At 38.8% G+C, this 246,517-nt stretch overlaps 3 protein-coding genes and 1 long non-coding RNA gene across 10 annotated transcripts; 2 read left to right on the top strand and 2 right to left on the bottom strand.

Moving 5' to 3' along the window:
- The first annotated feature begins 4,456 nt into the window (after positions 1-4,456).
- Positions 4,457-177,795, top strand: LOC123516455 (receptor-type tyrosine-protein phosphatase C-like). Of its 4 annotated transcripts, none has more exons than XM_045275755.1 (20): positions 4,457-4,552; positions 12,885-14,119; positions 30,043-30,121; positions 40,369-40,562; positions 46,939-47,115; positions 47,306-47,369; positions 47,949-48,031; positions 49,267-49,381; positions 51,449-51,555; positions 52,288-52,431; positions 64,312-64,417; positions 102,764-102,882; positions 106,063-106,182; positions 118,478-118,554; positions 119,888-120,022; positions 121,881-122,015; positions 150,202-150,350; positions 151,735-151,870; positions 155,154-155,208; positions 175,595-177,795. In XM_045275755.1, exons 2-20 carry the CDS (start codon positions 12,901-12,903, stop codon positions 175,747-175,749), a joined length of 3,369 nt encoding a protein of 1,122 aa, XP_045131690.1. In that variant the 5' UTR covers positions 4,457-4,552; positions 12,885-12,900; the 3' UTR covers positions 175,750-177,795. The 4 variants fall into 4 exon arrangements, with proteins under 4 accessions (XP_045131690.1, XP_045131689.1, XP_045131692.1 ...); XM_045275754.1 differs by having other exon boundaries at positions 102,743-102,882; XM_045275757.1 differs by lacking the exon at positions 52,288-52,431.
- Positions 172,150-177,041, bottom strand: LOC123516456. The gene is made up of 2 exons (XR_006678194.1): positions 176,904-177,041; positions 172,150-172,189 (listed from the first exon to the last, which is right to left on the bottom strand). It is a non-coding gene; the product is annotated as an uncharacterized LOC123516456 (long non-coding RNA).
- A 16,149-nt stretch (positions 177,796-193,944) lies between the features above and the next one.
- On the bottom strand, positions 193,945-197,003 carry LOC123516454. The gene is made up of 2 exons (XM_045275753.1): positions 195,991-197,003; positions 193,945-195,869 (listed from the first exon to the last, which is right to left on the bottom strand). Exons 1-2 carry the CDS (start codon positions 196,047-196,049, stop codon positions 194,861-194,863), a joined length of 1,068 nt encoding a protein of 355 aa, XP_045131688.1. The 5' UTR covers positions 196,050-197,003; the 3' UTR covers positions 193,945-194,860.
- A 10,261-nt stretch (positions 197,004-207,264) lies between these two features.
- LOC123516453 lies at positions 207,265-211,715 on the top strand. Of its 4 annotated transcripts, none has more exons than XM_045275748.1 (2): positions 207,265-208,606; positions 210,201-211,715. In XM_045275748.1, exon 2 carries the CDS (start codon positions 210,396-210,398, stop codon positions 211,374-211,376), a length of 981 nt encoding a protein of 326 aa, XP_045131683.1. In that variant the 5' UTR covers positions 207,265-208,606; positions 210,201-210,395; the 3' UTR covers positions 211,377-211,715. The 4 variants fall into 2 exon arrangements, with proteins under 4 accessions (XP_045131683.1, XP_045131685.1, XP_045131684.1 ...); XM_045275749.1 differs by having other exon boundaries at positions 209,409-211,715.
- The last annotated feature ends 34,802 nt before the right edge of the window (positions 211,716-246,517 follow it).

The following is a 246,517-nucleotide window of genomic DNA, read 5'->3' as shown; positions in this document are numbered from 1 at the left end:
TTTAAATAAATTAATAGAATTTATGGATTTAATGTCTTGATGAAGGTTATTCCAACTCCACACGCCTCTCACACTAACACTTCGTTGGTCATGAACAGTTCTACACTGGGGTATCTTTAAATCCATTGGTCTTCTTGTGTTAATATTATGTGAGGGAAACTCAAAAGTAGTGTTTACAGGAAAAATGTATAAAGATTTGAACACAAATATACAAGTTTGTAAAAGAATAATATCCGGGAGTTTTATAAGTTTATGATCATGAAAGAGAGGGTTTGTATGTTCGAATTTTGACTTAAAATACATGATTCGTATAATTTTCTTTTGAGCAGTAAATAAATAGTATATAAGTGTTTTAAATGCGCCTCCCCATATAGCAAAACAATACAATAGATGAGGATAAACAATGGAAAGGTACACCATTCTGAAACTTTCTGAGGGCAAGCAATTTCGTATCCTATATAAAACTCCCGTGTATATTCTAGTACATACACTCAAGATATGTGGCTTCCATGACAACCTTTCATCAATGATTACTCCCAAAAATTTTACATGACTTACTCTGTTAATTACATTATCTTCTATCTTAATATTCATGTTATCTAAATCAATATTTGTGCGACTTGATACCATGTAAAATGTTTTAGAGACATTATTTGGCAGTTGATTGCTTTTTAGCCAATTTGATAAATTTATCAATTCACTATTGAGTGTAATCATCATTTCATTGATATTTTGTCCTTGAATAAATATTGTGGTATCGTCAGCAAACAACAAAAGTTTTTATTTTGAACTAATACGTATCGTTTATATATATTAAAAATATCAATGGGCCCAGAATTGACGCCTGTGGAACCCCATAGTGGACTTGTTTAAAAGAAGATGAATCATTATTGTATACTGTGTACTGGTTTCTGAAATTCAAATAACTTCTCAAAAAATCATTTGCTTTCCCCGAACACCATAATTATTTAATTTGTGTAGCAAAATATTGTGCGATACAGTGTCAAAAGCTTTACTTAAATCACAAAGAACTGTGATTTGATACTGCTCATTATCTAATGTTTTATAGATGTTTTGAGTAAGTTCATGTATAGCCAATTCGGTAGAATATTTTGGCCTGAATCCATACTGACACTGCGTTAATAATGAAAATTTGGTGAAGTGAGAGAGAGAGAGAGAGAGAGAGAGAGAGAGAGAGAGAGAGAGAGAGAGAGAGAGAGAGAGAGAGAGAGAGAGAGAGAGAGAGACTAGAAATGAAAAGAAAAATAGATAAATAAATAATAGAATGAAATAAGAAATAAAGATGAGGCACTACAGTAACAACATATGAACACATATATAACACTGAACATCCGATAAGAGAGAGAGAGAGAGAGAGAGAGAGAGAGAGAGAGAGAGAGAGAGAGAGAGAGAGAGAGAGAGAGAGAGAGAGAGAGAGAGAGAGAGAGAATGAAAATGGGGAATATATGAAAGACGGACACACACACACACACACACACACACACACACACACACACACACACACACACACACGTTACAATTTCAGTGGTGCAGGATTACTCACCTAATGAATCAATATTTTCCCTGGAACGATGAAAAAGAAGGATGAATTAAGGAAGAAAGAAAAAGAAAATTTTCAATCCTTCTCCAATGTGGTCCACTCGTTCAGGCGTCGCTGGCTCCACTCTGCAGCACTGTCACCCTCACACACCTCTGCCACTGCTGGCCCTAGCCTTACTCAATACCAGCTGATTGCCTTTCTCCTCCCTCACCGCTCCCCACCAATCCCTCCCTCCTTCCATGCCTTTCTCCTTTTCCCCCCACTAGCTTCTTGCACTCAAAATAATGTGTTGTCCATAAAAAAACGAAACATAAAAAGTGCCACACAAAAACAAGAAATAAGCAAGAACAATGTCAAACTATGTAGACAAATAACACACACACACACACACACACACACACACACACACACACATGCTCCAGCGGTCAAACGATGAACTCTGGTTGCTATGGACACGGTATAAACAAATCCAGCCCACCTTCTCCCTGCTCCTCCCACCTGCCTGACGGGGGAGGGACATCACCTGTCGATGCCACGGGAGGCGTGGTACACCTCTATCAGACGTTACACTATTACTACCTACATCGTACTTCCTTCTCCTCCTCCTCCTCCTCCTCCTCCTACCACTGGTACTACTGCGACTAATGTTACACTCCCTGGCATTACTAGTAACGGTAGTACTGTACTGCTGTGGTGGTTTTCGTGATAGTAAGTGTAGTAGTAATTTTTGTAATAACATTTTCATAGTAACTACTGTTGTCTTCATCATTGTTATTAACATTATTACTATCATCATTGTCGTAATCATTGCATATTTCCAAACTAATACGCGAAAAAAACGCCAGACAAAATCCTCTGTTCTTTATATACATCACTTATGCATTACCTTCAGCAACAATAATATAAACTATAGTAAAAAGTGAATAAATAGATAAAAATAATATTATAACAACAACATCATTAGGAATATGTTACCGTTTCACATATTCAGAAAGTTTCGAGGTTGGCTGTAGACACACACACACACACACACACACACACACACAGGCAGCACTCTGGATTGCTTCCCTTACCTGCTCCCTGCCTGGCTAATGATGGCTTGGAAGTGGCAGCTGGTGAGTCCTTTTTCAAATCCCAGACATCTCAGTTTTGAAGTATGTTCATGACTGCACCAACAGACCCACGCAACTGCAATAGTGATAAGGGTGATGACAATGGTGACGATGATATCACAATAATAGTAATAACAATAATAATAATAATAATAATAACAACAACAACAACAACAATAATAATGATCATAAAGACTATCTTAATAGTGCAAAAGAAAAAAATGGAGTTTAATTTCAGTTACATCTTTCCTGCATATCACTCTGAACATAGCGAGAGAGAGAGAGAGAGAGAGAGAGAGAGAGAGAGAGAGAGAGAGAATATGTAATATCCAGCTTTAGAGCATCATTGACCGAGAACTTAATCTGAAAGTGGGATATATGAGACTCTCACTTGGGGTCATGCCCGTGTCAATAGCGTCACGACAGCACACCAATCAGATCACAAGTATTTTACTGTTTTCGAACACCATAGAGCATATTCTGAAGCACTTTTACGCCGCTCCTCCATTATTTTCATTTTTCAAAAGGCTGTAGTTAAAATGACAAGGATTTCAAGGATGCTTCTGCGGTTCTAAAGACAGATGAACATTATCATTAGGAATACACCCTCGAGAAGTGGCTTGTCATCTCTGTAGCATTTAAAAATATCACGTGATGAGAGGAAATCACCATCACCAACACTAGGGAGTTAGTGGAAACAACGATTGTTCGTCGGTCATAATAAAGAGATAGGAAAAAAATTATTCTAAAGTACAGTGGTATCGAAGAGACTCGGTAATCAAAATGTATGAATGTCATTAGGTAACTTTAAAAAGAAAACGTATGATAAAATCATGGATGAAGATTATAAGTGGAATTAGGTAGGTATGCTTCATTGCTTCATGCAGAGAGTGTCACGTGTAGGCCTGATTGACTTTCTGGAGCTTCTCTTTATATATATATATATATATATATATATATATATATATATATATATATATATATATATATATATATATATATATATATATATATATATATATATATATATATATATATATATATATATATATATATATATATATATATATATATACATAGATGTATGTTAAGGATTGGTTTGCTAGCCCAGTCAGTGAAGGCTGATGAAGTACAGCACCATATCAAATCACTATTGTCGTCACCAGGCTTTCAAGACGTCACATTCATCACATTCATAAGAAAGAAATATAAAGAAACAGGCTCTCAGAGTGAAAACTGAATGGAATAGGCTCGGTTATCAAGCGGTTTGTATTACATAATTTAGGGATATCTTCATGGATGAGGATGGTAGGGGGATATAATTAAATAGGTACACAGTACATACACCAATTATTTCCGCGATATCATCATTATCACTAGCATACTCCCTGCCAAGGTATGAACACCATGTGCACCTTCACCGGCCCATGCACCCATCAGCCCACCATCACCCTACCACCAGCAACACACAATACACCATCTCAATGCCTATCTTAGCCGCTATCACACCATCACTAAGCACATAATATTATATATTATATTTAGAGGGCACGAACCACTACTGCAACCTTCAGAAGACTCCCCACCACGCTACATAACGAATACTTCCATCACCTCCGTGACAAGAGTTACTAAATCATATGCCGGTCTTCATCAACATATCATATCACCATCACCATCATTAGACCTTCGTTAGAAGCAAAATATTTTTTTGAACGGCAGCATATACACAGCGGAAACCACGCGTCACATCCGTTACATTCTAACTGGGTGCCGTGGTGCCACAGGATGCACCACGAACAGTCAAACTAAGCGTTCAGTGGTGGAAGGTACATTTCATCAGCTCGTTTTTTAATACCGTTTTTCCTCTGACAGCAACGTAAGTACTTTTGAAATCAATCAATTCGTTTCTGCAGCCAATACCAAGATTTCAAGCAAATACTTACTGTTTAAAATAGGGCAACTGAAGATACACATGAAATGGTCGTATAGGATGAGTAACCAGGGGCAGGAGATGCGCCTTCTTACAAAATTATTGATTATGGAAAGATCACTTTAACGTTAACACAAGAATATGATGGTTTCCAGAATACAATAAAACAAACACCATAGTACTAAAAAGCGTCAAGGCAAATTTCAAAGCTACTGGAGTTACCCAAAAATCAAGAACTGGATTCTAAAAATGTCTCATTGTCAGCTCGAGGCTGTGGTTAATTAATAGATACAGATCCTCACCCACACCCACACCCACTGCCACACAACTCTCTCTCTCTCTCTCTCTCTCTCTCTCTCTCTCTCTCTCTCTCTATATATATATATATATATATATATATATATATATATATATATATATATATATATATATATATATATATATATATATATATATATATATATATGACTGATAACTTCTGTCCCCTTTACAAAATAGTCCTAATGAGAGTCTACAGTACTCGAAATAAGGATCAATGTCCATTTTTTCTTCTGACAGTGTAAGCAAGATGTTAAAAGCGATAACATGATGAGAGAAAGATAGGACATTTACTTTTGGCAAAACTGATACAAAATTTGAGTTTCTTTGATTACATTGAGTACCAATTCTAATTGCTGCAAGCTCCATTACAAGACAGTGAAGGAACAATGAAGGTAAAGCAGAGGACGGCAGGTCGAACATAAGGGATGATTACCAGAGAAACAGAAAAAAAAAGTGTACATAGAGTCTGACTCCGAATGTTGGTTGTGCTGTCAGTATTTTCATGTGTAGGGGAATAGACACTGAGCATACTGAAATTTATCACATACCTAAGCCAACTTTCACCTGAAGAAAAGTCAGACGAGCAAGCAGTTTGTGAAGATACTTCAGTGCTTCACGAGGAGACGCTGAGATAATAACGAGTGTGAAACACTTCTAGTGAAAATGGCCATCAGAATTCAGAAGAATACAGATAACCGTCCTGAATGATATATCTTATGTTGTGTTATGATTTAGAATATCTATTTCCATCTTCACTTCACCACTAATACATCAAATTGATGTAGAAGCTAAATTGTTTCGCACAAAACGTGCATCAGGAATGACTGAAAACAAATATGTGGGAACGCTTATCTTGAGGCCTGCGCTTCCATGAACTTGTCTCTGGCTCTGATGTGCTGCTCGCAACGCGATGCAAAAACACTGAGTTTCATACTTGCACAGCGAAGTTTTGACGATGAGAGTTAAAACCGTCTAGCAATCTAAGCCGATGCAAAAGACAACATAATTTGATGGACTGAAAAAAAAATATATATTATCATTATCATCACGATAACAATAATAATTGATATTCAGTTTCATTGAAAAGAGTTAATTTCTTGACTTATTATTTTAACGTTATACCTACATTGTTGGTAGTACATGTGACTGACGTTTGGAGCATTGCTCGGATTTACACACACACACACCTCCTCCCTGAACCTCACACAACGACAACAGCTGGAGAGGGTTCAGAGGAGGGCGTTCAGGGTCATCCTTGGGCCTGCCTACAGGTCCTACGAGGACTTGCCTGAGTCTGCCGAGGCTGGCCACAAGACACCAGGAAGCCTTGGAAAAATTTGGGGAAGGACTGCTGCGTCATCCACGTCTCCGCCACCTGCTACCCCCCGACGTGCCTCCCCCTGCTCGCGCCACCCGACACCATAATCGCGTGGCGCCTTTGAGAGCACCGCGCACGGATAGGTACCGACTTAGCGCGGTGCCCACTATTGTGCGAGCCTTAAATAAATAAGTGAATTCTAGGTTAAGTTTATCCATAGTTAGGTTAAGCATTTTTAGTTCATTGTGGTAATGTCCCCCCTGTACATTTTCAGTGTAATTTTTTACATTGCCTAACTAATAAACCGTTTATTATTATTATTATTATTATTATTACACAGAGACTGATTATACAAGTGTCCCTTTTCTTCATATTGTTCAAAGTGTGTGTGTGTGTGTGTGTGTGTGTGTGTGTGTGTGTGTGTGTGTGTGTGTGTGTGTGATTCACCTCGGTCGTCTGTTGGTCACCCAGCCAGTCTTCCCCATTACGGAGCGAGCTCAGAGCTCATAGACCGATCTTCGGGTAGGACTGAGACCACATAACGCACTCCATACACCAGGAAAGCGAGGCCACAACCACTCGAGCTACATCCCGTACCTATTTACTGCTAGGTGAACAGGGGCTACACATTAAAAGGCTTGCCCATTTGCCTCGCCGTTTACTGGGGTTTGAACCCGGCCCTCTCGATTGTGAGTTGAATGTGTGTCTGCGCGAAATTTACCATGGACTCGTGACCGCCAACTTTAAGTTTACGGAGAGCTCAGAGCTTATGATCGATCTCTCATCACCTTCGTATTTGTCTTACATATGTAATATATATATATATATATATATATATATATATATATATATATATATATATATATATATATATATATATGTATTTTCAACGCTACTCACTGATTTAAAGATGTTTTTATTGCAAATATATCAAAGTACATATGTTGACGTAAGCCATGATTGTTATTTGAAATAAAATGTCAAACTTGTTTGACCAGGATGCGATGTTCAGATCATGTTAAATGGCGTGCGGACACACACACATACACACATGAAGAGAATGTCCTTATTATCTTAATACACACCGCGCAGTGTAGTGGTCACTGGTCAGCACGATTGACTCAGAACAGAGAAGGCCAGGTTTGAATCCTGGGAGCGATGAAATTAAATTGGACGGGCTGTGTAGCTCCTATCCATTCAGCAGCAAGTAAATAAATAGTACAGGATGCAAGCTGAGAGATTGTGACGTCGCTATGTGGCAGACAAATGGTCTCATCTTAGTCTTCCCTAGAGGTTTGTCTCTGACCTCTTTGTGTAAGGGGACGGCTGGATTAATCAGTAGACGACCGTAGATGAAAAGTAAATGAGACAAACGATAATTACTCCCTGTGAGGTCTAATAGCACTGGTTCAGGGGTGTGAAGTGAACTTGCCATTAAAGCCAGTTGTGACCTCACTGAACGTTTGTTTCCCTTTGCGTCTCACAACACAAGGGGCAGTCACCGCCTGCCCTGTAAATACAACTAAGCCTCTTCCTTTAAACAAAACTATATGCATCTAACTACACATACATTCTTCACGCAAAATCTATAATCGAAAAGAAAAGAAAAAAAAAAAAAAAACAGCATCCCAACGTGCTTTGTTTATCAATTTTTTGCTGCCCTTGGCAGGTCTTCCCTCTAACATAAACACACACACACACACACAGACCGACAGTGTGGTATCTCTTATCTATACTTTTAGTTTGGGTGACGATGGTGGGTCCTGGGGTAGTAAGTATGCACAGCCTAATCAATTACATAGCGTCGTCGAACTATATATATATATATATATATATATATATATATATATATATATATATATATATATATATATATATATATATATATATATATATATATATATATATATATATATATAAGGTTCATTGGCATTGGGAAGATGGAAGTAAGAGTGAGTTCAAGTTGGTATAAACTAATGAGGAATGAAATACACGGAAGTATGGCCAGAGTATTATCCTGATGGAACAACAATGCAGTGATTTCCGTTCCAGCTGGTCTCTTCATGATGTTATAGCGTAGTTGAATGAGGAAGCCAGCTTAATATTGTTCAGCGATGCGGCTGTTCCTCACCTGAATGCACAAGGTTGTGCTGCTGCCAGCTGTGCCTGTGCATCCTAAAAAATGGATGCCATGAGCTCACCTCCGATGTTGTAGCCTTGGCCGGAGAGAAGGGTCGCCACAGGTTTGACTATAGTTTGGTCTCAGGCCGATAATGATGAATCCAGATAATTCATTCATGACAAAGTAATCAAACAAAGGAATTTAACGAATCCTTGAATGTTTCAAAATTGTTGGTGGACAAGGTTGTTTTGTTGTTTAATAAAAAAGAGAAGTCTACTATAACAGTATACTGACCAATAGCAAAAGCAAATGTAAACATCTGTATAAAAAAAAGAAAAGAAAATGAAGCAAGCCTGCTCATTGCCCAACAGAAAGTGGAGAGATGTACTGGTCAAAACAAAATAAAACTGACAAAACACAAGAGACCTTTTTTGAGGTTTAGAAAGGAGATCACCGTTATTATTTTTTTTTTTTCATAATGTTGAGAGCTCATTCCTGAGGTATGTCCCAAAGATATAGGGTTCCCAAGTGCGGTCATGGTCGAATCCTTCAATGACACTTGTTTTCTCAGATCCAACGTTTGGCTGTAGCATATTACGGAAACTCTTACCCTTTGTTTCCTACCATTCCTTCAAAGATCTTTGATTTAGTTATGTATTTCAAGTGAAGATACTTCATGACAGACCAAAACTCTGGTTTCTCCATTTTTAACAATAACATTTATCAAGGACATTCACTTCGGAAATGAACAAATGCCGGCACGTGACTCCTTGCCAATCCATGTCATATGATTTCTCAGTAGCAACACCTGGTACTCCCATACCACATGAATGCTTCAGTTTTCCTTTGATAGATTCAACGCCCACCAAAAAAAATAAGCCTCTATTTTTTATTTATGTAAGAGGGAGAAATGCCAAGACAAAAAAAAAAAAAAAAAAAAAAAAAGAAGCCCACTAGAATTGTAGTTTCCAAAAAATATCGAAAGAATTAGTCAAAAACCTGGGACAATTGTCTTGACACCTCTCTCTTAAAAGAAGCTAAGTCATATGGGAGATGAAAATACAGAAGCAGGTAGAGAGTTCCAGAGTTTACCAGTGAAAGGCATGAATGATTGAGAATACTGGTTAACTCTTGTAGTAGAGGGTTGGACAGAATATGAATGAGAGGAAGAAGAAAGCCTTGTGCAGCAGAGCCGCAGGTTTGGCTTTGAGAAAGAGACTGAAGACAGTCAGTCAGAGGGGAGTTGAGACGAAAACTTTTGATTCCATCCTATCTAATAAAACTGTATGAGTGGAACACCCCCCCCCCCGAACATGCGAAGAGTACTTTATACAAAGACTGATAAGGGCCCTTGTACAGAGTTAGCAGTTGGAGGGGCGAGAAAATCTGGCGGAGACGCCGCAGAACTTCATAAAAGTTGTCTTAGCAAGAGATGAGATGTGAAGTTTCCAGCTAAGATTATGAGTAAAGGACATTATATATATATATATATATATATATATATATATATATATATATATATATATATATATATATATATATATATATATATATATATAGCTAGTTCAGTGTAGATCCGCCAAAGCGTAGAATGTAGAGGTTGAAGAAAAGTCGCAGTAAAATCATTTTCTATTCAAACTGGATTAAATTCTAGTGACGTTTCGGGACAACGTAATCCCATCTTCAGACCAACACTGAAACAACGTGCAGAGAGCGAGGGAAGGGGAACGCGTACACCCAGGACCTCTGTCCTAGTATCTTTTGGAGGGTGTACGCGCCCCCTTTCTCACTCCCTGCATGTTGTTTCAGTGTTTGTCTGAAGATAAGATTACATTTTCCCGAAACGTCACAAGAATTTAAAGTGGGATGACATTTGCCAATTTGCGACTGAAATTGTAAATTGGTAGAGTTTCCGACTTGATATCGGTGCCTATCGACTGGAGAAACCAATTGCAAAACATGACCAGTTGATTTGCGAAATTGCGACTTTATTTACATTGTGACGTCACGGAGTAAGCTTTGAAAATGTGGTCTCCAGGTATAGAGATGTTAGAGTTGGTGGGGGAAAGAGAAAACATCTGGGACACCAGTAAAAGAAAAGCTTGCGCAAATCGTCGTTCGACGAAATAGCTGCCACTCTACAAGAGCTGTTTCCCTCAATGCAGGGTGTTGTTGGAGGTGAGGACTGAAGACTTGTCAGGATTTAATTTGATAGCAATTATGCATAGTCTTCTTAAGATTAGTGTGTGGTAGATACTCCTTTCTTTCCTTCTACTTATATATATATATATATATATATATATATATATATATATATATATATATATATATATATATATATATATATATATACACACACACACACACACATACATACCCGTGTTATCGGGATATAACGTAATAAATAATGTTATGAAGTGCTACTTTGTGTACTGTTGGAGTGGTTTGGTTGCTCGGTCTAAGATTGTGCATGTGTGGTGTAGCCTAGTTCTTACGTGGAGGACTTATTGTGTCCCCCTTTGTGATTATCCACCCCGTGCCACGTGTGACGCCAATAAACACTGTTATTCGTAAAAGCATCTCCAGTGTGTCTGTTTTCTCTTCTCTTCCGCATTACTCCAGCTGTGGTTACAAGAGCAGGCCTCCTAGGGCTCGGTACAACACGCTCTTGCCGTTCCTGCGGGTTGCTCCCCGAATTAAGGCGGGTTCACACGTGCCAATTTACGACTGAAATTTTACGTAAGTAGAGTTTCCGAGTCATCCCTTCTAGTCGGAAAGTGTCACACATATAGTCTGGAAAATATCGACTAACTGGCGCCTCGGCGGGAAGTGAATATAAACAAACAGCTACCCGCCAAGATGTCTTCCTCCAATGGCGGTGCTGAAGCTGTTGTTGCTCTTCTTTAGGCGTACCGGAAAAGTCAACAGAAAAGAAAATGCCTGTGGATACGTCCCTGGCTAAGTAGAAGAGAAAGGAATGTCTACCACACTCTAAATTAACCTACATTTCTCATAACAAAATTGTTAATCTGAGAAGACTATGCACTATTGCGATCAAATTAAATCCAGACAAATCTTCAGTCAGTCTTCAGTCCTCACCTCCACCAACACCCTACATGGAGGGAAACAGTTTTTGGATAGTGTATGTCCGTTTCTAGCTATAGGCGGACTAGGCGATTGCTTAGAGCTCCCAGGGGGTCCCCAGAGATAAATGATATACATACCTACCTATTTATCTAGGGTCCCCCAAACAGCATCTTGCCTAGAGCCCCCACAAAGGTAGAAACGGCCCAGGGAGAGTGGCAACTATTTTGTAGAACAACGGCTTGCGCAAGCTTTCCTTCTTACTGTACAATTTCTTTCTGGGGTCCCAGGTATGTTCTTTTTCCCTCGTCAGCTCTAACATCTTCGCTATAAATGGCGACCACATTTTCAAACTTACTCCGTGACGTCACGACGTAAAATAATGTCGCAAATCGACTAACACGACCACCATGTTGATCTTGTTTTGCGACTGCTATCTCCACTGCCTAGTCACCGATTTTGAGTCGGAAACTCTACGTACGTAAAATTTCATTCGCAAATTGGCACGTGTGATCCGCCTTTACCTGCCACAGGCGTAAGGCTACGCCGAAGTGACGGAGCTGTGAGAGGCAGAAGGGGGGGGGAGGGTGGCGTAACAATAAATAAATAAATTCCTAAAAGTGTCCGACTTATCTAATAATATCCAGCTTATTTCTGTCCAACTTAGCCGGGGTTTACTGTATATATATATATATATATATATATATATATATATATATATATATATATATATATATATATATATATATATATATATATATATATATATACACACACACACACACACGGCCCGGTAGTTCAGTGGTTAGAGCGCTGGCTTCACAAGCCAGATGACCGGGGTTCGATTCCCAGGCCGGGTGGAGATATTTGGGTGTGTCTCCTTTCACGTGTAGCCCCTGTTCACCTTGCAGTGAGTAGGTACGGGATGTAAATCGAGGAGTTGTGACCTTGTTGTCCCGGTGTGTGGTGTGTGCCTGGTCTCAGGCCTATCCGAAGAGCGGAAATAATGAGCTCTGATCTCGTTCCGTAGGGTAACGTCTGGCTGTCTCGTCAGAGACTGCAGCAGATCAAACAGTGAAACACACACAGAGATAGAGAGAGAGAGAGAGAGAGAGAGAGAGAATAGTATTACTTAACATATCACTTCCTTTCATTCGGTAATGCACTATTTGCTGTAAAGTAATCAATTTAATAAAAAAAAAGAATAAATAAATAAATAAATATATATATATATATATATATATATATATATATATATATATATATATATATATATATATATATATATACTCATATATATGACTGATCTGTTCTATCCTATGCTCAAAATATTAGATCTTAGTGTAATTAGTATATATTTAATACATAGCCTTTATTCCAGGTCTGGTCTAATAATCACCTAAGTTGATACATTTTTTTCTTTCTTATTGCAGCAAAGGGTGAGAAGGGATGACCAGGCCGCACCCTCCATTATGGGTACTCGTGCTGGCCATCTGTGGAGGACTGGAGGGTGCCACGGATGTCACTACTACTACTGCAGATCCTTCTCCTTTGACCACTACAGACTTCCGCCAAACATTCACTGCTGACTCCTATACATCCACTCCTGACTCCTCCACTCAATCCACTGCTGACTCCTTCACTCAGTCCACTGCTGACTCCTTCACTCAACCCACTGCTGACTCCTATACATCCATTCCTGACTCCTCCACTCAATCCACTGCTGACTCCTTCACTCAGTCCACTGCTGACTCCTTCACTCAATCCATTGCTGACTCCTATACATCCATTCCTGACTCCTCCACTCAATCCACTGCTGACTCCTTCACTCAGTCCACTGCTAACTCCTATACATCCATTCCTGACTCCTCCACTCAATCCACTGCTGACTCCTTCACTCAGTCCACTGCTGACTCCTATACATCCATTCCTGACTCCTCCACTCAATCCACTGCTGACTCCTTCACTCAATCCACTGCTGACTCCTTCACTCAATCCACTGCTGACTCCTATACATCCATTCCTGACTCCTTCACTCAATCCACTGATGACTCCTTCACTCAATCCACTGCTGACTCCTATACATCCATTCCTGACTCCTTCACTCAATCCACTGCTGACTCCTTCACTCAATCCACTGCTGACTCCTACACATCCATTCCTGACTCCTCCACTCAATCCACTGCTGACTCCTTCACTCAATCCACTGCTGACTCCTATACATCCATTCCTGACTCCTTCACTCAATCCACTGCTGACTCCTTCACTCAATCCACTGCTGACTCCTTCACTCAATCCACTGCTGACTCCTATACATCCATTCCTGACTCCTTCACTCAATCCACTGATGACTCCTTCACTCAATCCACTGCTGACTCCTATACATCCATTCCTGACTCCTTCACTCAATCCACTGCTGACTCCTTCACTCAATCCACTGCTGACTCCTTCACTCAATCTACTTTTGACTCCTTCATTCAATCCACTGCTGACAACTATACAATCCTTCCTAACTCCTTCACTCAATCCACTGCTGACTCCTTCCCTCCAACAAGTACTCGTAAAGCCTATATCCTAGATCCCTCTTCTGGCTCTTTCTCATCTTTTTCCAATGGCACACTTATTACGACAGAAAGAAACAAGAGAGATGGTCAGAGCATTCCCAAAGGTGTGTGTGTGTGTGTGTGTGTGTGTGTGTGTGTGTGTGTGTGTGTGTGTGTGTGTGTGTGTGTATTTACCTAATTGTATTTACCTAATTGTAACATACGGGAAAAGAGCTATGCTCGTTTTGTCCCGTCTCCATATCTATTAATGTCCAGCTTTTTCTTAAAATCATGAATATTCCTTGCGTTGACCACTTCCACGTCTAAACTATTCCATGCTTCCACCCTTCTATGAGGGAAGCTATATTTTTCACATCTCTCCTATAAGTGGCCATTTTAGTTTTTCCCATGCCCTCTCGACATTCTTCCATTCCACATACACAGATCTTCCCTATCCATTTTTCCATGCCAATCATCACTCTGTATATTGCTATCAGGTCTCCCCTTTCTCTTCTGTTTTCCAGGGTTGGAAGTTGCATTCTTTTCAGTCTGTCTTCATAAGTCAAATCTCTTAAGTCAGGCACCATTTTCGTTGCAGCCCTCTGTACTTTCTCTAGTTTCCTTATGTGTTTCTTTAAGTTCGAGCCCACTGTATTGTTGCATATTCAAGCCTCGGTCTTATCATTGCAGTAATTATTTTCTTCATCATTTCTTCATCTAGATATACGAACGCCACTCTTATGTTCCTCAATAAGTTCAATACTTCTCCAATTATTTTGTTTATATGTCTCTCTGGCGATAGGTCATTGGTAATTGTCACCCCAAGGTCTTTTTCTTCATGACTGGTTTTATGTCTTCATTTCCTATCTTGTACATACTCCTGATTCTTCTTTCACTCTTGCCAAACTCTATTTTCTTGCATTTTGTCGTGTTGAACTCCATTTGCCATGTACAGCTCCATTTCCATATTCTGTCCAAGTCTTCCTGGAGTAGTTCGCAATCTTTGTCACATCTCACTTTTCTTAACAATTTTGCATCGTCTGCAAATAGGCTCACATAACTGGACACCCCATCCACCATGTCATTTATGTAGACTGCGAACATTACTGGTGCCAACACTGATCCCTGTGGAACTCCACTCTCCACCAATCCCCATTCTGATGGTCTGTCCTTAATTATTGTTCTCATTTCTCTTCCTACCAAAAGTCTTCCATCCATTTTAGTAAACTGCCATGCACTCCTCCTACCATTTCAAGTTTCCAGATCAGTCTCTGGTGTGGTACCTTATCAAAGGCCTTTTTTAAATCCAGATATATTCCATCAGCCCAACCATCTCTTTCCTGTATTACATCTATCACCCTCGAATAGTAACATATCAGGTTTGTCGTGCATGAACGCCCTTTTCTAAAACCAAATTGACACTCACAAAGTATGTCATTTTTCTCCAAGAAGTCTGTCCATCTATTCTTCACCACCCTCTCACACATCTTAGCTACCACACTTGTAAGTGACACTGGTCTATAGTTCAATGGGTCTCTCTTGTTACCTGATTTATAGATTGGGACAATGTTAGCTCTTTTCCAGTCTTGGGGCACTACACCTTCCCTTAATGAGGCATCAATTACTTCACAAACTTTTTCTGCCAATTGCTCCTGCATTCTCTTAAAATCCATCCTGATACCCCATCAGGTCCCACAGCTTTTCTCACTTCTAAACTCCCCATCATGTTCTTGATCTCCTCCACAGTTACTTGAAACTCCTTCATAATCCCTTTCTGTTCCATTACCAGTGGTTTGTCAAAAGCAGTCTCCTTTGTGAATACCTTCCGAAAGCATCCATTCATAGCCTCTGCCATTTCCTGGGATCTTCACTGCATACTCCATTTACTTCTAAACTTTCAATACTTTCTCTATTTTTGATGTTGTTGTTCACATGTCTGTAAAAAGCCTTGGTTGGTCTTTACATTTATCAATTATATCCTTTTCTTGTTTCTTTCTTTCTTCTCTTCTAATCAACACATATTCATTTCTTGCTCTTTTGTAACTTTCCCACTGCTTAATCCGTCTTTTCCTTCTCCACCTCTTCCATGCATCCTCTTTTCTTGTTCTAGCCTTTTCACATCTATCGTTAAACCAGTCCTGCTTTCCAACTTCTCTATGTTGTCTTATTGGTACAAATTTTTCTCACCTTCTTTGTATATTTTTATAAATTCCTTCCACTTTTCATTTGCTCCTTAGCACTCTTGAATTTCATCCAATTTGTCTCTTGAAAGAATTTCTTTAGGTTTCCAAAATCTGTCTTGGCATAATTCCATCTTCCCACTTTATATTCTTCATTTCTTCTAGATTTCTCTTCGTCTATCACCTTGAACTCCAAAACTGCATGATCACTCTTTGCTAAAGGGCACTCCACCCTCATCTCCTCAATGACCATTGGCTCTGTACTAAAGACCAAGTCCAGTCTTGACGATGCTCCCTCTCCTCCAAACCTAGTATCTTCTTTGACCCACTGAGTTAACACATTTTCCATTGCCAGTGTCAATAGTGTATTTCCCCATGTTGTCTCTGATCCTTCCATTGACCAGTCCTCCCAACACACCTCTTTACAATTAAAATCTCCCATCATTATAGTTCGTTCACAGCCACCCAACATTTCTTCCAGACATGTTCCTGTATCACTTATCATTTCTTCATATTCCTGTACTGACCATGCATTTGTCTTAGGTGGTACGTACACCACTATGTAGTGCCTCTTTTTCCTTCATTAGTTTCTGCTCTGATCTTTAGCACTTCTGCCTTTCCCATACCTTTTTCACTTGATCCACCTTTATATCTTTTTAACCAGCAACATCACTCCTCCTCCCATCTTACCTACTCTATTTCTTTTCCAAACATTATATTTCCTTCTCCAACCATCATCAGGTCTTCTCCTCTCTCAGTTTTGTTTCAGTAAGACCCACAATATCTGGGTTCTTGTCCTCAAGTAATCGTTGAGTTCTAAAATCCCGATATCACTCCATTTATGTTGGAATACATTACATTTCGCTCATATGTAAGTTTCTTTAGTCCTTTCTTGCTGTACTTTTCTGGGTTATGAACCACTTCCTCAGTCTCATATCCAAGATTCTCCAGAAAAACTCTTTCTTCTCCTCTTCTGTCCTCTCTTCATTTTTTTCAAAGCCTCCTTTCTCAACTCATTTAACATTTCTCTTTCCTTTTCACCGAGATCTCTTCTCAACCAAATCTTCCTTGTTGTTTCCTGCTGGGCTAGCCTCCATGACTTCTCCACCAATTCATCTACATCCTTTTGTGACTTAAGTTTGATTCTTATTGGCCTCATACCTTCTCTTGTGAACTTTCCAATTCTATGGAAGTCCTCTATTTCTTGTACTAGGTCTTTTCCTCCTCCTGCACCACATTAATGATATTATTTATCACCTTTTTATGTTTTCTCTCTCTCCATTTTACTCGGTGTCTTATCCTCCTCCACACCAAATATCACCACACATCTCTTTTTGTCTACAGTTTCCCTCACCAATGTCTCATTTGACTTAATAACCTTCACCACTTTCTCAGCTATCTTCTCTTCTATGATCTGTTGATCTATAATTTCAGCAAGGCCCAAAGTTTTCTCCCCAGACTCTTTGATTTCCTTTTCCAGACTTGCAACTTTGTAATTTACCTCCTTTCTTTCCACTTCCTGACTTTTTTTCCATTCAGCCTGCTTCTCCATCACTTTTCCTAGAGATTCTCCACATTTTTCGCAATTCACTTTAATTAGCTTAACTTCCTCTTTCAGTGCTGCATTTTCCTTCTTCATATCGGCACAGTCTTTCTTTACATTGTCATAACTCGTTTCCAGGCCCTCATACTTTTCAAACAGTTTTTCAATTTTACCTTCTAACTCCAGAATTTTCTTCACATAAGCGCTCTTCTCCATTATTCCTTGAAACCCTGTGAAGTCTGATTCATCTTTCGAGTTCACGGCCGCCATGTTGCGCAGACGTAAACAAACCAGCTGATGGCTCAAACGCAGGCTACAGTTTATATTTACCTTCACTGGACATTATTTTGCTAATCAACAGTTAACATGACTATATGGAGACGGGACAAACATTACCAGCTCCTTTCCCACCTTGGTTACTCTTAGGCAATGGTAACTGTAGAATTATAGATGATTGCTCTGTAGCTCAGCGACCACCTCCGCCATCGACGATGTCCCGTGTGTGTGTGTGTGTGTGTGTGTGTATTCACCTAGTTGTAATTTTACAGGGCCTGGGTATCATACTCGTGTGGCCCCGTCTCCATATCTACACACATCCAACTTTCCTTTAAAACTATGCACACTCCTCGCTGACACCACCTCCTCACTCAAACCATTCCACACCTCCACACATCTTTGTGGAAACTATATTTTTCACATCCTTCAGGCATATTCCCTTGGCTATCTTTTTACTATGCAATCTTGTAGTTCTATTTAAGTTTTCCTCTCTCAACATCATTTGCTCATTATCCACTTCATCCAGTACGTTCAACAGTTTATAAATCTGTATTAAATCTCCTCTTTCTCTTCTTTGTTCCAAGGTAAGCAAATTCATTTCTTTTAATCTCTCCTTATAGGTCATTTCTGCCAATTCCAGAACCATTTTTGTTGCCATTCTCTGCAATCTCTCCAACTTCCTTATATGCTTCTTTTTATAAGGGGACCAAACCACTCCAGCATATTCCAATCTTGGTCTAATTAGTACTAATTAATTTCTTCATCATATCTTTATCCATATAATGGAAGGCTAATCCAATATTTTTATCAAATTATACGTTTCTCCAAACATCTTATCAATATGAGCCTCAAACTGCCCATGGTCTTGTATTATCACTCCCAAATCCTTTTCCTTTTCCACCTTTTTCAACACTACTTCTTCACCCATCTTATATGACCCTCTTGGTCTTCACTCTTCCCATCTCCATCACATGACTTTTGCTCAGATTAAATTCCATTTGCCATCTTGCTCCACTCCCAAATCTTATCCAGATCTTCCTGTAAAATTTCACAATCTTCTTCACTCTTCACACACCTACACAACTTCGCATCATCCGCAAACAAATTAATATAACTGTTTACTCCCTCTGGCATGTATTGGTGCCAGCACTGAGCCTTGTGGGACTCCACTCTCCACCACCAACCATTCCGACTTTGCATCCCTTATTACCGTTCTCATCTCCCTCCATCTCAAGTAGTTTTCCATCCACTTTAACACTTTTCCTTTCAGTCCTCCATAAATCTCTAATTTCCATAACAGTCTCATGTGAGGTACCTTATCAAAAGCTTTCTTTAAATCCAAATATACACAGTCCATCCATCCCTCTCTCTCTTGTATTTTGTCAACCACTCTTGAATAAAAGCTCAGTAAATTTGTTACACATGACCTCCCTTTCCTAAAGCCAAATTGATGATCCGATAATAACTTATGATCCTCCAGGAACCGTATCCAATATTTCTTTATCACCCTCTCACAAATCTTACTACCACACTTGTTAGAGACACAGGTCTATAGTTAAGAGGCTCTTCCTTACTGCCTCCCTTATAAATGGGCACCACTTCAGCTCTCTTCCACTCTACTGGTACTTCCCCTGTTTCTAATGAATACCTTATAATATCATATAATGGATCAATCAATTCTTCTCTACACTCCTTCAATAATTTTCCTGAAACTTCATCTGGTCCCATCGCTTTTTTTTTTTTTTTAATTCACTGTTTGATCTCTCAGTCTCTCAGACAGCCAGATTACACCACGACTCAGACTCATTATTTCCATCTTATATCTGAGACCACACACACCACACAACAACTCACAACTCTTTACATGTCCTCTCACTGCTATAACTCTCTAAACAGACACATATCTCCACATCAATAATCATCTTTTTCCACGCTCTAACCTAACCACTCTCCTTTTGTGTGTGTTGTGTGTGTGTGTGTGTGTGTGTGTGTGTGTGTGTGTGTGTGTGTGTGTGTGTGTGTGTATTTACCTAATTGTATTTACCTAATTGTAACATACGGGAAAAGAGCTATGCTCGTGTTGTCCCGTCTCCATATCTATTAATGTCCAGCTTTTCTTAAAATCATGAATATTCCTTGCGTTGACCACTTCCACGTCTAAACTATTCCATGCTTCCACCCTTCTATGAGGGAAGCTATATTTTTTCACATCTCTCCTATAAGTGGCCATTTTAGTTTTTCCCATGCCCTCTCGACATTCTTTCATTCCACATACACAGATCTTCCCTATCCATTTTTCCATGCCAATCATCACTCTGTATATTGCTATCAGGTCTCCCCCTTCTCTTCTGTTTTCCAGGGTCGGAAGTTGCATTCTTTTCAGTCTGTCTTCATAAGTCAAATCTCTTAAGTCAGGCACCATTTTGTTGCAGCCCTCTGTACTTTCTCTAGTTTCCTTATGTGTTTCTTTAAGTTCGAGCCCACTGTATTGTTGCATATTCAAGCCTTGGTCTTATCATTGCAGTAATTATTTTCTTCATCATTTCTTCATCTAAATATATGAACGCCACTCTTATGTTCCTCAATAAGTTCAATACTTCTCCAATTATTTTGTTTATATGTCTCTCTGGCGATAGGTCATTGGTAATTGTCACCCCAAGGTCTTTTTCTTCATGACTGGTTTTATGTCTTCATTTCCTATCTTGTACATACTCCTGATTCTTCTTTCACTCTTGCCAAACTCTATTTTCTTGCATTTTGTCGTGTTGAACTCCATTTGCCATGTACAGCTCCATTTCCATATTCTGTCCAAGTCTTCCTGGAGTAGTTCGCAATCTTTGTCACATCTCACTTTTCTTAACAATTTTGCATCGTCTGCAAATAGGCTCACATAACTGGACACCCCATCCACCATGTCATTTATGTAGACTGCAAACATTACTGGTGCCAACACTGATCCCTGTGGAACTCCACTCTCCACCAAGCCCCATTCTGATGGTCTGTCCTTAATTATTGTTCTCATTTCTCTTCCTACCAAAAGTCTTCCATCCATTTTAGTAAACTGCCATGCACTCCTCCTACCATTTCAAGTTTCCAGATCAGTCTCCGGTGTGGTACCTTATCAAAGGCCTTTTTTAAATCCAGATATATTCCATCAGCCCAACCATCTCTTTCCTGTATTACATCTATCACCCTCGAATAGTAACATATCAGGTTTGTCGTGCATGAACGCCCTTTTCTAAAACCAAATTGACACTCACAAAGTATGTCATTTTTCTCCAAGAAGTCTGTCCATCTATTCTTCACCACCCTCTCACACATCTTAGCTACCACACTTGTAAGTGACACTGGTCTATAGTTCAATGGGTCTCTTGTTACCTGATTTATAAATTGGGACAATGTTAGCTCTTTTCCAGTCTTGGGGCACTACACCTTCCCTTAATGAGGCATCAATTACTTCACAAACTTTTTCTGCCAGTTGCTCCTGCATTCTCTTAAAATCCATCCTGATACCCCATCAGGTCCCACAGCTTTTCTCACTTCTAAACTCCCCATCATATTCTTGATCTCCTCCACAGTTACTTGAAACTCCTTCATAATCCCTTTCTGTTCCATTACCAGTGGTTTGTCAAAAGCAGTCTCCTTTGTGAATACCTTCCGAAAGCATCCATTCATAGCCTCTGCCATTTCCTGGGATCTCACTGCATACTCCATTTACTTCTAAACTTTCAATACTTTCTATTTTTGATGTTGTTGTTCACATGTCTGTAAAAAGCCTTGGTTGGTCTTTACATTTATCAATTATATCCTTTTCTTGTTTCTTTCTTTCTTCTCTTCTAATCAACACATATTCATTTCTTGCTCTTTTGTAACTTTCCCACTGCTTAATCCGTCTTTTCCTTCTCCACCTCTTCCATGCATCCTCTTTTCTTGTTCTAGCCTTTTCACATCTATCGTTAAACCAGTCCTGCTTTCCAACTTTCTATGTTGTCTTATTGGTACAAATTTTTCTCACCTTCTTTGTATATTTTTATAAATTCCTTCCACTTTTCATTTGCTCCTTAGCACTCTTGAATTTCATCCAATTTGTCTCTTGAAAGAATTTCTTTAGGTTTCCAAAATCTGTCTTGGCATAATTCCATCTTCCCACTTTATATTCTTCATTTCTTCTAGATTTCTCTTCATCTATCACCTTGAACTCCAAAACTGCATGATCACTCTTTGCTAAAGGGCACTCCACCCTCATCTCCTCAATGACCATTGGCTCTGTACTAAAGACCAAGTCCAGTCTTGACGATGCTCCTCTCCTCCAAACCTAGTATCTTCTTTGACCCACTGAGTTAACACATTTTCCATTGCCAGTGTCAATAGTGTATTTCCCATGTTGTCTCTGATCCTTCCATTGACCAGTCCTCCCAACACACCTCTTTACAATTAAAATCTCCCATCATTATAGTTCGTTCACAGCCACCCAACATTTCTTCCAGACATGTTCCTGTATCACTTATCATTTCTTCATATTCCTGTACTGACCATGCATTTGTCTTAGGTGGTACGTACACCACTATGTAGTGCCTCTTTTTCCTTCATTAGTTTCTGCTCTGATCTTTAGCACTTCTGCCTTTCCCATACCTTCTTTCACTTGATCCACCTTTATATCTTTTTAACCAGCAACATCACTCCTCCTCCCATCTTACCTACTCTATTTCTTTTCCAAACATTATATTTCCTTCTCCAACCATCATCAGGTCTTCTCTCTCTCAGTTTTGTTTCAGTAAGACCCACAATATCTGGGTTCTTGTCCTCAAGTAATCGTTGAGTTCTAAAATCCCGATATCACTCCATTTATGTTGGAATACATTACATTCCGCTCATATGTAAGTTTCTTTAGTCCTTTCTTGCTGTACTTTTCTGGGTTATGAACCACTTCCTCAGTCTCATATCCAAGATTCTCCAGAAAACTCTTTCTTTTCCTCTTCTGTCCTCTCTTCATTTTTTTTCAAAGCCTCCTTTCTCAACTCATTTAACATTTCTCTTTCCTTTTCACCGAGATCTCTTCTCAACCAAATCTTCCTTGTTGTTTCCTGCTGGGCTAGCCTCCATGACTTCTCCACCAATTCATCTACATCCTTTTGTGACTTAAGTTTGATTCTTATTGGCCTCATACCTTCTCCTGTGAACTTTCCAATTCTATGGAAGTCCTCTATTTCTTGTACTAGGTCTTTTCCTCCTCCTGCACCACATTAATGATATTATTTATCACCTTTTTATGTTTTTTCTCTCTCCATTTTACTCGGTGTCTTATCCTCCTCCACACCAAATATCACCACACATCTCTTTTTGTCTACAGTTTCTCACCAATGTCTCATTTGACTTAATAACCTTCACCACTTTCTCAGCAATCTTCTCTTCTATGATCTGTTGATCTATAATTTCAGCAAGGCCCAAAGTTTTCTCCCAGACTCTTTGATTTCCTTTTCCAGACTTGCAACTTTGTAATTTACCTCCTTTCTTTCCACTTCCTGACTTTTTTCCATTCAGCCTGCTTCTCCATCACTTTTCCTAAAGATTCTCCACATTTGTCACAATTCACTTTAATTAACTTAACTTCCTCTTTCAGTATTGCATTTTCTTTCTTCATATCACTCTTTCATTACATTGTCATAACTCGTTTCCAGGCCCCATACTTTTCAAACAGTTTTCAATTTTACCTTCCTGTTTTTTTTTTTTGTGTGTTTCACTGTTTGATCTCTCAGTCTCTGATGAGACAGCCACTTATTCTCAACTCAGAGCTCATTATTTCCATCTCATCCTGAGACCACACACACCACACACACATCAAGGTCACAACTCCTCATTTACATATCTCTTCTGCTATGAACACTCACAAAGGAGACACCATATCTTTTATCATGTGTCTGTCTGTGTGTGTGTGTGTGTGTGTGTGTGTGTGTGTATTTACCTAGTTGTATTTACCTAGTTGTAGTTTTACAGGGCCTGGGCTTTATGCTCATGTGGTCCCGTCTCCATATCTACACTTATCCAATTTTTCTTTAAAACTATGTACACTCTTTGCTGATACCACTTCCTCACTCAAACTGTTCCAAGTCTCAACACATCTTTGCGGAAACTAAATTTTTAACATCTCTCAGACATCGTCCCTTCCTTAGTTTCTTACTATGCGATCTTGTGCTTCTAAAGTCATATTCTTCTCTCAGGATCAGTTTCTCATTATCCACTTCATCCATTCCGTTAATCAATTTATAAACTTGTATCAGATCTCTCTCTCTTCTCTGCTCCAAGGTTGGTAGATCCATTGCCTTTAGTCTCTCCTCATATGCCATCCCTTTAAATTCTGGAACCATTCTTGTAGCCATTTTTGTAGTCTCTAATTTTCTTATGTGTTTCTTTTTATGGGAGTCCACACAACTCCTGCATATTCCAATCTAGGTCTTATTTTAGTACTTATCAATTTCTTCATCATTTCCTTGTCCATATAGTGAAATGCTACTCCAATATTCCTTAGCAAATTATACGTCTCTCTGAAAATTCTATCAATATGGCTTACCGGTTGATTATTTTCTTCCATTGTCACTCCCAAGTCCTTTTCCTTTTTTCCTTTTTCTAGTTCTACTCCATCTCCCATCTTATAGATTCCCACTGGTCGTTTTTCACTTTTTCCCATTTCCATGACATGGCTTTTGTCCACATTGAATTCCATCTCCCATTTTTTGCTCCATTTCCAGATCTTGTTTAAGTCTTCCTGTAGTATTTCACAATCCTCTTTTTGTTTAATGACTCTGCACAGTTTCGCATCGTCCGCAAACAGATTTATGTAGCTGTTCACTCCCTCTGGCATGTCATTTATATATACGAGAAAAAGTATTGGTGCCAATACTGACCCCTGTGGCACTCCGCTGTCTACTGTTCTCCACTTGGACTTCATATCTTTAACTATCGTCCTTATTTCTCTCCCCCTTAAGTAATTCTTCATCCATCTCAATGTGCTTCCTTTTAAGCCACCCTTCTCCTCTAACTTCCATAGTAATCTTTCATGTGGCACTTTATCAAAAGCCTTTTTTAGATCTAAATAAATACAGTCAACCCATCCCTCTCTCTCTTGTACTTTATCAACTATTCTAGAGTAGAAACTCAATAAATTTGTCACACATGACCGACCTTTTCTAAAACCAAATTGGCTATTTGATAATATTTTGTTGTCTTCAAGAAACTTGATCCATTGCTTCTTTATTACTTTTCACACATCTTGCATATTACACTAGTTAGTGATACCGGTCTGTAATTTAAAGGTTCTTCCTTCCTTCCGCTCTTATATATGGGAACCACCTCAGCTCTTTTCCACTCCACTGGCACTGTTCCATTTTCTATTGAGCATTTTATGATGTTGTATATTGGACTTGCTAGTTCTTCCCTACATTCTTTCAGTATTCTGCCTGAGACTTCATCCGGTCCCATTGCCTTTTCCTCATCCAATTCCGTCATCAACTTTTTTATTTCAAGCTTGGTTACTTTAATCTCTTTCATATAGACAGTCTCTCTATTACCCTGTGGTCTTTCAAATTTGGATTCCTTAGTAAAGACCTCATGAAATTTACTATTTAACAGTTCTGCCATACTTTTTGGGTCTTCCACCTTTCCGTTTTCTCCTTTTAACCTTTCTATTGTTTCTTTTTGTCTTATTTTTCCATTTATGAATCTGTAGAACAATTTTGGTTGTTCCTTACATTTTTCGACAATGTCCTTTTCATAGTTCTTTTCTTCTTCCTTTCTCATCTTAGCATATTCATTTCTTGCTGTTTTGAAGTTTTCCTTATTTTCTGGATTTCTGTTTCTTCTCCACCTTTTCCATGCTCCATCTCGTTTCTCCTTTGCCCTAGCACATCTTGCATTAAACCAATCTTTCTTGTGTGTGTGTGTGTGTGTGTTTGATTATAATTTCTTATAATACAAGAACCTTCATTACTTGCTTCTTTTCTCATTTCAACATCCACTTTGTTTTTTTTTTTTTGTTTTTTTTTTTTTTTTTTTTTTTTTTCTTTGTTTTTTTTTTTTTGTTTTTTTTTTTTTTGTTTTCCCTTTTTTTTTCCTTTTTTATCATTATTGTTATTTTTATATTCATTTGTAATTTTTTTTATTGTTTTTTTTTTATTTTTTTTTTGAAGTCTCTCTCTTATTTGTTTTCCCTCAATGTCTTCCTTTTATGTCTCATGTATGTTCCATTACTCATGTTTTGATCACTCAACACAGTCCATTCTCCATAGTCTTCATCTCTTTCTCTCTCTCTCTTTTTTTCTTTTCTCTTCTCTCTTTTGTTTTCTGTGTGTGTGTGTGTGTGTGTGTGTGTGTGTGTGTGTGTGTGTGTGTGTGTGTATTTACCTAATTGTATTTACCTAATTGTAACATACGGAAAAGAGCTATGCTCGTGTTGTCCCGTCTCCATATCTATTAATGTCCAGCTTTTTCTTAAAATCATGAATATTCCTTGCGTTGACCACTTCCACGTCTAAACTATTCCATGCTTCCACCCTTCTATGAGGGAAGCTATATTTTTCACATCTCTCCTATAAGTGGCCATTTTAGTTTTTTCCCATGCCCTCTCGACATTCTTTCATTCCACATACACAGATCTTCCCTATCCATTTTTCCATGCCAATCATCACTCTGTATATTGCTATCAGGTCTCCCTTTCTCTTCTGTTTTCCAGGGTCGGAAGTTGCATTCTTTTCAGTCTGTCTTCATAAGTCAAATCTCTTAAGTCAGGCACCATTTTTGTTGCAGCCCTCTGTACTTTCTCTAGTTTCCTTATGTGTTTCTTTAAGTTCGAGCCCACTGTATTGTTGCATATTCAAGCCTCGGTCTTATCATTGCAGTAATTATTTTCTTCATCATTTCTTCATCTAAATATACGAACGCCACTCTTATGTTCCTCAATAAGTTCAATACTTCTCCAATTATTTTGTTTATATGTCTCTCTGGCGATAGGTCATTGGTAATTGTCACCCCAAGGTCTTTTTCTTCATGACTGGTTTTATGTCTTCATTTCCTATCTTGTACATACTCCTGATTCTTCTTTCACTCTTGCCAAACTCTATTTTCTTGCATTTTGTCGTGTTGAACTCCATTTGCCATGTACAGCTCCATTTCCATATTCTGTCCAAGTCTTCCTGGAGTAGTTCGCAATCTTTGTCACATCTCACTTTTCTTAACAATTTTGCATCGTCTGCAAATAGGCTCACATAACTGGACACCCCATCCACCATGTCATTTATGTAGACCGCGAACATTACTGGTGCCAACACTGATCCCTGTGGAACTCCACTCTCCACCAAGCCCCATTCTGATGGTCTGTCCTTAATTATTGTTCTCATTTCTCTTCCTACCAAAAGTCTTCCATCCATTTTAGTAAACTGCCATGCACTCCTCCTACCATTTCAAGTTTCCAGATCAGTCTCCGGTGTGGTACCTTATCAAAGGCCTTTTTTAAATCCAGATATATTCCATCAGCCCAACCATCTCTTTCCTGTATTACATCTATCACCCTCGAATAGTAACATATCAGGTTTGTCGTGCATGAACGCCCTTTTCTAAAACCAAATTGACACTCACAAAGTATGTCATTTTTCTCCAAGAAGTCTGTCCATCTATTCTTCACCACCCTCTCACACATCTTAGCTACCACACTTGTAAGTGACACTGGTCTATAGTTCAATGGGTCTCTCTTGTTACCTGATTTATAGATTGGGACAATGTTAGCTCTTTTCCAGTCTTGGGGCACTACACCTTCCCTTAATGAGGCATCAATTACTTCACAAACTTTTTCTGCCAGTTGCTCCTGCATTCTCTTAAAATCCATCCTGATACCCCATCAGGTCCCACAGCTTTTCTCACTTCTAAACTCCCCATCATATTCTTGATCTCCTCCACAGTTACTTGAAACTCCTTCATAATCCCTTTCTGTTCCATTACCAGTGGTTTGTCAAAAGCAGTCTCCTTTGTGAATACCTTCCGAAAGCATCCATTCATAGCCTCTGCCATTTCCTGGGATCTTCACTGCATACTCCATTTACTTCTAAACTTTCAATACTTTCTCTATTTTTGATGTTGTTGTTCACATGTCTGTAAAAAGCCTTGGTTGGTCTTTACATTTATCAATTATATCCTTTTCTTGTTTCTTTCTTTCTTCTCTTCTAATCAACACATATTCATTTCTTGCTCTTTTGTAACTTTCCCACTGCTTAATCCGTCTTTTCCTTCTCCACCTCTTCCATGCATCCTCTTTTCTTGTTCTAGCCTTTTCACATCTATCGTTAAACCAGTCCTGCTTTCCAACTTCTATGTTGTCTTATTGGTACAAATTTTTCTCACCTTCTTTGTATATTTTTATAAATTCCTTCCACTTTTCATTTGCTCCTTAGCACTCTTGAATTTCATCCAATTTGTCTCTTGAAAGAATTTCTTTAGGTTTCCAAAATCTGTCTTGGCATAATTCCATCTTCCCACTTTATATTCTTCATTTCTTCTAGATTTCTCTTCATCTATCACCTTGAACTCCAAAACTGCATGATCACTCTTTGCTAAAGGGCACTCCACCCTCATCTCCTCAATGACCATTGGCTCTGTACTAAAGACCAAGTCCAGTCTTGACGATGCTCCCTCTCCTCCAAACCTAGTATCTTCTTTGACCCACTGAGTTAACACATTTTCCATTGCCAGTGTCAATAGTGTATTTCCCATGTTGTCTCTGATCCTTCCATTGACCAGTCCTCCCAACACACCTCTTTACAATTAAAATCTCCCATCATTATAGTTCGTTCACAGCCACCCAACATTTCTTCCAGACATGTTCCTGTATCACTTATCATTTCTTCATATTCCTGTACTGACCATGCATTTGTCTTAGGTGGTACGTACACCACTATGTAGTGCCTCTTTTTCCTTCATTAGTTTCTGCTCTGATCTTTAGCACTTCTGCCTTTCCCATACCTTCTTTCACTTGATCCACCTTTATATCTTCTTTAACCAGCAACATCACTCCTCCTCCCATCTTACCTACTCTATTTCTTTTCCAAACATTATATTTCCTTCTCCAACCATCATCAGGTCTTCTCTCTCTCAGTTTTGTTTCAGTAAGACCCACAATATCTGGGTTCTTGTCCCTCAAGTAATCGTTGAGTTCTAAAATGTGTGTGTGTGTGTGTGTGTGTGTGTGTGTGTGTGTGTGTGTGTGTGTGTGTGTGTGTGTGTGTGTGTGTGTGTGTGTGTGTGTGTGTTTACTAGCCCATTCTATGTCCCTCTCTGTATATCAATGTTTAATTTTCTCTTAAAATCGTGTATAAACTTTTCACACACCACCTCTGTCCAGTCCTTCCATATACATATATATATATATATATATATATATATATATATATATATATATATATATATATATATATATATATATATATATATATATATATATATATATATATATATTATATATATATATTTATATATATATATATATATATATATATATATATATATATATATATATATATATATATATATATCACCTCTAGGGAAGCTGTTTTCTTGAAGTCTCTTCTGTAGTTGTCTTTTCTGAGTTTTAATCCATGTCGTCTTGTGTGTGTGCGTGTGTGTGTGCGCTAGACGCATCTTCTTGATTGCTTTAAAATATTGAGGCTTCTTTTTTAACTTCCTTTTTCTAATAAGCTGAATTTATTTGTTTTTTTTTTTTTTAGTGATATGGAACATTTGCTACCTTATTTCCTGAATTCACTCTAATAGTAGTAGTTATTGTTATTATTTATGAATATTGCCTTGAACATCAACACAACACTGAAGTAAATGTTACTATAAGGATTAGATTTTTCCTAGTCATGAAGAGACTTGCCATTAGACAAGTTGGGTGTAAATCTAGCCAGTCACAGAAATTTTTCTCATTACCTAATTATGTAATTTGGTGTCATTTTTCTTCCTTTGTTTTATATCACACCTTTATCTTCCTCCAAATCTCTTTCTTTAGAAATTCGCCCTGAGATAGAGATGACAAATGATGGTGGTCAGATACAAGTTTCCTGGAATAACTTGAACTGCACTGAAGGGTAAGTTGAAGACTGGTTAAGAGTTTATAGGAAGAGTATAATATGGTATAAGAAAAAAAGTCACAATATGTAAATTTTTCTTTAGCTGGAGTTAAAAATTAACATTTAGTATACTCAAAAGCATTGTGAATTTTTATTTATTTTACTTTATTATTATCATTATTATCATTATTATTATTCATTTATTTATTTATTTTATTTTACCCTACAGCGCCTGTATGTGTACTTGAAGAGTAGGGCCGCAGGCAATTTCATTTTTAGTGGTATCCATATTAAAGTCCATATCACCACCTAAACACATCTTTGGTGTAAGGCAATTACACCTCCACATAGAACCTGCGTACCATGGTGACATGATGTCACCAAATGACAATGTTTCAAGATGGCACATGGGATTCGAACCTACGCATGGATGTCTGTTCAATCCCATGCTTATCCACTATGCCATCACTTCCCTTTTAAATTAATGTAGAATATAAATGCACACTTAGCTGATATTCCCATAAATTCAGATTGCTAATCAATGGTGTTTTCGCACATCTTCGAGTGCACGGCACATACCAAGGAATATACAGAGAGGAAGTTTTGGTATGGGTTAAAGTTTGAAGGACAGCGACGGTGCTGCCATCTGTTGAAAGCGAGTACTTTCATAGAAAACGTTGTTAGGAGTAACTTAAAATTTCTCCCATGCTTCCTCCCCCACCCCCTATTTTTCCCTGCATTTTCTCGTGGTTATGAACTTATAAGGCAAATAAAACATATATATATATATATATATATATATATATATATATATATATATATATATATATATATATATATATTCTGCCGCCCGCCTGGGCTACACCATACTCTTTACTTGCATCGCATACATTGACTGTCTTGTGACCACTTCTGCCCTTGGTCTGAGGCCATGGAACATTTCCTGCTTCAATGCCCATGCCTCATCTCAACATACTGCATTACGTGCTCTCCGCCTGGCCATCACACACTGACCTGCCTCTTGGCAGCTCAGGTGTCCACCTCCTGGCATACCTGCTATCCTTCGCCTTATTTGTGTACCTTGAGAAAGATCGGTCAGCTACTGTGATACACACAGGACTACCCCAGGGCTCATAAGGATCCAAAAGAGGCCACGAAGATCTGTGGATCCTTATGAGCCCTGGGGTAGTCCTGTGTGGGTATCACAGGCGTGGTAGCTGGCCGGTCTTCCTCAAGAAGGCACAAGTAAGGCGAAGGACAGCAGGTTGCCAGGAGAGGTGGATGCCTGAGGCTGCCAGGAGGGTGGGCAGGTTGAGTGTTGTGATGGCCAGGGCGGAGAGCCGGGAGTGTAATGCACTATGTTGAGAGAAGAGGCGTGGGCATTGAAGCAGGAATTGTTCCATGGACTCAGGGGTAGTCCTACACCAAGTGCAGAAGGGGTCACAAGATAGACGTAGGTGGTGCAAGTGAGCACTGAGCGTGGTGTGGCCCAGGCGGAGGCGGGTGATGGCTGATGTGCCTTGTGCTCCTTCCCATGACTGACTGACTGTTTGAATCAAGGATTCTAGGGAGGATATACGGGTTCAATGGGCAGGCTGGAGGTATTGATTAGGGAACTTCACTTCCAACAGATGGCACGCGGGTCGTAGGTAGTAAGGGGGTGAGGGATGGGGGTGATCCATCAGCGGGGGAGGATGAGCACTGTTACAAGATTCAAACAGTCAGTCAGTCACGGGAAGGAGCACAAGGCACATCAACCATTGCCCGCCTCTGCCTGGGCCACACCACGCTCAGTGCTCACTTGCATCGCCTACGTCAGTCTTGTGACCCCTTCTGCCCTTGGTGTAGGACTACCCGTGATGCCATGGAACATTTCCTGCTTCAATGCCACCACTCCTCTCAACATACTGCATTACGCTCCCGGCTCTCCGTCCTGGCCATCACAACACTCGACCTGACCATCTTCTTGGCGGTCTCAGGCTTCTACCTTTCCTAGCACCTGCTGTCCTTCGCCTTACTTGTACCTTCTCGAGGAAGACCGGCCAGCTACCTTGCATGTGATATCCACACAGGAGTACCCCAGGACTCATAAGGATCCATAGATTTTCATGGCCTCTTTTGAATCCTTATGAGCCCTGGGGTAGTCCTGTGTGGGTATCACAGGTGTGGTAGCTGGCCTTCTTTTAAGAACAAGTAATAAGACAGCAGGTTGTTAGGAAAGGTGGACGCCTGAGGCCGCCAAGAGGATGGGCAGGTGTGAGTGTGGCCAGGGCGGAGAGAGCTGTAATGCAGTATGTTGAGAGGAGGCGTGGGCATTGAAGCAGGAAATGTTCCATGGCCTCAGGGTAGTCCACACCAAGGGCAGAAGTGGTCACAAAACAAACGTGGCGATGCAAGTAAGGAGTATGGTGTGGCCCAGGCGGAGGGCAGAAATATATATATATATATATATATATATATATATATATATATATATATATATATATATATATATATATATATATGAACATGTTTTATTTGCCTTATAAGTTCATAACCACGAGAAAATGCAGGGAAAAATAAGGGGAGTGGGAGGAAGCATGGGAGAAATTTTAAGTTACTCCTAATAATGTTTTCTATGAAATTACTTGCTTCCAACAGATGGCAGCACCGTCGCTGCCCTCCAAACTTTAACCCACACCAAAACTTCCTCTCTGTATATTCCTTGTTTGAATCTTGTAATGGCGCTCATCCTTCCCTGCTGATGGACCCTCCCATCCCTCACTCCCTTACTACCTGCGACCCGCGTGCCATCTGTTAGAAGCGAAGTTCCCTAATCAATTCCTCCAACCCGCCCAAGGAATATACAGAGAGGAAGTTTTGGTGTGGGTTCAATAATTTACCTGAAACTTCATCTGGCCCCATCGCTTTATCATCTTTAAGTTCCTCCAACATTTTATATAACTCCTTTTTAGGTATCTTAATGTCATCCATGCACATTTCCTTCCACATTTTGAGGCTTTACAAACATTGTTTACTTGTTGAAACCTATCATTTAGCAATTCCGCGATATTCTTAGGGTCATCTACTATTCCTTGCTCTCCTTTTAATCTTTCAATGGACTCTCTCTTTTTAAGTTTACCATTTATGAACCTGTTAAACAATTTTGGATGTTCCTTACTCTTGTCTACAATATCTTTTTCAAATTTTCTTTCTTCCTCCCTCCTTACCCTCCCATTTCTCGCCACTCTATAATTCTCCTTATTTAGTATGTTCCTGTTCTTTTTCCATCTTTTACAAGCCACATCTCTCTTTTCTTTAGCCTTAACACAAGTTGCATTAAACCAATCCTTTCTTCCTTCCTCTCTCGGTTTATACTTTGGTACAAATTTCATAACTCCTTTTTTATAATATTTCATAAAAATCTCATATTTTGTTTGCACTTCTCTGATTTGTAACATCTCCCAATCTAATGTTCTAAAATAATTTTTCAAATTTTCTGTGTCCATCTTTCTATAATTCAATCCACCACTCCTGTATGTCTCATCTCTCCTTCGCTGTGTTATTGCTATCTGCATTTCCATAACCACATGATCACTCTTCCCAATGGACATTTATATTGTATATCCCACATAGGTACACTTCTCGTGTTAACACCAAATCCAGTCTAGCCGGTTCATCATCTCCTCTATATCTAGTATTTTCTTTCACCCTCTGTTCCATCATATTTTCCATCATTAGATTAAGAATCTCTCTCCCATGCTTCCTCTCCAACACCACTTACTAGATTTTCCCAATCCACTTCTTACAATTAAAATCTACTAGTATCACCTTTCTTTTTCAGTTAATACACTTTCCAAACTCTGTAAAGTATCCTTTATCATATTGTCGTATTCCCTTAATGTCCAAGAATTTGTTTTAGGAGGTACATAGGTCACCATGATTATTAATTCTTTTCCATCATATTTTAACCTTATGCTTATCACTTCTGTGTTGTTCTTCCCATACCAAACCTTATCCACATTTATCTCCTTCCTTGTCATAATCATAACTCCTCCTCCACCTTTACCCTCTCTGTCCTTTCTCCATATATTATATTTATTATCCAAATTTACCTTTATTTTTGCATGTAATTTTGTCTCAGTCAAAACACACTATATCAGGCTTCTCCATCACATAGTCTTGCAATTCCAATCTACTTGACAGTATCCCATCTATATTAGTATACATTACGGTCCACCTACTGCTCCCTCTAGGGGTTCCTCTGCATTCCTTCTTTCCACATACCATTTTCTGACTCTCTCTCCTATAACTCTCCAAAAAAACTTTTCCTTTTCCTCTTCAGACCGTTCATCATTTTTCCTTCTCGCCTCTTCCAACAATTCATTATATCTTCTCTCTTCCTCATTTCTATTTTTTCTTACGTACATGTGTGTGTGTGTGTGTGTGTGTGTGTGTGTGTGTGTGTGTGTGTGTGTGTGTGTGTGTGTGTATTTACCTAGTTGTATTGTACAGGGTTTGAGCTAGGCTCATAATGTTCTGTCTCCATGTTTCCATTTATCTAATTTTTCCTTAAAGTTATGCACATTAAGTGCTGTAACAATTTCATTATCCAATGCATTCCACTTTTCCACTGTTCTGTCTTGAAAACTGTATGTTCCAATATCCTTCACACACTGCCTCATCCTGATCTTTTCATGTCCTCTTGTGCTTCCATCTTCTTCTGTCAACAGCACCAGGTCTTCTTTGTCTATCTTTTCAATGCCATTGACTATCTTGTATATTGTTATTAGATCCCCATGTTGTCTTCAATCTTGTAAGGTTGGCAGTCCCATTTTCTTCAGTCATTCTTCATATGTTAAGTCCTTTAATTCCAGCACTATCTTTGTAGCAATTTTCTGTATCAGAGCCCAGAGACCACAGCAACGCTGCATATTCCAGCCTTGGACGTATCATGCTTGCGATGATTTTTTTCATCATATCTTTGTCCATGTATTGAAATGCCACTTTAATATTAGTCAACATTTTATATAATAATCCAAATATCTTGCTTATGTGTTGATCACTCCTAGATCTTTTTCCTCTTTAGTCTTCATTATTTGCTCCTCTCCCATCAAATAGTCTCATGCCGGTCGTCTTTTACTCTTTCCTAGTTACATTATGTGACATTTCTTGGCATTAAACTCTTCCTGCTCCACTTATAGATCTTGTTTATATCTTCCTGCAACAGAAGACAGTCCTCCATGGTGTTGATAACTCTTAGCAGCTTTGCACCATCAGCAAATAAATTCATGTAACTGTTTACATAAATCTGAAACATAATGGGGGCTAACACTGACCCTTGTGGCACACCAGTAGTTACCTGACCCCAAGATGAGTATGTATCTCTGATCACAGTTCTCATTTCCCTATCCTTCAAATAATCTCTTGTCCATTGTAGCTAAGTTCCTTGCAGTCCTACTATGTTCTCTAGTTTCCAAAGTAGTCTTCCATGAGGGACTTTATCAAAAGCCTTTTTAATATCCAGGTATACTGTGTCCACCCATCCATCTCTGTTTTCCAGTCCTGCAATAACTCTTAAGTAGAAGCTTAATAAGTTTGATACACATGACTACCCTGTCCTGAACCCAAAATTGTCTGTTCGATATGACTTGCTCTTCTTCTAGAAATTTGACTCATTTTTCTTTGATAATTACTTCACACAACTTCCCTACGACACTTGTAAGTGACACTGGTCTGTAGTTTAGGGGTTCAGTTGCCTTTCCTCCTTTAAATATCGGAATTACGGTGGCTCTCTTCTATTCTAGTGAAGCTTTTCCTTCATTTATTGAATTTGTAATTATTTCCCAAATTGGATCCAGTAGTTGGTCTTTACATTCTTTTAACACCCAGACTGATACACCATCTGGCCCCATACTTTTCTGACCTCCAATTATCCAATAATCTTCCAATATCCTCTTTGTGCACTGCGATCTCCTGTAATCCTTGGCAATCCCATGTCTTAATATAATAGGTTCTGTGAAATCATTTGTAGTGAACACCGTTTTGAAGCTCTCATTCATTATTTCACACATTTCCTTGTCTGTTTGGTATGTCTTTCCTTCTTTAATTATTTTTTCAACTGTTTCCTTGTTCTTTGTTTTGCCATTTATAAACTTTTAGAAAAATTTGGGTTCTTCTTTGCCTCTATTCACCACATCTTTCTCAAAGATTCTTTCTTCCTCTCTCCTTACTCTAATATATTAATTTCTGTCATCTTTGTACTGCCGTCTGTTATAGTCATTTCTCTGTTTTATGAGTTTCTTCCACGCTTTATTTTTTGCCTTCAGCTTGTATGCATCTAGCATTGTACCAAACATGTATTTTTTTCTTAACTCTATAAACAGGTACAAATTTTTTTACTCCATTATATTTCTATAAGATTATGTTATATTTCCCATGTACTATCTTTCTATACATAATATTTCTCTTTTCAATATCAGCAAAATAATCCTTAATTTTTCAAAATCTACTCTTGCATAATTTAATCTCTCCTTTGTAATCATATCTGTAACTTATCCCATCTTCCTTCTGAATTTACATCTCTAATGTCACTTGATCACTTCTTCCCATTGGATTAAGGCATTATATGATTGAAGGGGGCTCTGGTTTCTTTGTAAATACTAGGTGTATTTATCTAGTTGTATTTAACTAGATGTATTGTACAGGGTTCGAGCGGGGCTCATAGTGTCCTGTCTCCATATCTCCATTTATCTCGTTTTTCTTTAAAGTTATGCACACTATGTGCTGTAACAATTCCATTATCCAATGCATTCCATTTTTCCACCATTCTGTGTGGAAAACTGTATTTTTCAATATTCTTCACACACTGCCTCATCCTGATCTTCTTTTCATGTCCTCTTGTCCTTCTATCTTCTTCCGTCAACAGCACCAGGTCTTCTTTGTCTGTCTTTTCAATATCATTTACTATCTTTATACATTGTTATTAGGTCTCTGCATTCTCTTCTATCTTGTAAGGTTGGCAGTCCCATTTCCTACAGTCATTCTTCATATGTGAGGTCCTTTAATTCTGGCACCATCTTTGTAGAAATCTGTATCCTTTCCAATTTTCTTATATCCTTTTTAGAGCTCGGAGACCATACCGCTGCTGCATATTCCAGCCTTGAACGTATTATGCTTGTGATGATTTTTTTCATCATGTCTTTATCCATGTAATGAAAAGCCACTCTTATATTAGTCAACATTTTATATGATAGTCCAAATATCTTGCTTATGTGTTTATCAGGGCTCAGATTTTCTTGTATGATCACTCCAAGATCTTTTTCCTCTTTAGTCTTAATTTGTTCCTCTCCCATCAAATAGTTCCATATTGGTCTTCTCTTACTCTTTCTTAGTCCCATTATGTGACATTTCTTGGCATTAAACTCCAATTTGTACTTCTTACCCCACTCATAGATCTTGTTTAAATCTTTATGTAACAGCAGACAGTCCTCTCTGGTTTTGATAACTCTTAGCAACTTTGCATCATCTGCGAATAAATTCATAGAACTGTTTATCCCAGTGTGAATGTCATTTACATAAACCTGACACATAATGATGGCTAACAATGACCCTTGTGGCACTCCGCTAGTTACTTTACCACAAGATGAGTATGTATCTCTGATCACAGTTCTCATTTCCCTATCCTTCAAATACTCTCTTGTCCATTCAAGCAAGGTTCCTCGCAGACCTCCTATGTTCTCTAGTTTCCAAAGAAGTCTTCCGTGAGGGACTTTATCAAAAGCATTTTTAATGTCCATGTATACTGTGTTTACCCATCCATCTCTGTTTTCCAGTCCTGCAATAACTCTCGAGTAGAAGCTTAATAAGTTTGATACACATGACCGCCCTGTCCTGAACCCAAATTATCTATTTGATATGACTTGCTCCTCTTCTAGAAATTTAACCCATTTTTCTTTGATAATTATTTCACAAAACTTCCCTACGACACTTGTAAGTAACACTGGTCTGTAATTTAGTGCTTCAAATGCCTTTCCTCCTTTATATATTGGTATTAGGTTGGCTCTCTTCCATTCTAGTGGAACTTTCTCATTGTTTATTGAACTTGTAATTATTTCCCAAATTGGATCCAGTAATTGCTCTTTACATTCTTTTAACACCCAGCCTCTTTGTGCACTGCAAACTCCTTTAATCCTAGGCAATCCAATGTCCTATTAGCTTCTGTGAAATCATCTTCTGCCGTGAATACTGTTTTGAAACTCTCATTCATTATTTCACACATTTCCTTCTCTGTTTGGTATGTCTTCCCTTCTTTAATTATTTTTCAATTGTTTGCTTATTTTTTGTTTTGCCATTTACAAACTTTGAAGAAAAGTTTGGGCTTATCTTTGCATTTATCCACTACATCTTTCTCAAAATTTCTTTCTTCCTTTCTCCTTACTCCAATATATTTATTTCTAGCATCTTTGTACTGCTGTCTGTTATAGTCATTTCCCTGCTTTAAGAGTTTCTTCCATGCTTTATCTTTTGCCTTTTTTGCTTGTATGCATCTAGCATTGTACCAAGCATGTATTTTTTTCTGTACTCTATAAATACGAACAAACTTTTTTACTCCTTCATTGTATTTCTGTAAGAATATGTCATATTTCCCTTGTACAGTCTTTCTGTACATAATATCACTCCACTCTATATCAGCAAAATATATCCTTAATTTTTCAAAATCCACTCTTGCATTATTTAATCTATCTCCTTTATAGTCCTCTCTGTAACTTATCTTCCTCCTGAATTTGCATCTCTAATGTCACATGATCACTTCTCCCCATTGGACTATTGTATGATTGGAGGGGGCTCTGGTTTCTTTGTGAAAACTAGGTCAAGGAACGATGGTTCTTTTTCCCCCCTGTACCTTGTTGACTCCTCCATCCACTGGTCCATTGTATTAACCGTAGTCAACTGTAACACTTTCTCACTCCACTGCCCAGCATTATCCATTACTTCCATCTCTCTCCTGTTTATTTTCTTACATTTAAAGTCTCCAATTAAGAGTATTCTTCTATCTCTTCTTATCATGTTATCTAGGCACTTTATTACCTCTCTTTGTATATCTTTACATTCTTCTGATCCCCATGTATTAGTCTTTGGTGGAACATATGTAACTATAATTTTTCTTTTCTTCAGATCTTCTGTTCTGATTGTTACTACCATTACTTCCACTTTGTCCTCACCATATTGCACATTCTCCACACATATATTATCATGAACCATTACTACCACTCTTTCTCCCCCTTTTTCCTTCCTGTTCCTCCTCCAGGAATTATATCCTTCCTCTTTAAAGTTGACATGGATCTCTGCTCTCCGTTTTGTTTCATTGATGCACATTACATCTGGCTTCTACTCTTTCAAATAATCCTGAACTTCCAATATGCTTGATAACAACCCATTTATGTTAGTATAAGTCACTCTTAATTTACTGCCTCCTCCACGACTTCTTCTTTTTTCCTCAGGTACCACTTCTTTAGTCTCATATCCAGAATCCTCCAGTAAAAATTTTTCTTCTCTATCTGTCATTTTCTTATTTTTTTTTCCTTAGCTTCACTTCTTAGCACTTTCTCCTTTTCCCTTTCCTCTAAGTTCATATCTCATTTTATCCATATATCCTTGTTCTTATCATCATTGGCCAGCTTCTCTTTTCTAGCCATAATTCCCTACAGCCACTTGAGATCTCATTCTCACCTTCATTGGTCTCCTACTCTCTTCACTGTATCTCCCCAGCCTGATCACTTCCTCCACCTCCTGGTCAAATTCTTGTGTGCTGTCTTGTACTTGTTTGATAACAGTTTTGGCCAATTCTCTTTCTTCACATTCTTAGTGAATTTATTTGGATTTTTCTTTTGTGTGTGTATGTGTTTATTTTTTCATACATCTTGCAGAGCACCTATTGTACTTCTTTTAGAATTTTTATATGAAAATCCCATCAAAGAATATTTCAACCTGAGACTGTAAATACCAAATCCAGATTCATAAGTAAGAGAAGCAAAACTTAAGATAAAAACCTTTGAAATTGTTATTTAAAAACAGCATACTAACTGTTAAAACAAATTTGATTCCCAGTTTTTAGTAAAGTGTCAAAATAATAACTCGGATCAAGTGATATTCTAGAGTTACATTTATTTTGTTAATTTTATTTAACTTTTTCCAGTCACTGAAATAAGAAAAACCTCATCATTGAAAAACATTTTGTTGATGATGATGATGATGGGAAACTAATGACAAAATAAAATACACAGGTATGAAATGGATTGGACATGTGAGAGGAACTACTCCTGTTGCTCTCCTTCATGTAAGAAACCTCCAGAAAATAACTTAGAATGCAAAATAAATTTCCACGGGGAGCCATGTACAACATACACAGTGAAAGTGAGAGGAAAAAACTGCAATTCAAGTTGGAGTGAAAAGGAGAAAATTTTCATTAACTGTACAGGTGAGGCAGAATAATGAGAGCAGGAAACATTAAATTAAGAAATAGAAAGACAAATTATTACACTTTAGAAGGTCAGCATTATCATTCACAAGAGTTGTCCTGTAAAATACAGTAAAAGACACCAATCAATATGGTGTCTATTATCAATATCATAACAAATACTAACTTTTCTAATATTTCTTGGAATAAGAGATGTTTTGAGGATGTCTGAGAATCACTCTAACTACCTATTCTTTAAATATGATAATCCATACTCATTAAATGTATTTAGTTTACTACTGTGAACTAAGATTTTCTAATGTATATACTAACATCCTTTCATACCAAGAGTCCATAAAAAATAAACACAAAATCTAAATTGCAAAACAGCTCACTGAGGAACTATAAAAAAGACTTGTGTCTAGGATTGGATCTCCAAGGAGTAATTACTGCACAGGTAAGCAGGGATAGTTCAAATCTGTCTTTTGCTATTTTATGTGGCTCATTACACCTTCACTTCTCATTCATTTTTTTCAACCAAAGATTTTTTTTTATTTCCTCTGATATTCCTCATCAATACTTCCCTTACTTTTGTTGCCTAATCCCTGTCAAATCTCTTTCTGCCTTCTCTTACCTTCTTTGTTTTTTTATATACCCTTTCATCTTAAACATGAATTTGACAAATTACTTTTCAGGCCAACCTGATCACCAAGACAAATATTTAAAAAAAAATTTTCTTGATCATCTTAAATTGTTTTCTCTTTCATTTTACCTAATATTTGATCTTTCAGTTTCCTCATCCAGGAGACATTTCTTTATATTTCTCTTGCCTTCTCTGAGACTATTCTATTTTAATACTGTAATATGTGGTCATCTCATTTTTTGGATGTGATGCTGGTGATATTTTTTTGTGTCTTCAATGCCTGCCACCAATTGTCATGCCTGTGCAACATCACAGAAACAATGAGAAACTGATATAAAGGCAGGTTGAAGTGAGCAGTTGCCATTGATTGAATCATGGCAAGACATTTAAGTTAAATGCATATGAAATTGCTATCAATTAGGCTAAGATGACCATCAAGAAATCAATGATTTCTGGTCAGCTTTGATTGTTCTGCCAATATACAAGTAAGACCACACTGAGATGAGCAGAGCAGTCAGTGTAAATACTATATAGGAATATGTAACCTCATACTACTTCTGGTAATGACTGATTTATATAAGTCCAAAACACTGCAAATGAAGTGTGGGAGAGGAGAGGACAAAACTGTTGTCTGGCAGTTGAAAAATATGAAATAGTGTACAGTGGAGTCTCAGTTCACAAATGCCCCATTGCATGAACAAGTCTGTTGACTAGCAAAATATTTTTATAAATTTTTATTGTAGTCCACGGACAAAGATTTGGTCCATGAGCAGAGTGGCTGGCTGTGACACAAGATGACGTTGCCACACCGTAAACAATATATCTTATGGTGCTTTTCTGTCCTTTTTGCTTTTTGCATTAAATTGGCTCTCATTATGCCTTCCAAGAAATGTAGTGGGGCAGATAATTGAAACAATTGTTCAAATTGTCATGCAAGTACCAAATTTGGCATGCACATTATTTTTAGCATTTCTTTCATGAAAGAACGTTAGCCACATAAAATTCCAAAATGGCGGCCATTAGCGTCATATTTTTGGCTCTTTTGGTATATCTCTGGATCTTCTTACCTGATTTTGATGATATTAACACATTTCTTACATTTTTGGCAATGCAGAATTCAGTTATGACAAAATCAAGGCTCTAAAAATCATCAAAAAACACAAAACAATGATTTTACCACATGTAAACAATGTAAACACTATTCTGAGCAGCTGCAGCTGCACATGGCCGTACAGCTCAAACCGAACTTGTAACATTTGCACTGTCCGTGACACTGCGTCTTGCACTGGCATTTCGTCATCTGCTGGCAACTCTGAGCAACTGGTGGGAGTGCAGACCATAGGATGCTCCAGCAGTCTCCTTCTTGTTTCCATCCTCATTCAACAGGACTCTTCTCTTCAGGCTGGCACACCAAAGCCTGACTCCATATACATGCTGTCTGGTATGCAGCACGTCTGATGTATTCACCTAGTTGTAATTTTACAGGGCCTGGGTATCATACTCGTGTGGCCCCGTCTCCATATCTACACACATCCAACTTTCCTTTAAAACTATGCACACTCCTTGCTGACACCACCTCCTCACTCAAACCATTCCACACCTCCACACATCTTTGTGGGAAACTATATTTTTCACATCCTTCAAGCATATTCCCTTGGCTATCTTTTTACTATGCGATCTTGTAGTTCTACTTAAGTTTTCCTCTCTCAACATCATTTGCTCATTATCCACTTCATCCAGTCCATTCAACAGTTTATAAACCTGTATTAAATCTCCTCTTTCTCTTCTTTGTTCCAAGGTAGGCAAATTCATTTCTTTTAATCTCTCCTCATAGGTCATTTCTGCCAATTCCGGAACCATTTTGTTGCCATTCTCTGCAATCTCTCCAACTTCCTTATATGCTTCTTTTTATAAGGGGACCAAACCACTCCAGCATATTCCAATCTTGGTCTAATTACCATACTAATTAATTTCTTCATCATATCTTTATCCATATAATGGAAGGCTAATCCAATATTTTTTATCAAATTATATGTTTCTCCAAACATCTTATCAATATGAGCCTCAAACTGCCCATGGTCTTGTATTATCACTCCCAAATCCTTTTCCTTTTCCACCTTTTTCAACACTACTTCTTCACCCATCTTATATGACCCTCTTGGCTGTCTTCCACTCTTTCCCATCTCCATCACATGACTTTTGCTCAGATTAAATTCCATTTGCCACCTCTTGCTCCACTCCCAAATCTTATCCAGGTCTGCCTGTAAAATTTCACAATCTTCTTCACTCTTCACACACCTACACAACTTCGCATCATCCGCAAACAAATTAATATAACTGTTTACTCCCTCTGGCATGTCATTTATATATACCAGGAAAAGTATTGGTGCCAGCACTGAGCCTTGTGGGACTCCACTCTCCACCACCAACCAGTCCGACCTTGCATCCCTTATTACCGTTCTCATCTCCCTCCATCTCAAGTAGTTATACATCGTGACGACAAACTTCTCCAACATCACAATGTCATCTTCTTCAACGTCTTCAGGATAGCAGCTCAGTTTGGTGAAGACATCTGAAGCCTCAGGGCACACATCCCATGTCTGCCAGGCTGACTTTTTGCCATGTCCGCGGAATGCAGACACAGTGTCACAACCTGTGAAGGCGTGAAAGAAGAGCATACTACTGCTTCTCTCTGGAGCATGGGATGAGGTCAGCTCATGCACTGGGATCCACTTCAGATTCCATCCTTGGCCAAAAGCTAGCCACAGTTCCTGAAGTCCCAGTTCCTGTAATTGTGAGAAAGTGGCAACTGCAATCACAAGGACATCTGTGTCATTGGCACTGATCATTACTGTTTTGAAGCCCCCCTTTGCTGCATCCTTGGCTTGTAGGAAGACTCTTGTGTCAGCTTCCTCGTGACTGCAGGGTGATATCCCACTGAGGCTAAACTCGGGGTGGTTGCTGAGGGCATCTGGACATCTAGTGACGATGATTCTGTTTTCACTATGGTGTTCTACCACTTTCTCAGCCAGGTAGGCAAACAGTTCAGTTTTGTTGGCAGAATGACGCAGAAAGTTGCGCCAGTTTCTTGGCAATTTCCCTGTTCCTGTGACCCGGCGTCTGGCTCCCTGACCTCGTTTTGATCTAGTTTCGGATTTAAGACTCGATGCCTGGTATGTGTCGAACACAATGTCAGTTCTGTGGTACTTTCTGGAAAATGTATCGACCTTAGGAATGAATTTCATCTCAGCATACTCTGCAAATGTTTTGGACATTCTTGGTGGCAACGTGTTGATAAGAGCTGAACCATCAATGATAATGACATCAGTCACAAGTTGTGCATCAGGGAGTGTAACCTTGCCCTCCAGCACGACAGCTAGCTGTGATTTCTGGCAGACATGCAACCTCCCTCCGTCACTAAGAGATGCTGGAAATGGCTGATTCTCGTGGCGGAAGAACTCGTGTAGATTGCATTCTCTGTTCTGGAAGGAAATGAACAGTCTTCCTTCAGTACCTTCTCCTTTGTAATAGTGCAGAGCTTTTCTTGTTGGGAGAAGTCCATCTTTGTCTTCTTGATCGGTGCATAGAACGAGCTGGTGTCTTGATGCTCTAGTGCCTCTAAGTGTGCCTCAAAGGATGCATTCCCAGTGGAAAGGTGAGTAGCAATCCTTGCAGCACTGTCTGGGGGATGCTATATCCTTGGATTCTTCATAGTTGATTACATATATTTTGATACCCAAATTGTATAATTTGCTCTATTACATCACGCAATGTGAAATTATATGGTATCGCATACCGGATATGGTGGCCATTTTGAAAAATGGCTGCCATATTGGAAAATTGCATGGCTAACGTTCTGTTATGAAAAATTAAGCTACAATGCATACACATGCCAAATTTGGCCCTTGTATGACAATTTGATAGATTCTTCTGATATATGCAGTTATCTGCCCCACTAATGTGTTAGTGATAGTGGTGTATTGTAATAGAAATAAAGAAAACCATACTAACAAAGCATCTTGAAAATAATACTACTGTTAAAAACACACAAAGAAAAACAGAAAATAAGAACTCTATTAAAAATGTGGAACTCTAGAAAAAAAAATATTTCCAAGATGCTTTGCTGGTATGACAAGTCTCGGGAGTCATGACATTCCGCAAGATGTTTGTTTGGGCAACAATATTTGTCATCACAGTTGATGGCAACAGATAGGTGCCTCGCCTCTAGGACAGCTAGTGATGTATGATAAGTATCATCAAGAAGATCAGTGTATGCTGTCTTGCTGTCAGCTAGACTCTATTACTAAAGCAACAATGATCCTTTGTTTATTCCAGATGAAAGGCACACAAAAGCATTTAATAGACTTGTTTAGCAGGGATCACAGGATGCATGTCAACTCACTCTCTCAAATGCAGTCCTGTGGTCAAGGAGAGGATTAATCTATTTTATGTTGATGTTAATGGGGAAAATGGTTTTGGTTCATGAACATTTAAGTTCACAAATAGTCTTCAGAAATTAATCAAGTTACTAAACTGAGATTCCACTGTATGTATTTGAAATATCAATTTATCACTACAGGTTGAACCTCCTTAATCTGGTATTCTTTCATCCGGCAAAATTTTTGTTTGCCGGAATTTTTGAATTGGCCGAAGTAATTTGCTGGACTGCAGCTAGGATGCGGCAGTGCTGTACTGTGTTTTGGAGCCTGGGCATTCTGGGTCAAATTTGGATCAGTACCATGTTGCCACTCATTGCAAACACCCCCCCCCCCAAAGGTGGATAAAAAAAATTTTCTGTAATATTTGCCCCTAAACAAGGCTTCAAAGCGACCAGGAAGTGATAGTGTTGTGTGTAAACCAAAGAAAAAGTGCAAACACATGACAATATCAGTGCAACAGAAAGTGGACCTATTGAGGAAGCTAGATAAAGGTGTTTCAGTGCGGAGCCTATGCCAACAGTACAACATTGGCTCATCAACCGTCTATGATATAAAAAACCAGAAGAATCAACTTCTCAAGTTTTACAGTGAGTGTGAGAGCAAGAAGAACAAGGAGGTTCGTAGAACACTTAAGGAGAGTAAAAGCAGTGATTTAGACAGTGCTCTCATACAGCTTCGGCGCGCTGGTAACGTCCCTGTGTCCAGCGAGATGATAATGGCGCAGGCAAATATTTTCCATGCTGAACTTAATTTACAACAATGCACTTTTCTATATGCTTCTGCATGTATATTTTCATGTACAACTATCATATATCAAAACAATGTTACAGCTACACTTGTATAATGCAGGGTAATTATATAGAGGGTGTTTTGGGGACCACCTATAGTTCGGAATTTTCCATGGTCTGGCAAGTCTACAGTAAGGTGGTTGCCGGATTTGGGAGGTTCAACCTGTACTACAACCACTATTACTATCAACACCATCACTACCACTATCACCTATGCAACCATATATGCCACTACCACAACCAATTTCTTAATCATTACAACCATCATGACTAGTACCACCACTACCATCATAATATTGCTGTCACCATTACCATCATTCCTGGAACAACAATGGACCTCCCTTGCTTTTCCTCAGTCCTCTCCTCTTTCCACTCTCAGTCTTTGTGCTGATAATATGCCTTTCTCCCTTTTAAAAATTTCAAAATATGGTGAGGAGTAAATTCTGTGGGAATTATAACAGAAATTCAAGGCCATATCATATGAAAAATTGTAATAAGGAAGCTATGTTCGTTCTTTTCATAAACAGCACCCAGTAAGCCCAGAAAACTGAGTGTCACCATGCCTGCCTTCGATAAGCCTACACAGCAATCTAGAATGGCTCATATCACCTGGAATACCCCCAGTCAAACAAATGGTATACTGAAGAGTTACAGGATTACTTATCACATCAAAAACACTCCTGCAAAAACACTTGACATACCAGGTAAGACGTACTACTCTACATTATTTGCTTGGTACAGTATAGCATCTTGGAAGAATATAAAATAAGACTAATTAGCTAATTATAAAATTAGAAGAGAAAGAATGAAATGAAATTGAATATAACAAAATACATATGTACCTGGAGAATATTTATGACATTGATCTCTCTCTCTCCCTCTCTCTAAATACAGTTAATAAATGCAACAAAACTGAATGTAGCTACTCACTTGAGCTGAAGCCAGAATCCAGTTATAGGTAAGTCACCACAAAAAAGAGACACCCAAACCCTCCTCACTACACACATTGAAGCAAGGTGAAGGAAAGGCATTATTAATAGTTTAATGAATGAATGTTGACATCAATTGTTTTACTCTATGCATGGAGATATCAAGTTGTGCACATCTTAATTTGACATCTAGCATCCCAAGACCTACTCATTTAGACCATAATTGATCTTGCTGTTGTTCATGCCAGGTATTTCATACTAATCATGATCATTCTCCATTTCAGGGACATCAATCCCGTATCCATAAATTCATTTAGGTCTTTGTAAGGTTTTGTTTGGTTTTATAACTATAATCAGTTGATATTGTGTTTCATTCACAACATATTCTCTCTCTCTCTCTCTCTCTCTCTCTCTCTCTCTCTCTCTCTATATATATATATATATATATATATATATATATATATATATATATATATATATATATATATATGCATATATATATATATATATATATATATATATATATATATATATATATATATATATATATATATATATATATATATATATATATATATATATGCACTCACATTTCTCATCTATACCAGGTTTGAAGTTCGAGCTGAAAACATGGAAACAAGTTCGCAGTTTTCACCTGCAGAGACATTCCGCCTCACCACTGAAGCAGGAGGTAAGTGTTTTCTCCAGCTTTACCCACTGTCCCACTTATGAGTTGTGCAATCACTATCTCTGCTTCATTTGCACATCAATTGCTAATTCTGTTGTAGCTACATTAAACAAGATGATTATTATCAATAACTCTGAAAAGTTAATGATGTGTATTTTACTGTTTGTTTATATATGTAATATTTTTATGTTAATTTTTTAACTTACTAATGTAATTTTTACTTGTAAAACAAAATATACAATAAAGGACAGAGCATGACAATGTTTTGACACAACAGTCACTCATATACCAGACTTCTACTTCAATAGTCTGACTTAAAATTTTCTTATTCAGCTAATGGAATTTCTCACTTCTATTTTGAATGGATGTAAATTTGCCATTCACTTATTTCAAAGGATGATGATCCTAGTTCTTCAGCTTGCTAATCTTTACATTTGACGTTCTAGAGTTCAATAGCTTTACTGAATGTTTCTAAGACAGATCCTCAAATATTAATTGATTATAATAATTTCATAATGAAATTATAATAATAGTAATAACAATAATAATGATAATAATAATAATAATGATAATAATAATAATAATAATAGTAATAATAATAATAACTGCTACTACTACTGCTACTACTACTACTACTACTACTACTACTACTACTACTACTACTACTACTACTACCACTACTACTACAACTAATAACAATGATTATAGTAATAATAATAACTAATAATAATAATAATAATAATAATAATAATAATAATAATAACAATAATTATTATTTTTACTATTACTAGTATTACTATTGATCCCTTTAATACTGGGTCTCATTTCTACCTTGAGTTTTGGGTGTGATTAGATGATTTTATTTACATTACAAAGGGTTAATGGAGATCAAAAGCTTAATGGCTAGGGTCTTCACTATTTTAATCGCCACATAAGTTTCTCAAGCTGTATAAAATCACTAAATAGTAAGCAGAATTAATATGATAATGCATCATGGTACTGAAGGGGCTAATAGCATTATACATGTTGTCAAGATTAAAAACAACATAAATACTACTGTATGCAGAAATATAGTAGCATGTAAATGATAGACAGTAAAGAAATACATCAATGCACATTATCATATAAAGGAAATAATTGTATAAGGAAAAGATTAGGTTAAGCCTATATACATTACTTGTATTATCTATATACTCACCTTTTCAATGTTTTCTAATAATGTCTCTTGTTCTCCACAGTACCATTTTTCAGAAATAATATGTCACTTAACTATGATAAAAAGGAACTGAGTTACAACTCCATCACTCTACTCATCAATGGCAGCTCCATCAGTAATGACAATGGCAAAATCAGGTGAGATAACCCAACATTCTATTCTTTGTCCATTTGTTTCCTTCCTTCACTTTTTTCCTGTACAGCTAATGTTTTCTCTTTTGCCTCTTAGAATAAAATGACAAATATGAAATACAAATTTGCAAATAAAGAATAATAAATGCTCAATAATTAGAGAAAATAAAAACTTTAAATATTTAGTATAAAAGAACCATCTGAAAAAAACAAAACAATCATGAACAACAACATTTTCTAATATATTTACATGTGTTCTATGAATATCTCTCACTATATATATATATATATATATATATATATATATATATATATATATATATATATATATATATATATATATATATATATATATATATATATATATATATATATATATATATATATATATATATATATATATATATATATATATATATATATATATATATATATATATATATATATATATATATATATATATATATATATATATATATATATATATATATATATATATATATATAGTTTTTCTCGCACCTCCGACTGCTTACTCTGTATAAGGGCCTTATCCGTCCCTGTATGGAGTACTCTTCACATGTTTGGGGGGGTTCCAGTCACACAGCTTTGCTTGATAGGGTGGAATCGAAAGCTCTTCGTCTCATCAACTCCCCTCCTCTGACTAACTGTCTTCAGTCTCTTTCTCACCACCGAAATGTTGCATCCCTTTCTATATTTTATCGCTATTTTCATGGTAACTGTTCTACTGATCTTGCTAACTGCATGCCTCCCCTCCTCCTGCAGCCACGCTGCACAAGGCTTTCTTCTTCCTCTCCTCCCTATTCTGTCCAACTCTCTAATGCAGTGTTAACCAGTACACTCAATCATTCATCCCTTTCACTGGTAAACTCTGGAACTCCCTCCCTGCATCTGTATTTCCAAATTCCTTCAACTTGTCTTCTTTTAAGAGGGAGGTATCGAGGCATTTGCTCCCCTAATTCTGGCTGACGGTTTTGGCACTTTTTGTACTCTTTGGAGAGCCAGCGCTCAAGTGGGCCTTTTTCTAACTTTCTTTTTTTTGCCCTTGGCTGGCCCTCTTCCCTACGTAAAAAAAAAAAAAAAAAAAGTATATATGTGTATATATATATATATATATATATATATATATATATATATATATATATATATATATATATATATATATATATATATATATATATATATATATATATATATATATATATATATATATATATATATATATATATATATATATATATATATATATATATATATATATATATATATATATATATATATATATATATATATATATATATATATATATATATATATATATATCAAGACAGCACACCGTTTGCAAAAAACTCTTAAGAAATTGATAAAAATAAATAGAAAAAAAAAATACAATAAAAGTCAGCATATCCTCACTACAATACTAACCTAATCACAACGTAACATTAACATAACATAACATAACATAAATAATAGGATAACAAAGGGCCACCAGGACCCATCTAGGTTATCCTGTATCAGTCGCACAGCGACCTCGTCATCAGTACTTAAAGATACACTTACAAGTACTCAATACATTATATACTAATTGTAAATATTTGGCCCATTAACAGGTCTAAGTCCTGCAGCGAATTCCTCTATAATGTGTGATCCCCATACATGGGGATCATGTCTTGTTTAACTATAGTAAATTTCTTATAAAAACTATCATGCAGCCCTATACATAATTATAAATCTAATAAATTTAAGTGCTTATCTAATCTGTTTTTAAACATTTACAACCCTCTCTGGCAATGCATTCCAGTCTCGTATTCTGTAATTGTCCTTTTCACCCTGTACTGCACATGCTATCTTAGTATCATCTGCAAACTTTGATACTTTACTACTAATTTCTATATCTAAATCGTTAATGTACACCAAGAAAAGAAGAGGTCCGAGCACTGATCCTTGGGGTACCCCACTAACTAACATTAAGCCTTATTGACATGAACCACCATACACACTCACTGGACCAACACTGAGTGGTACAGCAAATCACTGTTGACACATTTGTTGCAGAGAATGTTTTGTGAAAATGAAGAAAGGTTGTAATGGGAAGAATGAAAAACCCGAAACAGTTTACTGCACCAGGACACCCCCAAATGAGGAGTTCAAAGTTGTCATTGGTAAGAGGTCTTCTTTGTATTTTTTGTTTAAAGATATATATCTTTTAATATATATATATATATATATATATATATATATATATATATATATATCTTATATATATATATATATATATATATATATATATATATATATATATATATATATATATATATATATATATATATATATATATATATATATATATATATATATATATGTGTGTGTGTGTGTGTGTGTGTGTGTGTATTTACCTAGTTGTATTTACCTAGTTGTAGTTTTACAGGGCCTGGGCTTTATGCTCGTGTGGTCCCGTCTCCATATCTACACTTATCCAATTTTTCTTTAAAACTATGTACACTCTTTGCTGAAACCACTTCCTCACTCAAACTGTTCCAAGTCTCAACACATCTTTGCGGGATGTGTTGAGACTTGGAACAGTGTGTGTGTGTGTGTGTGTGTGTGTGTGTGTGTGTGTGTGTGTGTATGCATAGCTATTGTATATTCTTATCATCATTATTATTATTATTATTATTATTTTTATTATCATCATCATCATCATAATTACTATTAATATTAGTAGTATTATCACTATTATTACTATTATTATTATTATTATTATTATTATTATTATTATTATTATTATCACTATTACTATTATTGTTAGCAATTTATCATTTTATTATTTCATTTCATTCATTATTTTTGAGGAATAGTTTCTTGTCATAAGATGTGATGTTTACTACTTTCAGGAGAAGTAAAGCCAACTCAATCAGACTGTGGAACATTTAAGACCTTTTCCAGCTTGGATTCAAATCAATGCTACAAGTTTTTTGTTTTAATTTATACAAAAAATCACTCTGCAGAATCAAACACTGTCGAAATACATACTACACGTAAGTCTTCTTGTAAGTAAATGCAAATATTAACTTCACAGAAAAGTATGAGAGTATGAGAGTGAATGTATGAATCAAAGGCATGTTACCATGTTTGCATGTCTATAGGTGGTAAAATAGAGCATAACAACCCTTGAATATGGTAAACTCAAGTCATGAAACATGAAAAAAAAAAAGTTTTGTAACTGCAGTGAAGGAATTTTGGAGTTTTCAATAATCTCTTATTCTCTGAATCACTTTTTCATAATTTGGCAGATACTTTACTAATAAGTAGTATGTGTGTCATAATCTCTTCCAATTTTTTATAAAGTTCATTTAATAACATGGGATGTGAAATATAAAGCACATGCATATGCATATGTGTGTATGTGTGTGTTTATCTAGTTGTATTTACCTAGTTGTATATTACAGGGTTCGAACAGGACTAATAGTGACCTGTCTCCAAATCTAATTTCATCCAAATTTTTCTTAAATTTGTGCACACTTTCTGCAGTTACAATCTGATTCATGCTGTTCCAGATGTACATTGTCCTATGTGGGAAAACAACTTTTTAATGTAACTGCTCTCAAACATTGACTTTTTCTGATCTTAGAATGTTCACTTTTCTGTCTTTCTCCATCTTCAGTCAGTGATACTAAGTCTTGTCAATCTATCTTTTCCATACTGTTCACTATTTTGTTATCAGATCTCTCTATCCTTCAAAGTTGTTAGCTCCATTTCCTTTGGTGTATCTTCATACAGAAAGTCCTTTATTTCTGACACCATATTTGTAGCTATCCTTTGGATTCTTTCTAGTTTCCTGATATCCTTTTGCATATGTGGTGACCTAAATACTGCTGCATATTCAAGTCTAGGTCTTATCATCAGCGTTACAACAGTTTTCATCATATTCTTGTCCATGTAGTAAAATGCCATCCTGATATTTGTTAGTGTCTTATATGTTGAAGCAAATAACATATTTATGTGCCATTCTGGGGTCAGGGTGTCTTGCACAATCACTCCCAGATCCTTCTCTTCCTTTTTTTTTTTATTATAACCTCTTCTCCCATTTTGTATTCCCATGTGGGTCTTCTGTTACTTTTACCCATTTCCATCACATGACATTTGTGGTATTAAATTCTAATTTCTACTTCTGGTTCCATTCCCAAAATCTTATCAATATCTCTCTGCAATACCATACAATCCTCATTGTACCTTATTACTTTCAATAGTTTTGCATCATTGGCAAACAAATTTATGTTACTACTCAGATTCTCTTGTATATCGCTAATATATATTTGAAACATTATTGGTGCCAGCATTGACCCCTTGATGGGATCAGTGCTGGAGTACAGTAATCATTGATTACTGTACTCCAACTTGATAGGGTGTCTTTCAACACTGTACTCTTTTCTCTTTCTGTTAAGTAGTCCCTCATCCAGCTTCAGATACTTCCCTGTACTCCTCCCATATGTTCTATTTTCCATAGGAGTCTTCTATGTGGTACTCTGTCAAAAGCCTTTTTGATATCTAAATATACTGAGTCCATCCATCCATCTCCCCCTTGGAACTCATCTGTTACCCATGTATAGAAACTTGTAGATTTATTACATATGATCTTCCTTTTCTAAATGATTATTTATTTATTGACTTTCATTTTAGCCATTTTCTTTAATCCCAATTTCACAGAACTTTCCCATAACACTAATCAGTGACACAGGTCTATAATTCAAGGGCTCAGATCTTTTTCCTCTTTTGTATATTGGGTCTATATTTGCTCTTTTCCATTCCCTTGGTACTTTCCCTTCTGTTAATGAGCTGTAATATCCTTAATTGGGTCTAACAGATGTTCTCTGCATTCTCTCAGTGTCCATCCTGACACTCTATCTGGTCCTATTGTTTTTTTTTTACATCCACCTTTTCTAATAATTTGCTAATTATCTGTTTATGCACCTTAATGTTTCAGATTTTCATACTTCTCTTGAACTGTCTTGCCTTGCATAGTTTTTTCCAAATTCATACTACCAAAATATTTGCTTAATCCTTCAAAATTTGTCTTGGCGTGATTCTATCTTCCTTGTTTGTGTCCCTCATCCTCCCTGATCCTCCAATTTAACTTCTAGGACTGTGTGATCATTTTTCCCATTGGGCTATGTTGTTTGATAGGTAGGGAAAGCTTTTTTTTTTTTTTTTTTGTGAATATCACATCCAACACTGATGGTTCTTCTTCCCACCTATACCTTCGCCTATTGGTTCATTTTGTTTACCATTGCCAGTTGTACCACTTCTTACCCCCAATCATCCAGTCCCATTTCCTCCCAATTAAGAAGTTTGCAATTTAGATCCCCCCACAACTAGTACTTCTTTGCTGGTGCTTAGCATTTTGTCCAAGCACCTCAACACTTCATTTTGCATTACCTTGTGAACCTCAAGTTTCTATGTATTAGTCTTTGTGGCAGATATGTAACTTTGATTTTCCTCTTTTCCCTCCTATTAGTCCTAATTGATATACTGGCAACCCCCGCTTAACGAAGGGGTTACGTTCCGAAAAAACCCTTCGTTAAGCAAAACTTTGTTAAGCGAATCAATTATGACAAGTTTAACCCCTGACTTGAACTACCATTGAGAGTAAACAAAGCGAGAGTGCATCATAGTACAGTGAAAGGTTTAATGAAAGTAAAAATTATGAAGTTAAATATTTAGGTAGTTTAATTTAAGTCATTATAATGTACACTAATGTATGTATGTACGTAACTTTATAATGTTGATGATCTTGAATTTATGAAGAGAGAGAGAGTGAAACGGGAAAGACACTAACCGGCAACCTGTGGAATATAAACAAAGGGCGCATCATTGTATCACATACAAAACTTATGTACCACATTTCCACAAGGCTTTCCATTTTATCCATTGTAGAGTCAAGAGTTCAGGTGGTTATATATATATATATATATATATATATATATATATATATATATATATATATATATATATATATATATATATATATATATATATATATATATATATATATATATATATATATATATATATATATATATATATATATATATATATATACATATATATACAGTCGTCAGAAAATTGACAGAAAAAGAAGACGGAAAAGTGCTAGTGTGACGCCGTCTTTAGTTAATACTGTAAGTCTCACTCCCGACGTTTCGAAACAACAGTCCGCCGGTTCGATTCTTCCAAACCAGCAACATACAGGCATACCAACCCTCCCCAGAAAACCTGATCGAATACGTCCATAGCTATCGGACCCCTATGCACCGATAGTTTTGTGAGCGACTGTATATATATATATATATATATATATATATATATATATATATATATATATATATATATATATATATATATATATATATATATATATATATATTTATGTACACACACACACACACACACACACACACACACACAGTATTCACGTACTGATTACACTTGGAAATTCAATAAATGAGTAAGCACAAATGGTGTTCTGCTCTCAAGCAACTTTTTCTCTTTGCAATGCAATAAACCAGAAGTCTCTAGATGCTATGGTTACCAAAATATCACAGGTTGAATGAGGTGGTATCATCGGTGTATGTGGCCTTGCGTCTGATCGAGTCCAGCAGTCTTGGCTAGCGATAGAAAACGGGCCCCTTGTATCTCTCTCTCTCTCTCTCTCTCTCTCTCTCTCTCTCTCAATCAATCAAAATGTTCACAAAGTTATCTAATTTGTGTATTTTTTTTGCAAAAACATAAAATACATACAATAGGAGTTGCTGATAGTGGTGGTGGAATGTCCTCCCCCTCAGTGGTTGAACCTCCTATATCCACATCAGAGCAAAGAACATCACTTTTTTCACTCTCTAGTATTGTAGACACTGTGAATTCCAAAGCCCTTCTGATACCACTTTCATTCAAAAGTTGTTTCCCCGCAACATGGCAGAATCGGACACCGTGAAATCATTGTCGCTCCTTTGGTTTATCCTATCAACAATTTTTCCATTTCTTCGCTTAAATTGCCCACACCAATCGCCACATCAGCTCTTTTAATGATCTGTCTTTTTCAGTATTGTGGCTACTGTAGATTTAGCCATACAGTACTCAGCTGCAAGATCAGTTATTCTCCCTCCTTTCTCGTATTTATCAATAATCTCCTTTTTCCTTTCGATGGTTGTCACTACATTCTTTCTTGTAGGGTTATTCTCACTACTAACAAGCCTCTTCGGTGCCATTGTAAGCTTCTAAATGCAAAAAAAATAAATAAATAAATAAAATAAATAAATAAAGTGCGGAGAAAACGCAGGACAATATTATTCTTACGACAGCAAAGGATAAACTGGCTGCGGTTGGGGGGTGCGTCCAGTGCTTCCAGAGTTGATGAAATCTTACCCTAGATTTTTGTCGATTTTACCCTAGATTCGAGTGTTTTACCCTAGATTGCCCATTAATTGTTGATTAATGCACCCTTATCATACATAAGTTTAAATATTGGCCCCCCCCCACCCCCAAACACACACACAGGACTACACACTACAGCCACTACTGCGGCTGCTCTGTGTGGACTCGTCATCGCAAATGACTGACTGTGTGAACTGTGATCTAACCGTCCGAAGGTCCAAAACGTGTACGCGTAGTAGATGGGTGAGTGGAGACTGGGGAGAAAGGGGATGGGATGGGGGGGTGAAGGGATGATACAAGTCACGGGGATGATTGTGTACATGAATCGAACATGAAAGAGAACCAGTCTGCCACCAGATTAGCACCATTCCAAGCACACCTATCCATAGGACGGCAGATTACCCTAAAATTACCGTAGTTTATGCATTACCCTAAACACTACCCTAATAAGGGTCCAAATACCGTAGTTTAGGGTATTTTACCCTAAAATGGAAGTACTAGGTGCGTCACCGTGCGTGGGGTGGAGAGTAGAAAGAGAGAGACCCTTTGCAGCCATGTGGATGGACGTTCAACTAATAGGTATTTTTTCAAGTATTAAGTCAAACTTTTGCGTTCAACTATTGAAAAGTTTGACTATTTAGATGTTCGAGTATTGAGTTTCCACTGTATAACGGAGGGTTAGGTGTGTGTGTGTGTGTGTGTGTGTGTGTGTGTGTGTGTGTGTGTGTGTGTGTGTGTATATATATATATATATATATATATATATATATATATATATATATATATATATATATATATCCCCTATTATCTATTATTTCTTATAAGAATTACAAGTTTGTCTGACGCAAATTTTGAAATACATGATGCCTCTTGGAACGCATCTATCATGTAAATCGAGTTACCTGTATATATATATATATATATATATATATATATATATATATATATATATATATATATATATATATATATATATACGCACACAGGTAACTCGATTTACACCATAGATGCGTTCCAAGAGGCATCATGTATTTATTTAAAAATTCGCGAAAGACAAACTTGTAATTCTTATAAGAAATAATAGATAATAGGGGAGATGCGGGATGTGGTCCAAATCGTGTGTAAGCAAACTGATCGCGCAAATTTGATTAATTATAATATTTTTTTTTCGGTCACGTATTAACCCCTTCCCGGCGGGAAGGCAGATGAGCGAACTATAAAATAAAAAATCGTCTATATATAGCAGGCATCATCAAATGGCGGACCCCGGTCCGGATCCGGACCGAGCGATGGTTCTGTCCGGACCCGTGACCAATCTGCGGCCGGGTGACAGCGGGGAGGGAGGGTGTGGCGGGTGGCGGGGCGCCGTGCAACGCTGGCGGGTGTCAACAGGCCAGTGAGAGCGTGAACACTCTCAATTTCCTGCAGTAGGAAGGTCAAGCTAATATGCAGGGTGGCAGGTATGACCAAAGGGCGTGGTGGGTATCTGGGTGGCATGCACCTTTCACCATGGTGACGAGGTGGTGGACGGTGGCAGCCAGCAGGCGACACGCGGGCAGTGTATAGTGTGGGGGTGGGGGTGAGAGCGGGGGTGGAGAGCGTTCGAGCGTGCTGCCAACGTTGCCAGACTGTCTTACTCAGCCTCTTATATTCACCGGCTTCCGACCCAAAAACTGTCTCGTGGACCTCAGTAAGGAGGTTGAATCCATATGAAAATGTCGACATAGGGAACGGCTATAAGACACAAGCTGGACTTCCGTTCGGACCTTTTACTTGGGGGAAATTTTAAGAACTGGACCTCAGTGACTTTTAATTGAATACCCCTGATATATAGACACTACCGACTTTTATCCATACGTCTATATATAGTTTCCCAGCAAATGGTTACTCCTGATTGACATTTATATATAGACTCTACTGCAAAACTGAACAAACAATTGAATCTATATATAGACTCTGCAGCAAAACTGAAGAAGTGACATCCATATGTAGACTCTGCCACAAAACTGAACAAACAATTGAATCTATGTGTAAGTGTTACTTGTGTTTCATTAGTGATAATATGTGTCAATATGCTTGTTTGAATGTTTTAGTTATTCACGTCCAGAACCTGTGACCTGGATGTATGTAATTTACTTCCATTTTTCTTCGTATTTTTTCACATACGTACTTGTTTTATACTATTCACTTTTAGGCAATGTTGCTGGCGTGTGGTACAGTTCTTTCTCTTAGACATGATAGGCTAACGATAAAAAAAAGAGTAAATAAGGCAAAAATTTCCAGTATTAGCTTCGGTGCGTAGCACATCTACCATCAAGAAAGCACAAGCAGTGACCGGCCTTGATAGGTCATTTTGACCAGTGTTTAGGTAGTTAAGATGCCAAATAATTAGTTATTTTATGAATTTTGTTATTTGTAAGGAATCGTCTATATATAGACGATGCTACAACTTAATGCAGTAAAATAAGAACAAGCGTCTATATAGTATAGACGATCCGACAAAAAGTCCCGTTTTCGAAACGTCTATATATAGATCCTCCGCCGGGAAAGGGTTAACAAAAACATGTAAATTAAACACGCGTAAATCAAGAGTTCCCTGTGTGTGTGTGTGTGTGTGTGTGTGTGTGTGTGTGTGTGTGTGTGTGTGTATATATATATATATATATATATATATATATATATATATATATATATATATATATATATACACACAGTGCCTACTCCAATTTTGCGAGAAATGGGGCGGCATTGTGAGTCGCAAATTTGGAAATCGCAAAATTGAAAGTATTATTCCTATGGGAAAAATTGAATATGGTGGACCCTCGTCCATGGTCGCCTAATTTTTCAATATTTTGCCCATATTTATATCACATATATATTGAGCCAGGTATCTTTCCATATGAATGATCACAGTGTTTGTACAATGGCTACGAGAATAAAAAATCTCTCCACCATAGGTTTTTACAGCTTTTTCAATTTTCTCACTGTTTTTAAGCACCATTCTCACAGTTGATTCTCCCACACCAAACTCTCTGGAAATATCACAGTTCCTTTTTCCGTCTCTTTTAATCTTAATTATCTTCATCTTCTGCTCCAAAGTTAGCCTAATGTTTTTCTTGGTTGGTGGCGCCATGTCGCACAAAGTCGAGCACAAGGATTCCTCCAAATTTGCAGAGAGAACTCTGTGGAGGTGTCCGTAAACAAATGGAAGGCGGGAGGGAGCGGGGCAGTGTTGCCAGATGAGCTTCGTTGAATTACCGCCAGATTTTTATGAAAACTAGCCAAGAACCACCAAACTATGATAAATATAATATAAATATGATAATAATATAGTATAATATGATAAATATGAATAAATTAATAAAATATTGCCTATATACTAATACAGTAATATATAATTTGCGCGAACGTTCTCTCTCCCGCCACCACTTGCAATACCGGGAGAAAGGAGCAAGATGGGGAAATTTGAAAAATGGCAATTTTTGGTCCTTGGTCACAAAATTGTAGTATCGCAAAATTTGAACTCGAAAAATTGGAGTAAGCAGTGTATATATATATATATATATATATATATATATATATATATATATATATATATATATATATATATATATATATATATACAGTTAATCCTTTATCCGGTAAATTCACAGTTACGGTATTCATAAATTACTGCCCTCGACTTGATATACGGTAAGAAAAATTCACAGATGTGGTATCCGCTTATGTCATCCGAGAGGGCCCAGCGGGGGGGGGGGGAGCAGGGATGATGACGTGATTCACACCACACCTCCCCGCCACTCACAGTACTGACTTTAACTTGACCACCCTTGGAGCCTGTTATCTCTTTCCCTCCCTGCTTTTTTTTTTTTTTTTTTAATACTGCATTACATATTACTCACATGCATTACTAATTAGATGAATAAATGGAATATTAAAGGGTCTATTGTACGCACAAATATATTCATAATAATTATGGCAAACATTTAAAGCCTATTTCCTGTGGCGAACCAAGCAGCAACTGATAAAGGGCACAGATGGGCCTGGCAAGCCCACTAACAGAGAATGATGGAAGTCATATAACATCAAGCACGCCTTAGATAACATCAAGTCATCTTGGGACGAAGTGAAGATGTCTACCATGAACTTGGCGTGGAATAAAGTATGGCCAGAATGCGCGCATGACTACCCAGGCTTCGCTGAAGGCGACATCAGTGTGTTCAGAAATGACATAGTAAATCTATGCCATAGGACTGGCTTCGATGAAGTTTATGATGATGATGTTCAAGATCTTTTGGAAAGCCATGCTGAACCTCTCTCAAATGATGAACTTATAGAGCAAGACAAGGCATCACAGGAGGCAGAAAAAGAGGGAGACAAGGAAGAAGAACCTGTGCGTGGCCTGGACATCAAAACTCTTAGAGAAACCCAGAAGGAATGTGACCCAAATCCTGCCAGGAGTAGCAAAGTGGCTCATGACGTAGAGAAAAGTGTCAAGATTTATCAAGAAATCTATGATGAAAAAACAAGAAAATCAAACAGTCCTCCATCTACTTGTTCTTCAAGCCAGTCAAACATGCCGTCCCTGTCACACCTGCTGACCCTGCTACAACTGGGCCTTCCACATCCGCTGCTGATGGTTCTATAGTTGGCCCTTTCTCCATATCCTCTTTCTTAAAATCAGTGAAACGTGCCAACCCTGTTACAGCTGGCCTTTCCACATCTGCTTTCGACAGTGCAGACAACGACGTCTTATCCTTGTCTGCCCACTCAGTGGAAGATGAGTAAAGGCTGAAATCCTTACTGTCCCTTAGCCTCGGGAGGGATATCATCTGATAGAATACATGGTGAGTGAAAGGTAAATACAAGTAACTCTTGATTTACACGATAGATGCGTTCCAAGAAACATCACATATTTCAAGGTTTGCGTAAAACAAACTTGTAATTCTCATTAGAAACAATAGATAATAGGGGGATGCAGGATGTGGTCCAAATCGTGTATAAGCAAACTGGTCGCACAATTTTAATTAATTATAATATTTTTTTCAGTCAGATATAAACAAAAATGCGTAAATTAAACACGCGCAAATTAAGAGTTACCTGTAAAAACATTTTCTGTTTATTTCTTTTGCACAGTACTTTTTTTTATATGACTATTTTCATGTATTTTAATTTCTGTAGGGGTGACCTTTGACGTGCTGGAACGCATTCCCTATTATTACATGTTATAATGGGTATGGTATACGGTAATTTCAATTTGTGGTAAGGTATTCTATCAGATGATGTCCCTCCCGAGGCTACGGGACAGTAGGAATTTCAGCCCTTACTGAATCATGTAGGGGATCCTCATGATTCAACCGTTCGCAGTTCAAATTATGGCCAATTTGAACTCAGTTAATTAATACCCAATCCTCAAGGTTCGACCGACTGACTCGCCAATTTGACATTCATATCTCGCGCGCCACCCACCTGGTGAAATCCGCCGACAGCCCAAATTTGCCGCCAGCCCGCCAGGCAGAAGTGTAAACCAACACTACCCTGTGCCAAGGCTGCCACTCATAGGGGAAATCCCTACAGTAGGTGATTTTAGTCTAATGTAGGGGGTAGGGGATGCTTACAGGGAAAATAGCAATTTGCAAGGAAACTAGAGTTTATTGACAATATGTAGGGAATTTTTTTATTTTTATTTCAAACACTAAATATTTGTCTGGACACCCATTAGTTTATGAAATATGGATTAAATATATATATATATATATATATATATATATATATATATATATATATATATATATATATATATATATATATATATATATATATATCTGACGCAACATGTGGGAGTGTGGTGCAATGTGGCGAGGTGCTCCATTAGGATGAGAGTCGATCGCTTATTCCCGCATACATCATCCAGTCTGACATGATAATATATCAAAGAAAAGTAAATTTTTCGATACCAGAAAGTTTTTTTTTTTTATTTCTTTTGTAGTAAAGAATAAAACTGCAAAAAGTATAAATATGTTTAATTTGACAATAATATATGCATGTACTGTTGTACAAAAAGGAATTTTAGGATTGGCGTAGGTGACAATAGGGGAAAAAGTGCACGAGTGATAGGTGAAAGTAGGAGGAAAAGCACGTGAGTGGTAGGGAGAAATGAAAATTTTGAGTGGCAGCCTTGCCTGGGCCCGTGCATCGCTTAATCTGTGCCACTCTTGCCCCAGCTGGCGTTCCCCAGCCCTAAGAAGCACAATTTCTTGCCTTTCAAAGATTAGTTTGAGCTTATGAGAAAGTGTGAGGCAGGTATAGTTCACAGTGTCGTTGCACTGCAAATGGGTGTCTCTAGATCAACAGTATCAATAATTTGGAAGACCAGGGACAAGTACCGCTAGACCGCTGCATCATGCAAGTGTTTTTATTTCCAAAAATGTACTGTTCAGCACCCTAATGTGTTTAATAAAAAAAAGTTAGATATAAGTGAAGTACTGATTTAGTCTAGGTTAGTGTTTTTTAAAGGCTATAGTGATGTTTTAGGGGATCTAGGCTGGAGGTTGGTCCCTATCCTATGGGAAAAATTTCTTCACAATTCGAATTAACGCTGATTCGAATAATGAAACACCACCCTAATCCCGTCGTATTGCAAGGATCCCCTGTATCCACAAAAAACACGGCGTAAGGATTTCACTTGTATTCTGTGGGAAACGTGGGAAGAGACAGATTGTTGTGGTGGCGGTACAGCGTGGTGGCGCTACGATATAATGGTGTAAACAAACCCCAGTGGATACCGTATCTGTGAATTTTTCTTAACGTAAATAGAATTGAGGGTAGTAATTACCAAACACCATATCTGTGAATTTACCAGATAGGAAAGTACCATATAAGGAAGACTTAATATATATATATATATATATATATATATATATATATATATATATATATATATATATATATATATATATATATATATATATATATATATATAAACTCTCCTCACAGTACCACAAAGCCTTGCATGTCTGTCTCCTCCAAGTGCCTGAGTAACAATAGCACCACACTCCCTTTTATATGGCAAGGAGGAAAGGAGGGAGAGCAGGAAACCACACTCCAGTCTCTCTCGCCTTTACTCACTCATCATAAATACTCAAAGGACAGTCTAATTGCCACATTCCTCGTGGGCAAAATAATAAACATCTCACAACAGAGACTATAATGGGAAACCAAACAATCCTACAGTCCTGTGGTAGAATTTTAAAAGGAAAAAACTGGAAGGGGATAAAATTAAGTGAGGAAGAGAAACTTTTCATACACAGCAGCCCATGATCAACCACATGGTGACTAGATGTCTCACCTCCCTGTGCCAGTGGACCCACTAGTGTAATAGGTTTCTCATAATTCTTGCATATAAAAGCCTCCCTTCATTGCAATATATGTATACACATACACACATAGATATGTAACTAATTCACCTTAATAATTCTTTTACACAGAACATTACCTTGTACCTGTGCTTTATGGTCTTGTTGTGGTACTCATTATCTTACTGTTGGGCGTGGTAGCTGCCTATGTTATCTTCAGACATCTTTACAGACCCATGTAAGTATGTGCGTGTTTATCTAGTTGTATTTACCTACTTGAACATTGCAGGGTTTAAGTGGGGGCTTATAATGACCTGTCTCCATATCTACTTTTATCCAACTTTTCCTTAAATTAATGCACATGTTTTGCTGCTACAATCTCTTCACTCAATCAATTCTGGATGTCCACCATCCTATGTGGAAAACTAAACTTTTTAATGTTCCTCAAACACTTACTTTTCATGACCTTGGAGTGTCCTCTTGTTCATCCATCTCCATCCTCCATCTGTCATACCAGATCTTGTCTATCTATCTTTTCCAAACAGTTTACAGGGATTTCTTGATTTATGCATCGGATATGTTCCTGAAGGGATCGTGTAATGTGAAAAGTGCATAAAGTGAACATGATTACTTAACTAAACTGTATACTGTTTGAAGGCCTATTGTATATATATATATATATATATATATATATATATATATATATATATATATATATATATATATATATATATATATATATTAGTCTTCTAATACTTTTACCTATTTCCATCACAAGGCATTTTCTGGCATTAAATTCCAACTTCCACTTTTGGCTCCATTCTTAGATCGTGTCAATATCTTTCTGCAATTTCATACAGTCCTTGTTATTCTTTATAAGTCTCAAGAATTTTGCATCATTTGCAAACAAATTTATGTAGCTACTTAAACCCTCTTGTATAATGTTAATACCTATATACTTAGAATATAATTGGTGCTGGCACTAAACCCTGTGATACACCACTAATAACTATGCTCCAAATTGATGTTTTGTGCATTTCCCTTTCTGTCAAGTAGTTCATCATCCAGTTTAAGATACTTCCCTGTACTCCTCCAATATGTTTTATTTTCATTTTCCATAGGAGTCTTCTATGTGGTACTTTGTTGAAAACCTTTTTAATATCTAAATACACTGCATTAAAAATAATGGTCCAATGTGTTTACATTGCCAGTTGCAACACTTCTTCCCCCCAATGTCCAGCATGTATCTCTTCACAATTTACATGTTTGCAGTTTAGATCTCCCTCAAGTAGTCCTCTTTTGTCCTTCCTGAACATATGTCCAGGCAATTTAGCACTTCCCTTTGCATTTCTTTATGTACATCAAGCTTCCATATATTAGTCTTTGGTGGCACATATGCTACTATGATGCTCCTTTTCTCCCTCCCATTGGTCCTAATTGTGATGCTTAAAACCTCTGCCAGTCCCTCTGTGTACTTTTTTTTTTTTATACGCAGGGAAGAGGGCCAGCCAAGGGCAAAAAAAAAAGAAAGTTAGAAAAGGCTCACTTGAGTGCTGGCTCTCTAAAAACTGCAAAAAGTGCCAAAACCGGCAGCCAGAATTAGGGGGAGCAAATGCCTCGATACCTCCCTCTTAAAAGAAGACAATTTTTTTTTTTTTTTTTTTTATTTATAGTTGTAGGAATTTGGAAATACAGATGTAGGGAGGGAGTTCCAGAGTTTACCAGTGAAAGGGATGAATGATTGAGAGTACTGTACCTCCTCTATGTATATATCCTCTCAAGTCATTATTCCTCTTTACTCAAGTCAATTCTCCTCTTCCTGCTTTTCCCCTTCTGTCTCTCCTCCAAACATTATATCGGCCAGAAGAGTACGGTACACACTCTTCGTTTCCCGTCTTTTCAGCCACGAGCACATCCACAGATGTTTCCTTTTTCCTGCCATCGTCAATTCGTGTAAAAAAAGAACAGCCATTGCTGCCTCTTCATTGCTGGAGGAAGAATCAGGACCAAAAAAGTTCTTGCGGAGAGCCATCTTGTTGGTTTGTTACGTCCTGCCAGCTGATGCTTCCGGCAACATCTCCCCAGTAGTGTGAACGTACTTGTTCCTGAGAGCATCCAGCCGGAGTTGTCGGCAGCACGTTTCGGCAGTATTGCCTCCCGAAAATTGCCAGGTGTAAACCCCTCTTAAGGTTGCTGGGAACACCACCTCTGGAGGTGGTGTTACTGTCTTATATATGCATTTATGTTCACAAAACAACATTTCTATTAGCTTTTTACAAACCTTGCTCCCAAGAAAGGATTGTTTTATAATGCATAAAGTGAAATCTTACATGGAATACCAAAAAATAAAGCAGAGATGAGATCCGCCACAGTAGAGGAGGCCGAGACTCATGGCAACTCGGCCGCTTCTTCTTCTTGTGACCCTTTTCGCCTGGCGTGTTGTCTTTCACTACGATATTAAATTTAGGTTTCCACTCCTATCTTGCCTGCTACAATGGATATCATATCATAGTATTCATATACGTTCATGCCATGAGGATAACCTGGACTCTGTGGCACTGAGTGATAGTGAATTACACTTAACCCTTGGCTATCGCGCCCAATTGGGGCCGAAATAGCCGCGCTATAAGCCACGCGATGGCGAATTGAACAACTAATGGTGAAAATTGTTACTGGTACCGCAACCACAAATTTTACTCCTAATATCCCTCATTTTTACTTCTTTCTAAATTACTGTATAATCCATTGGTACCAATTAAAACATGTCAAGGTTAGAACATAAAAAAAATTTACATCAGCTCATTGTATTTACTAGAGATGTACCGATGCATCGGTATCGGTATCAGAATCGGCGGTATCGGCCCATTTTTTGGGTATCGGTATCGGCTTATTTTATGCCGATACTTACGATACCTAAAAGGAATTTACTACTTAGTGATATATTCGATATAAGATATTGATTACTGAGTAATTTACCTTTGCAAATGGCTTCAAAAACCTTCTAGAATTGCTCCTATTTCACAAACGTTCTCAGAAGGACTTACAGCATCCCCCAAAACAAAGCCTCCCATCTGATAACGATCGCCGTCCACCAACTCATCCTGGTGTCCAGTGCAGTAGTCACTATAAGTAGTAGTATTGGTATCGGTGGTATCGGTATCGATAGTAGTATCGGTATCTGCCCAATTAGGTGGTATCGGTATCGGTATCGGAATCGGCCAAAATTCTGGTATTGGTTTTGGCCAATGAGCGCTCAGATACCTCATGACGTCATGGCTGGGCGCGCGATAGCAGGCATCTGAGGTCGCGATAATGAAATTTTAGCAGCTTTTCATGGGTGCGTGATAGCAATAAAACGCAATAGCTGAAGTCGCGATAGCCGAGGGTTGGCTGTACTAATGAAATTCACTATCACTCAGTGCTACGGAGTCCAGGTTATCCTCATGGCATGAGTGTACAGTATATGAATACTAAGATATGATATCCATTATAGCAGGCAATAGAGGAGTGGAAACAAATTTAATATCGTGGAAAAAGACAACACGCCAGGCTAAAAGGGTCACAAGAAGAAGAAGCGGCCGAATCGCCGTGAGTCTCTGCCTCCTCTGCTTTGGCCGATCTCATCTCTGCTTTATTTCTTGGTATTCCATTTAAGATTTAACTTTATGCTTTACAAAATAATCGTTTCTTGGGGCAAGGTTTGTAAAAAGCTAATAGAAATATATATATATATATATATATATATATATATATATATATATATATATATATATATATATATATACAGGTAACCCGTTTAACGAAGGTTCACACAACGAAATTTCGCTACAATGAAGGTTTCGTTTTACTACCATCTGCTCGTTTAATGAACACCAAACTTGCTTTAACGAAGTTTTATCTAGGTAATTTTTTTCCAAGTTTGAAAGCCCCACCGTATCATGCAAGCTGACAGGCTTTTGAATACACCAGGAGCTGCTGGTACTAAGCCTCTCGTGGACAACACAGGCACTGCCGATACAAAGGCCTGACTCAGAAGAAATTCTGCGTCACCTGTAGCATCAAGATCAAGATCAAGATCACGCGCACCACTCACTCCCTAGTCAAAACATAACAGCGTCACCAGCAGCTCATCTTCCCTAGTTCAACGTACCACCAAAACGCCCTGCAATGTGGCCTAACGTTCCTAAGAAGACCAGGGAGTGTCTTACTCTCGAAGTGAAGCTGGGTATTATTCACAGACAAGAGAGAGGCCAGAAAACTAATAACATTGCTTGCCACCATCTTGACTCCATCTACTGTCAAATATTTTCAAGTCAGCAGACTCTATTAAGAAGACTGATGAGACTGCATCTTCCTTGAAAGCTAAAAGAACCACCTGAACTCGTGACTCTACAATGGATAAAATGGAAAGCCTTGTGGAAATGTGGTACATAAGTTTTGTATGCGGTACCATGATGCGCACTTTGTTTACATTCCACAGGTTGCCGGTTAGTGTATTTCCCGTTTCACTCTCCCTCCCTTCATAAAGTTAAGATCATCAACATTATAAAGTTACGTACATACATACATTAGTGTACATTATAATGACTTAAATTAAACTACCTAAATGTTTAACTTCATAATTTTTACTTTCATTAAACCTTTTATTGTACTATGATGCACTCTCACTTTGCTTACTCTCACTGGAAGTTCAAAACAGGGGTTAAACTTGTTATAATCGGTTCACTTAACGAAGTTTCGCTTAACGAAGTGTTTTTTAGGAACGTAACCCCTTCGTTAAGCGGGGGGTTGCCTGTATATATATATATATATATATATATATATATATATATATATATATATATATATATATATATATATATATACACACACTTAACCCTCGGCTATCACGCCCAATTTAACCCATATGGTATGTTGGGGACCAGCCCAGAATGCATCTCCCCTATTTCCATTATTTCTTATGGGAAAATTACATACACTTAACGAATTTCCGCTCTACGAACAACTTTGACACCCCCTATCCTGTTTGTTAAGCAGAGTATTGCTGTACATTGTTATTAGGTCCCTGCGTTCTCTTCTATCTTGTAAGGTTGGCAGTCCCATTTCCTTCAGTCGTTTTTCATATGTGAGGTCCTTTAATTCCGGCACCATCTTTATAGCAATCTTCTGTATCCTTTCCAGTTTTCTTATATCTTTTTTAGAACTTGAAGACCATACCACTCCTGCATATTCCAGCCTTGGGCGTATCATGCTTGTGATGATTTTTTTTTTCATCATATTTTTATCCATGTAATGAAATGCCACTCTTATATTAGTCAACATCCTATATGATAGTCCAAATATCTTATTTATGTGTTTATCAGGGATCAGATTTTCTTGTATGATCACTCTAAGATCTTTTTCCTTTTAAAGTCTTTGTTATTTGCTCCTTTCCCATCAGATAGTTCCATACTGGTCTTCTCTTAGTTCCATTATGTGACATTTCTTGGCATTAAACTCCAATTTCCACTTCATGTTCCATTCATAGATCTTATTTAAATCTTTCTGTAGCAGTATACAGTCCTCTCTGGTTTTGATAACTTTTAGCAACTTTGCATCATCAGCGAATAAATTCATATAGCTGTTTACTCCAATGTGAATGTTGTTTACATAAACTTGAAACATAATGGGGGCTAACACTGACCCTTGTGGCACCCCGCTAGTTACTTTACTCCAAGATGAGTATGTATCTCTGATCACAGTTCTCATTTCTCTATCCTTCAAATAATCTCTTGTCCATTCGAGCAAGGTTCCACGCAGTCCTTCTATGTTCTCTAGTTTCCAAAGAAGTCTTCTGTGAGGGACTTTATCAAATGCCTTTTTAATGTCCAGGTATACTGTGTCTACCCATCCATCTCTGCTTTCAAGTCCTGTGATAACCCTGGAGTAGAAGCTTAATAAGTTTGATACACATGACCGCCCTGTCCTGAACCCAAATTGTCTGTTCAATATGACTTGCTCCTCTCCTAGAAACTTAATCCATTTTTCTTTGATAATTATTTCACATAACTTCCCTATGACACTTATAAGTGACACTGGTCTGTAGTTTAGTGGTTCAGTTGCCTTTCCTCCTTTAAATATCAGAATTACGTTGGCTCTCTTCCACTGTAGTGGAACTTTCCCTTCATTTATTGAACTTTTAATTATTTCCCAAATTGGCTCCAGTAATTGCTCTTTACATTCTTTTAACACCCAGCCTGATACACCATCTAGCCCCATTGCTTTTCTGACTTCCAACTTGTCCAGTAATCTTCCAATATCCTCTTTATGAACTGCAATTTCCTGTAATCCTAGGCAATTCAATGTCCTATTAGGTTCTGTGAAGTCATCTTCAGTGAATACCGTTTCGAAGCTCTCATTCATTATTTCACACATTTTGTTCTCTGTTTGGTATGTCTTTCCTTTTTTAATGATTTTTTCAATTGTTTCCTTATTCTTTGTTTTGCCGTTTATAAACATGTAGAAAAGTTTTGGTTCATCCTTGCTTTTATCTACTACATCCTTCTCAAACTTTCTTTCTTCCTCTCTCCTTACTCTAATATATTAATTTCTAGTATCTTTGTACTGCCGACTATTATAGTCATTTCCCTGCTTTAAAAGTTTCTTCCATGCTTTATCCTTTGCCTTTTTTTGCTTGTAAGCATCTAGCATTGTACCATGTATGTATTTATTTGGAACTCTATAAACAGGAATAAACTTTTTTACTCCTTCATTGTATTCCTGTAAGAATATTAACCAAAGTCATCTGTAACACTTTCTCACTCCCTTGCCCAGCATTGTCCATTACTTCCATCTCTCCCCAGTTCATTTTTATACAGTTAAAGTCTCCAACTAGGAGTATTCTTCCATCTTTTCTTATCATGTTATCCAGATACTTTATCATCTCTCTTTGCATATCTTTATGCTCTTCTGATTCCCATGTATTAGTCTTTGGTGGAATGTATGTAAGTATAATTTTTCTCTTCTTCAAATCTTTTGTTCTGATTGTTACTCCCAATGCTTCCACTTTATCGTCTCCATATTGCACATCCTCCACACAAATGTTATCCCGAACCATTATTAGCACTCCTCCCTCCCTTTATCCTTCCTGTCCCTCCTCCAGGTATTATATCCTTCCTCTTTAAAGTTGACATGTATCTCATTCTTCAGTTTTGTTTCAACGATACACATTACATCTGGCTTTTTCTCTTTCAAATAATCCCTTACTTCTAATATACTTGATAACAAACCATCTATGTTAGTATAAGTCATTCTTAATTTATTGCCTCCTCCCAACCTCCTCTTTTTTCCTTAAGTACCACTTCTTTAGTCTCATATCCAGAACCCTCCAGTAAAAATTCTTCTTGTCTATCTCTGTCCTTTTCTCATTTTTTTTCTTAGCCTCACTTCTTAGCACTTTCTCCTTTTCACTCTCCTCTAAGTCCATATCTTTTTTTATCCATATTTTCCTGTGATCGACATCATCGGCTAACTTCCCTTTTCTAGCCATTATTTCTTCTACATTTTCACCTTCATTGGTCTCTTACCCCCTTCAGTGTACCTTCCCAGCCTAACCACTTCCTCCACCTCCTGGTCAAATTCTTGTGCGCTCTCTTGTACCGTTTTGATAACCGTTTTGGCCATTTCCCTTTCTTCACGTTCTCTTGTGAATTTATTTGGATTTTTCTTTTCTCTCATCCCGTAGATCACGAAGCTTTTTTCTTGTCCACTGCAACCCTCATTATACTTTTCTTTTCTTTGATAACTTCGATTACTGCAACTTTTGTGTTCTCCTGGATTTGTCTCTTTACCATTTCTGAAAATTTGACTTTTTCCTCCTCTTGTTCTTGTTTCCATTCATTTCTTAGTTCTTTCAATTTGTTTTCACCTAGACCACCTTCTATCCTTTCTGTAACCCCTTGCTGCACTTTATACTCCAAGTTCTGGCATGTGGGTTTTAGAGCGTCATTTTGCTTCTTTATTTCTAAAATCTCCCTTTTAATTCCTGGTTTATTCCACTGACCTTGTCACATTCAGTTATTCTCAATTTCAAGGCTGTGTTTTCTGATACCAGTTGGTCATGTTTGTCCATGAGACTGGACATCGCCCCCTTCAAATATCTTAATTCTCTTTCTACATTTGCAAGTCTCCTTGTATTTCCTCATTCATCTCGGAAACCCAAGAAATTCTTATTCATAGTATCTTCAGTCAGTTTTCTTAAACCAATAGGTATTTCTATATAGCGTTGATTTTTGGCCGGCATGTGTTTTGGTTCCTCAATGCGCCTGGCAGCGCTACTTAGTTCCATATCTCTCTCTTTATCTATTCCTTGGCTATATGTAATCTAACACTTATTTCATTTGGAGACAGGAGAACACTATGGCCCCCCTCCCCCTGTACATATGTCTAGGCCTGGGTCCAGTCCTTTTGTAGCACTCTCTGTGAGCAGCTCAGACCTCGACGATGGCTGCCCTGTGTATTTACCTATTTGTGTATTACAGGGCCTGAGCTAAGCTCTTTGTGTCCTGTCTCCTTGTCTACTCCTGTCATATCTCTCTTTCATCTGATTGACACACACCGCATCAATGACATCACTGCTCAGTTTATTCCACTTATCAATACTACGATGCAGGAAACTGTACTTTCTCAAGTCATTTAGACAGATGTCTTTTATTACCTTTTTTCCATGTCCTCGGAGATGATTACTTGTGGTCACCTTTATCAATTCTCTGTCCAATATGTCAATCTTGTTCACCAATTTACACATAGTTATCATGTCACCCCTTGTTCTTCTCTCTTCTAATGTGGTCAGCCCCAGTTCCCTCAGTCTTTCCTCATAGTCTAACTCATTGAATCCTGGTACCATCCATGTTGCCAGCCTCTGTATCCTTTCCACCTTCACATTTTTCTTCATATGTGGTGACTAGACGCAAGCTGCATATTCTAACTGGGGTCTTATTAAAGTGCATACTATCTTCTTCATCATTCCTTCATCTAGATAGTGGAATGCAAGGCCAGTATTTTGAAGCATGTTGTATGTTTTCCAAAAAATCTTGTTAATGTGTTTCTCTGGTGACAAGGTATTTTGCACGGTTACTCCTAAGTCTTTCTCCTCATTGGTCTCTTCAATTTTCTCATCTCCCAGCTTGTAATCCTTGTTTGGTCTGTATCTACTTCTTCCCATTTTCATAACATGGCTTGTTTATATTAAATTCCAACTGCCACTCTTTACTCTACTCATATATTTTATCAAGATCTTCCTGTAACTTGTTACAATCTTCCACATTCTTTACTCTCCTCATAATTTTAGTATCGTCTGCAAACATATTCATGTAACTGTCAATTCCTACTGGCATATTAACATAAATCAAAAACATGATGGAACCAAGCACTGACCCTTGTGGAACTCCACTGGTTACCTTTTTCCACTCTGACTTCTTTCCTTTCACCACTGTTTGCATTTCTCTTCCCATTAAGTAATTTTCCATCCATTTTGCTAGTTTATCACTTACTCCTCCAATCTTCTTTAGTTTCCACATCAGTCTATTGTGTGGCATTTTATCAAAGTCCTTTAAGTCCAGGTAAATAGCATCCACCCATCCCCCTCTATGTTGTAGTATGTCAGTCACTCTTGAATAAAAACATAATAAATTGGGTACGCACGATCTTCCTTTTCTGAAACCAAACTGCCTTTCTCTCAGGATGTTTTCACTTTCTAGATACTCACTCCACTTTGCTTTAATTACTTCTTCACATACCTTGCACAATATACTAGTCAACAATTTAACAGTTCCATTCTACTTCCATTCTTATATATAGGCACAATGTTAGCTTTTTTCCACTCTTTCGGGACTATTCCTGTTCGTATGGAGGTTTCCACAATATCAAATATGGGGTTCAACAATTGATCTTTACATTCTTTCAGCAACCTCCCAGATATGCCATCAGGCCCCATTGATTTATTAATATCCAAGTTACTTATAATTTTCCTTATATCTTCTTTAGTAACCATGATGTCATGCATTTGCTTTATTTCCATAGGCCTTTCTCCTGTAAAATGCTCCTCCTTTGTAAACACTGCAAAAGTTGTTGTTCAATATTTCATCTATATCTCTAGCATCCTCATATACTTTTTCCTCAACTTTTACTTTTTCTATTGCCTCCCTTTTATTTAATTTTCCATTTATGAATTTGTAAAACATTTTGGGGTCACTATCACAGTTTTCCACCACTCTCTGTTCATATTCCTTTTGTGCTGTTCTCCTTACTTCAACATATCTATTCCTTGCTGTTTTGTAGACTTCTCTTGATAATACTTCACTGTTTTTCTTAAGTTTCTTCCATGCCTTTTCTTTGTTCTTTTTTGGTTCTTCACAATTTCCATTAAACCACTGTTTATTATTTAAAGTCCTCATTCTATGATATGGCACAAACTTCTTCACAGCACAGTTATATAAATCCATAAATTTATCATATTTCAATTGCATATCCACTTCCTGGTGCACCATAGACCAGTCAATTTCATTAAAGAACTCTCTTATATGGTTGTAATTTGCCATGAAATAATTAAATTTTTCCTCCTTGTACTCCACACTCTTTTCCATACTTAATTCCATATCCAGCTCAAATCTTAGGACATCATGGTCGCTTTTCCCCAAGGGACATTCATGTTCAATTTCCTCTTTTAGGGAGATGCCCCTGGTAAATACCAAATCCAACCTCGCTGCAACATCCTGTCCCCCTGCACCTTGTTGGTGATCTCACCCACTGTGTCATCAAGTTATTTGTTGCTACGTTTAACAATTCCTCTGCTCACTCACCACCATTCACCACTTCGTAGTCTTCCCACACTATTTCCTTACAGTTAAAGTTCCCGACTATCATCACTCTATCCTTTCTGGTGAGTTCCTGTTTTATTCTGTCTAGAGTATTTCTCATCACCTCTTGATACTGTTCATAGTTCCAAGCACTGGTTCTGGGTGGTATGTATACTATTATAATATTAGTGTCCCTCTTACCATCTCTTATAATAGCATACTTATCACTTCCTCATTTCCCTTACTAAAGTTCAACTCCTTCATTATCAGATCTTTTTAAGTAAAAACCATTATACCACCACCTCCTTTATTCTTTCTATCATTTCTCCATACTTTGTAGTGTTTTACATCAAACCAATCTAGCTTTATTTCGGGCCTTAGCTTTGTTTCCACCACACACATTATGTCCGGGGTTCACTGTTTCTTAGGTAATCCATACATTCTAGCCTTTTAGACAGAAATCCATCTATATTTATGTAAGTCACTTGTATTCCATTCTTAGTCTCTTTCTTCCATGTTTCAGTCAGTGTAATGTCTATTCTGTCTGTTTTATCAACCACTTCTTCAGCCTCCCATTTCTCATCCTCCAAAAAAACTTGGTCTTTTCCTCCTCGGTTCTTTCCTCATTCTTCTCTCTCACTTCAGTTACAAGCTCTCTCTTTTTCATTCTTTCCTCCTGTGTCATATTTCTTCTTATGTAAATTGTTTTGGTTTCCTCGTAGTCTTTAAGTTTCCAGGCCCTCCTCAGTAAGGCCTCGCTGCCACCTGAGACTTTAATTTCAATTTTAATGGTCTACTCTTGCCTTCTTCATAAGCTCCTAGTCTCACACTTTCCTCTATTTCAGCATATAGGCATTCGTCCTCCTCAGAGATCGTATTCAGCAAAAACTTTATCCTGTCATTTTCCTTATCCCTCCTATCTTGCCAATTCCTGTTAGTTTCCTCTCTTAAACCTGTTATGATCACGCATTTTTTCTTTTCAGCAATATCTCTCACCACATACTCATTTTCCTTCAAAGCCTTAACCATTTCACTCTGTGTAATCACTTTATTTTCTTCTTCTTGCTTTTTCATTATCTCTTTGAAGGACCTCTATACTTCTTCATTTTCATGTTTCACTTCCTTCATTCTAGCATTTCCCTCGTCCTCAGTTGAAGACGAGATGTCTTCAGGACTCCCGCACTCAGCAGTGTGTGTGTGTGTGTGTGTGTGTATTTACCTAGTTGTAGTTTTACAGGGCCTGGGCTTTATGCTCGTGTGGTCCCGTCTCCATATCTACACTTATCTAATCTTACTTTAAAAGTGTGCACACTCGTTGCAGACACTACTTCTTCATCTAAACTGTTCCACGTCTCAATACATCTCTGCGGGAAACTATATTTTTTAATATCTCTCAGACATCTCCCTTTTCTCAGCTTTTTACTATGCGATCTTGTGCATATTATTCTCTCAGGATCAGTTTCTCATTATCCACTTGGTCCATTCCGTTGATCAGTTTATAGATCCATAGCCTTTAGTCTCTCCTCATATGTCATCCCTTCAAATTCTGGAACCATTCTTGTAGCTATTTTTCGTAGCCTCTCCAATTTTCTTATGTGTTTGTTTTTATGAGAGGTCCACACTACTCCTGCATATTCCAATCTGGGTCTTATTATAGAACTTATCAATTTCTTCATCATTTCTTTGTCCATGTAGTGAAATGCTACTCCAATATTCCTTAGCAAATTATATGTTTCTCTAAAAATTCTATCAGTATGGCTTACTGGTTGATTGTTTTCTTCCATAGTCACTCCTAAGTCCTTTTCCTTTTTGACTTTCTCCAGTTCTACTCCATCTCCCATCTTATAGATTCCCACAGGTTGTCTTTCACTCTTTTCCATTTCCATGACATGGCTTTTGTTCACATTGAATTCCATTTCCCACTTCTTACTCCATTCCCAGATCTTATTTAGGTCTTCTTGCAGTATTTCACAATCCTCCTTTTGCTTTATAACTCTGCACAGTTTCGTATCATCCGCAAACAAATTTATGTAGCTGTTCACTCCTTCTGGCATGTCGTTAATATAAATGAGGAAAAGTATTGGTGCCAATACTGACCCCTGTGGCACTCCGCTTTCTACTGCTCTCCACTTTAACTACCGTCCTTATTTCTCTCCCCCTCAAATAATTTTCTATCCATCTCAATGTGCTTCCTTTTAAGCCACCCTTCTCCTCTAACTTCCACAGTAATCTTGCATGTGGCACTTTGTCAAATGCCTTTTTTAAATCCAAATAAATGCAGTCAACCCATCCCTCTCTCTCTTGTACTCTATCAACTATTGTAGAATAGAAACTCAATAAATTAGTTACACAAGACCGTCCTTTTCTAAAACCAAATTGGCTATTTGATATTAATTTGTTGTCTTCAAGGAACTCGATCCATTGTTTCTTTATTATTCTTTCACACATCTTGCATATTACACTAGTTAGTGATACCGGTCTGTAATTTAAAGGTTCTTCCTTCCTTCCGCTCTTATATATGGGAACCACCTCAGCTCTTTTCCATTGTAATGGCACTGTTCCATTTTCTATTGAGCATTTTATGATGTTGTATATAGGACTTGCTAGTTCTTCCCTACATTCTTTCAGTATTCTGCCTGAAACTTCATCCGGTCCCATTGCCTTCTCTTCATCCAGTTCCTTCATTAACTCTTTTATTTCAAGCTTGGTTACTTTAATCTCTTTCATATAGATTGTCTCTCTATTACTCTATTACTCTGTGGCCATACTTTTTGGGTCTTCCACCATCCCGTTCTTTCCTTTTAACCTTTCTATTTTTTCCTTTTGCCTAATTTTTCCATTTATGAATCTATAGAACAATTTTGGTTGCTTCTTACATTTTTCGACAAAGTCTTTTTCGAAGTTCTTTTCCTCTTCCTTCCTCACCTTAACATATTCATTTCTTGCTGCTTTGAAGTTTTCTTTATTTGCTGGATTCCTATTTCTCCTCCACCTTTTCCATGCTATATCTCTTTTCTCCTTTGCCTTGGCACACCTTGCATTAAACCAATCTTTCTTTCCTTCTTCTTTAGGTCTATATTTTGGGACATATTCCCTGACTCCTGTTTTGTATATTTCCAAAAATAAGTTACATTTGTCTTGCATTGTCTCTGAGTTTTCCATCTCCTCCCAGTGTACGTTTTTAAAATAGTTCTTGAGATTCTCAATATTAGCCTTTCTGTAATTTAATCGGTCTCCTTTGTATGAATCGTCTCTATCTTCCTTTCTCCTTGTGTGTATTTACCTATTTGTTTACCTATTTGTGTATTACAGGGCCCGAGCTAAGCTCTCTGTGTTTCTGTCTCCTTGTCCATTCCTGTCATATCTCTCTTTCATCTGATTGACACACACCGCATCAACGACATGACTGCTCAGTTTATTCCACTTATCAATGCTACGATGCGGGAAACTGTATTTTCTCACGTCATTTAGACAGATGTCCTTTATTAACTTTTTTCTATGTCCTCGGAGATGATTACTTGTGGTCACCTTTATCAACTCTCTATCCAGTATGTCAATCTTGTTCACCAATTTATACATAGTTACCATGTCTCCTCTTGTTCTTCTCTCTTCTAATGTGGTCAGCCCCAGCTTCCTCAGTCTTTCCTCATAGTCTAACTCCCTGAGTTCTGGTACCATCCTTGTTGCCAGCCTTTGTACCCTTTCTACCTTTTTCACATTTTTCTTCATATGCGGTGACCAGACACATGCTGCATATTCTAGCTGGGGTCTTATTAAGGTATATAATATCTTCTTCATCATTCCTTCATCTAGGTAGTGGAATGCAAGGCCAATATTTTGAAGCATGTATGTTTTCCAAAAAATCTTGTTAATGTGTTTCTCCGGTGACAAAGTGTTTTGCACGGTTACTCCTAAGTCTTTCTCCTCATTGGTCTCTTTAATTTTCTCATCACCCAGCCTGTAATCCCTGTTTGGTCTGTATCTACTTCTTCCCATTTTCATAACATGGGTCTTGTCTGTATTAAATTCCATCTGCCACTCCTTACTCCACTCATATATTTTATCAAGATCTTCCTGTAACTTGTTACAATCTTCCACATTTACTTTCCTCATAATTTTAGTATCGTCCGCAAACATGTTCATATAACTATCAATTCCTACTGGTATATCATTAACATAAATCAAAAACATGATGGGACCCAGCACTGACCTTTGTGGAACTCCACTGGTTACTTTCTTCCACTCGGACTTCCTTCCTCTCACCACTGTTCTCATTTCTCTTCTCATTAAGTAATTTTCCATCCATTTTGCTAGTTTATCACTTACTCCTCCAGTCATCTTTAGTTTCCACATCAGTCTATTGTGTGGTACTTTATCAAAGGCTTTTCTCAAGTCCAGGTAGATAACATCCACCCATCCCTCTCTATGTTGTAGTATGTCAGTCACTCTTGAATAAAAACATAATAAATTGCATACACACGATCTTCCTTTTCTGAAACCAAACTGCCTTTCACTCAGAATGTTTTCACTTTCTAGATACTCACTCCTATAGCTTTAATTACTTTTTCACATACCTTGCACAAACCAAACTGCCTTTCAGTAGATACTCACGCTTTAATTACTTTTCACATACCTTGCACTTAAAAATAATACTGGTCTATAATTTAGCGGTTCCATTCTACTACCATTCTTATATATAGGCACAATGTCAGCTCTTTTCCACTGTTTCGGGACTAATCCTGTTCGTATGGAGGTTTCCACTATATCAAATACGGGGTTCAACAATTGATCCTTACATTCATTTAGCAACCTCCCAGATATGCCATCAGGCCCCATTGATTTATTAATATCCAGATTGCTTATAATTTTCCTTACATCTTCCTTAGTGTGTGTGTGTGTGTGTGTGTGTGTGTGTGTGTGTGTGTGTGTGTGTGTGTGTGTGTGTGTGTGTGTGTGTGTGTGTGTGTGTGTGTGTGTGTGTGTGTGTGTGTATTTACCTAGTTGTAGTTTTACAGGGCCTGGGCTTTATGCTCGTGTGGTCCCGTCTCCATATCTACACTTAAACAATTTTTCTTTAAAACTATGTACACTCTTTGCTGACACCACTTCCTCACTCAAACTGTTCCAAGTCCAATTCATGTTGTCTCTGATCCTTCCATTGACCAGTCCTCCCAACACACCTCTTTACAATTAAAATCTCCCATCATTATAGTTTGTGTGTGTGTGTGTGTGTTTGTTTGTGTGTGTGTGTGTTTGTGTGTTTCACATATCCAAGATTCTCCAGAAAAACTCTTTCTTCTCCTCTTCTGTCCTCTCTTCATTTTTTTTCAAAGCCTCCTTTCTCAACTCATTTAACATTTCTCTTTCCATTGTACTTGTTGTTTCCTTTACATCCATAGTGTCCTGTCTGCATATCTCCATTTTTCTAGTTTTCTTTAAAGTTATGCTCACTATGTGCTATAACAATTCCATTTATCCAATGCATTCCATTTTTCCACTGTTCTGTGTGGAAAACTGTATTTTCAAAATATCTTTCACACATTGCCTCATCCTGATCTTCTTTTCATGTCCTCTTGTCCTTCCATCTTCTTCTGTCAACAGCACCAAGTCTTTTTTGTCTATCTTTTTCAATATCATTTACTATCTTATACATTCACCACGGTTGTCTACTGGTCACCCAGCCTTTCCCATTCAGCTCAGAGCTCATTGACCATCTTGGTAGAACTGAGATCACACTCCTCCACTCACGAGGCCACAATCCTGAGTTACATCCCCTACCTTTACTGCTTGAACTCATTAAGACTTGCCCATTTGCCTCACCACTTTCTATTCGAACCTGGATTTTCTTTGTCATGTTCTCACTACACTATCAGTGTGTTTATTGTTATTAGGTCCCAGTGTTCTCTTCTATCTTGTAAGGTTGGCAGTCCCATTTCCTTCAGTCATTCTTCATATGTGAGGTCTTTTAATTTCGGCACCATCTTTGTAGCAATCTTCTGTATCCTTTCCAATTTTCTTATATCCTTTTTAGAGCTCGGAGACCATACCACTGCTGCTTATTCCAGCCTTGGGCGTATCATGCTTGTGATGATTTTTTTTTTTTATCATATCTTTATCGATGTAATGAAATGCCACTCTTATATTAGTCAGCATTTTATATGATAGTCCAAATATCTTGCTTATATATTTATCAGGGCTCAAATTTTCTTGTATGATCACTCCAAGATCTTGTTCCTCTTTAGTCTTCAATATTTGTTCCGCTCCCATCAAATAGCTCCATATCGATCTTCTCTTAGTCTTTCCTAGTTCCATTATGTGACATTTCTTGGCATTAAATTCCAATTTCCACTTCCTACTCCACTTGTAGATCTTGTTAAAATTTTCTGCAACAGCAGACAGTCCTCTCTGGTTTTGATAACTCTTAACAACTTTGCATCGTCCACGAATAAATTCATATAACTGTTTATCCCAATGTGAATGTCGTTTACATAAACCTGAAACATAATGGGGCTAACACTGACCATTGTGGCACTCTGCTAGTTACTTTACCCCAAGATGAGTATGTATCTCTGATCACAGTTCTCATTTCCTTATCCTTCAAATAATCTCTTGTCCATTCGAGCAAGGTTCCTCGCAGCCCTCCTATGTTCTCTAGTTTCCAAAGTAGTCTTCTGTGAGGGACTTTATCAAAAGCCTTTCTAATGTCCAGCTATATTGTGTCTACTCATCCGTCTCTGTTTTCAAGTCCTGCAATAACTCTCAAGTAGAAGCTTAATAAGTTTGATACACATGACCGCCCTGTCCTGAACCCAAATTGTCTGTTTGATATGACTTGCTCCTCTTCTAGAAATTCAACCAACTTTTCTTTGATAATTATTTCACATAACTTCCCTACGACACTTGTAAGTGACACTGGTCTGTAGTTTGGTGGTTCAGTTGCCTTTCCTCCCTTAAATATCGGTATTATGTTGGCCCTCATCCATTCTAGTGGAACTTTCCCTTCATTTATTTAACTTGTAATTATTTCCCAAATTGGATCCAGTAATTGCTCTTTACATTTTTTAACACACAACCTGGTACACCATATGCCACCATTGCTTTTCTGACTTCCAACTTATCCAATAATCTTGTAATATCCTCTTTGTGCACTGCAATCTCCTGTAATCCTTGGCAATCCAATGTCCTATTAGGTTTCGTGAAATCAACATCTGCAGTGAATACTGTTTTGAAGCTGTCATTCATTATTTCACACATTTCCTTCTCTGTTTGGTATGTCTTCCCTTCTTAAATTATTTTTTCATTTGTTTCCTTATTCTTTGTTTTGCTATTTTGGTTGTTCTTTACGTTTTTTGACATTGTCCTTTTCATAGTTCCTTTCTTCTTCCTTTCTCACCTTAGCATATTTATTTCTTGCTGTTTTGAAGTTTTCCTTATTTTCTGGATTTCTGTTTCTCCATCTTTTCCATGCTCCATCTCTTTTCTCCTTTGCCCTAGCACACCTTGCATTAAACCGATCTTTCTTTCCTTCTTCTTTAGGTTTATATTTTGGGACATATTCCCTGACTCCTGTTTTGTATATTTCCAAAAATAAAGTTATACTTTCTTGCACTGTCTCTGAGTTTTCCATCTCCTCCCAGTTTACATTTTTAAAATAGCTCTTGAGGTTCTCATTATCAGCCTTTCTGTAATTTAATCGGTCTCCTTTATATGATTCATCTCTATCTTCCTTTCTCTCTTCTATATCCAGTTCTAATATTACATGCTCACTCTTTCCCAATGGGCACTTGTATCTTATATCATCGTTCATTTGTATAGCCCTTGTAAAAACTATGTCCAATCTCACCGGCTTATCATTTCCTCTGAATCTTGTGTTTTGCTTTACTCTTTGGACCATTATACTATCTATCATTAGATTCAGGAATCTATCTCCCCAGGCTTCTTCCCCCATACCACTTTCAAAATTTTCTTTGTCCACCTCCTTACAGTTGAAATCTCGTACTAATATCACTTTTCTCCTTTCTTTAATGATTCTCGTAAGACTCTTTATTGTGTCATCTATCATGTCTTTATATTCTTGATTGGTCCATGAATTTGTTTTTGGTGGCACATATGTTCCAATGATTGTCAAATTCTTTTTATTGATATGTATCTTAATATACAGTATTTCTGATTTTCCTTCCCCAAACTCTACTTGATTTACCACCATCTCTCTCCTTAACATCATCATGACTCCTCCTCTTTTACCTACTCTGTCTCTCCTCCATATATTATACCTTTTATCTATGTCTATTTTTATTGCCTCATTTAACTTTGTTTCTATCAGGCATACAATATCTGGTTCTTCTTTCTTTATGTAATCTCTTAATTCTAATTTACTTGATAAAACCCCATCTATGTTCATATACATAATTTTTAATCTCTTGTTCTTATCATTTTTAGTTAAACTTGCTCCATTTTTTTCTCTTCCTTCTCTTTTATATACCATTTCCTTATCCTGTCTCCAATAATTCTCCAAAAAAAAAATGCCTTCTCCTCCTCTGACCTTTCATTATTTTTTTTCTTTTGCTTCTGCCACCAGTTCGTTGTGTCTCTTCCTATCCTCCTTGTTTCTATTTTTCTTTATATATATATATATATATATATATATATATATATATATATATATATATATATATATATATATATATATATATATATATATATATCATTTATATTTATATATATATATATATATATATTTATTTATTTATTTTTTTTTTATATTTATATATATATATTTATTTATATATTTTTTTTTTTTTTTTTATATTTTTTTTTATTTTATATTTCAGTCTCTGCTTAATGAACAGGATTGTCAAAGCTGTTGTCTTGTTCGGACATAATTTTTCCAGGAAATAATGGAAATTTATCTTCTCTGGTCCCCAACATACCACATGGGTTTTGATATTCTTTCAGCATATTGTGCCACTTACCACCACTTTTATGATGTCATATGATTCATTTTAGAGAGACTCTCAAATTCTCTCATTCTCATTTATGTTCACTCATTTCTATTAGCTTTTTCAAACCTTGTTTGTTTTGTAATGCATCTTCTTATGGTACCTGCAGATGAGATCCACAGACAGACTCTCTCTCTTGTTGTTCTTCTTTGACCCTTTCCTCTTTGTCTTTCATGATATTTGTGTCACTCCTCTATTGCTCTATAATGGATATCATATCTTGTATTCATATCCTCATGCACAGATAACTCACTCTTCTCTCAGTGAATTAATTCTTTCACTCACTCTGCCAAGTCAAGGTTATCTGGCATAGCTCTATCCTTATGTGACATCCATTATCAGCAATAGTGACACTTTCATTTCCCAAATGGTCCCAAGAAGAAGAAGAAGAACCATGGTCGTCTCTCCGCCTTCTCATCTCATCTCATCTCTTATTTTTGGTATTCCATGTGATCAGATCATTCAACTCAATCTTCTTTCAATTTGTAAAATAATAGAAATGTTGTTTCATGAGCATCATCATATTCAGTAACCTCAGAGCAACCTGATAGCAACCTTGTCACCGTCCCTCCAACCGTTCATGGATGCCATTTCCCTGCAAGAGATTGCTCTGACGTTGTTACAGAATCTTGGATTTAGCTCCAGGAGCGCTAGAGACAGAGGCGGGGAGCCAGCCAAACACAAAGCTGCCGACACTTTGCAAAAGTTGTCGTTCAAAATTTCAGCTATATCTCCAGCATCTTCATATACTTCTTCCCCGTATTTTACCTTTTCTATTGCCTCCCTTTTATTTAGTTTTCCATTTATGAATTTGTAAAACATTTTGGGGTCACTATCACAGTTTTCCACCACTCTCTGTTCATATTCCTTCTGTGCTGTTCTCCTTACTTCAACATATCTATTCCTTGCTGTTTTGTAGACTTCTCTTGATAATACATCACTGTTTTTCTTAAGTTTCTTCCATGCCTTTTCTTTGTTCTTTTTTGGTTCTTCACAATTTCTATTAAACCACTGTTTATTATTTAAAGTCCTCTTTCTGTGATATGGCACAAACTTTTTCACAGCAGAGTTATACAAATCCATGAATTTATCGTATTTCAATTGCATATCCCTTTCCTGGTATACCATGGACCAGTGTGTGTGTGTGTGTGTGTGTGTATTTACCTAATTGTATTTACCTAATTGTAACATACGGGAAAAGAGCTATGCTCGTGTTGTCCCGTCTCCATATCTATTAATGTCCAGCTTTTTCTTAAAATCATGAATATTCCTTGCGTTGACCACTTCCACGTCTAAACTATTCCATGCTTCCACCCTTCTATGAGGAAGCTATATTTTTCACATCTCTCCTATAAGTGGCCATTTTAGTTTTTCCCATGCCCTCTCGACATTCTTTCATTCCACATACACAGATCTTCCCTATCCATTTTTCCATGCCAATCATCACTCTGTATATTGCTATCAGGTCTCCCCTTTCTCTTCTGTTTTCCAGGGTCGGAAGTTGCATTCTTTTCAGTCTGTCTTCATAAGTCAAATCTCTTAAGTCAGGCACCATTTTGTTGCAGCCCTCTGTACTTTCTCTAGTTTCCTTATGTGTTTCTTTAAGTTCGAGCCCACTGTATTGTTGCATATTCAAGCCTCGGTCTTATCATTGCAGTAATTATTTTCTTCATCATTTCTTCATCTAAATATCTGAACGCCACTCTTATGTTCCTCAATAAGTTCAATACTTCTCCAATTATTTTGTTTATATGTCTCTCTGGCGATAGGTCATTGGTAATTGTCACCCCAAGGTCTTTTTCTTCATGACTGGTTTTATGTCTTCATTTCCTATCTTGTACATACTCCTGATTCTTCTTTCACTCTTGCCAAACTCTATTTTCTTGCATTTTGTCGTGTTGAACTCCATTTGCCATGTACAGCTCCATTTCCATATTCTGTCCAAGTCTTCCTGGAGTAGTTCGCAATCTTTGTCACATCTCACTTTTCTTAACAATTTTGCATCGTCTGCAAATAGGCTCACATAACTGGACACCCCATCCACCATGTCATTTATGTAGACCGCGAACATTACTGGTGCCAACACTGATCCCTGTGGAACTCCACTCTCCACCAATCCCCATTCTGATGGTCTGTCCTTAATTATTGTTCTCATTTCTCTTCCTACCAAAAGTCTTCCATCCATTTTAGTAAACTGCCATGCACTCCTCCTACCATTTCAAGTTTCCAGATCAGTCTCCGGTGTGGTACCTTATCAAAGGCCTTTTTTAAATCCAGATATATTCCATCAGCCCAACCATCTCTTTCCTGTATTACATCTATCACCCTCGAATAGTAACATATCAGGTTTGTCGTGCATGAACGCCCTTTTCTAAAACCAAATTGACACTCACAAAGTATGTCATTTTTCTCCAAGAAGTCTGTCCATCTATTCTTCACCACCCTCTCACACATCTTAGCTACCACACTTGTAAGTGACACTGGTCTATAGTTCAATGGGTCTCTCTTGTTACCTGATTTATAGATTGGGACAATGTTAGCTCTTTTCCAGTCTTGGGGCACTACACCTTCCCTTAATGAGGCATCAATTACTTCACAAACTTTTTCTGCCAGTTGCTCCTGCATTCTCTTAAAATCCATCCTGATACCCCATCAGGTCCCACAGCTTTTCTCACTTCTAAACTCCCCATCATATTCTTGATCTCCTCCACAGTTACTTGAAACTCCTTCATAATCCCTTTCTGTTCCATTACCAGTGGTTTGTCAAAAGCAGTCTCCTTTGTGAATACCTTCCGAAAGCATCCATTCATAGCCTCTGCCATTTCCTGGGATCTTCACTGCATACTCCATTTACTTCTAAACTTTCAATACTTTCTCTATTTTTGATGTTGTTGTTCACATGTCTGTAAAAAGCCTTGGTTGGTCTTTACATTTATCAATTATATCCTTTTCTTGTTTCTTTCTTTCTTCTCTTCTAATCAACACATATTCATTTCTTGCTCTTTTGTAACTTTCCCACTGCTTAATCCGTCTTTTCCTTCTCCACCTCTTCCATGCATCCTCTTTTCTTGTTCTAGCCTTTTCACATCTATCGTTAAACCAGTCCTGCTTTCCAACTTCTATGTTGTCTTATTGGTACAAATTTTTCTCACCTTCTTTGTATATTTTTATAAATTCCTTCCACTTTTCATTTGCTCCTTAGCACTCTTGAATTTCATCCAATTTGTCTCTTGAAAGAATTTCTTTAGGTTTCCAAAATCTGTCTTGGCATAATTCCATCTTCCCACTTTATATTCTTCATTTCTTCTAGATTTCTCTTCATCTATCACCTTGAACTCCAAAACTGCATGATCACTCTTTGCTAAAGGGCACTCCACCCTCATCTCCTCAATGACCATTGGCTCTGTACTAAAGACCAAGTCCAGTCTTGACGATGCTCCTCTCCTCCAAACCTAGTATCTTCTTTGACCCACTGAGTTAACACATTTTCCATTGCCAGTGTCAATAGTGTATTTCCCCATGTTGTCTCTGATCCTTCCATTGACCAGTCCTCCCAACACACCTCTTTACAATTAAAATCTCCCATCATTATAGTTCGTTCACAGCCACCCAACATTTCTTCCAGACATGTTCCTGTATCACTTATCATTTCTTCATATTCCTGTACTGACCATGCATTTGTCTTAGGTGGTACGTACACCACTATGTAGTGCCTCTTTTTTCCTTCATTAGTTTCTGCTCTGATCTTTAGCACTTCTGCCTTTCCCATACCTTCTTTCACTTGATCCACCTTTATATCTTTTTTAACCAGCAACATCACTCCTCCTCCCATCTTACCTACTCTATTTCTTTTCCAAACATTATATTTCCCTTCTCCAACCATCATCAGGTCTTCTCCCTCTCTGAGTTTTGTTTCAGTAAGACCCACAATATCTGGGTGTGTGTGTGTGTGTGTGTGTGTCCGTCATGAATCCTCTGTACAGATGTTTTGTAATTATTTATGTTTGATTACTTTTTGTGTGTGTGTGTGTGTGTGTGTGTGTGTGTGTGTGTGTGTGTGTCCTCACGAATCCTCTGTACGGATGTTTTGTACGTATTGGGTATGTTTGATTGAGCTTTCTGTGTGTGTGTGTGTGTGTGTGTGTGTGTGTGTGTGTGTGTGTGTGTGTGTGTGTGTGTGTGTGTGTGTGTGTGTCACGAATCCTCTGTACGGATGTTTTGTACGTATTGGGTATGTTTGATTGAGCTTTGTGTGTGTGTTGGCTGTGCAGGTGGTGAGGTTGACTTGGGGATGGGCCTCAGATGTTTCCTGTTCCTGAAGCTTATTCGGCCACTACCATCAAGCCTGACGGTGTACTGCCTGTAGGGCAGTGCCTCTACGATCAAGCCCGTGCGGTCCCACGTGCTGGAGGCCTGGTTCTGCACCCTTACGTGTGTGCCGGGGAACAGGGGCTGGAGCTGTCTAGGTGTGCTGTTTGCCATCAGGGTGTTGCCTTCCTCTCCCATTTTCACTTCTCTCTCGCGCAGCGCCCTTCCCCAGTGCCTGTCCACCTTGTAGTGCCGTCTGGCCGTTGGCATGCCATCACGCAGTTGCCTTACAGTGGCAAGTTGGGCGGGTTTATTGCTTGCAGCGGGGTGTTGAGATACTGAAGCACAGTGAGGGAAGTTTTGTCAGTATCCAACGAACCCCCACTACCCGTGTTGGCTCTGATGATTCTCTTGGCCATCTTGACTGCTGCTTCGGCACGCCCGTTTGACTGGGGGTAGTGTGCTGATGACAGGTGTGTAGTGACACCCCACTTCTTGAGGAATTCTGACATTTCCTCACTCGCCAGGTTCGGCCCCCCATCAGTGGACAGCTGTTCCCAGGCACCCCATTGCGTGAAGTACTGCCTCAATTGGCTCTTGATTTTTTGAGACGTGGCACCGTGTGGGAAGTGAGCCAGTTCTAACCATCCGGTGAGCCTGTCGGCGTAAACCATGTAGGTGTGTCCCTCGTGCTGGAACATGTCTGCCACTGTGGATTGGAATGGGTACTCTGGGGGCGGCGTGACGATGAGTGTTTCTGAGGGCTGAGAGGGGGCGTGTGTCTCGCATGACATGCATGATGCCCTGTAGTGCTGCAGGTCCCCTTCCAACCCGGGCCAGTATATGCATTGCCTTGCCCTTCGCAGCATGGAGTCCAGCCCTTGGTGACCAGCGTGTAGGTTTGCTGCTACCCGTGGGCGGAGGGGCTCAGGGATCATGAGTCGCACACAACCTTGGTCAAAGGTGTATGTTATGAGGTTTTGATTGACTGCCAACCTGTCTCTCACGCTGTAGAAAGGACGCAAGCAGGCCACCTCTTGCGACTTGTACTGGTGCCAGTCTGCGGCCAACACTTCGGCCAGTAGCAGTTGGTATACAGGGTCGTTGGCTGCAGAATTTCTCACTGCTGACTCATTGAGGATGTGATCCTCGTGTTCCACTGTGGCGATGACCGCAGCTGCTACTGCCTCGGTGAGGTCCTCATCCAGGTTGGCGTCGGTGTCTGTGGTGGGGCTTCTGAGGGCTGGGTACCTGGACAAGAAGTCGGCTGCGGCGTTCCTTTTCCCTGGCAGATATTTGACCTGGAAGCGGTACTGTAGCGTCCGCTCCTTTAGCTGGAAGAGTCAAGGTCCTGTCACGCAGTAGCTTGGTGAGAGGGCGGTGGTCAGTGACAATGGTGAAGTTCGGGCATCCCAACAAGAACAGCCTGGCTTTTTAGAGGCACCACACCACAACCAAAGCCTCCCTCTCCACTGCGGCGTAACCAGTCTCGGCAGCCGTGAGATGGCGGCTTCCGCACAGGGCCAGACGCCAGCCTGCCCTGCAGCAGAAGGGAGTGATGGCAGACAAGCAGTGGCAGAACTGCTGAAGGATGATGAATCTGATTCCCTCCCTACTCCAGTCTGTGAGGGCAACCGTGAGGTGGGTTTTGTCATAGTATGCCAGGCCATCCTTCGCAAGCTGGCATATAGTGTCCTGAGCATGGTGGAATTTTTCCTGCAGTTGCTCGTCCCAGTACACAGACTTCCCGCACGGCTTCTTCAGGAGCTCCCTGAAGACATTCAAGATTGGAGCTGTGGCGAGGAATGGGGCAAGTTGATTAACAAATCCGCACCACGACCTGCTGTGTAGCACGGCCGCCGAGAGTATGTTACACCAGCACGACCCGAGGCACCGTAAGGGCAGGTCCGCTACATCCTGTAAGCCTGCGTGTCCCTGCAGCTGCGTGGACTGTATGTGGAGAATAGACAGGAGGGCCGCCCCAGCGACACACACCTGGGCGCCGGTGTCCGTAACAGCTGCTGTACGGTGCTTGGCTCCCTTTCCAAGTGCCACGGTCACCTCTATGGTGGGTTGGCAGGACACGTTCGCACCTGCTGTCGTCACTGATCCTGAGACGGCGTTGGCAGATGCGGTGCCGTATGGGCGCTTTGAACTCCTGCAGCACCTCTTGAAATGGCCTCTCTTATAACAGGCGACACAGACTGCCTCCCTAGCCAGGCAGGAGGCTCTGTCAGGGGTGTGCGAAGTGCCGCAGTTCCAGCATGTACGTGAGGAATGTGTCTTGCCAGAGGCGGTGGCGGCGGCATGGGGTGTCTGGTCCTCGTCCTCCTCCGCCCGCACGGTGCCAGCCGCACAACTGCCTTCCCGCCAACAGCCCACGCCTGCGGTGTGTTGGTGGGCCGCCTCGTACGCGCAACACATAGCCCTTAGGGTGTCCACACTGCCTATCGAGTCACACACTTGGTACACCTGCTGTTTGAGGCCTGTGTCGCGTATGCCTACCACAAGCTTTTTCAGGAGTAGATACTCGGAGAGGTTGAGACCACACTGGGGACACTCGAACGCACAATTGTTGACTTTCTGGGCGCCCCGTATGAAGTAGTCACTAACACTCTCGTTCTACCCTTGGCTGACACTGAAAAACTCTGCCCACTGCACTGCCTGACTAGAGGAGCGAAGCACTAAGTTGCCGATGGTGTCTAACGCCTCCTGCTGTGTGCGGGCGCTCCACTGGTCGAAGGTGAACCTGGCGTCCAAGGCGCGTTGCAGGTGGGGGGCACAGAGGAGCCTGACATGATGGACTGCTTTCTGCCATGGCCACTTGCAGAGGAGAAGCCAGCAATCCATGGACCATTTCCACGACCTGAATGCAGCTGGTGTCATATCCAGGTCGTATTTCTCCGGGGCAGCAGAGAGAGGCACCTGAGACGTGGGTGCTGCGTAGCCGCGTGTGTTGAGTGCCACCATGTCTGCCTGCAAGGTGGTGATGGCTTGTTGCTGGTCACTGATGGTCTGCCTCACCTGCTGAAGCAGCGGCTGGAGGCTGTGAAGAACCACTGGTGTCGAGGCCTTGGGCGTCAAGCCAGGGGACCAGCGAGGTAGAAACATCTTGGATTAATCGTTGCAGGTACAGTGTATCACTGCGCCATGGAAGATGTCCAAGTAGGGAAATGAGACACGTCGGCGGACGTCTTTACTAGGTAGAGCGGCAAACTGAGAGTTACACTTTAGGCGCCAAGCAGTGCCCGGCTTAGTCCCGGGAAAACATATTGTACACCACATACATAATATATCCAATAGTTTGTCATATTTTCATCTCTTTCTTTTAACTGTTCTTGAAATACTTCCTGAAATGTTTCCTTGTCTTTCTTATCTTGGATTCTCCATGCCTGTACTTCTTTTTTAATCACGTCTTGTACTCTTTCCTCTTCTTTGTTTACTAGGTCTTTCAGCTCTTTTTCTTTTTTGGCTTTACTGAGTCCTTTTTCCATCAATTTCTTGTAGTTAGCTACTTCCTTTTTTAATTCTTCATTTTCTGCTCTTAACCTACTTTCGTTTTCTTCCACTCTTTTTATCCTTTTTTTCAATTTCTGGAGCTCTTTTTCCTGTTCTTCATTCTCTTTTATTCCCATACTCTCCTTTATCCATTTATCTAATATATGTTCAATAGTCAACATTTTATTAAATAGTGAAGTATGTGCCATATCAAAGCCTTCAAATGCTCTTTCACCCTCACCAACTTAGTCATCATCATCTTTCATTCTTTCCCATGTCTCATACCTGCATTTAGATGGAATCTCTTCCTTACCCATGATTTTGTAACACTGTATTCATGAAAACGAGTCTACACTACTCGCCCAAGCCACTACAAACCCAAAACAATAGGTAGTGAAGATCAGGTGATTCTCGGAGCGACGGTACTGTGTGTGTGTATTTACCTAGTTATAGTTTTACAGGGCCTGGGCTTTACGATCGTGTGGCCCCTTTTCCATATCTACACTTATCCAATTGTTCTTTAAAACTATGCACACTTGTTGCTGATACCACTTTTTCACTCAAACTGTTCCATGTCTCAACACATCTTTGTGGGAAACTATATTTTTTAACATCTCTCAGACATCTTCCCTTTCTCAGCTTTTTACTATGCAATCTTGTACTTCGAATGTCATATTCTTCTCCCAGGATCAGTTTCTCATTATCCACTTGGTCCATTCCATTGATCAATTTATAAACTTGTATCAGATCCCCTCTCTCCCTTCTCTGTTCCCGGGTTGGTAGATCCATAGCCTTTAGTTATGCGTTTCTTTTTATGAAGGTTCCACACTACTCCTGCATATTCCAATCTGGGTCTTATTATAGTACTTATCAATACTTCATCATTTCTTTGTCAATGTAATGAAATGCTAATTCAATATTCCTTAGCAAATTATGTCTCTCTGAAGATTTTATCTATATGGCTTACCAGTTGATTGTTTTCTTCCATCGTCACCCCCAAATACTTTTCCTTTTTTTACTTTCTCCAGTTCTACTCCATCTCCCATCTTGTAGATTCCCACTGGTCGTCTTTCACTCTTTCCCATTTCCATGACATGGCTTTTGTCCACATTGAATTCCATCTCCCACTTTATACTCCATTCCCAGATCTAATTTAGGTTTTCCTGGAGTATTTCACAGTCCTCTTTTTGCTTTATAACTCTGCACACTTTTGCATCGTCCACAAACATATTTATGTAGCTGTTCACTCCTTCTGGCATGTCATTTATATATATGAGGAAAAGTACAGTACTGACCCCTGCGGCACTCCGCTTTCTACTGCTCTCCACTCGGACTTGATATCTTTGACTACCGTCCTTATTTATCTTCTCCTCAATTAATTTTCCATCCATTTCAATGTGCTTCCTTTTAAGCCACCCTTCTCCTCTAACTTCCATAGTAACCTTGCATGTGGCACTATATCAAATGCCTTTTTTAAATCCAAATAAATACAATCAACGCATTCCTCTCTCTCTTGTACTCTGTCAACTTTTCTAGAGTAGAAACTCAGTAAATTTGTTACATACGTCTGCTCTTTTCTAAAACTAAATTGGCTATTTGATAATAATTTGTTGTCTTCAAGAAACTCAATCCATTGTTTCTTTATTAGTCTTTCACACATCTTACATATTACACTAGTTAGTGATACCGGTCTTTAATTTAAAGGTTCTTCCTTTTTCCGCTCTTATATATGGGAACCACCTCAGTTTTTTTTCCTTTTTTTTTTTTTTTTTTTTTTTACATAGGGAAAAGTTAGAAAAAAGACCACTTGAGCGCTGGCTCTCCAAAGAGTACAAAAAGTGGCAAAACCGTCAGCCAGAATTAGGGGAGCAAATGCCTCGATACCTCCCTCTTAAAAGAAGACAAGTTGTAGGAATTTGGAAATACAGATGCAGGGAGGGAGTTCCAGAGTTTACCAGTGAAAGGGATGAATGATTGAGCGTACTGGTTAACTCTTGCATTAGAGAGTTGGACAGAATAGGGATGAGAGGAAGAAGAAAGAAAGCCTTGTGCAGCGTGGCCGCAGGAGGAGGGGAGGCATGCAGTTAGCAAGATCAGTAGAACAGTTACCATGAAAATAGCGACAAAATATAGAAAGGGATGCAACATTTCGGCGGTGAGAAAGAGACTGAAGACAGTTAGTCAGAGGAGGGGAGTTGATGAGACGAAGAGCTTTCGATTCCACCCTATCAAGCAAAGCTGTGTGACTGGAACCTCCCCAAACATGCGAAGAGTACTCCATCCAGGGACGGATAAGGCCCTTATATAGAGTAAGCAGTTGGAGGGGCGAGAAAAACTGGCGGAGACGCCTCAGAACACCTAACTTCATAGAAGCTGATTTAGCAAGAGATGAGATGTGAAGTTTCCAGTTAAGATTATGAGCAAAGGACAGACCGAGGATATTCATTGTGGAAGAGGAAGACAGTTGAGTGTCATTGAATAAGAGGATATTTGTCTGGAAGGTTGTGTCGAGTTGATAGATGGAGGAATTGAGTTTTTGAGGCATTGGAAACTACTAGATTTTTTCTGCCTCAATCGGAAATTTTAGAAAGATCGGAAGTCAGACGTTCTGTGGCGTCCCCGCGTGATCTGTTAATTTCCTGAAGGGTTGGACGTCTCTGAAAGAACGTGGAAAGATGTAGGTTGGTATCATCAGTGTAGGAGTGGATAGGGCAAGAAGTTTGGTTAAGAAGATCATTAATGAATAATAGAAAGAGAGTGGGTGACAGGACAGAACCCTGAGGAACACCACTATTAATAGGTTTAGGAGAAGAACAGTAACTGTCTACCACAGCAGCAATAGAGCGGTCGGAAAGGAAATATGAGATAAAGTTGCAGAGAGAAGGATAGAAGCTGTAAGAGGGCAGTTTTGAAATCAAAGCTTTATGCCAGACTCTATCAAAAGCTTTTGATATGTCTTACGCAACAGCAAAAGTTTCACCGAAATCTCTAAAAGAGGATGACCAAGACTCAGTAAGGAAAGCCAGAAGATCACCAGTAGAGCGACCTTGACGGAAGCCATACTGGCGAGCAGACAGAAGATTGTGAAGTGACAGATGTTTGAGAATCTTCCTATTCAGGATAGATTCAAAAACTTTAGATAAGCAAGAGATTAAAGCTATAGGACGGTAGTTTGAGGGGTTAGGACGGTCACCCTTTTTAGGAACAGGCTGAATGTAGGTGAACTTCCAGCAGGAGGGAAAGGTAGAAGTCGATAGACAAAGTTAGAAGAGTTTGGCCAGGCAAGGTGCAAGCACAGAAGCACAGTTTTTGAGAACAATAGGAGGGACCCCATCAGGTCCATAAGCCTTCCAAGGGTTTAGGCCAGCAAGGGCATGGAAAACATCATTATGAAGAATTTTGATTGTAGACATGAAATAGTCAGAGGGAGGAGGAGAGGGAAGGACAAGCCCAGAATCGTCCTAGGTGGAGTTGTGAGCAAAGGTTTGAGAAAAGAGTTCAGCTTTAGAGACAGAAGAGATGGCAGTGATGCCATCAAGATGAAATAAAGGAGGGAAAGATGAAGAAGTGAAGTTATTTGAGATGTTTTTGGCTAGATGCCATTAGTCACGAGGAGAGTTTGAGTTTGAAAGATTTTGACATTTCCTATTTATGAAAGAGTGTTTGGCAAGTTGAAGAACAGACTTGGCATGATTCCAGGCAGAGATATAAAGTGCATGAGATTCAGGAGATGGAAGGCTCAAGTACCTTTTGTGGGCAACCTCTCTATCATGTTTAGCACGAGAACAGGCTGAGTTAAACCAAGGTTTAGAAGGTTTAGGTTGAGAAAAAGAATGAGGAATGTACGCCTCCATGCCAGATAAGAATGAGGAATGTACGCCTCCATGCCAGATACTAACGCCTCTGTTATGCGTTCAGCACAAAGAGATGGGTCTCTGACATGGAAGCAATAATCATTCCAGGGAAAAATCAGCATAATACCTCCTCAGGTCCCCTCAACTGGCAGAGGCAAAACGCCAGAGGCACCTTCGCTTTGGGGATCCTGGAGGATTGGAAAAATAGGACAAGATACAGAAATGAGATTGTGATCGGAGGAGCCCACTGGAGATGAAAGGGTGACAGCATAAGCAGAAGAGTTAGAGGTGAGGAAGAGATCAAGAATGTTGGGCGTGTCTCCAAGACGGTCAGGAATACGAGTAGGGTGCTGCACCAGTTGCTCTAGGTCATGGAGGATAGCAAAGTTGAAGGCTAGTTCACCAGGGTTGTCAGTGAAGGGAGAGGAAAGCCAAAGCTGGTGGTGAACATTGAAATCTCCAAGAATGGAAATCTCAGTGAAAGGGTAGAGGGACAGAATGTGCTCCACTTTAGAAGTTAAGTAGTCGAAGAAATTACTATAGACAGAAGAGTTAGGGGAGAGATAAACAGCACAGATTAATTTAGTTTGAGAGTGACTGTTAAGTCACTCTCACTATTCCATTTTCTATTGAGCATTTTATGATGTTGTATACAGGACATGCTAGTTCTTCCCTACATTCTTTTAGTATTCTGCCTGAGACTTCATCTGGTCCCATTGCTTTTTCTTCATCCAGTTCCTTCATTAACTCTTTTATTTGAAGCTTGGTTACTTTAATCTCTTTCATATAGATGGTCTCTCTATTACCCTGTGGCCTTTCAAATTTGGACTCCTTAGTAAAGACCTCTTGAGATTTACAATTTAACAGTTCTGCCATACTTTTTGGGTCTTCCACCATCCCATTCTCTCCTTTCTATTGTTTCTTTTTGTCATATTTTTCCATTGATGAATCTGTAGAACAATATCGGTTGCTCCATGCATTTTTTGACAATGTCCCTTTCATAGTTCCTCTCCTCTTCCTTCTTCACTTTAACATATTCATTTCTCACTGTCTTGAAGTTTTCCTTCTTTACTGCATTTCTATTTCTTCTCCACCTTTCCATGCTCCATCTCTTTTCTCCTTTGCCCTGGCACACCTTGCGTTAAACCAATCTTTTTTTTTTCTTCTTCTTTAGGTCTATATTTCGGGACATATTCCCTGACTCCTGTTCTGTATATTTCCAAAAATAAGTTATATTTCTTCTGCACCCTCTCAGTGTTTTCCATCTTCTCTCAGTTAGCATATTTTAAATAGTTCTTGAGATTCTCAATATCAGCCTTTCTGTAATTTAGTCGGTTTTCTTTGTATAATTCGTCTCTATCTTTTTTTCCTTCTTCCATATCCATTTCTAAAATTACATGGTCACTCTTTCCCAATGCGCACTTATATCTTATATCATCGTTCATTTATATACCCCTTGTAAAATCCAGGTCCAACTTTGCCTGCTCATCGTTTCCTCTGAATCTTGTGCTTTCCTTTATCTCTGGTCCATCATATAGTTTAGTCATTAAGTTCAGGAATCTTTCTCCCCAAGCTTCTTCCCCCATACCACTTTCATAATTTTCCCAGTCTACTTCTTTACAGTTGAAGTCTCCTATTAATAACACGTTTCTCCTTTTTTTAATGACTCTCTTTAGACTCTTTATTGTGTCTTCTATCATGTCTTTATATTCTTGATTGGTCCATGAATTTGTTTTTGGTTTTTGGTGGCATATACTTTCCAATGATTGTTATCTCTTTTTTTATTAATATGCATCTTAATTTAATATACAGTACTTCGCTTTTTCTTCCCTATATTCCACTTGGTTTACCACCAACTCTTTCCTTAACATTATCATAACTCCTCCTCCTCCTTTACCCCCTCTGTCTTTCTTCCATATGTTATATCTATTATCTATTTTGATTGCCTCATTCAATTTTGTTTCACCCAGGCACACAATATCTTCTTTCTTTATGTAATCTTTTAGTTCTAATTTACTTGATAGAACCCCATTTATGTTCATATACATCATTTTTGGTTTCTTGCCCTTATCACTTTTAGTTAAAATTGCTCCACTGTTTCCTCTTCCTTCTCTCTTATATACTATTTTCTTATTCATTTTCTTATCTCCTAGAATTCTCCCAAAAAATGTCTTTTTCTCCTCTGATCTTTCATTATTTTTTTTCCCTTACTGCTGCCGCCAGTTCGTTGTATCTCTTCCGTTCTTCCTCATTTCTATTTTTCCTTATATATGTCCTTGCAGCCTTCCGTTTCCCAGTGTGTGTGTATTTACCTAGTTGTAGTTTTACAGGGTCTGGGCTCTATGCTCGTGTGGCCCCGTCTCCATATCTACACTTATCGAATCTTACTTTAAAACTATGCACACTTGTTGCAGACACTATTTCTTCATTTAAACTGTTCCACGTCTGAACACATCTTTGCAGGAAACTATACTTTTTAATATCTTTAACACATCTTCCCTTCCTCAGCTTCTTACTATGTGATCTTGTGCTTCGACTGGCATATTCTTCTCTCAGGATCAGATACTTATTGTCCACTTGGTCCATTCCATTGATCAATTTATAAACTTGTATGAGATTCCCTCTCTCCCTTCTCTGCTCCATTGTTGGAAGATCCATAGCCTTTAGTCTCTCCTCATATGTCATCCCTTCAAGTTCTGGGACCATTCTTGTAGCCACTTTTTTTTTTTTTTTTTTTTTTTTGTGTGTGTGTGTGTGTGTGTGTGTGTGTGTGTGTGTGTGTGTGTGTGTGTGTGTGTGTGTGTGTATGTATATGTATTTACCTATTTGTGATTACAGGGCCCGAGCCGTAGTAGCTCTCTATGTCCTGTCTCTTTGTCCACACTTGTCCAATTTTTCCTTCATTTCACTGACACTCGCCGCACACACCACATCCACGCTCAGTTTGTTCCATGCATCAATGCTCCGATACGGGAAGCTATACTTCTTGATGTCGCTCGTGCAGGAGTCCTTCAGTATTTTCTTTTGGTGTCCTCTTAGGTAATTACTGGATGCCATCGTGATCAGGTTCTCCCTATCCAATATGTCCACTCCATGTACTATTTTGAACATTGTTATCATATCCCCTCTGACTCTTCTTTCTTCCAACATGCTTAATTCCAGCCTATTTAACCTCTCCTCATACAGTACCTCCTTAAAGTCTGGTATCATTCTTGTTGCTAACCTCTGCACTCTTTCCAGTTTCTTGACATGTTTCTTCATGTATGGTGACCAAATTACTGATGCATATTCCAACTGTGGCCTAATCAGGGTGGTCAATATTTTCTCTATCATGTTCCCATGTATTCACCTAGTTGTATTCACCTAGTTGTAATTTTACAGGGCCTGGGTATCATACTCGTGTGGCCCCGTCTCCATATCTACACACATCCAACTTTCCTTTAAAACTATGCACACTCCTTGCTGACACCACCTCCTCACTCAAGCCATTCCACACCTCCACACATCTTTGTGGGAAACTATATTTTTTCACATCCTTCAAGCATATTCCCTTGGCTATCTTTTTACTATGCGATCTTGTAGTTCTACTTAAGTTTTCCTCTCTCAACATCATTTGCTCATTATCCACTTCATCCAGTCCATTCAACAGTTTATAAACCTGTATTAAATCTCCTCTTTCTCTTCTTTGTTCCAAGGTAGGCAAATTCATTTCTTTTAATCTCTCCTCATAGGTCATTTCTGCCAATTCCGGAACCATTTTTGTTGCCATTCTCTGCAATCTCTCCAACTTCCTTATATGCTTCTTTTTATAAGGGGACCAAACCACTCCAGCATATTCCAATCTTGGTCTAATTACCATACTAATTAATTTCTTCATCATATCTTTATCCATATAATGGAAGGCTAATCCAATATTTTTTTATCAAATTATATGTTTCTCCAAACATCTTATCAATATGAGCCTCAAACTGCCCATGGTCTTGTATTATCACTCCCAAATCCTTTTCCTTTTCCACCTTTTTCAACACTACTTCTTCACCCATCTTATATGACCCTCTTGGCCGTCTTCCACTCTTTCCCATCTCCATCACATGACTTTTGCTCAGATTAAATTCCATTTGCCACCTCTTGCTCCACTCCCAAATCTTATCCAGGTCTGCCTGTAAAATTTCACAATCTTCTTCACTCTTCACACACCTACACAACTTCGCATCATCCGCAAACAAATTAATATAACTGTTTACTCCTCTGGCATGTCATTTATATATACCAGGAAAAGTATTGGTGCCAGCACTGAGCCTTGTGGGACTCCACTCTCCACCACCAACCAGTCCGACCTTGCATCCCTTATTACCGTTCTCATCTCCCTCCATCTCAAGTAGTTTTCCATCCACTTTAACACTTTTCCTTTCAGTCCTCCATAAATCTCTACTTTCCATAACAGTCTCTCGTGAGGTACCTTGTCAAAAGCATTCTTTAAATCCAAATATACACAGTCCATCCATCCCTCTCTCTCCTGTATTTTGTCAACCACTCTTGAATAAAAGCTCAGTAGATTTGTTACACATGATCCGATAATAACTTATGATCCTCCAGGAACCGTATCCAATATTTCTTTATCACCCTCTCACAAATCTTACCGACCACACTTGTTAGAGACACAGGTCTATAGTTAAGAGGCTCTTCCTTACTGCCTCCCTTATAAATGGGCACCACTTCAGCTCTCTTCCACTCTACTGGTACTTCCCCTGTTTCTAATGAGCACCTTATAATATCATATAATGGATCAATCAGTTCTTCTCTACACTCCTTCAATAATTTTCCTGAAACTTCATCTGGTCCCATCGCTTTATCATCTTTAAGTTCCTCCAACATTTTATATAACTTCTTTTTAGGTATCTTAATGTCCTCCATGTGCACATTTCCTCGTACATTCTGTGGCTTTACAAACATTGTTTCTTTTGTAAATACTTGCTGAAACCTATTATTTAGCAATTCCGCTATATTCTTAGGGTCATCTACTATCCCTTGCTCTCCTTTTAATCTTTCAATGGACTCTCTTTTTAAGTTTACCATTTATGAACCTGTAAAACAATTTTGGATGTTCCTTACTCTTGTCTACAATATCTTTTTCAAATTTTCTTTCTTCCTCCCTCCTTACCCTCATATACTCATTTCTTGCCACTCTATAATTCTCCTTATTTAGTATATTCCTGCTCTTTTTCCATCTTTTCCAAGCCACATCTCTCTTTTCCTTAGCCTTAACACAAGTTGCATTAAACCAATCCTTTCTTTCTTCCTCTCTTGGTTTATACTTTGGTACAAATTTCATAACTCCTTCTTTATAATATTTCATAAAAATCTCATATTTCTTTTGCACTTCTCTGATTTGTAACATCTCCTCCCAATCTAATTTTCTGAAATAATTTTTCAAACTTTCTGTGTCCATCTTTCTATAATTCAATCTACCACTCCTGTATGTCTCGTCCTTCCTTCGCTGTGTTGTTGCTATCTGCATTTCCATAACCACATGATCACTCTTTCCCAAAGGACACTTGTATTGTATATCTCCACATAGGTACACTTCTCTTGTTAACACCAAATCCAGTCTAGCCGGTTCATCATCTCCTCTATATCTAGTATTTTCCTTCACCCTCTGTTCCATCATATTTTCCATCATTAGATTAAGAAATCTCTCTCCCCATGCTTCTTCTCCAACACCACTTACTAGATTTTCCCAATCCACCAATGTGTGTGTGTGTGTGTGTGTGTGTGTGTGTGTGTGTGTGTGTGTGTGTGTGTGTGTGTGTGTGTGTGTGTGTGTATTTACCTAGTTGTATTTACCTAGTTGTAATTTTACAGGGCCTGGGCTTTATGCTCGTGTGGTCCCGTCTCCATATCTACACTTATCCAATTTTTCTTTAAAACTATGTACACTCTTTGCTGATACAACTTCCTCACTCAAACTGTTCCAAGTCTCAACACATCTTTGTGGAAACTAAATTTTTAACATCTCTCAGACATCATCCCTTCCTTAGTTTCTTACTATGCGATCTTGTGCTTCTAAAGTCATATTCTTCTCTCAGGATCAGTTTCTCATTATCCACTTCATCCATTCCGTTAATCAATTTATAAACTTGTATCAGATCCTCTCTCTTCTCTGCTCCAAGGTTGGTAGATCCATTGCCTTTAGTCTCTCCTCATATGCCATCCCTTTAAATTCTGGAACCATTCTTGTAGCCATTTTTGTAGTCTCTAATTTTCTTATGTGTTTTTTTATGGGAGTCCACACAACTCCTGCATATTCCAATCTAGGTCTTATTTTAGTACTTATCAATTTCTTCATCATTTCCTTGTCCATATAGTGAAATGCTACTCCAATATTCCTTAGCAAATTATACGCTCTCTGAAAATTCTATCAATATGGCTTACCGGTTGATTATTTTCTTCCATTGTCACTCCCAAGTCCTTTTCCTTTTTTACTTTTTCTAGTTCTACTCCATCTCCCATCTTATAGGTTCCCACTGGTCGTCTTTCACTTTTTCCCATTTCCATGACATGGCTTTTGTCCACATTGAATTCCATCTCCCATTTTTTGCTCCATTTCCAGATCTTGTTTAAGTCTTCCTGTTGTATTTCACAATCCTCTTTTTGTTTAATGACTCTGCACAGTGTGTGTGTGTGTGTGTGTGTGTGTGTGTGTGTGTGTGTGTGTGTGTGTGTGTGTGTGTGTGTTGTACAACTTATAATGTATATATGAATGAATGATCTTGAAGTACCAAACCTATATTAATAAAACGTGCAAATAATGAAATTAAAAGAATTCTATCAAAATTTGTCTTCAAGTTTTTTCCATATTTGACTTATCTAAAAATAATTAAGATATGCCAACGTTCATTACTTTATATTAAGCTAAAAGATTTTCAGGAGTTTAAGTTGACACAATTAGAATGTAATTGTTAGGTGAGAAAGAAGTAATGGGCATAATTTCTGATGTGCATTTTTATCTTTTAAACTGGTGATATGCATGTCTATCTCTCTCTCTCTCTCTCTCTCTCTCTCTCTCTAGCTTTTATTTGAATTTCTCCAGACTTCATAGTGAATCCATTGAACTTCCTCTGGTGGTACTCCCTCCTCCTGATGTCAATGTGGAGAAGCGCATCCTGTTGTCGGACTTGCTTGCAACTGTTCAGAATCTGTTTTCAAATGGTGAGTTAGTGTGGTCAGAGGATAGGCATATACCTTAGGTAGAAAGATAAGATCAAATATCACCCTTTTAAGCATGGACACTTCTTCTTTTACCTCAAATATTTTCTATTGCAAAAAATTGTAGAATCAATCCAAGATTGTTATTCTGATGGTAAATTCTTTGTGTAAACAAAACTCACAATAGAAATTATGAGAGACATCTTAGGAAAGGGTCAAAAGTTGTTTGAAGGTTTCATTGACCTAGAGTAAATGTATAACCAGGTTTGTGATGTTCTGATTATGTATGGTATAGTTGTTCTATATGGATGCAGGTGCTCATGTGACAATGAAAGAGAACTTAAAATGAGATTCACCATAAGAATAGGAGTGTGAAAAAGGATATGTGATGTCTCTGTGGTTGTTTATTATTTCTATGGATCACTTCCAAGAGTAATGAAAGGGAAAAAATGTGTCTGTAGATGTAAAGTGAGTTTTAAAAATTGGTATCTTCCTGCTAAAGAAATAATGACAAAAATAAACAAAATTAAATAAAAGACATAAATCTGAGATCAGGGAGCAGAAAAGGCATATTGGTCCCTAGAGTACTACTATGAAAATGTGTTATTTAAGAGAAGTATGTGGAATGACACTATGAGAAAATAAAACAATGAATGGGTGTATGAGACATGGTACAAACTCCTATGCAGTGTTAATTTAGTGGAACAAAAATGATAATTACTTCCAGGGAGGTCTAATAGCACTGGTTCAGGGGGTGCTGTAAACTTATCATTAAAGCCAGCTGTGACCTCACTGAACATTTCCCTTTGTGTCTCACAACACAAGGGATTAGTTACAGCCTGCCTTCTAAAGACAATTCTCTTTCTTTAAACAAATCTACACATATCAAACTTCACATACATTCTTCGCTCAAAAAAAAAAAAAAAAAAAAAAAAAAATCACTCATTTACCATCTTTTGGAATCTCATTCTAATTATTTTCCATTCAATTTGTTTGGAGATTGGCACCTCAGTGGGCCTTTTTCTGTTACATTTTCTGTTGCCTTTGGCCAGTCTTCCTCTTATATGAAAAAGAAAAACTGAAATGGTATGGCCATATTGAAAGACATTTATGAATTTGTAATGGTGCATACACACAATTTGAAATCAAAGTTGATAGGAGAGGAAGTGCACTTGATGGATAGAAGATGAGGGCAAAGAATTACATTTATGAAATTGATATTTGTACATCATCATGTCATCAAATCACAAACAAATTATACTTTCAGGGATTTTATGGTACATGAAAAGAAAAAAAAATCCTTACAAAAACTAAACATTTACACACACTTAACACATGAAGTAATTGGCACATTTGAAAGAATTTCATTAGTCACTAATATAAAAATTATCTTATAGAATTTACATACACATACACTTGGAAAACATTTCCTTAGTATGCAAACTTACAGAATTTATTCAAAACACATAACAGTACAAATTGTTATTTAATACTGTAGACACCATAGTCCTGAAATGTTGGACACCTGTGGTTCGAAACATCTGCATACATTTAACACACCAAGTAATTGGCATATTTGAAAGCATTTCATTAGTGACTAATATAAAAATGTTCTTAAAAAGTTTACATACACATACACTTTCCTTAGTATGCAAACATACAGTGTTTATTCAAAATAAACAACAGTACAAATTGTTATGTAATACTGTACACACCGTAGTGCTGAAATGTTGGACACCTGTGGCTTGATATTTCTGGATCAGTAACAAAATGTCTTGATCACACACACACACACACACACACACACAAAAAAAAAAAAAAATGATAATATGATGCACACAAAAGCAGGAATGATTAATTCCATTATAAAGATTAGTGGTAATATATTATGAAAGGAAAAAAAAAAAAACTTGCTGTCAATAAAAAAACAAAAATGTTTAGTCAAAACAATTAGTCATAGAATTTTGACTGATTTGTATACTAAAATAAGACTGAGTCAAAAGTCGTTTGATGTTTAGCATTCTTTGAGAATGTATCAGATTAGATGTCTGAGTATATATATATATATATATATATATATATATATATATATATATATATATATATATATATATATACAGTAAAGTCCCGGGTTACGTCGGTCTCGAGTTACGTCAAACTCGTAGTTACGTCAGTCCACTATAAGGCAATTTAAGATTATAAAAATAGAAAATTTATAAATCGTAAAGTGCGGGATTTATTGTTATTGTTGGTGGTTGCCCGCCACACCACCCGCCTCACGCTTGAATACAATAACACCCTGCCTCAGTTCCACCACACCATCGCCCCTGGCAAGAGTGTTATCCTACTTCTGCGTTTACTGACTCAAGTTCTTAGTATCTTGCTCAATGGCACCAAAGAGAAAACTTCTTAGTGACAGCAGTGATGCTAAAAAAAGGAAAACCATTATGCTACAAGAAAAGAGGACATAATTAAAAGACATGACAAGGGAAGCAGCAGCTGTGTGTGAGGGAGGGAAGAAAATGGGAAGCCCGTTACCATGACAACGGGGAGGTTGACGACCTTGAGGGCTCGCACACCCATCACAACAATAACAACTCCGGAGCCTTCGCCTGGGCCACACGACACTCGCAGCTGACTTGCACCGTCTGCGCCTGTCTGCTGATTCCTATTGCCCTTTCCTATTGCATTTCCTGCCCCGCTGCCCATGCTTCTACTCCCACCGCACTGCACTACGCTGCCAGCTGTCCGCTCTGTGGGCGTCACAACATTCGACCTGCCCACCCTCCTGGCGGCCTCAGGCGTCCACCCCTCTTGGCAACCTGCAGTCCTTCGCGTTCGTGGCCCTAATCAACAACAAAAACAAACTTGTGTTTCATATTCCTATGTAGTTGTAAATAATATAACAATATAACCTTTTACTTACCTAAATGACCATAAACAATGATTGGTTGAAAACTCGATAATATGCTTTGAAATGTACGGAAACTCGAGTTACGTACAAAATCGACTTACGTCATGTTTCAGGAACGTAACTGACGTAAACCGAGACCTTACTGTATATACATATATATATATATATATATATATATATATATATATATATATATATATATATATATATATATATATATATATATATGTGATATAAAAAACAAATTTCTAAACATTGTGTATTTGCAGGTTCTGCTGGTCTGGCCTCAGAATATGCTGAAATCCAAGCACTAAGAACATTTAAGCCATGCAAAAATGCTCAACTTCCAGCCAACAGGATCAAAACTCGTTACTTAAACATTCTTCCCTGTGAGTACTTTGTTTGTACTTACTTTGTTGTATTTACCTGGTTGTGAGATACAGGAAAAGAACCACACTAGGCTCGTGCTGTCATGCCTCCTGATCTGTTTCTATCAAAATTTTACTTAAATTTATGTATATTCTTTGCACACACAATTTCATCATCAAGTTTGTTCCATGCTGCTGTACATATGTGAGAAAAGCTCTATTTCTTTATGTATCTTCTGCAATTACTCACTTTCAGTTTTCTTCCATGTCTTCTAGTACTGCTCATGTTCCATGTCCAAGTGTAGTTAGTCCCAGTTTTTCCAACCTCTCTTCATAACTATATTCACTTAGATTTGTAAGGATTTTTGTTGCATCCTATTGGATTCTCTCCAGTTTTCTGATGCCCTTTTTTAGATTTTGTGACCACACAAATGCTGCATACTACAAATGGGGATGTATCATTGTTGTTATGAACTTTTTTATCATATCGCCATTGATGTATGTGAATGCTACTCTGATATTTCTAAGTAGATTATAAGTTTCTTCAGTGATCTTGTTCATATGCTTTTCAGATGACATGCTGTTAGAGATGGTTACTCCCAGGTCCTTTTCTTCTTTCCTTTTATTATTTTTGTCTTTTTCCAGGTATTAAGTACCTTTTGTTTTCTTAGCACTCACCATGCTACATTTCTTAGCATTAAACTCCATGTTCCCTTTCATTGACTATTCATGTATTTTCAATAAGTTTTGTTTGATTGATTGATTGATTTTTTATGTTAAGGCCTATAGCACCTATAGGCATACTTGGAGAGTATATGTAGGAAGCACTATTAAGCTTCCACCCATTAATGGCACAGGCAATTTTGTTTATAGTGGTACCCATATTAGGGCCCATATCACCACCCAAATGCATCTTCAGTGTAACCGCCTAGAACCTGGGTATCATGGTGACATGTAGGTAACTTTAAACCACTTGAGAAATGATATACCTTCAATGTGGTATGTGGTGGGATTTGAACCTATGCGTGGACGTTTGCCCAATCCCACGCTCACCGCCTTATCCAATAGCCACCTCCTGATTTGAGATTATCCTCATGATCTTTGCATCACCCTCAAAAAGACTTATGTAGCCAGTTACTCCTTCCAGCATGTTGTTAACATAAACAGCAAACATGATTGATTGGTGGTAGTACTGAACCTTGCGGGACTCCACTTATTACTTCTCTCCGATTTGACTTTTCACCTCTTACAACTGTCTTCTTCTAACTACTCGTCAAAAGTCGGTCATCCACCTTAATAATGATCCTCCATATTAACCTTTTGTATGGTACTTTATCAAAAGCTTTTTTTTAGGTCCACGAATATGCAATCAGCCCATCCATCTCTCTCATTCACTATATCCACTACTCTTGAGTAAAAACTTAACAAATTTGTTGTACAGGATTTCCCATCCTGGACCCCAAATTTCTTCTCTGTTATCACTCTGTTCTCTTACAGGAATTTCACCCACCTGTCCTTGATTATTCTCCCGCAAATTTTTACTACCGCACTTATCAGTGATACCAGTCAATGATTTAATTGGTCTTCCTTGTTCCTGCCCTTGAATATTGGGATAATATCTGACCATTTCCAGTCCTTGGGTAAAAGTTCCTTCCAACAAGGTGATGCTGATGATATTGTGGATCACCTTAGCTAGCTGTTAGCTTTCTTTTAAAACCTATTTTGATATCCCATCAGATGCCATTACTTTCCTTGCTTCCAGTTTATCCAACCTATTCTGTATTTCCTCTTTTGTTGATTCGCCAATTTTCTCCAAACTTATCCTATTTACTGTACTTATCCTTTCTTCCTTGAACTCATTTTCTTTAGTGAACACAGTGAAAGTATTTATCAGACATTTCAGCCGTCTCCTTTGGATCTTCAACTGTTTCTCCTTCCACCTTTTGTCTGCTGATATCTTCTTTGTGCTTTATCTTACTGTTGATATATCTGAACAATAGTTTTGGTTGATCTTTACATTGGTTCACAATGTTTCATAGTTTCTTTGCTCAACTCTATGAATTCCAAGGTAAGTATTTCTTTTGAAATATATAATTGGTCCATAGGTCAAATCTCCTATTTTTCCTCCACTTGTTCCATGCTTTTTCCTGCTCCAGTCTGGCTGTAGCACATTTCTTATTGAATCATCCTTTGATGAATTTATTCAGCATTGCCTCTTGGGTATGCATGCCTTTACTTCTAAGGGTTAATTGTATATTTTCATGAAGGTGGCTGACTTAACTTTAATGTCATCTGCCTCCATGAATGACATTTTTAAACTAAAATATATTTTTTCATTTACCCATTTCTTTTACTATAGGCAATAAACGTATTGTCCCTTTGTGTCTGTCAGTGACTAAAAAAAAATCAATCCCCCTGTGCAAACGTCAATACACTGTTTTCATATTCCTCCCTGCGGTAGCCATCTTCACATCCCACTTTTCTATGACCTTGACAAAATACTCAGAAGAGAAGTACCGTATTGTACGGCTTACAAGACGTACTTTTTTTTTCCTAAAAAATACCTTGAAAAGTACTAGTGTGTCTTCCAAGATGAATGTTGTATTGTAAGGCAGCATCCAACCTCAAGTGAGCTTGGACACTTGACAGATGGCAACCTGGATTTGTATGTTGAGTCATTACATTATGATGTTAGCTTAAGTACCACTTATGTTAGCCTTTTATATTATGTAAACTCAGTACTTAGGTGTTACAAGTATTTCCAATACCATAATCCTTCCTGCAGCCTACTCAGCGTGTGGAGAAAACGGGCCGCTCCCTCATCTCATTGCAACACACACATACATGCACACAAACGGACACACATCATACCAGGTGCCTTTATACCTTTATTAATAGAACATCTAAGTGGCTTACTCATTCAAGCAAGAGTCAAAACTTCACTTGTGAATTGTATTCACATTGATAAAGCCTATGAAGCACGACTGCAAAATAAAATGAATACAAACTGCAGCACTGACGTGTTCGGTTTCAGCGATTGGACAAGTGATTCTGTAATGTAAACAACAGGTCCAAAACATGCTGTCGCCCGCCACTAAAACAAGAAGAGATTGACTGTTTTGCTGTGTATATGTATTTACCTATGGTGTTTTCATTTACAGTTTTAAATTTATGGTGAGTGCTCCAGCAAATTTGTAATGAGTGGTGAAATGATAGTGTCTTGCAGGCTCCTTGCTTCTTATGTTTTTGTGTTCAGTGGTCAGGTATATGGTGAATACGTTCTTGTATGAGAATGACTTTTTTTTTCTTAGAAATTTCTTTCAAATATTAGGGTGCGTCTTTCAAGATGCAGCGTCTTGCAAGCCGTAAAATATGGTAATGCATGGGAAGGAAAGGTGAGAGTGTGTGTAGATAGAACAGGTAAGTGAAAAATTACATTTTAGTTATAAAAATGTATTTTATAGGCAGATTCCCACATTTAGGCAGTGGGGCAATGCCAAGTAGGGAGTTGACAATGGGTGAAAATGTCCACAAGGGTTCATGACTCTTATCAGGCATGTGTGGAAGTCAAACAGGGAAGAACACTGGGTAGTGCCATCGTAGTGTCTCCCAACAGATCCATGCCATGACCCCTAAACTGGTTTGGAATATAGGAGGGTGTAGCACAAAGCAGCAAATGTCAAGGGATGATGCTGTGAGTCGCCACGAAGGGTCCCAGGAAAAAGATCCCGTCCTGGACCCTATGGACTACTTTAAGATAGTGAGGGGCAAAAACAGACTGTGTTTTCCAGCAGGCCACTGCCATTAGGTCAACTACTGCCTTGTTGATGGACCACTATAGTGATGTTGCCACACTCTCCATGTTGTGTGCTCTTACCTAGAGTGCAGGTCCCAGATGATCAGGGAAATTCTCATACGCAGCCCGTATCAACTACTGGAGTAACTAAGAGATGACTGTCTTGGAGAGAGGGTGAGTGGGGTCCCGGACCGAGAGGAAAAGATACCTAGGCATAGATGGCGACTACCTAGGCATAGATGGCGACTGTGTCCTGTAAAGGTACCGCCGTAGAGCACGAACAGGACAGTGTCAAGGCTTGAAATAGCAAACTATTCTGATTTATTTTTGACTGGGAATGAACTAGTAAAGTCTCCCCTGGTTTCTCTTGCACGGGTACAGGTAGGAATAGTGACTGGTAAGGTTCCATCCTTATAGATTTGGTCAGTCTGAGGCTTTTTAATTGGTCATTTTGATCTAAAGATATTGAGGCTGCTCTAACTCTTTCTACCTTACCTCTCTGTCTCTTAATGTGACTTATAACATATGGAGCATTTCCCCACACAATGATGTTACTCTTACCATTCCAAGTAAATGGGGCCTTGGATAGAACATCAGTGCCTAGCAATAAATCTGCATCCAGGTAACTATTTGGCACTACTGGGAACCACTGTTTATGTACGTGATCATCTCCTACTCCAATTTCTAGCCAAACCATGCCCAACATTCTCAATGGTGAACCCGTGATTCCTTGTAGGTTAGGTAGGGCATGTCTTTTATTTATTTCACTCCCCATTTTATTTACTGTTGCTTCCTTGATAAGAGTGTAACCGCTACCTGTATCAACTACTGCACTCATGATTTTGTTATTAACAGCCAGGCTAATGGTTGGGGAGGTGTGAGCTTGTGCTAGTCATATATTCTTTGGTTTTCCTGGACAGTTACTGTTTCCTCGCCAACAACCGAATTGTCTGCAATCAAAACAGGACCCTCTAGCAGGTTTCCTCCAACATTCCTTTAAACTGTGTGAATGAGAACGGCAGTGCAAGCAATAACGCTCATTTTGGGGCTGACATGGGGAAGTGTGTAGTTTCCCAACCTGTTCTGCTAAGTCCCTGATCTGTTTCTTTAATTCACTGACTTCTGGGGATTCGCTGGATGTAGCATTTGATTTTATAAGATCAGGTGGACTTGCATTTTGAGCCTCTGTCTGGTGGTCAAGTTTAGGTGGGTGTTCTTTCCTTTCTGGTTTAATTCTACCTAGTGAAGGCACATGAGTAGCTTCGAGCCAGTCGTTCATGTTCTACACTTTCAATGAATTTGTTTAGGGGATAATCCTCATCCAGGAATCCTTCCAATCTTGCTTTGGCTTCTTGAGTAAGACCTTGCCATAGTTTTCTTTTGATTATCTTGTCCCTATCAGGAAGTTTCTCAGTGGCAAATTGAGTTTCTAAAATGGCATAATTACATATGAAATTATTGACCAAAGCTTGTGGTGACTCAGACCAATCATAAAATTCAGAGTTAATGTCCTGCCAGGCTATATCAAAATTAGCTTCTTTATTAAACTGATCATTCAGGAGAGATTTAATTTTTTTCCAAGTGTTACAGTTGTAAAAGATTTGATGGTTGTGAATGAGAGCTGCTATCTCTGAACCTACTCTCCTTTTTGCTATTTGCATTCTTCTAATATCTATTTCACTACATTGTTCAACAAGTTCAAAGAAAATTTGGAGTTGAGTAGTGGCATTGAGTCCTTATAAATGGTGTAGTTCTAAGATAGGAATATCACGGGGTTTGGTTGATGTTACTTGACTCTGAGGAGTAGGTAAATGAGCACTTATTTGTTGCAATAGTTGGTCTTGCTTCGACACAATGTTTCTAAGCCTGTCTAACTCCTGTTCCAAAATACTGGCATCATCTACATTTTCATCTGGTTTTTCTGGACTGGACATGGAAGGGTTAAATTTAGTTTCCTCAATTTTTTCCAAAGAATTTGATTCCCACTGGGAAGGTGTGAATTGATCATCCATGTTCACGACGGGTTGTGGTGAAGCGTAGATTACGTAAGTTCTGGGTAGAGGCTCTATCCTCGTAAACCTGTGATACAGGGGTATTCTTCAGGCTCCTATGTCCTGGCAGTCACTACTCCTCACTCATCATCCTCGTCTTGCCCAATGAATCTTTTAATCACCTTCTTAAATTTTGATTCAACTCTCACTCTGCCAGCCTCACTCCAATGCACTCCATCACCACTCAATTCTTCTACAAACACAAAGTTATTGAAATGAATGTTGGGTGTTTTTAGTGATCATCTGATCTTGTTATTTACTCCAGTTTGAATTTTCTTGTAATCCTCGGCAGGAATGTTTCTGGCACGAATTCTAGGTTCAATTTGGCAGATGTACACTTTAGACTGGCAGTTAGTCTCAATTTCTTGGTAGATTTCTTTGATGTGGTTGAAAATTTCTACAGGATTAGCATCGACATGTCTCATTACTACCAAGCCAAAGAATTGTCAGGTTATGTTCCCATTCTAAAACCTTGTTCATTCGAAAATCTTGAAAAAAAATTGCTGGCTCTAGCTCCGGGGGCACAAAAAATTTTAATTTCAGTGTTTGGGAACTCAAAACTTTTTGGAATCTGGCTGTGTCCTACTAAGGCAATTTTCCACATTGTTCGTGAAAGAAACACACTCCAGGTAAACCAGAACAACTGTAATCCCACCGTAAAGCCACCAATGTAACGCTCCTCACCACACACACACCACACACACACACACACACACACACACACACACACACACACACACACACACACACACTCACAACACTCACAACTGTCGGGCTGACTCGCCCTCTTTAGCTTCAAAATTATTAAAAATGTGAAAAGAAACAACAAGATTGAATATTTAAGTTGAAAATTTAATTGGAGAACTGATAAACAAATAAGTAAACTTTGTGGAACCCCAATGAATACACGGAATTTAAGTACTTGTCTTTATGGTAGCGCAGTGTGTGACTCCCACTCCACGATGGGGGGCCACAATCGAGTCACTAATCTTTGGCACTGGATTTCTTTCTTTTTTCTGTTCTTCCTGACGACACTTTTGAACTTTAAAAGAGGGGGATGCGGGTTCTGGGGTTACAGTTAGCTCACCTTGAGAGATTGATTTCTTTCATGAAACAGCACGAGAAGTATTTTTCTGGTGCATCACAATAAAACACAAATTATAGCACTAGCTCCTGACACCACCTTCTTACACTGATCGTAAACTTCAGGAGGGAGCCAGGGGTCTTCACCTCTGATTACAATAGAATTAACACCGTATCTCACAGCCTGAGAAATTAGGAACTAAGCACACTGATCCTCGACAACTCTACTCTCATAATTCTAGCCTTGAACAACCAAAAACAGATTGGGAGGCACACACAGACAGACTTTTCTTTAGTTTAACTTCCTCTTCGCTCTGCTTGGAAGGGAGACGAGATGGGACTGACTATTTCGTTGGATAAATATTATGATAGCATTAATAATAATCAGAATAATAACCAGAAAACACTGTTATATTAATAATAACTACTCTGAGTTGGAACACTCACCTGCTTGGAAGGGAGACGAGACGGGACTGGCGAACCGTGGGAAACTCGCTCGCGAGTCTCTCCCATCTCCACTCAACAATAGCCGAATGATGTATTGATGGTGGATATTACAGTATGAGATTAAGCTTTTACTCTAATTGGCTGGTAGGATGGAATAGGATATTTATTTCCCCAGATAAGAAGGTGAAAAATTCTAGCAATCAGCTAATGACTTCTTTGTAAATAATGAACCTACGCTTAACACGAATTGATTACCCATCCCTGCCTGCTTCAACCATTTTTGTCCATCTGTATGTATGCCTCGATGTGCGTCCCTTGCACCAGATGACGAAATTATAGAATAATACATTATTTCAACATAATAATTTGTTCCAACTTATTCTACCTTAACCTACAATCCCCGGCACTACACTCTATCCACCTTTTTGTGTCCTCCATCTTCCTTTTTATATTCCTCTCTATTCCATGAATTGGTTTGGGGGGAAGCATATACCACAACAAAGTCTCATGTAACACCTCCTCCACACACCACCTCAGCTAACCCATAGTCATTCCTCAGTTCATAGGCAACAAGATCTTATTTCCACCAATAACATCACACCTCCTCCCTGCTTTTCTGCTCTATTTCTTACCCATATGTTGTATTCACCTTCACTTATTTTATTCTCCTCAATGACTTCAGTAAATTTAGTTTCAGTTATTCCCATCATGTCAGGCCTCTCTACCCTAAGATAGTCATTTATTTCTACCAGAGCAGACTGTAACCTATTCACATTAGTGTATGCCATTTTTAGTTTCTCCAGTTCTCCTATTTTCCCAATCATCCACTTTATTAGTTTCATATCCCTGACTCTCCAGTAAAACTTCTTCCTCTCCTCTAATCATGATTAGTTTTTTTCCTTTGCCTGCTTCCATTAGCCACTGGTCTTATTTCTTTCCTCTGCGTTCATGTCTCTCCTTATCCATATATCCTTATAATCCTCCTGCTTTCCAAGCCTCCATGAACCATTCAAAACTACCTCTGCTGGTGCCTGAGATTTAAACTTGATTCTCATTGGCCTGGCTTTGCCCTCTTCATATCTTCCAATCCTTGAAACCTCCTCGATTTCACCTTGGTACTCATCAGCCTCGTTAGTAGCAACTCCCACCAGTTTACCCGCCACATCTTTCTCCTTCTTTTCTTGTTCTTGCCTCATTGGTGTCTTATCTTCTTTAACCCCAAATACCATAACACATCTCTTTTTCTCAACAGTGTTTCTAACCAATTCTTCTTTTTCCTTTATTGCTTTGACCACTGTCCTTTTCATCACCTCTTCCTTTTCCTTTAACTGACTATTCATTATTTCTCTTAGATTCGCTGCTTTCTCATCTTTTCTCTTACTCCAGACACCTTGTTGTTCTACTTTTTTTTCATTTTCTCTCACTACGACGTTGCATTCCTGTACTCTTAACCTCAAGGCATCATATTTTTTACTCCACTGTTCCAATTCTTCCTTCCTCTTTCCTTCCAACTCTTCATATTTCTTCCTCCACCCCTCCCTTTCACGTTCAGTCTCTCTATTATTCTCCTCCAATACCAAAATTCACCTATACAGGTCACTTACAACATCCCACATAATCCTCCTCCTCCTCCATGTCCATCCTGCCCTGGTGTGTCAAAGAACCATTTCAGAATACCTGGGCTTGTATCCAAATCTCTCCTTTTCGGTCGTACACTAGGCAGATCAGCTGAGTCGGCCATCTTGGGTAAATCAAAACAAACCGCCACCAGATACCCAATTCACCACTTCTTTCAATTCTTCCTCAATCTCTCATCAAACTGCTCATTGCAACACTACAAATTCACTATCAATCTGGGACAGCACGAGAACCAAAATTCTCCTCCCCCCGCAAAAACATTAGGCTGCTGGGAGCTTCCTTGGCGATGTTGACGCTGCGACGACACATGTGTGTGTGTGTGTGTGTGTGTGTGTGTGTGTGTGTGTGTGTGTGTGTGTTATTTACCTAGTTGTAGTTTTACAGGACTTGGGCTTTATGTTCATGTGGCCCTGTCTCCATATCTACACTTATCCAGTTTTACTTAAAAACTAGTATGCACACTCGTTGCTGACACCATTTCCTCACTCAAACTGTTCCAAGTCTCAACACATCTTTGTGGGAAACTATATTTTCTAACATCTCTCAGACATCTTCCATTCCTCAGTTTCTTACTATGCGATCTTGTGCTTCTAATGTCATATTCTTCTCTCAGGATTAGTTTCTCATTATCCACTTGATCCATTCTGTTAATCAATATAAACTTGTATCAGATCCCCTCTCTCTCTTCTCTGTTCCAGGGTTGGTAGAACCATAGCTTTTAGTCTCTCCTCATATGTCATCTGTTTAAATTTTAGATCCATTCTTATAGCCATTTTTTGTAGCCTCTCCAATTTCTTTATGTGTTTCTTTTTAAGGGGGGTTCACACAACTCCTGCATATTCCAATCTGGGTCTTATTTTAGTACTTATCAATTTCTTCATTATTTCTTTGTCAATGTAGTGAAATGCTAATCCAATATTCCTTAGCAAATTATGTCTCTCTGAAAATTCTATCAATATGGCATTGATTGTTTTCTTCCATTGTCACTCCCAAGTCCTTTTCCTTTTTTACTTTTTCTAGTTCTACTTCATCTTCCATCTTATAGATTCCCACTGGTCGTCTTTCACTCTTTCCCATTTCCGTGACATGGCTTTTGTCCACATTGAATTCCATCTCCCACTTTTACTCCATTTCCAGATCTTATTTAGGTCTTCCTGCAGTATTTCACAATACTCTTTTGCTTTATAACTCTGCACAGTTTCACATCATCCGTAAACAGATTTATTTAGCTGTTCACTCCCTCTGGCATGTCGTTTATATATATGAGAAAAAGTATTGGCGCCAATGCTGACCCCTGTGACACTCCGCTTTCTACTGCTTTCCACTTGGACTTCCTATCTTTAACTACTGTCCTTATTTCTCTCCCCTCAAATAATTTTCCATCCATCTCAATGTGCTTCCTTTTGAGTCACCCTTCTCCTCTAACTTCCACAGTAATCTTGCATGTGGTACTTTATCAAACTCCCTTTTTAAATCCAAATAAATACAGTCAACCCATCCCTCTCTCTCTTGTATTCTATCAACTATTTTAGAGTAGAAACTCGGTAAATTTGTTACACATGAGCTACCTTTTCTAAAACCAAATTGGCTACTTGATAATAATTTGTGTTGAAGGAACTCGATCCATTGTTTCTTTATTAGTCTTTCACAAATCTTGCATGTTACACTAGTTAGTGATACCGGTCTATAGTTTAAAGCTTCTTCCTTCCTTCCGCTCTTATATATGGGAACCACCTTAGCTCTTTTCCATTCTACTGGTACTGTTCCATTTTCTATTGAGCATTTTATGATGTATATAGGACTTGCTAGTTCTTCCCTACATTCTTTTATTATTTTGCCTTAGACTTCATCCAGTCCCATTGCCTTCTCTTCATCCAATTCCTTCATTAACTCTTTTATTTCAAGCTTGGTTACTTTAATCTCTTTCATATAGACAGTCTCTCTATTACCCTGTGAAAAAAAGACCTGAAATTTACTATTTAATGGTTCTGCCATACTTTTTGGGTTTTCCACCATCCCGTTCTCCCCTTTTAACCTTTCTATTTTTTCTTTTTACCTTATTCTTCCATTTATGAATCTGTAGAACATTTTGTTTGCTCCTTACATTTTTCGATAATGTCCTTTTCATAGTTCCTTTCCTCTTCTTTCCTCACCTTAGCATATTCATTTCTCACTGCCTTGAAGTTTTTCTTATTTTCTGGATTTCTATTTCTCCTCGACCTTTTCCATGCTCCATCTCTCCATCTCTATCTCTAGCACACCTTGCGTTAAACCAATCTTTCTTCCCTTCTTCTAAAGGTCTATATTTCGGGACATATTCCCTGACTCCTGTTTTGTATATCTCCAAAACTAAGTTATATTTCTCTTGCACCCTCTCTGAGTTTTCCATCTCCTCCTAGTTAACATTTTTGAAATAGTTCTTGAGGTTCTGAATATCAGCCTTTCTGTAATTTAATCGGTCTCCTTTGTATGATTCGTCTCTGTCTTCCTTTCCCTCTTCTATATCCATTTCTAATATTACATGGTCACTCTTTCCCAATGAGCACTTATATTTTATATTATCGTTCATTTGTATACCCCTTGTAAAAAGCAAGTCCAATCTCGCCGACTCATCGTTTCCTGTAAATCTTGTGTTTTCCTTTACTCTTTGGTCCATCATATTATCTATCATTAGATTCAGGAATCTTTCTCCCCAGGCTTCTTCGCCCATACCACTTTCTTAATTTTCCCAGTCCACAGTCTCCTACTAATATCACTTTTCTCCTTTCTTTAATGATTCTCGTTAAACTCCTTATTGTGTCATCTATCATGTCTTTATATTCTTGATTGGTCCATGAATTTGTTTTTGGTGGCACATATGTTTCAGTGATTGTTAACTCTTTTTTATTAATATGTATCTTAATACACAGTACTTCTGCTTTTCCTTCCCCACACTCCACTTGGTTTACCATCTCTTTCCTTAACATCATCATGACTCCTCCTCTTCATTTACCCACTCTGTCTCTCCTCCATATATTATACATATTATCCATGTCTATTTTTATTGCCTCATTTAATTTTGTTTTAACCAGGCATACAAAATCCGGTTCTTCTTTCTTTATGTAATCTCTTAATTCTAATTTACTTGATAAAACCCCATCTATGTTCATATACATAGTTTTTAATCTCTTGTTCTTATCATTTTTAGTTAAACTTGCTCCATTTTTTTCTCTTCCTTGTCTTTTATATACCATTTCCTTATCCTGTCTCCTGTGTGTGTGTGCTTGTGTTTATCAATAAATATTTTCTCTTCCTTCTCAAGTTGATGAGACACGAGTGGTGTTAAAGGAATATCCAAATATCATTGGCAGTGATTTCATCAATGCATCTTATGTCCATGTAAGTACCTTTCATAATGCTGATTGACTAGGTGAATGCAGGTACGACTCTCTTTGATGAAAGTAAGGATGATGAATATGAATGTAGAGAATGTTTTAGAGATAATGACCTCATCAGTTTTGTGAATGAAGAAAATAAAGTGAGAATGATTTATGATAGTCAATGTGTTTTTTAGAAGAGAGAGGGAATGCCTGGATCAGACAGCTATGTAAAAATAAGTAAAATTTAGACAGTTAGTACAGAAAAGTTATGGAATGTTTGAGACTGTAATGATCCAGCAGAGAAAAGTAAAAATGTTTGAGTACATTCTAGAATAGGAAATAGCGTAAGTGAGTGGTTTCCTATTTGAGTAAGGCTGTGGCATGAATGTACAATGTCCTTTTAATGGTTTGATGATTATATAGATGCTATTGTAAAGAGCTGTAAGTAAAATGTTAAATGGATGTTTGAATAAAGTGAAAATTGAAAGTAATGGAAACAAAAAATAAAGTGATAAAGTGAATAAGATGATGTGAAGATGAACTTGGTTCTGAATGTTAGATTTTTTCAAGAAAGCCATACATGTAAGGTGGGATGAGAAAATCAGTATTTATGGTTGCAAATTACTAAAATCAGATAGATAAACAAAGAGGAAAACTTTAGTCTGAATGAAAATAAAATTATACAAATTACTTGGATTGAATAAAAAAGAAATTCATATAAGGGAATACTGGTAATTGTTGTCTATTAAACCATTCCATCTATGCACCAAGTTCCTATCATAATCCTTCTGTATCCTGACCTATTCCTCCAGTATTGCCTTGGCATTTAGGTCCACTGTTTCAGATGTCCTAATAGAAGGCAAATTGGAAAAGGGAAAGATAAGACAAAAATTGCATGTATGAAACAGGTATTAATATGGGGAGGAGTTAAGCAAGCAAAGGAAGCATATGAAAAAGAAATAGAGCTCTCATGCACGCTTGAAAATATTACAGAGAAAGACAAATAGATAGTTAGATCACTAATTTGATATACTTTCCTTTCACACTTCAATTCACAGGTATCTCTTTTACTTATATATATATATATATATATATATATATATATATATATATATATATATATATATATATATATATATATATATATATATATATATATATATATATATATATATATATATATATATATATATATATATATATATATATATATATATATATACACATATATTATATATATATATATATATATATATATATATATATATATATATATATATATATATATATATATATATATATATATATATATTCTATATTTTCCACCATTAATATGATATGTTTGTTGGCAGGGATACTCAGTGGCCAGGGAGTTCATTGCTTGTCAAGGGCCACTGGCCAACACTGTGGCAGACTTTTGGCGCATGGTGTGGGAGAAGAATGTCTATGTCATTGTTATGGTTACCCAGTGTTTTGAAAGAAACAAGGTGAGGTCATATTTATCCATATTCTCTTTGTCTTTTTTTTTTTTTTTTTTTTTTTTGCCTGCAGGTAACCACTAATATGAAAGTGAAAGTGTCAATTTTACTGGTACTGATATTATTATGGTTATATCAGTCTTCAATAGGCTTAGGATAATGATGCAAAATATGCAAAAATATTCTTAGACATGTAAATATAAGGAAATGAATGTTTAACTGTAATAATCACCAACCAGTTAATCTAGCTAACTAAATAAAAAAAAATACAAGAATTAATTAACAAAAAATTCCACCAAAATGTCATTTTCACAATGTGTGTCCATGAATAAATCCTCTCTCTAAAGGTTTACTTTATGGAATACAGTAAAGTTTTTTTTATAGTGAAACACAGTGTAATGACAAAATGAATCCATCACACAGCTATCCATTGTTTACTGACCAGCATGTCCAAGTCAAGATCCAACCATTCACTCCCCTGTGAACTATAAATATGTCACTGCCTCTGGGCTTTCTGATTATCATGAAATTTATAAATAAAATAAACCTTTAAGTATTCTATGAATGTTCTGTAAACATGAAGTTATAACTATGTACTCAATTCCAGAACTACTAAAGTATATATAGTTGCATGTGCATATATGCAAATGCATGATTATCAACATTATACATAAATACATGCAACATGCGTACACACTGCCATGGATGTCCGCAAAAAAATGCAAGGGGGATCAATTTTATAAATTTTTCTCAAAATTTTTTTTTTTATTAATTTTGTATTTTCCTTGCATTTTTTTTTTTTTTTTATCTTCCATAAATTTCAAGTGAGGCAAATGTCCCCTCTTGCTGCCCCCTGCAGATGCTCCTGCATGCTGCATATTCATACAGATTACTGTAGTGGGGTCTTATAATACATATCTCCATATATCATGCTTACAAGTATTTCCGTTGGTAAATCATCCTGCATTTGCTACTTTAGTCATATCTCTCTCTCTCTCTCTCTCTCTCTCTCTCAATCACTTTTGGTACTATGTATACTGTTTCCCAACTTCAAAAACCATGTATATATATGTTTCTACTATTTACAAATTCTATCAAATGACATCTACAACATTTGAAGTTTATTTTCCATTATTTACTCTTTTCATGTTAAATGAGGGCCAATTTAATGCAATAAAAAAAAAAAAAAAAAAAAAAAAAAAAAAGAACAGAACCATAAAAACTGCTTACTGTGTAATACTATGAGAACAACTGATGCTTCAGTGCAATGCCATCTGGCACCAAAACCAGCAACTCTGTTTGTGGACTAAGAGAAATTTTTTTTTATTTTTTATTTATCAACCAATTTGCTCATGCTCAGGGGCATTCATGAACTGAGGTTTCATTGTATTATCTCTTCCTTTCCAGCTGATGTGAATGTTATAAACATTCACATCATAACATACAGGTTCCATATTCCATGACCTTAACATAAAAGATAAAAAATGTTGCAATACAGTTCACCCACCTGTTGAAGTTCATATGCATAAGTAAATGAAAATACTATATGCATAAGAAAATTACACAAAAAATTTATCACCAAGAAATAGGATCATATTAGTATGATATTACTGTACATACTAATAATTTCAGATCATATTGCTTAGACTAAATATTTCAGTAGGGATGGTGCATATGAGCTAAACACTGTCCCACTGTCTTACATCATTAATAAGCTCAATACAATATAAAAAGTGTTTGTGCATGATATTGTTTTAAGTCTGGATAAAAATTAATTTCATTCCTCTAAATTTTCATTGACTGATCTTGATAACTGACAGTATTTTTTTTTAAATGCTTATGTGTAAGAGAACTTTTTTTTTTTCAGGAGAAATGCTGCAAATATTGGCCTGATAAGGGCAGGGCATTTTCTTTTGGTGATCTTGCACTCAAAGTAAGGAATTTACAAGAGCAGCAGCACCAAGAGGATGGTTATATACAACGTAACCTACAGTTGTCTAAGGTGCCTTTTTTTTTTTTTCTTTTTCTTTGATGACTGTTATTACTAATATGGTATTTACAATCTTCAAATATCTAGGTAGCATCAATGAAATAACTGACAGAATTTCCTAAGCATCAATGAAATAACTGGCAGAATTTCCTATGGTGCACTCTCACCAATTTTTTTAATAATTTTACATTGAAAACAAAATGAAGATGCATTGTTTAGCACTATTATGGAGATGCTAGAAATATCACCCATAAGAAATCATTATTCCAACAGAGGGGTCAACTTTACTATATCAAGGGTAAAACATTTATATATTATACCAATAAAAAAAGTAAATATGGTTTCTTCTGTTTATTATGTAGCTGGAGTGAACTTTTTTTCAAAATTACTTTTCCAATGATTTTTCTTATTAATCATTATCATTATAATACAGTGTGTTATAATAAGCATGTATGTGAGTGTGTGTGTGTGTATTTACCTATTTGTATTTATCTATTTGTGTATTACAGGGCCCGAGCTAAGCTCTCTGTGTCCTGTCTCCTTGTCCATTCCTGTCATATCTCTCTTTCATCTGATTGACACACACCGCGTCAACGACATGACTGCTCAGTTTATTCCACTTATCAATGCTACGATGCGGGAAACTTTATTTTCTCACGTCATTTAGACAGATGTCCTTTATTAGCTTCTTTACATGTCCTCGGAGATAATTACTTATGGTCACCTTTATCAACTCTCTATCCAGTATGTCAATCTTGCTCACCAATTTATACATAGTTATCATGTCTCCTCTTGTTCTTCTCTCTTCTAATGTGGTCAGCCCCAGCTTCCTCAGTCTTTCCTCATAGTCTAACTCCCTGAGTCCTGGTACCATCCTTGTTGCCAGCCTTTGTACCCTTTCTACCTTCTTCACATTTTTCTTCATATGCAGTGACCAGACACATGCTGCATATTCTAGCTGGGGTCTTATTAAGGTACATAATATCTTCTTCATCATTCCTTCATCTAGGTAGTGGAATGCAAGGCCAATATTTTGAAGCATGTTGTATGTTTTCCAAAAAATCTTGTTAATGTGTTTCTCCGGTGACAAAGTGTTTTGCACGGTTACTCCTAAGTCTTTCTCCTCATTGGTCTCTTTAATTTTCTCATCACCCAGCCTGTAATCCCAGTTTGGTCTGTATCTACTTCTTCCCATTTTCATAACATGGGTCTTGTCTATATTAAATTCCATCTGCCACTCCTTACTCCACTCATATATTTTATCAAGATCTTCCTGTAACTTGTTACAATCTTCCACATTCTTTACTCTCCTCATAATTTTAGTATCGTCCGCAAACATGTTCATATAACTGTCAATTCCTACTGGCATATCATTAACATAAATCAAAAACATGATGGGACCCAGCACTGACCCTTGTGGAACTCCACTGGTTACCTTCTTCCACTCGGACTTCCTTCCTCTCACCACTGTTCTCATTTCTCTTCCCATTAAGTAATTTTCCATCCATTTTGCTAGTTTATCATTTACTCCTCCAATCATCTTTAGTTTCCACATCAGTCTATTGTGTGGTACTTTATCAAAGGCCTTTCTCAAGTCCAGGTAGATAGCATCCACCCATCCCTCTCTATGTTGTAGTATGTCAGTCACTCTTGAATAAAAACATAATAAATTGGATACACACGATCTTCCTTTTCTGAAACCAAACTGCCTTTCACTCAGAATGTTTTCACTTTCTAGATACTCACTCCACTTAGCTTTAATTACTTCTTCACATACCTTGCACAATATACTAGTCAACGATACTGGTCTATAATTTAGCGGTTCCATTCTACTACCATTCTTATATATAGGCACAATGTCAGCTCTTTTCCACTCTTTCGGGACTAATCCTGTTCGTATGGAGGTTTCCACAATATCAAATATGGGGTTCAACAATTGATCCTTACATTCATTTAGCAACCTCCCAGATATGCCATCAGGCCCCATTGATTTATTAATATCCAGATTGCTTATAATTTTCCTTACATCTTCCTTAGTAACCATGATGTCCTGCATTTGCTTTATTTCCGTAGGCCTTCCTCCCATAAAATGCTCCTCCTTTGTAAACACTTTGCAAAAGTTGTCGTTCAAAATTTCAGCTATATCTCCAGCATCTTCATATACTTCTTCCTGTTTTTACCTTTTCTATTGCCTCCCTTTTATTTAGTTTTCCATTTATGAATTTGTAAAACATTTTGGGTCACTATCACAGTTTTCCACCACCCTCTGTTCATATTCCTTCTGTGCTGTTCTCCTTACTTCAACATATCTATTCCTTGCTGTTTTGTAGACTTCTCTTGATAATACATCACTGTTTTCTTAAGTTTCTTCCATGCCTTTTCTTTGTTCTTTTTTGCTTCTTCACAACTTCTATTAAACCACTGTTTATTATTTAAAGTCCCCTTCCTGTAATATGGCACAAACTTTTTCACAGCAGAGTTATATAAATCCATAAATTTATCGTACTTCAGTTGCATATCTCTTTCCTGGTATACCACGGACCAGTCAATTTCATTAAAGAACTCCCTTATATGGTTATAATTTGCCATAGTATAATTTAATTTTTCCTCCCTGCATTCTACAATCTTATTCATGCTTAATTCTGTATCCAGCTCAAAACTTAGGACATCATGATTTCCCCAAGGGACTTTCATGTTCAATTTCCTCTTTTAGAGAGATTCCCCTAGTAAATACCAAATCCAACCTTGCTGCAACATCTTGTCCCCTGCACCTTGTTGGTGATCTCACCCACTGTGCCATCAAGTTGTTTGTTGCTACCTTTAACAATTCTTCTGCCCACTCACCACTTTGTAGTCTTCCCACACTATTTCTTTGCAATTAAAGTCTCCAACTATCATCACTCTATCCTTTCTGTTGAGTTCTTGCTTCATTCTATCTAGAGTATTTCTCATCAACATTTGGTACTGTTCATATTCCCAAGCACTGGTTCTGGGTGGTATGTATACTGTTATAATATTAATGTCCCTCTTGCCATCTGTTATAAGCATACTTATCACTTCCTCATTTCTCTTACTATAGTTCACCTCCTTCACTATCAGATCTTCCTTAGTAAGAACCATTATACCACCACCTCCTTTATTTTTCTATCATTTCTCCATACTTTGTAGTGTTTTACAACAAACCAGTCTAGCTTTATTTCGGGCCTTAGCTTTGTTTCCACTACACACATTATGTCCGGTTTGTTATTTCTTAGGTAATCCATACATTCTAGCCTCTTAGACAGAAATCCATCTATGTTCATGTAAGTCACTTTTATTCCATTCCTAGTCTCGTTCTTCCATGTAATGCCTATTCCGTCTGTTTTATCCACCACTTCTTTAGCCTCCCATTTCTTATGTAAATTGTTTTGGTTTCTCTGTGTGTGTGTGTGTGTGTGTGTGTGTGTGTGTGTGTGTGTGTGTATTTACCTAATTGTATTTACCTAATTGTAACATACGGAAAAGAGCTATGCTCGTGTTGTCCCGTCTCCATATCTATTAATGTCCAGCTTTTTCTTAAAATCATGAATATTCCTTGCGTTGACCACTTCCACGTCTAAACTATTCCATGCTTCCACCCTTCTATGAGGGAAGCTATATTTTTCACATCTCTCCTATAAGTGGCCATTTTAGTTTTTCCCATGCCCTCTCGACATTCTTCCATTCCACATACACAGATCTTCCCTATCCATTTTTCCATGCCAATCATCACTCTGTATATTGCTATCAGGTCTCCCCTTTCTCTTCTGTTTTCCAGGGTTGGAAGTTGCATTCTTTTCAGTCTGTCTTCATAAGTCAAATCTCTTAAGTCAGGCACCATTTTGTTGCAGCCCTCTGTACTTTCTCTAGTTTCCTTATGTGTTTCTTTAAGTTCGAGCCCACTGTATTGTTGCATATTCAAGCCTCGGTCTTATCATTGCAGTAATTATTTTCTTCATCATTTCTTCATCTAGATATACGAACGCCACTCTTATGTTCCTCAATAAGTTCAATACTTCTCCAATTATTTTGTTTATATGTCTCTCTGGCGATAGGTCATTGGTAATTGTCACCCCAAGGTCTTTTTCTTCATGACTGGTTTTATGTCTTCATTTCCTATCTTGTACATACTCCTGATTCTTCTTTCACTCTTGCCAAACTCTATTTTCTTGCATTTTGTCGTGTTGAACTCCATTTGCCATGTACAGCTCCATTTCCATATTCTGTCCAAGTCTTCCTGGAGTAGTTCGCAATCTTTGTCACATCTCACTTTTCTTAACAATTTTGCATCGTCTGCAAATAGGCTCACATAACTGGACACCCCATCCACCATGTCATTTATGTAGACTGCGAACATTACTGGTGCCAACACTGATCCCTGTGGAACTCCACTCTCCACCAATCCCCATTCTGATGGTCTGTCCTTAATTATTGTTCTCATTTCTCTTCCTACCAAAAGTCTTCCATCCATTTTAGTAAACTGCCATGCACTCCTCCTACCATTTCAAGTTTCCAGATCAGTCTCTGGTGTGGTACCTTATCAAAGGCCTTTTTTAAATCCAGATATATTCCATCAGCCCAACCATCTCTTTCCTGTATTACATCTATCACCCTCGAATAGTAACATATCAGGTTTGTCGTGCATGAACGCCCTTTTCTAAAACCAAATTGACACTCACAAAGTATGTCATTTTTCTCCAAGAAGTCTGTCCATCTAGTCTTCACCACCCTCTCACACATCTTAGCTACCACACTTGTAAGTGACACTGGTCTATAGTTCAATGGGTCTCTCTTGTTACCTGATTTATAGATTGGGACAATGTTAGCTCTTTTCCAGTCTTGGGGCACTACACCTTCCCTTAATGAGGCATCAATTACTTCACAAACTTTTTCTGCCAATTGCTCCTGCATTCTCTTAAAATCCATCCTGATACCCCATCAGGTCCCACAGCTTTTCTCACTTCTAAACTCCCCATCATGTTCTTGATCTCCTCCACAGTTACTTGAAACTCCTTCATAATCCCTTTCTGTTCCATTACCAGTGGTTTGTCAAAAGCAGTCTCCTTTGTGAATACCTTCCGAAAGCATCCATTCATAGCCTCTGCCATTTCCTGGGATCTTCACTGCATACTCCATTTACTTCTAAACTTTCAATACTTTCTCTATTTTTGATGTTGTTGTTCACATGTCTGTAAAAAGCCTTGGTTGGTCTTTACATTTATCAATTATATCCTTTTCTTGTTTCTTTCTTTCTTCTCTTCTAATCAACACATATTCATTTCTTGCTCTTTTGTAACTTTCCCACTGCTTAATCCGTCTTTTCCTTCTCCACCTCTTCCATGCATCCTCTTTTCTTGTTCTAGCCTTTTCACATCTATCGTTAAACCAGTCCTGCTTTCCAACTTCTCTATGTTGTCTTATTGGTACAAATTTTTCTCACCTTCTTTGTATATTTTTATAAATTCCTTCCACTTTTCATTTGCTCCTTAGCACTCTTGAATTTCATCCAATTTGTCTCTTGAAAGAATTTCTTTAGGTTTCCAAAATCTGTCTTGGCATAATTCCATCTTCCCACTTTATATTCTTCATTTCTTCTAGATTTCTCTTCATCTATCACCTTGAACTCCAAAACTGCATGATCACTCTTTGCTAAAGGGCACTCCACCCTCATCTCCTCAATGACCATTGGCTCTGTACTAAAGACCAAGTCCAGTCTTGACGATGCTCCCTCTCCTCCAAACCTAGTATCTTCTTTGACCCACTGAGTTAACACATTTTCCATTGCCAGTGTCAATAGTGTATTTCCCCATGTTGTCTCTGATCCTTCCATTGACCAGTCCTCCCAACACACCTCTTTACAATTAAAATCTCCCATCATTATAGTTCGTTCACAGCCACCCAACATTTCTTCCAGACATGTTCCTGTATCACTTATCATTTCTTCATATTCCTGTACTGACCATGCATTTGTCTTAGGTGGTACGTACACCACTATGTAGTGCCTCTTTTTCCTTCATTAGTTTCTGCTCTGATCTTTAGCACTTCTGCCTTTCCCATACCTTTTTTCACTTGATCCACCTTTATATCTTTTTTAACCAGCAACATCACTCCTCCTCCCATCTTACCTACTCTATTTCTTTTCCAAACGTTATATTTCCTTCTCCAACCTTCATCAGGTCTTCTCCTCTCTCAGTTTTGTTTCAGTAAGACCCACAATATCTGGGTTCTTGTCCCTCAAGTAATCGTTGAGTTCTAAAATCCCCGATATCACTCCATTTATGTTGGAATACATTACATTTCGCTCATATGTAAGTTTCTTTAGTCCTTTCTTGCTGTACTTTTCTGGGTTATGAACCACTTCCTCAGTCTCATATCCAAGATTCTCCAGAAAAACTCTTTCTTCTCTCTTCTGTCCTCTCTTCATTTTTTCAAAGCCTCCTTTCTCAACTCATTTAACATTTCTCTTTCCTTTTCACCGAGATCTCTTCTCAACCAAATCTTCCTTGTTGTTTCCTGCTGGGCTAGCCTCCATGACTTCTCCACCAATTCATCTACATCCTTTTGTGACTTAAGTTTGATTCTTATTGGCCTCATACCTTCTCTTGTGAACTTTCCAATTCTATGGAAGTCCTCTATTTCTTGTACTAGGTCTTTTCCTCCTCTTGCACCACATTAATGATATTATTTATCACCTTTTTATGTTTTTCTCTCTCCATTTTACTCGGTGTCTTATCCTCCTCCACACCAAATATCACCACACATCTCTTTTTGTCTACAGTTTCCCTCACCAATGTCTCATTTGACTTAATAACCTTCACCACTTTCTCAGCTATCTTCTCTTCTATGATCTGTTGATCTATAATTTCAGCAAGGCCCAAAGTTTTCTCCCTGACTCTTTGATTTCCTTTTCCAGACTTGCAACTTTGTAATTTACCTCCTTTCTTTCCACTTCCTGACTTTTTTCCATTCAGCCTGCTTCTCCATCACTTTTCCTAGAGATTCTCCACATTTTTCGCAATTCACTTTAATTAGCTTAACTTCCTCTTTCAGTGCTGCATTTTCCTTCTTCATATCGGCACAGTCTCTCTTTACATTGTCATAACTCGTTTCCAGGCCCTCATACTTTTCAAACAGTTTTCAATTTTACCTTCTAACTCCAGAATTTTCTTCACATAAGCGCTCTTCTCCATTATTCCTTGAAACCCTGTGAAGTCTGATTCCTCTTTCGAGTTCACGGCCGCCATGTTGCGCAGACGTAAACAAACCAGCTGATGGCTCAAACGCAGGCTACAGTTTATATTTACCTTCACTGGACATTATTTTGCTAATCAACAGTTAACATGACTATATGGAGACGGGACAAACATTACCAGCTCCTTTCCCACCTTGGTTACTCTTAGGTAACTGTAGAATTATAGATGATTGCTCTGGAGCTCAGCGACCACCTCCGCCATCGACGATGTCCCGTGTGTGTGTGTGTGTGTGTGTGTGTGTGTGTGTGTGTGTGTGTGTGTGTGTGTGTATTTACCTAGTTGTTGTAGTTTTACAGGGCCTGGGCTTTATGCTCGTGTGGCCCTGTCTCCATATCTACACTTATCCAATCTTACTTTAAAAGTGTGCACACTCGTTGCAGACACTACTTCTTCATCTAAACTGTTCCACGTCTCAATACATCTCTGCGGGAAACTATATTTTTAATATCTCTCAGACATCTTCCTTTCTCAGCTTTTTACTATGCGATCTTGTGCTTCGGATGTCATATTCTTCTCTCAAGATCAGTTTCTCATTATCCACTTGGTCCATTCCGTTGATCAATTTATAGACTTGTATCAGGTCTCCTCTCTCCTTCTTTGTTCCAAGGTTGGTAGATCCATAGCCTTTAGTCTCTCCTCATATGTCATCCCTTCAAGTTCTGGGACCATTCTTGTAGCCATTTTTTGTAGCCTCTCCAATTTTCTTATGTGTTTCTTTTTATGAGGGGTCCACACTACTCCTGCATATTCCAATCTAGGTCTTATTATAGTATTTATCAATTTCTTCATCATTTCTTTGTCCATGTAGTGAAATGCTACTCCAATATTCCTCAGCAAATTATATGTTTCTCTAAAAATTCTATCAATATGGCTTACTGGTTGATTGTTTTCTTCCATCGTCACTCCTAAGTCCTTTTCCTTTTGACTTTCTCCAGTTCTACACCATCTCCCATCTTATAGATTCCCACAGGTCGTCTTTCACTCTTTCCCATTTCCATGACATGGCTTTTGTTCACATTGAATTCCATTTCCCACCACTCCATTCCCAGATCTTATTTAGGTCTTCTTGCAGTATTTCACAATCCTCCTTTTGCTTTATAACTCTGCACAGTTTCGTATCATCCGCAAACAAATTTATGTAGCTGTTCACTCCTTCTGGCATGTCGTTAATATAAATGAGGAAAAGTATTGGTGCCAATACTGACCCCTGTGGCACTCCGCTTTCTACTGCTCTCCACTTGGACTTCATATCTTTAACTACCGTCCTTATTTCTCTCCCCCTCAAATAATTTTCTATCCATCTCAATGTGCTTCCTTTTAAGCCACCCTTCTCCTCTAACTTCCACAGTAATCTTGCGTGTGGCACTTTGTCAAACGCCTTTTTTAAATCCAAATAGATGCAGTCAACCCATCCTCTCTCTCTTGTACTCTATCAACTATTCTAGAATAGAAACTCAATAAATTAGTTACACAAGACCGTCCTTTTCTAAAACCAAATTGGCTATTTGATATTAATTTGTTGTCTTCAAGGAACTCGATCCATTGTTTCTTTATTATTCTTTCACACATCTTGCATATTACACTAGTTAGTGATACCGGTCTGTAATTTAAAGGTTCTTCTTTCCTTCCACTCTTATATATGGGAACCACCTCAGCTCTTTTCCATTCTACTGGCACTGTTCCATTTTCTATTGAGCATTTTATGATGTTGTATATAGGACTTGCTAGTTCTTCCCTACATTCTTTCAGTATTCTGCCTGAGACTTCATCCGGTCCCATTGCCTTCTCTTCATCCAGTTCCTTCATTAACTCTTTTATTTCAAGCTTGGTTACTTTAATCTCTTTCATATAGATTGTCTCTCTATTACCCTGTGGCCTCTCAAATTTGGATTCTTTAGTAAAGACCTCCTGGAATTTTTATTTAATAGTTCTGCCATACTTTTGGGTCTTCCACCATCCGTTCTCTCCTTTTAACCTTTCTATTGTTTCTTTTTGCCTAATTTTTCCATTTATGAATCTATAGAACAATTTTGGTTGCTCCTTACATTTTTCGACAATATCTTTTTCAAGTTCTTTTCCTCTTCCTTCCTCACCTTAACATATTCATTTCTCGCTGCCTTGAAGTTTTCCTTGTTTGTTTGATTCCTATTTCTCCTCCACCTTTTCCATGCTCCATCTCTTTTCTCCTTTGCCCTAGCACACCTTGCATTAAACCAATCTTTCTTTCCTTCTTCTTTTGGTCTATATTTTGGGACATATTCCTGACTCCTGTTTTGTATATTTCCAAAAATAAGTTATATTTGTCTTGCATTGTCTCTGAGTTTTCCATCTCCTCCCAGTCTACGTTTTAAAATAGTTCTTGAGATTCTCAATATCAGCCTTTCTGTAATTTAATCGGTCTCCTTTGTATGAATCGTCTCTATCTTCCTTTCCTTCTTCTATATCTATTTCTAATATTGCATGGTCACTCTTTCCCAATGGGCACTTATATCTTATATCGTCATTCATTTGTATACCCCTTGTAAAACTAGGTCCAATCTTGCCGGCTCGTTGTTTCCTCTGAATCTTGTGCATTCCTTTACTCTCTGGTCCATCATATTGTCTATCATTAGGTTTAAGAATCTTTCTCCCTAGGCTTCTTCCCCCATACCACTTTCATAATTTTCCCAGTCCACTTCTTTACAGTTGAAATCTCCTACTAATATCACTTTTCTCCTTTCTTTAATGATTCTCATTAGACTCTTTATTGTGTCATCTATCATGTCTTTATATTCTTGATTGGTCCATGAATTTGTTTTGGTGGCACATATGTTACAATGATTGTTATCTCTTTTTATTAATATGCATCTTAATATACAATACTTCTGCTTTTCCTTCCCACATTCCACTTGATTGATCACTATCTCCTTCCTTAACATTATCATGACTCCTCCTCCTCTTTTACCCACTCTGTCTCTTCTCCATACATTATACCTATCATCCAAGACTATTTTGATTTCCTCATTTAGTTTTGTTTCAGCCAGGCATACAATATCTGGTTATTCTTTCCTTATGTAATCTCTTAATTCTAATTTACTTGATAAAACCCGTCTATGTTCGTATACATCATTTTTAGTCTTTTGCCTTTATCATTTTAGTTAAACTTGTTCCACTTTTTCTCTTCCTTCTCGTTTATATACCATTTCCTTATCCTGTCTCCTAGAATTCTCCAAAAAAATGCCTTTTTCTCCTCTTCTGACCTTTCATTATTCTTTTCCTTACTGCTGCTGCCAGTTCATTGTATCTCTTCCTTTCTTCCTCATTTCTATTTTTCTTTATATAGATATCCTTGCAGCCTTCTGTTTCTCTAAGTTTTGTTGTTCTATATAATATTTCTTCTGTTGCTGCTTGTGATTTTAGTAATATTTTAATTGGTCTCGTTTTTCCTTCTTGATATGGTCCCATTCTGTTTATTTCTTCTACTTCCTCTTCCAAGTTCTGCCTATCTTCGTCATTAAGATTCTTCAGTAGGTCTTTGACTGATTTCATTTCTTCTTTTCTCTTTTTGGTCTATATTTTATATTTTTTTCTTTTATTCCAAATACGACTACACTCTTCTTTTTTTCTGCAATTTCTCTAACTAGATTTTCTTTTGTCTTGAGGACTCCTATCATTTTGTTTGTCATATTTTCTTCTTTTTCTTTAAGTTGTTCTTGAATCACCTCCTGAAAATCGGCCTTATCTTTCTTATCTTGGACTCTCCATGCTTGTACTTCTTTTTTAATCACGTTCTGTACTCTTTCCTCTTCCTTGTTTACTAGATCTTTCAGCTTCTCCTTTTCTTTCTCGGCTTTACCGAGTCCTTCTTCCATCTGCTTCTTGTAGTTAGCTACTTCCTTGTTTAGTTCTTCGTTTTCCGCTCTTAGCCTAGCTTCATTTTCTTCCACTTTTCTTATCCTTTCTCGCAGTCTTATAAACTCCATTTCCTGTTCTTTATTCTCTTTCATTTCCATCTTCTCCTTTATCAGTTTATCTAGTTTACATTCAATATTTGACACTCTCTTAAGTAGTGAAGTTGTCGTTGTATCGAACCCTTCGAATACGCGTTCTCCCTCACCGACATAGTCATCATCAGCCCCTTCTCTATTTTCATGTCTGCACTTGGATGGAATATCTTTTTCACTCATTATTCTTTAATAATTGATTTCATGAAAATTATTTGAGGGGGAGAGAAATAAGGATGGTAGTCAAAGATATGAAGTCCAAGTGGAGAACAGTAGAAAGTGGAGTGCCACAGGGGTCAGTATTGGCGCCAATACTTTTTTCATGTATATATAAAGGACATGGCAGAAGGAGTGAACAGCTATGTAAATCTGTTTGCGGATGATGCAAAGCTGTGCAGAGTTATAAAGCAAAAAGAGGATTGTGAAATACTGCAGGAAGACCTAAATAAGATCTGGGAATGGAGTAAAAAGTGGGAAATGGAATCCAATGTGGACAAAAGCCATGTCATGGAAATGAGAAAGAGTGAAAGATGACCAGTGGGAATCTATTTGATGGGAGATGGAGTAGAAATGAAGAAAGTAAAATAGGAAAAGGACTTGGGAGTGACGATGGAAGAAAACAATCAACCGGTGGCGATGGAAGAAAACAATTAACCGGTAAGCCATATTCATAGAATTTTCAGATATTTAATTTGCTAAGGAATATTGGATTAGCATTTCACTACATGGACAAAGAAATGATGAATAAATTGATAAGTATTATAAGACCCAGATTGGAATATGCAGGAATTGTGTGGACCCCCATAAAAAGAAACACAAGGAATTTGGAGGGACTACAAAAAATGGCTACAAGAATGGTTCCAGAATTTGAAGGGATGACATATGAGGAGAGACTAAAGTCTATGGATCTACCAACCCTGGAACAGAGAAGAGAGAGAGGGGATCTGATACAAGTTTATATTGATTAACAGAATGGATCAAGTAGATAATGACAAACTGATCCTGAGAAAAGAATATGACATTTGAAGCACAAGATCGCTTAGTAAAAAATTGAGGAAGGGAAGATGTGTGAGAGATGTTAAAAAATATAGTTTCCCGCAAAGAAGTGTTGAGACTTGGAACAGTTTGAATGAGGAAGTGGTGTCAGGAAAGAGTGCATAGTTTTAAAGAAAAAATAGGATAAATGTAGATATGAAGATGGGGCCACACGAGCGTAAAGCCCAGGTCCTGTAAAACTACAACTAGGTAAACACACACACACACACACACACACACACACACACACACACACATACACACACACACACACACATAGCGCAGCTATCAAGCAGGACACACGCATCTGAGCAGCTCGCAGACTCTACTATAAAAAAGGAGTTGGAGACTGGCCTAGACGTATGTACAGGGGGAGAGGGGGCCATAGATTCTCTTATCTCCAAATTAAATAAGTGTTAGATCACAGACAGATTTACTAAGTCTTTTCTGATCGCACTGATGTTGTCTTCAGCAAAGATTGGGAAGTCATGCGTGCATTCTGGCCATACTTTATTGCACGCTAAGTTCATGGTACACGTCTTCACTTCGTCCCAAGATGACTTGATGTTATCTAACTCTTGATGTTATCACTTCCACCATTCACTGATAGTGGACTTGCCAGGCCCATCTGTGCCCTTTATCAGTTGCTGCATGGTTTGCCGCTGGTAGTAGGCTTTAAGTATTTGCCATAATTATTATGAATGTATTTGTGCTTACAATAGACCCTTTAATATTCCATTACATTAATATTCCATCTAATTAGTAATGCATGTCAGTAATATGTAATGCAGTAAAAAAAAGTGGGGTACGGGAAGAGATAAGAGGCTTCAAGGGTGGTCAAATTAAAGTCAGTACTCATCATTCTTGACGTCATCACCCCTGCTCCCCCGCGCTGGGCCCTCTCGGATGACATGAGTGGATACTGTATCTGTGAATTTTTCTTACCGTATATTGAATCGAGGGTAGTAATTTTCAAATACCATAACTGTGAATTTACCAGATAAAGAACCACCGTATAATGAGGACTTACTGTATATATATATATATATATATATATATATATATATATATATATATATATATATGTATATATATATATATGTGTGTGTGTGTGTGTGTGTGTGTGTGTGTGTGTGTGTGTGTGTGTGTGTGTGTGTGTATTTACCTAATTGTAACATACGGAAAAGAGCTATGCTCGTGTTGTCCCGTCTCCATATCTATTAATGTCCAGCTTTTTCTTAAAATCATGAATATTCCTTGCGTTGACCACTTCCACGTCTAAACTATTCCATGCTTCCACCCTTCTATGAGGGAAGCTATATTTTTCACATCTCTCCTATAAGTGGCCATTTTAGTTTTTTCCCATGCCCTCTCGACATTCTTTCATTCCACATACACAGATCTTCCCTATCCATTTTTCCATGCCAATCATCACTCTGTATATTGCTATCAGGTCTCCCTTTCTCTTCTGTTTTCCAGGGTCGGAAGTTGCATTCTTTTCAGTCTGTCTTCATAAGTCAAATCTCTTAAGTCAGGCACCATTTTTGTTGCAGCCCTCTGTACTTTCTCTAGTTTCCTTATGTGTTTCTTTAAGTTCGAGCCCACTGTATTGTTGCATATTCAAGCCTCGGTCTTATCATTGCAGTAATTATTTTCTTCATCATTTCTTCATCTAAATATATGAATGCCACTCTTATGTTCCTCAATAAGTTCAATACTTCTCCAATTATTTTGTTTATATGTCTCTCTGGCGATAGGTCATTGGTAATTGTCACCCCAAGGTCTTTTTCTTCATGACTGGTTTTTATGTCTTCATTTCCCATCTTGTACATACTCCTGATTCTTCTTTCACTCTTGCCAAACTCTATTTTCTTGCATTTTGTCGTGTTGAACTCCATTTGCCATGTACAGCTCCATTTCCATATTCTGTCCAAGTCTTCCTGGAGTAGTTCGCAATCTTTGTCACATCTCACTTTTCTTAACAATTTTGCATCGTCTGCAAATAGGCTCACATAACTGGACACCCCATCCACCATGTCATTTATGTAGACCGCGAACATTACTGGTGCCAACACTGATCCCTGTGGAACTCCACTCTCCACCAAGCCCCATTCTGATGGTCTGTCCTTAATTATTGTTCTCATTTCTCTTCCTACCAAAAGTCTTCCATCCATTTTAGTAAACTGCCATGCACTCCTCCTACCATTTCAAGTTTCCAGATCAGTCTCCGGTGTGGTACCTTATCAAAGGCCTTTTTTAAATCCAGATATATTCCATCAGCCCAACCATCTCTTTCCTGTATTACATCTATCACCCTCGAATAGTAACATATCAGGTTTGTCGTGCATGAACGCCCTTTTCTAAAACCAAATTGACACTCACAAAGTATGTCATTTTTCTCCAAGAAGTCTGTCCATCTATTCTTCACCACCCTCTCACACATCTTAGCTACCACACTTGTAAGTGACACTGGTCTATAGTTCAATGGGTCTCTCTTGTTACCTGATTTATAGATTGGGACAATGTTAGCTCTTTTCCAGTCTTGGGGCACTACACCTTCCCTTAATGAGGCATCAATTACTTCACAAACTTTTTCTGTCAGTTGCTCCCTGCATTCTCTTAAAATCCATCCTGATACCCCATCAGGTCCCACAGCTTTTCTCACTTCTAAACTCCCCATCATATTCTTGATCTCCTCCACAGTTACTTGAAACTCCTTCATAATCCCTTTCTGTTCCATTACCAGTGTGTGTGTGTGTGTGTATACAGTGGTACCTTGAGATACGAAATGAATTCATTCTGGAGTGGCTTTCATATCTTGATTTTTTTGTATAATGAGTCGCATTTTATATGTAAATTGCCTAATTCGTTCCAAGCTCTACAAAAACACCACATTAGATTTTATAAGGGTAAAACCAGAATGAAATAAGAGCCAAATACATTTGAATCATTCATTATACCTAACCTAACTGATAATACCTGTAAATGAAGGAGATATTAGAGCATAATGCAGTAACAAATGAAAAATAATACAGGTTGAACCTTCCAAATCCGGCAACCACCGGACCTAAGACTTGCCGGACCATGGAAAATTCCGAACTATAGATGGTCCCTAAAACATCCTCTATATACTTACCGTGCATTATACAAGTGTAGCTGTAACATTGTTTTGATATATTATAGTTGTACATGTACATGTCTCGTTTTGAATTTTTGTAACCATCCCTGAGAATATTCACAATCATGTTGTAAATCAAGTTCAGCATAGAAAATTTTTGCCTGCGCCATTATCATCTCCCCAGACACAGGGACGTCACCGGCGCGCCGAAGCTTAAACTACTATGAGAGCACTGTCTAAATCATTGCTTTTACCCTCCCTAAGTGTTCTACGAACCTCCATGTTCTTCTTGCTCTCACACTCACTGTAAAACTTGAGAAGTTGATTCTTCTGGTTTTTTATATCATAGACAGTTGATGAGCCAATGTTGTACTGTTGGCATAGGCTCCGCACTGAAACACCTTCATCTAGCTTCCTCAATAGGTCCACTTTCTGTTGCACTGATATTGTCATATGTTTGCACTTTTTTTTTGGTTCGCACACAACACTATCACTTCCTAGTCGCTTGGAAGCCATGTTTACGGGCAAATATTACAGAAAAAAATGTTTATGCATCGGGGGGGTGGTGCTTGCAATGAGCGGCAGCGTGGTACTGATCCAAATTTGACCCAGAATCCAAATTACTCTGGCCAATTAAAAAATTCCGGCAAACAAAAATTTTGCCGGATTACAGGTGTTGCCAGATGAAAGAATACCAGATTAAGGAGGTTCAACCTGTAATACAAAAATTATACGAAAATGTGGAACCTTGCCTTTCGAATGAGGTGATGTCCGAAAGCGAAAGTGAGTGTGAGAGCAAGAAGAACATGGAGGTTCGTAGAACACTTAGGGAGGGTAAAAGCAATGATTTAGACAGTGCTCTCATAGTAGTTTAAGCTTCGGCGCGCTGGTGACGTCCCTGTGTCTGGGGAGATGATAATGGCGCAGGCAAAAATTTTCTATGCTGAACTTGATTTACAACATGATTGTGAATATTCTCAGGGATGGTTACAAAAAGTAACACTTAAAATTATTACTGTGTTTTATGGCTTACAAGACGCACTTTTTTCCTAAAAAATACCCTGAACAATACTAGTGCGTCTTCCAAGATGAATGTTGTATTGTAAGGCAACACCCAACAAGTGAGCTTGGATACTTGACTGATAGCAACCTGGATTTGTATGTTGAGTCATTACATTATGATATTAGCTTAAGTACTGTTTAATTCAGCCTTTTATATTATGTAAACTCAGTACTTAGCTGTTACAAGTATTTCCAATACCATAATCCTTCCTGCAGCCTACTCAGCGTGTAGCTCCCTTGTCTCATAGCAAAACACATACGTACATGCACATGAACGCACACACATGCCAGGTGCCTTTATACTTTTATTAATAGAACATCCAAGTGGCTTACTCATTCAAGCAAGAGTCAAAACTCCACTTGAGAATTATATTCACAATGATAAAGCCTGTGAAGCATGATTGGAAAATGAAATGAATACGAACTGCAGCACTGACACGTTTGGTTTCAGCGATTGGACAGGTGATTCCGTAATGTAAATACGTCCAATACATGCCGTCGCCTGCCATTAAAACAAGAAGAGATGGACTGTTTTATTGTGTATACGTATTTACCTATGGTGTTTTTATTGATATAGTTTTAAATTTGTAGCGAGTGCTCCAGCAAACTTGTAATAAGTGCTGAAACAATAGTGTCTTGCAGACTCCTTGCTTCTTATGTTTTTGTGTTCAGTGGTCGAGTATATGGTGAATGTTTTTGTATGAGAATGACTTTTTTTTTCTTAGAAATTTCTTTCAAATATTAGGGTGTCTTCCAAGATCCAGTGTTTTGCAAGCCGTAAAATATGGTATTTAATTTTTTTTTTCAGCTTTTAAATGGCGAGAATTTTAAAATTTTCTGCACGCAGGAATTTCAAGTTTCGTTTTGTATCTTTCATATGCTGAGTAATTTTTCGTAATATGAAGAGAAAATTTTTTTACATATAATTTTGTAAAATTATATTTTCGTATACAGAAGCTTTCATATCTTGAGGTACCCGGATTGCCATTATCTAGAATTCGCTACTATCAGTGCTGCCCCTAATTGTATTCAAACCTACCGTGTGAACGATCCCTCGATCCCGCTAGGCGGGAACATTTACTCCCAAGCCCTCCCGGAGCTGGATCCAAGAAACTTTAACAATCTTTGCATATCATTTTGTAAAGTTAAATTTTCGTATACAAAAGCTTTCATATCTTGAGGTACCACTGCATATATATATATATATATATATATATATATATATATATATATATATATATATATATATATATATATATATAATTGCCCGCGTATCCGGATTGCCATCATCTAGAATTCGCTACTATCAGTGCTGCCCCCAATCGTATTCAAACCTACTGTGCGAACGATCCGTCGATCCTGCTAGGCAGCAGCATTTACTCCCATGCCCTCCCTGAGCTAGATCCAAGAAACTTTAACAATGTCAAAGCAACCTCCTGCTGCGAAATGGCATCCATGAATGCTTGGACGGATGGTAACGAGGTTGCTATCAGGTTGGTGGGAACACCACCTCTCGAGGTGGTGTTACTGTCTTATATATACATTTATATTCACAAAACAACATTTTTATTACTCTTTTGCAAGAATTGTTTTGTAATGCATAAAGTGAAATGTTACATGGAATAACAAAAATAAAACAGATGAGATTCGTCGCAGACATGGTGGGGACTCGTGGTGACTTGGCCACTTCTGCTTGTGACCCTTTTAGCTTATGTGACGCTTTCACCACGATATTTGTTTCCACTCGTTTATTGCCTGCTATAATGGATACCATTATAGCTCTCTCTCTCTCTCTCTCTCTCTCTCTCTCTCTCTCTCTAGTTTCCTCCCTGCTTGAGTTTCCACTTTTAGACGAAGTAATTACCAGAAGCAGGTGTCAAAAAGGTAAGAACAAGCAGAGTGGCAGGAGAAAACGCTCAATTTTGTGTTGAACGGAATTTATTTTACCCGTGTCCTTGCGCGTGTGCACGAGTTATTACGTGTTAGTTTTACCTGGCGAGTCGCACCGGCGTGATGGTCACCTGAAAAAAGGGCGAAGCTACAGCGCGAATATATTTGGGAAACGGTAAATGCTCACCTCTCCTCTCTTCTGTAAATTCGCCCAGGTGAGTCAAGGTATTAGTAATTGTTGTTTTTTTTATTTATATCTATAAGCGAAAGAAAATAAGTCTTAGTGTGATGTACAAGGATGATTTCAATTTTAGAAAAGAGAAAATTTGTGTTCTTTTCTGTAAATTCGCCCGGGTGAGTTAATGTATTAGTATTTTTTTTCTTTCTTAGTGAAGTGAAAAAAATGGCGTAATATCAGAGGGTAGTTTGAATATTGAGAAAAGAAATGGTTTAACTTTTCTCTAAATTCTGTCGTGTGTGTCAAAGTAATCTAATTGTTTTTTTGTTATTATTTCGTGGTTAGGAAAAAATAAAATAGCGTTTTGATACATCAGGATTTAAACTTTGAAAGACAGTATGTTATTATTTTTTCGTAAGATTCACTCAGTAAGATCAATATGTAAGTAGATGCCATTATTTTCATAATTCATTGTCCAAGTGAAAATAATTTATGATTTAGAAATAATCCATTTAAACTTGAGAGAGTGTACATGCACACGTGTTCACTCTTCTCTAAATTTGTCAAGGTGACTCACAATATAAGTGGGTGTTACTTTTTCCTGCATCCAGATGGAATGAAAAATAATTAGTGAGATTCAGAGAGATGTGTTCATATACGATCATGCCATGAGGATCACCTTGACTCCGTGGCACTGAGTGACAGTGAATAACTGTTGAAATGTAGTGATCCCTCGTCTATCGTGGTTAACCCTTAAAGTACGGTGATCATATATGTACGATTGTAGCGTCGCGTGCGGAGAGGCGGGGATCGTACATGTAATCATGATTTTTCCGCGCTAAACGTTTGAATCTCTCCCCCTCACTATTGGTTCTAGGGCAAGTGGAGGTATCTGGCATCTTTTCTTGTTCGCCTGCTTGAGTCTTGAGACATATGTTCTCTCACAATAGGTCATCTTTTCCCATTTCGAGGCAACATCTGGCAACCCCGTGACCCGGAGGGAGGAAACAGTACTCTGAGTGATGTTATATCAGTTACTCGGTAATGACATTGAGGAGTGATGAAAATTAAGACAGTGATTTTTTTTTATTGAGACAGAAGAAACTGAAGACTCCAGTAGTGATTCTGATAGTGATCTTGGAGACAGAGACCAACCCTCACAGCGACGTTCATAAACCTCCTCACGTAACCTATTCCCCTCGAGCTATGCGTTGATGAGTCATCCATGGTTGCCTCTACAAGACTGTGCTTTGTCGGCCAAGTCACGTGAATCCTATTGGTAATAAGAGTTGCCACATTCCAATTATTATCGAAATCCACAATACTTGTAATATGTGGTTTCTTTTTCTTTTCCTGTTTTGCACATCATTTCATATATCTGAGTTCACATTTTCTTGACATGAAACTCCAAGTCTACTTTTACATCAAATTCAAATGCCCAAAAGAGAGAGAGAGAGAGAGAGAGAGAGAGAGAGAGAGAGAGAGCAGTGTTATCGGAGCTTTGGGGGGTATTTCTTACCGGCGGATTCTGCCATGAATTTTTTTATATGCAATAACTTTGCTCTAAGAGGTAATAACATGTAAAAAAACTACATGTTTGTACTCAGAATAACACAAAAAAATGTTTTTATATGTAAAAAATATTTTTAGCATTTTTGACAGGTGTGATTTTTCCCTGTTGTAACAGATGGAAAGTAAATCAACTCCCCTTCTTTAACCCCTTTGCGCCGGATGTTAAAAAAGTCCGCCTGTATGATATACGGGTGGTAGTGCCGCCTCTGAGCTGGAAACTCGTGCAAGCTTGTCATACTTGTCGTCTTTGTGTACTGTATTATGCTGCTATTTTTTAGTCACTATATCACCTTCGAAGAGGAAAGTGGACGCTTCTCTCTTCGGATAAAAAGAGAGAGAGAGAGAGATTAGAAAATTTGTTGTTTTTGTATTTGTGTGTGTGTGTGTGTGTGTGTGTGTGTGTGTGTGTGTGTGTGTGTGTGTGTGTGTGTGTGTGTGTGTAATTCACTGTTTGATCTGCTGCAGTCTCTGATGAGACAGCCAGACGTTACCCTACGGAACGAGCTCAGAGCTCATTATTTCCGATCTTCGGATAGGTCTGAGACCAGGCACACACCAAACACCGGGACAACAAGGTCACAACTCCTCGATTTACATCCCGTACCTACTCACTGCTAGGTGAACAGGGGCTACACGTGAAAGGAGACACACCCAAATATCTCCACCCCGGGGAATCGAACCCGGTCCTCTGGCTTGTGAAGCCAGTGCTCTAACCACTGAGCTACCGGGCCGTGTGTGTGTGTGTGTGTGTGTGTGTGTGTGTGTGTATTTACCTAATTTACCTAATTGTAACATACGGGAAAGGAGCTGTGTGTATTTACCTAATTGTATTTACCTAATTGTAACATACGGGAAAAGAGCTATGCTCGTGTTGTCCCGTCTCCATATCTATTAATGTCCAGCTTTTTCTTAAAATCATGAATATTCCTTGCGTTGACCACTTCCACGTCTAAACTATTCCATGCTTCCACCCTTCTATGAGGGAAGCTATATTTTTTCACATCTCTCCTATAAGTGGCCATTTTTAGTTTTTTCCCATGCCCTCTCGACATTCTTTCATTCCACATACACAGATCTTCCCTATCCATTTTTCCATGCCAATCATCACTCTGTATATTGCTATCAGGTCTCCCTTTCTCTTCTGTTTTCCAGGGTCGGAAGTTGCATTCTTTTCAGTCTGTCTTCATAAGTCAAATCTCTTAAGTCAGGCACCATTTTTGTTGCAGCCCTCTGTACTTTCTCTAGTTTCCTTATGTGTTTCTTTAAGTTCGGAGCCCACTGTATTGTTGCATATTCAAGCCTCGGTCTTATCATTGCAGTAATTATTTTCTTCATCATTTCTTCATCTAAATATACGAACGCCACTCTTATGTTCCTCAATAAGTTCAATACTTCTCCAATTATTTTGTTTATATGTCTCTCTGGCGATAGGTCATTGGTAATTGTCACCCCAAGGTCTTTTTCTTCATGACTGGTTTTATGTCTTCATTTCCTATCTTGTACATACTCCTGATTCTTCTTTCACTCTTGCCAAACTCTATTTTCTTGCATTTTGTCGTGTTGAACTCCATTTGCCATGTACAGCTCCATTTCCATATTCTGTCCAAGTCTTCCTGGAGTAGTTCGCAATCTTTGTCACATCTCACTTTTCTTAACAATTTTGCATCGTCTGCAAATAGGCTCACATAACTGGACACCCCATCCACCATGTCATTTATGTAGACCGCGAACATTACTGGTGCCAACACTGATCCCTGTGGAACTCCACTCTCCACCAAGCCCCATTCTGATGGTCTGTCCTTAATTATTGTTCTCATTTCTCTTCCTACCAAAAAGTCTTCCATCCATTTTAGTAAACTGCCATGCACTCCTCCTACCATTTCAAGTTTCCAGATCAGTCTCCGGTGTGGTACCTTATCAAAGGCCTTTTTTAAATCCAGATATATTCCATCAGCCCAACCATCTCTTTCCTGTATTACATCTATCACCCTCGAATAGTAACATATCAGGTTTGTCGTGCATGAACGCCCTTTTCTAAAACCAAATTGACACTCACAAAGTATGTCATTTTTCTCCAAGAAGTCTGTCCATCTATTCTTCACCACCCTCTCACACATCTTAGCTACCACACTTGTAAGTGACACTGGTCTATAGTTCAATGGGTCTCTCTTGTTACCTGATTTATAGATTGGGACAATGTTAGCTCTTTTCCAGTCTTGGGGCACTACACCTTCCCTTAATGAGGCATCAATTACTTCACAAACTTTTTCTGCCAGTTGCTCCTGCATTCTCTTAAAATCCATCCTGATACCCCATCAGGTCCCACAGCTTTTCTCACTTCTAAACTCCCCATCATATTCTTGATCTCCTCCACAGTTACTTGAAACTCCTTCATAATCCCTTTCTGTTCCATTACCAGTGGTTTGTCAAAAGCAGTCTCCTTTGTGAATACCTTCCAAAAGCATCCATTCATAGCCTCTGCCATTTCCTGGGATCTTCACTGCATACTCCATTTACTTCTAAACTTTCAATACTTTCTCTATTTTTGATGTTGTTGTTCACATGTCTGTAAAAAGCCTTGGTTGGTCTTTACATTTATCAATTATATCCTTTTCTTGTTTCTTTCTTTCTTCTCTTCTAATCAACACATATTCATTTCTTGCTCTTTTGTAACTTTCCCACTGCTTAATCCGTCTTTTCCTTCTCCACCTCTTCCATGCATCCTCTTTTCTTGTTCTAGCCTTTTCACATCTATCGTTAAACCAGTCCTGCTTTCCAACTTCTCTATGTTGTCTTATTGGTACAAATTTTTCTCACCTTCTTTGTATATTTTTATAAATTCCTTCCACTTTTCATTTGCTCCCTTAGCACTCTTGAATTTCATCCAATTTGTCTCTTGAAAGAATTTCTTTAGGTTTCCAAAATCTGTCTTGGCATAATTCCATCTTCCCACTTTATATTCTTCATTTCTTCTAGATTTCTCTTCATCTATCACCTTGAACTCCAAAACTGCATGATCACTCTTTGCTAAAGGGCACTCCACCCTCATCTCCTCAATGACCATTGGCTCTGTACTAAAGACCAAGTCCAGTCTTGACGATGCTCCCTCTCCTCCAAACCTAGTATCTTCTTTGACCCACTGAGTTAACACATTTTCCATTGCCAGTGTCAATAGTGTATTTCCCCATGTTGTCTCTGATCCTTCCATTGACCAGTCCTCCCAACACACCTCTTTACAATTAAAATCTCCCATCATTATAGTTCGTTCACAGCCACCCAACATTTCTTCCAGACATGTTCCTGTATCACTTATCATTTCTTCATATTCCTGTACTGACCATGCATTTGTCTTAGGTGGTACGTACACCACTATGTAGTGCCTCTTTTTCCTTCATTAGTTTCTGCTCTGATCTTTAGCACTTCTGCCTTTCCCATACCTTCTTTCACTTGATCCACCTTTATATCTTTTTAACCAGCAACATCACTCCTCCTCCCATCTTACCTACTCTATTTCTTTTCCAAACATTATATTTCCTTCTCCAACCATCATCAGGTCTTCTCCTCTCTCAGTTTTGTTTCAGTAAGACCCACAATATCTGGGTTCTTGTCCCTCAAGTAATCGTTGAGTTCTAAAATCCCGATATCACTCCATTTATGTTGGAATACATTACATTCCGCTCATACGTAAGTTTCTTTAGTCCTTTCTTATTGTACTTTTCTGGGTTATGAACCACTTCCTCAGTCTCATATCCAAGATTCTCCAGAAAAACTCTTTCTTCTCCTCTTCTGTCCTCTCTTCATTTTTTTCAAAGCCTCTTTTCTCAACTCATTTAACATTTCTCTTTCCTTTTCACCGAGATCTCTTCTCAACCAAATCTTCCTTGTTGTTTCCTGCTGGGCTAGCCTCCATGACTTCTCCACCAATTCATCTACATCCTTTTGTGACTTAAGTTTGATTCTTATTGGCCTCATACCTTCTCTTGTGAACTTTCCAATTCTATGGAAGTCCTCTATTTCTTGTACTAGGTCTTTTCCTCCTCCTGCACCACATTAATGATATTATTTATCACCTTTTTATGTTTTCTCTCTCTCCATTTTACTCGGTGTCTTATCCTCCTCCACACCAAATATCACCACACATCTCTTTTTGTCTACAGTTTCCCTCACCAATGTCTCATTTGATTTAATAACCTTCACCACTTTCTCAGCAATCTTCTCTTCTATGATCTGTTGATCTATAATTTCAGCAAGGCCCAAAGTTTTCTCCCCAGACTCTTTGATTTCCTTTTCCAGACTTGCAACTTTGTAATTTACCTCCTTTCTTTCCACTTCCTGACTTTTTTTCCATTCAGCCTGCTTCTCCATCACTTTTCCTAGAGATTCTCCACATTTTTCGCAATTCACTTTAATTAGCTTAACTTCCTCTTTCAGTGCTTCATTTTCCTTCTTCATATCGGCACACTCTTTCATTACATTGTCATAACTCGTTTCCAGGCCCCCATACTTTTCAAACAGTTTTTCAATTTTACCTTTCACGAATGTTACAAGGCGGGACGCATGTAACTTATCTTTCGAGAGGGAGAGGGGGAGGGAGGAAAGGGAGATGGGGAGGAGAGAGAGAGAGAGAGAGAGAGAGAGAGAGAGAGAGAGAGAGATGGGAACAGTCTATGCCATTGGGTAATTTTAGACACAAGGCATCCGGGATGCATGTAGCTTATCTTTAGTGATTGGTGGAGACAAGGATGATGGGAGGAGCACTAGGATTTCAAGGACAGCACACGGCGTGTGTAGTTGGTATCCAACACACTATATGGGACAACTGAACTGAAGAAAGCTCAGAAAAGAAATATGACGCCTACGTAGGCGTCACCGTATATGCTACTGGGGCTTCATGACGCCTACATAGGCGTCACCGTATTGAAGGGTTAAGGGTTAATGGATACCAGAACCCCCCACGAAAGGTGAAAAACCGCGAAGTAGGATTTGCTCTGCCCCCCCTAGGAATTTTGGTGTATGTGTATGTGGGTACCAGAATGTTTAAAATATGTAAACCGCATTTATACTTTACATATACAGTATTTTACTTAAATCTATTTAATTATAAAACCTTATACAGTAATTATACATTTACTCTCTCTCTCTCTCTCTCTCTCTCTCTCTCTCTCTCTCTCTCTCTCTCTCTCTCTCTCTCTCTCTCTCTCTCTCTCTCACGATACATAACACTCACCCTCTTCTGCCCTCTTTGATCATATGCAAAAGTTTAACTTTTTCACTGATGGTCATCATCTTCCTCTTCTTGGGCTCACTAGAGGAAGCTTTCACAGGGGCACATGGCTTAGGTGGCATTGTAAGGGCTTAACGAATCACTACTTAAAAAAAGCTATCGCGAACACAACGCTAAGATACAGTATGCGAAACAGTTAACAGCGTAGATGAGACTGGCAAGATACAACCAAGGCCCATGGAATAGAAGTTCGACCTACGAGGCATTCAAAATGGGTATAATATGCGCATCCGTGACGTCAGTGGATTCATAAGTGGTCAGAGCGGGGACGTTGGTTCAGTTAGCAAGCTGCCTGGTAGGTATTCACGTGCTTCTCTCTCTCCCATTCTCTCTTTGTTCCACGCCAACATCAGTCACAATGCCGAGTTGTGCAGTGCATGACTGTTTTGATTATTAGTAGTATATAATATATAGTATGTAGTATGTGATAAATGAAAACCATTATTTTTTTTTTTTTGGTAATTTTGCACCTTAAGACATTGTTAAACTTCTGATGTCTAGTTATTGAGAAGTAAATTTCTGATGTCTAGTTATTGAGAAGTCCCCATTCAGTTACTTGTGTAGATATAAATTGCCTCAGTTATATATGTAACGTAAAAATGAAATAATAATAACAATAATAATAATAATAATAATAATAATAATAATAATAATAATAATAAAAAGCTGCAACATTATATTGATATTAATAATAATAAGAGCAAAAGTTTGATAATAGTATTGATAATAATAATAGTAATTAATAACAGCAAGAGTATTGATATCATTAAATATGATAATGATACAATGGTCAGAGAAAGAGTGCTCTGACAGTTGAGAGAGAGAGAGAGAGAGAGAGAGAGAGAGAGAGAGAGAGAGAGAGAGAGAGAGAGAGAGACCTGCTGACAAGTAGAGGGTGTGGGGCAGTAATAGGAGGCAGAGAAGCCTTCACAAAACTTGTCTCCTGTGCCAGGCAGAGGGAGAGCATGAGGTGTCCATGCAAGAAAGATACGTCCTGGGAGGAAGCTCCCCTTTTGGTGAACCCGCTGACGTCACTAGCCCCAGCTTTTTTCCCCTTAGAGCTGTGTGTAGGTCGACCTTCTATTCTATGGGCCTTGGATACAACAAGGGAAGATGTTGGGTGAGGCTGCATATGTATACGAACAATACATGTACAGTGCTTTACGTACATTGTCGTCGTTATTACACACCAACTTACCGAATTACTGTACGTACAGTATTTGTAAGTGACGCAACAGACCCTGTGATATATTGAAAAATCTGCAGAACATATCTACGAGTATGTATAAAAGCCGCGAAAGTCGAACCGGGAAATAGTGAGGGAACGCTGTACCGCTTCCTTCGACATGAATTACTTGCTTTGGAACTTCATCTAGCAGAGGAGGACTCAGTGACTCAGTGGGGTATGCAATTCTCATTCATACCCAGATTTTGCTTCACTTATATACTGACTATATGTACACCAAAGCAAACTATTGTTATGTATAAATAGAGGCGGTGGCATATTGGGTAAGATGGTGAGCGTGGGATCGGGCAGACGTCCACACGTAGGTTCGAATCCCACCATGTAGAGCCTTAAAAAATTTGCCATTTGTCGAGTGGTTTAAAGTTACCTACATGTGACCATGGTACCCAGGTTCTAGGTGGTTACACCCAAGAAGAGCTTGGGGGGTGATATGGGCCCTAATATAAGTACCACTATAAATAAAATTGCCTATGCCACTAATGGGCGGAAGCTGAATAGCGCTTCCCATACACTCTTCAAGTGTGCCTACAGGCGCTACAGGCCTTAACGTAAAAAAAAAAAAAAAAAAAAAAAAATTCTAACCCACCCTAATCTTAACGTTTCCATTTCTTAGCAATGTAGAACAAATGAATAAAACATATTCCAGCAATTAGGTCAAGAAATAGGTTAATGCCCATATAAAATGTACTGGACATGTGTCACTAATGTTTGAAAAAAGCAAACGGAAAGATTTTTTTTTCTGTTTTTTTATGCAAAGCAATGTCCAAATCATTAAATAAATTCCACATGCATTTTGGTCAAGATGAAACAATAAGCAAATAGCTCACTGTGTTTGCTACCATTGGCAAACATTCATATATATATATATATATATATATATATATATATATATATATATATATATATATATATATATATATATATATATATATATATATTATATAGCAGAACAAATAGTCAAATTTTTACTAAACTAATGAAAGCTAACAGGACTTGAGTTGCATTTACCAGTTTCTATGAATCAAGCACAAGTTGAAGGACTGTTGAACTGTTTTCTACAAAATGTGTTTATGGTTATACAGTTTGAGATTTGCATTCCATACCATCAAATTTTCACTTTTTGTATGAAAAATGAATGACACCACATTGAAGTCATGTGCTAGATTTGGAAGTAGCTATACAATTCTCTTATTATAACTCATTCTACATGGCCAAATCTTTGGATACTGTATTAATGTTACAAAGTTTTAGAAAATAGTGATAAAATGCATGATACTGACATTACAAGTATACAAACATTGACAGAAAATTAAAGAAAAATGAGACTTCCATGAGAGAGACAAAATAGATAAACTATTGTGCATAATGATGCACATTACTGCATACCAATACTTGTACTATGATGAAATAATGGTTTCCATAGTAATTCATACATATTAATTATCATTACAAAGACATGTGCTATCAAACCACTAACTAATATTCTATAAAGTATATGTGAATCAAATATTTTTTTTCGTGTCATTCATCTGATAGATATTTGATGTGACACTTTTCAGATACACAAAATGCGTTCAATCAGTCACTTCCAATTTGAATCATGGCCTGACATGGGCTGTCCTGATACCCCAGACCAACTGATCAAATTTGTGAAGGCTGTCAAGGAGGCTGTACCTGCACAAAGTGCCCATGTGGTTGTACATTGCAGGTCAGTTCTTTACAGAATCATGATTGAACTAACATCATATTAGGTACTAATACACATGATTACAGGTGCTTTACACATGATTATAGGTGCTTTAACAAACAGACAGAGTCTCTCTCATCTCTGAAATTGTTCAGGTTTGAGGCTCTTCTGGATTTGGAGATGAAATTCATACAATTTTTTAAGAGGGTATGAACTAAAATCTTATTATATTGTTGGGTTACCACTAGCATGAGTATTCAGTTTCATTAATGGCCTGCATTAGATACAACTCACAGTGGTGAGGGCTAGCACACTCAGTACTGATATAAAGGTGATAGAGAAACCTTGACAGAATCAGAAAATCTTTACTTTCTTACGTTTTAGCTGTACAGTTTTCTTCAGAGAATGACAGACACAGTGAGCCTAGCTCTATACATAATGCAGGATCAGATCACGTGACAGGACATCTGATCAGTGAGCACGCTGATTGATCCATCAGTATAAGATTGGCCATGGCATTTCTCATGGGCCATGCCTGATCTCATACTAATGGACCAATCAGCATGCTCACTGATCAGATGTCCAGCCAGGTGATCTGATCCTGCGGTATATATATACAGCTAGGCTCTCTGTGTCTGTCATTCTCTGAAGAAAACTGTGCAGTTGAAATGTAAGAAAGTAAAGGTTTTCTGATTCAGCCGAGGTTTCTCTATCTTTATACTCACCTGTCTTACTACTACACACACCAGGTACCATTGCTGTAGATGGTTGGGATGTCTCACTCAGTGAGTGGCAGGTGTAATACTGACAGTGGCAGCAGCCCACTCCCCACATGTCAGTTGCTAAATAACATCACTGTAGATGGTGATGGAGGCAGCAGTCCACACCCTCCAGTGGCCTGATTGTTATCCTGCTCAGAGTTACAGACTTTTCTGAGGCTTGTTGCAGCCCATTCTCATGTTAAAGTGTTGAGTCTTCCACATTACAGTATGAATTGGAAGCAAACTGAGCACCCATAGATGTGATTTGTGTTAGAATATTACACATTATTGGCAATCTGACAATTTGTATGAAATATGCTTAGTACAGATGTCTGGTATGAGGAAGTCATTCACATTTAAATGCCCTTTAACTTTTAAACCATGGCATTAAAAGTACTTGATCATGGAATATATCTAACCTACAATGGCTTAATCTTTGATTTCAGTGTGTATGTGACTTTCCTCGTGGGACATGCAGTATCATAATTTATGATAACATTGCCTTGATACTGATAAGAAAGTATACTTCTATTACTCCTTCTTGGTCTACTCTCCCTTCCACTTCTTATGTCTCTCTTTTTCCACCTTCCTGTTTACTCACATTAGGAAAATTCCTCACAAATTTCTTCACCAAATTTACCTAGTGCTGGTGTGGGACGGACTGGTACCTTCATTGGCCTAAGCAACCTAATTGAAGAGATGCATGAACAGGACAGCATTGATGTATTCCACGCAGTATACAGGATGAGATTATATCGTACCAACATGGTGCAAACACAGGTATATACATATATATAAATTTTTTGTTCCTTCCAAAGAACAACTTACATGAAAGTGCCAACAACAGAAATATCATATATTGTTTTATTATATGTGTACATATCCCTAGATTTGAGCAATTCTATATTTTTCTTAAGGATTTTATCATGCTTATACTTCCATTTTAAAGTGCTTTCTGTTACTATATTACAAAATTTTTCATATGAAATTATATATAAAGGAAATAGAATTATCTTACATTAAAAAAAAAACACAATATTCAATTAAAAAGATTTTCTGTGGAAAATATAAATTTACAAACATTTATAAAATCTTTGGCCCAATCTTTACCTTTTCAGGTACTAATAGCCAATATTATTTTACTTTCTATTCAAAATGTTTGGTTAAGCATGTGGGATAACTTAGATACTATTTTTAAAATACTTTATATTTTGAGAGATAAACTAGAATATATATATATATATATATATATATATATATATATATATATATATATATATATATATATATATATATATATAGTTAGATAGATAGATAGATAGCTAGATTGATTGTGTGGGCAACAATGCTCATTAGCCTCACAAAAGCAATCATTCATCTAACAAGAGTCACCAATAGCAGAGTGGCTGTGGCAAAGGTCAGCAATCTTTTGAACAAAGTGTGCCAGTTGATAATTAATACAATTTATTTTACTACCTTGCGTGACAGATGTGATTTTTTCAGCACTTTATTTTAATACCTTGCGTGACAGATGTGATTTTTTCAGCACTATGTAGCAGCCATACCCTACGAAAATTTAAATCATAAATCTATATTATGTAGTGACCATTATAATCAAAATAAGATATATTTTCCTGGATATGCATAACATAAATTCAACATTTTTGTAAATTTTTTAAAATCTATACTCACCATATTAATGCTATCCTTGCCTTTGCTTCCCTTTGGCCAAAATTGTAATTTCATGTGAGTATCTGGTGGATAGCTTCACACAACCCTCAGAATGATCCACTGCAATGGGGGTTGAGGATATGTTTCATGTGTGAAAATATCTGCACTCATTGTTATGTGGATTGCTAGTAACAGTGCAAATGCTACTTTCTTCATGCAATTGAATTCATCAGGCAGTTATGTCCAGGAACTTAAAATGGAGGCTGCATGATCATTCATACTAGTTTCCAGTATTTCTCAAAGATCTATAGATTTAGCTGACCACAATAATGAGGCTGGAAAGTTAATAAACTGCATTTCCAACACCTCAGTTTCCATCTACTCAAAGAGAGGTGCATCCAACTCACTGTATTTATAGGTGTCTGGTCTGATTAAAAAATTAAAACACTGGGCCTATGTGTTGGAAATCTTGAAATCTGATTGAGAATTCAGACTTTGTTGAATGTACACCTGAAGATCAATAGTGTTGACAGGATGAACTGCAGATAAGTTCCTTAAGTTTTTGAAATAATGAAAAGAACCAGCTTTGATAGGTGTTGAGTAAACTGCAAGTTTTGCAACAAAGGCCTTCCAAGTATCATACAAACCCATCACTGTTTTTCCTGCTCTTTGCAAGAGAAAATTTAGGTCATTTAGATGTTTGGTGATGTCTGAGAGAAACATAAGTTTCACAATCCAATCTCTACCCTCCAGCTCAGGATAGTCTTGGCCTTTTTCTGATAGGAAAATCTTGATTTAATCACAGCATTCCAGAAATCTCTCCAATACCTTCCCACAGCTTAGTCACCTAACATTGCTGTGCAAGGCTATATATCTTTGTAAGCACTGTCCACCTCTTCAAGGAAAGCTTGAAACTGCCTGTGCATAAGAGAAGAGTGTGCAACAAACAAAAATTCCCTACTTTTATAACAGTAGTCATGATCTTGTTGAGATCAGAGCTGAGATCTTGTGATCTTAGCACATGAATTTTTCTTGATGAAGTATACAGTGCAATTTCAGAAGGGGGTGACCAATTTTTTCCTCAACCATATTAATAAAATATGTTTCATTCCTACCATAGCTGGGGCACCATCCATTGCAATTACAAAAAATCTTTCTTATGTCAACACACCTGTCTTCAAAATGATCAGTGAATGTCTTCAGTATGTCTTCTCTCTTTTAAGACAACATAGTTCCTTGTGTATCTCTGTGTCACTATACTTGGCAAAAATAACCAAGCAGGGAATGCCACTGATATTCATGCTTTCATCCAGGGCCAAAATGAGCACAGGTGTACTTGTTAAAGCAGCAGTTTGCTACTCACATTATCAGCCACTTTAGAAATGTTTCTTCACGATTCTAGCTGAGACAGACATATCTTCTATCTTTGAGATGATCATGTGTTTGTTTGATACGCCATCAAATAACACCTCAGAGCACTCTAGGAAAGTTGCTTTTATGAAATCTCCATCAGTAAAAGGTTTACCATGCTTAGTAATACACAGTGGTAGCTTGTAGGTAGTGTCAGTTGTAATGCTTTTGCTAGCACTCATGTTTTTAAATACATTACTTTATTTCTTGTAATGAGATACTTCTTTATTAATTGCTTGAACCTTGTCTGCACTATCTTTTGAAAGTCTTATCATGGTTTGCTTCAGTGTCTCTCAACACTTGATGTGTAGCACACAACATTTTGACAGCAGAGAGCACACACAGTACAATCATTCTGCCAAATAAATCCAGTCGTTTGTCCATGATGACTGAAATGATCGGACATCAAGCTTGATTTTTTTCGTAGTAGCCATAACGACAGTTAACTAAAAAAAAGAGTCACTTATGTACAATGGCTAAACAGTCGCTGAAACACTGAGTCACTGACCCAAGCAGCCGGGGCCAACAAGTATCATACTCGTCTATATTTCGTTGTATTTATGCACTGTACTCCTTATCGTGTGTATGATATATTTTCATTTTAATTTTGTGTATTACAGGGAATAATTCTTCAGAATCATAAGAAAATTTTAATCATGATAAAAGTAAGGATATAAACTCTAAAAATTTTGTTTAACTTTTTTCTTTGCTCTTTTGAATCATATGCCATGCCATAGGCTAGCACTTGGTGTGCCAAGTCTGGCATGTGTGCCAAAGGTTGCTGACCTCTGGGCTATGGTATTAAATATAGTCACAGAACATGGCATATAACATGCACAACTATATTCAGTCATTTCATTGTTCAATTATTAATCTACAGAATGAGCAGCATATTTTGGTCAGGTTAAATTATGCACTAGACTGAGCTGCATATTTTGTTAGAATAGATTATGCAATGATAACTTAGTTTTGCCTCTTGCAGGTCCAGTATTCCTTCTTATACAAGTGTGTACTCAAATACTACCTGGATCAAAAAGGTGAGTCATATTTTCCATATGACATTTCTGCAATTTTACTTTTGTGTGAAAATATCAATTTATACTAGTAGGTGTTCACAAGTCATCTAACATTCTTCTGACCAGCAATGCAAAATTAGTAATTTCAGTAAAATAAAATAAAAAATAAAAAAAATGCAAATTCCTGTGTAACATCATCTTAGACAGTCACATCACTCCTGTAACCCCTATTTTGGATACAAGAAAATACTCTATACAAATATTTCAGTTACTATTTCTCATGATGTATAGAAATACTTTCAAATGTGGAAAATGTTACCTTAAAGCTATTATATTCATTGATATTATACTCCAGCTCCTCATTAAGATCTGTAGCTTGTTACAGTGAACTATCATACTGTCTAGTTGTGTGCATTGCTAAACATAATACACTGAAACCATTTATCAAGTTAAACCTCACTAATCCTACAACTTGCAATTTGCCCAACTTTTTTTCTTAAAATTTAATTCACCATTTGTACACATGTCAGCTTGATACTGACCTCGCTATGCATTTGCTCCAGGTCAGTCTTCAGCTAACTTTTGTATGCAAAGCAACAGCTGTATGAGTTTCATGAAACTTTCTGCTATTTTAGTGCTATCCTTTGTTATTGCATGTGTGTGTATTTACCTAGTTGTATGTTGCAGGGTTTGAGCAGGGCTCATAGTGACCTGTGTGTATTCACCTAGTTGTAATTTTACAGGGTCTGGGTATTATACTCGTGTGGCCCTGTCTCCATATCTACACACATCCAACTTTCCTTTAAAACTATGCACACTCCTTGCTGACACCACCTCCTCACTCAAACTATTCCACACCTCCACACATCTTTGTGGGAAACTATATTTCTTCACATCCTTCAAGCATATTCCCTTGACTATCTTTTTACTATGCGATCTTGTAGTTCTATTTAAATTTTCCTCTCTCAACATCATTTGCTCTTTATCCACTTCATCCAGACCGTTCAACAGTTTATAAACCTGTATTAAATCTCCTCTTTCTCTTCTTTGTTCCAAGGTAAGCAAATTCATTTCTTTTAATCTCTCCTCATAGGTCATTTCTGCCAATTCCGGAACCATTTTTGTTGCCATTCTCTGCAATCTCTCCAACTTCCTTATATGCTTCTTTTTATAAGGGGACCAAACCACCCAGCATATTCCAATCTTGGTCTAATTACCGTACTAATTAATTTCTTCATCATATCTTTATCCATATAATGAAAGGCTAATCCAATATTTCTAATCAAATTATATGTTTCTCCAAACATCTTGTCAATATGAGCCTCAAACTGCCCATGGTCTTGTATTATCACTCCCAAATCCTTTTCCTTTTCCACCTTTTTCAACACTACTCCTTCACCCATCTTATATGACCCTCTTGGCCGTCTTCCACTCTTCCCCATCTCCATCACATGACTTTTGCTCAGATTAAATTCCATCTCCCACCTCTTGCTCCACTCCCAAATCCTATCCAGATCTGCCTGTAAAATTTCACAATCTTCTTCACTCTTCACACACCTACACAACTTCGCATCATCCACAAACAAATTAATATAACTGTTTACTCCTCTGGCATATCATTAATATAGACAAGGAAAAGTATTGGTGCCAGCACTGAACCTTGTGGGACTCCACTCTCCACCACCAACCAGTCCGACTTTGCATCCCTTATTACCGTTCTCATCTCCTCCATCTCAAGTAGTTTTCCATCCACTTTAACACTTTTCCTTCAGTCCTCCATAAATCTCTAATTTCCATAGCAGTCTCATGTGAGGTACCTTGTCAAAAGCTTTTTTAAATCCAAATATACACAGTCCATCCATCCTCTCTCTCTTGTATTTTGTCAACCACTCTTGAATAAAAGCTCAGTAGATTTGTTACACATGACCTCCCTTTCCTAAAGCCAAATTGATGATCCGATAATAACTTATGATCCTCCAGGAACCGTATCCAATATTTCTTTATCACCCTCTCACAAATCTTACCGACCACACTTGTTAAAGACACAGGTCTATAGTTAAGAGGCTCTTCCTTACTGCCTCCCTTATAAATGGGCACCACTTCAGCTCTTTCCACTCTACCTGGTACTTCCCTGTTTCTAATGAGCACCTTATAATATCATATAATGGATCTATCAATTCTTCTCTACATTCCTTCAATAATTTGCCTGAAACTTCATCTGGTCCCATCGCTTTATCATCTTTAAGTTCCTCCAACATTTTATATAACTCCTTTTAGGTATCTTAATGTCATCCATGTGCACATTTCCTTCTACATTCTGAGGCTTTACAAACATTGTTTCTTTAGTAAATACTTGTTGAAACCTATTATTTAGCAATTCGCGATATTCTTAGGGTCATCTACTATCCCTTGCTCTCCTTTTAATCTTTCAATGGACTCTCTCTTTTAAGTTTACCATTTATGAACCTGTAAAACAATTTTGGATGTTCCTTACTCTTGTCTACAATATCTTTTTCAAATTTTCTTTCTTCCTCCCTCCTTACCCTCACATACTCATTTCTCACCACTCTATAATTCTCCTTATTTAGTATATTCCTGCTCTTTTTCCATCTTTTCCAAACCACATCTCTCTTTTCTTTAGCCTTAACACAAATTGTATTAAACCAATCCTTTCTTCCTTTCTCTCTCGGTTTATACTTTGGTACAAATTTCATAACTCCTTTATAATATTTCGTAAAAATCTCATATTTTTTTTGCACTTCTCTGCTTTGTAACATCTCCCAATCTAATGTTCGGAAATAATTTTTCAAACTTTCTGTGTCCATCTTTCTATAATTCAATCTACCACTCCTGTATGTCTCATCTTTCCTTCGCTGTATTATTGCCATCTGCATTTCCATAACCACATCATCACTCTTCACCAATGGACATTTGTTTTGTATATCCCCACATAGGTACACTTCTCGTGTTAACACCAAATCCAGTCTAGCCGGTTCATCATCTCCTCTATATCTAGTATTTTCTTTCACCCTCTGTTCCATCATATTTTCCATCATTAGATTAAGGAATCTCTCTTCCCATGCTTCCTCTCCAACACCACTTACTAGATTCTCCCAATCCACCTCCTTACAATTAAAATCTATTAGTATCACCTTTCTTTTTCCAGTTAATACACTTTCCAAATTCTGTAAAGTATCCTTGATCATATTGTTGTTTTCCCTTAATGTCCAAAAATTTGTTTTAGGAGGTACATAGGTCACCATGATTATTAATTCTTTTCCATCACTTTTTAACCTTATGCTTATCACTTCTGCGTTGTTCTTCCCATACCAAACCTTATCCACATTTATCTCCTTCTTCGTCATAATCATAACTCCTCCTCCACCTTTATCCTCTCTATCCTTTCTCCATATATTATATTTATTATCCAAATTTACCTTTGTTTTTTCATGTAATTTTGTCTCAGTCAAACACACTATATCAGGCTTCTCCACCATCATATAGTCTTGCAATTCCAATCTGCTTGACAGTATCCCATCTATATTAGTATATATTGCGATCCACCCACTGCTCCCTCTAGGGGTTCCTCCGCATTCCTTCTCTCCACATACCACTTTCTGACTCTCTCTCCTATAACTCTCCAAAAAAACTTTTCTTTTTCCTCTTCAGACCGTTCATCATTTTTTCTTCTCGCCACTTACAACAATTCCTTATATCTTCTCCTCTCTTCCTCATTTCTATTTTTTCTTACATACACCTCTTTACAACCTTCTATCTCTCTTAATTTTGATGTTCTATATAAGATGTCCTCTGCAGATTGTTGTAACTTCAGTACTACTTTAATCAGTCTCCTTACTCCTTCCTTATACGGACCCAGTCTATGGATCTCTTCCACTTCTTCTTGTAGGTCTTTTTTTTCATCATTTAGATTTTTTAACAGATCTCTTACCGTTTTTAATAATGTGTGTGTGTGTGTGTGTGTGTGTGTGTGTGTGTGTGTGTGTGTGTGTGTGTGTTCACTCACTGTTTGATCTGCTGCAGTCTCTGACGAGACAGCCAGATGTTACCCTACGGAGCGAGCTCAGAGCTCATTATTTCCGATCTTGGGATAGGTCTGAGACCAGGCACACACCACACACCGGGACAACAAGGTCACAACTCCTCGATTTACATCCCGTACCTACTCACTGCTAGGTGAACAGGGGCTACACGTGAAAGGAGACACACCCAAATATCTCCACCCGGCCAATCGAACCCGGTTATCTGGCTTTGAAGCCAGCGCTCTAACCACTGTGTGTGTGTGTGTGTGTGTGTGTGTGTGTGTGTGTGTGTGTGTATGTATGTATGTGTATTTACCTTGTATTTACCTGGTTGTAGTTTTAAAGGGCCTGGGCTTAATGCTCGTGTGGCCCCATCTCCATATCTACACTTATCCAATTTTTCTTTAAAACTATACACACTCGTTGCTGACACCACTTCTTCACTCAAACTGTACCATGTCTCAACACATCTTTGTGGGATACTATATTTTTTAACATCTCTCAGACATCTTCCCTTTCTCAACTTTTTACTATGCGATCTTGTGCTTCGAATGTCATATTCTTCTCTCAGGATCAGTTTGTCATTATCCACTTGGTCCATTCCGTTGGTCAATTTATAAACTTGTATCAGATCCCCTGTCTCCCTTCTCTGTTCCAGGGTTGGTAGATCTATAGACTTTAGTCTCTCTTCATATGTCATCCCTTCAAATTCTGGAACCATTCATGTAACCATTTTTTGTAGTCTCTCCAACTTCCTTATGTGTTTCTTTTTATAAGGGCTCCACACTACTCCTGCATATTCCAATCTGGGTCTTATTATAGTACTTATCAGTTTCTTCATCATTTCTTTGTCCATGTAGTGAAATGCTACTCCAATATTCCTTAGCAAATTTAATGTCTCTCTTTAAATTCTATCAATATGGCTTACCAGTTGATTGTTTTATTTCATCATCACTCGTAAGTCCTTTTCCTTTTTTATTTTCCAGTTCTACTCCCATTTCCCATCTTATAGATTCCCATGGATCGTCTTTCATCCTTTCCCATTTCCATGACATGTCTTTTGTCCACATTGAATTCCATTTCCCAAATTTACTCCATTCCTAGATATTATTTAGGTCTTCCTGCAGTATTTCACGATCCTCTTTTTGCTTTAGAACTCTGCTCAGTTTTGTATCATCCGCAAACAGATTTATGTAGCTGTTCACTCCTTCTGGCATGTTGTTTATACATATGAGGAAAAGTATTGGTGCTAATACTGACCCTGTGGCACTCCGCTTTCTACTGCTCTCCACTTGAACTTCATATCTTTAACTACCGTCCTTATTTCTCTCCCCCTCAAACAATTTTCCATCCATCTCAATGTGCTTCCTTTTAAGCCACCCTTCTCCTCTAACTTCCACAGTAATCTTGCATGTGGCACTTTGTCAAACACCTTTTTTAAATCCAAATAAATACAGTCAACACATTCCTCTCTTTCTTGTACTCTATCAACTATTCTAGAGTAGAAACTCAGTAAATTAGTTACACACGACTGTCTTTTTATAAAACCAAATTGGCTATTTGATATTGATTTGTTGTCTTCAAGGAACTCGATCCATTGTTTCTTCATTATTCTTTCACACATCTTGCATATTACACTAGTTAGTGATACCAGTCTGTAATTTAAAACTTCCTTCCGCTCTTATATATGGGAACCACCTCAGCTCTTTTCCATTCTACTGGTACTGTTCCATTTTCTATTGAGCATTTTATTATGTATATAGGACTTGCTAGTTCTTCTCTACATTCTTTTAATATGCTGACTGAGACTTCATCTGGTCTCCATTGCCTTCTCTTCATCAAATTCCGTCGTCAACTCTTTTATTTCAAGCTTGGTTACTTTAATCTCTTTCATATAGACGGTCTCTATTACCCTGTGGTCTTTCAAATTTGGATTCCTTAGTAAAGACCTCCTGAAATTTACCATTTAACAGTTCTGCCATACTTTTAGGGTCTTCCAACACCCTGTGCTCTCCTTTTAACCTTTCTATTGTTTCTTTTTGCCTTATTTTTCCATTTATGAATCTGTAGAACAATTTTGGTTGCTCCTTACATTTTTCGACAATGTAGTTTTCATAGTTTCTTTCCTCTTCCTTCCTCACCTTAGCATATTCATTTCTCGCTGCCTTAAAGTTTTTCTTATTTTCTAGATTTCTATTTTTCCTCCACCTTTTCCATGCTCCATCTCTTTTCTCCTTTGCCCTAGCACACCTTGCGTTAAACCAATCTTTCTTTCTTCTTTAGGTCTATATTTCGAGACATATTCCCTGACTCCTGTTTTGTATATTTCCAAAAATAAGTTATATTTCTCTTGCACCCTCTCTAAGTTTTCCATCTCCCAGTCAATATTTTTGAAATAGTTCTTGGGGTTCTCAATATCAGCCTTTCTGTAGTTTAATCGGTCTCCTTTGTATGATTCGTCTCTATTTTCCTTATCCTCTTCTATGTCCATTTCTAATATTACATGGTCACTCTTTCCCAATGGGCACTTATATCTAATATCATTGTTCATTTGTATACCCCTTTTAAAAACCAGGTCCAATCTCGCCGGCTTGTCATTTCCTCTGAATCTTGTGTTTTCCTTTATTCTTTGGTCCATCATATTATCTATCATTATATTCAGGAATCTTTCTCCCCAGGCTTCTTCCCCCATACCACTTTCATAATTTTCGCAATCCACCTCCTTACAGTTGAAATCTCCTACTAATATCACTTTTCTCCTTTCTTTAATGACTCTCGTTAGACTCCTTATTGTGTCATCTATCATGTCTTTATATTCTTGATTGGTCCATGAATTTGTTTTTGGTGGCACATATATTCCAAGGATTGTTAACTCTTTTTATTAATATGCATCTTAATATACAGTACTTCTGCTTTTCCTTCCCCATACTCCACTTGGTTTACCATCTCTTTCCTCAACATCATCATGACTCCTCCTCCTCCTTTACCCACTCTGTCTCTCCTCCTTATATTATACCTATTATCAATGTCTATTTTTATTGCCTCATTTAATTTTCTTTCAGCCAGGCATACAATATCCGCTTCTTCTTTATTTATGTAATCTATTAATTCTAATTTACTTGATAAAACCCCATCTATGTTCATATACATAATTTTTATTTCTTGCTCTTATCATCTTTAGTTAAACTTGCTCGACTTTTTCCTCTGTCTTCTCTTTTATATACCATTTCCTTATCCTGTGTCCTAGAATTCTCCCCCAAAATGCCTTCTCCTTCTCCTCTGACCTTTCATTATTTTTTGCCCTTGCTTCTACAACCACATCCGTTTTAGTGAATTTCCTTGGTTTGAATTTGCCGGTTGAGGGACCGAACGCGGTACTTTAGCTGTGATTGGCTGGCTCCCCGCCTGTCTCTAGCACTCCTGGAGCTGGATCCAAGATTCTTTAACAACGTCAAAGCAACCTCTTGCAGCGAAATGGCATCCATGAACGCTTGGAGGGAAGGTGACAAAGTTGCTTTCAGGTTGCTCTGAGGTTGCTGGGAACACCACCTCTGGAGGTGGTGTTACTGTCTTATATATGCATTTATATTCACAAAACAACATTTCTATTAGCTTTTAAAAAACTTTGCCCCCAAGAAAGGATTGTTTTGTAATGCATAAAGTGAAATCTTACATGGAATACCAAAAAATAAAGCAGAGATAAGATGAGCCACAGACGAAGCGGGAGACTCACAGCCACTCGGCCGTTTCTTCTTCTTCTCGTGACCCTTTTGCTTGCATGTTACTTTCATCATGATGTTTATGTTTTCACCAGAGGTGGGCGCGCAAACCTTTTTTTGGGTTCCGAATCCGAACCCGAATCTTCGCCGGTTTTGGGTTCCGAACCTCTGAATAGCGAACCCGATTTTCAAAATTTTGGTGCGAACATTAATTCCGAACATTTGTTTGCGAACCTTCGAATCTTTAGAAAATAGCAAAGCGAACCTTAATTCCAATACCTTCTGAACATTTCCAAACCTAAATTTTACTCAATGTCCATATCCTCGGCTCTACTTGTGACAGTGAATTATTAATGAAATACCGCGGTATTTCATTAGTAATTCACTATCACTCAGTGCCACGGAGTCGAGATTATCCTCATGGCATGAGCGTATATGAATACTAAGATATGATATCCATTATAGCAGGCAATAGAGGAGTGGAAACAAATATCATGAGGAAAGACAACATGCAGGCTAAAAGGGTCACAAGAAGAAGAAGAAGCGGCCATCGCCAGTCTCCCCTCTCTGTGGCTCATCTCTCTGCTTTATTTTTTGGTATTTTTTGGTATTCCATGTAAGGTTTCACTTTATGCATTACAAAACAATCCTTTCTTGGGGGCAAGGTTTGTAAAAAGCTAATAGAAATGTTTTGTGAACATAAATGCGAGAATGTGAGAGAATTTGTACATAGCTCCTCTAACTTCCAATGACTCATATGACATCATAAAAGTAGTGGTAAACCGGTGGCCCAATATGCTGCCAAACTTATGTATAATTTTTTTTTTTAACCCATGTGGTATGTTGGGGACCAGCCCAGAGCACATCCCCCCCTATTTCCATTATTTCCTATGGAAAAATGACGTCCGCTTAACGAATTTTCGCTCTTTGAACAGCTTTGACACCTCCTATCCTGTTCGTTAAGTGGACTATTACTGTATATATATATATATATATATATATATATATATATATATATATCCTTGCAACCTTCTGTTTATCTGAGTCTTGTTGTTCTATATAGTATTTCTTCTGTTGCTGCTTGTGATTTTAGTAGTATCTTAATTGGGGTGTCCATGTGTGTGCATGCATGTGTATTGGTATCTGCTAAACAAAGGCCTGGATCTTTGTGTGTACTGAAGTGAAAGCAGAAGGTCAATGCTATCAAAATCTGTGTCTATCCAACTGAGGTTCCCCAAGTTAGGGTCAGAATCTATCTCCATTTTTCAACTGCGTGCCGTGGTCACTGTTCCTTTTTTATATGGTCCCATTCTGTGGATTTCTTCTACTTCCTCCTCTAAGTTCTGTCTATCCTCGTCATTTAAATTTTTTAGTAGGTCTTTGACTGAATTCATTTCCTCTTTTTCCCTTCTTGGTCTATATTTTATTTTTTTTTTCCTTTCAGACCAAATATGATTACACTTTCTTTTCTGCAATTTCCCTAACTAGATTTTCTTTTTCCTTAAGGACTCCTATTCTTTTGTTTGCCATATTCTCATCTCTTTCTTTTAGCTGTTCCTGAATCACTTCCTAAAAATTATCTTTGTCTTTCTTATCTTGGACTCTCCATGCCTGTATTTCTTTCTTAATCATGTCCTGTACTCTTTCCTCTTCTTTGTTTACTAGATCTTTCAGATCGTCTTTTTCTTTCTCGGCTTGACCGAGTCCTTCTTCCATCTGTTTCTTGTACTGGCAACCCCCGCTTAACGAAGGTTCACACAATGAAATTTCACTAGAACAAAGGTTTCCTTTTACTACCATCTGCTCGTTTAATGAACACCAAACTCGATTCAACGAAGTTTTGTCCAGGTAATTTTTTCCAAGTTTGAAAGCCCCGCCGTATCATGCAAGGCTTTTGAATACACCAGCGCATCTTGTGGACAACACGCACCACTCACTCCCTTAGTTCAAAACAATAACAGCGTCAGCAGCAGCTCGTCTTCCCTCGCTCTAGATGCCACCAAAATGCGCTGCAATGTCGCCTAGCATTGCTAAGAAGACCAGGAAGTCTGTTATTCTCGAAGTGTAGCTGGATATTATTCACAGACACAAGAGAGGCGAGAAAACTAATAGCATTGCTTTCCACCATGGCTTGACTCCATCTGCTGTCTACCATTTTCAAGTCAGCAGACTCTATTAAGAAGGCTGGTGAGATCGTATCTTCCTTGCAAGCTAAAAAAAACACCTGAACTCGTGACTACAATAGATAAAATGGAAAGCCTTGTGGAAATGTGGTACATAAGTTTTGTATCTACAATGATGCGCCCTTTGTTTACCTTCCACAGGTTGCCAGCTAGCGTATTTCCCGCTCTACTCTCCCTTCTTTCATAAATTTAAGATCATCAACATTATAAAGTTACTTACATATGAGGCTGGTATTGCAAGAGGGGGATAACTCTCATGACCCTACTCTCAGAAAATCTCTTTAAAGTTAGCCACTTGTTATCATGGAAGGAAGGGCATACTATGCTATTATCATACATCAAAATAAAGGTCTCGAAGAGTTCTGTTTTGTCACCTTATTTTCATCTGCTAAAAAAAAAAAAAAAAAAAAAAAAAAAACTATACCCACAGTTCTAGCCAAAAAAGTTCATAGGTTAGTTTTTTTTTTTTATTCTTGATGTAATGTATAATAAACCAATTCCAAGAAATTTTTGTGATCAAAATTTTTTTCTTGTGAAAAAAATTGTTTCGCTACCTCCAGCACTTATTTTCCAAGAATTTATGAGTTATCAATGAAATTACGTTACTTTATGATAAAACGAGTAGTATGTTACAAAGACTACGTTACCTGACTGCATTACATAATGTATTTTTTTAAATAAAAGTTGAGTACTATTAACCTGAAAAATTTGTGAAAAAATTTGTATGATCATTTTGGTTGACTCTTATCCTTTACACTGGCTTGAGACAGTTAAGTTCATTATCAGGAACAATCTTTTATAAGCAAGGCACAATTTTCTGTAGAAAGATCACATTAAAAGCCGTGTTGTTTTCTGCCTCCCCCTTCAAGTAAACAGATTGTGATTCTGAGCGGGGGCTCAAGATGCTCGCAGTTGATTGGCTCGTGCACCACTACCACCAACCACGGGTTATCCCCAGCTTGCACTCACTTCCAATCTTAGTCTTGATTTTTTTTTGTGTGAATTTCGCTTGACTTTAGACCTTCAGAACACCCACCAAATGGTCAATTTTGGTATGGCCAACGTGCTTAGGACCTTTTGACACCCTTTGTGAGCACGTTGCCACCCGTAACTCAATTTCACCAATTTTGAGGGTTATCCCCCTCTTGCAATACTAGCCTCATATGTACATTAGTGTACATTATAATGATTTAGTCTTAAATTAAACTGCTTAAATGTTTAACTACATAATTTTTACTTTCTTTAAATCTTTCACTGTACTATGATGCACTCTCGCTATGTTTACTCTCAATGAAAGTTCAGTCAGGGATCAAACTTGTTATAATTGGTTTGCTTAATGAAGGGTTTTTTAGGAACGTAACCCCTTCGTTAAGCGGGGTTGCCTTTACTTAGCTAATTCCTTTTTCAGTTCCTCGTTTTCTGCTCTTAGCTTTGCTTCGTTTTCTTCCACTTTTTTTAGCCTTTCTTTCATGTTCTGAAACTTCTTCCTGTTCTTTGTTCTCTTTAATTCCCATACTCTCCTTTATCCATGTATCCAATTTTCTCTCTTAACGTTAATACTCTCTTATGGAGGGCAATGTTTGCTGCATCAAAACCTCCGAATGCCCCCTCTCCCTCATCAACATATTCATCCTCTTCTTGCATTCTTTCCCTGGTCTCATACCTGCATTTAGATGTAATCTCTTCCTTACTCATGCTTTTCTAACAATGTATTCCTGAAAATGAGTACCACACTACTCGCCCAGGCCTCTGCAAACACAAACAACAGGTAGTGGGGATCAGCTGATGTTCAGAGCGTCGGCACTACGTCCTTCCTCGACCATGTCTCGTGTGTTGTGTGTGTGTGTGTGTGTGTGTGTGTGTGTGTGTGTGTGTGTGTGTGTGTGTGTGTGTGTGTGTGTGTGTGTGTGTGTGTGTTTGTTGTGTGTGTGTTTGTGTGTGTGTATTTACCTATTTGTGTATTACAGGGCCTGAGCTAAGCTCTCTGTGTCCTGTCTCCTTGTCCACTCCTGTCATATCTCTCTTTCATCTGATTGACACACACGCGTCAACGACATCACTGCTCAGTTTATTCCACTTATCAATACTACGATGCGGAAACTGTATTTTCTCACGTCATTTAGACAGATGTCTTTATTAGCTTTTTCCATGTCCTCGGAGATGATTACTTGTGGTCACCTTTATCAACTCTCTGTCCAGTATGTCAATCTTGTTCACCAATTTATACATAGTTATCATGTCTCCTCTTGTTTTCTCTCTTATAATGTGGTCAGCCCCAGCTTCCTCAGTCTTTCCTCATAGTCTAACTCCTGAGTCCTGGTACCATCCTTGTTGCCAGCCTCTGTACCCTTTCCACCTTCTTCACATTTTTCTTCATATGCGGTGACCAGACACAAGCTGCATATTCTAACTGGGGTCTTATTAAGGTACATAATATCTTCTTCATCATTCCTTCATCTAGGTAGTGGAATGCAAGGCCAATATTTTGAAGCATGTTATATGTTTTCCAAATATCTTGTTAATGTGTTTCTCCGGTGACAAAGTGTTTTGCAGTTACTCCTAAGTCTTTCTCCTCGTTGGTCTCTTTAATTTTCTCATCACCCAGCCTGTAATCCCTGTTTGGTCTGTATCTACTTCTTCCCATTTTCATAACATGGGTCTTGTCTATATTAAATTCCATCTGCCACTCCTTACTCCACTCATATATTTTATCAAGATCTTCCTGTAACTTGTTACAATCTTCCACATTATTTACTCTCCTCATAATTTTAGTATCGTCCACAAACATGTTCATGTAACTGTCAATTCCTACTGGCATATCATTAACATAAATCAAAAACATGATGGGACCAAGCACTGACCCTTGTGGAACTCCACTGGTTACCTTCTTCCACTCGGACTTCCTTCCTCTCACCACTGTTCTCATTTCTCTTCCCATTAAGTAATTTTCCATCCATTTTGCTAGTTTATCATTTACTCCTCCAATCATCTTTAGTTTCCACATCAGTCTATTGTGTGGTACTTTATCAAAGGCCTTTCTCAAGTCCAGGTAGATAGCATCCACCCATCCCTCTCTATGTTGTAGTATGTCAGTCACTCTTGAATAAAAACATAATAAATTGGATACACGATCTTCCTTTTCTGAAACCAAACTGCCTTTCACTCAGAATGTTTTCACTTTCTAGATACTCACTCCACTTAGCTTTAATTACTTCTTCACATACCTTGCACAATATACTAGTCAACGATACTGGTCTATAATTTAGCGGTTCCATTCTACTACCATTCTTATATATAGGCACAATGTCAGCTCTTTTCCACTCTTTCGGGACTAATCCTGTTCGTATGGAGGTTTCCACAATATCAAATACTGGGTTCAACAATTGATCCTTACATTCATTTAGCAACCTCCCAGATATGCCATCAGGCCCCATTGATTTATTAATATCCAGATTGCTTATAATTTTCCTTACATCTTCCTTAGTAACCATGATGTCCTGCATTTGCTTTATTTCCGTAGGCCTTCCTCCCATAAAATGCTCCTCCTTTGTAAACACTTTGCAAAGTTGTCGTTCAAAATTTCAGCTATATCTCCAGCATCTTCATATACTTCTTCCCGTTTTTACCTTTTCTATTGCCTCCCTTTTATTTAGTTTTCCATTTATGAATTTGTAAAACATTTTTGGGTCACTATCACAGTTTTCCACCACCCTCTGTTCATATTCCTTCTGTGCTGTTCTCCTTACTTCAACATATCTATTCCTTGCTGTTTTGTAGACTTCCTTGATAATACATCACTGTTTTTCTTAAGTTTCTTCCATGCCTTTTCTTTGTTCTTTTTGCTTCTTCACAATTTCTATTAAACCACTGTTTATTATTTAAAGTCCTCTTTCTGTGATATGGCACAAACTTTTCACAGCAGAGTTATACAAATCCATAAATTTATCGTATTTCAATTGCATATCCCTTTCCTGGTATACCACGGACCAGTCAATTTCATTAAAGAACTCCCTTATATGGTTATAATTTGCCCTAGTATAATTTAATTTTTCCTCCCTGTTCCACAATCTTATTCGTGCTTAATTCTGTATCCAGCTCAAAGCTTAGGACATCATGATCGCTTTTCCCAAGGGACATTCATGTTCAATTTCCTCTTTTAGAGATTCCCTGGTAAATACCAAATCCAACCTTGCTGCAACATCTTGTCCCCTGCACCTTGTTGGTGATCTCACCCACTGTGTCATCAAGTTATTTGTTGCTACCTTTAACAATTCTTCTGCCCACTCACCACCGTTCACCACTTCGTAGTCTTCCCACACTATTTCTTTGCAATTAAAGTCTCCAACTATCATCACTCTATCCTTTCTGATGAGTTCTTGCTTCATTCTGTCTAGAGTATTTCTCATCACCATTTGGTACTGTTCATATTCCCAAGCACTGGTTCTGGGTGGTATGTATACTGTTATAATATTAATGTCCCTCTTGCCATCTGTTATAAGCATACTTATCACTTCCTCATTTCTCTTACTATAGTTCACCTCCTTCACTATCAGATCTTCCTTAGTAAGAACCATTATACCACCACCTCCTTTATTTTTTCTATCATTTCTCCATACTTTGTAGTGTTTTACAACAAACCAGTCTAGCTTTATTTCGGGCCTTAGCTTTGTTTCCACTACACACATTATGTCCGGTTCGTTATTTCTTAGGTAATCCATACATTCTAGCCTCTTAGACAGAAATCCATCCATGTTCGTGTAAGTCACTTTCATTCCATTCCTAGTCTCATTCTTCCATGTAATGCCTATTCCGTCTGTTTTATCCACCACTTCTTTAGCCTCCCATTTCTCATCCTCCAAAAAAACTTGGTCTTTTCCTCCTCTGTTCTTTCGTCATTCCTCTCCTTCACTTCAGTTCCAAGCTCCTTAATTTTCATTCGCTCATCTTGTGACATATTTGTGTGTGTGTGTGTATTTATCTAGTTGCAGTTTTACAGGGACTGGGCTTTATGCTCATGTGGCCCCGTCTCTGTATCTACACTTATCCAATTTTTCTTTAAAACTAGGCACACTCATTGCTGACACCACTTCTTCACTCAAACTTTTCCACGTCTCAACACATCTTTGTGGGAAACTACATTTTTTAACATCTCTCAGACATCTTCCCTTTCTCAGCTTTTTACTATACGATCTTGTGCTTCGAATGTCATATTCTTCTCTCAGGATCAGTCTCATTATCCACTTGGTCCATTCTATTGATCAATTTATAAACTTGTATCAGAACCCCTCTCTCCCTTCTCTGTTCCAGGGTTGGTAAATCCATAGCCTTTAGTCATCCCTTCAAATTCTGGAACCATTCTTGTAGCCATTTTTTGTAGTCTCTCTAACTTCCTTATGTGTTTCTTTTTATGAGGAGTTCACACTACTCCTGCATATTCCAATCTGGGTCTTATTATAGTACTTATCAATTTCTTCATCATTTCTTTGTCCATGTAGTGAAATGCTACTCCAATATTCCTTAGCAAATTATATGTCTTTCTGAAAATTTTTTCAATATGGCTTACCGGTTGATTGTTTTCTTCCATCATCACTCCTTAAGTCCTTTTCCTTTTTACTTTCACCAGTTCTACTCCATCTTCCATCTTATAGATTCTCACGGGTCGTCTTTCACTCTTTCCCATTTTCATGACATGGCTTTTGTCCACATTGAATTCCATTTTCCACTTTTTGCATCATTCCCAGATCTTATTTAGGTCTTCCTGCAGTATTTCACAATCCTCTTTTTGCTTTATAACTCGCCACAGTTTCGTATTATCCGCGATGGTACAGTGGAACCATGCGTGCTTTGAGGTCCGAGGGATCTCCAAGCGCACGGGTTCGAATCCTGTCCACGGTCCGAGTGTAGGTTGGGCTTCCTCACTCGGGGCAACGGTTTCCTAGCGGGTGGGCTTTGAGATAGGAGGTACCCTAAAAAGTACCCCCTTTAGCCCAGAAATTCCTGTGGAAAGCCCTCATGGTAAAAAAAAAAAAAAAAAAAAAAAAAAATGTAGCTGTTCACTCCTTCTCGCATGTCGTATATATATATATATATATATATATATATATATATATATATATATATATATATATATATATATATATATATATATATATAGATATAAATATGAGGAAAAGTATTGGTGCTAATACTGACCCCTGTGGCACTCAGCTTTCTACTGCTCTCCACTTGGACTTCATATCTTTAACTACCGTCCTTATTTCTCTCCCCCTCAAATAACTTTCCATCTATCTCAATGTGCTTCCTTTTAAGCCACCCTTCTCCTCTAACTTCCACAGTAATCTTGCATGTGGCACTTTGTCAAATGCCTTTTTTAAATCCAAATAAATAGTCAACCCATCCCTCTCTCTCTTGTACTCTATCAACTATTCTAGAGTAGAAACTCAGTAAATTAGTTACACACGACCATCTTTTTCTAAAACCAAATTGGCTATTTGATATTAATTTGTTGTCTTTAAGGAACTCGATCCATTGTTTCTTTATTATTCATTCACACATCTTGCATATTATACAAGTTAGTGATACCAGTCTGTAATTTAAAGGTTCTTCCTTTCTTATATATGGGAACCACCTCAGGTCTTTTCCATTCTACTGGTACTCTTCCATTTTCTATTTAGCATTTTATGATGTATATAGGACTTGCTAGTTCTTCCCTACATTCTTTCAGTATTCTGCCTGAGACTTCATCCGGTCCCATTGCCTTCCCTTCATCCAATTCCTTCATTAAGTCTTTTATTTTAAGCTTGGTAACTTTAACCTCTTTCATATAGATGGTCTCTTTATTATCCTGTGGCCTTTCAAATTTGGATTCCTTAGTAAAGACTTCCTGGAATTTATTATTTAATAGTTCTGCCATACTTTTTGGGTCTACATGTATATACATGTGCTTGTGTTAATAGAGTAACATTGAGAGACCAGCACAAACATACCTATACAAGAAAACTTCCCACTCCCACTCCCACTCTCTCTCTCTCTCTCTCTCTCTCTCTCTCTCTCTCTCTCTCTACCCACATGAACATGACTGTACATAGGAAAGATGATCCAAGCACATTCACTCATTATAAGGAAATGATGTATGATGAATTCTAGGAGGCAGCAAAAAAAAAAAAAAAAGGAAACTTCCCTCTCCATTTTCTGTCAAGGTGAGGGGAGATATGAATATAGTGGTACCTTGAGATAGAGTTTAATTTGTTTCATGATGGAGCTCGTATCTCAAAAAAACTTGTATCTCAAAACAATTTTTTCCATTGAAATGGCATTAATCTGTTTCAGCCTCTCCAAAAAGAGCTTCCCTATTTTTTTAGGTGTTTTCTGGTAAGAAAAAGGTATTAATAAATAATAATCATTGCACAGAAACATAATAAAATATAACTAAAGATAATGTAAATATATAAATTACTCTAATAAAGTATATTTATTTCGGAGGATGCATTCCATGGGATGTTACTGCATTCCTAACCCTCAGTTGGGACTGTCGATCAGCTGGAGTGTACAAATATAATCACCCACAGAAGACTGGCTGCTCTTATAATCACAGAAGAGCTCGATAATGATTCTGTAAACATTATTAATTAAATAAATTAAGTTTTAAGTAGAAGAGAGAGAGAGAGAGAGAGAGAGAGAGAGAGAGAGAGAGAGAGAAAGGCCGCACCGCCGTAGCCGGTGTAGAGTTTTGTTTCAGCATCGGTGGAGGAGGTAGGCAGAAATAGGAAAAATTAGTTTTGCCTTTTCAGTTACATTCACATGCATATTTTTATCAATGTATGAAAATATATGAAATACAATCAAAAGTTTATTCAGTGTTCTTACCTTGGAGATACACATATTTGGCTAATGGTGGTAAATGGTAGAGGAGGAGGAGGAGGAGGACGAGTGATGCAGCCACCATTCAGACATAAACATTAAACATGAATTAAAACTGCACTTCCCTTACACAAAAAAAAAGAAAAAAGTCAGTAAATAGTGTGAAAATGATAACAATTGCAGTGCATGAGATCCATGGGAAACACAGATACTAGCTCAACTGAAACTGGGCCAATGCACCGAGCCACTGACTATAGCTTGTATCCCAAACTAAAAAAATGACCAAATTGTAGCTTGTATCTCAAAAAACTTGTATCATGGGCAGCTCGTATCTCAAGGTACCACTGTATATAGACCAGGCTATCCAGTTATCACCACCAACTCCCTCAAATGGTTTGGTGTGTATAGGAATACTCCGCTTAACGAATAGGATAGGGGATGTCAAAGCTGTTCGCAGAATGGAAATTCGTTAAGCGGATGTAATTTTCCCAAAGGAAATAATCAAAATAGGGGGGATGCGTTCTGAGCTGGTCCCCAACATACCACATGGGTTAAAAAAAATTATTTGTTTTTCTATTAGCTTTTTATAAACCTTGTCCCCAAGAAAGGATTGTTTTGTAATGCATAAAATGAAATCTTACATGGAATACCAAAAAATAAAGCAGAGATAAGATGGCCACAGACGAAGCGGAGACTTGCGGTGACTCGGCCGCTTCTTCTTCTTGTGACCCTTTTAGTCTGCATGTTGTCTTTCACCACGATATTAAATTTATGTTTCCACTCCTCTATTGCCTGCTATAATGGATATCATATCATAGTATTCATATATGCTCATGCCATGAGGATAACCTCGACTCTGTGGCACTGAGTGATAGTGAATTACTGATGAAATACCGTGGGATTTCATTAGTAATAATTAGTAATAAGCTAATAGAAATGTTGTTTTGTGAATATAAATGCATATATATAAGACAGTAACACCACCTCCAGAGGTGGTGTTCCCAGCAACCTGATAGCAACCTCGTCACTGTCCCTCCAAGCGTTCATGGAAGCCATTTTGCGGCAGGAGGTTGCTCTGAGATTGTTAAAGAATCTTGGATCCAGCTCCAGGAGCGCTAGAGACAGAGGCGAGAAGCCAGCCAATCACAGCTAAGCTGCCATGTTTGGTCCCTCACCTGGCAAATTCAAACCCAGAAAATTCGCTGAAACGGATGTGGTTGTACGTTATGCGAACTTTTTGGTCTAACTTTATATAATATGTTAAAGCGGAAATTTGTTAGACGAATGTTCATTAAGCGCAGTATTACTGTACTTACTTGAAAGAACACTTTCAGTTAAATGTTGAATAAGCTATCATCTGTGGGGTCAAATGAATTAATCACTTGAGTTTCTCTTCAATAGTAGGTCTACCAGGTTCATTCTCATGAACAATAATTTTATTGGATTTTTATACTAATTTTCAAATACAGTGGAGACTCAATACTCGAACGTCTAAATAATCTAACTTTTCAATGGTCAAATGCAAAAGTTCAACTTAATACTAAAAAAAATACCTGTTAGTCAAACATCCATTCATGTGACTGTAAACAAAGGATCTTTCCCTTCCTGCTGCCTGCACGTGCCCCACCAGGCCACTGCAGCCAGTTGATCCTCCGCAGTTGTAGGAATAACATAGTCCTGCGTTTTCTCTCTGGAGGGTTTTTTCATTTAGAAGCTTACAATGGCACTGAAGAGTGGTTGGTGGTGAGAATAAGCCTACAAGAAAGAATGTAGTGATGACCATTGAAAAGAAAAAGGAGATTATTGATAAATATGAGAAAGGAGAGAGAATAACCGATCTTGTAGCTGAGTATTGTATGGCTAAATGTACAGCAGCCACAATACTGAAGAAGAAGGAGGTCATTAAGGGAGTTGATATGGCGACTGGTGTGAAAAAAGCAATTTAAGTGACCTGCGGCAGTGGAAGAAATGGAAAAATCGTTGAGTGTGTGGATAAACGGTTGGTGAGTCTTTGTCAGAGGACATAACTTGTGCGAAGGCTAGCTGCTGCATCGTGATCTTATTTCTGATACTACCACTGACTCCAGTGATGATTTTTTTCCCTTTCTTTTACATTATCCATCACCAGCCTTCACTTACAGTTAGTACAAATCAATATTATAAGAATATTTACATTGGATTTTTTCTGAACTGATGTTTGGCAATGGTTAGAATGAATTACCTGATTTATAGGTATCAATAGTTGAACTTTTTAATACTTGAACAACCATTTGGAATTAATTAAGTTTGATTATTGAGTCTCCACTGTATTTACATTACTGCATTTAAACAAGAAACTATTTTGATTGCCAATATCATAGTATGAAAGAATACACAACAACAAATATGCACTAATTACAAAACACATTATAAAAATGTTAAATATACATTTTTACATCAATTACATTCTCATGACTTCTTCCTTTCACCTGTCTATCCCTTAAGAAGGGAACATAAAGAAACTGAAATTAAATTAATCTTACACCATTTTCTTTTAATTTTTTCTTTTTGCAACCTTAGTCTGAAAACTAGCCTTTTCACAATGTAAGTTCTAATTATATTCCAGGAAAAAGTGAGTCTTGGTCTACAATTGAAAGAAGGTTGGATAATCCAGAAGCCATCCCTGATGTAATCAATGGTGCCCTAAGAGGACCACAGCATGATAAATCTGATGAAGGGAATATTACATGTAGTAGAGCCAAGGAAAATATAACACAGTAAGAAAAGGGAATTCAACATAGATGAATATTATGTGGGTATTCTTTTTTGGATTTTATAGAAAGATGTTAAATAATCATAGAGTTTTTGGTAAATAACATACCAAAGAAATTTGGACATGTTTGTACTGTAAAATATCAATATGTACTTATAAGTTAGTGCTATGTATAATTCAGCTATATCTCTGAAACTTCATTTCCAAAAGGGTACCCATTTCAGAGGAACCTCCATTTGTCTTTATTCACAGAATCTCTTTTTGTTTACTGAAGCACTATTCCATTTTACAATCTCTTCAGTCATCACATTTCCAAAAAGGCCACATCATATTTGTGTATTTCAGGTCATTCATTCTATCACTTCATTTGCACAGATCTACAAACCACAATTTTAACACCTATTTCCATTGTTTTCTCTGCCACTACATATGCCTCCTTCAGATAACTTGTCTCTTTAACACTAATTCCCGGTTGGAGTGCCCTATTTCATGTTCCAGTCTTTCATTCTTGTGTCAATGCTGACAGGACAATATTATTTGTTAAAACCCTCTTTGCATTCTGACAAACATCTTTCCTTCATGTTAGTTTACAAGGAATCCCTTGGCATGCCTACCTTTCATAATACTCTCTGTTATTTCTCTTTTCCTGAACTGTGTTTACATAACACTATTTTCAGATACCTAACCTTTTTCACATTCTCTATTTTCTCACCCCCATTAACTATTTGACTATTAAAGGTCTACTTCACTTCTTTCCTCTCTCAAACCCATCATCTTACCTAACCCCTAATTTACTGAGCCACTATTTTTAGAAGAATCTTCAACTTTGTTTTATCTGCAAACAAACATGAAAGCACAACCTATTCATTATCAGGCTCGCACCACAAAATTTCCTACTTTCGCTGTTAAATTCCTCATGCAACAATTCATAAAAGAATAAAACAGCCAGGGACCAATCATACAATCTTACCTCCCTCATGTTTATATAGTTTAACTCTCCTCACATTCTCTTTCCTTTTATCTCATTTTGTTTTTTTTATTAACTTCTCCCTCAGATATTTATTTTCCTGCTCAGCAATACTACAAAATTAACCTTGAAATCAGCAAGAGAGAGAGAGAGAGAGAGAGAGACAGAAAGACAAGCAAGCAGTTTAATTTTCACCTCTCTCTCTCTCTCTCTCTCTCTCTCTCTCTCTCTCTCTCTCTCTCTCTCTCTCTCTCTCTCTCTCTTAGTAATGCTCTTAAACCTGTGGAAAATTATTGTGAGAAATGGAAGCTTGACATTAATTGTAAAAAGACCAAAATTACTATATTTTCAAAGGAAAAATGTGAAGTAGGAAATTTTAACTTTCAACTTAAAGGAGAATATTGAAATCGTTGATGAGTATAAATATTTAGGTGTTATTATGAATTACAACGGAAGTTTTAAATTGTGTCAAACACAACTTTGCCAGCAAGGAAGAAGAGCTATGTACAGTCTAATTGCCAAATGTAGAAAGTTTGATTTACCAATTGATCTCCAACTAGAGTTGTTTATGGTGTTACCAGTTATTACATATGGTTGTGAGATTTGGGGATTTGATACCTCCAAAGATGTAGAAAATGTTCAAGTCACATTTTTTAAACACATCCTGAATGTTCGTAAGACTACGTGTAATGCAATGGTATATGGAGAGTTGGGTAAGTATCCTGTCAGTGTACATATAAAAACAAGAATGTTGAATTATTGGTCTAGGCTGCTGACTGGCAAACAAGTGAAATTATGTTATGTGATGTATCAATGTCTTTTGAAGTTGTATAATGAAAACACATTCAAATCACCATGGTTGAGCTACATAAGAACATTGTTGAATAGTTCGGGTCTATCGGGTGTATGGATTTGTCAAGATGTAAATAACTACGTATGGTTGAGACATGTTTTTGAGAGAAATGTTAAGGATCAATGGATAACTGAATGGCGCTCATTATTACGTAGTAAATCTTCATGTAATACTTATGTTTCTTATAAAGATAATTTTGCCATAGAAAGTTATTTAGTAAAATTGCCAAAACTATCTTGATTTTCTCTATGTTGACTAAGAACTAACAATCACAGATTACCAATTGCGACTGGTAGGTATAACAGAATTCCAAGAGAGGAAAGGACTTGTGATAAATGTAATAATAATGTAATAGGAGACGAGTATCATGTGTTATTAGAATGTAACAATCAAGAAATTACACAACTTAGGATAAAGTATTTGCCCATGTATTACAGAAATAGTCAAAACAGGTACAAATTTGTGGAGTTATTGCAAAATAACAGATACACGATACAACGTAGAGCAGCATTATTTATCAAGTCTGTACTTTCTATTTTTAGATAATGTGTAAGAGAGTTTTGGATACTCTGAGATGTTTATTGTAAGGGAGCTGTGCTCCATACTTTTGTCAAAGTCTGAGCATAAATAAATTTGTCTTGTCTTGTCTTGTCTTGTCTTGTCTTGTCTTGTCTTGTCTTGTCTCTCTCTCTCTCTCTCTCTCTCTCTCTCTCTCTCTCTCTCTCTCTCTCTCTCTCTCTCTCTCTCTCTCTCTCTCTCTCTCTCATCCCTATTCTGTTCACCTCTCCAGTGCGAGAGTTAAACAGTATTCACAAGCCTTCATCCCTTTCTCTGGTAAACTCTGGAATTCCCTATCTACTCCTATATTTCCATATTATTATGACTTGAATTCTTTTGAAAAGCAAGTTTCAAGACACTTATCCTTAAATTTTTTTTATGATTCTCTTAACTCCTTTAGGACTAACATCTCAATGAGCATTTTTTTTAACTGCTATTTTGTTGACTTGGCTATAGACCTTCCTCTCTCTCTCTCTCTCTCTCTCTCTCTCTCTCTCTCTCTCTCTCTCTCTCTCTCTCTATATATATATATATATATATATATATATATATATACTTGAACGTCTAAATAGTCAAACTTTTCAATAGTCGAACGCAAAAGTTCGACTTAATACTCGAAAAAATACCTATTAGTCAAACATCCATCTGCGTGGCTGTGAACAAAAAAGGCCTCATACTTCCTGCCGCCCCACGTGCCCCACCGGTCCACCACAGCCAGTTGATCCTTCGCTGTCGTAAGAATAGCATTGTCCTGCGCTTTCATCCTTCCCAATGCCCAACGCATCCTACCGGTCCACCACAGCAAGTTGATCCTTCGCTGTCGTAAGAATAACATATTGCTGTGCTTTCATCTTTCCTGCCGCCCCATGCATCCCACCGGTCCACCACAGCTAGTTGACCCTTCGTTGTCGTAAGAATAACATTGTCCTGAGCTTTCTCTCTGCAGTATTTTTTTTTTTCTTTTTTTTTCCATTTAGAAGCTTACAATGGCACTGAAGAGGCTTGTTAGTGGTGAGAATAAGCCTACAAGAAAGAATGTAATGACGACCATTAAAAGGAAAAAGGAGATTATTGATAAATACTAGAAAAAAAGAAGAATAACCGATCATGCAGCTGAGTATTGTGTGGCTAAGTCTACAGTAGCCACAATACTGAAGAAGACAGCTCATTAAAAGACCTGATGTGGCTCTTGGTGTGAAAAGGCAATTTAAGCGACCTGTGGCAGTGGAAGAAATGGAAAAATTGTTGATTGGATAAACCAAAGGCAGATGGCTGGTGATTCTTTGTCAGAGGGCATAATTTGTGCGAAGGCAAGGCTGCTGCATCGTGATCTTATTTCTGATACTACATCTGACTCCAATGATGATTTTAAAGCAAGTAAAGGGTGGTTTGTGAATTTCAAGAACAGAAGTGGGATTCATTCTGTTGTGACACACGGTGAGGCCGCAAGTGGTGACAGAGTTGTCGCTGAGTAATTTGTGCCTGAATTTTAAGAAATTTGTGGATAAGGAGTGCTTAAGCCCACAACAGATCTTTAATTGTGATGAAACTGGCCTGTTTTGAAAAAAAAAAAAAAAAACTACTAAACATGATCTATATATATATAACAAAGGAAGAGAAGTGTTTGCCAGGACACAAGCCCATGAAAGACAGGCCAACCCTGCTTCTGTGCATCAGTGCTAGCAGTGACTGCAAAATTAAACTGCTGTTTTCTTTTCTAAACTTGGGTTTGGCAATGGCTGGAACGAATTAAGTTCGAGTATTGAGTCTCAGTGTGTGTGTATATATATATATATATATATATATATATATATATATATATATATATATATATATATATATATATATATATATATATATATATATATATATATATATATATATATATATATATATATATATATATATATATATATATATATATATATATATATATATATATATATATATATATATATATAGTAGCTGTAATGGACAAAATTTGCATGTATACATTTACACAAGCAAATGTAGTTATATAGGATCTTTTCCTTCATATTATCATGTTTTCATATTTGATTATATCTAAATTACTTTTAAATTTGTGTGTGTGTGTGTGTATGTGTATTTACCTAGTTGTAGTTTTCCAGGGCCTGGGATTTATGCTCATGTGGCCTCGTCTCCATATCTACACTTATCCAATTTTTCTTTAAAACTATGTACACTCTTTGCTGACACCACTTCCTCACTCAAACTGTTCCAAGTCTCAACACATCTTTGCGGGAAACTAAATTTTTTAACATCTCTCAGACATCTTCCCTTCCTCAGTTTCTTACTATGCGATCTTGTGCTTCTAATGTCATATTCTTCTCTCAGGATCAGTTTCTCATTATCCACTTGATCCATTCCGTTAATCAATTTATAAACTTGTATCAGATCCCCTCTCTCTCTTCTCTGTTCCAGGGTTGGTAGATCCATTGCTTTTAGTCTCTCCTCATATGTCATCCCTTTAAATTCTGGAACCATTCTTGTAGCCATTTTTTGTAGTCTCTCCAATTTCCTTATGTGTTTCTTTTTATGGGGGGTCCACACAACTCCTGCATATTCCAATCTAGGTCTTATTTTAGTACTTATCAATTTCTTCATCATTTCTTTGTCCATATAGTGAAATGCTAATCCAATATTCCTTAGCAAATTATACGTCTCTGAAAATTCTATCAATATGGCTTACAGGTTGATTGTTTTCTTCCATTGTCACTCCCAAGTCCTTTTCCTTTTTCACTTTTTCTAGTTCTACTCCATCTCCCATCTTATAGATTCCCACTGGTCGTCATTCACTTTTTCCCATTTCCATGACATGGCTTTTGTCCACATTGAATTCCACCTCCCATTTTTTACTCCATTTCCAGATCTTGTTTAATTCTTCCTGTAGTATTTCACAATCCTCTTTTTGTTTAATGACTCTGCAGTTTCGCATCGTCCGCAAACAGATTTATGTAGCTGTTCACTCTATCTGGCATGTCGTTTATATATACGAGAAAAAGTAGTGGCGCCAATACTGACCCCTATGGCACTCCACTGTCTACTGTTCTCCACTTGGAATTCATATCTTTAACTATCGTCCTTATTTCTCTCCCCCTCAAGTAATTTTTTCATCCATCTCAATGTGCTTCCTTTTAAGCCCCCCTTCTCCTCTAACATCCATAGTAATCTTTCATGTGGCACTTTATCAAATGCATTTTTTAAATCTAAATAAATACAGTCAATCCATCCCTTTCTCTCTTGTACTTTATCAACTATTCTAGAGTAGAAACCCAATAAATTTGTTACACATGACCGACCCTTTCTAAAACCAAATTGGCTATTTGATAATAATTTGTTGTCTTCAAGAAACTCAATCCATTGCTTCTTTATTACTTTTTCACACATCTTGCATATTACACTAGTTAGTGATACTGGTCTGTAATTTGAAGGTTCTTCCTTCCTTCCGCTCTTATATATGGGAACCACCTCAGCTCTTTTCCACTCCACTGGCACTGTTCCATTTTCTATTGAGCATTTTATGATGTATATAGGACTTGCTAGCTCTTCCCTACATTCTTTCAGTATTCTGCCTGAGATTTCATCTGGTCCCATTGCCTTTTCCTCATCTAATTCCGTCATCAACTTTTTTATTCAAGCTTGATTACTTTAATCTCTTTCATATGGACAGTCTCTCTATTATCCTGTGGTCTTTCAAATTTGGATTCCTTAGTAAAGACCTCCTGAAATATACTATTTAACAGTTCAGCCATACTTTTTGGGTCTTCCACCATTCCGTTCTTTCTTTTTAACCTTTCTATTGTTTCTTTTTGTCTTATTTTTCCATTTATGAATCTGTAAAACAATTTTGGTTGTTCCTTATATTTTTCAACAGTGTCCTTTTCATAGTTCCTTTCTTCTTCCTTTCTCACCTTAGCATATTCATTTCTTGCTGTTTTGAAGTTTTCCTTATTTTCTGGATTTCTGTTTCTTCTCCACCATTTCCATGCTCCATCACATTTCTCCTTTGTCCTAGCACATCTTGCATTAAACCAATCTTTCTTTCCTTCTTCTTTAGGTCTATATTTTGGGACATATTCCCTGATTCCTGTTTTGTACATTTCCAAAAATAAGTTATATTTCTCTTGAACCGTTTCTGAGTTTTCCATCTCCTCCCAATTTATGTTTTTAAAATAGCTCTTGAGGTTTTCAATATCAGCCTTTCTGTAATTTAATCAGTCTCCTTTGTATGATTCATCTCTATCTTCCTTTCCTTCTTCTATATCCATTTCTAATATTATATGGTTGCTCTTTCCCAATGGGCACTTATATCTTATATCATCGTTAATTTGTATATCCCTTGTAAAAACTAGGTCCAATCTCGCCGGCTCATCGTTTCCTCTGAATCGTGTGTTTTCCTTTACTCTTTGGACCATCAAATTATCTATCATTAGGTTCAGGGATCTATACCCCCAGGAATCTTCCCCCATACCACTTTCATAATTTTCCCAGTCCACCTCCTTACAGTTGAAATCTACCAATATCACTTTTCTCCTTTCTTTAATGATTCTTGTAAGACTCCTTATTATGTCATTTATCATGTCTCTATATTCTTGGTTAGTCCATGAATTTGTTTTTGGTGGCACATATGTTCCAATGATTGTTAACTCCTTTTTATTAATATGTATCTTAATATACAGTATTTCTGATTTTCCTTCTCCAAACTCCACTTGATTTACCACTATCTTCTTCCTTAACATCATGACTCCTCCTCCTTTACCCACTCTCTCTCTCCTCCATATATTATACCTTTTATCTATGTCTATTTTTATTGTCTCATTTAACTTTGTTTCCACCAGGCATACAATATCTTGTTCTTCTTTCTTTATGTAATCTCTTAATTCTAATTTACTAGATAAAATCCCATCTATGTTTGTATACATCATTTTTAGTCTCATGTTCTTATCATTTTTAGTTAAACTTGTTCCATTTTTTTCTGTGTGTGTGTTTGTGTGTGTATTAACCTAGTTGTATATTGCAGCATTTGATTAGGGCTCATAATGACCTGAGTGTGTGTGTGTATTTACCTATTTGTATTTACCTATTTGTGTATTACAGGGCCCGAGCTAAGCTCTCTGTGTCCTGTCTCCTTGTCCACTCCTGTCATATCTCTCTTTCATCTGATTGACACACACTGCATCAACGACATCACTGCTTAGTTTATTCCACTTATCAATATTACGATGCGGGAAACTGTATTTTCTCATGTCATTTAGACAGATGTCTTTTATTAATTTTTTTCCAAGTCCCCGGAGATGATTACTTGTGGTCACCTTTATCAACTCTCTGTCCAATATGTCAATCTTGTTCACCAATTTATACATAGTTATCATGTCTCCTCTTGTTCTTCTTTCTTCTAATGTGGTCAGCCCCAGTTTCCTGAGTCTTTCCTCATAGTCTAACTCCCTGAGTCCTGGTACCATCCTTGTTGCCAGCCTCTGTACCCTTTCCACCTTCTTCACATTTTTCTTCATATGGTGACCAGACACAAGCTGCATATTCTAACTGGGGTCTTATTAAGGTACATAATATCTTCTTCATCATTCCTTCATCTAGGTATTGGAATGCAAGGCCAATATTTTGAAGCATGTTATATGTTTTCCCAAATATCTTGTTAATGTGTTTCTCTGGTGACAAAGTGTTTTGCAGTTACTCCTAAGTCTTTCTCCTCATTGGCCTCTTTAATTTTCTCATCACCCAGCCTGTAATCCCTGTTTGGTCTGTATCTACTTCTTCCCATTTTCATAACATGGCTCTTGTCTATATTAAATTCCATCTGCCACTCTTTACTCCACTCATATATTTTATCAAGATTGTAACTTGTTACAATCTTCCACATTCTTTACTCCCCTCATAATTTTAGTATTGTCCGCAAACATGTTCATGTAACTGTCAATTCCTACTGGCATATCATTAACATAAATCAAAAACATGATGGGACCAAGCACTGACCCTTGTGGAACTCCACTGGTTACCTTCTTCCACTCAGACTTCCTTCCTCTCACCATTGTTCTCATTTCTCTTCCCACTAAGTAATTTTCCATCCATTTTGCTAGTTTATCATTTACTCATCCAATCTTCTTTAGTGTCCACATCAGTCTATTGTGTGGTACTTTATCAAAGGCCTTTCTCAAGTCCAGATATATAGCATCCACCCATCCCTCTCTATATTGTAGTATGTCAGTCACTCTTGAATAAAAACATAATAAATTGGATATGCACAATCTTCCTTTTCTGAAACCAAACTGTCTTTCACTCAGAATGTTTTCACTTTCTAGATACTCACTCCACTTAGCTTTAATTACTTCTTCACATACCTTGCACAATATACTAGTCAACGATACTGGTCTATAATTTAGCAGTTCCATTCTACTACCATTCTTATATATAGGCACAATGTCAGCTCTTTTCCACTCTTTCGGGACTAATCATGTTCGTATGGAGGTTTCCACAATATCAAATACAAGGTTCAACAATTGATCCTTACATTCATTTAGCAACCTCCCAGATATGCCATCAGGCCCCATTGATTTATTAATATCCAGATTGCTTATAATTTTCCTTACATCTTCCTTAGTAACCATGATGTCCTGCATTTGCTTTATTTCCGTAGGCCTTCCTCCCATAAAATGCTCCTCCTTTGTAAACACTTTGCAAAAGTTGTCGTTCAAAATTTCAGCTATATCTCCAGCATCTTCATATACTTCTTCCCCATTTTTTACCTTTTCTATTGCCTCCCTTATATTTAATTTTCCATTTATGAATTTGTAAAACATTTTAGGGTCACTATCACAGTTTTCCACCACCCTCTGTTCATATTCCTTTTGTGCTGTTCTCTTTACTTCAACATATCTATTCCTTGCTGTTTTGTAAACTTCTCTTGATAATACATCACTGTTTTTCTTAAGTTTCTTCCATGCCTTTTCTTTGTTCTTTTTTGCTTCTTCACAATTTCTATTAAACCACTGTTTATTATTTAAAGTCCTCTTTCTGTGATATGGCACAAACTTTTTCACAGCAGAGTTATATAAATCCATAAATTTATCATATTTCAATTGCATATCCCTTTTCTGGTATACCACGGACCAGTCAACTTCATTAAAGAACTCCCTTATATGGTTATAATTTGCCCTAATATTATTTAATTTTTCCTCCCTGCATTCCACAGTCTTATTCGTGCTTAATTCCGTATCCAGCTCAAAGCTTAGGACATCATGATCGCTTTTCCCCAAGGGACATTCATGTTCAATTTCCTCTTTTAGAGATGCCCTGGTAAATACCAAATCCAACCTTGCTGTAACATCTTGTCCCCTACACCTTGTTGGTGATCTCACCCACTGTGTCATCAAGTTATTTGTTGCTACATTTAACAATTCCTTTGCCCACTCACCACCGTTCACCACTTCGTAGTCCTCCCACACTATTTCTTTACAATTAAAGTTCCCGACTATCATCACTCTATCCTTTCTGATGAGTTCTTGCTTCATTCTGTCTAGAGTATTTCTCATCACCATTTGATACTGTTCATATTCCCAAGCATTGGTTCTGGGTGGTATGTATACTGTTATAATATTAATGTCCCTCTTGCCATCTGTTATAAGCATACTTATCACTTCCTCATTTCTCTTACTATAGTTCACCTCCTTCACTATCAGATCTTCCTTAGTAAGAACCATTATACCACCACCTCCTTTATTTTTTTCTATCATTTCTCCATACTTTGTAGTGTTTTACAACAAACCAATCTAGCTTTATTTCGGGCCTTAGCTTTGTTTCCACCACACACATTATGTCCGGTTCATTATTTCTTAGGTAATCCATACATTCTAGCCTCTTAGACAGAAATCCATCTATATTCATGTAAGTCACTTGTATTCCATTCCTAGTCTCTTTCTTCCATGTAATGTCTATTCTGTCTGTTTTATCCACCACTTCTTTAGCATCCCATTTCTTATCCTCCAAAAAAACTTGGTCTTTTCCTCCTCTGTTCTTTCGTCATTCCTCTCTCTCACTTCAGTTACAAGCTCTTTCATTTTCATTCGTTCATCCTGTGACATATTTCTTCTTATGTAAACTGTTTTGGTTTCCTCAGAGTCCTTAAGTTTCCAAGCCCTCTTCAGCAAGGCCTCAGCTACCACGTGAGACTTTAATTTCAATTTTAATGGTCTATTCCTGCCTTCCTCAAAAGCTCCTAATCTCACACTTTCTTCTACCTCAGCATATAGGTCCTCTTCCTCTACTGAGATCTTATTCAGTAAAGACTTAATCCTGTCATTTTCCTTATGCTTCCTATCCTGCCAGTTCCTGTTAGTTTCCTCCCTCAATCCTGTTATGATCACGCATTTTTTCTTTTCTGCAATATCTCTCACCACATACTCATTTTCCTTTAGTGCCTTTACCATTTCACTCTGCATAATCACTTTATTTTCCTCTTCCTGCTTTTTCACTATCTTCCTAAAGGACCTTTGTATCTCCTGATGTTCATGGTTTACTTCTTTCATCCTGGCATCAATTAGGTTAAGGCATTCCTTTTTCCTCAAGTCTCCTTCGGATATTTTCTTCTCCATTTCTAGGAGTTTAGCCTTTATCTCTTCACATTGTTTCCTTAGTTGTTGGTTTTCTTTCTCCATTTCTACTTTTTCTCTCAATAGCTCTTTGTTCTCTATCATTGACAAATAGATATTTTTTTTTAAGGAAGCGTTCTCCGCTATGACTCTATCCAGTTTTTCTTCAATGGATAAAATGTTTAGGAACTTACTTTCTAATGCCTGAATTCTTGCATCCATATCTAATTTCTCCAGTCCTCTTGGAGTAGTCACAAACCCTTCAAAGTCCCGGACTTATTGAGGCGTGGACACCATGATTGTTATCGTCAGCTGTTTACGGCCAAAACAATCACCACCCACACTCTCCGCTCAGGGACCACTCTCCATATCCCGCTTGAAAATGGCCCACTTTCTACACAATGCGACAGTAGGACATTAATAGGACATTAAGACAGAGATACCCGAGCCCTGTAACACCATAGGTAGTTTCTCCTCTTCCCGTCCACAGCCGGAGACAAGCCGTCCCCTCTCGGCGACGGTGTGTGTGTGTGTGTGTGTTTACCTAGTTGTAATTTTACAGGGCCTGGGCTTTATGCTCGTGTGGCCCCGTCTCCATATCTACACTTATCCAATCTTACTTTAAAAGTGTGCACACTCGTTGCAGACACTACTTCTTCATCTAAACTGTTCCACGTCTCAATACATCTCTGCGGGAAACTATATTTTTTAATATCTCTCAGACATCTTCCCTTTCTCAGCTTTTTACTATGCGATCTTGTGCTTCGGATGTCATATTCTTCTCTCAGCATCAGTTTCTCATTATCCACTTGGTCCATTCCGTTGATCAATTTATAGACTTGTATCAGGTCTCCTCTCTCCCTTCTTTGTTCCAAGGTTGGTAGATCCATAGCCTTTAGTCTCTCCTCATATGTCATCCCTTCAAGTTCTGGGACCATTCTTGTAGCCATTTTTTGTAGCCTCTCCAATTTTCTTATGTGTTTCTTTTAATGAGGGGTGTGTGTGTGTGTGTGTGTGTGTGTGTGTGTGTGTGTGTGTGTGTGTGTGTGTGTGTGTGTGTGTGTGCGTGTGTGTGTGTTTACCTTGTTTTACCTAGTTGTATATTACAGGGTTTGAGTGGGACTCATAGTGACCTGTCTCCATATCTACATTTATCCAACTTTTCCTTAAATTTGTACACACTTTCTGCTGTTACAATCTCTTCACTCAATTCATTCCAAATATCCACCATTCTATGCAGAAAAGTATACCTTTTAATGTTTCTCAAACATTGACTTTTCATGATCTTGGAGTGTCCTCTTGTTCATCTACCTCCATTCTTCGTCAATGTCACCAAGTCTTCTCTATTTATTTTTTACACAGAGTTTACTAACTTATACATTGTTATTAGATCTCTTTAAGTTGCTTTTTATTTATTTTGTTTCGTTGCTTCCTTAATTTTTTCTGAGCTGCATCCTTACACTTTTTAGCTTTTGCACATTATACCATGTGTGTTTGCTCTCCTTTACTTTGTACTTGGGAACATATCTTTTTAGTCCTTCATTATACTTGTCTTGGAATATTTCATATTTCTCTTGGACTGTCTTGCCTGGCATGGTTTCCTTCCATCCAATACTACCAAAATAACTTCTTTGTCCTTTGGAAATTGTCCTAGCATGATTTCATCTATTTTATTTGTGTCCCTCATTACATTTCAAAATTTTCTGATCCTCTAATTCAATGTCTACAATCACATGATCACTTTTCCTCAATGGCCACTGATATTTGATAGTGGCATGTCTTCATTTTTTTTATGTGTGTGTGTGTGTGTATTTACCTAATTATATTGTACAGGGTTCAAGTGCGGCTCATAGTGTCCTGTCTCCATGTCTCCATTTATCCCATTTTTCCTTAAAGTTATGCACATTATGTGCTGTAACAACTTCATTATTCAGTGCATTCCACTTCTCCACCATTCTGTGTGGAAAACTGTATTTTCCAATATCCTTCCCACACTGCCTCATCCTGATTTTCTTACATGACCTCTTGTCCTTCCATCCTCTTCTGTTAACAGCACTATATCTTCCTTGTCTATCTTTTCAATATCATTGACAATCTTGTACGTTGTTATTAGATCTCCTCGTTCTCTTCTATCTTGTAAGGTTGGTAGTGTGTGTGTGCATGTGTGTATTTACCTAGTATTTACATAGTTGTATTGTACAGGGTTCGAGCGGGGGTTGTAGTGTCCTGTCTCCATATCTCCATTTATCTAGTTTTTCTTTAAAGTTATGCATACTATGTTCTATAACAATTCCATTAACTAATGCATTCCATTTTTCCACCGTTCTGCGTGGAAAACTGTAGTTTCCAATATCCTTCACACACTGCCTTATCCTGATCTTGTGTTCATGTCCTTTTGTCCTTCCATCTTCTTCAGTCAACAGCACCAGGTCTTCCTTGTTTATTTTTTTAAATATCATTTACTGTCTTATACATTGTTATTAGGTCCCCCCATTCTCTTCTATCTTGTAAGGTTGACAGTACCATTTCCTTCATTCGTTCTTCATATTTGAGGTCCTTTAATTCCAGCACTATCTTAGTAGCAATCTTTTGTATCTTTTCCAATTTTCTCATATCCTTTTTAGAGCTTGGAGACCATACCACTGCTGCATATTACAGCCTTGGGCATATCATGCTTGTGATGATTTTTTTCATCATATCTTTATCCATGTAATGAAATGCTACTCTTATATTAGTCAACATCTTATATGATAGTCCAAATATCTTGCTTATGTGTTATCAGGGCTCAGATTTTCTTGTATGATCACTCCAAGATCTTTTTCCTCTTTAGTCTTCATTATTCTCCCCCATCAAATAGTTTCATGCTGGTCTTCTCTTACTCTTTCTTGGTTCCATTATGTGGCATTTCTTGGCATTAAACTCCAATTTCCACTTCTTGCTCCATTCATAGATCTTGTTTAAATCTTCCTGCAACAGCAGACAGTCCTCTCTGGTTTTGGTAACTCTTAGCAACTTTGCATCATCAGCGAATAAATTCATATAACTGTTTATCCTAATGTGAATGTCATTTACATAACCTGAAACACAATGAGGGCTAACACTGACCCTTGTGGCACTTCGCTAGTTACTTTACCCTAAGATGAGTATGTATCTCTGATCACAGTTCTTATTTCCCTATCCTTCAAATAATCTCTTGTCCATTCGAGCAAGGTTTTAAGCAGTCCTCCTATGTTCTCTAGTTTCCAAAGTAGTCTTCCGTGACGGTCTTTATCAAGAGCCTTTTTAATGTCCAGGTATACTGTGTCTACCCATCCATCTCTGTTTTCAATTCCTGCAATAACTCTCGAGTAGAAGCTTAATAAGTTTGATACACATGACCGCCTGGTCCTGAACCCAAATTGTCTGTTCGATATAACTTGCTCCTCTTCTAGAAATTTAACCCATTTTTCTTTGATAATTATTTCACATAACTTCCCTACAACACTTGTAAGTGACACTGGTCTGTAGTTCAGTGGTTCAATTGCCTTTCATCCTTTAAATATTGATATTATGTTGGCTCTCTTCCGTTCTAGTGGAACTTTCCCTTCATTTTATTGAACTTGTAATTATTTCCTAAATTGGATCCAGTAATTGCTCTTTACATTCTTTTAACACTCAGCCTGATACACCATCTGGCCCCATTGCTTTTCTGACTTCCAACTTATCCAATAATCTTCCAATATCCTCTTTGTGCACTGCAGTCTCCTGCAGTCCTTGCCAGTCCAATGTTCTATTAGGTTTTGTGAAATCATCTGCAGTTAATACCGTTTTGAAGCTCTCATTCATTATTTTACACATTTCCTTCTCTGTTTGGTATGTCTTCCCTTCTTTAATTATTTTTTCAATTGTTTCCTTATTCTTTGTTTTGCCGTTTATAAACTTGTAGAGAAGTTTGGATTCATCTTTGCTTTTATCCACTACATCTTTCTCAAAATTTCTTTCTTCCTCTCTCCTTACAGTAATACATTGGTACTTCGACATACGAATTTAATTAGCTCCGTGACAATTGTTGTATATAAAAAAATTGTATATCAAATAAATTTTTCCCATAGAAATTAATGGAAATAGAATTAATTCGTTCTAGTGATAAGAATTTAACTGTCAAAAAAATTAACATGCTTTAAATACAAACCAAATATAGATTTAACATAAGATAAATACATTGTTTATTATATGCATGATATAAATGTACTATATTGCCCAAAATAACAACTTAACCCACAAAATTTAGGACACATTGATAGATGTTTATCACACAAGACTTGGGGCATGTTGATAAACGTTTAGGCATTTTTGGGCTATATTTTGGCTATTTTCTTCCCGTCTTCTTTGCTTGTGAGCTGGCAACATTCATCAAGAGTAAACATATGCTATACGTCACTGTGTCACCAACTCCCACGATGGATGGTGGTAGTGACAGTGATTTCACGGTGTCCGATTCCGCCACCTCTCCCTCACACCCTACTTCTACACCTCAGGTCTCTCGCCTTGTAGCGGGGAGACAACATTTGAATGAGATTGGTATCAGAACAGGCAACAGGAGAGAGAGAGAGAGAGAGAGAGGCCCGTTTTCTATCGCTCTAGCCAAGGCCGCTAAACCCAATCGGACGCAAGGCCATGAACACCGATGATACCACCTCATTCAACCTGTGATATTTTGGTAACCATAGCATCTAGAGACTTCTGGTTTTTGTGCATTGCAAAGAGGAAGAGTTGCTTGTGAGCAGAATATCATTTGTACGCACTCATTTATTGAATTTCCAAATGTAATCAGTATGTGAATACAGGCTATTTTGTGTGTTTCTCACCGAACCTGCTGAGTTAGCATGAGCAAAAACTCCCAACTTGCATTCATACTTACTGACGCTGTGATATGTGTAGTATGGAGGAGGAATTGACGAGTTACCCATGCCTTACTATTGGCACGTCACATGACCTGGAGTTTCTCTTTTAACACCTTATGTGTTTTAAAGGCCCTGGGATTCTCAGAATGATACAACTACAATGGTTTGACTTTACAGTTACTACAAGCATTAGCACACAGGGTCAAGTCACAGATATGCACACCACGTTCATATTTTGAAATTGTCTTGTGTTTCATATCCATTGCGAGACTCTTTAAGTTTCTTCTTTTCAGCCGTCTTATTTTTACTTTTGGAACCCATGATCACGAGGTCTTGAGTTCACAAAACATAAGAAAAAATACACACTGCTGAGGAGCACAGACATACATGCACAAAGGATGAACAACGATACACAACGCGAATTGAATGTTCGGGTGGACGCGGTTAGCCGAGCAATCGCTGTGCCACCTACCTATGGCTATTCATATCTTAAAAATATCTTGGTATTTTGAGGCATAAATTATATGAAATTTTTCGTCGTATATAAAAAAAAATTGTATGTTGGAGCGTTCGTATCTCAAAGTATTACCGTATATTCATTTCTAGTATCTGTGTGTGTGTGTGTGTGTGTGTGTGTGTGTGTGTGTGTGTTGACCTTTTATATGATGACCAGATGGTGAGATCCAGCAAACAAACTAAGTGTACAACTTATATATTTGTGTTATCTAAGAAAAGTGTGATTCATGAAAAAACTCTTAATTATTGATGTAATAATGGTATTACACTATTTAAACTTTCAGAATTAAAGTTTGCAGAAGTAAGTGTTATTTGTATAATTTTCCCATGTACCATAATAATAGGGAATCTTTCCAGATTGAGATATCAAAACCTCCATAAGCAAGGCATGGCTTAAGAGAGAAACTCATCATGTGAACCAAGTTATTTGAGGACATTTTCATTTTTCAAAATTTTATCATGAGTATTTGTCCAAAAAATTCAAAATGTCTTTAGAAAATGTAGCAAATACTATATACAAAAGGTGGCATTGTTCTGCTTCTTTTACAGATAACAGTATTTGTACTGATACAGCTGTTCAAACTTAATCTTACTTTTTTCTTGTGTCCAGTGAAAATACTATTTGCATTTTAAAGAAAACCATTACAGCATGCCTCTAGTGTTGTTTTTATCATAGTTATCACAGACATGTTGGTCATTTGTGGCTGGCACACATCCATACTGACCATATTGCTCACCAAAGTAATTATGAATACTGCCAGTTGACTTAAGACTTCAGATCAAAATTGTGTAGTAGTTGCAATGGATGATAATGGTCCACAGTTCTTCATGGTACTTAACCTTTTCCATTAGTAAAATTGTTGTTTATGCAGATCAGCAAGTACTTATAATTTGTTATTGACAATATTGTTATTCACACTATTCCTACAGATGTTATAATTTTCTGTGATCAGACTGTGCAAATACAATTTCTATTTGTTTATATATTATGTCATGACTGGACAACATAAACCAAAGCAGTTCACTGGTCATGATTTAATCTCTCCTTTTTTGTAGTCCTGCCTGTATCTTAGCACATCCTTTTCCCACATTACTAATTCAAATGTTACATGGTTAGTTCTTCTCATTGGACTCTGATATTGTATGATAGGAGGAGCCTCTGGCTTTTTATGAATACTAGGTCAAGCAATGATGGTTCTTCTTCCCCTATGTATTGTATTGATTTTTCCATCCACTGATCCAGTGTGTTTACCATAGATAACTGTAACATTTCCTCACTCCACGATCAAGCATTACCCATTACACTACGCGCCACTGAATTGTTCGCGGCTCCACAACAGATCACTTCCGCGAGGGCCTCAAGATAATTTCCTCTAGTATGGCACCATAGTTATTTATGCGAGTTATCATGCATCTGGGAACATGTTTAAAGTACAAGCAGTCCATGAAAACCGTTGATGGACTGTCAGTTGACATTTGTCAGTTGTTAGTAAAACATTCGGAAAAGTATCGCCTCATTTTCAGCCTGTAATTTGAGCAGACACGCCCTGACACAACTCACCTTTTCTTCATAATGGGAGGCAAGAAAGACTTATCAAAGGACCAGATAAAAGTCATTGTGTCTTTACACAAGGCAGAAAGGCCAGTGAAAGAAATAGCCAGGATTGTGGGTGTTACAAGGAGATGTGTGCAAAAGTGGATACGAAAGTTTCGTATGGAAGGCGGGGTGGCAACGCCAGAACAGAAAAAGAGGCCTGGGCGAGGGCGTAAACTTCATCATGCACAATAAATGTTGTGAAGCGTCAGGTGGATGCTTGTCCTCAAATCACAGTGAGGGAATTAAAAGAACAAAACCCTCAGCTGCTCGGTCAAGTGTCTGTGAGGACGGTACAACGCTGCCTGCATGATGACCTTGAGTTCCGCAGACGCTGCGCTCTCAAGAAGCCACTCACCACCCCTAGGCAACAAGAGCTTAGGATTGCATTTGCCACTAAATATCTCCAGTGGGATATGGCAAAATGGCACCAAGTGTTATGGAGCGACGAAGCTGTCTTCATGGTGTCCTGCAACCGTGGCAAGCATGTGTACCGGCGACCAGGGAGTGACCCACTTGACACAAAATTATAGAAGTACATGAGACTTACCATAGGTCAGTTGAAATGTGCTTCGGATTTTGCGAAGCAAGCCACTGCTGCTGGAGAGAGCTTTCACATGAGATACGCAAAGATCAAGGTACCGGCAGACTTTAAAGAACTGAGAGCCACCCACATGCCACAAGGTCCCTAAAATGCCCGTCGGAAAGCTAAACCCCAAATTCAAAAGCCCATCTTTCCGAAGAGTGGGAGTGGAGGGCATGTGAAAGCTCTCTCCAGCAGCGGTGGCTTGCTTCCGCAAAATCCGAAGCACATTTCAACTAACCTATGGTAAGTCTCATGTACTTCTATAATTTTACTTCAGCAACCCACTGCCATTGCTAGAGAGGCTACACATGAGATTTTGAAGCCATGTGGGTGTACTCTCAGAACTACACAATACTTAACATTCTTCAAGTGAGTGATTGATAATTAAACAAACTAAATATGAATCCAAACTTCATTGTATGAAAAAATCCTCCTCCTTCCACAGATATGGCCCTTACAAAAAACATATACTACATGTATAAAAAACAAAATAAGTCAATTGAGTTCCAACGTAAATGAATAGAGAAACCTGTTAACGTTACAATACAGAATCCAGTATGGCCTCTTGAAAAGAATCTGAAACCTGAGTGATCTTATTATAGTGTTTAGCAAAGGTTGTCTCCTGAGTCCAACCCGCCTTAGATAAGATAATGGGAACTGGGACGTCCATGGCTTTGGCCTTGGAAGCAGAGGCTGGTCGAACACTTCCAGCCGTGAATTTCTTAGTATTGATACCACAGTCGGCAAGGACAGTCTTAATCCACCTTGACACTGTATCTTTGGAAACACTTTTATGTGGCTTCACCAAACTGATGAGGAGTTTCCCATTATCCTTCCCAAATTCCTTTCTCAGATTCTCCGTTCTGTTAAGATATTCCTTCAAGGTATTCACAACACAAATTCTAGAATCAGGTAAATAAGCATGAAACTTAAGCATTCTAACATTAAACTTAGGATGGCACTGCTTAATGTTGCCCCCTAACAAAAGAGATACAGAATTGTTGTCAACAATAGCATTGGAATACAATAATAAATGTAAGGTCTGTACTCTCACAGCCTGAGTCAATGCCATAAGCATCACTAATTTCAAAGTTAAAGACTTCAAGGACATGTCTGGTAATGGGCCCATGAACCTTAGCTTCTGCAATACTGGCTGCACATCCCAAGTTTCAGCATACCTAGGGCAAGAGGGTCTCAAGTTAAACACACCACGCTCTCCCATATTATTCACATCCTCTTGAAGTACAGCCAAAGCCTCCAAAATCTTGGATAAAGAAGTATTGCTAACTTCTCCAGACTGGCTAACTGGTGGTTGGGCGTCCATCTTAGACACACGATCACTTGCAACAGCATCCTCACCAGCAGAGGCCCCAGACCATTGAATATTCTTCCTTGTCTTATGCCTAGTGGACGAATAGAGTCGGCTTCCACGAGAATGTGAGGAACCGCTTCTTGGAGATGTAGAACCACCCGAGGAAGACATACTGATGTACCAAACACCTACACAACAGCACACTTCTGTCACATGTCCCGCTCCTGAGAGATAACTGGAAAAAACACAGGCACAATACAACACCCACAAGACCACAAGTAAATAACAATAGTCAATGAATAAATGACAACCTGCTCCAAGTTTGGATAACAGGTAACAAGGGTGCATAACCTCACCTTGGTCCACACCGTGTCCTCCCGCTCCAAATGGATAAGAGGAAAGGAACACCAGGCATTCTTCCCGCTCCAACGGGATCACGGGGTAATAAAGTAAGGTATTAAATAAGTGCCAACCCGCTCTGAAAAACAGATAACGGATAACCAATCCCAAAATGGCAAACCGCAGCTGCAAGACAAACACGTCTTGCCTGTACCGAGAACAAAGCGTCACTGACGGTACCTTGATCTTTGCGTATCTCATGTGTAGCCTCTCCAGCAATGGCGGTGGGTTGCTGAAGTAAAATTTATATTTAAAACTGAAAAGCACCCTGATTCAGTAATGGTGTGGGCCTGCTTCAGTTATCATGGTGTAGGAAATTTAGTGTTTTTGCCACGAAATGAAAACATGAATCAGAATAATTATTTGGAACTTTTATGTGATTTTTTGCCCGGGTCTTTTGAAATGTGCAACGCTACTGTGTTCATGCAGGATGGAGCTCCATGTCACAGGGCAAAATCCGTCCTGACTTGGCTTCAGGACTGCCAGATTGACTTTTTGGAGGACTGGCCACCCAATTTCCCTGATCTGAACCCTATTGAAAACATCTGGTCCATCATGAAGAGGCGCATGCAGAGGAGGGATATCTCCCGACATAACAAAGCTGCGGACGGCCATCAGGGAGGAATGGCATAATCTAAATCAAATAACCCTCAATAACTTGGCTGAATCTCTTCCTTCATGGCTTCTAAAGTGTATAAGAAGGAGGGGAAAGCCCATCAATTACTAGTTTCTTCGTAAGTATTATAGTACTTTTGTTTTCTCCATTCTAAGTGCATTCCATCACCTGTGGTGTCACGGCGAACAATTCATTGGCGCATAGTGTACTTCCATCTCTTTCCTGTTTACTCTTTTGCAGTTGAAGTCTCCTACTAATGGTATTTTTCCATCTCTTCTTATCATATTATATAAGCACTTAATCAAGGAGAGGTCCTTGCATTTCCTTATATTCTTCTTTTCTCCATGTACAGGCAACCCCCGTTTAACGAAGGTTTCCTTTTACTATCATCTGCTTGTTTAACAAACACCAAACTTGCTTTAACTAAATTTTATCCAGGTAATTTTTTCAAAATTTGAAAGCCCCACCGTATCATGCAAGCTGACAGGCTTTTGAATACATCAGGAGCTGCTGGTACTAAGGTATGCCTCAGGAAAAATCCTGAGACACCTGTAGAATAAAGATCAAGATCAAGCCTCTCGTGGACAACACAGGCGCTGCCGATACAAAGGCCTGACTCAGAAGAAATTCTGCGTCACCTGTAGCATCAAGCTTAAGATCAAGATCATGTGCACCACTCACTCCCCAGTCAAAACATAACAGCGTCACCAGCAGTTCATCTTCCCTTGTTCAACTTACCACCAAAACGCCCTGCAATGTGGCCGAGCGTTCCTAAGAAGACCAGGAAGTGTCTTACTCTCGAAGTGAAGCTGGGTATTATTCACAGACACGAGAGAGGCCAGAAAACTAATAACATTGTTGGCTACCATCTTGACTCCATCTACTGTCTACTATTTTCAAGTCAGCAGACTCTAATAAGAAGGATGGTGAGACCGTATCTTCCTTGAACTAAAAGAACCACCTGAACTCGTTACCCTACAATGGATAAAATGAAAAGCCTTGTGGAAATGTGGTACATAAGTTTTGTATGCGGTACCATGATGCGCACGTTGTTTACATTTCACAGGTTGCCGGTTAGTGTCTTTCCAGTTTCATTCTCCCTCCCTTCATAAAGTTAAGATCATCAACATTATAAAGTTACGTACATACATACATTAGTGTACATTATAATGACTTAAATTAAACTACCTAAATGTTTAACTTCATAATTTTTACTTTCATTAAACCTTTTACTGTACTATGATGCACTCTCGCTTTGCTTACTCTCAATGGAAGTTCAAATCAGGGGTTAAACTTGTTATAATCGGTTCGCTTAACGAAGTTTCGCTTAACGAAGTGTTTTTTAAGAACGTAACCCCTTCGTTAAAGGGGGTTGCCTGTATTTGTCTTAGGTGGCACATACATGACTATGATTCTCATTTTTTAAATTTCTTCCATCTTGATTGTTACTCCTATTACTTCTGCCATGCCATCTCCATAGTGCATTTCCTCCATACATATGTTATCTCTTCTCCCACTTTTATATCCCTCTTCTGTAAAGCTAACCCGGATCTTCTCCCTTAGCTTTGTGTCTATTATGCACATTACATTTGGTCATTTAACCTTCAAATAGTCTTTAACCTCCAACACACTGGAAAACAAACCATCTATATTTGTATGTCACTCTTAATTTCTTATCTCTTCCATTACCTCCTCTTTTGTTGCTACATATACTAATTACCTATTTGTAATTACATATGCCTGTATGTCCATATTCCCACACTCAGCACAGAAAATCAACCAGCACCTCTATATAGAGTTCGTACCTATAAAAGTACCATGCGCGCCGGGAACCACTGGTCCGGCCGGCCACCATATCTCAGATCCTTTCTGTGCTTGGCACGGTGTTCACCTGCTCCTCTTCTCGCTTCTTCCTGCCTTTTTTGGTGTCCGTTTCCTTGCCGCTTCCATTTCTACTTTTCCCTGAGTTACCATGGCCACTTGTAGTTGTGTTGGATGCAAGAGGTGATTGCCAGACAAGGCTTTAGAACCGCATTCCCGCCGTGTGTCTTGTCGGCCCGCCATGTGTTCGGCCAAGGACCAGTGTGATGAGTGTTCCCACCTCTCCCTTCTCCAGTTCCAAGCATATGTGAAGGATGCTAAGGAGAAGAAGCAGGCCAAGTTGTCTAGCAGTTCCAGTGAGAAGTGTTCTCGCCGGCATGAGCCGGCTTCTGAGGCCCCTTGGGCTAGCAAGTTTGTTGCTGTAGAGTCTGATCTTGCTGCTATGAAGGCTTCTATTGCTCAATTATCAGCGGTCTTGTTGCCCCCTGCCTCCAGTTCCGTGTTTTCAGGGTTTGCGGACGGCGGAGCGAGTGTGCGTCTGCCCCCATTGGTGACTGGTATAAGGGGGCCCTGGTTTCCCCCAAACTCAGGCCCTTCAGTGGAGGCTGCTGGTAGTAGTGGAATGAGTTTCAGTGTGACCCCTCTCCCTGTTTTGGCTCTGGGAGTCAGTGGGGGGCAGGCTCCCTCTGTTCCAAGCTCTATCCCGGAGTTGACGGTTGGGGGAGTGAGTTTGCGTGCAGCCCAGTGCTCTGCCCCCCTGCCGGTACTAAGTGGGGTGCCTTCTCCTGCTGTTCCTACCTCTTCCATGGAGTTTTCGGGGCTCGGTGGAGTTAGCATGTGTGTGGCCTTTCTTCCTAGTCTGGCTCTGGGAGTGAGGGGGGTCCAGTCCCCTGCTGTTTCTGGCTCTTCTGCAGAGTTTTCTGGTTTTAGGGGTGTGAGCTTGAGTGCAGCCCCACTCTCTAGCATGGCCTCAGCAGTGAGTGTGGTGCAGACTCCCGCTGTGTCAGGTGCTTCCAGGGAGTTTTCAGGTCTCAGTGGAATGAGCTTGTGTGCAGCCCCACTCCCCAGTGTGGCTCCAGGACTGAGTGGTTTGCAGGCTCCCGCTAATTCTGATTCTTCCATGGCTGGTCCTGGGGTCAGTGGATTGAGTCTATGCGCAACTCCTCTTTCTGGTAAAGCCTCGGGGGTTTGTGGTGAACCAGCTCCTGCCGGGCCAGTCTCCTCCTTGGGCCTTGTTGGTGGCGGAGAAACTGGACTTCGTGGAGCACCACTCCCTGGTGGGTTGCCGGGTGATGGCAATTTTGCAGGCTCAGCGGGCATATCTTCCATGGCCCTGCCTCATGTTGATTTGCTACATGGGTCAATGTCCTTGCAGGTCTTGCCCCAGCCAGTTGATGTGGGCATGGACCCTGGTGGCACAGTAGTTAGTCAGGCTGCTGCCACAGGCTGGCCTTTGTTTTCTGAGGAGGTGGATGAGGTTTTTGATGATGTTCCCTCAAGGGAGGCTGGCACTCTGGATGAGGAGGGTGCAGCCTCCTTTTGTGAACTTATTACCTCGGTGAGAGAGTTCTTGGGTCTCTCCATGCCCTCTTCTATTGCTTCCACTCTTCAGACTGGGGTCGAGCGCACCTCGGAGTCTTCATGACCTGACCCCACTCCCTTGGTGCTGCCTCGTTCTCCTCTGGCTCTGGAGGTTCGCAGTGGGATTTTTCCTGGGGATCCCTAATCTGGCTTCAGCCAAGTTTGCCTTGCCCAAGAGGTGGCCTTCAAGGGTAGAGAGGTGGTACACTCCAGAAGGAGATTCCTGTGGGGCTCCTCCTCTCAATGATGAGCTGCTTTATTTGGTTGAGAGTAGAGATCTGTCTATGAGTCTTCCCAAGTGTATGACTACTCAATTAGAGGGTATTTTGAGTAGTCTGGTTGATATCACTTCCTGGACAAATCAAGTTGGGGCTTGTCTGCAGTGGCACTGGCAAGAGTGGGAGAACATCGGGGCCCGTGAGTGGTCAAGATCCTTCGGTATGGTTCCATTCTTCCCTTCCTCAGGGATCCTCCCCTCTTGAGCACGCCTGTGGAGTTTCCATTCTACAGGGAGGGCTTGGACCCCCGTTTGGCTCTGGAGGCCGTGGTTTCCGAGATGCTGGTAAAGGGAGCTGTAGAACCGGTGGTAGAGCCTCAGGCCGGGTTCTATTCTCGTGTCTTCCTTGTGCCCAAAACCACAGGGGGGCTGGAGGCTGATTTGTGACCTATCGGTCTTAAATAATTTCCTGGAGGTGTCCCACTTCTGCATGCAGACAGTTTCGTCAGTGCTAGAGTCAATGGCCAAGGGTGAGTAGATGGTGTTATTGGACCTGCGGGACGCTTACTATCAGGTTTCTGTCCACCCTCGGTCACGCAAGTACATGTGGTTCATCTGGCAGGGCAGAGTTTACCAGTTTTGGGCTCTGTGCTTCGGTCTTGCCATGGCTCCTTAGGTCTTTACTAAGGTGATGGCTCCCATGTTGGCTTGGGCCTATCGCTCGGTATACGTCCAATCTGGACAATTGGCTAGTTTCCAGTCCTTCTTGGGCTTCATGCCTAGACATTGCCCTGTCTCTTCTGTTTCTGTGTTCTCAGGTGAGGATTCAGGTCAACTGGGCCAAATCCAATCTGTCTCCCACCCAGAAGAAGCAGTTTTTGGGTATGGTTCTCGGCACCGTCAGAGCCCGAGCCTTCCTGCCGCCAGATCGTGTCAGCCATTTCCAGGCAGTGGTCTGACAGTTTCTGCTAGCCAAGGCTCCACCAGTGTCCCTCTGGAGGTCTTTGCTGGGACATCTTGCATCCCTAGCATGGTTAGTGCCAGGTGGACTCCTGCAGATGCGGGCTCTGCAGTGGTGTCTAAAGAGGCATTGGCGGGCTGCTTCCAACCCAGATTGGTGGTGGGTGGCTCCAAGTCATCAGTGTTTGCAAGACCTTGCTTGGTGGTTGGTTCCGGATCAACTTCTGAAAGGTGCCCCATTTGTGGTGCCGCCCCTGCAATAAACCCTGTTTCTTAGATGCTTCCCAGCTCGGGTGGGGAGCTCACCTGGGAGATTCTCTGGCTTCAGGAGTCTGGACTGTGGAGGAGCATGGGTTCCACATATATCATCTGCAGCTTTTGGCAGTTTTTTGTGGTTAACAAAATTTTCAGCAGGCCTTGCTGGGGTCGATGGTGTCTGTGATGTCTGACAACTCGACAGTGGTCGCCTATCTCAGAAAGTCCAGGGGCACTCATTCTGAATCTCTGTCAGCTTTAGCATGGATGGTTCTCTGGTGGTGCGAGAGCCATTCTATCTCTCTGTGCCTGGATTTCATTCCAGGACCCCGCAATGTGATTGCGGATGTGCTCAGTCGGGACTGTGTCAGGTCAGAGTGGACCCTACATTCAGAAATTTGCAGGAAAGTCTTCCAGGTGTGGGGATCTCCTCTGGTAGATCTGTTTGCCACAGTACTGACTCATCATCTGCCCCTGTATGTATCTCCTCTTCCGGATCAGGGAGCCTGGAGACAGGATGCGCTCTCTTTTCCGTGGGACGGTCTGGATCTGTACACCTTTCCACTGTTCGCTCTGATCCGCCATGTTCTGGTGAGGCTTCATGAGTCACAGGCTGTGTGTATGACACTAGTTGCTCCTCTCTGGCCTCAGGCAGACTGGTTTCCCCTTGCTGGACCAGCTTGTGGACAGTCCATGGGTTCTTCCAACGTGGCGGTCTCTCCTTCGACAACCTCACTGTCCCCTCTTCCACGGTTCTCCAGAGATGCTCCATCTTCATGTGTGGCAACTCTCCAGCGTCTCTTCCAAGTGCGAGGGTTTTCGCACAAGGCTGCTAAGTTCATGTCTAAACCAGTCAGACAGTCCTCTGCCTGAGTTTACCAGGTGAAGTGGAGAATCTTTTGTGGTTGGTGTGAGTCGAGGGGTTTGGATCCATGCTCTGTCTCTGTAGCGCAACTGGAAGATTTTTTCATTTTCGTTTTTGAGTCTTAAGCACCTGTCAGTGTCAGCAATTAGGGGTTTCCGTTGTACCTTAGCTCTTGTTCTATGTCAGTCAGGCATAGACCTTTCTACCGATCCAGACCTTTCTTCTCTGTTCCGCTCCTTTGTAGTATCTTGTCCATCTCGTTTGCCTTGGTTACCTGCCTGGGACCTTTCTCTGGTCCTTCGGTCCTTGTTATGTCCTCCTTATGAGCCCTCGCGGACAGCCTCGCTGAGAGATGCCTTGCTTAAGACCATGTTTCTTCTGGCGCTCGCTTTGGCTTGTCGGGTTAGTAGGCTTCACGGCCTGTTGGCTGAGGTGCATCACTCCAAGGGGTGGACATCCATGACCTTTTCCTTTGCCCTCGATTTCCTGACTAAGACTCAGTGTCTGGGTGAGCATTCCTTCAACGAGTTCAGTATTTCTGCTCTTCTTGATTTTGTCGGGGAGGATGAGGTAGACTACCTTCTTTGTCGAGTTTGGATGGTCTGTGAGTATCTTCACAGGACTTGGGATTGTTGGCTGGCCTGCTCCTGATTGTTGGTCATGGTTTTGGATCCCAGACGAGCTGTCCACCCTCATACCTTGTCTAAGTGGATTTGTCAGATGATTCGGAGGGCCTATGTGAGTATCTCGGAGGAGGAGTCGCGCCTTCTGAAAGTGAACGCCCATGAGGTTCGGGCTATTGTGACCAGTGTTCTCTTTAGAAAAGTTAAGAGTCTGGACTTGGTTCTCAAGGCTGGTACGTAGAAGAGTATGACCACATTTACCTCCTTTTACCTAAGGGATGTTACTCATAAGTATTTAGATACTTTTTCCCTTGGGTTGATAGTTTTGGCGCTGAGGGTTGTTCACTGATTCTGGTTTAGTTTTCTTTCTGGATTTCTCTTGTTGTCAGCAAGAAGATTTTCGGATACATTATTTTTCCGTTTTTGAGGTTTTGGTGATTTTGGAGACCGTGTCTTCCACCTTCGGGTTTCTGTTACATCCTCCCACCTATACTTGGGAATCTGGTGTATGTAATTGTTGAAGTACATGAGACTTACCGCAGGTCAGTTGAAATGTGCTTCGGATTTTATGATGCAAATCACCTCTGCCAGCAGGGAGCTTTCATATGAGATACACCATGCTGCCTTGCCACATCAGACTTTAAAGTGTACGATCACCCACATGATGATAAAGAACTCAAAGCAAACCATCGTAACTGTCCAAGTATGTGACACCCTATAGCGTAGGGAGGGAGCAGAGGGCATATGAAAGCTCCCTGCTGGCAGAGGTGATTTGCATCATAAAATCTGAAGCACATTTCAACTGACCTGCGGTAAGTCTCATGTACTTCAACAATTTTATGTCTGCAAATCACTCCTCTGCCATCACTCACTTTCCTATGAGATTTTGAAGCCATGTGGGTGGAGTACAGAAAAATAAGGAAATGAGGATGTACAATGGGGAAAGAAAACATACGAGAAACAAAATAACATGTAGTGATGAAGTTACATAATCAGTACATATGTATGTAGCCAACCAAAATTTAACTGTGCAACCAAAGGGGGTACACACTAACCCAGTACCCCATCTTGGAAAGTGTCAATGTCCCCAAGAACCTCTTTGTCGTAATGCCTGGCAAAAGTGGCTTCCTTGACCACCCAGCCTTTGCCAAGATACGTGCAATTGGTACCGCCATGGCCTTTGCCCTCGATAATACTGCCAGCTGAATATATCCTGATGTCCACACCTGACCTGTGCAGCATAATCCTAACCCATCTAGCAATAGTGTCTCTAGTGACAGGTTTATGAGGTCTCACAATACTATGGAATAAAGGACCATCCATCTGATCCACACCAGTCCGAAACTGGGCAGTCCTCTCAATATACGCTTTCAATGTCTCACAAACACATAGCATTTTATCAGTGGCGTATGCTGTAAAGTCCACAAATTTCACATTGAATTTTGGGCGACACTGCTTGATGTTGTCTCCTTATGATAGAGGTTTCCCCAATGCAAATATTTTTCAACACTAACAAATGCAACGTTTGCACTCTGGCAGCTTGCGTGAGTGCCATCAGCATTACTAATTTCAATGCGAGTTCTTTTAGCGTAAGGGTGCATAACGATTCCAAAGTATGCAGCTGTTCCAGCACCAACTTGACATCCCAGGTCTGTATGTAACGGGGCATAGGAGGTCTCAGGTTGAAGACTCCCCTCAGAAACCTGTTAACAAGAGGGTGAAACCCAGCTCTACATCCATCCACCACAATGCCAAGTGAAGAGAGGGCTCCCCTGTGTAAAGTGTTGGATAAAAAATGTATGACATCTGTTAAACTTTTTTTTTTTTTCACGGTAAGGCCTATAGCGCCTGTAGGCACACTTGAAGAGTGTATGGGAAGCGCTGTTCAGCTTCCGCCCATTAGTGGCGCAGGCAATTTTATTTATAGTGGTACCCATATTAGGGCCCATATCACTGCCCAAGCTCATCTTGAGTGAACCACCTAGAACCTGGGTATCATGGTGATATGTAGGTAACTTTAAACCACTCGACAAATGGCAAAGTGTTTTTAGGCTGTACGTGGTGGGATTTGAACCTATGGGTGGACGTCTGCCCGATCCCACGCTCACCACCTTATCCTCTATGCCACTGCCTCCCTGATGGAGTAAGGGGATTGATGTGCCCTCTGTCACAAAACTGTATCCATCTGGTGACATGTGTCTGATACTGTCTCTGTATCGCTGGTCTCCAGGAGGCCATGAGGATGTCCATACCCGCTGTCGAAATGCCTCTTGCTCACAGGTGTCGCCGGACAAGAGACATGCCATCAACCGGGTGTGCTTCATGACTGGGTGTTCCTCCTCTGAAGACGGATGCTGCAGAATGTCCTTCCTCCACATGATTAGCCGGGGCTCCCTGATGAGCGTCTTCTGGAGGATTCCCATCCAAGGTTGTGAAAGCCATAAGGGCACAATGAGCCACCCTCTTGCCATCTCTGCATGCATCTTTTGAAGGCATCTAGCAATCAGAGCAAAGGGGGAAAAAATGTAGACCAGAGGAAACTGTGACCAAGTTATGGAAAAGGCATCTTCTTGTTCTTGGCATCCTGACCTCTGGGTCAAGATGCCAAGAACAAAAATGAGGAACCTGGTTATTTAACCTAGAAGCAAACAGACCAATGCTGGGGGCACCAAAGATGTTGCAAAGCTCTCTAAAAATTCCCACATTTAATTTCCATTCATGTCTATCATTAAACTGTCATGAAGCTGCATCTGCCATAGAATTATCATTTCCTAGGATGTGAGAACACGTAATCCAAACATTGTTTTCTGCACACCAACCTCAGAGGTCCCGACAGATGTCATTACAGGATGGTGATTTTGTACCCCCATTTGATTGACATAGGCTACTGCTGTTGCGTTGTCACAAAACACCTTAACGTGCTTTCCTCTGATCAGATGGGCAAAGGACTTCACAGCAAATAGGATGGCTTTTAGTTCCTTAGAGTTTATATGCAACTCCACTTCAGTCGCGGACCATCTGCCATTAATACATTGGTCATAAAGGCATCTGCCCCAACCCAAGTTGGAGGCATCAGAATACAGGTCTAACTCTGTTCCAGGTCTAAAAATTTTCCTGTCCTGCATTGCAACATTAGTGATCCACCAAAGGAGATCTTTCTTCATGTCAGTCGTGATGTCCATCCACTTGTCAAAGTTACCACCTGTCCGCTGCAATGCTGAGATTTTCGCCATCTCCAGCTTCCTATAATGCAGTTTCCCCATTTCTACCGTGGAAACTACACCAACTAAGTATCCAATCACTTTGGCCACATTCCTGATTGTGTCACGACTCTGGTGAAAAAGGTGTATGCAGCTCTGAACTATTTTCTCTCTCCTCCTGTCAGGTAAAGTAACTGTCATTGATACAGAGTCTATGATGTTCCCCAAATACTCCAAACGCTGCGTGGGCACAAAGACAGATTTCTTCATGTTAATACAGAAACCCACCTGCTGAAGTAACTCAAGCATTGAATTGATACTCTCATAGCATCCTTCAACCGAAGCCTGTCGCGGGAAGGCCTGTCTGTGGTCTACCCTTTGGCCAGAAGCGTGGTGGCAATAGGGTTGGTACCTAGATGAAACACCCCATGACGGCCCCTCTGCCTCATCCAGCACTGAACCTCCAAGTAGGTAACTGTTTCTTGGCCGTGAACTTAGACTTTAGTCTCTCAGACTCCTCAATGGTTCTGGCAGACTGAGAAACATCATCCCCGAAGAGGAATCTAGTCATTGGAGCCTTATCAGAGCACAAATGAGCATATTTCTGATTGATCTCCCGCTTAATGATAAATCTCTGTGTCAAGTTGTTCCTGTGGTTAGCATGGCCAAGTAAAGCCAGAGCACCATTAACCCTTTCAGGGCACAAATAAGTTTTTGGGTCATGTCTATGAGCCACAAATATGGCCGAAAAATCAAGGTTTGCAAAAATGAAAAAAAATTAATATTTTACTTCGTCAAATCATCTCTGCTGAGGTAAGTATTCCCATGAGATCAGTTGCTGGTACATGTCCACGCCGTTCAGACGTTCGCTCTGCCGCCTTCTGTTTCCGGCCCACGGTTTCCAGCCACGTCACCGAAGATGTAGGTACATTGCCTCATGGTAATCTTTGTACATATGGCATGGGTTGGGCCTGCCTTACGGCTATATGGTATGGGATGGGCCTACCATTGTCATCTGGTATGGGTTGGGCCTGCCAGTTAGCCAAAGTTTACCCGTTACGCAGGTATAATATGTGGCATGGGTTGGGCCTGCCATGGGCTATAGATTGGAATGGGGCCTTTCATAACGCTATGGTGGGGCTGTGCCTTCCATTGTGTCATTTGTCGATGAGGCAGTGTTTGTTTACGGTGCGGCTCCCCACGTGCAGGTGTGGGAGTCATGTCTTGCTCCGGGGATAGCAACGCACTTCCGACTATGGCTTCCTGCAGTGCTTTGGCGAGGAGGAGTGTCAGCAGGTCGTCCAGGGAAGGAGTGAAGAGGTGTCATTCCCGGAACAGGAGCAGCAGCTCCAGTGCCTCGCCTGTTGGGCGGGGAAGCAGGCGCTCTGGCTGCAGGCGGAGGTCACCCACCCACTTGCATGCCCGGTCCCCCCACCGAGCATGATACTGCGCCTGGGCCTTCTTTGCACTTTGTGTTGGATGAGTTGGCAGTCTTAAGAGGTGAAATTGCCAAGCTCAGTGCCAACCCGCCAAAGTCCGAAGAGGTGAAGAGGCCACTGCTTCTACAAGACAACCATCCCCTGCTAACTTTTCTGGTTTTGTTGCTGAGAGTAGTGAGGAAGGTGAGATCACAGAAAAACCCCGAGGAGCAGTGTTTTGCTCCTGAATGCGAAAGACTTGGGGCCCCCTGACATGGTTTCTGTGGACATTGATGACCAGGTTGCAGGGATGGTCAACTTCTTGTTTGACAATGGCATGCAGGACAAGGACTACAAGGCCATCTCTGAGGATGTGCTTACCACACGACCTAAGAATTGTCCTGCGCTGGCTCCTGTGGAGTGCAACCCACAGATCCTGGAAGCACTGAAAACAGATGCAAGAAAAGCAGATGCTCACCTCAAGGATGTATGTGGGGGCATTCTTAAGGCAGGTACTATTCTTACTAAATCTCTTCTGGCCTTGGATCAGGTTGCACAGGAGTCCACTCACCTTGTCGTGGAGCGGGAGGTGAATAATATTAATGGTACCTGGGCACTTCTTGGCCACGCTAATCATAAGAATAATTTGGCGAGACGGTTTGTGATGAAGAGGGAAATTAACCAAAAATATTCCCACTTGTGTTCAGATAAGTTGCCGATGTCCCGTTTACTGTTTGGTGATGATGTGACTCAGTCTACCAGGCAGATTGAGGAATCTGAAAAGCTGCGGCATAAACTAGCAGCCAAGAAAACAACCCCTGTTCTGTGGAGGTTCACAAGTGGCAGGTCCAGAGGCTTCTGGGGGAGGACGACTCACAGGACCTACTCACCTAGGTTCCAGCCCTACGGACTGCTCAGGGGCGTCAGGAGTGGCCAGCAGCAACAGCAGCTTCGTCCAGACCAGGAGTCAAAAAACGCCAGGGGCTGGGGTCACTTCAGGCCCTGGCGTTAGCTGAGGTTAGTAACAAATTTGAGGCAGGTAGGCTTCATAAATTTACTAATGTATGGCGACAAATTACCAAAGACCCATTAATTTTGGACATGGTGCAACACTGCCATTTGGACAAAATGTTGCTGATATTGGACACTTAATCAGTGGGGAGCTTATATAATGCTTCAATTTGAAGGAACAATATATCATTGATGAGGAAATCAATAATCTTTTGGAGCTCAAGGTGATTGAGATTACTGATAGAAAGCAGGCACAGATTGTTTCACCTATTTTTCTTTGACCTAAAAAGAATGGTGGATGCAGAATGGTACTCAATTTAAAACGACTAAACAGCCACATCCCTTATAAACATTTCAAAATGGAAAACTTTGAACAAGCCATCAGGCTCGTCAATGCAGGGGATTATTTAGCTTCAGTTGACCTCCGCCATGCATACTATTCAGTTAAGATTGCACCTGAACAACAGGATTTATTATGTTTCAAATGAAAGGATACTATTTATAAATTTACTTGTCTCCCCAATGCTGTTGCTGAAGGGCTGAGGCTTTTCACAAAATTGATGAAACCAGTAGTTGCTTATTTGAGGAAAAGTGGTTACTCTGTTACAAGCTTCATTGATGACACTTTAATTTGTAATAGTTCTCAGTCAGGTTGCCTTGCCTGTATTGGGGACACAATTGATCTGTTACAGAAGCTGGGGTTTTGTATTAATTATGAGAAGTCTGTATTGACCCCCACTAGGAATATTGAGTATTTAGGCAATATTATTGACACCATCTCTATGACGGTTTCGCTTCCACCCCGCAGGTTGGAGAAAATTACTGACGCTTGTACGAGACTGCTTGGGAAAAGTAGAGATAAGATTTGGGAGATGGCTAGAGTTACTGGCCTCCTGGTTGCTGCTATTCCGGCAGTGGAGATGGGCAAGCTGCATTATCGGCAGTTGGAAATGGAGAAAATTGCAGCATTGTAGGTTGAAAGGGGAAATTTTGATTGGTGGATGTCCATTACGGAAGGGATGAAATCAGACTTATGCTGGTGGATTGATAACATTACCACACAGGACAGAAAATTTTTTAGACCAGGCACTGATATCCACTTGTATAATGATGCTTCTACTTTAGGTTGGGGATGTCACCTTAACCAACGGTGTACTGGTGGTGGATGGTCCTGGGAAGAGAGATTGTTGCATATCAACGCTCTTGAACTTAAAGCTATTTTCTTAAGTCTTCAGACGTTCAGACTGGACCTAATTGGTAAACATATTAAAGTTTTTTGTGACAACACCACTGCTATCAATTATAGTGCCTGGGTTACATGCTCACATATTCCAGGTAAGGACAACACAATTGCCGACATGCAGTAACACACAATTAATGATAGGCATGAGTGGAAGCTTAATGAAAATGTTTTTCAACTTTTGTGTGGGGTGTTTGGCACACCAGTTATAGACTTGTTTGCCTCAAGACTTAATAAGCAAATTGCTTCTCTTTGTTCCTGGCACCCGGACCCAGAAGCAGGATTCTTCGATGCCTTCTTGCTAAACTGGGCTAACTTTGACCTGTCCTACATGTTTCCACCATTTTCTTTGATTGCTAGGTGCCTACAGAAGCTGCGGGCAGAAGGGGCGAGGGGGTGGATGATTGTTCCCATGTGGATGTCACAGCCATGGATGGGGACTTTGCTCGGCATGTTGGTTGACCACCCCCGCCTCATTGCAATGAGAAGAGGTGTTCTCACACATCCGTCCTCCAATGCGGAGCATCCGGTCATGCGTCACACCAGACTAATGAGATGCTTGCTGTCAGGGAGCAGGTCCGAGCACAAGGAGTATCTGCAGAGGGTGCGGATATCATCGTGGCCTCATGGACAGCAGGTACAGAGAAGCAGTACCGACCGCATTTCAGAAGATGGTCGCAGTTTTGTAGTAGGTGGAACATCAATTCCATTAATCCCAATGTCAGCGACATAATAAACTTCTTGTCTGATACTTTTCACAGAAATGTGAGGTATGAATCGGTCATTACGGCGAGAAATGCTATCTCTTCTTTAGGCATTGTAGTGGATGGTTGCAGGGCTGGTAACCACTCCTTGGTCATCAGATTTATGAAGGGAGTATTTAACCTGAGACCACCCCTACCTAGGTATGCTGCGACTTGGGACGTCCAGCCTGTTCTAAGGCAGTTGCAATCCATGCACCCGTTGCACACATTGTCTCTTAAGGACTTGACTCTAAAATTAGTTATGTTGATGGCACTGACACAGGCTGTGAGATTACAGACTTTGCACTTATTGACAATTAAGGGTTTATGCATCGAGCAGGATTTCATTATGGTTCCCCTAAGTGGAAACATCAAGCAATGCAGGCCGCAGTTTAATGTGCATGTGATAAAATTTCAAGCTTATCTTAAGGATGCAAGCTTCTGTGTGTATGGAACTTTACGGCAGTATCTTGCCAGAACACAGGAACTTAGACAAGGCATGGAGCAGGAGTCTTATAGTTTATTTCTCAGCTTCATCAAACCACACAAAGCAGTTACTAGAGACACCATTGCTCGGTGGCTCAGGAAGATGTTGGATAGGTCAGGGATAGGTACTACTAGATTTACGGTTGGCAGTGTTCGAGCGACTGCAGCATCCAAGGCCAAGGTTATGGCGGTGCCCATTAATTGTATTATGGCGAAAGCAGGGTGGACAAGGGCAAGTAATTTTGCTAAATTTTATGATAGGCATGTGGGCACAACAGACCCATTTCAGGATGCTATACTACAATAATAATGAGTTTTTTGCAAATTTTTCTATGAACACTGTGGAATGTTTTTTTGCTGATGGAGGCAGACAGGATGTATTTTGGACTCTGGAGAATTTAGGATGGATTTGTTAAAGTATTGATTGGGTGGTTGGTATGTTGGGGACCAATGTCTGGGTGATGCATTTATTTTCGGATTTAATGTAACGTTTTGTATAATGAAGGTTACTGGTTTGCACAGTTTATTTTTGTCATCCTACATTCTGGTTTGGTTATTCGGTTACAATTTACCAGGAACAACACCCACGTGGCTTCAAAGCCTCATGGGAATGCTTACCTCAACAGAGGGTGATTTGACGAAGTAAAATTATAAAGTACACGAGACTTACCTCTGGGGAGTTGAAGTGTTCTTGTAGTTTTACGAAGCAAATCACCTCTGCTTGAAAGAAGCATTAACATGCCTGCTTCTTTTCCCACCCTTGTTTCTCTGTTTTCTTATGAGGAAAGTTTTATTTGTGATTTGATGTATGGAAACTTAGGGTGTAATTCATGTGGGTATTCATTGCTACGAAGTCTGATGGTGTGGAACGGAACAGCTGATCTCATGTTAATGCTTCCCTCAAGCAGAGGTGATTTGCTTTGTAAAATTACAAGCACACTTCAACTCCCCAGAGGTAAGTCTCATGTACTTTATAATTCTCATGCATAATAGAGTGTTACGCATCTACTGTAAAAAATTTAGGTCTCTACCCACACTGGAAAGGGGTGCAATAATGATGGGAAGTTGGCTTTCTGATGGTATGTTGTGCACTGTTGAGTATTGTCATCGTAGCGGGTGGTTATTTTCCGCTACAACTTGTGCAGGTGTTCTCATTAAATTACACTGAATTTTCTGCCTGATTTGAACTGCAATAGCTCAGAACTGCTCCAGAGTGTGCTAGGGTAATGATTTTTCACACCTGTGTATACATTATGCCCACACAAATAATATAAAATACGTTTTCAGAGTGTTTTCTTGATGTACATACTATTATTATCAAATTCATCATAAAATACTGGCTTTCTTTGCAATAGAACACAACAAAACAAGTTTTTTTAGGGGAGAACAAGAAATAAAATTACTGCAGTTTTCACTAAATGTACCAAAACCAACATGCAAAATACTTATTAGTTTCACGAACAATTATAGAAGTACATGAGATTTACCGTAGGTCAGTTGAAATGTGCTTCTGATTTTGCAAAGCAAGCCACTGCTGGTGGAGAGAGCTTTCACATGAGATGCATGCACAAAGATCAAGGTACCAGCAGACTTTAAAGAACTGAGAGCCACCCACATGCCACAAGGTTCTTAAAATGCCCCAGTCAGAAAGCTAAACCCCAAATTCAAAATTTTGTCTTTCCGAAGGGTGGGAGTGGCGGGCATGTGAAAGCTCTCTCCAGCAGCGGTGGCTTGCTTCACAAAATCCGAAGCACATTTCAACTGACCTACGGTAAGTCTCATGTACTTCTATAATTTTACTTCAGCAACCCACCGCCAGTGCTGGAGAGGCTACACATGAGATTTTGAAGCCATGTGGCTGTACTCTCAGAATGACCCAATAATAATCATTCTCCAAATGATTGATTGGTAGATAAAAGAACTAAAAATGAATTCAAACCTCATTATATGAAAATCCATCCTCCTTCAACAGATATGGCCCGTACAAATACATATTAATGTATAAAAAATAATTCATTGGAGTTCCAACACAGGTGAACAGAGAAACATGTAAACATTATTATACAGAATCTAGTATGGCCTATTGAAAAGAATCTGAAACCTGAGTGATCTTCTTATTATAGTGTTTGGCAAAGGTTGTCTCCTGAGTCCAACCTGCCTTAGATAAGATAATAGGAACTGGGACATCCTGGCTTTGGCCTGGGAAGTAGAGGCTGGTCGAACACTGCCAGCTGGGAATTTCTTAGTATTGATACCACAGTCGGCAAGGATAGTCTTAATCCACCTTGCCACTGTATCTTTGGAAACACTTATGTGGCTTCACCAGACTGACTAGGAGTTTCCCATTATCCTTCCCAAATTCCTTTCTCAGATTCTCCATTCTGTTAAGATATTCCTTCAAGGTATTCACAACACAAATTCTAAAATCAGGTACATAAGCATGAAACGTAAGCATTCCAACATTAAACTTAGGACGGCACTGCTTAATGTTGCCGCCCAACATGAGTGAAACAGAATTGTTATCAACACTAGCATTGGTACGAGTATACAATAATAAATGTAAGGTCTGTACTCTCGCTGCCTGAATCAGTGCCACAAGCATCACCAATTTCAAAGTTAAAGACTTCAAAGACGGGACTGGTAATGGGCCCATGGACCTCAGTTTCTGCATACCTAGGGCAAGAGGGTCTCAAGTTAAACATGCCACGCATAAATCTATTGATAAGTGGATGATTCCCAGCTCTACATCCCTCCAACATAATGCCTAAAGCAGAGAGAGCACCTTGTGCCGTGTTGACAGACTCATACCCCACTCCTCTATGAAAGGTCTCCGAAAGAAAATTCAAAACATTAGTTATAGAGGGATTAGAGGGACTGATATTCCATCTATCACAAAATGATGACCATCTGTTAATGTGTGGTCTATATTGTTGCATCGTACCTGGTATCCACGATGCCATGATAATCTCTTTACCTTCTGATGATACACCTCTCCCTCTAAGTTGTCGCCTGACAAAAGACATGCCATCATTTGGGTGTGAGTCATAATTGGATGTTCGTCTGCTGATGAGGGATGTCGTAGTACATTCGTTTTCTGTGTGAAGATCCTTAGTGCCTTGACCAACATTTGCAGAAGAGAGCCCATCCATGGTTGGGAAGTCCACATTGGAGTAATGATCCATCCCTTTGCTCTCTCCTCCCTCATTTTCTGTAAACACCTAGTAATAAGAAAGAATGGTGGGAAAAGGTAAATCAGATCGAAACTGGCCTAATTTAATGTGAACGCATCCACATGCTCTGCTTCTCGATCCGGTGTCCACGAGTAAAAACAATCTAGTTGCTTGTTTAAGCAAGAAGCAAACAAGTCAATGGAGGGAGTTCCAAAACCTACACACAACTCCTTAAAAATTTTTGGATTAAGTTGCCATTCATGCCTGTCATTAAAATTACGAGAGGCTGTATCCGCCAACACATAGTTCTTTCCTGGTATATGTGCACAAGTAATCCACATGTCATTGGAAATACACCAATTCCAGATATCAATGCAGATAGAGTTACACACTAATTAATGACTTAGTTTCACCCATCTCATTTACATAAGCAATGGCTGTGGTATTATCACACATAACTTTAACATGGCAGCCTTTAAGTAAGTAAGCAAAAGATTGAAGGGTAAACAAGATGGCCTTGAGTTCCCTTGCATTAATGTGCAGGTAGCTTTCTTCAGATGTCCATTGACCATTGGTGGAATGCTTTGATACACAACCACCCCCAACCTAAGTCTGAGGCATCCAAAAAAACTTCAACAGTAGGAGCAGGCCGAAAATTTTTGCCTAACTTGGGTCCCTACTTCAGAGATCCACCAGCTTAGCTCCAATTTCATTTCCTTTGAGATCGTCATGAGTTTGTCAAAGTAATCTTTCTCCACCTTTAATACAACAATTTTGGCCCTTTCTAAAATCACGTAATGAAGCTTACTAAATTCTACGGCCGGAATGGCATCCACCAACAGGCCAACTACCTGAGCTAACTCTCTGATCTTCGCCTTATTTCTACTGGCCATGAATGAACAACTTTTCACAATTTTCTCCACTCTACGAGCAGGGAGTGTAACAGTCATGGCTTCAGAATCAATGATGTTACCAAGATATTCTATGCATTTCGTAGGCACCAAGACTGACTTTTCCACATTAATACAAAACCCAACATTTTGCAAAATCTCCACAGTATCCTTCAAACAAGCAACACACCCCTCAACTGACTTGCTACACATAAGAAAATCATCAATAAAAGAAGTAATGGTGTAGCCTTTTAATCTTAAAAAAGAAAAAACTGGCTTCATAAGTTTAGTGAAAAGACGAGGGCCTTGAAAAACACCATTAGCAAGGCAAGTGAATTGGTAAATCTTCCCTGCCAATTTAAAACAAAGGTATTTTTGTTGCTCCTCTGCAATTTTAACTGAATGATAGGCATGCTTCAGATCAACGGAAGCCATGAAAGCACCTGAACTGACTAGTCTAATTGCCTGCTCAAAATTTTCCATTTTGAAATGTAAGTAATTCATGAATTTGTTGAGTTTCATCAAATTAATCACCATCCTATAGCCACCATCTTTTTTCTCTCTAAAGAAAACTGGGGAAATAATCTGGCACACCTGTCTGTGAGTCTCCTTGATAACCTTCAGCCTCAACAATTTATCTATTTCTTTAGTCATAATAACTTTCTCCTCATCACTAAACTTGTATTCCACTTCCTCTGAAAATAAATGAGTAATGTTCTGTTCATCAATCTCATGATGGCAATGCTTAATGTCCAGGATGAAAGGGTCACTAGTAAGTTTGCACCACTCATCAATAAACTTGTGAAGCTAACCTGCTTCAAATTCATGTCTTACCTGAATTACTGCCGGGGATTGTAGTGTCCCCGGCCCCTTGAGTTTTTTTGAAGAGGAGTTTCCTCTGAGATAATAAGGGCGGCTGTCCCCTCTGGTGGCAGGTTTGTGTGTGTAAACCGTATGGTTTAAACCGGGTTGACATCTCCCGGAAAGATGATTTCCCAACAAAACCACGTTGCTTGCCACCACTAAACTTCCCAAGACCTGGAGCTCCAAAATGGAAAGTTTTCTTGTTAGTAAACTTATTTTTCAGCCTCTCTGCCTCCTCAATCTGTTTGGTAGCCTGAGAAAGATCTTCCCCAAACAGTAAGCCAGTCATAGGAGTCTTATCAATACATAAGTGAGCATACTTGTGGTTAATCTCACGTTTGATGAAATACCGTCTATTCATATTAATTTTAAAGTTAGCATGCCCTAACAACCCCAAGGCACCATTGAGCATAGCCACCTCATGACCAATGACTTGATTCTCCTCCTCATTGGTAAACTTGTCCAGGACAGTAAGTCACTTAACAATGATAGTGGCAGCCTTAGTTATGTCCTTGCTGACTTCCTTCATTCAGAAATCAGCTTTCTTTGCCTCAGCAGGCAGGGCATCCAGCACTTGTGAGTTGCACTCAACTGGAAGAAGCACCTTACAGTTTCTAGGATGCTTAGAAACCTCATCTGCCAAAATCTCCTAGTAGTCCTCATCTTTCAAACCATGAGAAAACCAGTGATTCACCATTGCAGCAATCGGTTCCTCAATTGCTTCAGAACAGTCATCCACGGAAACAAAGGCCTTAGCTGCTTGTAACAGAATATTGCCAGATGGAATTTTTTCTTCAATCTCACCTTCTTTAGCACTCTCTTCCCGTGACCTAAACCCAGAAAATTCACCAGAAGTAGAAAGGGGATGCGAGGCAACAATATCATGTTCAGCACCTAAGTCGTTTGCTGGCACAGATCTGAGGCCAGAAGTCCCAGGCTCAGAACTAACACTTACACTGACACCTCTGTCAAGCTTAAGTTTATTCACATCCTCCTGAAGTATAGTCAAAAGCTCCAAAATCTTGGACAAAGAAGTATTGCTTACATCCACAGACTGGCTAACCGGTCGTTGGGTGTCCATCTTAGATACACTATCACTTGCCACATCATCCTCACCAGCAGAGGCCACAAACCATTGAACATTCTTCCTCACCTTAGGTCTAGTGGAAGAATAGGGGCAGCTTCCACGAGAATGTGAGGAACCACTTCTTGGAAGTGTAGTTTCACCCGATGAAGACATATTGATGTACCAAGCTCCTGAGAGATAACGGGAAAAAACAGGCAAAATAACTGGAGGTTCACCCGCTCTTAATACAGATAGCGGGATAAAATCAAAATAAACCTTTAAACTTGCTCCACAGGCCAGCAATCACACACCGTAAATGACTGCGAGATGACCATTTTGTTTACATCTCCACCCGCTCCATAAACATAGATTACGGGGAAATACCACAAACAAGGGCACAATACAACCCCCACTAGACCACTAGTAACTCCACATAAGTCCATGAATAAGTGCCAACCTACTCCAACTTTGGATAACATGTAACAAAGGGTACAAAATCTTACCTTGTACAACACCATGTCCACCCGCTCCTAAATGGATAACAGGAAAGGAACACTAGGCACTCTTCACACTCCAACTGGATCACAGGGTAATAATGTAAGGCACTAAATAAGTGCCAACCCGCTCTGAAACCAGATAATGGGTAACCAATCCAAAATGGAAACTGCAGCAGCAAGACAACACACGTTGTGCCCATATCATGAACATGGCGTTACTGCCGGTGCGTGCATCTCATGTGTAGCCTCTCCAGCACTGGCGGTGGGTTGCTGAAGTAAAATCAGATCTATGACAGCATCGTCCACAAATAGCTTGTAAACATCTGGGATAGTGGAGTCATCTGTGATGCCACTAGCGTCAGAAATTCCACTCGATGCATTATCAAAATCATACACATGTGGAATAAAATCATCACCATCTGTCCATGTGAATGCAGGCTGTTGTGATTGCGTGCGGCGGAGGGCAGGCAAGAAGCATCATCTAGCACACTGGGCATCACGCGAGGAGGAGGAGGAGGAGGAGGAGGAGGAGGACGCAATGGTGGTGAGCTGGGAGGTTGAGAAGAAGCGTCAGATGACTCCGTGTCTGGCTCAGAATACGAGTCTTCACTTTCAGTACTAGACACATCAAGTGCTACCTCATTAACCCATTTGCCCCGGAAGTTAGAAAACATGCACCGCACTCCATCCGGGCGGTCCGCGCGCGCCAAGATTTGAAGCTTCAGTATTGAATAATGAACGTTTTAGCCATAAACTCAATATATTCATCACATACTATATATCAGGATGTGTAAAAATATTTTATATTCATCACATACTATATATCAGGATGTGTAAAAATATTTGTATGTTACAATACACTTCCTATTGCTATGCTAAAAAGGAAAACAATAAAAAATTTTACTTATATTTTAAGGGTTTTTTTTTATTACAGTTTGGGAGATTTCTCCCTGAATCTCTTGGGTGGTGGTGCTGTGATGGCAGAGGTGGAGGGCTGTGAGGGAAAGGCTGAGGTGGAGGGGAGTGCGGTGAAGCCAAAGGTGGAGGGCTGTGAGGGAAAGGCGGAGGTGGAGGGGAGTGCGGTGAAGCCGGAGGTGGAGGGCTGCGAGGGAAAGGCGGAGGTGGAGGGGAGTGCGGTGAAGCCGGAGGTGGAGGGCTGTGAGGGAAAGGCTGAGGTGGAGGGGAGTGCGGTGAAGCCGGAGGTGGAGGGCTGTGGCCTGGTGGTGGTGAGGGTGGGCAGAGGAGGTGTCTTGCATTGGGTGGTGGGGAGTGGTGGCTCCAGGCATAGCAAATGGCAACATATACAGGCAACCCTCGCTTAACGAAGGGGTTACGTTCTAAAAACACTTCGTTAAGCGAACTGATTATAACAAGTTTAACCCCTGATTTGAACTTCCATTGAGAGTAAGCAAAGCGAGAGTGCATCATAGTACAGTAAAAGGTTTAATGAAAGTAAAAATTATGAAGTTAAACATTTAGGTAGTTTAAGTCATTATAATGTACACTAATGTATGTATGTACGTAACTTTATAATGTTGATGATCTTAACTTTATGAAGGGAGGGAGAGTGAAATGGGAAATACACTAACCGGCAACCTGTGGAATGTAAACAAAGTGCGCATCATTGTACCGCATACAAAACTTATGTACCACATTTCCACAAGGCTTTCCATTTTATCCACTGTAGGGTCACGAGTTCAGGTGGTTCTTTTAGCTTTGAAGGAAGATGCAGTCTCACCAGCCTTCTTAATAGAGTCTGCTGACTTGAAAATAGTAGACAGTAGATGGAGTCAAGATGGTGGCAAGCAATGTTATTAGTTTTCTGGCCTCTCTCTTGTCTGTGAATAATACCCAGCTTCTCTTTGAGAGTAAGACACTTCCTGGACTTCTTAGGAACATTAAGCCACATTGCAGGGCATTTTGGTGATAAGTTGAACTAGGGAAGATGAGCTGCTGGTGACGCTGTTATGTTTTGACTGGGGAGTGAGTGGTGCGCGTGATCTTGATCTTGAGCTTGATGCTACAGGTGACGCAGAATTTCTTCTGAGTCAGGCCTTTGTATCGGCAGCGCCTGTGTTGTCCACGAGAGGCTTGATCTTCATCTTTATTCTACAGGTGTCTCAGGATTTTTCCTGAGGCAGGCCTTAGTACCAGCAGCTCCTGATGTATTCAAAAGCCTGTCAGCTTGCGTGATACGGTGGGGCTTTCAAATTTGGAAAAAATTACCTGGATAAAACTTTGTTAAAGCGAGTTTGGTGTTCGTTAAACGAGCAGATGGTAGTAAAACGAAACCTTCGTTGTAGCGAAATTTTGTTGTGTGAACCTTCATTAAACGGGGTTTGCCTGTACCTGTCATGCAAAATATACATTATTTCAAACGCAAAATAAATTGCGCGCGAACAGAGAGAGAGAGAGAGAGAGAGAGAGAGAGAGAGAGAGAGAGAGAGAGAGAGAAGCTTCAATATATCAGCACACACACACGTACGCACACACACACACCGTGCTCTGTGGAGAGCGGACGTGCCTCCTGCGCAAGAGCGGCATCTAACTAACACTCCACACGCTAAGCAATGTGCTTGAGTGAGAATAGTTATTGCTATTGAGGGGCGACCAGAGCGAGTGAACGAGTGTACAGAGTGAACGTAGCCTGGTGGCGTGTACATGGGAGTGATCGGAGGTGGGAGAACCTCCACACTCCAAACGACAGAGCGGGAACCCACAAAGGCCAGCCATAGCAGCCGCCAACGCATCCATCCACACACGTAACTACCAGGCCTGGCCCCCAGTGACCACACACCCACATGTTCCCAGGAAAAGTAAGAAAAAATGGATAGACCGGTAAGGAATAAATTACCAAATTCAAAATATGTTGATGAGGCCCAGGGAGCAAAGCCGAAAGTGGCCAGTCAAAGCATGAGTCCAGCTTCAACAGGGGCAACATTGCAAGGTAGATTGGTGATGTTGGAGAAGAGATTTGAGGAGTTAGTGAAGGAATTAAAAGTTCAGAGGAGTGAGGAGGAGCAGGATAGAGAATTCGCAAGGCTTTGAAGGAAAGAGTTAAGAGACTGGAGGAAAATGAAAACGATTGGTGGATGAGAATGCATTTGAAGGTGGAGGTTGAAAAATACAAGAGACGGTTGGAGGAGAAAATGGATAGAGTAGTAAAGGAGAAAGATGACTTTAAGGAAATGATTAGTGAGCAGAATGAAAGGCTTGAAAGGGAATGGGAACTGAAGAAAACACAATGGACTGAGTCGAGGGAAGCAGAGATGGTTGGATTACAAGAAATAATTAAAGATCAGTTGAAGGAAGACAAAAAAGAAAGGTCCAAGGAACTGGTTAATGTAATGAAGAATAAGGAAACATTGATAAGGGAAATAGCAGAAAAGAAGAAGAGTGTGTTAATATTTGGGATGAAAGAACAAAATATAACATATAAGCCTAAGAGAATTAAGGAAGAATTGAAAACGGTAAGAGATCTGTTCAAAAATCTAAATGATGATGAAAAAAAAGACCTACAAGAAGAAGTGGAAGAGATCCATAGACTGGGTCCGTATAAGGAGGGAGTGAGCAGACCGATTAAAGTAGTACTGAAGTCACAACAATCTGGAGGATGTCCTATATAGAACATCAAAGTTAAGAGAGATAGAAGGTTGTAAAGAGGTGTTTGTGAGAAAGAATAGAAATGAGGAAGAGAGGAGAAGATATAAGGAATTGGTGGAAGAGGCGAGAAGGAAAAATGATGAGCGGTCTGAGGAGGAAAGAAAAGTTTTTTTGGAGAGTTATAGGAGAGAGAGTCAGAAAGTGGTATGTGGAAAGAAGGAATACGGAGGAACCCCTAGAGGAGCAGTGGGTGGACCGTAATGTATACTAATATAGATGGGATACTGTCAAGTAGATTGGAATTGCAAGACTATATGATAGTGGAGAAGCCTGATATAGTGTGTTTGACTGAGACAAAATTGCATGAAAAAACAAAGATAAATTTGGATAATAAATATAATATATGGAGAAAGGATAGGGAGAGTAAAGGTGGAGGAGGAGTTATGATTATGACGAAGAAATAAATAAATGTGGATAAGGTTTGGTATGGGAAGAACAACGCAGAAGTGATAAGCATAAGGATAAAAAGTGATGGAAAAGAATTAATAATCATGGTGACCTATGTACCTCCTAAAACAAATTCTTGGACATTAAGGAATACGACAATATGATCAAGGATACTTTACAGAGTTTGGAAAGTGTATTATCTGGAAAAGAAAGGTGATACTAGTAGGAGATTTTAATTGTAAGGAGGTGGATTGGGAAAATCTAGTAAGTGGTGTTGGAGAAGAAGCATGGGAGAGAGATTTCTTAATCTAATGATGGAAAATATGATGGAACAGAGGGTGAAGGAAAATACTAGATATAGAGGAGATGATGAACCGGCTAGACTGGATTTGGTGTTAACAAGAGAAGTGTACCTATGTGGAGATATACAATACAAGTGTCCTTTGGGAAAGAGTGATCATGTGGTTATGGAAATGCAGATAGGAACAACACAGCGAAGGAAGGAGACATACAGGAATGGTAGATTGAATTATAGAAAGATGGACACAGAAAGTTTGAAAAATTATTTCAGAAAATTAGATTGGGAGGAGATGTTACAAATCAGAGAAGTGCAAAAGAAATATGAGATTTTTATGAAATATTATAAAGAAGGAGTTATGAAATTTGTACCAAAGTATAAACCGAGAGAGGAAGGAAGAAAGGATTGGTTTAATGCAACTTGTGTTAAGGCTAAGGAAAAAGAGATGTGGCTTGGAAAAGATGGAAAAGAGCAGGAATATACTAAATAAGGAGAATTATAGAGTGGCGAGAAATGAGTATGTGAGGGTAAGGAGGAGGAAGAAAGAAAATTTGAAAAGATATTGTAGACAAGAGTAAGGAACATCCAAAATTGTTTTACAGGTTCATAAATGGTAAACTTAAAAGAGAGAGTCCATTGAAAGATTAAAAGGAGAGCAAGGGATAGTAGATGACCCTAAGAATATAGCGGAATTGCTAAATAATAGGTTTCAGCAAGTATTTACTGAAGAAACAATGTTTGTAAAGCCACAGAATGTACAAGGAAATGTGCACATGGAGGACATTAAGATACCTAAAAAGGAGTTATATAAAATGTTGGAGGAACTTAAAGATGATAAAGCGATGGGACCAGATGAAGTTTCAGGAAAATTATTGAAGGAGTGTAGAGAAGAATTGATTGATCCATTATATGATATTATAAGGTGTTCATTAGAAACAGGGAAGTACCAGTAGAGTGGAAGAGAGCTGAAGTGGTGCCCATTTATAAGGGAGGCAGTAAGGAAGAGCCTCTTAACTATAGACCTGTGTCTCTAACAAGTGTGGTCGGTAAGATTTGTGAGAGGGTGATAAAGAAATTGTTACTCCTTTTCACTCAAATTTGGGTACAATAGGAGATAGTAATCAAGTTTTGGAGTGTCAAATCTATAACTTAATAATTGGATGCAGCAACCAATGAAAAGAAGAATCATAGTCTGGAGTGTGCGAGATTAGCTGTGGTGGGGTGAGATGAGAGCCGTATACGCGTATGTTTCACGTTCAGACGCGGTCAGAGAGGCCATATGTGCGTACTGCGTACTACAGTTGCATGTTACTGTTACGCCGTAATGAAACAAACATCTTACTATATTTTGGGGTGAACTGTGTGCCGAAAATACAGGTAGGTAATATCCGCGCCTCCGCAGTTTTAAATTGCGGAGGCGGAGGCAAGAGGAGGTCTCATTTTCTGAAAATGCGGAGGCGGAGGCGGAGGCGGAGGTCTCATTATCTGAAAATGCGGAGGCGGAGGTTAATAAAACGCGGAGGATCCGCGGAGGCGGAGGCGGAGGCGGATATCCGATACATCACTAGTCTCTAACAAGTGTGGTCGGTAAGATTTGTGAGAGGGTGATAAAGAAATATTGGATACGGTTCCTGGAGGATCATAAGTTATTATCGGATCATCAATTTGGCTTCAGGAAAGGGAGGTCATGTGTAACAAATCTACTGAGCTTTTATTCAAGAGTGGTTGACAAAATACAGAAGAGAGAGGGATGGATGGACTGTGTATATTTGGATTTAAAGAAAGCTTTTGACAAGGTACCTCACGAGAGACTGTTATGGAAAGTAGAGATTTATGGAGGACTGAAAGGAAAAGTGTTAAAGTGGATGGAAAACTACTTGAGATGGAGGGAGATGAGAACGGTAATAAGGGATGCAAGGTCGGACTGGTTGGTGGTGGAGAGTGGAGTCCCACAAGGCTCAGTGCTGGCACCAATACTTTTCCTGGTATATATTAATGACATGCCAGAGGAGTAAACAGTTATATTAATTTGTTTGCGGATGATGCGAAGTTGTGTAGGTGTGTGAAGAGTGAAGAAGATTGTGAAATTTTACAGGCAGACCTGGATAAGATTTGGGAGTGGAGCAAGAGGTGGCAAATGGAATTTAATCTGAGCAAAAGTCATGTGATGGAGATGGGAAGAGTGGAAGACGGCCAAGAGGGTCATATAAGATGGGTGAAGAAGTAGTGTTGAAAAAGGTGGAAAAGGAAAAGGATTTGGGAGTGATAATACAAGACCATGGGCAGTTTGAGGCTCATATTGATAAGATGTTTGGAGAAACGTATAATTTGATAAAAATATTGGATTAGCCTTCCATTATATGGATAAAGATATGATGAAGAAATTAATTAGTATGGTAATTAGACCAAGATTGGAATATGCTGGAGTGGTTTGGTCCCCTTATAAAAAGAAGTATATAAGGAAGTTGGAGAGATTGCAGAGAATGGCAACAAAAATGGTTCCGGAATTGGCAGAAATGACCTATGAGGAGAGATTAAAAGAAATGAATTTGCCTACCTTGGAACAAAGAAGAGAAAGAGGAGATTTAATACAGGTTTATAAACTGTTGAATGGACTGGATGAAGTGGATAATGAGCAAATGATGTTGAGAGAGGAAAACTTAAATAGAACTAAAAAGATAGCCAAGGGAATATGCTTGAAGGATGTGAAAAAATATAGTTTCCCACAAAGATGAGTGGAGGTGTGGAATGGTTTGAGTGAGGAGGTGGTGTCAGCAAGGAGTGTGCATAGTTTTAAAGGAAAGTTGGATGTGTGTAGATATGGAGACGGGGCCACACGAGTATGATACCCAGGCCCTGTAAAATTACAACTAGGTGAACACACACACACACACACACACACACACACACACACACACACACACACACACACACACACACATGGCTTCACACACGAAATAAAAAATGCAAAAAGAAGAAGCAAGTTTCAACATGACACACACACACACACACACACACACGGGACATCGTCGATGGCGGATGTGGTCGCTGAGCTCCAGAGCAATCATCTCTAATTCTACAGTTACCATTGCCTAAGAGTAACCAAGGTGGGAAAGGAGCTGGTAATGTTTGTCCCGTCTCCATATAGTCATGTTAACTGTTGATTAGCAAAATAATGTCCAGGGAAGGTAAATATAAACTGTAGCCTGCGTTTGAGCCATCAGCTGGTTTGTTTACATCTGCGCAACATGGCGGCCGTGAACTCGAAAGATGAATCAGACTTCACAGGATTTCAAGGAATAATGGAGAAGAGCGCTTATGTGAAGAAAATTCTGGAGTTGGAAGGTAAAATTGAAAAACTGTTTGAAAAGTATGGGGGCCTGGAAACGAGTTATGACAATGTAATGAAAGAGTGTGCCGATATGAAGAAGGAAAATGAAGCACTGAAAGAGGAAGTTAAGCTAATTAAAGTGAATTGCGAAAAATGTGGAGAATCTCTAGGAAAAGTGATGGAGAAGCAGGCTGAATGGAAAAAAGTCAGGAAGTGGAAAGAAAGGAGGTAAATTACAAAGTTGCAAGTCTGGAAAAGGAAATCAAAGAGTCTGGGAGAAAACTTTGGGCCTTGCTGAAATTATAGATCAACAGATCATAGAAGAGAAGATTGCTGAGAAAGTGGTGAAGGTTATTAAATCAAATGAGACATTGGTGAGGGAAACTGTAGACAAAAAGAGATGTGTGGTGATATTTGGTGTGGAGGAGGATAAGACACCGAGTAAAATGGAGAGAGAGAAAACATAAAAAGGTGATAAATAATATCATTAATGTGGTGCAGGAGGAGGAAAAGACCTAGTACAAGAAATAGAGGACTTCCATAGAATTGGAAAGTTCACAAGAGAAGGTATGAGGCCAATAAGAATCAAACTTAAGTCACAAAAGGATGTAGATGAATTGGTGGAGAAGTCATGGAGGCTAGCCCAGCAGGAAACAACAAGGAAGATTTGGTTGAGAAGAGATCTCGGTGAAAAGGAAAGAGAAATGTTAAATGAGTTGAGAAAGGAGGCTTTGAAAAAAATGAAGAGAGGACAGAAGAGGAGAAGAAAGAGTTTTTCTGGAGAATCTTGGATATGAGACTGAGGAAGTGGTTCATAACCCAGAAAAGTACAGCAAGAAAGGACTAAAGAAACTTACGTATGAGCGGAATGTAATGTATTCCAACATAAATGGAGTGATATCGGGATTTTAGAACTCAACGATTACTTGAGGGACAAGAACCCAGATATTGTGGGTCTTACTGAAACAAAACTGAGAGAGGAGAAGACCTGATGATGGTTGGAGAAGGAAATATAATGTTTGGAAAAGAAATAGAGTAGGTAAGATGGGAGGAGGAGTGATGTTGCTGGTTAAAAAGATATAAAGGTGGATCAAGTGAAAGAAGGTATGGGAAAGGCAGAAGTGCTAAAGATCAGAGCAGAAACTAATGAAGGAAAAAGAGGCACTACATAGTGGTGTACGTACCACCTAAGACAAATGCATGGTCAGTACAGGAATATGAAGAAATGATAAGTGATACAGGAACATGTCTGGAAGAAATGTTGGGTGGCTGTGAACGAACTATAATGATGGGAGATTTTAATTGTAAAGAGGTGTGTTGGGAGGACTGGTCAATGGAAGGATCAGAGACAACATGGGGAAATACACTATTGACACTGGCAATGGAAAATGTGTTAACTCAGTGGGTCAAAGAAGATACTAGGTTTGGAGGAGAGGGAGCATCGTCAAGACTGGACTTGGTCTTTAGTACAGAGCCAATGGTCATTGAGGAGATGAGGGTGGAGTGCCCTTTAGCAAAGAGTGATCATGCAGTTTTGGAGTTCAAGGTGATAGATGAAGAGAAATCTAGAAGAAATGAAGAATATAAAGTGGGAAGATGGAATTATGCCAAGACAGATTTTGGAAACCTAAAGAAATTCTTTCAAGAGACAAATTGGATGAAATTCAAGAGTGCTAAGGAGCAAATGAAAAGTGGAAGGAATTTATAAAAATATACAAAGAAGGTGAGAAAAATTTGTACCAATAAGACAACATAGAGAAGTTGGAAAGCAGGACTGGTTTAACGATAGATGTGAAAAGGCTAGAACAAGAAAAGAGGATGCATGGAAGAGGTGGAGAAGGAAAAGACGGATTAAGCAGTGGGAAAGTTACAAAAGAGCAAGAAATGAATATGTGTTGATTAGAAGAGAAGAAAGAAAGAAACAAGAAAAGGATATAATTGATAAATGTAAAGACCAACCAAGGCTTTTTACAGACATGTGAACAACAACATCAAAAATAGAGAAAGTATTGAAAGTTTAGAAGTAAATGGAGTATGCAGTGAAGATCCCAGGAAATGGCAGAGGCTATGAATGGATGCTTTCGGAAGGTATTCACAAAGGAGACTGCTTTTGACAAACCACTGGTAATGGAACAGAAAGGGATTATGAAGGAGTTTCAAGTAACTGTGGAGGAGATCAAGAATATGATGGGGAGTTTAGAAGTGAGAAAAGCTGTGGGACCTGATGGGGTATCAGGATGGATTTTAAGAGAATGCAGGGAGCAACTGGCAGAAAAAGTTTGTGAAGTAATTGATGCCTCATTAAGGGAAGGTGTAGTGCCCCAAGACTGGAAAAGAGCTAACATTGTCCCAATCTATAAATCAGGTAACAAGAGAGACCCATTGAACTATAGACCAGTGTCACTTACAAGTGTGGTAGCTAAGATGTGTGAGAGGGTGGTGAAGAATAGATGGACAGACTTCTTGGAGAAAAATGACATACTTTGTGAGTGTCAATTTGGTTTTAGAAAAGGGCGTTCATGCACGACAAACCTGATATGTTACTATTCGAGGGTGATAGATGTAATACAGGAAAGAGATGGTTGGGCTGATGGAATATATCTGGATTTAAAAAAGGCCTTTGATAAGGTACCACACCGGAGACTGATCTGGAAACTTGAAATGGTAGGAGGAGTGCATGGCAGTTTACTAAAATGGATGGAAGACTTTTGGTAGGAAGAGAAATGAGAACAATAATTAAGGACAGACCATCAGAATGGGGCTTGGTGGAGAGTGGAGTTCCACAGGGATCAGTGTTGGCACCAGTAATGTTCGCGGTCTACATAAATGACATGGTGGATGGGGTGTCCAGTTATGTGAGCCTATTTGCAGACGATGCAAAATTGTTAAGAAAAGTGAGATGTGACAAAGATTGCGAACTACTCCAGGAAGACTTGGACAGAATATGGAAATGGAGCTGTACATGGCAAATGGAGTTCAACACGACAAAATGCAAGAAAATAGAGTTTGGCAAGAGTGAAAGAAGAATCAGGAGTATGTACAAGATAGGAAATGAAGACATAAAACCAGTCATGAAGAAAAAGACCTTGGGGTGACAATTACCAATGACCTATCGCCAGAGAGACATATAAACAAAATAATTGGAGAAGTATTGAACTTATTGAGGAACATAAGAGTGGCGTTCGTATATTTAGATGAAGAAATGATGAAGAAAATAATTACTGCAATGATAAGACCGAGGCTTGAATATGCAACAATACAGTGGGCTCGAACTTAAAGAAACACATAAGGAAACTAGAGAAAGTACAGAGGGCTGCAACAAAATGGTGCCTGACTTAAGAGATTTGACTTATGAAGACAGACTGAAAAGAATGCAACTTCCGACCCTGGAAAACAGAAGAGAAAGGGAGACCTGATAGCAATATACAGAGTGATGATTGGCATGGAAAAATGGATAGGGAAGATCTGTGTATGTGGAATGAAAGAATGTCGAGAGGGCATGGGAAAAACTAAAATGGCCACTTATAGGAGAGATGTGAAAAATATAGCTTCCTCATAGAAGGGTGGAAGCATGGAATAGTTTAGACGTGGAAGTGGTCAACGCAAGGAATATTCATGATTTTAAGAAAAAGCTGGACATTAATAGATATGGAGACGGGACAACACGAGCATAGCTCTTTTCCCGTATGTTACAATTAGGTAAATACAATTAGGTAAATACACACACACACACACACACACACACACACACACACACACACACACACAGAGACTGTATGAGTATGCTGTGCAGACATTGTGTGTGTAATTCACCTCCACCTTGGTCTCCTGCTGGTCACCCAGCCAGTCTTCCCTATTATGGAGCAAGCTTAGAGCTCATAGACCGATCTTCGGGTAGGACTGAGACACATCAACACACACACCGGGAAAGCGAGGCCACAGTGTGTGTGAAAGTGTGAGTGTGTGTGTGTGTGTGTGTGTGTGTGTGTGTGTGTGTGTGCTGAGCTGGCCTATTATATGCAGCGGCTGGGATGGGGCGCGAGAGGGATAGCTTTTTGGGGGCAGGGAATGGGTTATATGGCTCAGATATGTGTTTCACACTTACCACGTTGTAGTTCTATGGCAAAGGAAATATTTTAGCACAAAAAATGAAAAATGTCAAAATGGAGTGATTTTCGTCAATTATCTGTGTGGTATCCCCTTAATAAGCAAATATCCTCGTTTTGCTCCTGGAAACCAGATCCAGAGGCAGAATATTTCGATGCATTCTCACTAAACTGGGCAAGGTTTGAACTATCTTATATCTTTCTCCCATATTTCCCCAACTTTCATTAATCACTGGATGTCTACAGAAGATGAGAGCAAAAGAGGCAAGGGGATGGATGGTTATTCCCCTCTGGTTGTCACAGCTGTGGATGGGGACCTTGCTCAGGATGCTCGTCGATCACCCATGCTTTTTTGCGATGAGCAGACAGGTTCTCACCCATCCGTCCTCTGTGGAGGAGCACCCAGTCATGCTTCACACCAGACTGATGGTATGCCTGCTGTCAGGGAACAATTTCGAGCACAAGGAATATCTGCAGATATATGAATATCTTCATGACCTCATGGACAAAATGTTCACGAAAGCAGTACCACCCACATTTTAGGAGATGGTTGCAATTTTGTGGTAGATGGAACATTAATCCCCTTAATCCCACTCTCACCAACATAATTAATTTCTTGTCTGATACTTTTCACAGAAATGTCAGGTATGACTCGGCTAACACAGCAAGAAGTGCTCTCTTCCCCAGGCATTGTAGTGGATGGCTGCAGGGCTGGTAACCATCCCTTATACATCAGATTTATGAAAGGGGTATTTAACCTGAGACCATCCCTACCCAGGTACAATTGCGGTCCTGATATCCGTTGCACACATCGTCCCTTAAAGCATTGGCACTAAAATTGTTTATGTTGATGGTGCTGACCCAGGCTGCAAGGGTACAGACCTTGCATTTATTGAGTGTCAGGGGTTTATGTACTGAGCAAGACTTCATTTAAGTTCCACTAAGTGGAAACATCAAGCAATGCAGGCCACAGTTTAATGTGCGTATGATTAAATTTCAGGCTTACCCCAAAGATGCTAGTTTGTGTGTCTGTATAACTACATAAGTACCTTGAGAGGACAGAGGCCCTTAGACAGGGTACTGTCCAGGAACATGATAGTTTATTAATCAGCTTTATCAAACCACACAAAGGGGTTACTCGGGACACCATTGCTCGATGGATCAAGACAATGCTAGATAAGTCTGGGGTGGACACAACTAAATTCACTGCTGGCAGCGTTCATACAGATGCGGTGTCTAAGGCCAAGGCCATGGCAGTTCCGTTTTCCTGTATTACGGCAAGAGCCGGCTGGAGAAGGGAGAGTACTTTTGCAAGATTTTATGATAAGCACATTGGGGCAATAGATCCGTTTCAAGATGCAGTACTAGAATAGTCCTGAATTTGTTGGATACTTTGGGTTAATGCATACATAAGATCTTATTCATGTTTTCTGGATGCAATGATGGAATTACTTTTTAGGCGGGTAATTTGTATTCACGGTTTACATATTGGATACAACATATTTAAAGGCAACTTTCCTTTCAGTTGTACAAATGCAGGTCAGGGTGGAATAGCCACAAGGGTGTTTGGTTGAACAAACTGTAAAGATGAAATGTAAAAGTGGCAAAATTAAGTTTGGGACCAATGCAGCTAATGAAGGTTCATATTGTGTGGTGTTATTTTTAATAGAGATGTACCGATGCATTGGTATCAGTATCGGAATCAGCGGTATCTGCCCATTTTTTGGGTATCGGTATCGGTATCGGCTTATTTTATGCCGATACTTCCGATACCTAAAAGGAATTTACTACTTAGTGATATATTCAATATAAGATATTGATGATACCAAATTAATATAATATGGTGTATTAAGTTTCCGTGGTGTTTCCCGTATGTCATAGAATACGGTTTTCTGTGGTAATAAGCCACAACCTCTAAACTGGACGTGTATGAAACGCGTATAGGCTGAACTCCGGCATCCTGTCACACGGTTGGTCATGAGTCACCACACATTCTCACTGTCTCAGTCAGACGCTGCTCCTCCACCCACACAAAGTTCACACAGGTGAAAAGCTTATGATTTTGAACTATAATCTAAGAATGTCAAACTTCAGATATTGAGAATCCAACAAAATTATTTGGTATATATATATATATATATATATATATATATATATATATATATATATATATATATATATATATATATATATATATAGTTAGGCATTTTGCATTATTGTAAATAATAGCATATTCTTATTTGATTTATAATTAACAGTGGTAGTGCTAGCCTTTACCAAGATATCATACTGGAATAGGTGGAAGCTCGAATTATATATGTATATTAATTTTAATGCAAGTTTAATTTTTGAGTTACTTGTGTTAACCTAAGGATGTAAAAATTTCATAACTAAGAAATTAATGATTCTGTTTTGTAATCATGTGCATTGTGTATAATTTGTTGCATATTAATTATTTAAGATCATAGCAATACACTAGAAATTTAGAATAAACTAAACTTTTTTCTATTTAATTGAAAAGATTAGGTGAAAGCTCATTTTTCTGAATTGGCTACTAATGTCTAATGAATCAATATCAAAAGATGTCAGATTTAATTAAAGAGAAACATACACAACAAAATGAATTTCTTTTGCTAATACACTTAACCCTCGGCTATCGCGCCCAATTGGGGCCGAAATAGCCACGCCATAGCCGAAAACGCGATAGCCGAATTGATCTTGGCGGGAAGGTGGTTTTTGCCAATGAGCGCTCAGATATTCCACGACGTCATGGCTGGGCGCGCTATAGCAGGCATCTGAGGTCGCGATAATGAAATTTTAGCAGCTTTTCATGGGTGCGCGATAGCAATAAAACGCGATAGCCAAAGTCGCGATAGCCGAGGGTTGACTGTATTTTGTGCCTGTTTTACAATTTTAATGATTTTAAAAATATTTTTGATTGCCAAAATATCGTCAAAATAATTAATAATGAAAATGCACAAGACCAAATGGTCGCTAAAGGAGTAAGAAGTAAGAATTTAAAATAACTGACAAGAATCAGAAGACTGAGAAGATATTAATTCCAATTACTGAGTAATTTACCTTTGCAAATGGCTTCAAAAAGCTTCTAGAATTGCTCCTATTTCACAAACGTTCTCAGAAGGACTTACAGCATCCCCCAAAACAAAGCCTTCCATCTGATAACGCTCGCCGTCCACCAACTCATCCTGGTGTCCAGTGCAGCTTGGAGTGGCATTTCTTAGCAGCAGGTCCTGCCATGAATTTTTTTTTATATGCAATGACTTTGCTCTCAGAGGTCATAACGTGTTAACAACTACATCAATGTACTCAGAATAACACAAAGAAATATGTTTTTATAAAGGAAAAATATTTTTAGCATTTTTGACAGGTGTGTTTTTCCCTGTTGTAATACACGAAAAAAAAAAAAAAAAAAAATGGTGACTCCAAATTCAGCCTAGAAGTCCTCTTCTAGGAAGGGGACCAGAAATGTCCCCAGGTTGGACTGCTCTCAATGTTTGCGACCCAAAATGTCTTGACACCTCCCTCAACTTTTTCTTCACTAACTTCTGCAACATTCATGGTCTTTGATCTAATTTTCAATCTGTAGAACACCACCTCTCGTCTACTAAACCTCAATTTCTTTTCCTCACCAAAACACAGTTGTTTGAGGCTACTGACAGTAACCCCCTCTCTGTTCCTTCCTACTTTCTTTATTCTCATTTTCGTTCCAAAGCTGGATGTTGCGTCTATGTATGCAATGACTTAACTTACTCTCTTGCCCATGTTCTTAAATCTTTTGAGTTTTCCACCATTTGGCTTCAGCTCAATAGTCACTCTCTGACTAAATTCATCTGTGCTGTCTATCTCTCCCCTAATTCCTCTGACTATAATAAATTCTTTGACTATTTAACTTCCAAAGTGGAGCCCATCCTTGGATATTTCAATGTTCACCACCAGCTTTGGGTTTCCTCTCTCTTCACTGACCATCCTGGTGAACTAGCCTACAACTTTGCTATCCTCCATGACCTAGAACAAATGATGCAACATCCTACTCGTATTCCTGACCGTCTTGGAGAGACACTCAACATTCTTGATCTTTTCTTTACCTCTAATCCTTCAGCTTATGCTGCTATCCTATCTTCTCCGTTGGGCTCCTCCAAACACAATCTCATTTCTGTATCTGTATCTTGACCTATTTCTGCTATTCCTCCTCAAGATCCCCCAAAGCAGAGATACCTCTGACATTTCATCTCTGCCAGATGGGGGGAACCTAAGGAAATATTATGCTGATTTTCCCTGGAATGATTACTGCTTCCATGTCAGAGACCCATCTCTGTGTGCTGAACACATGACAGAGGTGATAGTGTCTGGCATGGAGGCGTACATTCCTCATTCTTTTTCTCAATCTAAACCTTCTAAACCTTGGTTTAACACAACCTGTTTTCGTGCTATACATGATAGAGAGGTTGCCCACAAAAGGACAAAAGGTACTTGAGCCTTCCCACAAAAGGTACTTGAGCCTTCCATTTCCTGGATCTCATGTACTTTATATTTATGCCTGGAATCATGTTAAGTCTGTTCTTCAACTTGCCAAGCACTCCTTCATAAATAGAAAATGTCAAAATCTTTCAAACTCTAACTCCCCTCATGACTTCTGGCATCTGGCCAAAAACATCTCCAAGATGTTTCCCTTCTCTATTTCATCCTGATGGAATCACTGCCATCTAATCTGTCTCTAAAGCTGAACTCTTCTCTTAAACCTTTGCTAAAACCTCCACCTTGGATGATTCTGGGATTGTCCCTCCCTCTCCTCCCTATGACTATTTCATGCCATTAATCAAAGTTCATCGTAATGATGTTTTCCATGCCCTCTCTGGCCTAAATCCTCAGAAGGCTTATGGACTTGATGGAATCCCTCCTATTGTTCTCAAAAACTGTACTTATGTGCTTGCACCTTGCCTGGCCACTCTTTCAACTATGTCTATCGACTTCTACCTTTCTTTCTTGCTAGAAGTTTGCCTACATTCAGCCTGTTTCTAAAAAGGGTGACCATTCTTATCCCTCAAACTACTGTCCTACAGCTCTAATCTCTTGCTTGTCTTAAGTCTTTTAATCTATCCTTAATAGGAAGATTCTCAAACATCTGTCACTTCACAGTCTTCTATCTGATCGCCAGTATGGCTTCCATCAAGGTCACTCTACTCATGATCTTCCAGCGTTCCTTACTGAGTCTTGCTCATCCTCTTTTAAAGATTTTGGTGAAACTTTTTTTGTTGTGTTAGACATATCAAAAGCTTTTGATAGAGTCTGGCACAAAGCTTTGATTTCAAAACTGCCCTCCTACAGTTTCTATCCTTCTCTCTGCAACTTTATCTTAAGTTTCCTTTCCAACCGTTCTATTACAGCCGTGATACATGGCCACTATTCTTCTCCTAAGTCTATTAACAGTGGTGTTCCTCAGGGTTCTGTCCTATCACCCACTCTCTTTTTATTATTCATGAATGACCTTTGTAACCAAACTTCTTGCCTTATCCATTCCTACGCTGATGATACCATCCTACATCTTTCCACGTCCTTTCAGAGACGATCAACTCTTCAGGAAGTCATCAGATCATGAAGGGATGCGACAGAACGCTTCACTTCTGATTTTTCTAAGATTTCTGATTGGAGCAGAGAAAACTTAGTAGTTTTAAATGCTTCAAAAACTCAATTCCTCCATCTATCAACTTGACACAGCCTTCCAGACAATTATCCCCTTTTCTTCAGTGATACTCAACTGTCTGCCTCTTCCACACTGAATATCCTCGGTCTGTTCTTTACTCATAATCTTAACTGGAAATTTCACATCTCATCTCTTGCTAAAACAACTTCTATGAAATTAGGCATTTTGTGGCGTCTCCTCCAGTTTTTCTCATCCCTCCAACTGCTATCTCTGTACAAGGGCCTTATCCATTCTTGTATGGAGTACTCTCTGCATGTTTGGGGGTGTTTCACTCATATAGCTTTATTAGATAGGATGGAATGAAAAGCTTTCCATCTCATCAACTCCCCTCCTCTGACCGACTGTCTTCAGCCTCTTTCTCACCGCTGAAATGTTGTATCTCTTTCTATCTTTTATCACTATCTTTATGCTAACTGCTCTACTGATCTTGCTAACTGCATGCTTCCCCTTCTCCTGCGGCCTTGCTGCACAAAGCTTTCTTCTTCCTCCCTCTCATCTTTATTCTGTCTAACTCTCTAATGCAAGAGTTAACCTGTATTCTCAATCATTCATACCTTTCACTGGTAAACTCTGGAACTCCCTCCTTGCTTCTGTATTTCCATCTTCCTATGAATTGACTTCTTTTAAGGGAGAGGTTTCAAGACATTTGTTCCTATCTTTTGGCTATTTTTTTTTTAGATATTTTAAGGAACCTGCAGTTCCAGAAGGCCTCTTTTTCTAATATTTTATTGCCCTTGGTAGGTCTCCCTCTGCGTTAAAAAAAAATATATATATAAATATTTTTATTTTTCCATAGCAATCTTTGATGTACTTTATTAAAAGCTTTTTTAAAATCCAGAGTTAGACACAGTCTGCCCATCCGTCCCTCTTCTGTGTGTGTGTGTGTATTTACCTAGTTGTAGTTTTACAGGGCCTGGGCTTTATGCTCGTGTGGCCCCGTCTCCATATCTACACTTATCCAATCTTACTTTAAAAGTGTGCACACTCGTTGCAGACACTACTTCTTCATCTAAACTGTTCCACATCTCAATACATCTCTGGAAACTATATTTTTATATCTCTCAGACATCTTCCTTTCTCAGCTTTTTACTATGCGATCTTGTGCTTTGGTGTCATATTCTTCTCTCAGGATCAGTTTCTCATTATCCACTTGGTCCATTCCGTTGATCAATTTATAGACTTGTATCAGGTCTCCTCTCTCCTTCTTTGTTCCAAGGTTGGTAGATCCATAGCCTTTAGTCTCTCCTCATATGTCATCCCTTCAAGTTCTGGGACCATTCTTGTAGCCATTTTTTGTAGCCTCTCCAATTTTCTTATGTGTTTCTTTTTATGAGGGGTCCACACTACTCCTGCATATTCCAATCTGGGTCTTATTATAGTATTTATCAATTTCTTCATCATTTCTTTGTCCATGTAGTGAAATGCTACTCCAATATTCCTTAGCAAATTATATGTTTCTCTAAAAATTCTATCAATATGGCTTACTGGTTGATTGTTTTCTTCCATCGTCACTCCTAAGTCCTTTTCCTTTTTGACTTTCTCCAGTTCTACTCCATCTCCCATCTTATAGATTCCCACAGGTCGTCTTTCACTCTTTCCCATTTCCATGACATGGCTTTTGTTCACATTGAATTCCATTTCCACTTCTTACTCCATTCCCAGATCTTATTTAGGTCTTCTTGCAGTATTTCACAATCCTCCTTTTGCTTTATAACTCTGCACAGTTTCGTATCATCCGCAAACAAATTTATGTAGCTGTTCACTCCTTCTGGCATGTCGTTAATATAAATGAGGAAAAGTATTGGTGCCAATACTGACCCCTGTGGCACTCCGCTTTCTACTGCTCTCCACTTGGACTTCATATCTTTAACTACCGTCCTTATTTCTCTCCCCCTCAAATAATTTTCTATCCATCTCAATGTGCTTCCTTTTAAGCCACCCTTCTCCTCTAACTTCCACAGTAATCTTGCATGTGGCACTTTGTCAAACGCCTTTTTAAATCCAAATAGATGCAGTCAACCCATCCTCTCTCTCTTGTACTCTATCAACTATTCTAGAATAGAAACTCAATAAATTAGTTACACAAGACCGTCCTTTTCTAAAACCAAATTGGCTATTTGATATTAATTTGTTGTCTTCAAGGAACTCGATCCATTGTTTCTTTATTATTCTTTCACACATCTTGCATATTACACTAGTTAGTGATACCGGTCTGTAATTTAAAGGTTCTTCTTTCCTTCCGCTCTTATATATGGGAACCACCTCAGCTCTTTTCCATTCTACTGGCACTGTTCCATTTTCTATTGAGCATTTTATGATGTTGTATATAGGACTTGCTAGTTCTTCCCTACATTCTTTCAGTATTCTGCCTGAGACTTCATCCGGTCCCATTGCCTTCTCTTCATCCAGTTCCTTCATTAACTCTTTTATTTCAAGCTTGGTTACTTTAATCTCTTTCATATAGATTGTCTCTCTATTACCCTGTGGCCTCTCAAATTTGGATTCTTTAGTAAAGACCTCCTGGAATTTTTATTTAATAGTTCTGCCATACTTTTGGGTCTTCCACCATCCCGTTCTCTCCTTTTAACCTTTCTATTGTTTCTTTTGCCTAATTTTTCCATTTATGAATCTATAGAACAATTTTGGTTGCTCCTTACATTTTTCGACAATATCTTTTCAAGTTCTTTTCCTCTTCCTTCCTCACCTTAACATATTCATTTCTCGCTGCCTTGAAGTTTTCCTTGTTTGTTGGATTCTATTTCTCCTCCACCTTTTCCATGCTCCATCTCTTTTCTCCTTTGCCCTAGCACACCTTGCATTAAACCAATCTTTCTTTCCTTCTTCTTTTGGTCTATATTTTGGGACATATTCCTGACTCCTGTTTTGTATATTTCCAAAAATAAGTTATATTTGTCTTGCATTGTCTCTGAGTTTTCCATCTCCTCCCAGTCTACGTTTTAAAATAGTTCTTGAGATTCTCAATATCAGCCTTTCTGTAATTTAATCGGTCTCCTTTGTATGAATCGTCTCTATCTTCCTTTCCTTCTTCTATATCTATTTCTAATATTGCATGGTCACTCTTTCCCAATGGGCACTTATATCTTATATCATCATTCATTTGTATACCCTTGTAAAAACTAGGTCCAATCTCCAATCTCATACACGGGCGGATAAGGCTCGTCGTTTCCTCTGAATCTTGTGCATTCCTTTACTCTCTGGTCCATCATATTGTCTATCATTAGGTTCAAGAATCTTTCTCCCCAGGCTTCTTCCCCCATACCACTTTCATAATTTTCCCAGTCCACTTCTTTACAGTTGAAATCTCCTACTAATATCACTTTTCTCCTTTCTTTAACGATTCTCATTAGACTCCTTATTGTGTCATCTATCATGTCTTTATATTCTTGATTGGTCCATGAATTTGTTTTGGTGGCACATATGTTACAATGATTGTTAACTCTTTTTATTAATATGCATCTTAATATACAATACTTCTGCTTTTCCTTCCCACATTCCACTTGGTTTATCACTATCTCCTTCCTTAACATTATCATGACTCCTCCTCCTCCTTTACCCACTCTGTCTCTTCTCCATACATTATACCTATTATCCAAATCTATTTTGATTGCCTCATTTAGTTTTGTTTCAGCCAGGCATACAATATCTGGATTTTCTTTCCTTATGTAATCTCTTAATTCTAATTTACTTGATAAAACCCGTCTATGTTCGTATACATCATTTTAGTCTTTTGCCTTTATCATTTTAGTTAAACTTGTTCCACTTTTTCTCTTCCTTCTCGTTTATATACCATTTCCTTATCCTGTCTCCTAGAATTCTCCAAAAAAATGCCTTCTTCTCCTCTTCTGACCTTTCATTATTCTTTTCCCTTACTGCTGCTGCCAGTTCATTGTATCTCTTCCTTTCTTCCTCATTTCTATTTTTCTTTATATAGATATCCTTGCAGCCTTCTGTTTCTCTAAGTTTTGTTGTTCTATATAATATTTCTTCTGTTGCTGCTTGTGATTTTAGTAGTATTTTAATTGGTCTCGTTTTCCTTCTTGATATGGTCCCATTCTGTTTATTTCTTCTACTTCCTCTTCCAAGTTCTGCCTATCTTCATCATTAAGATTCTTCAGTAGGTCTTTGACTGATTTCATTTCTTCTTTTCTCTTTTTGGTCTATATTTTATATTTTTTCTTTTATTCCAAATACGACTACACTCTTCTTTTTTCTGCAATTTCTCTAACTAGATTTTCTTTTGTCTTGAGGACTCCTATCATTTTGTTTGTCATATTTTCTTCTTTTCTTTAAGTTGTTCTTGAATCACCTCCTGAAAATCGGCCTTATCTTTCTTATCTTGGACTCTCCATGCTTGTACTTCTTTTTTAATCACGTTCTGTACTCTTTCCTCTTCCTTGTTTACTAGATCTTTCAGCTTCTCCTTTTCTTTCTCGGCTTTACCGAGTCCTTCTTCCATCTGCTTCTTGTAGTTAGCTACTTCCTTTTTTAGTTCTTCGTTTTCCGCTCTTAGCCTAGCTTCATTTTCTTCCACTTTTCTTATCCTTTCTCTCAGTCTTATAAACTCCATTTCCTGTTCTTTATTCTCTTTCATTTCCATATTCTCCTTTATCAGTTTATCTAGTTTACATTCAATATTTGACACTCTTAAGTAGTGAAGTTGTCGTCGTATCGAACCCTTCGAATACGCGTTCTCCCTCACCGACATAGTCATCATCAGCCCCTTCTCTATTTTCATGTCTGCATTTGGATGGAATATCTTTCACTCATTATTCCTTACTAATTGATTTCATGGAAAAAAAAAAAAAAATGAGTCCACACTACCTGCCCAGGCCACTGTAAATACTATACAACAGGTGTAGTGAAGATCAGCTGATCGTCGGAACTGCGCCAGTGCGTCCGCTCCCAACCGTGTCTCTCGAGTGTGTGTGTGTGTGTGTGTGTGTAGCCTATATATATATATATATATATATATATATATATATATATATATATATATATATATATATATATATATATATATATATGGATCTTTCCGGTTATACGAACTATCTACTTTTTATTTTTTTTTTTGCATTTTTCCAATGTATTTCTTTACGTAGAATCCGAAAATAACATTGGTTTTTTGGAGAAATGGATAGATAAAAAGTTATTCAACTTTAAAGTTATTTATTTCACATAGGGAATAAATAACTTTATAGTTGAATAACTTTTTACCTATTGGTTAGGTTAGGTTAGGTTAGGTTAAGTTAGGTTACGTTAGATTAGGTTAGGTTAGGTTAGGTTAGGTTTTAATATTCTCAAATAGCCACTTTAGATTGTATTTAGTATTCATATTAACCTAAATAACGTGATTTTGCCCTGAAGAGAGGAAAATGAAAGTTAGCATTTCTTCAGTATTACATAGGGAATAAATAACTTTAAAGTTGAATAACTTTTTACCTATTGGTTTCTCCAAAAAAAACAATGTCATTTTCGGATTCTACGAAAAAAAATACATTGGAAAAATGTAAAAATACCCAAAAAATCGATAGTTCGTATAACCGGAAAGATCCGTGTATCTATCTATCTATCTATCTATCTATCTATAAATATATATATATATATATATATATATATATATATATATATATATATATATATATATATATATATATACACACACACACACACACACACAGTGGAGACTCAATACTCAAACTTAATTCGTTCCAAATGGCTGTTCGAGTATTAAAAAGTTCGACTATTGATACCTATAAATCAGGTAATTCGTTCCAATCTTAGCAAAACCTCAAGTTTCTAAAAATTTCAATGTATTTTTTTTTTTTTTACAATTTCGTTTTGTACATACTGTAAATCAAGGCTGGTGATGGATAACTTAGAAGAGGAGGGGGGAAGGGTGGGGAGGAGGAGGGAGGTCGCTGGAGGATGAATCACCATCCATGAAAATGTCTTTTGTAACATTTCTCCTGGTGTGATTCCTGTGAATACACTAATGGAGTGCTGTCACTGCTGTGCACCACTAACACTTGCACTGTCACCAGAATCCTTATTTTCATCACTACTAAGCCTCTTTGGTGCCATTGTAAGTTTGTAAATGAAAACTACCGACAGAACGCAGAATATTTTGTTTATCTCAAGATTGCGGTAGGACAAGTTATGCGCACCACCATCCGATATACCGGTATTATAGTAATACCGGCATACCGCTAATACGGTAATACCGGTATTACCTGTAATACGCTTGGAGGAAAGATCTTTCCTCCAAGGTAATACGGTATCAACACGGTACAGTGGCGACTGCGAGAAGGGAGATGACAGAACTTTGTATACGACCAAATGTGCGGTCGTTTGATTACCAGATATTTTCACAACTAATAAGCACTTGGTGTTAATGTAAGTTTATAAATGAAAAACTATAGATAGAACGCAGGAGAATGTTATTCTGATGACCGCGGCAGCACAAGTCACAACTGGTGGAAGGGGAAGGGGGACGCAAACACTACACTACGCGAGGTGTGTGTGCAATTCACCTCGGTCGTCTACTGGTCACCCAGCCAGTCTTCCCCATTACAGAGCGAGCTCAGAGCTCATAGACTGATCTTCGGGTAGGACTGAGACCACAACACACTCCACACACCGGGAAAGCGAGTTAATCCCGTACCTATTTACTGCTAGGTGAACAGGGGCTATACACATTAAGAGGTTTGCCCATTTGCCTCGCCGCCTCTGGGATTCGAACCCGGACCCTCTCGAGTGTGAATCGAGCGTGCTAACCACTACACTACGCGGTGTGTGTGTGTGTGTGTGTAATTCACTGTTTGATCTGCTGCAGTCTCTGACGAGACAGCCAGACGTTACCCTACGGAACGAGCTCAGAGCTCATTGTTTCCGATCTTCGGATAGGCCTGAGACCAGGCACACACCACACACACCGTGACAACAAGGTCACAACTCCTCGATTTACATCCCGTGCCTACTCACTGCTAGGTGAACAGGGGCTACACGTGAAAGGAGACACACCAAATATCTCCACCCGGCCGGGGAATCGAACCCCGGTCCTCTGGCTTGTGAAGCCAGCGCTCTAACCACTGAGCTGTGTGTGTGTGTGTGTGTGTGTGTAATTCACCTCGGTCGCCTGCTGGTCACCCAGCCAGTCTTCCCTATTACGGAGCGAGCTCAGAGCTCATTGACCGATCTTCGGGTAGGACTGAGACCACAACACACTCCACACACCGGGAAAGCGAGGCCACAAAACCTCGAGTTACATCCCGTATCTATTTACTGCTAGGTGAACAGGGGCCACACATTAAGACGCTTGCCCATTTGCCTCGCCGCGTCGGGACTCGAACCCGGGCCTCTCGATTGTGAGTCGAGCGTGCTAACCACTACACTACGCGGTGTGTGTGTGTGTGTGTGTGTGTTTCACTGTTTGATCTGCTGCAATTTCTGACGAGACAGCCAGACGTTACCCTACGGAACAAGCTCAGAGCTCATTATTTCCGATCTTCGGATAGGCCTGAGACCAGGCACACACCACACACCGGGACAACAAGGTCACAACTCCTCGATTTACTTCCCGTACCTACTCACTGTTAGGTGAACAGGGGTTATACGTGAAAGGAGACACACCCAAATATCTCCACCCGGCCGGGGAATCGAACCCCGGTCCTCTGGCTTGTGAAGCCAACGCTCTAACCACTGAGCTACCGTGTGTGTGTGTGTGTGTGTGTGTGTGTGTGTGTGTGTGTGTGTGTGTGTGTAATTCACCACGGTCATCTGCTGGTCACCCAGCCAGTCTTCCCTATTACAGAGCGAGCTCAGAGCTCATAGACCGATCTTCGGGTGAGACTAAGACCACAACACACACTCCACACACCGGGAAAGTAAGGCCATAACCCCTCGAGTTACATCCCATACCTACTTGCTTCTAGGTGAACAGGGCTACACGTAATTAAAGAGGCTTGCCCATTTGCCTCGATGCTTCCTGGGATTCAAACCTGGACCCTCTCGATTGTGAGTTGAGCATGCTAACCACTACACTACGGAGTGTGTGTATTTTACCTAGTTGTATTTACCTAGTTGTATGTTACAGGGTTTGAGTGGGGCTCATAGTGACCTGTTTCCATATCTACATTTATTTAACTCCTTAAATTTGCGCACACTTTCTGCTGTTACAATCTCTTCACTTAATCCATTCCAGATGTCTACTGTCCTATGTGGAAAACTGAACTTCTTGATATTTCTATGACACTGACTTCTCATGATTTTCTTGGAATGGCCTCTTTCTTGTCTGTCTCCCTGCTCCGTCTGTGTTACCAGGTCTTGTCTATCTATCTTCTCTATAAGGTTTACTAGCTTTTACATCGTTATTAGGTCTCCTCTTTCCCGTCTATCCTTCATAGTTGGTAGCTCCATCTCCTTCAGTCTTTCTTCATTAGGAAATTTTTTTTTTTTATTTCAGGGACCATCTTTGCAGCAGCCCTTTGTGTCCTTTCTAGTTTCTTGATATCTTTCTGCCTATATAGTGACCATACCACTGCTGCATATTCTAGTCTAGGTCTTATCATAGTGGTTAATATCTTTTTCATCATACTTTTATCCATGTAATTGAATGCTACCCTGATGTTCGTTAGTGTCTTGTATGTTGTAGCAAATAATCCATTTATTTATATGTATTTCTGGAGTCAGGCTGTCTTGTATAATCACTCCCAGGTGTTTCTCTTCTCTTCTTTTCATTATAATCTCTTCTCCCATTTTATATTCCCATGTAGGTCTTCTATTACTTTTACCCATTTCCATTACATAGCATTTCTTAGTATTAAATTCTAATTTCCACTTCTGGCTCCATCTCCAGATCTTATCAATATCTTTCTGTAATTCCATACAATCATTTTGTTTTTTTATAACTCGAAAGCTTGGCATCATTTGCAAACAAATTTATGTAGCTACTCAAACCTTTTTGTATATCGTTGACATATATTTGGAACATTATTGGTGCCAACACCGAACCCTGTGATACGCCACTGGTTACAGTGGTCCGACTTGATGGTGATCTCGTATCACTGTCCTCATTTCCCTATCTGTTAAGTATTCTGCCATCCAATTTAAGATATTTCCCTAATTCCACCCATGTGTTCTATTTTCCATAGGAGTCTTCTGTGTGGTACTGTCAAAAGCCTTTTTGATATCTAGATGCACTACATCCACCCATCCATCTCTTCCTTGTACTTCATCTATTACTCTTGTATAAAAGCTTAGTAAGTTTGTTATGCATGATCTTCCTTTTCTAAAACCAAACTGGGAGTTATTAATGATTTCATTTCTCTCTAGTTATTCCAACCATTTTTCTTTGATAATAATTTCACAGATCTTACCCACCTCACTAGTTAAGTGACACTGGTCTACAAATTAGGGGCTCAGTAATTTTTCCTCCTTTGTATAATAGGACTATATTGGCTCTTTTCCATTCTTTTGGTACCTTCCCTCCCCTTAAAGAGTTGTTAATTACATCCCAAATTGGTTCTACCAGTTTCTCACTACATTCCCTTAGTACCCATCCTGACACTCCATCTGGTTCCATTGCCTTCCTCATATCCACCTTTACTAGCAATTCTCTAATTTTCTGTTCTCTTACCATGAAGCCTCTTAATCCTTCCTGTGCCACTGGGTTGATTGGCTTTATAAGCTCTCCCTCTTCATTAAATACTGATTTAAAGCTCTCATTCATAAGTTCACTCATTTCTTCTGATGTTTTGTATATCGTATTCCCCTTAAGCAATTTAGTAATGGTCTCTCTGTTCGTCATTTTACCATTTATATATTTATAAAAAAGCTTGGGTTCTTTTTCACATCTCTTCTCTACATCCTTTTCAAAGTTTCTCTCCTCCTCCCTTCTTATCCTAATGTATTCATTTCGTGCCTCTTTATACTGCTTCTTATTTATTTCATTACATTGCCTTCTTAATTTTTTCCATGCTGCATCCTTGCACTTTTTAGCTTTTGCACATATAGCATTATACCAGGTGTGTTTGCTCTTTTTTACTCTATATTCAGGAACACATCTCTTTATCCCCTCATTATACTTGTCTAGAAATATGTCATACTTTCCTTGAATTGTCTTTCCATGCATAATTTCTTTCCAATCAATACTACCAAAATAACTTTTAAATCCCCAAAAATTTGATTTAGCGTGGTTTCGTCTCTTTGTGTTCGTGTCCCTCATTATATTCCAAAATTTGCTGATCCTATAATTAAATTTCTAGGACCACATGATCACTTTCTTCCTATTGGAGTATGATATTTGATGTATGGACATGACTCCAATTTTTTGTGTAAATACCGAATTCAGCATTGATGCGTATCACGCCGGAGCTCTGCTGGTCTTGCGTCCGCTCGCTTCGGCCGATGTGTGTGTGTGTGTGTGTTCACGGTCTTTTGCTGGTTATTCAGCCAGTCTTCCCTACACACACACACACACAGAGGGAAAGCGAGGCCACAAACCAAAAAATTACAACCTCTACCTACTTGCTGCTAGGTGAACAAGGGTTACTACACCTAAGAGGCTTGCCTATTTGCTTCGCCGCGCCGGGACTCGAACCCGGCCCTCTCAATTGTGAGTCTAGCGTGCTAACCACTACACTTCGCGGTGTGTGTGTGTGTGTGTGTGTGTGTGTGTGTGTGTGTGTGTAATAATAATAATAATAAACGGTTTATTAGTTAGGCAATGTAAAAAATTACACTGAAAATGTACAGGGGGGAGGGTTGACATTAACACAATGAACTAAAAATGCTTAACCTAACTATGGATAAACTTAACTTAGAATTCACTTATTTATTTAAGGCTCGCACAATAGTGGGCACCGCGCTAAGTCGGTACCGATCAGTGCGCGGTGCTCTTAAGGGCGCCACGCGATTCTGGTGTCGGGTGGCGCGAGCAGGGGGAGGCACATCGGGGGGTAGCAGGTGGCGGAGACGTGGATGACGCAGCAGTCCTTCCCCAAATTTTTCCAAGGCTTCCTGATGTCTTGTGGCCAGCCTCGGCAGACTCAGGCAGGTCAGGGCGTCCTCGAAGGGCCTGTAGGCAGGCCCAAGGATGACCCTGAACGCCCTCCTCTGAACCCTCTCCAGCTGTTGTCGTTGTGTGAGGTTCAGGGAGGAGGACCACGCTGGGGCGGCGTACATGAGCTTAGGGAGTATAAAGGTGAGGTACACTCCCCTCAGCTCATCTGCCGGTGTTCCCAGGGACCTGAGTCGGCGCAGTAAATAGATTTTATATGAGGCTGACCTGATGATGTTGGAAACATGCTGCTTCCATGATAATTGATCATCCACCAAGACACCTAGAAGCTTAGTGCTGCGGACCACCTGGAGGAGTGAGGGCCACAGAAAGCTGGGAGGGGACTGCTGCTGTGGAGGTACAAATGTGCATCACCA

This window comes from Portunus trituberculatus, chromosome 41 (assembly GCF_017591435.1).
Source record: "Portunus trituberculatus isolate SZX2019 chromosome 41, ASM1759143v1, whole genome shotgun sequence".
NCBI lineage: Eukaryota > Metazoa > Arthropoda > Malacostraca > Decapoda > Portunidae > Portunus > Portunus trituberculatus.
Note: the sequence above shows the minus strand (reverse complement) of the source record. Positions and strands in the feature narration are given on the sequence as shown.

Excerpts from the sequence above, each read along its gene's own strand:
- LOC123516455 (XM_045275754.1), top strand. The coding sequence starts at position 12,901 with ATGACCAGGCCGCACCCTCCATTATGGGTACTCGTGCTGGCCATCTGT. Across the intron at positions 14,120-30,042 it reads TGGTCAGAGCATTCCCAAAG|AAATTCGCCCTGAGATAGAG; the intron begins GTGTGTGTGTGT and ends CTCTTTCTTTAG. Across the intron at positions 106,183-118,477 it reads TTACTTAAACATTCTTCCCT|TTGATGAGACACGAGTGGTG; the intron begins GTGAGTACTTTG and ends TTCCTTCTCAAG.
- LOC123516454 (XM_045275753.1), bottom strand. The coding sequence starts at position 196,049 with ATGCCTGGTGTTCCTTTCCTCTTATCCATTTGGAGCGGGAGGACACGG. Across the intron at positions 195,870-195,990 it reads AGGACACGGTGTGGACCAAG|TTATCTCTCAGGAGCGGGAC; the intron begins GTGAGGTTATGC and ends TGTTTTTTCCAG.
- LOC123516453 (XM_045275748.1), top strand. The coding sequence starts at position 210,396 with ATGCTTGCTGTCAGGGAGCAGGTCCGAGCACAAGGAGTATCTGCAGAG.